This window comes from Podarcis pityusensis (assembly GCF_964106645.2).
Source record: "Podarcis pityusensis genome assembly, chromosome: 11".
Taxonomy (NCBI): domain Eukaryota; kingdom Metazoa; phylum Chordata; class Lepidosauria; order Squamata; family Lacertidae; genus Podarcis; species Podarcis pityusensis.
In genome coordinates, this window is record NC_138036.1 from 19,177,773 (window position 1) to 19,464,445 (window position 286,673).

General features: G+C 44.2%; 6 protein-coding genes and 2 long non-coding RNA genes across 30 annotated transcripts; 4 read left to right on the top strand and 4 right to left on the bottom strand.

Moving 5' to 3' along the window:
- Positions 1–36,923: 36,923 nt before the first annotated feature.
- On the bottom strand, positions 36,924–52,963 carry LOC308458555. The gene is made up of 3 exons (XR_013977552.1): positions 52,542–52,963; positions 37,909–37,985; positions 36,924–36,937 (listed from the first exon to the last, which is right to left on the bottom strand). It is a non-coding gene; the product is annotated as an uncharacterized lncRNA (long non-coding RNA).
- On the top strand, positions 50,274–162,979 carry GHR (growth hormone receptor). Of its 3 annotated transcripts, none has more exons than XM_080972583.1 (9): positions 50,274–50,595; positions 106,832–106,918; positions 147,226–147,367; positions 147,901–148,058; positions 149,800–149,978; positions 152,925–153,090; positions 153,768–153,858; positions 157,715–157,784; positions 158,624–162,979. In XM_080972583.1, exons 2-9 carry the CDS (start codon positions 106,849–106,851, stop codon positions 159,596–159,598), a joined length of 1,851 nt encoding a protein of 616 aa, XP_080828709.1. In that variant the 5' UTR covers positions 50,274–50,595; positions 106,832–106,848; the 3' UTR covers positions 159,599–162,979. The 3 variants fall into 3 exon arrangements, with proteins under 3 accessions (XP_080828709.1, XP_080828710.1, XP_080828711.1); XM_080972584.1 differs by having other exon boundaries at positions 50,459–50,599; XM_080972585.1 differs by lacking the exon at positions 50,274–50,595 and adding an exon at positions 99,181–99,412.
- Positions 162,980–165,976: 2,997 nt separating this feature from the next.
- CCDC152 (coiled-coil domain containing 152) lies at positions 165,977–195,268 on the top strand. Of its 10 annotated transcripts, XM_080973147.1 has the most exons (13): positions 166,499–166,638; positions 169,021–169,116; positions 169,821–169,926; positions 173,627–173,695; positions 174,509–174,573; positions 176,369–176,471; positions 176,863–176,990; positions 178,207–178,293; positions 179,040–179,127; positions 186,515–186,609; positions 187,610–187,741; positions 193,204–193,327; positions 195,172–195,268. In XM_080973147.1, exons 2-11 carry the CDS (start codon positions 169,054–169,056, stop codon positions 187,613–187,615), a joined length of 810 nt encoding a protein of 269 aa, XP_080829273.1. In that variant the 5' UTR covers positions 166,499–166,638; positions 169,021–169,053; the 3' UTR covers positions 187,616–187,741; positions 193,204–193,327; positions 195,172–195,268. The 10 variants fall into 10 exon arrangements, with proteins under 10 accessions (XP_080829271.1, XP_080829268.1, XP_080829266.1 ...); XM_080973145.1 differs by lacking the exons at positions 166,499–166,638; positions 187,610–187,741; positions 193,204–193,327; positions 195,172–195,268 and adding an exon at positions 165,977–166,066 and having other exon boundaries at positions 186,515–186,670; XM_080973142.1 differs by lacking the exons at positions 166,499–166,638; positions 187,610–187,741; positions 193,204–193,327; positions 195,172–195,268 and adding an exon at positions 166,317–166,450 and having other exon boundaries at positions 186,515–186,670.
- SELENOP (selenoprotein P) lies at positions 179,224–185,698 on the bottom strand. Its single transcript, XM_080973155.1, has 5 exons — positions 185,549–185,698; positions 184,402–184,611; positions 182,818–183,030; positions 181,951–182,068; positions 179,224–181,105 (listed from the first exon to the last, which is right to left on the bottom strand). Exons 2-5 carry the CDS (start codon positions 184,602–184,604, stop codon positions 180,842–180,844), a joined length of 798 nt encoding a protein of 265 aa, XP_080829281.1. The 5' UTR covers positions 184,605–184,611; positions 185,549–185,698; the 3' UTR covers positions 179,224–180,841.
- Positions 195,269–206,820: 11,552 nt separating the features above from the next.
- Positions 206,821–221,382, top strand: ZNF131 (zinc finger protein 131). Of its 3 annotated transcripts, none has more exons than XM_080972730.1 (7): positions 206,821–206,964; positions 209,355–209,493; positions 210,914–211,015; positions 211,518–211,662; positions 212,221–212,909; positions 216,913–217,043; positions 219,401–221,382. In XM_080972730.1, exons 2-7 carry the CDS (start codon positions 209,370–209,372, stop codon positions 220,058–220,060), a joined length of 1,851 nt encoding a protein of 616 aa, XP_080828856.1. In that variant the 5' UTR covers positions 206,821–206,964; positions 209,355–209,369; the 3' UTR covers positions 220,061–221,382. The 3 variants fall into 3 exon arrangements, with proteins under 3 accessions (XP_080828856.1, XP_080828854.1, XP_080828855.1); XM_080972728.1 differs by having other exon boundaries at positions 206,832–206,964; positions 209,246–209,493; XM_080972729.1 differs by lacking the exon at positions 206,821–206,964 and adding an exon at positions 207,592–207,845 and having other exon boundaries at positions 209,246–209,493.
- Positions 221,383–222,569: 1,187 nt separating this feature from the next.
- On the top strand, positions 222,570–252,459 carry NIM1K (NIM1 serine/threonine protein kinase). 7 transcript variants are annotated; one of them, XM_080972914.1, is made up of 4 exons: positions 222,570–222,594; positions 243,979–245,092; positions 250,550–250,818; positions 251,610–252,459. In XM_080972914.1, exons 2-4 carry the CDS (start codon positions 244,786–244,788, stop codon positions 252,357–252,359), a joined length of 1,326 nt encoding a protein of 441 aa, XP_080829040.1. In that variant the 5' UTR covers positions 222,570–222,594; positions 243,979–244,785; the 3' UTR covers positions 252,360–252,459. The 7 variants fall into 7 exon arrangements, with proteins under 7 accessions (XP_080829040.1, XP_080829039.1, XP_080829037.1 ...); XM_080972913.1 differs by lacking the exon at positions 222,570–222,594 and adding an exon at positions 224,259–224,363; XM_080972911.1 differs by lacking the exon at positions 222,570–222,594 and adding an exon at positions 224,382–224,513.
- A 903-nt stretch (positions 252,460–253,362) lies between these two features.
- Positions 253,363–280,415, bottom strand: HMGCS1 (3-hydroxy-3-methylglutaryl-CoA synthase 1). Of its 4 annotated transcripts, none has more exons than XM_080972767.1 (11): positions 280,265–280,388; positions 276,874–276,997; positions 265,460–265,917; positions 264,413–264,538; positions 263,574–263,738; positions 261,935–262,103; positions 259,827–259,997; positions 258,618–258,724; positions 258,088–258,213; positions 257,168–257,331; positions 253,363–255,343 (listed from the first exon to the last, which is right to left on the bottom strand). In XM_080972767.1, the coding sequence occupies exons 3-11, from the start codon at positions 265,905–265,907 to the stop codon at positions 255,251–255,253; spliced, it is 1,569 nt and encodes a 522-aa protein (XP_080828893.1). In that variant the 5' UTR covers positions 265,908–265,917; positions 276,874–276,997; positions 280,265–280,388; the 3' UTR covers positions 253,363–255,250. The 4 variants fall into 4 exon arrangements, with proteins under 4 accessions (XP_080828893.1, XP_080828891.1, XP_080828892.1 ...); XM_080972765.1 differs by lacking the exons at positions 276,874–276,997; positions 280,265–280,388 and adding exons at positions 256,424–256,463; positions 271,354–271,503; XM_080972766.1 differs by lacking the exon at positions 276,874–276,997 and having other exon boundaries at positions 280,265–280,415.
- Positions 255,406–256,417, bottom strand: LOC308458439. Its single transcript, XR_013977411.1, has 2 exons — positions 255,690–256,417; positions 255,406–255,656 (listed from the first exon to the last, which is right to left on the bottom strand). It is a non-coding gene; the product is annotated as an uncharacterized lncRNA (long non-coding RNA).
- Positions 280,416–286,673: the final 6,258 nt, after the last annotated feature.

The window sequence follows — 286,673 nt, forward strand, 5'->3', positions numbered from 1 at the left end:
TTCAGTGATTCTAAATGTAGGAAATTTAGTCTTTTTTAACAGCTTCCCGGCTTTAGCTTGCAAAATTTTTGCTTTAGTCTATATACAAAAAAGCGGAAGGCGGACTTCCTGTTTGCACCTTCCCGCTTCGATACCAAATTAAAACAATTTCTTGATCCAATTTTCCGTTTCTACTCACGGGTACTTGTTTTAAGTCCAATTGTCCACAGGAAAAAGTCAGCGCTCTCTGGCAATAGCTGTGCGGCTTCACTCCGTGAAAGTAGCAGTCAGTTCGTAGCACCGCGCTTCTCACCCCACTTCGCTCCGGAGCCCCTAGATGGGATTCCCCGTGAGTAGGGGGGCGCTTCTGGTGCCCTGCCGAACCCCACGTTCCCAGGCTTCCTCCGCCTGGGATTTCTAGCGGGTCCCCACCTTCGCCGCGGCGGGAAGACCCAGTTTCCACGGAGCCCGTTCCTCCGGTCGGAGGAACTCCGCCATTCACCAATGGCGCTGACCCGGAAGTCTCGGTATAGCGATTAGAATGTCAGGCTGCAGTCATCTGGTGGTTTTATTCAATTTCCCCAATTCCCCCCTAACTTTTAATTTCTGCATTATATTTCAGCTTTTGTGTGATTTAAGAGCCTCTTCTGGGAAATGAATGCAACATAGTGCATGTCTAGTGCTCAGTTCCATGTTATTTTATTGCAGAGTGGTTTAACAATCCATTTTTCTTCTTGGGAGCACTGTGAGGAGAATAGGGGTCTCCTAGCAACTCTTCACACCATTAACAAACCACAGTTCCCAGGATTCTCTGGTGGAAACCATGACTGTTTGAAGTGGTATGATACTGCTTTAAATGTTTAGTGCTGATGGATCCAAGGTTCGGACTTCAGTTTGTGTTGAAATTTACATTTAAGGCTACAATCCTTTGCACATTCACTCAAGGAATAATCTCTACTGAACACAGTGGGACTTATTTCAACATTTTTAGATGAATGGGCATCCCTTCATCTTCTCCAGCTTCTCAAATCTGCAGCTCAGGAAGAAGCAACCTCTGGCAAATTGTCCAGTGTTTAAAACGATCACCCCAGTATCTTCATGGGACGTGATAGCATTTGTATGTCTGCCAGTTCTCTAATTTTCTCCAAAAGTGTTTTAAGGTTATGGAAGCTTGTTTATGTTTTACACCTCGAGCTTGCAAGGTCTAAGATTTACTTGCCTGCTAACTGATAAAATGTTTTCAGTTCAGGGTGCTGGTCTGCGGAAGAAGAGATAAGAAAGAAAACCACATCAGCCTTCAGACTGTGACAATGGTTTGGGTGGAATTCTGTTGTCGCACTCCTGGCATAAACCAGTAGAATAACCAGTATTCACATAATACATAATCAAACAAGAGTTTCTAGCACTGGAGATAGCTGTGTCTGTTGCTACTGCAGTAAAGGTAAAGGGACCCCTGACCATTAGGTCCAGTCGTGACCGACTCTGGTGTTGCGGTGCTCATCTCACTTTATTGGCCGAGGGAGCCAGCGTACAGCTTCCAGGTCATGTGGCCAGCATGACTAAGCCGCTTCTGGCGAACCAGAGCAGCGCACAGATACACCATTTACCTTCCCACTGGAGCGGTACCTATTTATTTACTTGCACTTCGACGTGCTTTCGAACTGCTAGGTAGGCAGGAGCAGGGACCGAGAAACGGGAGCTCACCCTGTCACGGGGATTCGAACCGCCGACCTTCTGATCGGCAAGCCCTAGGCTCTGTAGTTTAGACCACAGCTCCACCCGCGTCCCTTTGCTGCTGCAATACTTGTTGCTAATAAGCCAAATGTGCCTTTGGGAGACGACAGTGTTGCTCTGCATTAAATGTGCTTTATGTATTTTTTAAAGGATCCAAACTGGCAGAGCAATCCAGAACCCCCTTTCTCTGGGCCCAAGGTAGATGGGGGATTTAGTGAAGGTATCCATCTGTCCAACTCTCCCTCCACCCAGCTTTGCTGGCTGTGCCAGCCTCCCACCAGCTGCTGGTCTCGAAGTGATGCTTCTCTGTCAGGGCAGTATTCAACCTTTCACCCATTGAACGGGTGGGTGGAATAGCAGCCAGGCTGCCTACGGACAGCAGCTAGCAGAAGGCTCCCAAATGCAGTGGCGTAGCATGTGTTGGCATCGCCCGGGGCAAGGCAAGGATTGCGCCCCCATACCTCCTTGCGGGCATCGTGCAGGAGATAACAGGTAGACTTTGCTGGGCCCTGCTGCTGGTCGCTACTCATGGAGGTCGCTTGCTGGTTGCTGCATTTGTCCTCTCAGCTCTACGAGCTCCCAGAGGAGAAACTGTGTAGTTATGGGAGATGCATTGGGCTGTCAGTGGGAAGAGGGCATAGGGACAGAGAAGCTAAGGCCCAGGCAAGGGTGGATTAAGGTGGTTGGGGGCCCTGGTGAAGTTTCCAAAACATGCCCCCTTCTCCTGGGAAGCAGGGCTTTTTTCCAGTCAGAACTCACCAGAACTCAGTTCCGGCACCTCTCAGGTGGGTGTAATTGCCATTTTAAGAGAACAAGGGACAAGTTTATGGTGAGTTCTGTCACCTCTTTTTCTAGAAAAATAGCACTGGGTAACCCAAAACAAGCCTTGTGATATCTTCAAGACTAACAAATTGATTATGGCATATGTTTTTGTGGGCTACAGAAAAAATATCAGCAGCATGTGTGCTTCAGAATAATTTCCTCAGAGAGGAATTCCTAAAGCCTGGTGCCCAAACAACCTGTACTCATCAATCACAGCTTTGACTTCACGTGCTAGCTTTTTGGCAGCCAAGCTGGCTCTTCTCACAATAATGACTTAAAATGATGGTTGCCAACTTTTTTGAGCCCAGGAGCACGTTCAGGTTTTTTGAAAGAGTGCCACAGACACCATTCACACAACTGCCGCCACAGGGTGTGGCCTAACACAAAATGGCTGCTGAAAGGTCTCTCTCTCTCTCTCTCTCTCTCTCTCTCTCTCTCTCTTTCTCTATTACACACACACACACACACACACACACCCTCTCCCACTTGACTGTCTAGAAATGATGTGGTTTTAGTAAAAACCAAACAGGATTCAGATGCAGCAGAGAGGATGCAAGAGGCAAAATCTGGCATGCTTAAATTTTACACATAGGACAACACTGCAAACCTTGTTGATGCAGAGATCTTAAAAGTCATCTGCTTACAGTGCAGTCCTAACCATGTCTACTCTGAAAATCTTTTTGCATGTGTGTGTTTTCCATTTCACTCTCATGGTGACTTGCTGCCTCTATTCTACGGGAAGACAAATCACTAAAACTTCCCCCAAACTACTTCCAAAAAAAGGATCAGTACTTGGCTTCCTTTAATTTCCATCCACCAAAAATGTGTGATCAATAAAAGAACTGTTGCAACAAATATGACTTGAAATAGTAAGCTGGTTAAAATGTACTATTTTTGTACCCTCAAAGAGCACACTTACCCAACACGCACATTAAAACCCAACGGGAAAAAGAATGCTAACTTTAAAAACTTTAAAATAATAAATTAAAATTCCTAACACTTGATGGATGTGAATCATATGCTTTTGTTCCAGGTGTCATACTTAAGAGAAATTAATTTCTGGAAATACTTCAGATTTAGTTATGAAGGCTAGATCCATCTACCCTCAAAGCTTGTGAGCTGTCTGGTCTGAATAGCTGTGATTATAATTAGGTAATTGCTACAGCAATGTTGTTCTCTTGTGCAAAATGAAGAGATGACCCTCTTGCTTGCTAGCTGGTTGCACAGCCTGGTGTTTGGTAGCGCTCTCGCAAAAGATGTCCATCAGTCCCCCCCCCCCCCCCGAAAGTTTTATTTCCCTAAGAACAAGGCTTCCATCAATCCCAGAGCGCTTTTGAACTGCTGAAGAATTTCAGCGGTCGCAGGGCTAAGCTTACTCTCGCAAGGCGGCTAGGAATGGACAAATCCGTCAATTTCATTTTCTCTCTGTGTCTCATTTTTCAAATCTCAAATGCAGTTCTCCACTTTTTGTAAGGAAAATAAAATATTCATGAAAATTCATCAGCATCTTGATGTGAATTTCTCCTAATGAAGACGCTTTATTGTAACACAGTTTTGATTCATATATATGTTTTTGCAGTAAGTTTTCCCAAATACAAGGCATTTTTGCACGTCCTTTTCTCGTGTAGCTAGGTGGACGAGGTGTCTCCATTGTGCAGGCCCTGAGGTCCTTAGACATAGTCCCCTCCCTGGACCTCCTCCTTCTCCTCCTCTTTGTCCCTTAAGCAGCGGGCAGAGAACTCCAGAGATGATGCATTCCACAAGCAAAGTCTTGTTTAATAAGAATAAAGTTCTCAACTACAATGACATTTAAAAGGTCAAGCAGGAGGAGCTTGAAGACAGATGACAGCCATCTGAAAATGGAGATGATGTATGTACTTTGGGAACCCAATAAAATCTTTAATAAAAGCATTAAAAAAGAAAAAAAAGATTATAGCCTAAATGCATGACTCACTATTTCCCCCGATACAATGCAAGCATCTTCATTGGGGTGGGAGGAGAGACACTGTTCCTTATGATATCAAATCCTTGCCAATAAATGCTCTGTTGAGGTGAAAGATAGATGATTTGTCTCATGCTAGTTTCCAGAACATGGAACTCCTGCACTCCCTTCCATTAACTCCGGATGCATTTTGAAGTGAACCGTATCATGTCTTCTGTATAGCTGTATAATTAATGGTAATAATAAACTGGTTGCCTTCAATCAAGTTTTGATGCCCCAATCTAACTGCACAGGGCCTCTCCAATGTGCTCACAGAGGGTTGCAGCCAGTTAAAGTCCAACTCAGAGTAGACCCATTTAAATTAATGAACCTAAGATAGCCATGTCCATTAACTTTAATGGGTCTCCTCTAAATACTCCCCAGAGCGTCTTTCACACCATAAGTTGAAAGAACTATGACACCACTTTAAACAGTCATGGCTTCCCCCAAAGAATTCTGGGAGCAGTAGTTTGTCAAGGATGCTGTGAGTTGTTAGTCCCATCACAAAGCTACAATTCCCAGAGTGGTTTAATCATCAATCCTTCATCCAAGGGAGCTCCAAGAATTGTAGCTTTGTGAGGGGGAACAGGCATCTTTTAACAACTCTCAGCAACCGTGACTACTGTAACTACTGTTCCCATAATTCATTGGGGAAAGCCATGACTCTTTAAGGTGCTCTCATGGTGCTTTAAATGCCTGATATGTGACTGTAATTTATTTCATAGTTGATGTTGAACCTTGATTAGTTACTCAGGTCCTAAATGCATGTTGGCAATGTAACAAGTTCATTTTGCTTGCTTAAAATATTATCGGGGGTGGGGGTGTGAGATTATCTTATTGTTGTAACTGAATCACCCATCCTCCTGTGAGCTTAGGCACACAAGAGAAATGAACCAAATATGTCACTGAATAAAACATAAAAACTAAAATATTTATAAAGTAATGATCATTAAGAACGCAAATCCTCAAGCTGCTTTTAGAGATAACATCACTAGATCAAACTAGAAAGACCTCAGAAGACAGAAAACATCTTCAATGGACATCTAGCAACAAAGCAATAGTTGTAACCCCAGTGGGAGGTCAAAGGTGAGGACTCGCAATGAAAAACACACTTTTACATGTCCCTTATACAAAACGATCCCCCAAAACTTATTGAGTGGACCACAAGCAGAGCACACACATTCACAAACATACTCACACTTGATCTTAGGGATTGAGTCAGGTGGTACTGCAGGAGGCAATGGAGTAATTTAGGGCTTTATAAAGCATCACCAACACTTTGAATCAGGCCCAGTAGTTCACGGGCCGAAAACACAGTTCTTTTGGGATTGATGTTATATTCTCCAATCTCTGCCTCTGCTAATAACCTGGCAGCCACATTCTTCACTAACTGCCACTTCTGGACCATTCTTCAAGGGAAGCCCCACATCATGGGCTTTGCAATAATCCAAACGTGAACTTGCCAGAGCAAGAATTACTGATGCCAGACCTTCTTGGTCCAGGAATGGTTGTAGCTGGTCAACCAGCCATAGCTGGAAATGGGCACTGAATTTTGCAGCAGCAACAAAAAAAACCTTTCCCAAGAAATTTTGACTCATAGTACTATTCCATGTCTCCTCAGAACCAAGTTCAGGGACACTTATTCCCAGGAAAGTGTGAATATAATCATAGCCAGTGCTGAGTGAAACTAGTAGTTGCAGGGAACAATGAACTAAGAGTGGGGGACACAAAGGATTGAGGGCCAAGCCCATTGCTTCCTTCGGCAGTGTTAAAATAATATTAAGCAACCTTCAAATTGGATCCAAAGTCGCACCCCAAATTAACAGAATATTTCTAGAACTTCCCAGAATGTTCTCCAGAGGGCAGAAATTCTCGATCAGTTCAGCAGGTGATTGAAAAAGTTTTTTTTAAAAAACAAACAAACTGGGGAATTATTTCTTGTAGAAATTTTGGCTCCACTCAATGTGCCTCCTCACACATCAGAATGCAGTGCGTTTCATAATCTGCCTCAAGTTGTTTTCTTCAAGTGATGCCTGGAATGCTGCTACTATTTCAAGAGCTGTGTCTGTTTTCATTTCTCCCAGAACCCTTTAATTGAGACAATCCTTCTGCTTGACGCTTTTAAGCCAGAACTCTAGTTGGGACGTTTGTTATGCGCTTGTCAGCTGCTCTTTTAAAGAGCTGCTACGGTCAGGGCTGGCTCCTGGTTTTGAGAGGCCCTGGGACAAGATGGCCTCAGAAGGCCCCCTCCCTGAGTGAGTCCATGTCCTTCTTCCCTGGGTTGCCACTGCCCATTCATAGTTTCCTCATTTGGGCCCAATCCATGCAGCCACCCAGAGGGGCCAGAGGAGACTGTTCCTCCTCCTCCTTCTTGCTCTCATTGCTGTTTGTTATGTATTCAGTGATCTGTGTTTGCCTGAGCTTGAGTCTGGACTAAGGATTATGAGCCCCTGTGTTCTGAATCAATACATAATATCCACTCACAGAACATATCAGGATATGGGCCTCTGCCATTGGCCCTTAAACTCTTGAGTCATGATTCGCAGCTTGGAAGTTTATACAGCCAATCATGTTGGGAGTGGGAGTGGCCCAGGCCTTCAGAAATGTATATAAGCAGTTGCTTTGCCCCTGTTGTCCAGTTCTCTTAGTTCAGGCATGTCCAAAGTCCGTTCCCTGTGGCAGTCTATCTCCTGGGGTAAAATCCTAAAACTTCAATCTTAAAAAGGTCAACAACTTTGGTCAGCCCTCACGCATGTTCACTTCATCAAATCTGGCCCTCTTTGAAAAAAGTTTGGGCGCCCCTGTTTCAATAAATGTTCTTGCTGTTATCACTGTGTCTTGCTTTGTGGGAACCCACCTACATTTCACTGCTCACTTGCTTAGAGCAAGTATGTGAACAGGCAAGGACAGCAAGGAGGAGGAGGAGCAGAATCACTGATTCCCCACTCCACCTTATAGATCTCCCCTCTTTTCTGGAGATGCCTGCTTCCAAAATAGATTGAGGGTGTGTTCAAGGAGTTGCCAGGTATTTGTGGAAGGGTTATAGCTCAGTGGTAGAACACTTACTTGTCCTGGAGAAATGAAATTGCAAACTGGCCTATCCCTCTTTCCCAATGGCTGCACTCAGATTATGAAACACTTTGTGGGTGCTCCCCTCACTCACTCCCCCCACCCTTAAAAAAAACTCAACAGGCTTCAATTTTAGAAGTCAGATGATGTTTGCATGGTTTTTGAAACTGCTGGCCCCATCAGTCTCTTTTTGCAATTGTTTTATATATTGTTTCATGGAATTGCAATGTTCTGCCTTCTAAGCTGCCCCAAGTGGTGATTTTGCACTACAGTGCTGGGATATAAATGTTTTAATAAAATAAAAGGTAAACAGCAACATTCAGCTCCTGAAAACAATGATAAATTGGACAGACTGTGTGTTCTTTCCCATAAAGCAATATTGTCCAACTGAACAAATTTCCAGCCTAACTGAATTATGTCAGGCAAGTTGCAACAAGGCTGATTTAATAGCTTCATTTTAATCTCAAGCACAAGCCTATTAAGTGCCGCCAAACCCCCTGGATAGCGTTTAGCATTTTCACCACACGGCATTATGGCATTCCAATTAGCAGCATGAGATTCAGATAGCCTTCTTAACTTGTTTTGCAAAAATTCTCAGAGGGGCATTTCAGCGAACCTGTTCTTTTGAAATGGGTTTGACAAAAAAATTAATGTCTCGTGTGGGATAGATGTGAAGAAAGCAAAGCAAGCAAGCAAGCAAACATGGAGACCAAATTGGATAGAAATGTTTCACATTTTTTCTGAGCTTCAGTGTGCGGGATACTCCTTACTCATCCAAAACTTAGCATTCTCGTACCTGGTGCTACTTGGGAATTTCAAGGAAATTCCAGAAATCCAATGCTGTTGTGAAAGGTTCAGTCCACCATCTTGCTGCAAGACTACATTCAGTTGTATCCAAATATAGATGAAAATCTGCAGCTTGATTTCAGGAACCACCATGTAAAATTTGGTTTTGCTATGGAGTGTGGGGTGGGAGACAGTCCCTACTTCTGCCACATGTGGTGAAACACCAGGACTCTGTGTTCGGCTGGTGCATTTGCTGCCCCCGCAAAATATGATAAGGCAAAGTTAAGTATCAGGAAAAGTTTGTCCTCCTTTATCTGTACCTTTGACTGTTAATTTAATTCACTGACATCTGGCTTTTGTTTCATTAGCCTTGCCTGCCCAATTTGCCTTATGGATATAGTTTATTGACTGTGGACCTAGAGCATTCTTCCATTCAGTTTTTTATGATGTCAGTTCTTGCTATTCTGCTTTGTGCTTTTATGATTTTTCTGAAATTTTGTCAAGCTTCCTTGAATGCCATTTACAGTCAGAGAAAGGTGGGGTGTGCTTTTTAAAATAAATAAACAAAGCAGGTTTGCTACACATCGGGAAGCGGGCACAGAGAAATACACCCACAGGTGTCATTTTTAGAAATATATTTTCAATATTTTTATTTCCCTTCGTATATATAAACATACAATCATAAAATGAAGTAATAGTAAACAATAGCAACATATAAAAAGGGGGTCACTTAGAATATGCAGTTGTGTCTCTGCACCATTAATTCTCAAACAACAGGTGTGCTTTCCCAAGCCCATATTCCCGGCTTGTTCACAATCCTGTCTCAGCGACGTCTACACTGGCTTAGTCATGTCCACAGAATGGAAGATGGCAGGATTCCCAAGGATGTGCTCTACGGGGAGCTGGCTTCAGGCATTCGACCCAATAGCAGACCAGCTCTGCATAACAAGGTAAAGGTAAAGGGACCCCTGACCATTAGGTCCAGTTGTGACTGACTCTGGGGTTGCAGCACTCACCTCGCTTTATTGGCTGAGGGAGCCGGCGTACAGCTTCCGGGTCATGTGGCCAGCAGGACTAAGCCACTTCTGGTGAACCAGAGCAGCGCACGGAAATGCCGTTTACCTTCCCGCCGGAGTAGTACCTATTTATCTACTTGCACTTTGACGTGCTTTCGAACTGCTAGGTGGGCAGGAGCTGGGACCGAGCAACGGGAGCTCACCCCATCGCGGGGATTCGAACCGTCAACCTTCTGATCGGCAAGTCCTAGGCACTGTGGTTTAGACCACAGCGCCACCCATGTCCCACCTGCATAACAAAGATGTCTGCAAACATGACATGAAGGCTGTCAGCATTAAACCCATCCTTGCAGACAACTACAGTGCCTGAAAACAGGCAGTCAGGTCATGCAGCCATAGCAGTGACCAGAGGAGGAAAGGCCATTGGGAGGAGCATAGTGAGAAGAAATGTCATGGTGCATCTGCAGCAGCACAACCGGGTGCCTTCATCTGCAACAAAACATGTCTCTCCCACAACAATCTCTACAGCCGCAACTGGCATGGTAACCTTCCAACCGTTTGACTTCACCTCCATTGTCTGCTGAAACAGACTGATGCCAACAAGAACTAATTTTGCCTTTAGTGGTTACTTACTGCTTGACGCGGGTGGCGCTGTGGGTTAAACCACAGAGGCTAGAACTTGCCAATCAGAAGGTCGGAGGTTCGAATTCCCGCGATGGAGTGAGCGCCCGTTCCTTGGTCCCTGCTCTTGCCAACCTAGCAGTTCGAAAGCACGTCAAAGTGCAAGTAGATAAATAGGTACTGCTCCGGCGGGAAGGAAAACGGCGTTTCCGTGCGCTGCTGTGGTTCACCAGAAGCAGCTTAGTCATGCTAGCCACATGCTAGCTGTATGCTGGCTCCCTCGGCCAATAAAGCGAGATGAGCGCCGCAACCCCAGAGTTGGCCACGACTGGACCTAATGGTCAGGGGTCCCTTTACCTTTACCTTACTGCTTGAACCAGCAACAAGTCTTCGGGTAACATAGCTTTCTTGGTAGAACACTAGCGACAATACAATTCCATTGTGATTCTTGCTGTATTTGATAAACATCTTATTTATTTCTGCCTACATCCCCAGGGATTTATTTTTAAAGGAAAAGTTCGCAATACTGTCAAAATACTCAAAATACCTAGAGTCAGAGCTCAATCATTTGTGTGCCAGCTTGACGGTATAAAAAGATTTTGGGGAAAATGTTTTAATCTGTTTTTCACACCACTGACAAGGAATGGCCAATGACATCTAGAAAACAAGCCAGAAGAAATGGAACATAAAGTCTGTATTTCACAAACCATCCTCCTTGGTAGTTTGACTGCCGTGCCACTAATGTCTGTGGGAGTACATTTGCTCTGCTTGAATTGAGAGCAGTTTGTAGTTTGAAGGCTACCAAGAGAACAAAATCCAATCAAGGAGGGCTGGAACAATTCTGAATTTCTGGTGGTAGTGGTGAACGCTGAAGAGTTCAGGGTCCATGCTTTAAAGCATGGTTGATGAGATCATTGCAAACATTAACACAAGCATATACATTTCAACAAGTTTTTGTTTAATGCATCTGGTCCAATGGTACCACTAAAGCAGGACTTAGTGGGCTAATGCCCAGGACCCCATTCAGCAGAATGAGCAGGAGATTCTTCCCTCCCACCCCCCACCAAATATGCAGCAGGATGCCTTACCACACTACGAAGTAAATAAAGTAATACAATTGCCATCTAAAGAGCAGGCTGCCCTAAATCATTTAGCCCAGAGACTAAAATTACCTACATCCACCATTACTGATCATAGCTGTCAACTTTTCCCTTTTCTTGTGAGGAATCCTATTCGGAATAAGGGAATTTCCCTTTATAAAGGGGAAAAGTTGACAGCTATGTTACTGATAGATCCATCTTGTCCAGAATTTTGTTTCATACAGCAGCCAATCTCCACCAAAGGCGTTTTCAGAAGCTCACCTGCAGGGTTTGAAGATGGGTTTTGAACCCCATCATTGAGTACCCAAGCTCTGAATACTGGGGTTCAATTTAACTATAAAAGCAAATAGCAAGGTCCATTTCTGCACATTGTGGCATTTCACCAGGTGCTAGAGCCTACAGACTGCCTTAGCTGATTTAACGAAAGAGAATGATAAAAAAAAAGGTCAGTGTAGAGGTTAATTTCATCCACAACGATGCAAAGATGAAGGTAGCACCAGCCTCCAATTACTTCACAGGTGCATTATGTAATATTTGCTAAAGAAATACAGATAAATGCTAGAAGCTTCCCTTTGCCCCTCAAAAACTCCCCCCTCCATTTATGTTCAAATATATCAACCAGATAACAGGAAAAAGGGAGAGAGAGAGGCCCTCCATATTATATATTGAAGTATAGATGAGGGTGTTGCTTGTGTTAGTTTTCCTGATTAGAATGCTAGCACTTCTGCCCGTTTTCTAATGTTCCTTTCACACCACAATACTTGTTGTGTTATGGAACTGTGGCTTTTTGACCGACGTACCGCCATGCTGTGCTAAATTTCATTCACACCAATTTCATTCACAACAGTGGGCATGGTAATCCACAACAACAAACAGTCTTGGACAGCTGTTCCCTGACTCTTTCCACACATGCGTGCTTCTGTTCCTCCAGGATTCGACACCGGAAGCTGCAGAAAAGAACCCCAAATTCCATAATTTTACTCCAATGATTTTCCAAGTTAAGGGAGCTTCAAGTGGATTTTTTTCTGGAACGAAATAACACGAAAATGAGCACTGAACGTGTGCTATGTTCCGTTAGTTTTCCAGGAACGGCTTTTACATAACATGAAAGCTCAAATATAATATGGAAATTAACAGCTAGACAAATGTTGGGGAAATGAAATGAACTGGTGCATGCATGCAGACTCGATAATTTACCATTCAAACCCTTCAGTGTTTCTTAACAAAATAAATTCAGCAAAACACTCACAATAGTCTTTATTTTCCTTCTTCCCCAGTCCCTGAGTGAAATATGCTGCTGGAGATCATTCACTTAGCAGAGTTCTTTGTGCTTGCCTTCTTGCTCAGATTAATCAGCCATATTCCCACGTGCTGCGTTGTAGCGGAGATTGCATTTTCCGAGGCATAAATACACAATAGATGATATGCACAAGATAAAATCTTCTATAATTTAATGATGACTCAGTGATGCCAAAAGATTGATTTTTCCAGTCTGAAAGAAATCCACGCTGAGAGTGAAGAGCTGCATGGCAGCAGCTGTATTTCTGTTGGATAAATAGTAATTTTGCTTGCTGCTTGATAGTGCAATAGGACCTAGGGTCAGCGGGTTTCTAGCTATCAGCTTTCTCATAAGAACATAAGATGAACCTGCTGGATCAGGCCCATGGCCCATCTTGTCCAGCACCCTGTGGCCTATGGGAAACCAGCAAGCAGGATTTGAGCATAAAAAGGCCAGCAAGTGTTGGACAGAAGGACCACCCAACACAATCCCTTCACACTTCTTTTTCAGGGCATGAGGAGGTTCAGGTGAAATCCCGTTTGATGTTGCTGTGATCATGAATGTAACAAAACCAGGGATGGAGAAACTGTGGCTCGGCAGATGCTATCAGACTACAATTCCCATCATGCCTGACCACCGATGAGGAGTTAGAATCCAACAACATCTGGCAGGTCTCATCCTTGTCTAAATGCTGGTTTTAGAATTTGCCCTTGTGGAAGGGGACAACAATTACTGACCTAGTCACCAGCTTTTCTGTGGTCTTTTTAAAGGCGACTTCCCAGCTATGTTCTGGGTAGAATCAGATACTTATTTATTATACTATATTATACTACATTTATTATACTATTTATTGTATTATATATATGAATTGATTCTAGAATGTATTTTAATTAATTGACTGTGCGATTTTATGTAAATGGTGCTATTTTTACCTGTTGTTAGCCACTCTGAGCCCGGCTTTGGCCGGGGAGAGCGGGATACAAATAAAAATTTGTTGTTGTTGTTGTTGTTGTTACACTTTATGCATCACTTTTTCACTCCACAGCTGCTTAACTTCAGCTACCATACATCATTGTGTGTTCCTGTGCCATTTGCTAGACTCCCATGAATAGCCTGCAACTGAGGTACACCTATCCATTTGAATTAGCAAATCATAGGTTACCTCTCTCCATTGCTTACAGGTATGAATGGAACGAGGTCTAAGGGCAGAGGGAGCCAAATGAGATCTGGAGACTCAGGGGGATCAGTAGCTGAGAGGTCTGCCCTGAGGATAAAAAGCAATAAAGACAAGCTGCATGGAAGTTAAAGAATGAATTTGCACCTGTAGGATGCTGAGAGACTCTGAGAGAATTCTTGCTGCAAAAACGGCTAACCAAATGTATGACGTAATTAAGGCTTTTTCTCATTTTCTTTCCAGAGTAACAGATTAATTCAGTGCTCATTTTCAGTGCTGACACCCACATGTAATAGGTTCCCGCTGAGCCATTTGAAAACCCATTAGCCAGCTTCGTATAAATGAACACCGCACGGGACCCACCAAAAATGATAAAACTGCATGGGAGCTTCCAAACAGACCAAGCAATTTTTGAATATTCTGTCATGTGGGCAGTAATGAAAGATTAACATGGCCAACATACATAGACTGAAAGGTGAGATTAATCCAGCCCATTATGCAATCTGTGTGTGGGTATGTGTTTGGAGAGAAGCCCCCAATTGCGCTGAAAGAATATGATTCAAAGGAACACAAACAGCCTAATTAATTAATTGAACAGCACTGTTGGAGACTTGCAAATGTATAGGAATTAAAGGCTTTACAGTAAAGTCTGGTTGGCTGCACATACCCTCTCAATCGTGCAGGATATTGTCCTTTTAAGTGAGATAGGGGGGAAAGTATCTAGCCCTTGGGGTATCATCAACAGCAATGTAAAATGTATCTCATCTTTGGAATAAAAACTATTTCTGGCTGGTGGTGAGGGGAGAAATTTGATTCATATCCTTTTGAAATTTGCACTTCTCCAGATTTTGCCGTGTACCTCTCCAGTCAAGTGATGAGCACAAAAAACGGTGTATATTTGTGAAAATAACATGAAATGCCTTGTATATGGGGAAATTGCTTTGCCTTAATGTGTAGAATTAGGCAAAACTGCATTCATAAATATGTGTATTGGAGCAAATTGGCAATCGAATGCTTGTGAATATTCATGAAGGCTTGAAAAAGAACAGCAACAACATCTGGAAACTGATGTGGAAATCAGAGAGCAGATCTTAAGGTTGGGAAAATGAGATACTAAAAGTAACTGTAAGTGACAGATTCATCCATTTCTAGTTCCATCATGGTCTTTATTGATGGCGCTGTTCTCCCCTCTAATCCTGGTACACAACTTCCACCCCATATGAATTCCAGTCACATTTAAACAGAAAAAATTATTCAAAGTTTTCGGGTGGAGAGAGAGAGAGACCATCTGACGCCTGTTTTAATGCTTGCCCCCTTTGCAGAGTCTCAATCATCAAGACTTTCATTGTGAACATGTATGGTTCAGCGTGGGCAAGTCAACAAGCCAGCATGCTGAAAAATCAGGCCTTGGACACATTGCCCCTCAAATCTTAGACTGTTGTGCGTAAGTCATTAGAGTTTCATTAGTTCAAGATGACCGAATCTAATTTCCGTCTGCGACCCATCTCTTCAAGTGACTCAGTATTATCTGTCAGGAGAACTGCTGAGATTGAAAAGCTTCAATATATATCTCCTCAGCCCACGGTTAATAGGAAAATGCCCTCATATGGCCTAACAATTTAGCCTGAGGCAAAAACTGATCAAGTTGGAGAATGCAAAGAAGAAGAAGAAGAAAGGCCCCTGAAAGCCAAGATGAAAAGGCCTTTCTATCCCTTGTAGGAAGGGAAAGAGGGTAGCTAGTTGCCTGTTTTGCTGTAGATTGGTTGCCATGCCAACCAGTGGCAAGGTACACGAACGGCTAACAAACATCCAGAAGCATATAGAAAGGTAGCATCCTTCCAACTCTACAATTCTATGATTCGATGATCCACTGGCTGTAGAACAGATGCTTGCAACTGGTCAGAGATCCTTGGGAAATTGGGGGGTGGACAACTTGGGGCCATTCCCAAAGTTCCCAAAGATCATACCTGCATATATAGCCATGGGGTAGAAGTTCAACTGTGTTTGCAGTTTAATGAGAAATGACCTAATTTGCACTTCTTGAACCAAAGCACAGCGAGAACCGAAATGCAGCTACCCATCATAATTGTGATATCATTCTCCAGTCAAAAAATATGTCCAAAAAAACCCACGTACCTATCAGGGGAAAGTGCATAAGATGCCTATATTAATGAAAATAGGTTACAAAACAGATAATATTGTGTGAGATTGCTTGCAAAATGTGTATGCTAGTCCAAACTACATACAAAACTGTGTGTATTAGATGAGATCCGCACTCAAGCACTGACAAATTTTAATAAGGATTTATTTTGTTTAAAAATTCACAGATTGTTGAGGAAATGTGGAGAACTGAATTTAAGATTGGGGGTGGGGAGAACGAGAGAAATGAAATTACATGAAAGTAGTTCTTCCAACTGACAGGTTTCAAATTATAGTCTTAAATTAGGAAGTAAAACAATAAATAAAAATAGATTTTCCATGGGAATGATGAAGAGATGACCTGCTTAGCCTAGAACTTTTACTGTTCCTGCTAAATTTCTCTAATAAAGCTTGCATTTAAAAACAAAACAATAGTTCTGGTATTTTTATCAGGACCTTAGGAAGTAACATTGTTTTCAGATCCAAAGTTTGGCCAAGCAAAGTTAATTTCAAGGTGTCCCACTCTGCTGTTTCTTTTCTAATAGATTTTACCAGGAGGACATAGCTTCTTCTCTGCAATGGACACAAGATATTAGTAATACCAACACCCAGGCAGCAAAAGCTACCAGATAGTAATGAAAGGTCCAACACAGATTATAACTGAGCTTGTTCAGGCAGTGGAATATTGAAGCAAGGAATCTCCAACTTCCAAGACAGGTATGTTTTTATGTGTGTTGCTGTGATAGACCACATTCAAGACACATCAAATTGCATCTGGAAGTTGCTGCTGTGGCAGTCTAATCATCCAATCTGATAGAATATCAGTTGTATTGCAGCAGATCAAATATGAGGAGGCAAGCCTGGAGAAGATGTTGCACAAATAATTTTTGCATAATTTCCAATGTCCACCATTATCTGGGTCAAGTTTGAGATGAACAGGAGAAGAGTATGGCATCATTGAAGCCTTCTGAGCTGGTGTTTGGGTAATATTCCAAACATTTGTTTCAAATTACCACATTCAGTACATTCCTTTAGTGCTGTAAGCCTATGAATTCTGCTGAACTATGGAAGCAATAAAGCAACAAAATTGATTGCAGCATGTCTCTCCATGTTTGGAGCACACCCCGTGAATATAATACAGATGTGCGCATAGTCTATTTTGCATTGTGAAAGTGAGGTCTGATTTAGAGATCAGTGTTGGGTAAACACTTAGGTAAGGCAGCAAGAAATCTGAAGAATATGAAGTGTCCACTCCAAGCACCGTGACTGATTGTTGCTTTGAGGGAGTGGAGAAGGTGGAAGAGAGACAGTATACAACCTCTAGCTGTGCTCAGGCTCAGTTCATTGCTGTAAAACCAAACCATGGTTTAGCATTAAGTCTGAACGCATCCAGCAAGTGTGGGACAAAATAATTCTGCGCAAGGTTCACATTCAGAATGATAGCGCCTGCAACAGCAGAAGTGGGGGAGGGGTGTTTACATGTACACACAGCTGCTCACACACCAATGTACTGGTTTGAAGTGAGGGGAAAGGCAAAAATCATCCTTTCCAAGAATACCATTAACTCAGGATATTTTGCTTTCTATCAACAGCACCCTGCTTTTCAAAGTGGCAGTAGGTTCCAAGATAGACTCCTTACAGGGCCTGTTTTCTTGCGATGAAGGAGCACCAAAGACTTACATTGTCTTTGTAACACCTGTTTACAGTGGTACCTTGGTTCTCAAACACCAGGTTTTTGAATGTTTTTCGGAAGCCGAATGTCCGATGCGGCTGTTGGCTATTGTTTCTGGGGCATCTGCACCAATCAAATAGCCTTATAGGTTTTTGAATAGCCTTGGTTTTCAAACATTTCGGAAGTCAAATGGACTTCTGGAACAGATTAAGTTTGGCGCTTTTGTTTTTGGTATTTATTTTGCGTTTTTCTTTTTGAGGATTTTTCGGTTAATTTGTTTTTGTGACTGTGTGAAATCCAGTTCAGCTATTGATTGATTGATTGATTGGTTGGTTGATTGATTGAGACTGCGGAAATGGATAAAAGCCCCCCACCCAAAAAATGACTATCATCAGTGAAGGTAAGGGGGGGGAAATAATTTTTATTTTTATCATCTACAATACTGTCTTATTTATTTTATAGTACAGTACAGTGGTACCTCGGTTACATACACTTCAGGTTACAGACACTTCAGGTTATAGACTCTGCTAACCCAGAAATAGTACCTTGGGTTAAGAACTTTGCTTCAGGATGAGAACAGAAATCGTGCTCCGGTGGCACAGCGGCAGCAGAAGGCTCCATTAGCTAAAGTGGTGCTTCAGGTTAAGGACAGTTTCAGGTTGAGAACACACCTCCGGAACGAATTAAGTACTTAACCCGAGGTACCACTGTACATTGATTATTGCTTTAATTTAATGAATCAATGGTCTCGTTAGATAGTAAAATTCATGTTAAATTGCTGTTTTAGGGGTTGTTTTTAAAAGTCTGGAACGGATTAATCCGTTTTGCATTACTTTCTATGGGAAAGCGCACCTTGGTTTTGGAACGCTTTGGTTTTGGAACAGACTTCCGGAACAGATTAAGTTTGAGAACCAAGGTACCACTGTATTTATAAATATTCAAGCAGAGCATATTGGAAGCAAAAAGTCTCCTGAACCAGGCAGCACAACTACTAAGCCTGTGTTAAATTCCCAGATCAAACTGAGTGCCCTTGAAGGTCCCAGATACTTCTTGCAAGCCAGCTGTAAATAAATAAATAGATAAAAATCACAGGAAGCTGCCAGATGTCAAGTCAGACCACTGACCTATCGAGCTCAGTATTGTCGAAACTTATCAACAGGAATCTTCCTACCCGTACCAGAGATGCCAGAGTTTGAACTTGGACCTTTTGCACACAACACATGTTCTTGCTACAAAGTTGGAGCCTGCTCCCAATCAAACCCAGCACTCCTACTGGCTCAATTCCACCTCTAGAAATCTTTTAGTGTCTCAAGAGGACCATAGTACACTGATAAGCAATCAAACTCCCAAGGTCCAAACGCTCAGCTAAAATCGAAGCAGGAGCGTAAGAGATGCCAAGACAAACAGGATGCCAAGACAAAATCAATCCTGGCCATGTTGGTTGATTGCTTTGCCAGCTGTGGGGTTTTGAAAAGAGGCATCATGTTTGAAACAGGCAGTATTCACACTCTCCTTCAGAAGTTCAAATGGCTGGGCTAATAGGCCGGGCTAATAGAACTCTTAAACCAATTACCCTGGGCTGCGACAACTGGAACTTGCCTGAATTGTGAATTTCTGCCTACTTTTATCCCAAGTGCTAAAAAAATATATATCTGTCTGTTGCCTTCAAATCAATAAAGAAAATGGTGAAATTCTGAAATGGTCCCTCCCGCAAAGACTTTTTGTACTACCTAAGCCCTTTTAGTAACTTGCACTTCGATTATATGCATTAAAGTTGTCGTGGTGATGCAGTGATAATGCCTAAACATTTCTTGGTATGGATCTACTCCTATTTTGAACTAAACGAGTTTTAATTTTGCACCTTTTGCTTATAAATATGCTCTCAAGTGAATGTTCCCAATGGAAGGTCCTGAAGGAATTAGAACCACAATAATTGAATGGATATGCATAAACAATAAACACAGAACAAGATGTGCTTTATGTTCACATTCTTCACATGATATGAATATGATAAATGCAAGAGCATGTCTGTGGAAAATGATTTTTTAAATCACCACTGAGCTAATATTATTATTTAAAATATATTAACATCAAGCATTCATAACTGAAAAACAAACTTGCAAATTTATTGGTCATGGCTCAGGACTGTAAAACCTCAAGGACTGCTTCCATATTAACCTACCTGGACCCTGTGATTATCCTCTGAGGCCCTTCTTCATTGTGCCTCCTCTATAAGTGGCAACATGAGAATGAGCTTTTCCTGCAGTAGCTCCCAATTTGTGGAATGTTCTCCCTGGGGAGACTCACCTGTTGCTTTCATTATACACCCTTAGGTGCCAGGTTCCTCTTCCTCTTCAACCAAGCCTTTAGCTGCTGGACATCTGATACACTTTTAAATGTGTTTGTGGGGGTGGGGGTTCCTGTTTTGTTAAATGAATTTGGATATGCAGAATATAAGAAAAAATAAATTTAAGGAACCGCAGAAAGAGGGGGATGGAAGTAAAATTTTGAAATTTTAAATGGATTGTAAAATTAATGAAATGTATAAATTTGAAAAGTATAAATAAAAAACTAAAAGATAGAGAGATTGATCTGGCCATGATCCTTTGCTGCCCACTTTGTGCTTCATCTGCATCTATAGAAATCTCCAAGCCAGTTTACATAAAATCAGCCCAATGGAAAATAAGATTCATTAAACAATGACTAAAGTCTGAACAAAAAAAGAAAACACAACCTGAAAACAAAGCTGTCCAAAGCTTTTTAAAATATTGTTTGTCACAATAGCTGCTGGCAGCTCTTAACTGAACAGCATTTCTTCCTCGATCTCTTCTTCCCACATACATACTTCACATATTCAAGAAGAACGGCACACTTTGAGATGTCTGTTGACTCATCTAATTGTACTGCAAAATGCGTGTTTTTGTTTTCTGTAGCAAACTACTGGTATTCTTAAATACCAGTATATTAAGATCCCTGTAAGCTGCCTTTCGTCAAAGCTATCAAGGTGACAAATGATAATTATAACCAAAGGAAGTCATACCACCTTAAAACATTAAAATGTAATCATAAAGTAGGACTGAAAGGCAGAATAAAAAGACAACAGGGCAAACTGAACAGCTTAAAAGACTCCGGCAACAGAAAAGCTTTAACCTGCTACTGAAAGCATTGCAGGGTCAGTGCTAATTAGGCCTCAAATGGGAGCATGTTCCAGAGCCAGCAACACAACCAGGAGTGACACCAGTTATTTCACTATGTCTGAATTCAGACATAAGGCTTGTTTACTGACAGGCATGCCAACTCTAGGGAGGCGAAAGCCCTTTGGCCCCCTCAATATTTGTTTTAAGGGAGGTAGGCCCCTCAGTCGTGTGGGGACCCTCATTCCTCAGCCCCTTGAGGTAAGCCCTTGTTTCCTTCTGTGCCATTTCCCCACCAGGTATGGGCATATTATTTATCTTCCATTGCTGCCCTATTTTAACATCAAAGCAAGAGTCTGCGCACACAGCTGCTGCCCTTACAGGAAAGAAACGAAGAGTGCAGATGGCCCTGCTATGCGATCTCCTTGCAGAGTTGCCGACCAGCCAGATTTTTACGGGCCAGAATTTTATCCTTTGGGATGATTGCCAAGATGAGAGCATGGAAAGCCAAAAATAAAGATCAAGAGAAGGGTTTCTTGATGCACAGTTCCTGAGCAACCAACATATGCCGACATAGTACGCATGGTGTGATGCTTCCTTTTGCAGCACACTTTGAACACTGTATATGCTATGCATACATTGCATGTTGCACGCTTTTCCCCCTAATGCCCGCTTCCAGAAGCAGTGCGCATGCCAGAACGCAGATCTGCATGGAATTTTCTCTGAATTTTGCGATGCAGTTCTCTAATGAGAAAACGTGTACCAGAAATGTGCATATTTTAAGGAAAAGTGAGCACAAAATGCATCCATTAGTGAAAATAGCATATGCTCTTCGTCTGTTTTTAGTCTCTGGTTATTTTAACTTTTCAAAAGATTTAAATTGTAGTTGGTAATTTTTCACAGTGATAATTTTATAATTTTATCTTTTTTGTAAACCACTCAGGGTTTGTTTTTTTGGGTTTTTTTACAACCAAGTGGTATATAAATTTTGTGAAATACACACACACACACACACACACACACACACACACACACACAGAGCTTGGGCAAAACTGCAAGCAAGCATATGTCCATTAGGAGAAATGGACACTAAAATGCTGGTGAATTTTCAAACTCACGTGACAAATTTCAGCTTCAGCCTGCAGGTTCCCTACCCTTGTCTAAGCTTGCAGTGCAATGGAGTAAAAGTTCAATAGGACTCTTTAAAAATTACCTCATTCCCAAGCATCTCTTTATCAGCTCATCTTATATTTCTTGAAAGAGGTTCTCTGATCAACCAACTACATATTCATGCAAGAAAACAGAAACATTGCATCCATGTGATTCCTTGCTGTGCTCCAAATATGAATAAAAGCGGAATATATTTGTTGCGCAACAGCCTGGAGCAATATCCAAACATTATTTTTATTATTCTGAATGTGAAAAAATGTAACCCAGCAATTACAACACCTCAGCTTACTAGGCAATGAATAATACATTCAGCTTACTAGCCAAACTGAATCCAATTGAGAAACGAAAGCAGAGAAATAAAGGGGGACCAGCCAACCCTCACCCTGCTAACCTGGGAGTAAGCCCCACTGAATACTTCAGGACTTACAACTGAGTAGACATGGTGTGCTGTAAATATAAAATCAGAACTTTACGGCCTGATCCTATGCGTGTTCGCTTAGAAGTCTCTCTGAATTAAATGGGACTTGTTGTTGTTGTTGTTTAGTCGTTTAGTCGTGTCCGACTCTTCGTGATCCCATGGACCAGAGCACGCCAAGCACTCCTGTCTTCCACTGCCTCCCGCAGTTTGGTCAAACTCATGCTGGTAGCTTCGAGAACACTATCCAACCATCTCGTCCTCTGTCGTCCCCTTCTCCTTGTGCCCTCCATCTTTCCCAACATCAGGGCTAGTTTCTACAGCCTCTTTGTTAAGTGCTACTAGAAGCAGTTAGCTTTTCCTTTTCCGATTTATAAGCATGTTTTCTGTGTGCGGAATTGTGCGCCAGCAATTACTGTCCTCGCCCTTGCATTGCAAGTTCTCAGACAAAATAATAATACTTGAGTCCATCAAGTTCCTTCTTATGCCCACCGAAGATTGCTTCTTGTAAGAGTTTTGTTTCTTCCATTTCCACTCGAGCTTCAAAAGCTTTCGTGAACACAAAACATGAACCTTCAAGCTTTCCCACAATTTATTCACATAATCATAGAACTGTGGAGTTGGAAGGGACCCGATGGTTACCTAGCCCAACCGCCTTGCAGTGTAGGAATCACGGCTGGGAATCTCTCCCGAGAAAAGCCGCTCTGCAGCCAGTTTCCTTATCCCTGAGCCTTAGCCATGTGTGTCTTAATTCACAAAGGCCTGATGGTACATCAAGGACATGCTCAACCTCATCAACTATCACTGTTGTAAATGGACACATCGCTTATCTTGAGCTTTACATAAAATTCTCACAGACTGTATTTTTTGCATATCATGGCTATATCAACCTCACAGTTTGCATTTCCCTCTCTACATCCATGCCCGAGGGCACGTGAAGCAGGGAAGAATTTGGCCTGTGCCTGGATGGGGTCGGGGGCACTTAGGAACCCCATTTGAGTTGTACAATGGAGGAAAGGAGGAGGGAACTTTATTTAACAAGCCAACAAACAAGCCTGCCAGCTGAAAAGAACACCATGCAAATCTAATGAAGTGGATTCCGGGTTACAATAGCATGTATGCCGTAATAAAACTGCTGGTCACAAGCCTCTTGTCTTGTTGTTGTTACATGCCACATCTCGGCAAACGTGGTGTCTGCCAGATGTTGTTGGACTCCACGCCAAAAGCCCCAGACAGCTTGGCTATTGGCCAGGGATGATGGGAGTTGTAGTTCCAACATCTGGGGGGGGCACCAAGTTGGGGGAAGCTGCTGCAGAGCAATGTTGAGCAGTCCTGCTTTTGCTTTAATTTTGATTTTTACATTAGGAAATTCCATTATTAATACAATGCTGTAGGCAAAGCACAAGCTGGGGAGCGCAGAGGTTATTTCCTTTTAAGAAAATAGTTAGATAATGAAAGCTAGAAAATAAAATCCAAAGCCGCTATTGGAAGCTCTTTGTGTGTCGGCGGGGTGGTTTGGAATGGCAGGAAAAGAAACTCTCAAGAAAGCAAGGCAGGCTGCGAAAGCCAAAGGGACAAGGCTTAATATTCAGTTTCCCAACAGCAGTGATTTGGCCTAGCTGTGTCTGTGTGGCTCTTCCAGAATGAGTATAAGCACAACAGCATGGGAAGTGTTTTTCTCTGTGATCTGATGCTGTTCCATAATTGCACATCAGTCTTACATTATCAGCATGACTTCATTCTCAGGCTCTATGGAAATTCTGAACTGCTGACAATTTTTGAAAGAAGATGCACTGCTGGTATTTATAACATGCAGTAGGGAGAGAGAGAGAGAGAGAGAGAGAGAGAGAGAGAGAGAGAGAGAGAGAGAGAGAGAACTGGAGGGTCTTTGTACCAGTTTATAAAACTGCAAAGTGTGAACAATTTGGACAGAGAGGAAGCTCGGATTCTCCAGCCTTCTAAACTGTGTGGGGATCCTCTGTAACTATAGGAAACTCCCCACTTCACAGTTGCTCAATGGAGGGCAACAGGAAAGTTGCAGAATCATAGAATCGTAGTAGAGCTAGAAGGGACCCGAGGGTCTTCTAGTCCAACCACCTGCAATGCAGAAAACTCAGCTAAAGCATCCCAAAAAAGTCAACAGGGAACAGCTTGCATACTCATCCTAATGTCTTCATATTTCTTTATTGGATAGTGGGTAGGAATGTCTCAAGATAGGTCATATAAATGCAGGAAGCTGGTAATACTATTTGTTCAGCATTTTATAGTCTACTCTGAGCCCCTCACTTCATGATGATTTGTGCTCATGATGGCACTGGGGCAGCTATGCATGAGTCCACTTTCAAAGGTTTTCGGGTAGACATCCCTCTTTGTATCCTGTTGGTGCATGCCCATTGTATCCTGCTGAAAAATATTCCGCAGCACATTGTCCCTTATTTCACTTGTTATAGTTGAATTTTTTAATGCCAGAGGAGAGGCGTGGAGTTTTCAGTCTCGTGTGCAAAAAAAAAAAAACCTTTGCTGGCCCTGGGTATGCTACATCTTGCCTTGGGAAGGGGTGGAGAGGGTGCTGTTTGCTGCCCTGACAACTGGGCCTTTGGGGTGAAATAAAGCCTAGTTTGGCCCTCTGGGCCATAGAAAGGATTGTGAGTGTGTAGCAGCAGCAGCAGCAGCAGGCAGTGGGTCTTCCCCAAACCGTTAATATTCAACTCAATTCCCAGCTAGAGTGCAAAAGAAGATCTTCTGTCTGATATATTCCCCATGTGTTCAAATGCACAAAAGAGAATTCAGGGTTATGAGGTTGGCAAAACACTAGAAGATCTGGATTGCTGTTTTCAAGTCTATTTATCCACTGCCTCCTAAATCTGTAAAGGCTTGAAAGGCCTTTCGACACAGTAGAGCAGTGTTCAGCATCTTGTTCAGCAGGGGGCCGGTCCACTGTCTCCCTCAGACCTTGTGGGCGGCCAGACTATTTTTTGGGGGGGAAATGAACGAATTCATATGCCCCACAAATAACCCAGAAATGCATTTTAAATAAAAGCACACATTCTACTCATGTTAAAACACCAGGCAGGCCCCACAAATAACCCAGAGATGCTTTTTAAATAAAAGGACACATTCCACTCATGTAAAAACACGCTGATACCTGGACCGTCCATGGGCCGGATTGAGAAGGTGATTGGGCCGGATCCAGCCTCCAGGCCTTAGTTTGCCTACCCATGCAGTAGAGGGACTCTCCAGCAGACTATTCTGCACAGTGCGCCACAAGCAGAGAACAGCGGCACTGCAAAGGCTGCCTCTACAGAGCAGTGGCTCAAAGCAACTCAGACACAAGGCTCAACAAATCAGGAAGAGCTTCTGTATATAAAAACAACTCCTAGTCCTTCTGGGACCAAAAGTCAGCAAAATTTAGGTGTCTGCTCAGTGCCATACAACCAGCAAGGAGACTACCCCCCCGCCCCGCCCCGCCCATAGAAGCTCCACAATCAACACCTTAACTTTTAAAATACATTTTTAAATGTATAATTTTAGGAGGTTTGCATGCCTGCAAGGGGAAATGTGTTTTCATCGCTGCAGCTATGGTGGGGAAAGGGGTCTGGATCCAAGCCAGCTAAGTGCACAAACTCTGTTGTTTGGATAAACGCTTCCTTTCCAAGCTGACTGGCTGGCTGACTTTTCCTGAATCTGCTCGCAGGGTCAGCCAGCTGCAACATCTGAGCTTAACTCAGTCAGTCCTGGGCTACACCATACATTTAAAGCACTATGACACCACTTTGAACAGTTAAGGCCCCCCCCCCCCCGCCCCACCAAAATAAAAATCCTAGGAGCTGTGGTGTTCAGAGTTCTTAGGAGACCCCATTCATTCCCCCCATGGTATGACTATTTTCCACCTTCCCATTTCGACTCTCTGGCACCCTATCTGCATAATCTAGCAATTCCAAAATATAGGGGCGCTTTTACTCTTGCAAGATTGAATGTATTGCCCTCGGCTGTACCTGAGGGACGATTCCAACAGATTTCACACGAAAAACGCTTATGCCCCTGTGGAGATGGCAGTACCGAATCGGTGGCACATGCCCTTCTGGCTTGCACTCTTTATAAAGACTTGAGGAAAGAAATTATCACCCCTCTTTTATTGTCCATTCCAGGTCACCCAGCCACTGCCACAGTGTCTTTTCTCTTGGCAGATCAAGATGAGCAGGTGACAGCAAAGGTTGCAAGCTTTTTAGCTGGGGCAATCAGAATAAGATCCACTATTTGACTATTGATTCAAAACCCTAAAATGTGTTTTATATAATTGACTTTTTATTTCTATTCTTTGTATACCATATTGTTGTTTTATTGCTATGGCCGATGGCTGAGGCAAATAAAAATTCACTCATTCGTTCATTCCCCTCACCGAGTTACGATTCCCAGAGTTCCCTGGGGCGAGGGATTGGTTGCCTCAGGGAACTCAGGGAATTGTAACGCTGCGAGGAAGGAATTGTAAGACCTCTCATCACCCTGAACAAACTATGCTTTCCTGAATTCTTTGAAGGAAGGCACGGCTGTTTAAAGTACTATGATATTGTTTCAAATGTAAGGTACAGAAAGGGCCCGAGTCTGGTCCAAAACTAAAGAGCCACAGGAAAACAAAGCAAGAGGGGTCATGCGATGCTATCAACTGCAGCTGGCAAGCAGGTTGCTGCCTTCCCCAATAAGGTGAGTTGTATTTTATTTCTATTTTACTAGCAGCAGTTGTTTCTAAATCTAAATTTATACATATAAATCAGCACATGCAAATTTTACACAAATATTTACCCTTGTCCCCCATTTTGTTGATACATTTCCTCTCTCTCTCTCTCTCTCTCTCTCTGGGTGGACTGCTATTGCTTTTTCCCCTTTTATTTATTTAGAATTTTTTTTATATTTCCCGTAACAAGAAGTTCTCAAAGCAGTTTACATAGGAAAAGGTAGATGAATAGTGAAGTTGCTCACAGTCTTGTAAGGGTGTGTGTGTGTGTGTGTGTGTGTGTGAGAGAGAGAGAGAGAGAGAGAGAGAGAGAGAGACTTTCCCTTCCTTCGCCCTCCCCATTTGATATTAAAAGTAGAACACCACCCACCCCATTCTACCGCCAAAGGTCCATTTAGAAGGCTTCTTTAGTTCGAAACCTTTCAGTGAAATGATTCTTAAGATGGCTTGCACAGGTTGCAATTGTTTAATACAACTTCCTAGATAAATTGTCACCCAGGGTGTGCTTGTTTAAACCCTCCAAGAGGCAAATGTAAAACAACTAACAATGTGTGGAAGGGTGAATCTGTCAATTTCAGCTTCTCTTTCATTCCAGTATTCAGTACTTGACATTTTGTGGATATTTTTTAAGTCCACATGAAAATTCACCAGCACCTCTGTGCAAATTTCTCCTGCTATGCAATTTTACCTCAGAGCACATTTTGACAAAGCACATTTCCCCTGATATTTACTTTCCCTAGCAGAATGCATTTTTCTATGTTATTTCACTTCTATGTGCATTTTTATGCCCACTTCAGCAGAGTAAATACATATTTATATAAATTACTTGCCTGGAGAACTGCATTTGCAAAAACTGAAGAAGTGCCAATTTTGAAGGATGGCTGTACTTCGGTTTATATATTGCTTCAGAAAGTGGAAATTAGGTCTGTTTGCTTTTCAGTGCAAACCAAATAAAACATATCTCCCATCCCTAGCAATAATATACAGATAAAACCGGCAAATTTTAAAAATATGTTATCTCGGCTCGTAAATAACTAAATTATGTATCTGGTCAGACCTGCTGAAATAAAATAGTATTTAGCAGGCAGGTAAAACATTATAGCATAGTGAGGGTCCCTTCCAAATGTTAGTTTCAACGCATACTGTAGTTTCTCCTGCACTAAAAGATCAGCTTCCAGTGCATTAAATCCACACACAACTCGGCAGGCCCTCCAGCTGATTTCAAGGCTAGTGTATGTTTCCCTTTGATTCTGTAGCCCTAGGGCTACTGGCAATTGGAGTCAAGTGTCCTTTCTGGCAAGACGAGCTGGGGAAAAAGCACCCTATAGCTGTTCCTTCTATATGGCTGATGGACAGAGTATTCCCCTTGCTATTACAATGTTCTTGAGACGCAAGGAAGGCAGACTTCCAGGGACCTTTGGGTCATCTGACTGATGGATGGGGCCGGAGTGTTCCCCCCGCTTCTGCTTTGCAGTCTCAGGGCAACTGGCAGATGGCTCCCAGTTCTGTACTTCATTCACTTGACTTAAACGAGGTTTTAAATCAATTAATGTAACCCACGGCAATCAAAACCTTTTGGGGGCAATGGCACATTTGGAATTTCGAAAAAGTTCTGTGGGCACTAGTCAGAAAATGGCTGCCACAGGTGTGTGGCATAACACAAAATGGCGGCCATATCTAAAAGAGCAAAAAAAAAAAAAAGGATACAGGATTTTGTGAAATGGGCATCCCCTGTATCGATGGGAAAAAGTGCTTGTATCAGCCATTGTCACACTCATTCACAGAGAGAAGCTCTTTGCACCTCTCCTCTCTTCAGAAATGAGGGCAGGTGTCCAGCGAAATATGGGCATATTTAAGGGGGTATTTTCAATGCAGAAGATTGCAATAAGTGCAAACACAAAGTGATCCGGAACAGCAAGTATTCTCTCATGCACTCTGTATTTTTGAGGGGGCATTTTTGAGGGGGGGCTTTCGTGGGCACCATAGGAGGTAGCGGGTATACTGGTGCCCAAAGGCACCACATTGCTAATAATAACAATAACAATAACAATAATAATAAAATAATTTTATTTGTACCCCGCCCTCCCCGGCCGGAGCCTGGCTCAGGGCGGCTAACATCATAAAACTAACACAGTATACAAAGAACATAAGAACATAAAAACAGGCCATCAGTTAATTAAAATACATCTTGAAATTAGTTCAGAGCAAATGAAAATCTGGACAGATGGCAGTCCATGGGTAAAATTGAGAGTGGTTAATATTCTCCAGGGCCAACTGTCACCACTGGTCTTATTAAGGACCTGTGAGCAGGCTAGGAGGCCTCTTTAATGCTTGTTCTTATACAGAAAGAAAAGAATCAGACTGAACCCTGACCAAAGGCCTGGTGGAACAGCTCCATCTTGCAGGCCCTGTGGAAAAATGTCAAATCCCACAGGGCCCTGGTCTTTCGTGAGAGAGCATTCCACCAGGCCGGGGGCCACGGCCAACACCTGATCTAACTGATAAATCCAACAAATATTGCAGATTTATCAATAACATATCCATAACCACATAGAAATAACCCCTGAAGAGCAGGTTTCACATTAAGCATTGTCACGATGTGACTTTAAGGCCAGGCTATACAGGTGGCATGGAGGAAGAATGGACATGTGCCACCAGCCTTTGATTTAATGATGGGTCATCTTGATTTGTATATTACAAATTTACTGCTGATCCCAGATTTCCCACCAAAAAAATGTCATTTTTGTTTGTATAACCTGGCCCCTAAATGAAGCAATATTTGACTTTTCTTGGAAAGGCCAGAGTCTAGCCTCACCATCCAACCCTTTTATTTACCATTATGACAATTCTTCAATTCTTTATATTTGCCAAGGTGTCAAATCAATGCTACACACCTTTGGCCCAAAAAACAAAGTGCACAAAGAACTGGATGTTCCTTAAGCAGCAGCATCACAGGCAACACAGGCCAGCTATTAATATCATGTCATAAAAGCAGCATGTGAGACTTGAACTCTACATCACAAAGTCCCTAGGGGACAATTCCTTACCCCATATCTTGTACACAGAATTGGAATATTTTTTTAACTGCTTTCCTGAGACGTTGAAGACTGCAAATATAAGATGAGGAGAAAGAATAGCTAGTCTGTAGCACTGCATCATAGCTAAGAGTATTCTTCTAAATTTGTAGGTGTCAGACTCCCCTAAATTCCTAGGTCCAGTAGTTTGTGTGCATTTAACCAAGTCTTTGAGAGTTAAACTGGATGCCAAACTCCTAATTCCTGGATCCAATTTCCTGTGTTCAGGAAATCGCCTGGGGTGATGGGCCATTAGGAGAACATAAGGAAGGCGATGAGCCATTAGGAAAGCCAAAGAGAGGGGGCTGTGCGCCAGATGGCAAACTCAGAGTTCGTTAGAAGAAAAAGGCAGAGTGTGAAGTAGTCTGAGAGGTGGCTGGGATGGGACCTAGAAGGATAAGGTTGCAGGCTGGTAAAGATGGCAAGCTGGAAAGAAGGTCAGGACATGATGGTTGATTTCTTGTGGGATCTAAGGCTGCAGCTGTGGGAGAAACAAAACCCCTCCACCGAAGACTCAGGTTGTATATATGTGTAAATAAACCATATATCACAAAGACACCACAGTCTCCGCTGTGGCTCATTTCCAAAAGGAAACATGGACCCTGGGCGAGTGCCTGGAACCCCTGGAATCTCGTACAGCTTTGAAATTGGAGTGGTGTGCGACGGTGAACAAATATACTCTAGTACTGAAGTATCTATGGAGTCTCTGTGAATACTGGACTCAAAGTTGTTCCAGACACTGTCCTATGTTTCAAGTTCAAAGCAGAAAGTGGAATGGAATGCTCGGTTCACTTCCAGTATATTTGGCCTACAGACCAACAAGTGATGATATGGAAGCCTCTTGAAAGGAGGGATTGCTGCCTGGCTGGAGCCCTGAACTGGAACATTCCATGCTGCAAGATTTGTTGCAAGTCTCTCTTGTCGTGGCTAATAGCTATTGATGGAAGTGACCTCCATGGATTTGCCTCATCCTTAATTTATTTATTTTTAAAAAAATAAAGCTCCAAATAAGGGGTTAGGCTTTTTTTGCAAGCGATAAATTGCTATGTTGTGGCTATGCAAAGTTATTCCAAAATACGCATTACACATCAGGACAAAACAAAACATTTGGTAAGAGAAAGGATTGCCCCTGTGATTCTGTATTCTGCTCGATAAAGGACCAAGGCCAGGCAAGGAGACTGGAAGATGCAGCCAATAAACACGTGATCTTCTGGATGAGTCTGTGGGGGGAAAAGAGGGAATGGACATCTTTAGCATCTTCCTGCTTCTGATGTTCCAGAGACCTGTTCGGACTTTGGAGTTAACAGTTTTACGGGGTATGGGGTGGGCTTTTCAGGTGGGAATGTGTATTAATTCACATATTTCAAAATGCGGTAACCAACCCTGGCTGTATTTGCTCCCCCTTACAGTGGTACCTCGGGTTAAGTACTTAATTCGTTCCGGAGGTCTGTTCTTAACCTGAAACTGTTCTTAACCTGAAGCACCACTTTAGCTAATGGGGCCTCCTGCTGCCGCCACGCCGCCGGAGCACAATTTCTGTTCTCATCCTGAAGCAAAGTTCTTAACCTGAAGCACTATTTCTGGGTTAGTAGAGTCTGTAACCTGAAGCGTATGTAACCCGAGGTACCACTGTATTCCTCCGAATGAGACTCTGGGCATCTTCCTTCCCTGACGGTACCACTGCCAGAGTTATCTTTTGTTTCAGGCAGAAGACATCCGCCTGCCTGCTGCTGGGTACAAAATCACGTGATTTGATAGGCCTTGGTCTGATTCAACAAGGCCATTCTTTTGTTACTATGTCATTTTTATACTTGGCCCTGGGAACGTGAAATTATTGCTTTTTTCGCTTCTGGAAGTGAATGCAGTCCTTCAGTAGCTTGGGCTGAATGGGGGCCGGGGGGGCGGGATTTGCACACAAAGATTGCACAGAATGGAGATGAAATAGCCCCCATTGATTGGTTCTCTCTGGGATCAAGATATTGAGAACAACTGGAATAAAGAGTGCTAGCTAGCATTAAACCTTTTGTGGAGTAATTGCTGTAATTTGAAACAAAATGGGAGATAGGAATGAAGGGCGGTGGTGGTGGGGAGCTGGCATAAATGCTGCTAATATAATTGGCCTGGTGGTATTAGTGCATCCTAGCAACTCCTGTCATTCTGGGGAGACAAAGGGGGCTGATGTTCTGTGTTGTCGTTCAATCGAGCATTTGCTTCTGCCTTGCAAATACTCTCAGATAATTGAAAAGGCTTTTTTAAAAACACACACAACCTAGCTAAAAGTTAACTGAAGAATTCAGAAGAGCGTTTGGTGATGGAAAATTCATCTACAGTCATACCTCATGTTACGTTTGCTTCATGTTACATTGTTTCAGGTTACGTCCCATGGCAACCCAGAAGTACCGGAAAGGGTTACTTCCGGGTTTCGCCGCTCGCGCATGCGCAGAAGCGCTAAATTGCGCTCTGTGCATGCGCAAAAGTGCCAAATTGCACTGCGCACCTGCGCAGATACGGCACTTCAGGTTGCGCTCTTTTCATGTTGCAAATGGGCCTCCAGAAGAGATCCCATTCGCAACCAGAGGTAGGTACCACTGTACTAGGGACCCACCATTTCAGCTTCAGGATTGTAGCTGTTCGGGACTGATGCCTTTGGGGTAACCAAGTTGTGTATTGGCAGAAGACCAAAGTGTTAGGTTGCTTCCATATAGCCTAATTTGTATGCATGTGTCCTGATTTGTATGTAAAAGGTAAAGGACCCCTTTTTACCTTACCTTTGATTTGTATGTATGACATGCGCAGGGATGTTAGAACACATTGGCTCTTTCCTGAGCATGCATTCTGATTTGTTTACTGGGAGACGAGTGGTACATTCAGACGTGGGGAATATTGCATTGGTTTTCTGGACTATAATGCTAGTGCTTCTGTTTTCCAATGTTCCTTTCACACCTGCTGTGTTATAGAACTGGGGCTTTCTAACTGATATACCAGCATGTCACACTAAATTTCATTCACTCCAGTGAGTGTTGCATGACACAACAAGGAACATCATCGGACAAATTCATTACTCTCCCATCCGCCGCCCTGAGCCCGGTCTTGGCTGGGGAGGGTGGGGTATAAATAAAATTATTATTATTATTATTATTATTATTATTATTATTATTATTATTATTATTATCCTTTCTGCACATGCATGGTTCTCTTCCTCCATGAATCATCCAGGACAACAGCAGGAAAGGACTGTATGCTGGTATACTGCACCAAATTTTGTCTTTTTCTGGGTTTCTGGGGGCTGCAAATGGAAATTTTTCTGGAATCAAATAACACAAAAGCAATCGCTAAATATGGACTATATGCCATTAGTTTTCGCAGAAGTGGCTTTTATGACATGGAAAAGCTAAAATATAATGTGGAATAGAATGCAGACAGTGTACTACACTTGTCGAGGAACAAGTATCACCGTACTTTTAAGATCCTGTTTGTTCCTTCGCTGCTGTGTCTTCACAGCTGGTGTCACAAGGTGTAGGGCAAGTAGGCATGGTTGCGGAAAATCAGAAGCACTGCCTGGCTAAAAAAGGGCCGTTTCCTCACCACTTCATTACACCATGACTGTTAAGGTGAGATGTCAGTTTGCAGAGGACCCTTGTGAACTGGCTATTGCAGGCTGGATCGTCCTGCTGCCACTGAATTGGCCAGTGGCGTCAGGAATTTAGGGGGTGTTCCCCTGGGTGCGGTGCCAACTGACCAGTAGTGGCGCTTGGCACTGCCCCCAGAGCAAGAATAAATGCCCAGCCTGCAGGGCCTTTTGGCCTCTCACCATGCTGGTTCTCCCACCTGCCCACCCTCAGATTAGGGTTTTTGTGGATGGTAGCCAGATTTAGGGGTCGGGCAGGAATTTCCCCCCATCTGGCAAATTGGCTCCGCCATGTGGGTTTTCGCCTACCTCATAGCAATTATCACAACTTTGTGAAGAGTATAGGCATTGGGTAAGCCTCGTTTTGGTTGGGGGGAAGGTTGTAGCCTCTGCCTGCCCCTCTACGGGTAAGGGTATCCTGTTAAAAGGATCTGGGAAGAGTGGCTCCTGTCCAATGTCCAGAAGGGGACTAGGGCCATACCACTCCTCCAACAGGGCCACTTAGGGGATGTCCTGATTTGACATAGGTCATAGAGAGTGTGCCCTGCCCCTTGCTGGCTTCATCCTTAGAAACACTCCCAGCAGACAGACAGAAGAGTGACATACACAGTTGCTTACCTCAGTGCCTATGGCCGAACCTCCACATCTGTAATCCATAAAGTTGTGTCCTTATTTGATCCCAAACCAATATCCTGTGTGTTGTCTAGTTATTTGCACCTTGGGGAACAGGGTGGTCACAGGGCCTCACCACGCAAGCAGATGATGTCAGAACAATATAACCAAGAGTGTGAATTCAGTTGATCTCAAAGTTGGCTGTCTGCAAGGCTATCCCTATGTTACTTTTCTTTTTGTCCAGGACATGGTCATCTCCTTTTTTTTTTTGCTGGGGAACTGAAAATCAGAAGAGCAACTCCTTTGCTGAAGGTTTTCTAATATATAGTAGGGATTTTGGTGTACATACTTTGTTTGCAGGTGCTGTGAGAGCCTGGCACTCAATAAAGCATAAACCTTACCCTTTATCATAAAACAAATATTGTCCTCCTACTTAGTTTTATTTCAGCAGCAGGCTTTTCTTCCACTGCTCAAACATATATCTGAGTTCATGCAACACTAGCTGTGTGATTCTTTTAGTTTCTTTAAAAAGCAAGGGAGCCATTTATTAATTTGCAGAAAAACTAGGATGCTTTGAAACAGCGAGATCCAGCAGGCGGTAATTTCTGCCCATTAGACACTGGTGTAGATGTGAGCTTTCTGCATCTATGTTAGTATGAGGACTATTCAGTTCCTAACTGCGAAGTGTAATGCTGCAGAGGAGAAATATTTTCAGAGCTGGGAGGAAAATGCTGGGCGTTCCATTGAAAAATACAAATATATTGGCATTTGGATCTTTAGCCACATGATCACTAAGGAACTCTAAAAGATGGTATATCCATAAGGATTGCAGTGACAGAAAAACAGATCTCTTCTGTCTTCCTCAACCTGGTGCCCTCCATATGTTTTGGACTTCAACCCTCAATATACCATTGGCCATGTTGTGTGGGGCTGATGGGAGTGGTAGTCCAAAATTTCAGGAAGGAACCAGGTTGGGGGAGGCTGCACAAGTAACAGAATAACATAAAAGAGATATGCTAGATCAAAGGGCTGTGTACACACTATAACTTTAGAACACATTCAAAGCACATTCCTTCCCTCAAAGAATTCTGAGCACTGGAGTTTACCCCTCACAGAGTTACAATTCCTTCCAGTAGCACCTTAGAGACCAACTCAGTTTGTTATTGGTATGAACTTTCGTGTGCATGCACACTTCTTCAGATACACTGAAACAGAAGTCACCAGACCCTTATATATATATATATGAAGGTAAAGGTAAAGGGACCCCTGACCATTAGGTCCAGTCATGGCCGACTCTGGGGTTGCGGCGCTCATCTCGCTTTATTGGCCGAGGGAGCCGGCGTACAGCTTTCGGGTCATGTGGCCAGCATGACTAAGCCGCTTCTGGCGAACCAGCACAGCACACGGAAACGCCGTTTACCTTCCCGCCGGAGTGGTACCTATTTATCTACTTGCACTTTGACGCGCTTTCAAACTGCTAGGTAGGCAGGAGCAGGGACTGAGCAATGGGAGCTCACCCTGTTGCGGGGATTCGAACCGCTGACCTTCTGATCGGCAAGTCCTAGGCTCTGTGGTTTAACCCACAGCGCCACCCGCATCTCTTTTAAATATATATATATAGTGTGAGGGTAACCAGTATTCCTAAAAATACTACAGTGCTCAGAATTCTTTGAGGGGGAAATTTGCCTCAAATGTGCTGTAAAGGTAACCATTGAGTCTAGCATCCTGCTTCCCACAGTGGTCGACCAGGAGCCCTTCGACAAGGATGACCCTCCAGATGTTCCAGTTACAGATAGGTAGCCGTGTTGGTCTGCCATAGTCAAAATAAAAAAAATCCTTCCAGTAGCACCTTTAAGACCAATCAGCCACAGCTAATCATCTGGGATGATGGGCATTGCAGCATACTGTCAGGAGCTGGAGCCAGACTTAGGTCGGCAATAAAAAAACCACAGTGACCGTGAAGTTTGCTCTTTATTAGAAGAAACCAAAACAGTGCAGGCCTAGTGATCTCAGCAACTCTCCCCAGCAGGTCTTGCTCCAACAAGGCAGTTGCAAGGACTGACTTAACTGGCTTGGTCTGATGGCAACTGAAATCCAAGAACAGCTGGAAGGTGAAAGATTCCCCGACCCTGTTGTATAGAAAACCAATGCTACAAATGTTGTGCTGAATGTGATTATGGCCATAAAGCTAACAGCCCAGTTATTTGGTATATTGGTTAGAGTGCTGAACCAAGGAGAGCATCAATTCAAATTCCCACTCAGCTCACTGGCGAGCTTGGGCAGGTCTCCATCTTTCAGCCTAACCATCTTGTTCTTTCCCTTCAGGTATCAAAATGTCTTCAGCCAGCCCTGAACCTATCTCGTCCACACCATACATTAAAAACACTATTATACCACTTTGCTAGTCATGGAGAATCCAGGAACTGCAGTTTTCTAAGGGCGCTGTTGGTCGCAGCTCTATGGGGCCAGTGCCCTTAACTACAGTTCCCTGGGTTCTCCATGACTGTTAAAGTGGCATCACAGTGCTTTAAATGTATCATGTGTTGTGACTTCACTTCTTTCCCTGGTGCAATGGGTGAAATTTGAAGCCCCACCCCTGTGTTGAGAAGTGAGGTGGCTTCACAGCCCGTGAATGAGGAGCTAAGGTTGGTGTTTTGATTAAGGCCACTTTAAAACCATACCTTTAAACCACTGTGATGCCACTTTAAACAGCCATGGCTTTCCCAAAAGAATTCTGGGAACGGAACTGCAGGAGTTGTTAGGAGGCTCTCTTCATAAGATACTCTGGCAAACTGTAGCTCTGTGAAAGGAACAGGACCCTCCTAACAACTGTCATTGCTTTAGATGTAGCCTTGATTATCCAATAAGTATCTCCTGCAATGTACCTTGTTACACTGCCAAATACATAGACTTCCCTCTTCCATCTCCACTGAATACTGAAATCTAAGATGGCACCCATATTCGTATGAGGACTATGGGTAAAAAGCAGGTGAGATAGGAAAGATATATTCAAGAGCACCCTCTGAACTGATCTCAAAGACTGCAGTAAACGTTTGCTGCTTGCTAAAGCCCAAACTTTGGAAGTAATTCATTGGCCAGCACCGGGGTGGGGTGATGACTTCCAATCTCGGGTTTTGCCCTAGCAGAACTTAAACCCTTGCCGAATGCTTTTGTTGAGTTAGCGCTTTCATTTGTCGTTGAAACAACTGGTTTTCTATGGTATCTCCAAGATAATAATTCACCCTCATGGTCACTTGGCACAACTATGGATGGTAAATAGTAGAGAATGGTCGAGGAGACCATGCTCAGGGTGACTCCTGATTAGAATTCGGTTCAAAGCCAAGAACGAATTGGGCTCACAGTAGAAATCTTAGATTACATTTTTACTAGAGAAGGCCATATTGTAGGCTGGGGGTGGGCATGGGGGTCACTTGATTTTCCACCAGGTAGCTCAAGTCCCTTAGGCCATCTGCCACTATGTGCAAGTCCTTAGCACAGTGCATTTCTCTCTGTTTGTTCTGGGCAGCGTTCCGGATTGTTAGGAACATCGTACCCCTAATCAGGCATTTACCGTGAAAGCACAAGGACACAGTAAGTTGCTACCAGACTACTATGTCATTAAGATATTCTCTTATTAAGAACTTCATAAAATCAGAAGAGCCAAAGGCCCATCCAGTGCAGCTTCCTGGTCTCATATTGGTCAACTTCCTATAGTAAACCTGCAAGCAGGACTTGAGCTGCCATATTGCAAAATATGAAAGTTGCTGATACCTTTTAGAGTTGCTACTGAATTTCCCCCAGTAAGAACTTTGGAGCAAAACTGCAGACTCCTCCTCTTGATGAAACACCTGTTAGGGATTTGGACAGAAGACAAAACAGTATGAGGATTTCTTCTTTAATTAGCTGTTTCAAGTGCAGAATAATCAGAAGCGGAATGTCAATCTGGGATAGCTGTTGGGTTGGAACAAAGTGCACTAACTTCTGTCTTCTGCATTTGAAACATACGTATGGAAAAGCAGTAGGTGCTGGCTCAGCCTAAGATAGTTATTCTTCCTGTTAGATTGTCACATTTGGTCCTTCTTTATATTTTTTTCCCTTGGTCGCTAACAGAAAAATACTAACAGAAATGTAGGAGGAGGTTTTGACTTTATGGGGTGTACCTAGATTTGGAATTAAAATCTTCTCCCCTAAAGCGATTGCAGTCTCATTCAGTTTTGTGTTGCCTTGCATTTGCACCATCCATTTTTAATGCTTTTCCTCATCCATCATAAAATGGCCTCTAGGCTCTGCTGTTCCAAGAGAACAGCAGTATAATGTCATCCTGGCAGTATATGTGGTCTGAGAATACAATCAATACTTTAGCTTGGAGGCAGGGGGTGGGGAAATAAAATAAACATATAAAAATCATTTCCAGAAACCTTCCTATGGGAAGACTTACAGCAAACAGAGACCTGAACTTCATTGACTCCAGGATAGCTGCATATAGATTAGAAATAGCTCCCTGAGTAACAACAAGAAAATCAGACTCTCCCCCAGCAACTATCTACCGTCTTAAGCATTGATTTTCCTGTTTTTGATGCTAGTACTTTTGCCCATTTTTGAACATTTATTTCACACTACAGTACCTGTTGCACCATGAAACTGTAGCTTTATGTCCAATTTACCAGCAGGTCATGCTTAATTTCATTCACACTAGTGACACAATGAACATCATTGGACACATCATTACCTCCCACTGTTTGCATGCATACATGTTTCTGTTCCCCCATGATTCATCCATGAAAACAACAGGAAAAAATGGTATGCTGCCCCAAAAATGGTATGCTGTCATTTTAAATGGGTGAAACTTAATTTTTGCAAATTTCTTCAGTGAGGGGTTTTAAAAATATGTTTTTGGGTGTGAGGAATTCAAATCTGTTATTATTTTTGTGGTTGTACAACATTCAGCTTGGAAGTTTATGGTTGATGAAGAAGCACATAAACTGCTTTCAGTAAATGAAAGAATTTTAATTTTACCCTCTCAAAATGTCAGGCAATGCTTAATAATAATAATAAAAAGTGCAAGTACTTGGCAATAATTTTTAATGATTTCTATTCAATTTTACACACATTTTACTTATCAAATTAATTTAACAAAAACATCTTTTGAATTCCCAAGTCATGTTACAACTTTGGAGCACCCCTCACTTTGGGAATTTGAAAGTTGAAAAACTCAACATGCCGTTGACACACACCAAATTTTGTCACTTTATTCCTGCAATTTTCTGGATTAATGGGGTTGCAAATGGATTATTCCTGGAAACAATTTCATGGAAATGAGTGCTAGATGCCCACTAGATTCTGCTATGTTTCCATGACTGGCTTTCACCTTATGTGAAAACTCAGATATAATACAGAAATTAACAGTTAGGGAAACAGAATAAACCGCTGTATGAATGCAGCATTTAGCTATGCTGTCTTCTATAACCAAGCACTCTAGCTCACCCATCTTGGCTCAGAGGCTTCTAGCCTAAACACTTATACATGCTTTCCTAGAGCACTGAAAACCTGTCAGATAGAAAACTCAGCTAAAGCTCTCACTGATGAATCAAAGCCCCTTTTTTGCCAACCATGGTATGCAGCCACCATGACAACAGATGCTACTCAATAATTGCTTGCAGTTTTTGTAGTTCATGGGCCAGGATCCAAAGAAACAGGAAACTAATTCCATGAATCTTAAGGGTCTACTTTTATGAAACAGCGGCTTCCCACAACATGGGGCAAATTGATTTTAAAACAAAAGGGGAAAACGTCGAACAAATTCCACACAGGCTAATTCAGGATCTTATACAAGCTCAAATTATGGCTGAAACATTTGCTCCTAAAATGTTTCCTAAGATCTCTCTTGCTGTTGTGTCTGGGTGGGAGAATATTCACCAAACTTTCTCTGAATATTTGTTGCCTATGTCTGAAACCCAATTACCGTCCCCTCCAGATGACCTGTCTGCTGCGCATTCATCCTGATATGTTTGCACATATTTGCAAGTGGGGCAGGGGGAGTTATGGCTTTGCCACTGCTTATTCACCATTCATTCTGGTGTTTGCTGGGCGGCTATATGACGTCACATCCAGCAACTGTTATCCTTTTCCTGTTCATTTCCCCAACACTTTCCTTGCTGCAAAAAGCACAGGGTTTTTAAAAAGTGTGCTTGATGTGCAGGAGCAATAAATCTACTTTAATTCCACACCCCAAATTTGCCGCATCTGCTTGAATCCCATCTGCAAAATAGCAGCAGTTTGTTTGATATCTATTTGTTGACTTCGCAAACTTTAAAATTGGTTTTGCAATCAGGTCATTCTGCTCCGAGGCAACCTCTCCATTTAAGGCTGCTTATTCGACACAAAGGCAAGTGTGGCAGGGTGGCACGATTTTGATCCAAAAGTCCTTTTTCAATATTTACTTGCGTTCTTTAACTTCTAAAGAATAACTAGTTGTATGTGACCTTGAAATGGATTAGCAATTTTGTCTCTGAAAGTCGGGCTTCAAGCAGCAACAATATGAAAAGAAGCAGACAGCAGTGTGGGTGGGTTACACAACACTGATTACAATGTCATGTCTGGGAGAAGAGTTTTAGCCCAGTCCTCTCTTTGACAGGTTCTCTATTCTCTTAGGAATGTATCTGTGTAGCATTTTGGGGTAAGGAGCAGCATCAAACCCTCTATAGCAGGCATCAGCAAACTTTTTCAGGCCGGTCCACTGTCCCTCAGACCTTGTGGGGGGCTGGACTATATTTTTTTGGGTGGGGGGGGGAAATGAACGAATTCCTATGCCCCACAAATAACCCAGAGATGCATTTTAAATAAAAGGACACATTCTACTCAAGTAAAAACATGCTGATTCCCGGACCGTACGCGGGCCAGATTGAGAAGGCAATTGGGCCGGATCCGGCCCCCGGGCCTTAGTTTGCCCATCCATGCTCTACAGTCTTAAGTGGTACAGTCTAGTCACAGGCAACCTCACCTACTGATACCACATTTGGGTATCATTTTGATTCCCCTAACTGAGGCTCTGAAAGTAGTACAGTATTGTCCTCACACTTACTCTGTTTTAGCTAAAGAATCCTTGTTTGTTTTTAATGCTCATTTTGTGCCCTGCTCCTCGATACAAATACATTATCAACTATCAATAAAGATAGAGTACAACACAGCAGCTACTAATCCAGATCTTTTAAAAATGCCGTTTAAAATTTGCAATGACAATTTATTTATTTCAGTGGATCCCAACCTTTTTTGGCCATGCCCCACCTAAGCATCTCTAAAATCCTGATGCCCCACCCCCGCGTGACATATACGGGTAATTCTTATTACAGTAGTACCTCTGGTGACGAATGGAATCCATTCTGGAGGTCCCTTCGTAACTGGAAACCGTTCGTAACCTGTGCCCCATGTTGGGAACCATGGATTTATTTGCTTAAGAATTTATAAACCACTTTGCAAAAATAAACACATCTATTTCCCCCTCATGTTGGAAAGGCTGTAGAGGGATGGACTCCTTTTTTCAAGCTTGGTAGGGCTGTAAGATAGTCTATTCAGTCTGGGATAAGATCTTTCATCTGATCATCAATATTATGGAATATTATGCCCAATTGAGCCCTGGCACTGTTATCACTAGACCTAAACTTAAATGTTAATCTTAAATCTAAGGACCTAGTTTGTTTTCTGCTAATAGTAACAAAACAAACCCTGGTGTTGCAAAGAGAATGTCAGCAATGTCTAGGCAACACGATGACTATGTACATATGCAATAAACAATCTTTATAGAATTCCTTCAAACCATAACAAGTACAAAATGAAATCTTTAGTTGAGATTGTTTATTGAGTATGTACATGGTCATCATGTTGCGTAGACATTGCTGATGTTTTCTGCTAATGGCGGCTTGCTCAGCAATTACCCAGCAATGGGGAAATACTACTGAAGTCCCAGTTGAAATCTGGATAAATAATATTTGAGAGATACAGCGCTTTCAGAACACCTCACCTGCCATAAGGAGGTAACCAAAGGTACCTCAGAGAAGGATAATTTTGGTGAAATGGATTCCCTTTCTTTCTCTTTGATAAATGAAAAGGAAAATACCCTTCGTCCACCCTCCACACAGGAAGGTGTATGCAGAAGATAGAATACTTTACAATGGAGTCTAACAATATTATCAGATAAGTATTGCCTGAATGCTTTACGAGATTATCCTACTGGAAATATTTTTTGCTACTAATACTTTTTTATTGCAACTGTTAAAATGACAATAAAATTTTATTTGGGAGGGAGGGAAATATCTCGCCTTGGATGTCTCCTGCTGGGTCCCTGACAAGGGGGGGGGGGAGACTCCTAGCAGCCATTGACTGTTGCTAGGGTATTAAATAGGGCCTTCCGGTAATAAATTAGAAAGATAAGACTTGCCCAGCAGGAAGAAAACCACCTTTATTGACTGAGAGCCACAGCACACAGGAGAGGAGATTGGTGAAGCCTGTGTAACAAAGAGCGATTCTTTTCACTCAGATAACAGCTTCCTACTTGGATGTTTTCATGGTGTTCCCTCCACAACCACCCAATTTGCTTGTGATTTCACCTGCCTCCGCTTATGTTTGTCAGGTACTGCTATGCCGCCTGGGAGGCTGGCATTTGCAGAAGGAGCGCTGAGAGCAGGGTGTGCAGTGAATTGTTGACATTCTGCTGCAAATGTCCCTTTGCCCACCCCCTCCCCAACACACGCATCCTGCACATAATCAAACTAGTCGCAGGCTGGGAGACAACTCATGCAGACTTTTTGAGCGCTCTTGCTACAGCTGCCACGTCCTCAGTGATCATGTGAGAAGACCTTCTATATTCATTTCGGTTCCACTGTCACTTGCTTTCACAGTCAGCATTTAAAATGGAAAGGCCACACTGCATATGTTCAGATACACTCTCCTCGGGCCACAACCCTCATTAGCCACACTCCCAGGGCACATCCCACACAAGCGCTCGTCTGGGTAGAACTCATTCTACTGGGTAGAACCCTGAACTCTCTTAATATTACAAAGACAATATTTACATTTCTTGATACGCCCACTTTTGTCTCTGGCCTCAACCACCACTGGCATTTGTCCCCCAAATGTTTCCCAGATGGAAACGGAACGGGTTCCCCATCTCTGCTGTAAGCCACTTCAGAACCTTTATAATTAAATTGACACTGACATGCAACAATACATTATTAGATTAAGCGTCCTGCCAGCTAGTTAGCTGGCTTTACATATTCTCGGTAGTATTGCCCGATTCCCAAGTGTGGCGATCACACAGGGTCCCCGGATGTTTGACGGTCTATTGACCCTGTGCCACCACTGTGATTGCTTTCTTCGCTGCCACCAACCCGTGTCTCACGGGTGCACACGGAGTCCAGACAGTTGTTAACATTAACAAATAATCAAGTTTATTTATAGGCATGAACAAGCTTATGGTTTCAGTTAACCTTTCTTGGCAATTTCTTAATCTTAGTTCCTTAACTGTCCTATGCATTCCTAACAACTTCAAACTGATTATTCCAACTATCTATCTGACTCCACCTAACAATTCCTCTCACTCTCTCACCACACAGCACAACCAACCCACAGACTTATATCCTCCCTCTTCCTTCACCAACTCTCAACTGACTTCCACACAGCTCCACTCTCACTCTAACTCCTCCTATCAGTTTCTCTCTGGCCAATCACATCACACTCATTAAACCCTTTCCTTATGACCCACCTAGGAGGCAAACACCAAACCAAGCTTGCAAGAAAGACAATATTGCATTGGGCCTGCTATGGGAATGTTGAGGGTGGCAGGAGAGGCTATATTGTTTATTAATATCCTTCCTAACTTGCGCTAGCAAGTTTCTTCACTTAGCAGAGTGCATTTCCCTTCTTACGCAGCAGAAAGCTGGTTGCAAACTCATGTGAGTTTCTTAAGACAATAAGCAATTCAATCTGGCTTGTCCAGATTGAGGTATGTTCTAATATTCCTGATAAGACCCCTTTGGAATCCCTCCTAAATGAATAAAGACACCACAGTCTTATTCATAAGTAACAAAAAGTAGTTTTACTTGTGATCAGGCAGAGCACAGTGTGATCCCTGAAGGCAGGCTTTAGGCTTAAAGTTACAAACATGTACAAACAGGTTTACCCCATATGGGAGATAACTTGGGGAACTGCTGTGGCAGCCAGCAGTACAGTCTAGGTGATGGAGGGAGCAGACAGGGCGAACAAGAAGGTTGAAAAGAGGAAGGTAGCAGCGTGACTTGGCCTTTTACCAGGTCTGGAAAGGTCACACCCACCTGCTAGTCACATGCAAGGAAGCATGCTCCAGGCCAGGAGGAACAGGAAGTTTCGACTGCCTGGACCAAACATTCCCTTGCATGTCCATTCTAGCTATACAAGGAATGTTGTACTTGACTGCTCCCAGTGGATTACAGCCCACAGCTGCTTTAGAACCTCAGACATGGTATGAAGTCGTAAATTGCTTCTCCAGAAACTAAAGTATAAGTTGTTAGAAACAGCAAGCTGAGAAACTTAATAAGCACTCAGCTGGAGAAGCAGAAACTTCTTCCTTCATTTACAAAAACATCACAGGGCTCTTTCAAGATTTACAGAGGAGGAACCCAGTTCTGAGCAATATTTTTAAGAACTGCATGTAGATTAAAAAGGTAAAGGTAAAGGTACCCCTGCCCGTACGGACCAGTCTTGCCAGACTCTAGGGTTGTGCGCTCATCTCACTCTATAGGCCGGGAGCCAGCGCTGTCCGCAGACACTTCCGGGTCACGTGGCCAGCGTGACAAGCTGCATCTGGCGAGCCAGCGCAGCACACGGAATGCCGTTTACCTTCCCGCTGGTAAGCGGTCCCTATTTATCTACTTGCACCCAGGGGTGCTTTCGAACGGCTAGGTTGGCAGGCGCTGGGACCGAACGACGGGAGTGCACCCCGCTGCGGGGATTCGAACCGCCGACCATGCGATCGGCAAGTCCTAGGCGCTGAGGTTTTACCCACAGCGCCACCCGCGTCCCACGCATGTAGATTACTCATGTGTAATAAAAACATACAACTGATTCCCTTTATGGGCATTGCCTCCCTCCCACAAAATATGCTTTTGCTAACATGGAAGTGTGATAATGGGAAAAAACTACATCTGCTGAGGTTCTTGTATAAGAAGAACAATGCTGTCTTTTAAAAGATGATGCATACCCTATGTATTGTAGGATCTGTTTTACCTAGATGGCAGGAAACAGTTTCTCCTTTAAGATGGCGCTTTCCATTGGCAGTTTTTCATACTTGCCTTAATATTTTTTTCTAACAGAAAACCACTGCTGCCTGATCAATCAGGTGCACATTCTTCATTGAATAAAAGTGTTTTAAACAGATTGACTTTAATCCAAGACATACTGACCACTCCTCTTCCCTCAAAGAAATTGGAATACAAATATTCTCATGAATTGGTTGTCTGAGCGCTCAGGATATTTGTATATTCCATGATGTCACAACAACTCAGCCAATCAGCGACAGAGGCTTTATACAACATAGATAAATGAGTAGGTGGAATGGCCACAGATGGACTCTCTTCTGGGAGGAACAACTAGTCCCAAGCCCACTTAGCCCAAAGTATCTATAAGTTTCCCAGAGCAATGGCCACTGGGATAAATTTGAACTTCGCAGACACAGAACTATGGCTGCTATCCTATGCAAAGTTATTTAGGAGTGAATCTCACTAAACTGAAGCCCTCTTTGTGTGTTCAGAAGAAAAGGCTTAAAGTGAAGCTCATCCCATTGCTCCTGTGCGCTCTGGCTACTTTCCTGACCTTTGCACACTGGGCAGTGCACTGAAGGGGATTTCAGTTGAGCAATGTTAGAATTTGGAACCCAGTGCAATAAGGTTTACTGACTGAAGGGGCAACATGGTTAGAATCTTCCTGGAGATGTCTGAATAAATGCCACAGGGCAGCACCCATAGAGACTATCAGGCGTACGGGGTGAGAATGTCACACTGCGTCCCCTACCTATATTCAGCCCTCATGCAATATTTTGAATGCTGGAAGAGAGCTTTAGTGGGACTTGCTGCTGAGTTAACCAGTGTAGGATTGGGTGGCTGGTCAATTTATTTTCTCTCTGTTTCACAGTAATGATTTTAAAAATGTATTATTTATACCCTGCCCATCTGGCTGGGTTTCCCCAGCTACTCTGGGTGGTTTCCAGCACATATAAAAGCATAATAAAACATCAAAAATTAAAAATTTCCCAATACTTCTCATTCTTCCAGTGTTAGATTCAGCTCTCCACATTTCTGCATCCATTTGCATTAAAAAAATCCTCATCAATATTCTTCAGCATTTTAGTGTGAATTTCTCCCGATAAACACATTTTCAGATGCAGTTTTGATTAATGTACACATTTTTGTAACCAATTTTTCTTATGATAACTCATTTTAGTATCCTACATTCATTTTAGGCACATTTTCTAGAATATATGCATTTTTGTAAACATTGTTGGTTGGAGAACGACACTGCAAGTGTGAATTTTGAAGGATGGGTTTGGTTTGGTTCTCATATTGTTTCAGAAAGTGCAAGTTTGACAGATTCAGTTTCAAATGCAAACTGAATTGGATCTCTTCCCCTACCCTTAGTGATTAATAAAGCATGGATGTTCCAATTCTTTCCAATTCTGTGCCTCTAGTAGGAGTACTAATGCTAAAAGGAAAGCAATTACTAAAATATAAAAGTTTAAAAAAAGGAAAAGGAAATACAGTGGTACCTCGGGTTAAGTACTTAATTCATTCCAGAGGTCTGTTCTTAACCTGAAGCTGTTCTTAACCTGAAGCACCACTTTAGCTAATAGGGCCTCCTGCTGCCGCTGCACGATTTCTGTTCTCATCCTGAAGCAAAGTTCTTAACCCGAGGTACTATTTCTGGGTTAGCAGAGTCTGTAACCTGAAGCGTATGGAACCTGAAGCGTATGGAACCCGAGGTACAACTGTACACTGGTGTATATCTCATCCGACATACAATGTATGGCCTATTATCAGAAAAATTAACAGAAAGATTACATGCATTGAATAAAAGAAATGATGTAGACGATTTTGTTGAAATTTGGCATCCTTTTATAAAATAGTTTACTGATAATCCTGAAGAATGGCAACTACTGAAATCACAGACTAGACTTTAGCAAACTTAACTAGATGGATCTGTCCTGGAGTGAAAAGTAGGGGGCGAATTGGGATTTCAGTTTTGTATCCTTTTCTCTCTTTTGTGAAGGAAAATCAATAAAACTATATATTAGAGAGAGAGAGAATATTCTAAAGCATGCCCCTCGAAATGATTATTTTAATCCATGCAGGATTGCAACAAGCAAAGCTGGGGCTGGTATACCTTCTGTATTAATGACACTGAAAGAAAATTATGTCCTTGTAGCATTGTTTTCGCTTCTCTGTCCCTGACCATTGCAAAATAATGTGGTGGCTCTCAGGAATACGCTTTTTTAAAGTACTTGCTTTGTCTGTGTCTTTTCTTTCTTTCTTTTTAATCTACAGTGTTCCAGTTTTGAAGGACACTTTTTTCAGACACCTCATACCTCTTAACAGTTTCTGTACATTCCCACAATAATCATGTTTTTCTTCCTTCCTTTAAAAACAAAACACCGTTTTACATGCGTAATGTACATCCTCCGGCACGTACTACTAGTCAAAATGTGGTCAGGATGTGCATCTTATACGTGAATCTAGAGAGTGCCAAAGCAAGATAATTCCAAGGGCATTTCGGTCCCTAATCAATGTGCGGCAGAACTGAGACGAAGGAATGTTTCTGTTTTTCTATCTTCACCTTGCAATGGATAAGAGAATTTTACTGCAAAGCTTTATTGGGTCAATTAACCCTTTGGAAACCACACAGCAGATTACTTTTTTGCCTAACACTGTTTTTAAAAGGGTTGCTCATTTGCAGTACAGTTACACAAGGGATGGAGAATTTGCGGCCCGGCAGATGTTGTTGGGACTACAGCTTCCATCATCCCTAACCATTGACTATGCTGGCTGAGGCTGCTAAGAGTCCCAACAACTTTTACAGGCCGCAGGTTGCTCGCTCTGGGATGCAACATATTTTATTTAGCTGCATTATTAAATGCATTGTGAGAGGAGTGGAAGAGCAAACATCTGGGTTTCCCCAAGCCAGCTGTTGTGCCTGGATGGTTGCATAAGGACCTGCTTTCAGAGAGCCAGTTTGCTATCTTGACTTAGTCCCAAAGCAGAATCTGAGTGCAAGAGCACTCTCCCTGGTACATAGCCCTATGTCCATTTGTATAATTTAATAACCTTGTTTACGGCTACTTGTGGTGGTGCCTTGTGTTCTTTGGGCTGGAAAGCAGGGAGGCCAACAGTAGGTGGAGCCAGAGCTAATGATAGACTGTGCCAGCTAACCCCACACTGCTTCTCTGTTTATTCCTGCCTCTCCTTCCTCTGTTATTTCCCCCTTGCCTCGGTCTAGATTGCAAGCCGCTCAATGGTGCAGAGATCTCCCCTCTTTTTGCTTCTGTTGGTGCAAAATGAATACAATGAAAGGACTGCATTTCTTACAACTCTTGGCACTGAGGATGTGGTAGCAGTGAAGCTGGCCACAGGTAAAGGTGCTTCTGAGGAATAACTGGTTCCAGCAATATTGAAATCAGACTAGACACCTGTGTTTTCCAAAATTAACAAAAGCCAAGAATGGCATAAGTACAAAAATGTCCTGGAGGGCCACAGGTTTCCCCCTCCCTGATCTTTATACCTAGCAATCAGAGCAATGGTGTAATGGTTATAGTGCAGGACCTGGGGGTAAAGGTAAAGGGACCCCTGACCATTAGGTCCAGTCGTGGCTGACTCTGGGGTTGTGGCGCTCATCTCGCTTTATTGGCCGAGCATGTGGCCAGCATGACTAAGCCGCTTCTGGCAAAGCAGAGCAGAGCACGGAAATGCCGTTTACCTTCCCGCTGGAGCGGTACCTATTTATCTACTTGCACTTTGACGTGCTTTCAAACTGCTAGGTTGGCAGGAGCAGGGACCGAGCAATGGGAGCTCACCCCGTCGCGGGGATTCGAACCGCCGACCTTCTGATTGGCAAGTCCTAGGCTCTGTGGTTTAACCCACAGTGCCACCTGCGTCCCATGACCTGGGGGACCCGGGTTCAAATCCTCACTTGGCCATGAAGCTCACTCGGTGACTCTGGGTGACTGGGCTGGTCGCTACCTCTTAGCCTAACCTGCACAGTTTCTGCATTGCAGTGGTTTCTCATGCTTGCTTCCCATGCAAAGGTCACTTGTTCATAAGTGGGGAGAAACATACGGAAAGGGACATAGCTCAGTGGCAGAGCATTTTCTGTGCATGCAGAAGGCATCAGGTTTGATGCCCAGAACCCTCAGGTAGGGCTGGGAGAGAGTCCCTGCCTGAAATCCTGGGCAGCCGCTGCCAGTCAGTGTGGACAAGTCTGTGCTAGATGGGCCAGCAGCCTGACTCTGGTCGAGGCAGCTTGTATGTATGTGCCTACGTCACAGGGTTGCTGTGGGGATTCAGTGCGGAGGGGGGAAACTATGTATACCACCTCGAGCTCCTTGCGGGATACAACGCAATAAATAAATAGTGCTATATCGGTGGCCCAAATGAAATGTAAAGAAACGGAGATGGGCAGGTCCTGCTTTCATTCTGCCCCACAAGGGGCCGAAGATTCCTGCATTGCAGGGGGTTGGACTAGTTGACTCTCGGCATCCCTTCCAACTCTGCAATTCTACGGCGTCGAGTATATATTCCTCCCTTTCCCACCCCTCTTCAAAAACAAAACTGTGAAACAAACTTGAATGTCCACCGTGGAGACCCTTCCTCGGTTCGGAATGGGAAAATACTAGCCCTGCAGTCGCGAAGTTCTCTCTCTAGGTGGAGCCCCGAAAAAAGAAAAGGGTGGGGAGGGCAGAGAAATTATTTTGGACGGGGGGGGGGGATCCAGGCAAAAAAGAGATGCACCTCCTCCCGGGCTGGGCAGCAACCCGAGCTTGCCAGAACGCAGCGCTCGCCTCCTCCCCGCCTCGCAGCCAGCCAGCCCGCCCCCCCCCCCTTCGCCCCTCCGCCCGGAGCATAAAGTGCCGAGCAGATCCGTTCTTAAAAGAAGCCGCTCCCCTCGGCGGACATAAAGCCCGCCTCTCCCTCCAGGCGCAACTCTCTCCAGGAGAGCGACGCTTTCCAACTCTCCAACAGCAGCGGCGGCTACGGCCATGGGAAGAAGGAGAGGCGGCGGCGGCGGCGGAAGAAGAGGAGGGTGCCTTGGGGGCGACAAGTGAGATCCCGGCAGCCTGGGTCGGGGTACGCGCAGCCAGGGGCGTAGCTGTTTGTCTGCCCTGGCGAGAGCGCAGCGTCCACGAAGACAAGAGAGCGCGCTGGACTTCTGCGCCTCGTTGGCAAGGCAGGTAAAGGAGGGCGCACGAGGGGCGCATTCTTATTCCAGGGTTTCCTTCGCGTCTTCACCCGTAGGAGGTCGACTTTCCCCGTCTTCCCTCAGCCCCCACGAGGGGCGAGTGGTAATCTGATCTCCGTCGTGGAAGCCTGGCCGAGGCTTGGAGGTTGGAGAGACTCTTTTCCTCTGCGCTCTCCGCCTCCGACGATCCCTGCGTTTCCAACCGCGCTCGCTCGCTGGAAGGCAAAGTTTCTTGAGTGCGCAGCGACTTCGCCTTGTCCCAGGTGAACGTGCAAACGAACGCCTGTTGATTGCAAACTTCGAGGAAGTTGGGGAGAGCGAAGGAACTGGCGGGCGGGATTCGCTTCCTCGGGCAATGGGAAGTTGGGAGTGTGTGTGCAAGTGCAAGGCCAGCTACTATAGGGAGAGGCACGGGTTGTTGTTTTTTGAGGGGGCGGTTGTTCTCAGTAGTTGAGAATTGTAGCAAGCGCCCCCTCCTTCTGAAAGAAAGAGGCGCCCTTTTCCTCCCAGCTTTGACAGCTTGAAGCGAGGTCGATGCCGATTGTTAGGTGGAAATAGAGGTTTCTTTCTGGTGGAACACCCCCCCCCCCGTCTGTTGCAACAGGAACAACAAAGGTCTCGTGGCACCTCTTAAGACGTAACATATTTCTGACGGCGGAATCTTTTGTAGACTACAGCTTGTCTCAGGACTCTTTGATTAGTCCACGGAAGTTTATACCGTCAAAAATGCGGTAGTAGTCCTTAAAGTGACACAAATCTCTTCGTGGTGGTTGTTTGTTTGTTTGGTTTTTCTCCTTGACTTCTACTTTTGTCTGCTTGCTTGTTTAGGGTTCGGGGTGTTGCTTGCTGTTGTAATCCAGAAGAGCTATTGCAACAAAGGTAGATTTCGATGGGGATGCTTAGTTGCATGGCTAACGAGGGCTTTTTCACTTTTAGACCAGTTTTTGACAAACTAGCTCACCTCACCTGTTGTTCTGGATGGGGTGGGATTTATTGCACCTGATATGAAACTGGCGTCCCTCCACCAACTTTATATGAATTCTTGTCCGCTCTCATCTCCCCCAAATTCAACACACTCTTGTCCCAGCTCTCCATAAGAACACAGAATGCCCAGCCTAGCAGAACAGCACCATTGCAGAATAGCACCCAAGGAGCAAATATCCTTGCAGCTCAACCCAATCCATGTTTCCTTGGATATCATAGAGTTGGGAGGAACACAGAAGGCCATCTAGTCTAAGCCCCTGCAATACAGGACTGTTTTGCGCAACATGGGACTCAAACCCACAACCTTGAGATGAAGAGTCTCATGCTCTAAGCGGCTGAGCTATCTGCTCCGTGTTCAGTGAGGCTAAGTAAAAGTGCATAGACTCACAGCTTTAATGTCGCCTGTCAGCACCAATAAAATGTTGAATACTGATGTTAGCTAGAATAGTATAGCTGCCTGCTTAATTACAGTCTTTCTATCCAGGCATTGTGTCGTTAAGGGTATTCATTTACTTGGCGCTATTAAAGATTCCCCAGGTAAACTCAAATTAAATTTCATTGACGGGCTTACAGATTGCATTGATAGGTAATTGATATGCAGTTGCACTTTACCCACAATTACAATAATTACTCTTGTCTGCTTTCGCACAAATAAAGCTGGGAGGTCACAATCCGGCTAAAGTTCAGCACCGCTGAGGCTGCAAGCCTGTTCACACTTACCTAGGAGTTAATGCCATTGAGCACAAGTGGGATTTGTTTCTGAAGAAATGGGAATGCGATTGTGCTGTTGTATAGTAGATTTCGATGGGATGGAGAGAAATAAGCATATAATTAAGGACACAATTATGCATATTGAACGCAGTTCGACTGAATGCGGTGGTAACTACTTCCACACAAATACAAATAGGTTTGTGGTCCATCAACAACAGTGGGGTTTTTGAAGTGCCTACCTTTGGTAGAATCGTGCCCATGAAGTCTTTTTAGATCACTGAGAAGGTGGATTTCCCCCCTCTACTCAAGATGGTTTATATAAAATGGAAGATCAAGCCTCTTAAGTCAGCCTTTTCAGCACCTGCCCTCTGCAGACATTCCGTCCCCAGCACAGGGGGCTGTGCGAATAACAAAAGGATGGGGGACGGGGGCAACAGGCTCTTCCCCTTGTGCAGTGTGTAATTGTGTAGTGAATAATCACGAAGGGAACCTTCGCGCAGAGCTATGGTGAGATAAGGAATGGAAGGTTAAGTTACACAGATTTCTGAACCTGGATTCGAAAAGATTTTCTGTGAGTGCACCAACACTCTGATCTGTGTACACACATTCCTGTTTACTCTGGCTCCAGTGCACTCCCACTGCTGGTGTTCAAAGCAGAGCACATGTTAGATTAGGGCGTGTTGAATTTTCCAGCTCTCAGCCTCCCAAAATGAGGGGGTGGGTGGGCTCAAAAGTTGTGACATTAGTTGGGAATTCAAAAGATGTTTTGGTTAAATTAAAAAAAAAAAGTTTTACTTGGTAGGTAAAATCTGTGTACAGTTTCATAGAAATCATTAAAAATGATTGTTGAAGTACTTGCAGTTCTGTATCTATATTATTTATTTATCTGCTTACTATTTAGCATTATAGTATTTAGCATTATGACATTTTCAGACGGTAAAATTAAAATGTGTTGGTTTTTCCGTAAGCATCTTCCGTGCTTCTTCATCAGGTGTAGACTTAGCAAGCTAAACGTTGTCCAGTCACAAAAATAGAAGCAGATTTGAATTCCTCACACCCAAAAACATTTTTAAGACCCCCTCACTGAAGAATTTTGCAAACATTAACTTTCACCCCCTAAAATGGAATGCCAATCCATATGTATCCTGTTGTTCCTTGAGAAATACTGCTGTTTGATGAGTTTTTCTGCAAACCAGCTTCTATCTGATTTGAAAATGTAAGCGGAGGTGTATACATTTGAGATACCTGTTGCACATGCACGTAGGACAGCACATTGGAGAAGCGCCTGTATTAATCTACCAAATGCCTTGCTTTGTTTACAATTATAAATATATTTCTAGACGGCTTCCCTCCCACCAGAAAGGACTTGCATGTTACAAACGTACCATAGAATATAAAAAAACCCAGTAGAAAAATATATGGATACAAGCAGTTACTGTATTTTTCGCTCTATAAGACACACTTTTTCCCTCCTAAAAAGTAAGGGGAAATGTGTGTGCGTCTTATGGAGCGAATGCAGGCTGCACAGCTATCCCAGAAGCCAGAACAGCGAGAGGGATCACTGCGCAGCACTCCTTCTCGCTGTTCTAGCTTCTGGGATAGCCACGCGAAGCCTCTTCAGGGCAGCAGGATGAAGGCTCCCCCTGCCCTGAAGAGGCTTCGCACGGCTATCCCAGAAGCCAGAACAGTGAGAGGGATCGCTGTGTAGCGATCCCTCTTCCTGTTCTGGCTTCTGGGATTCAGAATATTTTTTTTCTTGTTGTCCTCCTCAAGAAAACTAGGTGCATCTTATGGTCTGGTGCGTCTTATAGAGCGAAAAATACGGTAGATGTTACCTATTCATTAATCAATCAAGGAGGAAAGATGTACACTGTGTATAAAAAGTAAATGACCGAGCAGGAAAACAAAAGCAGAGCAAGAAAAAATTAACTGCACATCAGGGGTAACAGAACAGCACCCTGTGTGGCTGTGTAGACACTGCCTTTTAAGCACATTTGAAACACATTTCCCTCTCAAAGAATTCTGGGCACTGTAGTTTACTAAAGGTTGCTGGGAATTCTGACTCCGCGAGTGTTAAAATGCACTGCTCAGAATTCTTTGAGGGAAGTAATGTGCTTTGAATGCACTTTAAAATTATGGCGTGGGCACAGACTTTGGCCAAAGGCCCGCTGAAACAGGCTGGCTTTTAATAAGTGGTGAAGTGGAGGTTTCTTTGATATGCTCCTTTTAAAAAGCGAATATTTATTTATTTACTAAATTTATATCCCACAGGAGGCAAACAAGCACTGAAACAATAAAAATTTCTGTAAAACAATTCCGATGACTGGGGAAAATCTTGGGTTAAAAGGCTTGTTGACAGAAGGCCTTCTTTTTTTTCTTTTTTAAAAAATAATATTTATTAGTTTTCCAACAAATTGAACACAACACTACAAAAAACCAAAAAAGAAAAAGCATAAAATAATACAATACAATACAAAAAAAGAAAAAAAAAACACAACAAAAAAACCTGCAAAACACTGACATACAACTAACAAAACAAAACAAAAACAATTTAAAACACCGTCCAATTTCAATATCTTGTCTTTCTTTCACTTATTTCCACGACCTCCTCATGCCTCCCTTTTTGTATTCCACTTCTATTAATTGTTTCAGCAATTCCTTTCCATCTTCCTCTGTTTTCTATCCTATAATTGTCTTAACACATTCTAACCTTATTTTTCCCTTTAATGCTCTAATAATCTATTTATACTTAATTCCTTGTAACATTTCTACTAAAGCCATATAACTTCATTCCAACATCTTTCTAACATTCCTTAATTTTACAGTATTTCTGTAAATAGTCTTTAAACTTTCTCCAGTCTTCTTCCACTGACTCTTCTCCCTGGTCTCGGATTCTGCCAGTCATTTCCGCCAATTCCATGTAGTTCATCAACTTCATCTGCCATTCTTCCCTGGTGGGTAAATCTTGTGTCTTCCAATATTTCGTGATGAGTATTCTTGCTGCTGTTGTTGCATACATAAAAAAAGTTCTATCCTTCTTTAACACCAATTGGCCGACCATGCCCAGGAGAAAGGCCTCTGGTTTCTTAAGGAAGGTATATTTAAATACCTTTTTCATTTCATTATAAATCATCTCCCAGAATGCCTTAATCCTTGGGCACGTCCACCAAAGGTGAAAGAATGTACCTTCAGTTTCATTACATTTCCAACATTTATTATAGGGCAAATGGTAGATTTTTTGAAGCTTAACTGGTGTCATGTACCACCTATAAATCATTTTCATCAAATTTTCTCTTAAGGCATTACATGCCGTAAATTTCATGCCTGTGGTCCATAACCGTTCCCAGTCAGCCATCATTATGTTATGTCCAACATCTTGTGCCCATTTAATCATAGCTGATTTCACCGTTTCTTCCTGAGTGTTCCATTTCAACAGCAAGTTATACATTCTTGACAAATTCTTAGTTTTTGGATCTAACAATTCTGTTTCCAATTTTGATTTTTCCACCTGGAACCCAACTTTTTTGTCCAATTTGTATGCCTCCATTATTTGATAATAATGGAGCCAATCTCGCACTTTGTTTTTCAATTTTTCAAAACTCCATATTGAGTTTTTTCTGTGCCTTCGCTTCCATTGGTGACAACCATCTTGGGTTTTTCCCCCCTAACAAATAATAATAATAATAATAATAATAATAATAAATTTTATTTATATCCCGCCCTCCCCAGCCGAAGCCGGGCTCAGGGCGGCTAACAACAATAAAACAGTACAAAAGTACAGCATAAACAACAGTCTAAAATCATTCGTTATAAAATTAATTAATTCAAGCCACTGGCAACCATTGGGCCAGAGCTCCGCGAAGATTGCCGAGGGAGGGAGTCAGGCTGTGCCCTGGCCAAAGGCCTGGTGGAACAGCTCTGTCTTGCAGGCCCTGCGGAAAGATGTCAAGTCCCGCAGGGCCCTGGTCTCTTGTGACAGAGTGTTCCACCAGATCGGAGCCACAGCCGAAAAAGCCCTGGCTCTAGTTGAGGCCAGCCTAACTTCTCTGGGGCCTGGGACCTTCAAGATGTTTTTATTCGAAGACCGTAAGTTTCTCTGTGGGGCATACCAGGAGAGGCGGTCCCGTAGGTACGAGGGTCCTAGGCCGTATAGGGCTTTAAAGGTTAAAACCAGCACCTTAAACCTGATCCTGTACTCCACCGGGAGCCAGTGCAGCTGGTATAGCACCGGGTGAATGTGATCTCGCAGCGAAGACCTCGTAAGGAGTCTCGCTGCAGCATTCTGCACCCGCTGGAGTTTCTGGGTCAGTCTCAGGGGCAGCCCCACGTAGAGCGAGTTACAATAATCCAGTCTGGAGGTGACCGTCGCATGGATCACAGTGGCTAGGTCAGGGCGAGAGAGGTAAGGAGCCAACTGCTTAGCTTGGCGGAGATGGAAAAATGCCGCCTTTGTTATAGCTGCAATCTGCGCCTCCATGGAAAGGGAGGTGTCGAAGATTACACCCAAACTCTTAACGGACGGTGCTGGCACTAATTGCGCCCCCGCAAGAGATGGGAGTTGCCCCCCCAATCCCATATCGCCCCGTCCCAGCCACAGGACCTCTGTCTTCGAAGGATTTAGCTTCAACCGGCTCCCACGAAACCATCCAGCCACAGCTTCCAAACATCTAGTCAGTGTGTCTGGGGCCGAGTCAGGATGGCCATCCATCAACAGATAGAGTTGGGTGTCATCGGCATACTGATGGCAACCCAGCCCAAAACTCCGAACAAGCTGGGCGAGGGGGCGCATAAAGATGTTGAAAAGCATCGGGGAGAGTATCGCACCCTGAGGTACTCCACACACCAAGGAGTGGCGCGATGACAATTCCCCCCCAAGCGCCACCCTCTGTCCCCGACCAGAGAGAAACGAGCGCAGCCATTGAAGGACTGTGCCCTGGATCCCCACGTCGGCAAGGCGGTGGTCTAGAAGTTCGTGATCGACCATGTCGAAAGCTGCTGACAGATCTAGAAGAATCAGCAGCCCCGACCCGCCTCGATCCAGCTGTCTACGAAGATCATCTGTTAGGGCAACCAGAGCCGTCTCGGTCCCATGACCAGTGCGGAAGCCGGACTGGAATGGATCCAGAGCCGATGTTTCATCCAGAAAACCACCAAGCTGTTCAGCAACCGCTCTCTCAATCACCTTACCCAGGAATGGAAGATTCGAAACCGGGCGGTAATTGGATAGATCTAAAGGATCTAATGATGTTTTCTTTAAGAGCGGGCGCACCACTGCCTCCTTCAGTTCCCCTGGGAATGTCCCCGTGCCAAGGGACAAATTGATGATATCCCCCAGGAGGGCCCGCACCTCGTCTGGACACGCTCTAATCAGCCAAGACGGGCACGGGTCGAGAGGACAGGTGGTGGGCTTTCCAGCTCGGAGGAGTCTGTCCACATCGGCTGGGGATATCCGGTCGAAGTGGTCCAATACTGGACCCGAGGACAGTCGAGGGGCCTCCAGTTCCTTTATTGTATCCAAATTGGCCGGGAGGTCATGGCGGAGCAACAAGACCTTCTCCGCAAAAAAGCTCGCAAATGCCTCACAGCTGTGTGTCAAATTGTTATTTAAATTTGGCTGTCCCTCAAGGGACGTTAAAGACCTGATTATACTAAATAATTGCGCCGGGCGAGAGCTTGCGGATGCAATGGAGGCCGAGAAGTATGACTTCTTAGCAGCCTTCACTGCCATCTCGTAGGTTTTCATAAAAGCCCTATAAGATGTTCTTGAGGCTCTGTCACGGGCACCCCGCCATACTCGCTCTAGCCGTCTGAGGTCCCGCTTCATTTTCCGGAGCTCCTCGGTAAACCAGGGAGCCCGGTCCTTATATCTTATCCAAACATTAAACAATATGATTTTTAAATGCTTTATGTGCTTTTACCTTATCATACCACAAATATGCATGCCGTCCGAATACATTGTTAAAACCTTCTAAATCCAACACTTCAGTATTTTCAAGAAGCAGCCATTCTCTCAGCCAACAAAAGGCAGCTGATTCATAATAAAGTTTAAGGTCTGGCAGGGCAAATCCACCTCTTTCTTTAGCATCCGTTAGTATCTTAAATTTTATTCGAGGCTTCTTGGACAGAAGGCCTTCTTCAGTAGGTGCTGAAAAGATGGCGCCCGTCTAGTATTCAAGGGGAGGGAAATCTCAAGCATAGGTGCCACCACAGTAAAGGGGCAATTCCTACATTATGCACAAGAAACCTCCTGATAAGATGGTATCAGCAGGAGGTCCTCGCCTGCAGAGCACTGGCATAGATTGGGAACATAAGGCATGATGGAAATTGTAAACAACAACATCAAGATGGCCACAGGTTCCCTGTCACATGTAACAAGCATAGCTGTCAACTTTTCCCTTTTCTTGCGAGGAATCCTATTCGGAAAAAGGGAATTTCCCTTAAAAAGGGGGAAACGTTGACAGCTATGGTAACAAGCTCCCCGAAGATCTCAGTTTGTGTTCAGAACGCCAGGTTTCATAATCTTCTGTTTACAGAGGTTGGGTAAATTAGTACATGAAAGAAGAGCGAAGAAGGCATCTTCTGTTGAAACTTAAAATTTTAAAAGCTGCCCCACTGCCAAGATGTGTTGAAAATGTGATGTGTGCCAACTCTGGGCTCGCTTAGCTCTGAGCATCCTTGTCTCTTCTAAATGTGAGGCTCTCTGAAATGAGGAAAACAACATATCCCTTGTAGCTGCAACTAGGCTTTCAAAGCTTTGCTTTGCTCCAGAAGATCTACACAAAGCACATTTTCAACCTGGGAGGGAGTATGAAACACCCACAGTTGTGAGCGGCAATGTAGCCAGAGAGCTCCTGACCACCTGGTGCTCAATGTCATAAAGAAATGTGGAGAAAGGGGTTTCTTTAAACCTCATTATTAAAGAAACAAACTCCACCAAATCTATTCATTTATTCATTTTCTGCATTTATATCCCATGTGCAGAAACCACCTTCTTGACCGTTGGGCCCACTATTGGACCATTCACCTCTTTCTTTCTTTTTTAGATACAATTTATTAATTTTATAATAACAAAAAAAAACCCCATCACAATCAAGAATTTAAATCATACATCTTAATTGACTCCCCTCCACTCCCCCTCCTGGTTCCATTATTTTATACTTATTCATGCATGTCCATAAGGTCTTATATTCTTAGCAGTCCATTTTTAAAACCTTATTCATGTTGTTACAAGTGCCCTTTAAAAATTCAGGTAATGTAAAACCTATACACAAAGCTTGCAAGATGTGCATTAAACCAGGCTTCCTCAACCTCGGCCCTCCACATGTTTTCAGACTACAATTCCCATCATCTCTGACCACTGGTCCTGCTAGCTAGGGATCATGAGAGTTGTAGGCCAAAAACATCTGGAGGGCCATGGTTGAGGAAGCCTGCATTAAACATTTCCCCCTTTTTTAAAAGAAAAAACAAACAAAAAGGAGAGAGAAAAAAATCAATGTCCTTTCTTTCTTGGGTTTCAAATTATCCAGTATGTCCTGCATAGTTCATTAGTTTGTTTTGCCAATCTTCCTTATCTTCTTTGGCGGTGGCTTCTTCCTTCTATGGGGATGGGCTGGTCTTGGCTTGGCATCCACTCTCAGATACTGGAACAAAGTCCTTTGCACAGTAAATCCATTAAGTCCTTACCTTTCAGAACCATAGCTTCTAAGTCATTTTCAACATTCTCTTCAAATCTTTATATATCACTTCCCAGGCCTAGTTGCATCAGCTCAATCCACGGGGCCTATCTTCACATGCAGGGAAAGTCCCTGACTCACCGAGGGTTTGAGACCCATCGGCTACCCTTACCTGGTTTAGCCAGCCATTCCCAGAATGTGGAGTTACGCGGGTGGCGCTGTGGATTAAACCACAGAGCCTAGGGCTTGCCGATCAGAAGGTCAGCGGTTCGAATCTCCGCGACGGGGTGAGCTCCCATTGCTCAGTCCCTGCTCCTGCCCATCTAGCAGTTCGAAAGCACATCAAAGTGCAAGTAGATAAATAGGTACCGCTCCGGCGGGAAGGTAAACGCCGTTTCCGTGCGCTGCTCTGGTTCGCCAGAAGCGGCTTAGTTATGCTGGCCACATGACCCGGAAGCTGTCTGCAGACAAACGCCGGCTCCCTCAGCCAGTAAAGCGAGATGAGCGCCACAACCTCAGAGTCTTCCGTGACTGGACCTAATGGTCAGGGGTCCCTTTACCTTTACCCAGAATGTGGCCGCTATTGCATGCTGACTGCTTCTAGGAGCCACAGGTGAGAGCTGAGTGCAGGGTGTGGACCAAAGTTGGACAAACGACCCCAGAAGGAGCACGACATGCCCCCACCAAAGGTTTAATCTCCCCTAACTAGTGGCTAATAATGATAATAATAATAATAATAAGACACAACAGGTGTTGTTTTCTTTGTATGACTCGCTGCGCTGTTAGCTGCACCTTGCTACTGTCAGGAAGTGCCGGAAAATAATTACAATCCTGCCCCAAAGTACTGGCCGGCTGTTCAGGCATGCTACAAGGATATGTTATGTTTACTATACAATATAAACAAACTTGTGCCTGCCTGCCTTCTGCCTCCTCTTGTCATTCCTTCCTGTAAATATTTTGTGGACGAAAAACAATGCCTTCTGAAATGGCACATGTTAGGACCCCATCCGCACTATACATTTAAAACAGTATCATACCACTTTAAACAGCCATGGCTTCCCCCAAAGGATCCTGGGAACTGTAGTTTGCTAAGGGTGCTGAGAGTTGTTAGGAAGCCCCTATTCCCCATTGTTTTAGATCATTTTAGGGCGCTTTGTTGTTTTGCTGTGTTAATGCATTTTGTGTTGTTTTAAGTTGCCTTGAGGATAGGCTGCAATAACAGAAACTGTAAATGGCTGTTGTTGTTGGTTTTTAAATAGTAATTTGTGTTTGGGTGCTGGCTGGATTGCTTCATCGCAGCCACTTTTGATAAACAATCATCCTGCCTGAGTGGCAAGCCCCCAAAGGGGTAATTTAAACATGATCTTGTTTAGGCCTCAATTTTCTCATGCTTTCTGGCAAATAACTGTGTTTAGAATTGCAGGCTATGCCTGTTTACTGCTTTAAATGCAGCAAAATAAAAGATTTTTGTGGAATCTAGCACTGCTATTTTGTAGGAAACCTGCTGGGATAAATACATGGGTGAGCAGTTTATTCCAAAATTTAACTTTATTTTGATAATGGTGATTGAGAATTTTAAATTCCTTCTTAGGCTTCCCACCGCAACACTCAACATTGCAGAGGATGCAAGTCTCGCCCAGCCCACAGCTAAGTGATGGTGCTGAATTAACTGTTGTGCAGAGTGGAGGACAATGCACAATCCTACCAAACAGCCCCCGTGATTATCTAATTACCTGTGGGGGGTGGTTTATTTCTAGCAAAGAAACTCAGGTTGCAATACTGGAAGTGTTGTTGTTTAGTCGTTTAGTCGTGTCCGACTCTTCGTGACCCCATGGACCAGAGCACGCCAGGCACTCCTGTCTTCCACTGCCTCCCGCAGTTTGGTCAAACTCATGTCTGTAGCTTCGAGAACACTGTCCAACCATCTCGTCCTCTGTCGTCCCCTTCTCCTTGTGCCCTCCATCTTTCCCAACATCAGGGTCTTTTCCAGGGAGTCTTCTCTTCTCATGAGGTGGCCAAAGTATTGGAGCCTCAGCTTCACGATCTGTCCTTCCAGTGAGCACTCAGGGCTGATTTCCTTAAGAATGGATAGGTTTGATCTTCTTGCAGTCCATGGGACTCTCAAGAGTCTCCTATACTGGAAGTAAGCCCCATGAAACACAGTGGGACTTGGTTCTAAGTAAAACTTGCATCGGAATATTACTGGTACTCAACATTCCTTCTTTGGTCACTGTCATGGGCTCCTTTAAATTTAATTTTGTCATGGCTGGTAGATTTTAGATTGGTAGACTTACTAGATTTCTGCAGAAACGGTAAATCTGAGTTTGATGGGAAAATAATACATGACATTTTGACGAGTACAAAGTTTTGAGCAAACTACAGATGATGGATACACAAAAAGTTCAAATCAGTGTTTGAAATTCCCAAGGCACTAGGCACGTTCAGTTGTGACCACATGGAGATTTCTGGATGCCAGGTTGGTGCTTGACATCTCCATCCGGCTGGTCCCTTCAGCTTTCTTCAGCAGGCGAGCAGAAGAGCTTATTTATTGCATGTATATCCCACTTTTTCCTCCAAGGAATACATTGTTCACCCCTGTCCTCAATTAATCTCTCCAACAACCCTACGAGTCTGTGACTGGCCCAAGGTCACCTAGTGAGTGGGGATTTGAACCCATATCTCCCAGGTCCTAGTCCAATGCTCTAACCACTACACCACACTGGCTTCCTGGAGAACTTCTGCTATAGGACAGTTATATTAATTAAGTAGGTAAATAAATATGGGGAAAACAACATGTCAATAAGAGAAGGATCCGAACTACTTTCCTTGAAGCTTGAATGTGGGTTTTATTATGGATTGTATAGTTGATGTTTCAGTGTGTTGTAAACCACTTGGAGATTTTTTTCTTTAAAATATGAATAGTTAATAAATAGTAATAAATAATAACAATAGTAATAATAATAGTTTTTTAAAAATTGGAAAACGGTGCCTAGACATTCTGTTGTGGCAACTGTAACCTAGGTTTAAGGTGCCACTGGTCGATTAGCTTTATATATGAATTTCTAACACTGGTTCACATTCACGAAAAGAAAAGAACTGCTCCATTTATATATACAAAGTATTTATCAAGATAGAATCCATAATATGTAAAAATGCATCTGTGGTGGAAGAAAGAATAGGAGGAAGAAAAGGGTGGAAGAAAAAATAGTACTCTTATCAGCAGGGCTTTTTTTTTCCTTTAAAGAACTTATCCACATGATGCTGACCCAGAATTCCACATATATACTCTGCAAAAGAAGGAAAGAACGCTACCCCCTTCTCACCCCCCACCTCTCTCCCCCCAACTCGAAATGCCTACAATAGCAATATCTCACACCAAATGTAACTGACCTGTAGAAAAGACAATGTGAACTGAAAACAGAGGTGCCACATGTATCTTTGTTGTCCGTGAAAAGCTTTCAATACAAAACAATTTTTTTTAAAAAAAGAAGAAGTCCGAAATATGTCAGGAAAAAGCTTTCTGCTAATCAAGCAGAGTCCAAAGTATGCAGGCAAGATTAGCTTCCACCCAGTAATTGCATCATGCGGCTACCAGGCTCTCCTGCTTAGGAGATGGAAAGCTGCACAGTAAGAGGTTACTGGTACCAAACATCACGTAGGCTTCCCTCTGCCTTCCTCCCTCTGCCTAGTGTCAGCTGTTTCCACCCTCTTAAGCTTTGCACAGCACACTGTATATGTATCTCTGACCCAGTAATAAGCTTAAGCTTGGCGTTCTTTGCATGGAAGATAAAATAGCAAAGATTTAAAGCTGAACTGGGAATGTGATTGGTTTGATGATCTGGAGGGTGTGGAGAGAGAAGGAAGGGAGCCTCACCTTCTTTGCTGTATTCAACAGGAGTCTGAGCTCTAGGATTGGATTGGATTGGATTGATCTTTATTACGGCCATTGGCCCGTCACACGACAGTTTCCCATACCAACATAATGTACTTGAACCTCCAAATTTAAAACCGTCAAAACTTACAAAAAACAGACAAGAACCAAAGCAGAACAAAAACAAAAGACCAACATCATACGTTGCAATAAATTTGTAACATAACCATCACCATCTGCTCGCAAATCAATAAAAGACATCAATGGTGATTCACCTAGTTACATCCTAAAACATAGATCATGGTTTAAAGGGATTTTCCGAGCCACACAGGAGTCCGTTTCTCTTCTTTAGGGATAGGACACTGATCAAGAATCTGGCAACCGTGAGTGATCTTAGGGGGTCATCATCATTTAATAGATATCTCAGTTTGGCTTCATTCGTATCATCGGCAATTCCCTTTAGATATTGGGCAAGAAACTTGCTCCTGGCCGATGAGTGAAAAGCACAGTCAAAAATTATGTGATGCAACGATTCCGGTGCCCCACAATTACAATCACATAAGAGCGATATCTGTCCATTGGAGAATCTATTTCTCAGCACGTTCGATGGGAAGGTGTTGAATCTTGCCTTTACAAAGGCATATCTATGAGCCGAAGAAGTTAAGGAATTCAAATAGTTTGGGAGCCTTAAGAGGGGTGATAAACCAAGGTTTAGAGGTGAGCAGGTACCATTGCCCAAGACCATTTTCTGCTGCAAGTCCATCTCCTCTAGTTTACAGGTTACTGTTCTTTTAGCTGGAACTATGTCCTGCTCTAGTAATTTGAGCTCTAGGAGGTTTTAGTGCAGCTGACTTCCAACTAAGTTAGCTTACTTCAGGCTGCAGGACACTAGAGTCAGCTACGGATGCTCACTCCTTTGGGATTCATCGTGGAAATCATCAGAAAGAAGCTTCTTAGCATAGAATATGAAGCTTCCCCCAGGCAGTGGGATCTTGTTAGGGTGCCAGGGGTAAAGCATCTGAAGGTTCTGGGTTCAATCCCTAGCATGTCCAGGTCAGACCCTGGAGAGCCGCTGCCAGATAGTCTGCATAAAATCTGTAAAAAGGTAAAGGGACCCCTGACCATTAGGCCCAGTTGTGGCCAACTCTGGGGTTGCGGTGCTCATCTCGCTTTATTGGCCAAGGGAGCCGGCGTACAGCTTCCGGGTCATGTGGCCAGCATAACTAAGCCGCTTCTGGCAAACCAGAGCAGCACATGGAAACGCCGTTTACCTTCCCGCTGGAGTGGTACCTATTTATCTACTTGCATTTTGACATGCTTTCGAACTGCTAGGTTGGTAGGAGCAGGGACCGAGCAACGGGAGCTCACCCCATCGCGGGGATTCGAACCGCTGACCTTCTGATCGGCAAGTCCTAGGCTCTGTGGTCTAACCCACAGCGCCACCCGCATCCCATAGAATCTGTAGACAGAAGCTAATACTGAGCTAGACGTTCCGGGGTTTTTAATGAGTGGTTTGTAAGGAGTTATCCCATAAGGCAGCTTTAATAAAACAAACAAATGCTTTGATTCGGCATAGGATAGCTTCCTAACCCTGTGCCTGCCTCTGGCTGGCATGGATTGCAAAATCTGTATCCAAAAACTTGTGCAAGTGCGCCACGACCAAAACTGCAGGTAGCACTAGCTGCATGATTAGCAATCACATCGTATTCTTTTAACAGAATGAAATACCAGTTGCTTGGAGGAGGTAGTCGTCTGCACTGCAGTGCTCAGGAAGATGAAGTTTAACCTTTGTCTTGCCGACTCTGATTTCAGTAAGGATTATCCTCCCACCTGGTGTGACAGTTACCGTTTAGATAAGGGGGGGGGGGAGCACTCTCTTTCCCCAGTTGTGTGTAATTAGCAGAGGAGGTCTAAGGATGAGGAATGTTGCCTGCTTGGCCAGAACAGAAGCATCTCACTGCCCACTATGGCTACACCAGAGCCAGTGTTTATATCTGGTATGCAGGAATACCGCATTCAGCTTTTTAGCCTACGATGCAGGGACTGTAAGCAGGATGGACAGTGTGCATCTGCAGCATAGCAAAATGTAGTTGTGCCTGTCCTTCGAGAGATCTTTCATTTGTATGTATGTATGTTTTTTTTAATCATCCCAGAGCAAACACAGTGTTACAAAGTTTTTGTGTGTGTGGTGTGGGTAAGTAGGCTGTGTGCAGAGACCCTCCTAAGCTCTGGATCCATCAAGTCTTAAAAAAATAAGCCAGGCTGGCTTCCTGATGAGATGATTGCCTGGGTGATGGGCCATTAAGGGAAACAAAGGAAAGGTGCTTTGTGTGAGATGGCAAATGGGTGGGGTTTGGTAGAAGAAAAGGCCAGAGTTGAGCTTAGAAGCTGGATGCCAAAGCTGAAGGGTGGACTGGAAGAGAGGGCGAGCCATTCCTGATTTCTCCTGGAATACTAGGCTGTGGCTATGGGAGAAGCAGGACTTTATTGGGGTGTTGATGCTGTGAGTCCCCCCATCATAGGCTCAGACTGTATATATGTGTAAATAAACCATATATCATAAAAGCACCACAGTCACTGCTGTGCCTCATTCCTGAAAGGAAACATGAACCCTGGGCAAGCATCTGGAACCCCTGGAATCTCACACCGCTCAGAGATTGGGGTGGTGTGCAGCAATGTTTTAGGAAATGCACGAAAGCCAGAGAGACAGAAATCTGACTTTTATCTCCAGGCAAGTGACAAAACACTCAATATTTCAGAGGATTCCGGGCAGGTTCCAGCAGCGAGATTAGAATGGCACTGCAGAGTCGCCTGTGGCAATCCGTCTTGCTGATTCACATCAAGACTGCAAACTAAGGCTTTGCTTGGCTCTCAGTCAGTAAAGTATCCCCATGGTGCTTACCAGGGGATTAGGGTAATAACTGTGAGGTCTGGGCTAAGCCGTTCATTGCACCCCTACCTTCAGTCCTAACTGTTGTTTATAAGACTTAGCAAAGATAAATATGATCCGGTCCAGAGCTCTGATTGGGCAACTGTGGGGATGGTCCCTGCGGTCTGTTGCAAAACGAGAATGTTCTCTCCCCGTTCTCTGACATTGTCAAATTAGCAAACTCTGCCAATACGAGCAATAATGAATCCAGTTTCTGAAATACTTGGAAAAGGATATTGACATTTGGGTACATGGGGTCATTGTTCTCATTAAGTGCAATCATGTTGCAGAACTGCCCAGCTGCCTCTGTGCTTCACATTGGCCATTTGTTCTCTTTTCTGTCAGAGGGACGTTGTTGGGTTTTGCCTTGCTTCCCACCCCCCTGGAAAAGCGGTTCTAATCTAAACGGTGCAAAAGGGTGAGCAGCCTCTTTGGGTGGAAGGCAGTGAGGCATAAGGAAGGATGGGTGGCCTAGGACTTTTAAAAGGACTGGTTGGGAGCTGTGGCCAGATTCAGCCCTGGACATTGTGCTGTACAGTGGTACCTTGGGTTACATACGCTTTAGGTTACATACCCTTCAGGTTACAGACTCTGCTAACCCAGAAATAGTACCTCAGGTTAATAACTTTGCTTCAGGATGAGAACAGAAATCATGCTCCGGCGGCGCGGCAGCAGCAGGAGGCCCCATTAGCTAAAGTGGTGCTTCAGGTTAAGAACAGTTTCAGGTTAAGAACGGACCTCCGGAACGAATTAAGTTCTTAACCTGAGGTACCACTGTATTGTGCCAGGTTAGACCATGGGCCAGTATTGTCTGCTGTGAGGCCCACCTTCACCATACATTTAAAGCAGCATCACATCACTTCAAACAATCATGGCTTCCCCCAGAGAATCTTGGTTTGTTAAGAGTACTGAGAGCTGTTAGGAGACCCTTATTCCCCTTATAAAGTTACAGTTTTCAAGAGCTCCCCTGGCAAAGGGAACAATTGTTAATCCACTCTGTGAATTGTATCTCTGTGAGGGGAATAGGGGAGTGACACCATGACTGTTCATGGCGATTTTACAGTGTGGCCTGAATGACAGAGCTGCTTTCCAGAGTCTCAGACAGAGATACTGTATTTCCCATCACCTTGCATCTGGTCTTTCTGGATATGCCAGTGATTGAACCAAGGGCCTTCTGTTTCCAGGGCATGTACTATACCATTGGCCTATGGTCGTTCTCCAACCCCAGGTTTCTCCTATTAGATGCTAGAGCTGGAGGAGCTGAAACTGCTGCTAGAAAAGTTCTTCTCTGTTGATAAGACAGGGGCAGAAGTCCAGTCATAGATAGTGATGTGGATTTTCCAGGAAAATTTGGGATTGGCTTGATTTGCATAGGAAAAGGTCAAGTTTGTATCTGAAAATGTCTTGGTGCCCTAACTTAGCGTGTTTGCTTGACTTACAGTGGTGCCTCGCAAGACGAAATTAATTCGTTCCGCAAGTTTTTTCTTCTTGCGAGTTTTTCGTCTTGCGATGCACGGTTTCCCATAGGAATGCATTGAAAATCAATTAATGCGTTCCTAGGGAAACCGACTTCAGACCAGGTCCGGGGACAGTCTGTCCCCCGACCTCTTCTGAAGGCTGGGGGGGGGGACAAGGGCTTTTCTTCCCACCCACCCCAGCATTTTAAAAAACCCCGGGACAGCGGAGGGCTTCTCCGCTGTCCGGGGCGATCTTAAAATGCTGGCGGGCGGCATTTTAAAATCGCCCCGGGACAGCGGAGGACTTCTCCGCTGTCCGGGGCGATTTAAAAGCCCCTGGGAAGGCAGGCAGGGGGGACAAAGACTTTTGCCCCCCGCCAGCCTTCAGAAGAGGTCCTGGACCTCTTCTGAAGGCTGGCGGGGGGCGAAAGTCTTTGTCCCCCCCGCCTGCCTTCAAAAGCTGTCCGGCCAAGGCTTCGCGGACCTCTCCGCAAGCAGCGGCAGCACTGCCGCTGCTTGCGGAGAGTTGCCGGCATGCCGAAGCCTGCGCGCGCTGAGATCAGCGCGCCCAGGCTTCGCGGACCTCTCCGCGAGCAGCGGCAGCGCTGCAGCTGTTTGCGGAGAGTTGCCGGCATGCCGAAGCCTGCGCGCGCTGAGATCAGCGCGCCCAGGCTTCGCGGACCTCTCCGCGAGCAGCGGCAGCGCTGCCGCTGTTTGCGGAGAGTTGTCGGCATGCCGAAGCCTGCGCGCGCTGAGATCAGCGCGCCCAGGCTTCGCGGACCTCTCCGCGAGCAGCGGCAGCGCTGCCGCTGTTTGCGGAGAGTTGTCGGCATGCCGAAGCCTGCGCGCGCTGAGATCAGCGCGCCCAGGCTTCGCGGACCTCTCCTGCCTTCAAAAGCCGTCCGGGATAGCGGGAAGCGCTTCCCTGCTATCCCGGACTGCTTTTAAAATGCTGGCGGTGGGGAGCAAAGCCTTTCGGCCCCCGCCAGCCTTCCTGGACCTCTTCTGAAGGCCGGGGGGGGGGGAAGGCTTTGCTCCCCACCGCTAGCATTTAAAAGAGGTCCCCGGAGATTTCCCTATGGGCTTTCGTCTTGCGAAGCAAGCCCATAGGGAAATTCGTTTTGCGAAGCGCCTCCAAAACGGAAAACCCTTTCGTCTAGCGGGTTTTCCGTCTTGCGAGGCGTTCGTCTTGCGGGGTACCACTGTATTTTTGGTAAACAAAGCTAAAAGCTTTGGAGCTGTCAAGCTTAACTAATATGTTCAATTGGCATCCATTTATCGCTACTAATGAAGGTTGGTGACTGAATTTCCCCCCACAAAAAAACTCCCCAGTCCTGCAGCCATTTCCATCCCATATCACTTATTGTGATCAGAGTTGTGGTTAACCTGTTTACACACTGATGGCATTTTACACCAATACATTTGTGCTCAAAGTGGTGTGCAGAATATAGCCTAAAGAGAGTAATATCACAATGACCATAATATAACAATTGAAGTTGCAATATTGACTGCCAGACCCAACAATTAACATTCCATTTAACATTGGGTTTTGTTGCATTTTGATTTCCTTGACTGCTAGAATGGCAGCGTTGCATGGCCCCTGGAGAAACTAAGGGCCAAAATGGACATCTCTGGGTTTCCAAATGTGTAAGGCTGCAGCCTACTCATTATCACAGGTTGCTGTCAACTTTTAATAGCTATATACAGTTTGTAGTCACGTAGAGTCTGAAGATTATTTTCGTGAGTGCTGCTATTTCCCAGTGTGGAGGAGATGAAAAGAAGAAAACATTGCTGTTGCCTTCCCTTAGCAGGATTCTGTTTTCGATGATCAATCACCTCATCCAATGCCTGTGGTGGACATAAAGGTCATTTCTTAATGGAATTTTACCAGACAAACCTTACAGGAAGAGAGTGTGTGTGTGTGTGTGTGTGTGTGTGAGAGAGAGAGAGAGAGAGAGACTGACTGTTTATGAACCTATAAACAAATGGCCAAATTAAATATCAGGCCGAAGTGGTCAGAAAGCAAAACCAGCAAGTCTGATGAGAACAGAAAGGCAAAGAAGTGCTTGAGCAAGTTTCAAAAGCACCAAGAGGGTACCTGAAGGGCCTGAAGACGTACAGCTGGTACACCCGCTCGAAATGCACTTGCATGAAAAGCCACTCAGATCTGGCTGGAAGATGAAAGGTATACAAAATCATATCCCTCTAATAGCAAACTCAAGTAGTGAGCGGTGACAGTATTGGAGCCAAGATAGGGCTACTGAGGGTGGCATCAAGCATGTGAGCTGGCAGCATGTTCTGGATCAGGGCCCTACAGCTACTTTGTCTTCAAAGTAGAAGTGGCCATTTTTAAGCCCACTTAAAAACAAAAGTGTGTTTATTGTGAAATGTAATCCGGCCCTTTGTTGCAGGTACTACTTGTACCATGAATAAGAAATAAACAGTGCTATGGCATTGGGGGGGGGGGGCAATCGGCGGCAGCTCTACTTTATGTCCTAAAGCATCTTGGGTAAAATCCTAACCGGAGTCAACAAAGTCCTGACTTTTGACTTGAAGTGAGACATCGTTTCTCTCCTAATGCACCGGAAAAAGCCAAAAATCAATTGAGACAGATAATATTTGCCCAAATCTGCAGTCTAGCAACTATCGATTATTCATAGCAGGCAAATTTTTAAAAATGCTTTCCCATAAAGTAATTGGTATTGTTCCCACAAATATCCCACTCCTTAATACATGGGAATCTTCTTTACACTAAGTCAGACCATTCCTTTATCTAGCTCAGGATTGCCTACAGTGATTGACAGCTTTTGCCCAGGTTCTCAGCCTGGGGAAAGGTGGGGATTGAATCTGGGACCTTCTGCACTCACAGGGGCCAACCAGAAGCAGGACTTGAGTGGCCAGCACTCCTTGTGATTCCTGGCACCTGGAATTCAGAGGCATACTCCCTTCTATGGTGGAAGTAGAACATAGCCATTGTGCCCAGCAGCCGTGTCACTCTCTGCTCCCGAATGTCTTCAATGTTCTAAGGGATTTGCCAGGGATGTGATAAGCACACTTCTTAACAACACAGCTGTCTCTCTTGAGCATTTTTCAGCCTACAACATGGGTTCCAGTGAATGCTGCTTAATAATTTTTCCGATGGGTAACTATACTATACCTTCTGACGGTTCCCTCGCTGCGAGAAGCCAAGTTGAAGGGAACCAGGCAGAGGGCCTTCTCGGTAGTGGCACCCGCCCTGTGGAACGCCCTCCCACCAGATGTCAAAGAGAAAAGCAACTACCAGGCATTTAGAAGGTATCTGAAGGCAGCCCTGTTTAGGAAAGCTTTTAATGTTTGACGGACTATTGTATTTTAATATTTTGTTGGAAGCCGCCCAGAGTGGCTGGGGAAACCCAGCCAGATGGGCAGGTATAAATAATAATTATTTATTATTATTATTATTATTATTATTATTATTAGTCTCCTGCAGCAAAAAACAGGGTGGTTGGGTTACCTTAAAGACACATTTCCCGTGTTTTAAGCTTCCATTTCATTGCAATACATCAAAAAGGTTTGATGCTATCCCTTGCAGACAGAGCAGAAAGAACCTTTTTTTAGCGTATTATATATAGTGTTAACTGGCGTACCATTGCCTGAAGGTCTTGAGTTAACAACAACTGTTTTTGTGAATAACCATGGTCGTTGGCATAATTATCAAGGCATGTACTGCAGTGTTAGAAACACGTGTATATATAAGCTAGGCGCCAAATGGCTCCTTAAACAGTGCCAAAACAGAATCCTTGGTTGTCATTTTTGGGCCAGACAAGCTCGAAAGTCGTATTTTTCAATAGGACTTCTTGGTTCCTGAAATTCATTCTGATTTTGCAGATAAATTATAACAGATGGAATTCTACAAGATGTGTTGCTAGTGTGTGAAATCAGTCGAGAACCAAGAATCCCCAGGCATGTACATCCAGAAAAGAGCTGGGATCCAGAAAACAGGACACCGTGTAAGGTGAAGGCCAAGCTAATGTTTGTTTATGCTAAACTGACTGCGGCAATCAATAACCATGTTTCAAAGGAACTTTAAAAAGAGGTCTAGTCAATAGGCATTGTGTTAAGTTGGGATGTGGGTGGCGCTGTGGTCTAAACCACTGTGCCTAGGGCTTGCCAATCGGAAGGTCGGCGGTTTGAATCCCTGCTACGGGGTGAGCTCCCGTTGCTCAGTCCCAGCTCCTGCCCACCTGGCAGTTCAAAAGCACGTCAAGCGCAAGTAGATAAATAGGTACCGCTCTGGCGGGAAGGTAAACGGTGTTTTCGTGCGCTGCTCTGGTTCACCAGAAGCGGCTTAGTCATACTGGCCACATGACTCGGAAAATCTGTTTGCGGACAAACGTCGGCTCCCTCGGCCAGTAAAGTGAGATGAGCGCCACACCCCAGAGTTGTTCGCAACTGGACTTAATTGTCAGGGGTCCTTTATCTTTTATTAAGTGACCTTTATTTATCAGAAACAAGAAGGAACATAAGGATTTAAGAGGCCAGCGGCCCATCCAGCTCAGCATCCCAGTGGCCCTGTGGGAAATCCACGAGCAGGAGCCAAGCAGAGGAGCACGCTATCCTCCTACAGTTTCCAGTATTCAGAGCATCATCTCCATCATGGATGGCTATTAGCCATCAATAGACTTGTCTTCTGTGAATTTGTCTAATCCTCTTTTAAAGCCATCTAGGTTGGTGGACATCGCTGTCTCTCTCTCTCTGTCTCTCCACAGTTTTACTATGGGTTGCAGTTGAATCTTGGGTCACCTTAAAGCATGGGTAGGCAAACTAAGGCCCGGGGGCTGGATCTGGCCCAATCGCCTTCTAAATCCGGCCTGGGGATGGTCTGGGAATCAGTGTGTTTTTACATGAGTAGAATGTGTGCTTTTATTTAAAATGCATCTCTGGGTTATTTGTGGGGCATAGGAACTCGTTCACCCCCCCCCCCAATATAGTCTGGCCCCCCACAAGGTCTGAGGGTCAGCGGACCGGCCCTCTGCTGAAAACGTTTGCTGACCCCTGCCTTAAAGATTCATCATCAAATCTTCATTACGATCATAGACCAGCACAAGTAGGCTGCAATCATTTAGAATCTGTAAAACGTTTTGGAAAGCTAAAAAGTATTAAAACAGAAGGTATACCTAAAGGACTATAAGAATATGAAAGAATCTAAAGGGTTAGGAGCATTAAACGGATGTGGAAGAGCATAAAAGAGTATATTAAAGACTATAACTATCAATTTAGAGAGCACTGTGATGTGAGTGTTCATTAAATCTAGTTTGTGGCACAGGTCATCATCTGACGAATTTTGAACGCTGCTGTGCAGAATCTGGCAAGTGTGTGTGTGTGTGTGTGTGTGTGTGTGTGTTGTTTTCTGGTGTGGGGGCAGGAATTCTAAGCTGAGGTCAGGGGGAAATTAACAGCAAATAAAACAGAAATTCAGAGGAATAAAACAGGGTCCAATCCTACAGATCAGAGAAAGCCTGAAGGAAGCCATTGCCAAGCAGATGCCCTCAAGATGTTGTGTGGCAGCAGTTTCCATCGCCACCCACAACTCTTCTAGTTGGGGCTGGTGGGGGCTGTAGTCCAACAACATCTTGAGGGCACCTGTTTGGCAAAGGCTGCCTTAAAGGATCAGGTTTGCTCTTCAAGCCTGGCGTCCTGGCTCTGGCACAATTGATACGTGGTTGCTGAGGAGAAAAAGCATTTCCTAACCAGAATTGCAATGCTAAGCATTTTTATGTCTCCAGAGCCTTGTGCAAACATCAAATAATGAGTTGCTAGTGAATTCTTACCTAGTCACCTCCTCTGTTCTGGGAATGGGCTATGCGAATGCTATTCCCAACCCTCTTGTAGTCAATAAACTTTCAGAAGCTGGCATCTCTGTGAATTTATTCTGCTGTCAGCTTGCTTGATGGATGGAGCCTTGCTCGCCCTGGGTTCTTTCCCTTTTCAGACTCTTAATTGTAGTGATCTTGGAGCAGCAAAAGGTGTCAAGAAGAACGTTGGATCCATTACAGGAAAAGAGGGACACACGTCACTTTTCTATTCTAGTCTTCCTCCAAGGAACTCAGAGCAGCAAGGATGTATTTATTTAGAGTGATACCTTGGTTCTCAAACTTAATCCGTTCTGAAAGTCTGTTCCAAAACCAAAGCGTTCCAAAACTGAGGCACGCTTTCCCATAGAAAGTAATGCAAAATGGATTAATCTGTTCTAGACTTTTAAAAACAACCCCTAAAACAGAAATTTAACATGAATTTTAGTATCTAACGAGACCGTTGATCCATAAAATGAAAGCAATAAACAACGTACTACAGTCACACAGTCAATCAATTAGTAGCTGAACTGGGTTCCACACAGTCGCAAAAACAAAACAAAAAGAGCCGCAAAAACAAAAACGCAAAATAAATAGCAAAAACAGACAGACCTCAGCGTAACACTCAAAACGGAAGTGTGGCCCTCAAAACAGAAGCACATTTGGCTTCCAAATAAAGTTTGCAAACCAGAACACTTACTTCCGGGTTTGCTGGGTTTGGGTTCCAAGTTGTTTGAGTATCAAGGCATTTGAGAACCAAGGTACCACTGTATTGCCTATGTGGAAATATGACCCTTGGTCTACTCCTGAAATAAACCCAACAATAAATAGAGCCAGAACCAACGGCAGGCAGAGCCCATTATTACTCCCTTGGCTCACACCCACCTCCCTGCTATGTTCTGCAAGGGCAATGCTGAGCTTAAGGAGGAAGAAGCTTGACGGGCAGTGCCATCCTCTCGACTGGTTGTAAGTAAGAAGGCAGGCAGACTGAAGAAGGACTGAGGTTGGTGGGGCAATGCCCCATTTGCCCAAATGGGTCCGTCTCTGCTGAAATCCTCTTCTGTTTCCAAAATGCAAAAGAAAAAACAAGAACCACTTGGAAGAAGCATCTTCCAAGCCCCTGCATGTTCAAAATCCATTGGGAATTATTGCTGGGCAATAAAATATTAGGAAGGAACATAGGCTATACAAGGGGTCACCAATGTTGTGCCAGCCAGATGTTGGTAAGACAACACCTCCCATCATCTCTGACCTTTGGCACTGCTGGCTGGGGCTGATGGGAGTTGAAGTCTCCCAACTACTGTGTTTGCTACCCGTGGCAAGGCAGAGTACTCACATGATGCCCATGATGTGCTTAAACTGGCTTCTTTTCTATTTTGGAGAAAGGGTGGCTGCAGAATTCTAGCTGGGAATGTGCTCCAAGTCCAAATCATAGACACGTAGAGTGGGAAGAGGCCGTGGAGATTGTCTAGTCCAGCTCCCCCTGAAGTCTGAATTTTGACTTCCATACCTTCAGAGGGCACAGTGCCTGCAAGCACCTGGCCATGCTATTACAGGACCAGGAAGACTGGGACAGTGAAGCAGGAAGCAATTGCCCTGCCTTTATGAATCTGATAATGACATGTTAGCAACTCCTGGAGGGATAGATCATCCATTGAGAGAGGAAATCTCTACAACCCATTTGGACCATGCCTTTTCAAAGTCTGGAAAGAATCACTCCCAGTGGAAAGGATTTAAAAAATAATAATACTTTTAATGATCAGAGCCGTATAAGTGTGGGAGATTTTAGCACAACACCGTGGCAGGCAATGACATTCTGGCACGTTAATGGTTTTTCTCATTTTCCAGAGGTGTGGGCATGTGTGTGGTTTTTTTAAAAAAAATAAGTAAATGAAAAACTTGAGTATATTACATTTCTGCTGATGTCTTGTAGGTATTAAACCATTCTGAAATGCTTAAATGGAGCGTGTAATTAATCCCTCCTATTGAACTCAAGCATAGCCATGCATCTCCTCTGCCTTAACAGCACAGGATTTGGGGCCATGCGCAATACATGAATCCCCTCATGCTTTGGATTCCAAGGCATTTGCAGGCAGGAAAAGCTACCCCAAAGCACATCGCTGCTGTTATTATGGTTTTGGTGGCTGACGTGATTTGCACATGAACAAGGATATATATTCTTCCTAATCTCCTTATAAAATCAGCCTGCCTCATAAATAAGCCCATAACAGTTACTAGCCTACAATGTTGGAGCAGCATGCGAAGAAGTCTGGGCAGTGCTCAACAAACTCATTCCGTCAGCTCAAGCATTTCGGCTTGTGCAATGGAACTGTTTCTCACGACCCTCCTAAAGGACGCTAAAGACATCCTACGCTTGTGCTACCCTTCTGTTCTTCTGGAGAAAGTAATGCTTTCACAGAAGCTTTTGAGAAAAGATGGCGGTACCACAGGAAACAATGCGGAAGGGTAACGGTTGGAAGTCGAGTCACTTGCGGACTGAACTCGCACTGTGCCCACCCCCAGTGCCCAACCCAAACTGGGCAAGCCCCACGTCTGCATCACACATTTAACACACATGGCTTCCACTAAAGAATCCCGGAATCTGAAGCTCAAGCGTCCTGGGAATTGTACCTTACAGTCCCCAGGATTTGTTGGGGGCAGCTATGACCTTTAAATGTGTGTTGCTCGTCAAGGCCCCCCACTTGATGAATAAAAACACATAGACACCAGTATTTTAGGTTAATGGGCGAATAAAGGCCCATTTATTGGTTACAGAATGTGAGTGGTATTGGCTTTAGGCACTGAACCTGAACCGACGATATCTGACTCCTTCCCGCCATGCAGGAAGTCGCACAAGGGTTAACCACCAGTAGGGGGAGCCCTGTTGATGTACATCAACTCGGAGCTCCTCCCCAGGGTCACTGGAAGGTCGTGTCACAGCCCTAGACTCTACCAGGGCTTTGGACAGGAACCACGACCCCCAGATTCCTTTAATGGAATACAGTGGTACCTCTGGATGTGAACGGGATCCGTTCCGGAGCCCTGTTCGCATCATGAACAGAACGCAACCCGCGCCTGCGATTTGCTGCATTTGCACATGCGCGTGACGTCATTCTGAATGTCTGCTCAAGTGGCGAAACCCGGAAGTAACCCATTCTGTTACTTCCGCGGGACGCAACCTGAAAAGATTTAACCCGAAGCGACTTTAACCCGAGGTATGACTGTACCCTTAAAGTGGAGGGGTAGGTGATGGCCACACCCTCCCCTCCCATAAACCAAGCTTTTCCATTGCCTAACCGCCAAACCTTACAAAGTTGTGTTGATTTGCTACGAGCTAGGCGAAAACCAAGTGGCTGGTGCCAATCTCCCAAGTGGGAAAATTCCTACCAGGCCCCTTTAACAGGCTACCAACCAAGATCCATAGCAAGGTGTCGGACACAAGAAGAAAGGGCAGGAGGACGGGAGATCTGCAAAGCAGGAAGCAGAAAGGGAGAGTTCCCGGCCGCGCAGCCGCATAAATGCGGCAAACCACACCCGCCCACCCCAGCCAGCCGGATTGGCTGGCTGTGGTTGTGACGCGGGCCGGGACTCCCCAATGACACGGGGGTCTCGACACGCCCCAGCCGAGATCAGGAAAGTGTGAGGCCTGTCAGCAACCCCAATCTTCTGTGAAGAGGAGCAGTTTTGTGTATGCCCTGTAAAAAAGTAAGCATGGCAATTGCACACTAAATGCCTAGTCTAGAAGTACCCTTGAAGTGAATGTGAAAGAAAAAAAGAATATTGAAGAAGTGGGACCTGCAACAAAGTGTTGCAGTGGGGAGTGCTCTCTGGTAAGGATCCCGACTACTCCATTCCTTCCACCTTTCTCTCAGTTTTCCTCTTCCCCTTGCCTTCCAGCAAGCAGTTAGCATTCCGCAGATACTGAACATGCTCAGTCACCATTGGGCTATTTTTGGGTTCTCACCCACCCAGCCGTTTTAAGCTTCCTGCACCCCAGACTTGTTACACTTTAGTGAAAGCTCGAGGGTTCGTTGATGGGAAAGAAAGCAGTACTTTTTTGTGGGAGTGGTGTCATGCAGGCTAAATAAGCAATGGCGCTTGCAGCCCGAGCATCGCAAATAAAGGGAACGATAGCAGCAGAGAAGGACAGCATTGTTAGTCTTCCATCATCTTCTCCTGTTCCCTGTCAGATCATCGCACTGGTACACAGGATGCAGTTTCCAATTACGAAACATTGAGTGGCTAATAGGTGTCCCAAATTGTCCCGGGTGCCAGGATTGACAGGCTATTAGACAAGCTGGTGTTAGAGACAAGAGAGTGCATCAGGCTTCGACTAATGAACAGACTGCTGCAAATCAGTGTGACAGTGTTCTACTAAAAGACATTTCAGATGTTGTTTTTTGACCTCATGGGTTCTGAGATCTGTGTCAATGGCACTTTGGAGTTATTAGATGCCTGTCTCATGTGTCAGTCTCCACGATGGAGGCTCAGGTGGGCTGGCTTCCATGTGGTTTTGGTTTGGTTCCGGAGATTGAGCTGCAGAGTGAAACTGGACCTAAACATCTTTTCATGTCATTGTGGGTTTAAGGCCACATCTGTTTAAAGTACTATAAAGGCATTTTCAACAGTCATGTTTCTCCCCCCAAAAAGAATCTTGGGGAGTATATTTAAAGGTTCTGAGAGCTGCTAAGAGACCCCTGCTCCTCTCACAAAGTTATAGTTCCCAGTGTGGTTTCACAGCCAGATCTTTTCCCCAGAGATTTCGGGGAATTGTAGCTCTGTGAGGGAAATAAAGGTCTCTTGACAACTTTGCTGAGCAAGTGGAAGTCCTTGCACAGAACTTCCCACTAGTGGGACTCATTAGTTGAATGATCCTACCTTTTGTCTAGGGATTCAGGTGGTGCTGTGGTCTGGACCACTGAGCATCTTGGGCTTGCTGATCAGAAGGTTGGCGGTTCAAATCCGCACAGCGGGGTGAGCTCCCGTTGCTCTGTCCCAGCTCCTGCCTACCTAGCAGTTCGAAAGCTTGCCAGTGCAAGTAGATAAATAGGTATCACTGTGGTAGGAAGGTAAATGGCGTTTCTGTGCGCTCTGGTTTCCGTCATGGTGTTCCGTTGTGCCAGAAGCAGTTTAGTCCTGCTGGCCACATGACCTGGAAAGTTGTCTGTGGATAAATACCGGCTCCCTCAGCCTGGAAGCAAGATGAGGGCCGCAACCCCATAGTCGCCTTTGACTGGACTTAACTGTCCGGGGGTCCTTTACCTACCTTTTGTCTCTACCTCCCCTCCCCCAAAAATGTTTGCATCAGATTGTGTTGGTGCAAAAAGAAAGTGCTTGCTGTTGATGAATCCTGTGTCTTGCTTAATGTCTGGATCACCACTAAGATACATCCATTCATAAATATCCTGCCTTGTTGCTTCCACAGCAGCAAGCAAATCCAGCCTACCCAGGAAGCAGGATCCACAGGGGCAGTAGATCTGGCCTCTGAAGAATGCATTGCCTGCTGCTGCTGCTGCTGCTGCTGCTGCTGCTGCCACTAACACAGTGGCAGCTGCAGCTGCGGTGCACTCCTTGGAAGCTGGATCTTCTGCCTCCTTGGCAGCTGTGTCCTGCCCACATGCTGCCTCTACAATGTCCTCTTGGCAAGTCAAGGGAGCTACTTGTCTTCTCCCATCCTTGTTCCCAATGTAGATCTTTACTCCCCCCCGCTTGGAGAGACTGGAGATGCCATTTTGTGTTTGCCTCAGGTGTCAAAATGTCTGGGGCCGGCCCTGGCAGTAAACATGTCAATGTTTATATTGTGCTCTCATCAGCTTTCTGCCAGGCAGAACAGGTCCAGTGTCCTTTCCAGAAGGATGGCATTATTGCGTTAGCATGGTGGTTTGACGTCACCTTGTTCTTGTGCGTACACTGTTTTAAGGGAATTCTTAAGAGCTGGAGGTGGGGGCCCATTCGGAGGGGGGTGGGTTGTTGGTCTGTGTGGCAGAAGGGAACATACCATACAGAAATAGCAAGGTTGTTGATGCTCTGCAAGTAATGGCCTGTCCACACTATAAATACAAGGATACCAGAGAATCCAGTTACACGCTGTCGCCATAACTAGTCACAATATACTACTAAATGGTATGCAAGGAGGATGACATTCAGTAGCATAAATTGCCAAGTGCAATAGATAAGGTTTGCAATGAGCTGGGACTTGGGGAGTTATTTGTGTGAAACAGACCATGGCTCCGTGCAAATTCGCTTTTAAAAAAGGGTGGAATTGGAGCACAAGAAGAGGCCTGCTATGTTTCCCAAACTTGGGTCTTCAGCTGTTGTATGACTACAACTCCCATCATCCCTAGCTAGTTGGTCAAGGATGATGGGAGTTGTAGTCCAACAACACCTGGGGACCCAAGTTTGGGAAACCCCAATCTTGTTCTCTTGCCTCTGGGAAGCCCACTGGCAGGACCCAGTGTGAGAAACTGAGATATGGAAGCTAGGAGCTAAATGGCACCTTAAACTTAGATTATGAGTGCAACAATGGAATGTCTAGGCACACTTTTTATAACAAGAATACAAAGTTGAAAATGAGTGAACTGCAGCTAAAATCTTACATTCATTTTTCACATGGTCATCTGAAGACAACAAAAAACAAAACTACACTTCACCTGCCCACTCCCCCTAATATTCTTAAGTGGGTTTATTCTCCAGTCTTCAGAGGGTAACTGGAAGTCGAGAGGCAGAAAAAGGTCCTCCTTTCCTTCCACTCTGCAGTTTTAATCTGAAATCTTAGGTGCAGTACTGCGCTCAGAGCTCAGAAACTGCTTGCACTAATGAAATTTCTTGTTGCAAAATGTGCCTAGAACAATGGGAGTTTCAAACGCTGGCATGACCTGGGTGCAACAGCCCTTTCCTCACTCGTGATTCCAAGCAGCTGTTCTTCTGGAGATAGAGCAAAGCCATTGTAGCTAGAACATTTCTTAAAACACCGAATGCAAATAGCCCATAGCATAAACCTCACATCTAACCATGCCAGTGGTTTCTTCTCTGTATTTGGAACAGAAAGTGCCTTCAACTTTGCATCCCAACCTGATTTTCGTCTCTCTCTTTGCAATCTTTATTTACTCCTTATTTATGATCTTCCTTCCCTTCCCTCGCTTGCCACCCGTGGTGTTTCTCTGTACCTTCTGGTCTCCTCACTTTGTTTTCTCTCAAGTATTCCTTGTGCTTCTTCTAGGCTTCTGGGAAAGTTGTCAGTTCCTTCTCTCGCTCTTCGGCCTTTTAGTTGTACAAATAGCCTTGAAGCGTGTGTTAATTATTCCTCAAACAGTCTGACTATCGTGCGCTGTGCTGCAGCTGCTGCCCAGCTGGGGAAGTCGCTTGCTAAAGGCACAGCGGCGTGAGCCACTTAATAAGAAAATTATCTCAGTAAAAGGTAGTCATTCGTAGATAGGGGTGTATGTTGGGAGGTGGGGAAATGAGGAAAGGAGCTTTTATGTTCTGTTTGAACTTCCCTGCAAGAAATGTTCAGAGCCGAATTGCCCTGCGATTCAAAAGCTTCCCTTGTGCTTTGGTTGCCAGTTGACAAAGACTGGGCTGACCAGCTGTTATGCCTTTAAAAGCAACATGTTATATATTTCCCCCCTTACATCTATCTTTCTTCCATCATGGATCCCATAGGTGTTCACTCATCTAGGTACTGACCAGACATCCAGGCCAAACCGTCCAACATTTCTCCGATGAAAATAGGGGTGTCCTAAGGAAAAGTGGGGACGCGGGTGGCGCTGTGGGTTAAACCACAGAGCCTAGGACTTGCTGATCAAAAGGTCGGCAGTTTGAATCCCTGTGACGGGGTGAGCTCCCGTTGCTCGGTCCCTGCTCCTACCAACCTATCAGTTCGAAAGCACGTCAAAGTGCAAGTAGATAAATAGGTACCACTCTGGCGGGAAGGTAAACAGCGTTTCCGTGTACTGCTCTGGTTCGCCAGAAGCGGCTTAGTCATGCTGGCCACATGACCCGGAAGCGGTACGCCGGCTCCCTTGGCCAGTAAAGCGAGATGAGTGCCGCAACCCCAGAGTCGGTCACGACTGGACCTAATGGTCAGGGGTCCCTTTACCTTTACTTTAAGGAAAAGTGGGACTTTCTAGAATCAAATCAGACACTGGGACGGCTTCTGTAAATCTGAGACTGTCCCTGGAAAATAGGGACACTGGGAGGGTCTGCATGGCTTGCTTAGCTCCAACAAGGTGGTGATCTCCTGTATCTTTGCACCATGCCCTGGGACATGACTGGCACAGATTAGCAGGGTATGCTTTTCACGGCATTATTGCCTGCTAATATGGTGTACCATGCTGCTGTTAGAAATGTAGTCACAGGGGCAGGCTGAAATGCTGGCAGCTCTCAGCCCTTATTATTTACCCAAATTTACCATGCTTTCCCTCCTACTCTTTCTCCAAAGAGTTCAGAGCAGTTTAACATATAGTCATGGCTGTCAACCATCCCTTTTTTTGTGGGAAATTCCCTTATTTTAGCACCGTTTCCCGCTGCTTCCCACTGCTATCCTGGATTGTTAGATATCCCGTAGACTGTCCCCAGGACAGGTGAGGCTGCTGATCCCTTATTTTCTTTTTTCTTTTTTTGAAAATAATATTTATTACTTTTCCAACAATTTAAACATTACAAAAACAATACAATACAATACAAAAACACTGCATAACACTAACACATTAAACACATTAAACTAACAAAACAAAACAAAACAAAACAAAAACAATTTAAAACACATCAAACAATTTCAATATCTTATCTTTCATTCACTTATTTCAATGACCTCCTCACACCTCCCTTTTTGTATTCCACTTCTGTTAATTGTTTCAGCAATTCCTTTCCATCTTCCTCTGCTTTCTATCCTTTAATTATCTTAACAGATTCTAACCTTATTTTTCCCTTTAATACTCTATTAATCTATTTATACTTAATTCCTTGTAACATTTCTACTAAAGCCATATAACTTCATGCCAACATTTTTCTAACATTCATTAATTTTACAGTATTTCTGTAAATAGTCTTTAAACTTTTTCCAGTCTTCTTCCACTGACTCTTCTCCCTGGTCTCGGATTCTGCCAGTCATTTCCGCTAATTCCATATAGTCCATCAACCATCCCTTTTTTTGTGGGAAATTCCCTTATTTTAGCACCGTTTCCCGCTGCTTCCCACTGCTATCCTGGATTGTTAGATATCCCGTAGACTGTCCCCAGGACAGGTGAGGCTGCTGATCCCTTATTTTCAAGGCTGCTGATCCCTTATTTTCAAATTTGAAAGTTGACAGCTATGCATATAGTTCACAGGCAGTCTCTCATTGAGGTAACTCTCAGGGGCAGACCTGCTTAGCTTTGGAAGTAGATTTTGCACTGTTGACGTTATTCTTCTGGGCATATAGCAAAAGCAGGTACTCCGTGGGTACGTTGAGGCCCATTCAAAAATGGCTCTAACTCTGCCCCCCTGGTTGGCATTCTCAAGTAGCACAAGCCGCTCTTGTCACCTCATTTTCCTGCCTGGGTGAGCCAGGCCTGTGACCTTGATGGTGTTCCAGGGGAAGGTTATTGCACAACCCTATGTTGCGTATTGGATTACTGCAGTGCACTTTATGTGGGGCCTGCCCTTATAGCTGGTTCAAAAGCTGCCACTGGTACAGAATGCAACACCTCATTAATGGAGTAGAGTTTTATTTCTACCAGCATGCAACACCTCTGCTGCATTTATGAATTATCAAATGGTATCCAAATTTTCAAGATGATTAAAACAAAAAAGGGGGATTTTGAGGAGCTTGGAAAGGATCTTTGCAAACTAAGGGAATGGGCAGTAAAATGGCAAAGTAAGTTAGGATGCAGATATATCATGCACATTCCACCCCTCAAAAAAGAAAAAAAGGAATTGTAGTTTATACCTCCCAGAGCTGCAATTCCCAACACCCTTAAACTTCAGTTCCCATGATTCTTTGGGGAGGAGGGAATATGCTTTAAATGTATGGTGTGTGCACCATACATGTAAGCACATGTAAAGTGTTCCGAACACCCTCATCCCTTATTTTTACATATATGATCATAGGACCTGAACTGGCAGTATTGACCAGGAATGAGACCTTGGCATTGTAGCAGATTAATTCTATCATACGGATCATTAGGTGAGGGATTGAAAATGAAACTGCCAGTATCCTAATGCCCTTTTACGAATGCATGGTGCTACTGCACTTTGGGTTCTGTGCACAGTTCTGGTTTATTGTAGACCTGCAAATGCTTCTAAGAAAGATACAGTCAGAGCACCAAGCTCAGTCGATGCTAGGAGAGAGGAAGCGGGATGGAGGCAAGGAGAAGTGTTATGTACTGAGCTGAATAGGATCCAAAATGCAGCAGTCTGATTGGTCCTAGAACAATAGGATTCAAAATGCAGCAGTCTGATTGGTCCTAGAACAATAGGATCCAGAATGCAGCAGTCTGATTGGTCCACAGGAGCCACCCAATCCAGCTCCAGGTGGAAGTGAATGCACAACCTGATTGGCCTACAGGAGAATCCCGGAATTAGCCAATCACGTAGGGCCCATTGTGTAAATAATGCATATAAAGCAGACATTCTGGGGGGGGGGGGGACGGACTTCCATTCCTCCTCACCACTATGAGCTGAATAAAGAGCATGAAATCTACTCTCGACTCCGAGTACATTTCAAGAAGAAATATCTTTTGTGTTTTCAAGTGATCAATTGGCTTAATTGATCTTGGGAGGACAAGTACAGTACTGGCTTACACTAACCCTACGTGACAAATTGCAGCACAAAATCGCAGTAATGAGACTTCTGTTGGAAGAGGGGCTTAAACAGCCACAGAGCCTATTAATTACCAGGCATTATTGTTGTGTTTTTTGGTAGGCAAACCTTTTCCTGCCCCGTTTCCAGGATCAGATTAAGCACCTTCCTGGGCTATAATCAGTGAAACACCTCAACTTCCTATAATCCTGGGATCTGTTGAAAGAGGGCTAAGAGACTGAATTTGATGTCAGTCCCTGGGCTGTTAAGGAACCAGGGTGGACACTGAAGGCCAAAGTCTCCAGGGAGAGCCTCTATCTGTAGTCAGATACAGTACACTTAGTGGTGTACTAGTTGTTTGTGCAAGAGGAAGCGCAGGAAACCAGCATGGCTCTCATGGCTGGTTGTGCATCAGATTGCTGTAGCTCTGATACTTCCTGCTACACAACTGGCAGCGCTGGGTTTCATATTGCGCAACTATTATTTCCACCCGTACACTGGTGCAATAGCCCGTGCACTGGCAGTCAGAGAACGCTGGATCCGGGCCTGTGGTACGATCGACGGAATAAGCAGAATGCAGCAGTACTGGCTTATTCCATTTTGCACACATTGCCATCTAAGAGGGGGCTGCCAGCCTCTGCAACTGGTCAGGTGAGGTTGATAGTACCACAGTTCCACAGACATACAGGAGGTGTGATCCAGTACCTGTTGCGGAAACCGTGTCATCTTACGCAAGATGAATCAGTCACTGTGCTACGCTCTCTACCAGTGGCAATCCGATTATGTGTTTACTCACTTGAAGCATTCAAACCAGCTGTATCCCCAAAGGCTTGGGATGGTTCACAAGGCTCGAGGTCCTTCCAGTCAGCCTTCTTACATCACAACAGGTGCAGCGTGGGTGCTTGTGGGTTATGCCGAAGGCATTCAAGGAAAAGTTTCCTTATGGGGGATTTCAGATTTGCCCCCAGTTCAATGCCCTATATTGTTCATTGGGCAAATGCAAGTATTTCTATTTAAGGATAATTATGAAAAATGTTGGACAGAAATTAAGAGAGACTTAGATAGTTGGTCAAAATTGAAACTTTCTTTGTTAGGCCGAATTGCTGCTATCAAGATGAATGTATTGCCAAGGATGTTGTTCTTATTTCAAACACTTCAGGTTTTGGACAAAACGGAGTGCTTTCAGAAGTGGCAGAGAGATATTTCCAAATTTGTCTGGCAGGGCAAAAAGCCCAGAATTAAGTTTAAGATATTAACCGATGCAAAACAAAGAGGGGGCTTTGCCCTGCCAGACTTAAAGTTGTATTACGAAGCCGCAGCGTTTTGCTGGCTAAAAGACTGGCTACTTCTTGAAGACACTGATGTGTTGGATTTGGAAGGATTTAACAATACCTTTGGATGGCATGCATATTTATGGTATGACAAGGTTAAAGCAAACAAGGCCTTTAAGAACCATATTGTCAGAAAATCATTGTTTAATGTCTGGTCAAAATATAAAGACTTGCTGGAAAATAAAACACCAAGGTGGCTTTCACCTTTGGAAGCCAAGGCCCGAAAAAGACCCAATATGGAGGCTAAATGGCCAAAATATTGGGAAATACTAGAAAAGGATGGAGACAAATGGAAATTGCAGAGTCTAGAGAAAATGAAAGACAAAGTGCGAGATTGGTTACACTACGCTCAGATCAAAGAAGTTTTCAAAAATGATAAGAAATTAGGGTTCCAGGTGGAGAAATCGAAACTAGAAACAGAATTGTTAGAACCAAAGATTAAGGTACTTTCAAGGATGTATAACTTGCTGTTGAAATGGAATACACAAGACGAAACGGTTAAATCGGCTATGATAAGGTGGGCACAGGACATTGGGCATAATATCATGTTTGAGGACTGGGAGAGGTTGTGGATTAATGGATTGAAATTTACTGCATGTAACGCCCTGAAAGAAAATGTAATGAAAATGATTTATAGATGGTATATGACCCCAGTCAAACTTGCTAAAATTTACCACCTGTCTGATAATAAGTGTTGGAAATGTAAAGAGTGTGAGGGAACGTTCTTCCACCTCTGGTGGACTTGCCCTAAAGTGAAGGCGTTCTGGGAAATGATTTATAATGAACTGAAAAAGGTATTTAAATATACCTTCACTAAGAAACCAGAGGCTTTCCTTTTGGGTATTGTCGGCCAAGGGGTGGCAAAGAAGGACCAGACATTTTTTATGTATGCAACAACAGCAGCAAGGATACTTCTCGCAAAACACTGGAAAACTCAAGATCTACCCACACTGGAAGAATGGCAGATACAACTGATAGACTACATGGAACTGGCTGAAATGACCGGCAGAATACGTGACCTGGGAGAAGAGAGGATTGAGGAGGATTGGAAGAAATTTAAGAACTATTTACAAAAACATTGTAATTTGAGTGAATGCTAAATAAGATGCTAGACTAAAACAACTGAGCACCGCTAAATTTAGAAGTTTTTTAAGAAATTAAGTAAGACTGTGAAAATTTAGCTCCTTTCGAGAATTATATGAGTATGAAATATAGAAGGGATATAAGATTTTAAATAAGATGATAAATTGCTGACAAAATGTTTTAACGATGAAAATGGGAGCGGGAGATGCGAGGAAGTCCAAAGAAAATGTGAAAATATGTTAAGATCGATGTTACATTGTTTATTATGTCTATTTTTATTGTAAAATTTAATAAATTGCTTTAAAAAAAAAAAAAAAAAAAACAAATGCAAGTATTAGGCCAAGTAGTGGGGCCATTGGAGTCTGGAGTGCTATCTAGAATGCAGTTGCTTCAGTATCACTGATATCTATTGGTTAGCACCTGTGCTTTGTCACTGATGGAGTGCAATACAACTCCTATCCCATCCATTTTCCAGATTGTTGTGGTCCAAAGAGCAGATCTTAGTCTCCAGTTGCTTGAAATCAGGGGGGCATTTGCTCCCTGACTTGATTTTCAATTATCTCTGTTTATTTTACTTTAAATTTTTTGATGTACTGCTATTTCATAGAAAAATATCCGTGTGGCTTACAATAACACATAAAACCGTGCAGTAAAAGCCATTTTAAAAACTAAAATCAGACATTAGTTAACAATTAATTGCCTGCATAGACAGAATGGCAGAATAGAATAGTTTCCAACAGGCGTTTAGAAGCTAAAACAAAAGGTGCCTGCTGAATCTCTGTTGGCAGAGTATTCCACACTAAGGCTCAGTTTTGTCATGTTGTCAGGTGAGCCTTGCCAGGCCAGGGAACAACCCGTGGTGCTCCTGCAGATATTTATGTAAGAAGTGAAACTTCCAGCCCTATGGAACAATTTCTAGGTGTGTTAAAATAAGTTCCAGCGATTGGTTCATTGCATGTGTGTTCGTTGTTATGTTATTGTTAGTTGATTTCCTAATCCTGATGTGCAAAGCTTACCTGTCCTCCACCCACCCAAGAGGTGGGTTTTCCAGAAAGTGGTGAATTGGAAATTCCATTTTCCTATGCAAATTACACTATACAAACTAGCGTTGGGAAATCGACACTTTGCACTGGAAAACTGTTGCCCTAGAGAATTATCAAATTTAGCATGCATATTTTAGTTGATTTTGGGAGGTTCTAGATGATTTGCTTATTGAGATAGATTTGCTTGCACAAAGCTTATCCAAAGGCTAGATTTTATCAAGTCATTACTGAGCATACATTCTGATTTGTTTGTGGGAAGGTTATGTAATGACGAACATTCATCCGGATTCGCTTGTGGGTAGTTTGCACGTCTTTCTGTTAGTAATTGGTTCACCTCACACTTCTCGATGTGTTTCCCCATCACTGTCCTAACTGCAAAAAGTCCATTTCTTTCTTTAAAGTGGGTTTGGTGGTGTGCTAAGGTGTGCTTTAACCCACTTTAATTGTGCAAACCTAAATATCCCAGTACGGACATTTATCCCTTCTGCAAAATACAGAGAGTCTGGAGGTGACCTTTGGTAAACAAAGCTCAGAACCTCGAAACTGCCAGGGCTGCCTAATATTGTATCTGCAACTGGTATCTATCCATCGTCAACAATGCATTTATGAAATAGACAGAAAACAAAAGCATTGGAAAAGTTTAAAGCACTGGAGAAATCATCTTGGAAAGTTTTCCATAGCACAGCACAGCCTCCCACGCTGCTTTCTGCTGTTCCTGCGGATATGAAGTTATATATTGCAAATCCTTTGGCTGGGGGCTTTTATCAGTGGTGTCCAGTTCATTTTTTAAAATATTGGTTTCTTTCATATTGTTGCTTTCTTGTGGGAATGCTGTCTTTTAATTGTGGTGGCCTACTCTGAGTAGTGTTAAAGCACTTGTAGGGGATGGGGATAAATTTCTTCAATAAGTCCCTGGCTTTGCTACAAAAGCCCTTTAAGTGCAAAAAATCAAAATGAATAAATCTTGTGTGGGTAGACACTCAAGCTGCCTTTCTCATACTATGGTGCCAATCAGAAGACGCCAATCTCTAGGCTCATTCACCAGTCAGAACAATACATACCTGGCTTGCACATCTTCTTCCTTAAAGATGCACTTTAGTTGTTTGATCTTGAAGACGGTGATTGGGATTCTTAATGACGCTTTCCATTGACTCCTACACTTTCTCTTGAATCAATGGTGTTTTTGCTCCGTCTAACAGCTTTATAATGTGTTTCAAGCTATTGCCTGTGGGAGTTAATTGGATTTGTCAGCAATATAGTAGGGAAAGAAATGAGATGTTGCTGCAGCTTATTTTCTACAAGGGGGGAAAAAACACATGGCTTTCGGTCATTTATGATTGAGCTTTTAAAGGTCAGCTTTTAACTCTCTCCATAGGAGGCCAGCTCATCTCACTGCACCGTTTTTCGTTTGTTGTTGCCTTGGCTGTGTACCTTCAACCAGTTCTGTGTAAACGAAGAACGAATAACGACAACTGCTACTACAGTGGTACCTCGGTTTAAGAACAGCCCTGTTTATGAACGATTCGGTTTACGAACTCCGCAAAACCGGAAGTAGTGTCCCAGTTTGCGAACTTTACCTCAGACTAAGAACGGAATCTGAACAGTGGAAGGGCACTGGCAGCGGGAGGCCTCATTAGGGAAAGCGTGCCTGTTTAAGAACAGTTTTGGTTTAAGAACGGATTTCCAGAACGGATTAAGTTTGTAAACCGAGGTACCACTGTACTACTACAAATTTCATTGGGGGGAAATGGCAGCTAGACATTCTGTTGTGGCAACCGTAACCTAGGTTTAAGGGGCCCTGACTGGCTTATATGTCTGAGTTCCTAACACTGGTCTTCACTGGCTGCCAGTAGCTCTCTGGGTTTTCAGGCTGGGTTTTCTCCCAAGTATATGCACAGAGTATCAAATGTGGTGACAGTAATAATAATGCAACAAAACAACACCACCACCACAAACTGGCTTATAAGTATAAAACCAAATTTACTAGAATAATAACTAGAATAGAGATAGAGTTGTAACCATTCAAGCAACAAACATACTAAGGTGCCATGTGCAAAACAAAGCCTGGAGATACTGTAAACATGGAGTGGATAAATGTACAACCGTATCTTAACAAGTTACATGGCCATTGTGGCGGCACGGGGTTGCCGCTCTGTGATTGGACTTACGCTACTTGTTGAACGGTTCATTTATCCAGTCTGTATAACGTTTATTGCACATGTAACTTGTTAAGATCTCCAGGCTTTGTCTTGCACATGGCACCTTAGTATGTTTGTTGCTTGAATGGTTACAACTCTATCTCTATTCTAGTTATTATTCTAGTAAATTTGGTTTTATACTTATAAGCCAGTTTGTGGTGTTGTTTTGTTGGGTTTTCTCCCAAGCCTCCTTGGAGATGCTGAAGGTGGAACCTGAGACCTTCTGCACGCAAAGCTATGGCCCTTCCTCTAGAATGCAAACATAAATGCTAGGTATTATTTATGCATGGTCTTGTAAAACCCTTTACTGCATGGTTACCTATTACACAAGCTATTGCCATGCAGTCCTATACCTGCAGGAATTCTCTCCTCTGCACTATCAATGGTGAAGAAGCCCTGCCCTCTTTTTACACCTGTCCACTCTACTGTGTTGTCTGCTGAAACTTTGCTGCTGATTAACAATGCAGTCCGATGCCTGTCTGCTCAAAAGTAATCCTGGCTGAAGTCAGTGTGACTTACACCCAGGTAAATGTGCATAGGATTGCAGCTGTAATGGCTGCACATGTGTTAGTTAACAGTACAGATTTTCCTTTTTGGTGCTTGTTATAAATTCCCATTTTGTCTTGAGTATATCTTGATGTTTGTGCGTGAATAACAAGGAGAATTTGAAGTCATAAACAAAACATTATTTTTAGAAAAGAAAATTGTTAGCAATTATCTTATTTGGCATATTGTGTAATGGCTGTGATGGCAGATCTTGGAATTGTTAAATGCTAAATGCAAATACCAGTTGCTACTAGTTTGCAACCAAATAAAGAATTTATAACAATCTAGGGAAAATAACTCAAAACCTCTGGTCCTCCGACCTAAATGCAAGGATACTGAGCAATATCATATACTTGGCTTAGCGTCCAAACTTTTGCATAAACGAGGCTACTTTAAGTTTTAAATCTCTTTGGTATTACTTATTGAACATTTTGCATACGACTATAAATTAACTGCAGCACTGTAAAACTGTTATTACTATAAAAATGAAAAAAGGAATGAAGTGTGTATGTATAATGTTCTTTAAACATTCAAAATCTGTTGTAAAAAAGATATAGCAGATTAACTCACCCTGCCTGAGAAAGGTGCTTCCTTGAGTTCATTTAGAATGCTGTTACTTTAATTTCATAATTTAAAAAGATGAGGAGAGCAAATAAGTCTACATTGGCAGAGACCTAATGGGCTGTAGATGAGCATCGCTCAGACTTTAAATTAATGCTTCTTCTGTGTTTACCTTGTAAGATGCAGAAAAAAGTGTATGCTTAAGAAATACTGAGACCCAGTATTTAAAGTCGGCTCTAGGAGGGAGAGAAGCAGGGGGAGACTCGCTCAAAAGCACTGACTGTCTTGCATGCCAGCGTAATGAAAAGCTGCATTTTCCGTGGCCCAACCACGTTGCCCTGAAACAGATGGTGATGTTTATGGAGACTGAAGCAGGCTCTGGAAGAATTATTCAGAAAAAAATGCTTAGCGCTTCATCCTCAAACCGCTCTCTGAGGTTAATGAGACAACTCAGGTGGCCTCAGTGGCACAGAGTGAGTGCCTTCGGATGGTGCCCCAGCTGCGCCATTACCTGGACAGAGACAGCCTAACTACTGTTGTCTATGCTCTGGTAACCTCTAGGTTAGATTACTGCAACATGTTATATGTAGGGCTGCCTCTGAAGATGGTTTGGAAACCTCAGCTAGTGCACTGGGGCATGATGGTTTGAGCATATTATACCAATCCTAGGCTGGCTGTATTGGCTGCCAATTAGTTTCCAGGGCCAATTCAAAGTGCTGGTTTTGACCTATAAAGCCTTAAGCAGCTCAGGACCACAATACCTCAAGAACTACTTTTCCCCATATGAACCTACTCGGACCCTGGGATCATCTTCTGAGGCCTTTCTACGTGTGCCTCCTCCGTGTGAAGTCCACTGAAGAAGAAGAGAAGAAGAGTTTGGATTTGATATCCCGCTTTATCACGTCTCCTTCTTTGGAGGTCTTTAAGCAGAGGCTTGACAACCATATGTCAGGAGTGCTCTGATGGTGTTTCCTGCTTGGCAGGGGGTTGGACTCGATGGCCCTTGTGGTCTCTTCCAACTCTATGATTCTATGATTCTATGACCTGAAGGAGTCTCAAAGCGGCTAACATTCTCCTTTCCCTTCCTCCCCCACAACAAGCACTCTGTGAGTTGAGTGGAGAGAGTGGAGAGTGAGAGACTTCAAAGAAGTATGACTGGCCCAAGGTCACCCAGCAGCTGCACGTGGAGGAGCAGAGATGCAAACCCAGTTCCCCAGATTACGAGACTACCACTCTTAACCACTACACCACACTGGCTCTATTGTCGAGTCAAGAACATTTTACAGAATGCACCCACAATAAATACTGGTCTAGAGAGGCCCCTGATACACAAAAAATTAATCCAAATGCCTTACTCAAAGCCATGGGTTGTCCTAGTATGAAGCGATATTAGACATAGCAACTGTCTTGAGCATTGCACGACATTAAGCATACCAAAGTGATTATATAATCATCTGTGTGTATTTCATGCAGCAGGGAGTGGGGAGAAAAAGCAGAGCCAATTTAATAAAGTTTCTGCGACGGGAAGCAAATTGAATATTTGCCCTATCAACCCAATCAGCGATGATAACCTCTGCCAAGCACGACTGTCTTTTTCTGTAGTACAAATGAACCTTAAGCTCAGTGAGTGTAAACCATCTGTGACCATTCAAAGCCTTCTTTCTATAAATAAGATTTTCATGGGACAGCATGAAACCATAACCCTGCAGGCACAAAGCAGATTTGCCTGATTGGCAAGGAATCGACTGCATTTCCTTTTCCTGAAAGGGTAATTTGAGAAGCACAGTGATGGACTCTGGTTTCTTTGATGTGCCATTGGCCCCAAGCAGGAGTTCCTAGACTGGTGGTTTTGGTTTTTGGTTTTGTTTTGTTTTACCAGACATTCCTTTCTCTCCAATAAATGAAACCCAGCAAATCTGAATATTCTTCTAGAGATGTGAAGGCTTTTTTTTTGGAGGGGGGAACCAAAAACTAGGGGGCAAACAGATCCCCCCCCCCAGGCCTTCACATCTCCATTTTGAAAACCCAAATAGGCCTGTTTTGGACCAATTCATATGTTAGAGAAAGAGCCCAGTAGTAGACTATTCCAGGCTCAGTGTCCCTTGTTATAAATCCTTAGCATCTTCAGGCTGGACCAGGAATGATCCCTGCCTGAAACCTTTGAGAACCATTGATAGTCAATGGGGTTAGTACTGAGCTAGATGAGCCAAAGGAGAATAAGGCAGCAAGTTGAGGCTGATGGGAATTGTAGTCCAAAACCTCTGGAGGGCACCAGGTTGTGAAGACAAGTCTAGATGGGCCAATGGGCGAACTCAAGGAAGGCTCTTTCCTTTGGCCAGTGCAGCAGGGTGGCAGACCACTTGACTGTCCACCTGACATGCTTCAGATAACTTTATGACCACTACTCCATAGCAATTGTTGTTATACAATTCCATTCACCATATAGATGGGTTTATGAAGCATTCCTGTATCCTTCTGCTGTGCTGAAGAAGAATTCCATGAAACAGTGGGTATATCCAGAATCACTGTTCACTACCTCTGTTTGCGGACTACTTCAGCAGCGTTGGACGTCATAAAACAAAGCTTTACGGCTTGTTTTCACCAGATAAGAATCTGACCCATTGCTTCTTTCACAGACTTGCATAGTCTACAAAGACTTTCAGAGACTTATAAGACTTTCATTTGGTTCTATGTTTTCAAGAGAATCCATCAAGAGTGCATATTTTGTGACTTTCAGAGATTTATAAGATTTCTGTTTATTTGGTTTTGCAGAGAGTGCATATAATATATTTCATACTGTTCAATGTTCTGTATAGATCATATAAGATCATTTGTTGCTCCAGCACAACAAAAGCCAGACTTTTGCAGTGATGGGGAAATGCATCGAAAACTGTGAGATGAGCAAATGCTTAGAGGGAAGACCTGTAAAGAATTCCGGATGGATGGTTGTTGTGAACGAACCTTCCTCTAAGCAAATCAGGAGAATGCTCAGTAAAGACCATACATAATCTAACCTCTAAATGAGCTTTGTGCAAACAGATCAGAATAAATGCTGAATAAAAGTTTGCCTGTCAGCATTTAAGCTTACCATCCCGTCATTAAACCAAAGTAACAGGGTTTTAAGAGAAAGAGAGGGAGATATGTTTGTATTTTACTGGTTGGTTCCAAGGTTGACTCTCCAACCTGCTGTTGAATTTATTAAGAAAATCAATTGTGCCAAGACACCTCACCATCCCTAATCGGTTTATGGTTGTAGAAATTTACTCCTCAGGCAGTAAATGAGATCATCACACGCCTGCAAGATTCCTGGCTGTGAAACATTTATAAAAAATCAATTGACCACTGTAGAATGAAATGAACTCTTTTTGTTCTTGTTTTTTTAAAAAAGTATAAGATGCAAAGTAGTTTTATTATGTCACCTGCAGCCTTTCCTTTATTTGACTTAGTGTATCTTAATCACGTTTACTCCAAGGTACGATCCCCTGAGTTCATCGGGACTCAACCCCGCCCCCCAACCATCAGTCCATCTCACTCTGTATTGCCAGCAGTGATGGTCATTGACAGTCTGTGCTTTCAGACAACGGTTTCTCTAAGTCTATCTGGAGATGCAGGAGATGGAACATAGACCTTTTGAATGCAAAGCATATTCCTCAAAAATCGATCTGCACATCTGCCAAGTTTGTAACTGCCACTTCCCATCATTCAGCCCAGGAGCAGCCTTAAAGGGGGTACTCTCTACATGTTGTTGGACTCACATTGTCTCTGACAGTGTGGCAGATGGTCAGGAATGCTGGGAGTTGCAATCTAGCAGCAGCTAGAGAGAGCATCAAGTTGTCTACCCTGCTTCAGGCTCTACTGCTGCCCACTTTAGACGAGGGCAGAAGACACCAAGCACTGAGCTGTGACTCTTAATCAGATTCTGGCAGTAACCAGTCATGCCAGATCATTAGTCTGCCTTCTAGCTTAAGATACACATGGCTGGTTGTATGCTACAGAATCACAGAATTGTAGAGTTGGAAGGGACCACAAGGACCATCTAGTCCATGGGTAGGCAAACTAAGGCCCAGGGGCCAGATCTGGCCCAATCGCCTTCTAAATCCAGCCCACGGACAGTCCTGGAATCGGTGTGTTTTTACATGTGTAGAATGTGTCATTATACAGTGGTATCTCGGGTTACATACACTTCAGGTTACATGCGCTTCAGGTTACAGACTCCACTAACCCAGAAATAGTACCTCGGGTTAAGAACTTTGCTTCAGGATGAGAACAGAAATTGTGCTCCGGTGACGCAGCAGCAGCAGGAGGCCCCATTAGCTAAAGTGGTGCTTCAGGTTAAGAACAGTTTCAGGTTAAGAATGGACCTCCGGAACGAATTAAGTACGTAACCCGAGGTACCACTGTATTTAAAATGCATCTCTGGGTGATTTGTGGGGCCTGCCTGGTGTTTTTACATGAGTAGAATGTGTCCTTTTATTTAAAATGCATCTCTGGGTTATTTGTGGGGCATAGGAATTCGTTCATCCCTCCCCCCCAAAAAATATAGTCCGGCCCCCCACAAGGTCTGAGGGATAGTGGACCGGCCCCCTGCTGAAAAAGTTTGCTGATCCCTGATCTAGTCCAACCCCCTGCAATACAGGAATCTTTGTGCCCAACATGAGGCTCAAACCCACAACCCTGCGATTAAGCATCTCATGCTGGCTCACTATTTTGGCAGTGTTTCCCCCCTGCCTTTTGCACTGCCTTTTGACTGTTGCTGTTGCTGTTGCTGAATGTTTGAAGATTCTGGACAGATTAAAATAAAGTACTTCTTCACACAGCTCATAGTTAAACTATGGAACTCCGTCCTTCAGGACGCAGTGATGGGGCCACCAACTTGAATGACCTTAAAATAAAAAGGTAAAGGGACCCCTGACCATTAGGTCCAGTCGTGACCAACTCTGGGGTTGCGGTGCTCATCTCGCTTTATTGGCCGAGGGAGCCGGCGTACAGCTTCCAGGTCATGTGGCCAGCATGATTAAGCCGCTTCTGGCGAACCAGAGCAGAACACGGAAACGCCGTTTACCTTCCCACTGGAGTGGTACCTATTTATCTACTTGCACTTTGTGCTTTCGAACTGCTAGGTTGGCAGGAGCTGGGACCGAGCAACGGGAGCTCACCCCATCACGGGGATTCGAACCGCCGACCTTCTGATCGGCAAGTCCTAGTCTCTGTGGTTTAACTCACAGCGCCACCCGCGTCCCGGCATTAAAATAGGATTGGACAAATTCATGGAGGATAAAGCTACCAATGGCCACTAGCCGTGATAGTTATGCTCTGTCTTCATGATTGGAGGCAGTAAATGCTTCTGAATACCAGTTGCTCGGAAGCACAAGAGGTATTCTGGTTCAGTGTTTCCCATCTGAGTGGTCACTGTGAGAACAAGATGTTGGTCCAGCAGGCTCTGCTTACGTTTTTTATGACTGCAAGTGGCACGCAGGTTCCACAGAGTGCAAAACTGGTGGTGGCAAAACGAGTCAGAAATCCTCACCCCGCGATCTGATGCAGCGCGGTAGTTCTCATGCTCTTACGGCCTCCGTCTGCAGCCGAGCCAGGATTTGTTCGGCGCAATCTATTCACCAGACTCTGCTGGCTCGCTGGTTTGCAGACATCCAGGGGCCCGTTAATCAGTGCATTCATTAAGCTGCATTTAATTGCCCGGCAAAGATGCATCCTGTTCTACACAGAACATAGTAGCTCTTTCTGTTTACATGGAAATCGAAAGGATGCATTAATTTGGGGGTTATGAAATATTCAAAGACCATTCTTTAAAACAAAATAAGAAATGTCAGAGTATAAGAAGAGCCAGCTGGATCAGGCCAGCGGCCCATATACTGTGGCGGGGAGTTCCATAGTTTAATTACGTGCTGGGTACTTTTTTTAATTCATCCCGAATCTTCCAACATTCAGATTTCATTGGATGTACAGTACACAAGTTCTAGCATTATAAGTGAGGGAGAAGAAGTTTTCTCTGCCCATTTTCTTCATGCCATGCATGTTACTTTCCTTTTCTCTAAACTAAAAAGTCCCAAGTAGTGCAATCTTTCCTCAAAGGGGAGTTGCTTCTTCCTGTTGATCATTTTCACTGCTCTTTTCTGCAGCAATGTGTATTTATTTAGTAAAGCAAAACACAGGAACTGGGAAGCTCTTAAAACGGAATTGTTATAAATCTAGTGTCGGCAGTTATTCTGAAAAAGCTGCTCCGTTTTTTGGCAGAGTTTTTATTTATTTACTAACAGTATTTCTATGCCATTTCTATACGGCCTAGGACCCTCGTACCTATGGGACCGCCTCTCCTGGTATGTCCCACAGAGGAACTTACGGTCTTCAAACAAAAACATGCTGAAGGTCCCAGGTCACAGAGAGGTTAGGCTGGCCTCAACCAGAGCCAGGGCTTTCTCAGCCGCAGCTCCAATCTGGTGGAACGCTCTGTCACAAGAGACTAGGGCCCTGAGGGACTTGACATCTTTCCGCAGGGCCTGCAAGACAGAGCTGTTCCACCAGGCCTTTGGTCAGGGCACAGCCTGACTCCCTTTGGCAATCTTCACAGAACTTTAGCCTAATGGTTGCCATCAATTTGATTTGAATTAATTTTATAATGAAATGATTTTAGAATGTTGTACTATTTTATTGTTGTTAGCCGCCCTGAGCCTGGCTTCAGCTGGGGAGGGCGGGATATAAATAAAATTTATTATTGTTATTGTTATTATTATTATTATTATCCTCATAGTTTTCCCAGACCCCCGTAAGCAAGCCCTCCACCTCACAGGAAGGCAATTTGGGGGCTCCTGACTTTGCACAATTTCCACCTTTGTGCGTGGACCCCCGGAACCGAACCCTCGCAAAAGTGGTGGGTCTACTGTACACCTTTAATTGTTCAGTGCGTGCAAAGCCTGGCTTGGCTCTTCGACGGCTTGTAAGGCATTCCAGCTAAACGGGTCTGGGCGCCCTTAGCACTTTCGGCTACTTCAGATCATGCTCTGCACCTCTTCTTCACCCACTCAAATTGTGATTCCCTAGAGTGGTTGCTGACAACACACACCTAATATGTAAAGCAGGAGGTCCCTATGAGTCTGAGGAAGAGGCCACTGAGGAGTCTAATAGTATATAATTGGGGGGACGGAATGGATGTCGAAAAGGCAACTTGTACACGAAGAAATACGGCTTTTCATTTGAGGCCTTTGTGTGTGTGGCTCAGCTGAAAGGAGAAATGGTCTCCTTGTTGCCCGTATCATCTCATCCTCCGAAGAAGTATTTGATAGCTCCTCTGTGGTGTATTTCCTTATCAGGTTTCGCAAAAGCTACCTAGCTCCATCGCAGCAGCTTCTGGTAGTGACAGAATGTTATCAGATCATGTGAGGTTCAGCTGGGGCTGTTATTGAAGCTGACATCTGCAGTGCCTGGTTCTTCCTGGAAAGCGAGGCTCTGATTGCAGGCTGTGTTCAATAAACTACGTACTTGAAAGGTCATTCAAGTAGCAGGGTGAGAATTTCTTGCTTCACAGAAACTGTCGCTGTTGCGTGCGCCCATTTCAGTGGCCCTCCCGTAGGTGGCAAGGATTCCTTATGGTCTTTATTTGTATTGGAGGCGGCTACCCGTCCCTCTTGAGACTCGCTGGAGAACAACAGAGAGTGCAAAAGAAAACAAGAATTCCCTTGCTGGCTTGGAGCAAAGTTCCGTCACATCCAGAATTCCAGGCTTGGGTTTTGTTTTGGTTTTTTGAAGCAGCCAAGCTGATGCTTCTGGGCACGTTTGCAAGCTGGACATTAAGGTGAGAGCTGCCTGGTGTTTGTCTCCAGTATCTAGTACTCAAGAGATAAACTGCTTCTGACTATGGAGGTTCATTTATCTATCATACCAAATAGCCTCTAAGAGATCTATCCCCCCTTTGAATTCGTTGAATCCTTTTTTTTAAGCCATCATAGAATAAGTAAAGGGTAAAGGGACCCCTGACCATTAGGTCCAATCATGACCGACTCTGGGGTTGTGGCGCTCATCTCTCTTTATTGGCCAAGGGAACCGGCGTACAGCTTCCGGGTCATGTGGGCAGCATGACTAAGCCGCTTCTGGCGAACCAGAGCAGCGCACGGAAACGCCGTTTACCTTCCCGCCGGAGCGGTACCTATTTATCTACTTGCACTTTGATGTGCTTTCGAACTGCTATGTTGGCAGGAGCAGGGACCGAGCAAGGGGAGCTCACCCCGTCACAGGGATTCTGATCGGCATGTCCCAGGCTCTGTGGTTTAACCCACAGCACCACCCGTGTCCCTGATCATCATAGAATAGAAACATTGTAGAATTGTAGAATTAGAAGGGACCCCGTAGGGTTGTTTAGTGCCGCTTCGAAAATGGGGCCCGAACCCACAGCCCTGAGATTAAGAGTCTCATGCTCTACTGTCTGAGCTATTCCAACAACCCATCAAAGGGCTTTAAAAGGCTCTTTGGGGATTCCTTAAGATACTTGTGTGCAGAAATAAGACATAGACGTGTCATAGAGTTGGAAGGGATCCCAAGGGTCATCTAGTCCAACCCCCTGCAATGCAGGAATCGTCTGCCCAATGTGGGCAAATGCTTCTGGATTGGTTAAACACCACCTGACTTGCTTGGTCATCAGCTGTAGTGCACAAGATCACTCGTGTAAAAAAAGAGAGAGAGAGAGAAATGGGACTGCAGTTGACTATCAAGGGTAATTAGTAAGTAATCCAGTGATTAAGAGTGATATAGATGGGGGCAGAGTTGTCATATATCTCAGTATCAACATTAGGCGCATGGGGTTTGGCCAGCTCCCAAAATCTATGAATAGAATCTATAAATAGAAGGATAAAGCAACAGAACACTTAGCTCTCATCCAGAACTAATGAAAGTCTTCTCTTTCTCCATGCCCAGTCTTTCATCTGAAATTGCATTGTGTGAACGACTGAATGCTTTGTCAGGGGGGGGGTGGAATCGATGTGAACCACTTACTAGTAGGAGCAGTTCTGGCTTGTGGAATAGAAGTGTCACTGGGCATGAGAAGACCCTGTTCACACCTAAACTGGTGTTTGGGCAAACCTCGAGCCTGATGATGCCCCCTTTTTGTATCCTGTTTTGTTTTCAGTCCTGTCAGCACTCACCAATGGAGTTTGCTGTTGTAGAGTTTAAAATACCCTATGAGGTATGAGCAACCCTATGTAGAAGACACGTGCAATGTCCACTACATACAGAAGCAAGAAATCAATTTAGAAAACCTTTGTTCATGAAGGAAATAAATTTAACCAAAGCTGGGAGAGGTTGAAATGGCTGCTGAGCGATGCCGATGACTTTGTAACTTAGAAAATAGCTCTCCATGCCTTGGCAGCTAGGAAAATAGGGCAAAAGAACTGGCGGTAAATTGCAAAGGGGATTTGTGGATTTAATTTGTACATTTTATATGAGATCTGCCTTTTATTCTATGCAACGAAGAATATTAGTAGATCTGGATGTGGTTTTACAGTATATTTAGTGCCTGTTGAATGTATTAGATGTTTTAGGCTACTGCAGTAAAAGTTTATGATGATGTAGAGTTATTTAATTGTAAGGGACCAAAGGCGTGCCTCATCCTTATCTCTGCCTGAAGACAGAACTACTCACTCATCAGTCTTCACTAGGGATGGGCAATTGGTCGCCATAGCATCTGATGTGAAGGACCCATGCGCTCCCACAAGAGACAAAGAGGTTCTTTAGAAATGCCCCAGTAGGAACAGCCATTGATGTTCCCTGCCAGAGAACATTCTCCCCTCCTCCTGCAGCTCTGCTGCTCCTCCTGTGTGAGAGCCAAGAGACAACCAAAAGGCAGGCAAGGAAGAAATTCTGGTGGACCTCTAGTTATGGTTCATATTGCGGGAGGAAAGGTCTTGAAGAGAGCTAACCCTGGGCTTTAACTAGTGCAGGAGTGAGTCACTGTGCAAAACCAAGGTTGCTGAGCCTTCAGCCTTTGCTCAAGACCAAACAGGACCCTTTCAAAAGAGGGGTGGGTGAGTACTGGCTGGTTGATTGGCAAGCGATGGCAGCAGCTAGGAGGAGCCTGGCAGGATCATTCTTGGGTGGGCAGCTCTCTCTCCCAAGATGGTCCTAGCGCTGTTTTGGGTGAGAAGGAAAAGAGGGCCTGCAGCAAAGAGGAACCAGGAGCCAAACCTATTAGCTGGCTTTGGTCAGCTGTGGCACTAACTCTGTACCATAGCTGTCAACGTTTCCCTTTTTTTAAAGGGAAATTCCCTTATTGCGAATAGGATTCCTCGCAAGAAAAGGGAAAAGTTGACAGCTATGCTCTGTACCATCATGGGGGGCTTTTGCCTGGCTAGAATGTGTCACTGAAGATACAAGTCTCATCCATTGCTCCACCCACTTTCGTCTCTGGTCCTGCCCACCACTAACAAATGGCCCCTGGAAGCCTTCTCCATAAAGGAAGGTGGATCTCTGGGATGATGATGATGATGATGATGATCCTCATTCTTGCCTCATATGGACAAAGCATTTCCAGTAGGCTCCACTCCAGCTTTTGCCTGGGCACTGGCATTTTCATTTCTTTATTTCGTGGGTTGGCAGCCCTGCACCGAGATTGTGCGTCTTAAGTGAGACTTCAAGCTTTGCTTCTTTGGGTTTTAGCTGTGCCCCTGGCTGGAGTCCAGCCCAGGCCCGGCGCCAGTCCCAGGCACAGCTGAGCTGCTTTGGCCCAGCCAGTACTCAGACGCGCCTAGGGTGTAAATAAACCCTTTCCCTGACAGGCCCAAGGATCTCTGCAGCCTCTCCCGGAGAAAAATAATAATATTCTGGAGCCCATTCCTTGTTTTATTATGTAGATCCTTTTAACACACAAGCCAATTTTCCCCTTTAGGGGAACGAGCCTTTCCTAAAAGGGAGGTAGCATAAAATATGGTGCGCTGACCAAAAGAGGGCCAGGGTTCCTACACCTTTAAACAGAATTGCAAACCAGAAAAAGTACGAGATGGGTAAGGCAAAGGAAAGAAGATGGGGTGTTGTTTTAAAATCAAAACAATGACTTGTGTGGCTTATTCCAAGGATTCTACCAATTCCCTAGTAAGGTACAAGGAACTATTAAGCTTTCAAGAAGTGTAGCACAGTGCCTCAAGTTGCTTCCAGACAACCTGTTTATTGAGCATTTATCCTGATTTGTTTGCAGAGAGGTCAATCAATTTATCACATGCCTTGAGACACACATGTCTCAAGGCGATGTACGTAATGCAACAAAAACAGCACAGAAAATAGCAACAGATACATTTTAAAACAGTACAAAGTAGACACCCCTGGCAGAGACCCCTGCATCCAGCTGGGAAGTCCGGTCAAGAAAAATGTCCTCAATTGTTTGTTTGAGAGCCTGTCGTATCTCGACAGGAATGCTGTTCCGCAGTACAGGGAAAGCCACACTTTAAAAGCCCAGCTCCAAGTTACTGTGGTTAGACAGTGTTGTACCAAGCAAATGTTAATCAACACTTTCCAGTGCATTTCTTCCTCACTTTTCTTAGTGCAGAAAGTCCAGTTTTGGTGGGGAGAGAGAGTGGGTTTGTTGCACAAGAACACTAATCAGCTGTAATTGCACCACTCGAACTTGCTGGTAGGCGATCGGGTCCCGTTCAAAAATGACAACGGTCTAGAAGCACCCTAGAATGGAACTTCATGTTGTCTTGGCAGACCCAGGTCTGCTGAGATCACGAATGTGCGGCTGTCGGTAGGGGGCCATTGTAGAAGAAAGTCCGTGAGCAGGATGGAATGAGTGCTTAATGCCTGCTGATTCTAAAAAATTCCTCCAAAGGCTGTTCATCGCCCTGGCCAGGCTTACCTCTGGAATTAGAGTCCAGCTTGGTAGTGCTGTGCTGTGAGCTTTCTGCAGATTGGGGGGGGGGGGGGGGAGGAATCATGATGTTAGGTGACCTAAGCATCTGGCTGGCCGTCTTTCAGTCTGCTCAAAAAAGGGGTCATCCTATTTATAATGCAGCGAGGTTGGTGCCACTGTTCTTTGAAACGGTATCATGAGAGGCATCCCATAGATTCTCTAAAAATAACAGTGTGATTGGCTTGCTAATGCACTGATCTTTGCCACTCGAGTAATCTTGAATTTGCCCCCTTTCTTCGTCTGCACTGGGTTCACAGAATAAAAAGAGCACCTTGGCTGCAATCGCAGCCGCTGAAACTCAGGAGATATCTTGCACTACATTCCGGAGCATGTGGACTGACTCAGAAGTAAGTTCTACTGAGTTCTGTTGGGATTGCTCCCAATAGAATTGCAGCCTTAACGTATTTTTATTTTTCCTAAAGTTATGCTCAGCAGAACCCATTTGATAATTCAGAAGCTGTTATGGATAGTTTCTAGGGAACACCATAAAAGTCACCCATTGCATTAAGACTCGCATCTCCTCCAGACAACCTGCTTATTGCACATTCCTCTGCTTGCACAGAACTTATGCAGAGGTTGGATTATATTTGGTCTTTGCTGATTATTTGTTCCAATTTGTTTGCAGGGAGGTCATACCACAATGAGCATTCCTCCTGATTTGCTTGTGGAGTGTTCATCGGCTCATCCTGCACTTTCAGTACATTTCCCCATTGCTTTCCTAACTGGAAAAAGTCAATTTCTTTTCTTTTCAAGTGGATTTGTTGCATTAGGGCAACAGAGCCCTTTAATCTGCTTCAACTGTGCAAACTTAACTTTCCTGGCATGTGCTTAAATCTCTCCCACTAAATATTGACGATCTGGAAGCACCCTTAAAGTACAGTGTTCCAGCACTGCAAACTATACCTGTTAAAATTGCCTTTTTTTACATAGCTTTTAAAGATGCATGAGCCTTGACCTCTTTTTCACATGATCAACCTAGGGAGAGCCTGGATCAGAATTGGGGGGGGGTGAGGTTTTATTTAATCATTATTTAACATCTTGCAGAACATACCACAAACCCCGACTGCCACTGGTTTGGAGGGGTCCATTTATCATCCATTTGTTCTGTTTTAATGCACCATGAAGCAGATTCCTTAATCCATCGGTAACTATAAACCTCCCTTCGTGTTCCTTTGTCTCATCCTTGCTTTGCTCTCAAAACATATGCGTGTATAAAGGCTATGTAGAAATGTGTCCCTATGATGAGATGCTTGACAAACTGCATTTGCTTTTTAAAAAGGAATCTTTGTATGTTTGAGAAGGAAAGAGAGATGACTTGCAGCACATTCCTAATGGCCAAGCTATGCTTTGGCTATGCTGTTGAAATGGACCAGCTTTTCCTAACCTGGTGCCCTCCAGATATTACGGACTACAACTTCCCATCAGCTGCAGCCAGCATAGTCAGTGCTCAAGGGATGATGGGACTTGTAGTTCAGCCACATCTGGAAGCCACCAGGGTAGGGAAGGCTAAATTGGGTCAGTATGTACTCCTCATTTTAGAAGTTATCCATTATGTGACCATAATCGCCGTCTAAACGCTAGCCAGGAATTCAGTATATGCAGCGAGGTCCAGAACACTTTGATTTTGAATGCAAAAAAAGAATAGGAAAAAAGTTTTGTGCATCTGTTTTAAGCATAGCTGAGCTTGATCTAATGAGGAGAATTCTGACATTGCTGGCATTTAGCCACTTACCATTGGCCTCTGCTGTCAGCTGTGGGAGAGGAATAGCTGTGAGGCCTGAGGGCTTTTGCAACTGTGGAAGTTTGTGGAGGGATTTAATTCCTTCCAGCTGGCGAAGAGTTCTGTCTCGTTTCCATTGGGCAAGGGAAAGCCTTCAAGATCAGTCCCATTATGTGGAAATCTGTGTGCATTTCATTTTTCAAGGGCAAGAACTGAGACACGCTTTCTTCTGTTTTCTTTTTTGCTGTTGCAAGTCTTGCCTTGAGTTGTTTGGGGAGAATGCATAAATATATTTGCAAAGGACAGCACAAAAGTCTTTTCCCTCGGGAAAAAAGTGCAAAATAGAATAAGTTCTTAGCCCTTCTTTTACACTATATAATAGTGAATACCCAAAAACATTATTCATGACTTTATTTGGACTAGCTTATGACTTTACGCTCACTCTCGTACAAATTGTCAATTTCACTGTACCTACAGTTGTACACTCTGGAAATTTTCTGGATCGACGGTTGCCATGCATTGTCCATGTGACTGCCCTTGAAGGCAATTTGGAAGCTTCAGCTAATGCAGACCATAGTTGCTAGAACAGTAAAGCCAGATGGGATCACATAATACTGATTCTGAAAGATGTAGCTTGACTGCCCATTCAGCTCCCAATCCCAATTCAAGGTGGTGGAACTTAAATGGGTTGGGACCAAAATACCTGAAGGACTGCCTCTCCCTATCCTAATCTGCCTGTGTCTTAAGAGCTTCAGGGAAGGTTTTTCTCCAAGTCTCATTGCCATGAGGAGTTTTTTTCCATGGCAAAGAGGGACAGAGCCTTCTCTGCAGTGTCACCCCATCTGTGGAATGCTCTACAAAGGGACTGTAACGGTTGCATTCACCTTGTTTTTATATGGTTCTTTGCTGACCTTTTTTCACGGGCATTATATTCCATTTTAATGTTGTTGTTTATTATTACTATGTTGTACACTAAGTGATTTTTAAAAAATAAAGTGTTACGTGGTTTATAAATGCTTATAAATAAATAAATTGTAAGAAGAATTAAAACGTTGCTAAAGTCTATTGATTTCACCAGGAAAGATTTAGGCACATGTTGGGTATTCTCTCTGATATCAGCGGGACATAAAAATGCTTAATTTTTGCTGGATCATATCCACTCTATTCTTATTCTCTGAAATCGGCTAGACTGACGCCGTATATCTGTACTGGTTTAATACTCCCCTTCCACCCCTTGCCAGGAAACAATAGTTATATGGGTAGGGCAGGTGGATCGCTAATGGAATCAGGTCCATCTTCACCCAGCTACAATCCCTGGACTTCTTTGTTGATGGTTATACCATTATTAAACAGATATAGCTCATGGAAATTGTTCATTGCCTGCAGTAATTCCTGGCCCAGTAGTCTCCCTCCAAGAGTGGGATTTACTGTCTTGTACAGTGTATAATAGGCAGTAATATTTTACAAGGCAATAACGTTTATTATAGTCTCCTCCTCAACTCCATCCAGCCACCCAGTAAACTAGGAGACGGGTGAAACAGAATTTTACATCTTACAAGTGGTTAATGTAATGAGCTTGACATTATTGTCTCTTTTCACAGTTGTGGAATCCAGAGGCATGGATCTTCGTCTCTTGCTGTTTATTCTGGCACTGGTGTCTGCGAGCGATTCCTCCTCCTCGGACGAGGGTGAGTGTTGGTGAAGAAAAGCTTTTGATGCACTGTTGCTGAGCTCTGTGTGATGTACTTGACACTAGATACTTGCTCACCATAGTTTTCATGCTAGGGCTACTGTTTTTACCTTGCTTGGTTCAATGATTTTACACTGAACCGTACTTCAGAGAGCACTTCTCCTCATATGAACCTGAACTTATTGGTTGAGGTCATCATCAAGGGACACGCCCAGTGTCCCCTAGAGGACAGGAATTGGAAACCATCTGCAGCTGAGGATTAGGCCTTTTCAGTTGTGACTCCAGGGTTACGGACTGACCTTAAAGATTGTGTACTTCCCTGCCTGTCTTTTAAGTGATTTTGTAAAGCTCACTTATCGGTAAAGCCTGGTGGCATTAAGACCTACTAGTTGTTTTGTTTTCATTTTTGTGCTTTTCATTTTGAGAGCTAAGGTGATGTTTCTGGTAATGATAGCATTGTTGCTTGTATATATCAAGTTCTGATATATTGTGAGGGGACTGCCTTATCCTCTAATCCAACTTTTCCCTAACCAAAAGCTTCTTTTCAGCACAGGAATTCTTTCTTCTTTTAATGGGTAGCCAGACTGCAAAAGGGGGAGTTAAGGGAGGAAATGGGCAGTTCAAAAATTCAAGTCATGGTGATGTAATAAGTGATAACATTGTGAAAAGTGCTTCCCTGCAGACTCCATTGCTACCCTCCACAGAGTGGTACAATTTGAGTATACGTTTTACAAACAGTAGCTGTGGAGATGCGTTAAATACATGTATCTGTGTGTGACATTTAGTTGGGACTTTGGTTGACTAAAATGGAATATATTTGTGGAATAGGTAACTTTCTTCCTTACAGTTCCTAGATTCAGGGTTTTTGGGCAAAATTGGGGCCATGATCTCCTGGGGACTATTTCCAGAGGAGTAGCCATATTGTAGTGCTATCATAAGTAAGTTCCACTGTTTCGAGCAGAACTTACTTTTGAGTAAACACGTTGAGGATTACCTGAGAGTGAGTGGGACATACTTTTGATCAAGATTTCTACTCTTAGTGCTTCAAAGCACGTTGCTCCTCCCAAATAATCCTGGGAAACGTATTTTACCCGTTCTAGAGCTACAATTCCCAGCACCCTTAACAAACTGTAGCGCCCAGAAATTCATTGGGAGTGGTAGGGGTGAACAAAGTGGGGGGCAGAGGGGGTGGCTCTCCCTGGGTGCCACTCTGGGGTGGTGGTGTGTGTGACAAGATGGCCCCTGCCTCTCCCCAGCTGTAGAGCGGCCGAGGGCACGCACAGTCCGTTCAAGATCCTCGAGAGCCTAAGAGGTTTGGGGAATTAGGAAAAACAGATAAATAATTTCTCTCCAAGGGAGGTACAATCCTGAAAGTGCTCGATGCTGAGAGGTCTGGAGAGGGGAGTATTAGGTGGAGTTTATTTGCGTACAACTAACTAGAATGGGTTTCCGCATATCGAGTTGCCCGAAAGAGTACTTGTGTCTTGTCTGATTTATAAAGCTGCATGCTAATTTTTGTTTTTTAACGTGGGGGCTGTGTTTGCCAGGCAGCTGGAATGCCTCTCGAGTGCCAAAACTGTGGAGAGGCCTCTTAGATGTGGAACCAAGCAAAGGAGCACAGTCTATTTGTTCCAGTATGCTTCACTGAAAGGAAGATATTTTCCGGCCTGTCTTGCGTGGGACGTTTTTTAAACTATTCTTAACATTGTTCACATGTGTTTTAAGAATGGATGAACAGTACTTTTCAGATCGCTTAATGCTCTTTAGGGGCTAAAAAGGCTGGGGGGGGGGGAAACCCCTTTTATCAACCTTCGCAGGAATTTGCCCAAACCAAGGAGCTGTAGGGAATCTTTTGCTACTGTTGTTAGCATAGCTGCGGTTTTTAATGGGCACTAAAAAGAAATAGGCATTGCACCTTTTTGTTTCCCTCCTTCTGTTGCAAATAGTAAAATTCGAGTTGTTCGCAAGGAAAGAAAGGGCGGGAATGCTCCACACGTTTGCTCCAGATTCAGAGCCATATTCTGTGGCCTCGGGGCATTGGGGGTGGGGGTGGGGACAAACCTGAATTCTACTAAGATATTTATCTGAACCGCTCTCAACTCTGTGTCACATTTATGCAATAGATAAGAGGCCAGCCTGAAGCCAAAGTGCTACAAGAAGCACAGGCAGTGGGGCGCTTAGACAAAAGCAAAACCTGAAATACTTTGTCCAGTTCTGGGTGCCACAATTTAAGAAGGATATTGACAAGCTGGAGGGCAAAGGAGGGCAACCAAGATGATCAAGTGACTGGAAACTAAACCCTATGAGGAACAATTGAAGGAGCTGGGTTATGTGTAGCCTGGAAATAGGAGACTTGAGAAGAGATATGATAGCCATCTTCGAAACTTAAGGGCTGTCACGTGGAGGATGGAATAAGGTTGTTTTCTTCTGCTTTGGAGGGTAGGACTCGAGCCAATGGCTTCAAGTCACAAGAAAGGAGATTCTGACTAAACGTCAGGAGGAACTTTCTGACAATAAGAGCTGATCAACAGTGGAACGGACTCCCTTGGGAGGTTGTGGTCTCCTTCATGGGAGGTTTCTAAGCAGAGATTGGATGGCCATCTATGATGGATGCTTTAGCTGAGATTCCTGCAGTGCAGGACAGTTGAATCAGATGGCCCTTGGGGTCTCTTCCAACTTAGCAATTCTGTTATTCTAAGAGAGCCAATGGGAAAGCCCATAGTACAGAGGTAGAGGGGCCACTTTACACACCGGATGTCTCAAGTTCATTCCCCACCATCTTCCCATTTTGCCACTTGAGGTGAAATGGGATGTGCCACCGTGCCCTCCTTCCCTGCTGAAGCATCATGTACCTAGGTTGCGTGGTGGCGACTTCTGGCAAGATCTTGCTGAAATCTCATGAGCCCTGTTTTCCTCCTTCACATGATGGTAAGACTCGGAACATCTGAAAAGGGATTTTGCCTGAACTTAATCAGTTTATCCGGTTTGTATAAGAAACCAGTATGGTATCAGCTCAGGGACGCGGGTGGCGCTGTGGGTAAATCCTCAGTGCCTAGGACTTGCCGATCGCATGGTCGGCGGTTCGAATCCCTGCGACAGGGTGAGCTCCCGTCGTTCGGTCCCAGCTCCTGCCCACCTAGCAGTTCGAAAGCACTCTTAAGTGCAAGTAGATAAATAGGTACCGCTTTATAGCGGGAAGGTAAACGGCGTTTCTGTGTGCTGCGCTGGTGCTGGCTCGCCAGAGCAGCTTCGTCACGCTGGCCACGTGACCCGGAAGTGTCTGCAGACAGCGCTGGCCCCCGGCATCTTAAGTGAGATGGGCGCACAACCCTAGAGTTGGACACGACTGGCCCGTATGGGCAGGGGTACCTTTACCTTTTATGGTATCAGCTCAGAGTTAGAAACCTACAGGGTAATTTCGTGTAGGTTTCAGAGGGGGAATCCCAGAGGGAAAGTGGGGGGGGGGGGGGGAGAGAGAGAACCAAAACTGAAAGAGTCAGAGGTAGGCTTCCATAAGGGAGCAGGTCAAACATCTATCAAGAGTGAACTGTCAAGGTGGCCAGTTGGGCAGAGGCGAAGAGATAGATTGAAAGAAAAAGGAGTGACAAAATGGAGAGAAAAATGAGAGGCAGTAACCCTGCTCTCGACAAAATAATGTTTTCTGTCCCTGCATTTAAGGCAGGGGAAATAAGAGCTTGGGAATGAGTTGCAGCTCATGGAACTATATGCAAGCAAGGATAGGCCCTTTTGAAACATGATCTCTTGCCAGGGGAAGAAGCTGGACACATCCTCTTTTGTTTTGCTTCTGTAATAAACTTTGGTCCATTTAAAACCTCTGTTGCGCTGCCCTTGGGAGAGTAATAATTCATCACTCTGGAGGAGAAATGTTTTGCAAGAGCGCATGATAAAGGGAAGAGCACATGATAAAGGAAAACAAAGCAGCATTTGGACAAGATGATCCGTGCAAAAAAAATAGCTTTTGGTGTGCTACATCTCCACAAATCATTATCTGCTATAGGTTTCCTCCCCTCCTACTGCAAACCTGACTTTGCTGCCATAACAATCTATCTCTTAGATTTGTGATGAAACTATGCAGCTGCCTTAAAGGCTCAGTGGTAGAGCACGTGATTTGCAGGCTATAGACTCCACAAGTTCAATCATTGGCGTCTCCAGGTAGCACTGGGCAAAAGGCCTTGTCTGAAAGCCTGGAGAGCTGCTGTCTAGTCAGTGGAAACAATACTGAGCTTGGTAGGCCAGTATTCTGACTTGGTGCAAGACAGCTTCTCTTTGCTGTTGTGTTTCTCAGCACTAGCTGTTTGAAGACAAGTCAGGACTTGACAACTAGCCATGCTGTGCCTCCACAATTGGAGGCAGTAATGTTTCTGAACACCAGTTGTTGGGAACCACAGGAGGGGATAAGTGTTCTTCTGATTGAGTCCTGCTTGCAGGCTTGCCACAGGTTTCTGGTTGGGCACAGTGAGCACAGAATGCTGGCCTAGAGGGGCCACTGTCTTGATCCATCAGGCTCTTAGGTTCTAGTGGCTTCCTTCTTCTCCTCCTAGTGCTCCTCTATGACTGTTTCTTCAAGGTCTAATAGAGATTACTTGCTTAGAATTCCATCCATGACACTGGGCTGCCAAGGGCTCACATTAGGACCTTCCTTGCTGTAGCCCAAACCCCCTAGAACTGCTTATCCATCAGCATCTATCTTATCTTGTTTCTTCGGGAGAGAAGCCAGTGGAATGTTCGGCATTCGATAGCATCTCTTCTGTTTTCTGTTCCGTTTAGTTTTGTTAGCCTTATTGGCTGACATCTTCTAAGTTTTATGTGGAACTTATTGGAAGGCGGCTAGGATTCTTGTAATTTATGTTGGGTAGATGTTACTGGTGTCGGTTGAAGAAAAAGGCAAGAGAAATAATTTTCCTCCACAAAGTTGGTTGCTGCCATTCCTTCCCCTGCAAGATGGAAGATATTCTGAGGGTCACTCAAAATTTCTCATTAGAACTTGTTAACAAAAACTTTTCCCTGAGACTTTGTCTCCTCTTTCCTCCCAATCCATTTTTTTTTCGTATGATGTCTTTCTTTCTTTTTTAAGCCTTTTAAATTATCCGTAAGCTTCTCTAGGAGGAGTTTTTGACCGTATATTAGGATTAAAAAGTATATTTAGATAAATAAGAAAATAAAATGTAACAGTACTTACACTTTGATCCTGGTCCTTGACTTATTCCTTGATTTGTCGTGCTGGTTAGCTCTTCAATCCTGACTTATCCTTTTGTTCTGAGTTCTGCCTTTCTCCTCTGTCCTATGTCCTGGTTGCTTTCCAGTCCTGGCTACTGCATTCATCCAATGCATACCGATTCCCAGCTCAGCTCAGACCACTGCCTATAGCCCACACTCATCAGCAACCACTTCTTGTGAGTTCTCTGAGGGAATGTCCCAGTGGCTCTTTTGGCAAATAACCACTGGCTTGTTTGTTGGAAGAGTACTGGTTTCCACATGGGCTCCTCACTGAGGCAGTTTGTCCTCTCTCCCCTGTGTATGTTGTTGTTGTTTATTCGTTTATCATGTCCGACTCTTCGTGACCCCATGGACCAGAGCACGCCAGGCACTCCTGTCTTCCATTGCCTCCCACAGTTTGGTCAAACTCATGCTGGTAGCTTCGAGAACACTGTCCAACCATCTCGTCCTCTGTCGTCTCCTTTTCCTTGTGCCCTCAATCTTTCCCAACATCAGGGTCTTTTCCAGGGAGTCTTCTCTTCTCATGAGGTGGCCAAAGTATTGGAGTCATCTTCAGGATCTGTCCTTCCAGTGAGCACTCAGGGCTGATTTCCTTAAGAATGGAGAGGTTTGATCTTCTTGCAGTCCATGGGACTCTCAAGAGTCTCCTCCAGCACCATAATTCAAAAGCATCAATTCTTCGGCGATCAGCCTTCTTTATGGTCCAGCTCTCACTTCCATACATCACTACTGGGAAAATAGTCCTTTTAAAAAAAGTCATCTGCATTCCTTTTCCACACCTTCGCTGAATCACCAAGGGTTAGAGCAGGATCACACCCGTTGGTCTCATGCCACACTTCTGTGCACTCAGTGAAAGATGTGAAGAGGCTTTTATGAATGCACAGTTTGACACCCAGGCTTTTCACACAGTGGTTTCCTCTATCACTTGGAAGGACCCAGCAGCTCTATGCACATAGAAGCCCCATTAACACCTTCTGCAGAGGTTGAGAGTAGAGCGAGTGGATGTGATCCTGCAGGATTACAAGTGTGAAAATCTCTTTTGCTCAGGGTTAATCACAACATCCTGGGCACCATGGAAGGGTTGACTCTGACCTCATGGCTTTTTATGCTGCTGAATTAATTTCTATTCAGTGTGAATTCATGGGTCTGTTTCTCAGATTATGAGCCAATTATGAGTCTCTTTCATACAATATTACGATGTTGTCTTTAACTCTTCTTCAGAGTAAGGTAAAAATAAAGTTGCCCTGCAAAACAACAATCCTTTAGACTGCAAACTTTCCCATCAATTTCTGACACTATTGCTGGCAGAATAACTCCCTCTCTCTCTTTAACTAGATGGCAATGATTCATTGCTTCTTCTTCTACGTTTGTTTTCTGTTCATATTTGATTGCGCTTGATTTTCAGAGGTTCTCCTGCAAGCCATTATAATCCCCCCCTTGATTCATTACGAAGGTGGAAAGGATTTAATTGCACCTTGGTCAATTTTGTTGCACCTCTTAGATCAGAAGGCAGGTTAGCATTATTAAACCCCCATTGCTGATTCATTTTAGCAGACTTTAGCAAAGTTAAGAAGGGCTTTCAGATTCTTACTGCAGGTGTCTTTTCAATAAAGCATGGAATGGCTTTCGATCTGTGACTCCTATTCTGCAGTTGGGAAACTAAGGTTGCAAGCATTCAGTAGTGGGCTGCTAGGGCTTGGAAGTGAGGGGTTAGTTAGACCTGTTGGAGTCAATCCAGGGCCATTGATCCACGCCTAAGTGCACAGCTGTTGCGTGTTCCCTGATCTCAGTTGCAGGGGTCTGGGCCGCAGTAGTAAGAAGGTCTTCTTCTTTGGTGATCACCCATAGCCAAGTAAGATTGTCTTCCATAAACACGGTTTTAACAGTGAGCCCATAAGTGACTGTGGAGGCCAGTTCTGGATCCACACGTCCTTCCACAGTGGGGACATTGGTTTCTGGGTGGGAGTTGATCATGGTGTGGATTTGCCAAGCGTGCCTTCCTGTTAGCACATTTCTCCCTTGTGTCCTGAGTTTGAGTGTCTTCAAAGCCCATGACACCTTTGGTAAAGGCTGTTTTCCAATTGGAGCGCTCACAGGCAAGTGTTTCCCAATTGTTGGTATTTATACTACAATTTTTAAGATTTGCCTTGAGACGGTTTTTAAATCTCTTTTGTTGATCACTTTCAACCACTTACTACTCTTTCGACAAGTAAGGGTAGAAATCTTGGTCAGTTGAGAAGGTTCACACTTGGATGAGATGATGGGAAGGAACAGGAGCTTGTGAAAAGGGTTCCAAGCCAATGCTCACCCCCAGTACCTCAGTAGACTGGGTAGAGAGATCATAGTCCCTGATGAGATGGCTGAAGACAATAAGAAATTCTTGTGTACAGTGGTGCCCCGCAAGACGAATGCCTCGCAAGACGGAAAACCCGCTAGACGAAAGGGTTTTCCGTTTTGGAGGTGCTTCGCAAAACGAATTTCCTATGTGCTTGCTTCGCAAGACGAAAATGTCTTGCGAGTTCCTGCGGGTTTTTTTTCCTCCCCCCCCCCTTTTTCCCAAGCTGCTAAACCGCTTATCAGCTGATGGCTAAGCCGCTTAACAGCTGATGCTAAGCCGCTTATCAGCTGATCGTTAAGCCGCTTATCAGCTTATCGTTAAGCCGCTTATCAGCTGATCGTTAAGCCGCTTATCAGCTTATTGTTAAGCCGCTTATCAGCTGATCCACTAAGCCCGCTAAGCCGCTAATACTGTAGCACTAATCCGCTAATAGGCTTGCTTCGCAAGACGAAAAAACCCGCAAGACGAAGAGACTCGCGGAACGGATTCTTTTCGTCTTGCGAGGCACCACTGTATGATGTGCATACACTGTTTATTACACAGGGTGCCCTTGGAGTCTTACATTTGAAGAGTGGCGTATATACTTACTAGGTGGATAATTAGTAGATAAACAGTCTTGTCCAGGTTTTTTCCTCCAGTATTTTAAAAATAATAATCCTGCAAGACTTTGTTGATCGTAGACAATAGCTGGAGAAAAGAACTGACCATGCTCTCCTTGGAAAAGATGCCACTGTTATGTCAACCTTCTGATTGCTTCTGCTGTGGTCAGCACCCTAAACTGTTACATGTCACTGACGCTGCCAACCACTCCACAGAATAGTACTCAAGACCTGAAGTCTGTCAGATTTGACCAACAAACTTCCTCTACTCAGGTTAGCCTTGGGCTCTCGTGGTGTGACAGGTCTTCATAGAGGTCAGCTTTCCAGCTAACTACGCCATGGCCATTTCCCCCATGTCATATTTTAAATAGCAGTCAGATTTTTATGTTTCTCTCTCTTTTTTTTAGCAAAATTCGCTAGCAATTGCCAGGCATTTAATACATATGGCTGTGGTGATGTAGTAAGAAAGGCAGCTGAAGAGCATTTTTGAAAGCATCTAATCTCTTCTGCAGAGATGGATCCATTATATGCAAATGTACCCTGTAAATGTGCTCCCACTGCGGTCAGCACTCCTGCTATTTACAAGGTTATGCTTGCTCGGAGCCAGCTGCTGTACCACCCATGGCAACCAATGACGTTTGACTTTACTCCCCATGCTAGAGCTGCAGAATAGTTTGTGGCACATAAATTATTATACAACTCTCTGATAGGGAGATGGACTGTTGCCAGGGCTCGTCCCTAGGTCTCAATCCTAGCAGACTTTGCAATAGCTGTGTTTTGAAATGCTTGTGAGCTGATTGAGCCTGCGGCTTGACCTTATGTAGACATAACGGCTTACGTCCAAGCTATCTGAAAGGCTGTATTTCCTCATACAATCCTGCCTGGGTTTTGATATCTTTGGAGACACCCTTCTCTCAGTCCCACCACCCTCAAAGGAACGCTTGGCTGGGACACAGGAGAAGGCCTCTCGGTGGCTTCTCCCAGACTTTGGAACTCCCTCTGTAGAGAATTTAGACTGGCTCCGTCCTTGCTGTCCTTCCACTGGCAGGTGAAGACTTTTTTGTTGCAACAGGCTTTTTAGGAACCGAGTGCTTTTAATGAGAGGGATGGTGCTGTGCTGTTTTTATTGTAATTCATAGAATTGTAGAGTTGTAAGGGACCCTGAGGATGATCTAAGTCCAACCCCCAGCAACGCACAAGTATGCAGCTGTCCCATATGGAGATTGAATCTGCAACCTTGGCATTATCAGCACCATGCTCTAACCATATTGTTTTAATAGATTTATATAGGTGTATGGTTTTACCTCTAGCAATCTTTAATAGTTTTTAATGATTGGGGTTTTTTGCGGAACCCATTTTCAACTGTAAACTGCCTTGAGTTCCATCAGGGTAAAAGTGGGGGATGAATGAATGAATGAATACATCATCATCATGTATTAGATTACTTACCCATTAATCATGATAGAGTCCAGGGCAAGTTACAACAATATTAAAAAAAATGCAACATTAAAATCAGTTAAAACAATTTGCAATCAGAAGAGTAGGGTGGGTCCTATATTTGTGTCTGTGTGTATATACAGGTGTCACAAGCTAAGGTAAACAGTAATAGTAGTAGTAGTAGTAATAATAATGTATTTATACCCCGCCCATCTGCTGGGTTTCCCCAGCCACTCTGGGCGGCTCCCAACAGTTACATGAATGAGTATATGATGCTTTTCCCAGAGAGATGTGCCTGGCATAACCTTTTAGTTTTTAATTGCCAGGCCATGGCTTTTATATTTAACCAGGCCTTTGTTTAATTCACATTGTCTCCTGGTGGTGCTCTGCTTTTAGTGGGGGTAGGTAGGACTTGTGCAACACAGTGAAAGCCATGCAGCACATTGTGAAACTTTGTGGCAGAAGCTGGGTATTATTTATTGAGCTTCACAAACAAAATGCTGGAACAAACATTGCAACAGTGATTTCTATAATATTTTATAGTGGGGGTCTCTTGTGTGTGTTTTTAAAGGTCAAGTTAGCTATCACGATTTAAAGTAACATGAAATCTTTTTTAAAAGCCTTTATTTGTTGTTCGTTTTCATTCTTAAAGAAAACAATAATAGTTGGAGAAAATATTGTTTGGAATTTTGCTACCATGGCATGACCACTGGTTACGATGGCTTTAAAACAGGCATAGGCAAACTCAGCCCTCCAGATGTTTTGGGACTACAACTCCCATCATCCCTAGCTAACAGGACCAGTGGTCAGGGATAGCATGATAACATTTGGAGTGAGTTTATACAGAATGTAGTAGGCAATTGACATTAGGATTATTAGGATAATAATACAACAGTGGTACCTCGGGTTGTGGTGGCAGTAGGAGGCCCCATTAGCTAAAGTGGTGCTTCAGGTTAAGAACAGTTTCAGGTTAAGAACGGACCTCCAGAACGAATTAAGTACTTAACCCGAGGTACCACTGTATATCAGTTTATATAAGAATGTATGGGAGTATCCTCCAACATTCAGTTTCAACGAAGGTCCACAAATTCTAGCACTATGTCCACTTTCTCCATGCAACGAACGATTTTATAAACTTCTGTCACCTCTCACTCGCCTAAACTAAAAAGTCTTTTGCTCTTCTGTATTTTGTTGCTTGTGTTTTTGATATTGTTTCAAAATTCCATGATAGAAAGAGGCTGCGCAATGAATCAGGAAACTCCTCTTGAATCCTACTTCTTCCATCATCTAACTTTGAGCATGCAAAATCACTTGGCAAAAGGCTGCTATGATGACCTCCTGGATTTTCCACTTAGTGGCTTACAGGGGTAGAGTGTTGGATATTTTCAACCGATCTTTTTATGTTGTGCATAGAAGGTGTTTTAAGCATAGATTTTTAAGAAATACCTGTTGGTTGCTCTAAAGTTCATTTACTTTATTTACCAAAGACAAGCTAAGACAGCAATCCCCCTTGCTGAATTTTCACTTACGCTGAATATAAGGAGGCTAATTTGTTCCCCAACCTGCTGCCTGTATTAATTCATTCACTGGCTCAGATGCCTTCCATTCATAATTAAAGATGAGGCAAGGGCTTTTGATTCACCTCCCCTGCTGTACATGTACATCCTTAATATTACTATTTTTGTCTAATGCAGAAAAATAAAACTGCCAGGCAAAAAGAAACATGTCTAGACATTCTAAATTTTTTTTTGAAATATAATGGGTGGTTTCAAATTGGTCCAGTCAGTATGCATGTTAGTATTATTCCTTTGTAGCTAGTGCACAAATAATGGCAGTGTTTGAGCACATAGAATATATGGTCAGAATGCAGAATGAAACAACTTGCTAGAGAGATGCATAGCACTTAGTCATTAGGAAGAGGCTTGTTGTTTCAAGGAAAAAGCTTCCCAATTAGTTGCTGGGGATGGAGAGAGAAAATGTGAAGCCTTTCTGCTACCAGGAGCTGGTGAAATCCAATGCTACCAGATTTGTTGGCAGCAGCAGCTGAGGCTACTGGTGGGGATTTTACCAATATCACTTTGCATCAGTGGTAATTTGGGATCTGGGTACAAAATGAAGTATTTACATAAGAAGCTCTTTGTACGTGGTGCTTTGTGTTTTACAAGAGGACATGGGGTGGCTCCAGGAGATATTTGATTTGGCTCTCATTCAAAGATGAGCTTACATAATTTGCAGTTTCCCAAACAATATGCAAACCGAAACACGGCTATCCTTGCAAATTCTCACTTCGGTGAATTTTTCAATGCAGTTGTCTAGCCATGTAATGTGTGTGTGTTTAGATAGATAGATGAGTAATGTGCATGTAAATTAACAGTAAAAATGCATTACATTGGGGAAATTGCCTTGCAGAGATGTGTATCGTGGGATAAATTTGCGCAAATATGCTTATGAATTTTCATGAGAACTTCCTGAATAAATCACAAACCAATGGAGAGAACTAAACTTAATTGTAGGAAAAACGAGAAACTGAAGTTGACGTGTTTTTCCATCCTTAAAGAGGACTGATTCCCTGCCCCAAAGAGCTTACAGTGTGCTACTGGGGGGCATGGCAACAGAGGAAGGAGAAGGGAGACAGGAAAGTATATGTATTTGTTTCAGATACTTATAGACAATGGGGTGTGGGAAGTAAGAGATTGTGCCTCAATTTTCACAGTGAAAAGGAGGGTTATGAGAATGGTTTCAAATGAAGAGAGCAAGAGGGGGGAATGGCATACTACAGGTATTAAAGGAAGTACTCCAGGGTATAAGAACAGCTAACATGGTGGAGCTTGAGGAGTGAAGAAACTCTGCAAATCCCTGGCCTGCAAATCCACTGAAAAATCCTATGCAGTTGGGGTTTTGTACAATTAACTGGAGGGTCTGGAATAGCATTCAGTAGCCTAGAGTTGGGCAATGCCTTTCAGCCCAAGCAGGGGCGGACCTTGGTGGTGTGGTAACTTGTGTGAAGCCATAATTTGACACCACTTCCCCAAAGCCCTGGTAAGCACTTGGCTGGCTTTGAGGAGGTGGAAGGAGGACTCTAGGACCCTGTCAGAGCCCTCACGCCTCCATCCTGATGATGGAATAACTGTGCTTGTGTCCACCCTATGTTTCTGCATTATTTCTTGCATGGTGCATACCTCCAGACAGATTTGTCTCTTCGTACAAATTTAACCATTATTTGCCCTTTCCTGTGTATGAATGTTTCGTTATTAACTTGTGTTTGAGTTGAACTGTTCTCCATTCCAACACACACACACTTTAGGGGGGCGGTATGAGGCTGTGCAAGGGAAGAAAGTTCTAGAAGGGATGCCGGTAAAAACAGTGGGAAATCGTAGCTCTGTTTGATGCTTGGAAGCTTCAAGAAAACCTCTTTAATTTGATACAAGACATCAGGCCATATGTGATGTTGCTATGGCTATGGAGAACATCGTGACATTTATCTTGAAGTCAGAATAGTATAACCCCAGATTTCAAGAGTGCCACAAGCAGCGTCTGGTTAGAGTGCTCATCTTAGACCAGATAAATAGATGCCTTTGAAAATCATAATGACAGAGTTCTCGGGGGGGGGGGCATTAGACTTCTCAGGTGGGTCAACGGATTGGAATGCACTCTTCCATTCTGTCCGTGAGACTTTTTAGCTTAGTCTCAAAACTTTATTTAAGATGTCTGGTTGGAGGAGACGTTTGCAACTGCTGTTGCTGCATGAGTATGGATTAAAACATTTGCAAATGAGGCTATGTGTGCCTGAGATTGTCCGGGGAGGCTCTCTTGAATGTTCTTTCAGTGGGGACAATCTTGTTTAGTGGGGACATGTAGTCAGCCCTTTTCTGTGCCCCTGCCCCCAAGCTGTATAAATCCCTGCTCTCTGAAATTCACCTGGCTACAGTGCTAACTTTCAATGGCCAGATGATTCTTTCTAAAATTGCATCTATACATATAAATTGCTGTATGCACATAGTATGAAAATTGGTGTCCTCTCTTGTTCTCCCTTTTTGATTATGTATTTCTTCTTTTTCATGGGGGGAATCACTTATGTGTGAGTGGCCACCCAGCAGTCAGACAGGCATTGATTGAAATGACTGCAGTTTCTCAATGGCTACACCTCCTCTCCAAGCCAGAACCTTCACTGGCCTTGCTCTATGCCTTCCTTGCAAGCTTTGGCTTGACTAGAATGTTTTCCTGAACTTTGATAACCCACTGTTTGACTTTTGCGTAACCTACCATATCAAAAGAGACGTGGGTGGCGCTGTGGGTTAAACCACAGAGCCTAGGACTTGCCGATCAGAAGGTTGGCGGTTTGAATCCCCGCGACGGGGTGAGCTCCCGTTGCTCGGTCCCTGCTCCTGCCAACCTAGCAGTTCGAAAGCACATCAAAAGTGCAAGTAGATAAAGAGGTACCTCTCCGGTGGGAAGGTAAACGGCGTTTCCGTGGGCTGCTCTGGTTCTCCAGAAGCGGTTTAGTCATGCTGGCCACATGACCCGGAAGCTGTACACCGGCTCCCTTGGCCAATAAAGCGAGATGAGCGCCCCAACCCCAGAGTCGGCCACGACTGGACCTACTGGTCAGGGGTCCCTTTACCTTTACTTTTACCATACCAAAGCTAAGAATGACACACAGTTGTACTTTGGAACTTGAATGGAATCCATTCTGGAAGTCCATTAGACTTCCAAAACGTTCAGAAAACAAAGCGTGGGTTCTGATTGGCTGCAGGAAGCTCCTGTAGCCAATCGAAAGTTGCGCCGGACTTTTGGCTTTTGGAAATCATTCCGAAACTGGAACTCTCACTTCTGGGTTTCGATTGTTCGGGAGCCAATTTGTTCGGGAGCCAAGGTGTTTGAGATCCAAGGTATGGCTATATTTTGCTCTTTTACCATAACTTCGCAGCACCCAAAATTGAATGCTCAGTTATCTGTAATTTGTATCTATTTGTATCTGTTAGGGGCCTCTGGCACCACCTGCCCCTAGCACGTGGCCCCCAGACAGTTGCCCACTCGATAATGCTCTGTGGGCAGCGATCCTCCTTGAAGACTCATAAATCCTGCTGAAGCAAACAGAGCTCATCAATTCATCATTCATCAATCCTGAAGCTGTTTTGGGATTAATGCTGCAGTTTTAATGGTTAGATTATTTGGGAAAGAGAAGTTAGCTGGTTGGCATTTTGGATAAAGTGTGGAAGTAAGGGGATTGGCAGTCACCTGGCCATTACAGAGATCCTTTAACCAAAGGAGGAAAACATTGGCCCCTTTACTAAGCTGCCCAAACATGTTCCTGGCAGAAAAAGTCGTACACCTATGTTCTTTCAAAAATCTGCCTTTTGCCAGAGAAAGCAAAGCCAGTGGCCTAAGTGAAGAAATGGTCTCTTGATGCCCAACATAGGCAAAGATTATAACTTGCCCCCATACAAAAAAAAAAAAAAAAAAAGCACTTATCAAATTGTCAACAAACATGTGCAGAAGATGTGTGGCAGCCGCTTCAGAAAGGAGATTAATTTTAAAAGGCTCTGCAATCTTGTCAACACATTAGGATGACAGGCTGAGGAAACTGTTCAGGACCCAGTTCCACAGTACAGTGGTGCCCCGCAAGACGAATGCCTCGCAAGACGAAAAACCCGCTAGACGAAAGGGTTTTCCGTTTTTCAATGCGCTTCGCAGGATGAATTTCCCTATGGGCTTGCTTCGCAAGACGAAAATGTCTTGCGAGTCTTGAGATTTTTTTCGCTTTCCTCCCCCTTTTTCTAAGCCGCTAATAGCCTTTTAGCCGCTAAGCCACTAAGCCGCTAAACCTTTAATAGCCGCTAAACCGCTAATAGCGCTAATCCGCTAAGCCGCTAATAGGGTTGCTTCGCAAGACGAAAAAACTCATGGAACGGATTAATTTCGTCTTGCGAGGCACCACTGTAGTTAAAGAATATTCTGCTGTGCCTTATGTAGTGGCTGTAAAAATATTAAGTTCTGCCCTTGCTCTGAAGCCCTGTTCATTCCACTTGAAAGATTTGAAGTGGTTGTTACAGTCCTCCTTTCAAAGTGCTTGTTTTCCAAGAAGAAGAAGAAGAAGAAGAAGAAGAAGAAGAAGAAGAAGAAGAAGAAGAAGAAGAAGAATTTGAGTTAGTTGTATGCAGTGTTGCACAAGCAAAGGGTGGGATACAGGATGATAATTTCACAAACCCTCCCAGAGCCTTGTTGCTTTGCCTCACTGTGTCCAACTTTATCAGGATAGAAGGGGACTTGGGAAATTTCACAAAGGCTTTCAGCGTTTTATTTTTGCTTGCCACCATTACTACCTCTGTTTTTTTAAAAAAATATTTTTATTGATTTTTCCATGTATACTTCTTCTAACAATATATCTTTAACAATTTTTCATATTTTGACCCTCCTCCCCTGGATTTTCCCCATACTCCCGTTTTGTTTTATTTCCATATAGTTCACTCTGTGTATCGTTTCCCCAAAATTTTCTCAATACATATAGTCTTATTTTTTGTTGTATACAGTTGTGATTGTTTACTCAAACCCTGCTAATGAGTCAATTTCTTTATGTTGCCTCTTCATATATGTTGTAAATGGTTCCCATTCTCATTTAAAGTCTTTGTTGTCCTTTTCATGTAGTTTTTCTGTTAGTTTTGCCAGTTCTGCATATTCCATAAGTTTCCCTTGCCATTGTTCTTTCATTGGTATTTCTTCGCCGTTACTACCTCTTTTATTATTGTGGCAGCAGTAGAAATAATTGCACTCCTGGGACTGCAATGAGTACCATTTTGTCCTCCATGTCATGACTCCCATCTCTTCCATTGATCTGGACATGGAGCTGGAGGCTGCAGAGGTACCCAGTGGGGAGCCAAGTCCGGTTCAGTGGTCAGAGCTGACTGCTGGACATAGGGAGACCATTGTGCCTGAGGTTGTTGGACAGGAGCTCCCAAAGGAAACTCCCAGACCACCAGGGCTTATAGGGCCAGAGTCTGGACCCTCCATTTCCCCTGGCTCTGAAGAACCAAATGTCTCCCACCACACAGCACCAGTCTGGTGGCACAGGGAGCACACCGGCATGGAAGCTATGAGATGCAGGAGGATGCCTTTGGCTCAGAAGGTTGGTCCTTGAAGGCTCTGCAGTTCTCTACAGAGCATTGGAGTCTGGAGGAGGTAGTTCTTAAGATGGAGGCTTCAGATGCCCCCAGCCTTTGTTGGAGCAAGGTGCTCATTTCATCGCATGGTGCCATCATGAAGAAGCAAGGGTCCCTAGGAGTGTGGGTGCCCATCGGCAGGAAGTTTACACCACACTTCTGCCCTGTTCTTTCTTCATTCTCTTTTGAGCATTTTAGCCTACCAACTTTACCACTTGCAAACATTGTGACAAAATTGTAGGTGGGTTTTTTTTTGGGGGGGGGGGGATTCAACTGAGCACTATCCTAAATGAAGGATGTTTATTTTCTGGTGCTTAACCAAGCTCTACTCCTTATGAACATTCATTTCCCTCCCCCCCCCCCATAAATATTTCTGATGGCTGAACAAATATTTTGAAATGTGCAGCTACTCTTTTCTTATAAGCTCGATGTCATGTGGTCTTTTGTTTGCTTCTCTGTTTTCTTTTGCTGGTGTTTCTTTTCAGGATAACACCTACTCTTTACTTGACCGTTCTTTTATTTATGCATTTTAATTTAGTTCAATTTATTTGTCTAAGCACAAAGGTCAGTTTCACCAAGGGACCTTGAGCATAAATCGTAGCGTCATAAACTAAGTGGTGTGCCAAGTCCTCATGCACACTCCTATGCTTCATCTTTTGGTGTTGCAGCAGCAGATAAAAAAGATTTGACAGATCAATGAATGCTGCAGATAGAAAAAAAGACCGGCCTTGGTCCAGTATACCTGAAGGAGCGTCTTCACCCCCATCATTCTGTCCGGACACTGAGGTCCAGCGCTGAGGGCCTTCTGGCGGTTCCCTCACTGCGAGAAGACAAGTTACAGGGAACCAGGCAGAGGGCCTTCTCGGTAGTGGCACCCGCCCGGTGGAATGCCCTCCCACCAGATGTCAACGAGAAGAACAACTACCAGACTTTTAGAAGACATATGAAGGCAGCCCTGTTTAGGAAAGCTTTTAATGTTTAACAGACCACTGTATTTTAATACTTTGTTGGAAGCCACCCAGATAGGCAGGGTATAAACAAATTGTTGTTGTTGTTGTTGTTGTTGTTGTTGTTGTTGTTAAAAGCTGGGCAGGTGCACAAATCTAAGCAAAATAAACAAAAGGGCCTTTTCTTGGCTAAGCCTCAGCTCCAAGAACACAGACTGAATGTGCTTTTGTTCTTCTGGCAAGGGAAATGGACGAGTTGCACAGATGTGTGCTGGTTTCCTGGCCAGAAATTACATGCTTCCCATCTGCTTGCCTCTTGTTCATGAACACATAAAAGAAAGGAAGGAAGGACTTCAAATGCCCCTTCAGTTTTATTAGCTGAAGCCCAGAATTTGGAAAAAGCAAGAGACAGTAGCTGCCATTAATTGGTAACACGATGCCCTCTACATGCCGCAGGATGTGTCAAAGCATTTAAGAGAACATACCAGAAAGATCCGGGCCAGACTGGAGGGGGAGCACATGATGCCAGGCAGGCAGAGGGGAGAGAGCGAAGAGGAGACATTTTAAAGAGGAGTGGTTAAGTAGCCCTGCAGACCAGACTTTTCCATGTGAGGGAGTGACTCTGATGGTTTTCGCTTCACGGTGTTTCTTTTTAAACCATGGGGCTCTCCAAACTGGTTTTTATTTCTTCTCCACCGCCTCCACAGAGGTGAGGGACCATTCAACATTCCCCAATATGAGCCTCTCTATATTTTTTGGACTGCAGTTCCCAGCAGCCTCAGCCAGCACAGCTGTTCCAAGCTGGGGCTGATGGGAATTGTAGTCCAAAATGTCTGAACATTCAGCATGCGTTATTTGCAAGTGGGAAATTAGTATCAACTGTACTAGAGTGATCTTCAATGCCTTTTTTTTTTTTTTTTTTTTAGACCCAGAATTCAGAATCTGGGCACAACCTGCATTTTGTTTGTTTGTTTTTAAACAACTTCTCTTTTTTTTCTTTTCCATCTCTGCATACAGGCAACCCCTTATTTGCACGTGGGTTGAGCGCTTGTGCAAAATTGCATGGAATTGAAACATCCCTGCCCTGCCCACCCTGTTCCACCATTTTAGTGACGCCTTTTTTTATGCTTCCAGATTACTTCTGGGTCCAGCGTTATGCGCAGGTGCGCAATTGCGCACATATTGGTCGCCCCTAAAACGGGGATGTGGCGTTTGCCCTCCTAGGTGTGTGACATCATACTGGGTCATAAGGAAAGGGTTAACTAAGTGTAAAATGATTAACCAATAGGAACCCAAGGGGGAGGAGCTAGAGTTAGAGTTAGAGTGGTTAAGAAGTCAGTATGGAGTTAGAGAAGGGAGAGGGAGGATAAGTCTGGGGGTTGGGCTAATTTGATGTGAGAGAGTGAGAGAATCTGTTAAGAGGAGTCAGTTAAACAGTTGGGATAATCAGTTAGAAGGTATTAGGAAGGTATAGGCCGGTAAAGAAACTAAGGATAAGAAACTGACAAGAAAAATTATCTGAAACCATCAACTTGTTAATGCTTATAAAATAAACTTGTTTATTTGATTTAATTTTAACAACTGTCTGGACTCAGTGTGTACCCGAGAGTAACGGGTTGGTGGCAGCGGGGAAGCGATCACAGTGGTGGCGCAGGGATCAATAGACCGTCAAACGTCCGGGGACCCTGTGTGATCGCGTGTATCTTTCTCCCTCTTATTCTTTTTCCTTCATTAGAAAAAGCCCTAAAAAATAACAAAAGGAAGAAGTGGTGATACCACAGTCCTTTAACTGAGGTGTGCATAGGAAACTACCTAAACTGCCCAAACCTGAGGCAGACATGTTACCTTTTGCATCCAAAGCACATGCTCCACCTCTGAGCTACAGCCCTTCTCTAATCAAATGTCAAGCCACCAGCTGAAGAGCAATGCCCTAAAGCAGCCTTCTCCAACCTGGTGCTCTCCAGATGTTTTGGACTACAACTCCCATCAGCCCCTGTCACAATATCCAATTATCTCTCCTTCAAAATTCTATTCTTCAGCGCTTCATAGTTATATTCAGGTAGCGTCTTCATAGTGTCTTCACAGCCAGGATTTCAAGTTCATTCATAAATAGCATACTCTTGAGCGGGAAAGAAACTCGTTGCTCTGGAAACCGCATAATAATCCATGGTTTTTCATGGACCTTGCCCACCTGCTTCATTTATGTTTAGTTTAATTACAAGCTGTTCAGTTGCCTGTTTTGTATAGATCCTGAAGAGTGGAACATGTGGTCAGTTATTCAGGTGCTGTTACAGAGATGTTTATAAAGGGGATAAATGACAAAGATTTTCCGAGCCTGAAAAATAATCAATTTTGTATATTGATAGTGTGTTCCCCCTGCCCCAGTCCTAAGGAAGATATTCATTTAAAAAGTGAAACAAAATAATGCTAGCATTGAGGAATTTCTCTCCTGATGACAAATTGCTTCTTTGCAAAATGGCCCCAGGTGGCATGTAACACTTATCTGAACCGATTTCAGTCGCTGGATATCGATAGCATATTAAACTACATAACCATGCGCTGACCAGTGTAAACGAATGGTTGAACTGAAACAAATCTGATCCCAAAAAAACATTTCCATTCTTCTTTTCTGCCTGAGGAAAATCTTACATTTTGCTAGGGATAAAATCGCTGGGGAGCTTAAATTAACCATTTAAATTGTCTCTACAGGATGGAAGGGAAATCAGATTCTGACTATATTCTCCAGTGTTGTATGAGAGGCTTTGTGTGAGCAACTGAATTGGACTGGGCAGTATGTTTCGCCAGCTGCCTCATCAAAGGAAAAGTCTTCTAGTAGCACTGAATATGTGTGTGATCTACATAACAAATGGCTTTAAAGAACTTTTTTGCTTTGCATTCTACAAGTTGTTTAAAGCAAAGATGAAATCCTTACTTCTCAGGATTTTGTAGCCTTGGAGCAGTGTGGTACATTTCTTTGGTGATATTTAAGCAGCAGTATATAAGCAATATTGTTGTTGCAGCATTAAAAACTAGCACGCTTCCCTGTGTGTTAGTTGGATACTAACACATACATATCAGTGGTCCTTAAGATGTCATTTAGGGCTTTTGCAAGAGGGCTGTTTTCCAGGGAGATACAACTTTGTTCCTCATCACTCCTATGCATCTGGGCTATTCACATTTTCTCATTCAGCGTAATTTTATACAAGTACAATGCCATGTTATGTTAGGACTGGAGTAGCCAATGTTCTGTCCTCTAGAAACTGCTGTTCAACCCCAAAAAAACTACCCCCTGTGCTAATGCACCCCTGTATGATGGCTTTATTTTGGGCCCAACCTAGCTATCACTTAGTGAGATATGTATAATAATAATAATAATAATAATAATAATAATAAAATTTATTTATATCCCGCCCTCCCCAGCCAAAGCCGGGCTCAGGGCGGCTAACAACAATCAAATAATCAAACAATCAAATAATCCAACATTCTAAAACATTTCATTATAAAAATTAATTAAAATCAAATTAATGGCAACCGTTAAGCAAAGTTCTGTGCAGGTTGCCAGAGGAGGGAGTCAGGCTGGGCCCTGACCAAAGGCCTGGTGGAACAACTCTGTCTTGCAGGCCTTGCGGAAAGATGTCAGGTCCCGCAGGGCCCTAGTCTCTTGTGACAGAGCGTTCCACCAGATTGGAGCCGCAGCCGAGAAAGCCCTGGCTCTAGTTGAGGCCAGCCTAACCTCTCTGAGGCCTGGGACCTTCAGGATGTTTTTATTTGCAGACCGTAGGTTCCTCTGTGGGGCATACCAGGAGAGGCAGTCCCGTAGGTATGAGGGTCCTAGGCCGTATAGGGCTTTAAAGGTTAAAACCAGCACCTTAAACCTGATCCTGTACCCCACCGGGAGCCAGTGCAGCTGGTATAGTACCGGATGAATGTGATCTCGCAGCGAAGACTCCATAAGGAGTCTCGCCGCGGCATTCTGCACCCGCTGGAGTTTCTGGGTCAGTCTCAAGGGCAGCCCCACGTAGAGCGAGTTACAATAATCCAGTCTGGAGGTGACCGTCGCGTGGATCACAGTGACTAGGTCAGGGCGAGAGAGGTAAGGAGCCAACTGCTTAGCTTGGCGGAGATGAAAAAATGCCGCCTTTGTTATAGCTGTAATCTGCGCCTCCATAGAGAGGGAGGTATCGAAGATTACACCCAAACTTTTAACGGACGGTGCTGGCACTAATTGCACCCCCGCAAGAGATGGGAGTTGCCCCCCCAATCCCATATCGTCCCGTCCCAGCCCACCTTTGTCTTTGAAGGATTTAACTTCAACCAGCTTCCACGTAACCATCCAGCCACAGCTTCCAAACATCTGGTCAGTGTGTCTGGGGCCGAGTCAGGATGGCCATCCATCAACAGATAGAGTTGGGTGTCATCGGCATACTGATGGCAACCCAGCCCAAAACTCCGGACAAGCTGGGCGAGGGGGCGCATAAAGATGTTAAAAAGCATCGGGGAGAGTATCGCACCCTGAGGCACTCCACACACCAAGGAGTGGCGCGATGACAGTTTCCCCCCAAGCGCCACCCTCTGTCCCCGACCAGAGAGAAACGAGCGCAGCCATTGAAGGACTGTGCCCTGGATCCCCACGTCGGCAAGGCGGTGGTCCAGGAGTTCGTGATCGACCATGCCGAAGGCTGCTGACAAGTCTAGAAGAATCAGCAGCCCCAACCCGCCTCGATCCAGCTGCCTGCGGAGATCATCTGTTAGGGTGACCAGAGCCGTCTCGGTCCCATGACCAGCGCGGAAGCCGGACTGGAATGGATCCAGAGCCGATGTTTCATCCAGAAACCTACCAAGCTATTCAGCAACCGCTCACTCAATCACCTTACCCAGGAATGGAAGATTCGAAACCGGGCGGTAATTGGATAGATCTAAGGGATCTAATGATGTTTTCTTTAAGAGCGGGCGCACCACTGCCTCCTTCAATTCTCCTGGAAATATCCCGGTGCCAAGGGACAAATTGATGATATCCCCCAGGGGGGCCCGCACCTCATCTGGACACGCTCTAATCAGCCAAGACAGGCACGGGTCAAGAGGACAGGTGGTGGGCTTTCCAGCTCGGAGGAGTCTGTCCACATCGGCTGGGGATATCCGATCAAAGTGGTCCAATACTGGACCCGAGGACAGTCGAGGGGCCTCCAGTTCCTTTATTGTATCCAAATTGGCAGGGAGGTCATGGCGGAGCAACAGGACCTTCTCCGCAAAAAAGCTCGCAAATGCCTCACAGCTGTGTGTCAGATTGTTATTTAAATTTGGCTGTCCTTCAAGGGACGTTAAAGACCTAATTATAGGTCTTTCCTTCAAGGGACGTTAAAGACCTAATCACAACTATCATTATACATATCTTAGCAACTTCCAGTCTGGACTACTGCAACATATTCTACATGGGACTTCCTTTGAAGATTGAAAAATTCTGTTCCATCAAACTCCCAAAAGCTCTGACCATTTGCTGTGCAGGCTATAGCTAATGGGAATTGTAGTCCAGAAGTTTCTGCAGGATGGTATATTGATTAGGGTGTTGGAGCAGGACTGGGGAGACCTGGACCCAACTCCCTGCTCACACTTGTCACTTTGGAACAGTCACCACGACTCAGCCTAGCTCACCTCACAGGGTTGTTGTGAGAATAAGAGGAAGGATGAACCTTCTTATCTGTCCTGAGCTCCCTGGAGGAAGTAGGAAATGGAAATGTTCAGAAGCAGCCACGTTTCTTTAAAAGGCTTTGCTTCCCCAGGACAACATAAAGCTTACTGTGAAGCAATGAGGCTCTAGTTTTGAACACTTTCTTAAAGGGTGCCTCAAGTAACACCTTTTCAGGCTCGTTTTAATCCATTAAGCTGCCTGGCTGTTCTTCTGCTGAAGAAACAGGTTCTGTTGTGATCTATGAAAGCTTATACAGTACAGTGATACCTTGATTTTTGAACGGCTTGGCTCCTGAACAAATCAGCTCCCGAATGCCGCAAACCCAGAAGTAAGTGTTCCGGTTTGCGAACGTTTTTTGGAAGCCAAACATCCAACGGGGCTTCCACGGCTTCCGATTGAGTGCAAGGTACCACTGAGAACAAGGTACCACTGTATTGGGAACAGGAAAGAGCTGGTCTGAAAAGGTGCTGTTGGGCTCATACTTCAAATAGGTGTTATGTACTGAAGTTCTCACCCTGGGCCAGCAGGGGCATACTGTAGATAGTTCAGGTCCACATATGCAAATAAGGGATCGAAAGTGACATTCAGTGATTGGATAGTTACAGAAAATGGTTACTGTTGTGTTCTAGTGGAGCTCTATATAAGCAGGCTGGCTGAACCCTTCAGTTCAGTTCTGTTCTGTTCTGTGAATAAACAAGAGCTGTTTGAAGAATCACTGTGATATGTTCACCCACAACTTAACAATAACTATAATGTAAGACTTGCCTGGCTTTCCAAAGAGTTTTGAACTGGGACCATATATTGCATTGAGCAAGGACAGAAAGTCCAGCAAAACTGGCTGCAGCCACTATTTCACTTCTACACTGGAGCAAAAGAGACAACTTGGTGGGGGAAATAGCAATCATTAATGAAATAGTAAATTACCCAACCCATTTTGGTGGGAACCTCGTTTAGGGGCACAGTGATTTGGTTTCTATGTGCCCCAGGAAAGGTTTCTACTAAAACAGACTGAGCAATTTACTAGTTCATTAAAGCTCTTTAATAGTTTTCGGCACCATTTGCCACTTCTTTTGCTCTTTTGTATTTGGTGTTGCCCACTTCCCCATCGCCTCAAACACACTTAGTGTACGAGCCAAGCAAAGGCTGACCGAACCTCAGGAGTGTGAGGAGAAACCACCAGAAATGCCCCATCAGAAGATCCCAGTGACTGAGGTGGAGCATAAGAAACCAGGCAATCCTTAAGGGCTCAAGTTGTTTAGGGCTTTATGAATTCCCTGCGGTTGTGGCCTGATTATGGATCTCTCGTCCTAAGAATGTCTGCTCATCAGGCACCATCTCTTTTTGCGTTTTTCTCACAGGCTTTGAAGGGTTAGCAGCAGTGATGATCACTTCTTGTTGTGTTTTGTTGATTGACTATTGTACACCTGGGCCATAATTTTTCTTATCTGACTGCTCTGTATAATTAAAATTGGTGGTTCTAATGGCTTTTATCTCCTGATTAAGTTACTGGCAGAGTTTCTACTGTTGGTTTTATTACTCTGTTTTTATGAGTCTTGTAATCCACCCTGAATAATATTTGGTGGAAGGGCAGGGTTAAATATTTTTATTTTTTTAAATGCATACTGTTCAAGAATAGCATTTCACAGTCCATACCATCTTCTGTTCTGATGTTTTTTTACACAGGTTATATTGCAAGGTTTTGAGACCACCCAGCTGTTTAAACTACAATAAGTTGATTCTCTTCCTCCAAGTATGGGTCCAGTGACTTTGTTGGCTGTTTTCCAGACTAAAACACAATTTAATGAACCCTTTTGCAACAGTCAACATGCCATGGGTAACTCTGAGGAATGTTCGGTACCTGAAAATTGGCCACTGAAGCATCAGTAATACCTTGAAAAAACAGACAATGCATTTAGCCACTGTGATCATGAACAGCTTGCAAAATATAATTCTTAAAATGGATCTCTAGGGATGTTTTCTGTCACTGTTTTCTTGCATCATCTTCTTTTTGATAGCTTTGATAAATGACTGTTGATTTGTCATTTAATTATATTGTTATCAATATTGTTGCCTGTTCCAGTAAAATGAATAGGTAGAAACTGGCTATTACCTTTTTTTATTATTATTACTGAAATTGGCTAGTTTGTGGTTTTTTGCTACCTTTGATTAGTTATTAGTAGGGCTGGCCAATGTCTGGTTTTCAACATCGCAATATATCACCAGCTAAATATCACAATAAATTGATATATCACAGTATCTGAAATAAGAATGGAGCTATGTTGACCCATTGGCTTCATGGTTTTCCCCGCACCGTGATTTCTGCCTGCACCTGCTCTTGTGAGCCACTGCCCCCCTGCGAGAGGCAGCGGAGAAAGCTGTGCAGGCAGAGTTAACAGGGGCTGCAGGAACCGAGAGAAGCATTGGCTGGTTTCACGGTTTTCCCCACATGGTTATTCTTGCTTAGCACGCGCACACACACACATACACACACACATCATGATTCGCAATATATTTCCAGGTCAGGTCTTCAACCCAGTTTTGGACAATATATCGATCTATCACCCAGCCTGAATTATTAGTATGTTGCAGTTGACTTGATTGGTGTTGAGTGTTGATAGTAGTGATGTCGTCACTACCATATTTGCAAATCGCTTTGAGTGCGGTATGTGCAAAAAAAAGGGGGGTAGACAAATAACCCTAACAACTTCGCTTCTTTTTCTGACTTCTTTTTCAAGGAGGCAAAAGTATAAGCTTCAGTGTGTTGTGAAGGCTGTTCAAAATACTTTCTGGCTGTATTCCCCTGGACTGCATTCACGTAGACTTGGCAGAAAGCCTTCCTCATGTTTAGGATGGCTTTTTCCAGAAGTCACATAAGACTTCTTTTCCTTTTAAGCGAGCTTTCAGCGAGAAAAGCTGAGCAACAGAGCATCTGCTTTGTATGCAGAAGGTTCCGGGTTCAAGCCTTGTCATCTCCATCCTAAGGGCTAGGCATGTGCATAGTCTGAAACCCTGGAGAGCTGCTGCCAGTCCGTGTAGACAGCACTGAGTTGACTTGGTAGACGGCAACTTCCTGTGTTCCTATGACTGAGGAAACAGACTGGTAATACTTTGGCCGTGTTTCCATTTTACAGGGGCGCCGTGTTATGAAGGGGCTGTTAACTACTTCTGGCCTCTCTGAGCTTAATTTATAAGGTGCAGGGAAATGTTAATAAGTAAACGCATTTCCCGGGTTTGGGGAATCAACTTCTGCGGCATCCTAACAACCTCATTCGGAGACGGACCTCGCAGAAAGCGAATGTGAGGCGCTGTTTGTTCCTTTCCTTCCCTCAAGTGGGATTTTGCCAATTACGGTTTTATGAGCTGAAAGCTAGATGCTTGGAAACTGGCAAGGGAAAGGAAGAGGAAACAGGCCAGCTGGAGCGAATTTCTTTCATAAATCCTCACAGTTTCGCTTCCAACATGCATATCTCGTTATTTATGAAGTATAAGCATAACACAGGATTCTGGTGCCTTTACGTTGTGTGACTAAGCAGTACTGTTTGGAGGCAGCCTTGTGAAAACAGCCTGGGAATCAGCTGAAAATCATTTGCATGGTAACTGGTGTTTTCTATAAACTCATTTTTAAAAAAAATAGAATTAGAATTAGAACTAAAAATAGAACGTCCAGTTCAGCATATCCATCTTCAAATATCTATAGGGCTGTCAAATATCTATAGGGCTGTCACATGGAAGATGCAGCAAGCTTTTTTTCCTCCCCTGCTCTGGAGGGTAGGACCTGAAGCAACACAAGAAAGGAGATTCTGACTAAACATCAGGAAGAACTTACTGACAGTAAGAGCTGTTTGACAGTGGACAAACTCCTCTTTCCTTGGTGGTTTTTAAGGTAGAAGTTGGATGGCCATCTGCCATGGATGTTTTAGCTGAGATTCCTGCATTGCAGGGGGTTGAACTAACTTATCCTCAGGGTCCCTTCCAACTCTACAATTCTATGATTCTGTTTTGTTTTTTAAATTGTATATATAATAAAATCCCCACAAGCTACAGGCCAAAAGGAGGTGGTTGTAAAAAAATTTCAAAATGGTATAACTGAGATTCCTGACATTAAGATCATCCCTGTTTTGTTTTTATACTAGTTCCCTTTGCACATTGTAAGGAGAGTGTCAAGTGCTTTGGAGGTAGTTTACAGGACGAGTGACTAGACCACGGTTGGACAACCTGTGACCCTCCAGATGTTGTTGAACCACGGCTCCCATCACCCCCGATTATTGATCCCAATGTCTGGGACTGATGGGAGTTGTTTGCCATACCTGGACTATAAGTATAGGTATCCAGATGGTGGCTAAGAGCATATTTACTCTCCAGATTTTATTTACTTTCACCAGGAACCCCTGGGAACTATAGTTCACTGATCTCTCTCTCTCTCTCTCTCTCTCTCTCTCTCTCTGTGTGTGTGTGTGTCTGGCAGAGAATTCCCAACACCATCACCAAACCACAATTCCATAAATTATTTGAGGGAAACCATGACATATGTCCCAAGCCAATCGCTGATTTAAGTTGAGGAGATCAAATCTGTTGCTCCACCTGCTTTTCACCTCTTGCCACACCGGCCATTGGCATGTGGCCCCCAGAAAATGCCCCACAAAGAAATGCGGCCCTTAGGTTGGCAGACATTCTCCTCTCCCGCTGTCCATGATTTGGGCAGCTCCGTGTTTAAACATGGTGGAACTGGCGCCATTTGCATCTTGCTGCAGCCTCAGCATGGAAGATACATCTGACATCTCTTCTATTCCGGTCATAGTGCTAGAGAGTTTTGCAGAGCTTTGTCGGGGAGGGAGGGAGATGCTTTGCATACGGACAGTGCTTGGAAATTGCTTGCTCAGCAATATCTAAAAGAAGACGGGGCACTGGGAGCGGGCGCACACCTTGTGGCTGCTTTCCGCAGCCAGGTGAAGATCAATCTGTCAGCATTTCCCTGCTGTTCTAAGAATGTTACATCGTGTGCCCTTCGGCCTGTGCTGCTGGGACTTCATCCAGGTTTACCCCCCGGTTCGGTTTCCTAGCTCATATAACAAAGTGTGGGCCTTGCCAATATCCTAGGACCTACAGTAACCTAGAGCATCATTATATAAGCTGTTGTAATAATAGAAATAATGTCACAAGGGTGATTCCACACCCCGGCCCCTCTGTGTAAACGCTAGGAATAAAAACTGTACGGTGACAAAAATTTTGGAAGTGATTTATTTATTTTTTGCATCTGGGGAAAATCTCTTTCCAGCCTTAATAGTTCAAACTCCGAGAAAGAAAGATGCAGACTGCAGCACATGTGACAATTATACCATAAAGGTGGAAAGATGTTGAACCATACATAGGGAATGTAAAAAAGCACCAATTTTGATTCCGACCTGTGTTTGACGCAATCAGCGCCGTTTCTCTTCCGCTGCAATTCGGTTTCTGCAAAATACTATGTTATTCATATCTCTCTGCCCACCATGTCTTTGTCCCTGTGTGTTCCACTCATGCCTGCCAGCCTTCACACATTCATAGAATTCATAGAATCGTAGAGTTGGAAAAGGCTTCTTGATCCCAGAACGTGTGGAAATAAATGGCAGAGCAAAATAAATGCTGAACATCTTTGCAATCTAAAATAACTCAAAAGCAATTTGTAATATCTGGAAGCGAAGTTTCACAGAAAAACACAATTGCAGTAAGTGCTGGAAAATTGTTTAGATGATTTCTAAACCATTTTCAGCCATTTTTGTAGTGCCATTGTTCCCTGTTAAGCACTGATAATGTTCACTCCTTTGACAGATTGCTTAGAATTGTGGCCTAATGTTCCTGAGCTGATTCAGAGCTATGCGAGATATGGTAATTTCAGGTTGGGTTTAGATACTGCCTCATGCTGGCATCTGGCTTACTGCCATAGAAGTGGCAAGTGCCAAGTGCCAGGCCCTGAGGAAAGCGAAAGAGAAATAATTGGCTTCCGCTGTCAGTGACAGGGGAGGATATTGAAGGCTCATGGGTAGGAGGGAAGGGGTTTAGTGCAGAATTGTGTGCCAGCTGAGATTAGAAGGCCCATAGCTCAGTGGTAGAACATCTGCTTTGAATGCTGAAGGTCCTAGGTTCAATCCTCAGCATCTCTAGGTAAAACTTGGGAGTCCTCAGTCTGGAATCTTGGAGAGCGGCTGCCTGTCAGAGTAGACAATACTGAGACAGATGGACCCAATGGTCTGAATCAGTACGGCAGCTTCCCAGGTTCCTAAAATCCAAGCCGCAGAAGAATACATGTGCCGCCTTATATTTGAGGTGAGCATCATATGTGTGGCAGTAAACAGTTTTGAACTGTCCCCATTTGAATGGTATTACAGTGGTACCTCGGGTTACATACGCTTCAGGTTACATACGCTTCAGGTTACAGACTCCACTAACCCAGAAATAGTACCTCGGGTTAAGAACTTTGCTTCAGGATGAGAACAGAAATTGTGCAGCAGCGGCGCAGCAGCAGCAGGAGGCCCTATTAGCTAAAGTGGTGCTTCAGGTTAAGAACAGTTTCAGGTTAAGAACAGACCTCCAGAACGAATTAAGTACTTAACCTGAAGTAGCACTGTATAGCCATTCATCAATCCTCCAACCATTCATGCAACTGATCAGTAGCATCATAAAATGCATTTTTGAGAAACTGAATATGTCCAACCCCCTCACGCACTTTGTGACAAAGCAGGGCAGAGGTTGCACATGTAAACTCTGCACTGCAACATAAAAAAGCCTGTGAGAGCTTCAGATGTTGAAGAAATGTGTGCATCTCACCTCCACAAGTGCCTTTTCCTTTCTTAATTGTAGAAGAGCAGTAAGTGGAAGTGCAAATGAGTATGGGTGGTGGTCGTATATGCAAAGACTATCCCGTATTACTGATGGGCTGGTATGTCTTAAACCAGGGTTTCCTTAGCATTGTATAGATCAGGGTTTCCCAAACTAGGGTCTCCAGCTATTTGTTGGACTACAATTCCCATCACCCCAGGTAGCAGGACCAGTGGTCGGGGATGATTGGAACTGTAGTCCCAAAAAAGCTGGAGACTCAAGTTTGGGAATAGATCATAGGAGACAGGTGAAAGCAGCAGTAAGATCATAGGAAGCTGCCTTATCCTGACTCAGACCATTGGTCTACAGTATGTAGCTCAGTATGGTCTACACTGACTGGCAGAGGTTCTCCAGGGTTTCAGAAAAGGGGACTCTCCCAACTCTAGCTGGAGGTGCCATGGGTTTAACCTGGGACATGCAAAGCCATATCTCTACTGCTAAACTGCATATGGACCTTTCCCACCAATAAATCACTTGTTTACTCCTTGGTTTACAAATCAGGATGAAGGCTTAAGCTCACAGCATTCATTATCCCACATTGTACGTGCTGTTCCTTCCGGTTAATTAAATCACTGGCTAATGTGATGCTCTGTTTAATCTGAAAACTTCATAGTCTTTTGTGCTAATAAGACCATCGCTTCTCTGTTGATGCCGCCTGCAACATCGGGCGGATGCCATACATGAGGGCAGCCTTGACCAGCCTTGCATTCTCTGGGTGTTTTGGACCACAGCTGGGGCTGAAGGGAGTTGTGCTCCAAAGCAACAGGTTTGCCGCTCTATCATATGTTTTCTTCTCAAGGCTGTCTTTCAAGGCCAAAAAGCGATAGAATGAATCCAAGCCAAAAAAAGAAGCAGCAAGAAAAGGTCCTTAAAACTAAAACGCAAAGAGAAAGCAGGGAAGTGTGTGTCAGGGGAGAGAACAACATAGTTAGAAAGATCAATATAGGATAGGCTACAATTGCAACTCATTTCTGCTCCCACAAATTGTTTCTGGCTACAAAACGGTGCAAAGTGGATTGCATCTGGCACCTTGTTTGAAAAAGCCCAAACCTTAACACAAAATAACCTCTTGAAGGTGCTTACCAAAGGAAGGTTAACAAAGTGAATGTAGCTCATTATGCCATGGACATTTTTTGTTTCCTGGGAATTGTTGGGCATGAAGTTGCCCTTTTGGCAGTATGTGTTAAGAACACACACACACATCCCGACAAAGACCCGGTACAGACAGCCATTCATAAAAAATTGGAAGCCAACAGACTGGAACTGAAGTTCGCAAACTCTAAAGTGCTTGTTTTCTCAAGATCTTGGAATCCTCATAGGTGGGAGATCAGTGGAAACCCGTTGAAACAGGTTAAAAACTTCAAATACCTAGGCATCCACTTCCAATATAACACTTCTTGAAAATATCATTGTAAGCTCGCACTTAACGGAGAGGATCCTCTTACTCTGGCTATCACCCATTTCTTCTTTAACAGAGGGAATCCGTTCATCCCAGCTGCGCTAAAGGTCTTTAACGCCAAAGTAGCCCCAAAACTCCTATATCGCATCCCATTATGGATTGGTGCAGTTAACCAATCGTCAGAATGCATCCAATCCAAATTTCTGCACAAAATCCTGAGGCTGCCAAATTGTGTGCCATATGCAGCCATGTGTCTGGAAACTGGTCAAGGGCTGCTGGAAACCAAAGCATGGCTCACCACTGTAAAATTCTGGCTCCGCCTACATTTAATGTCCTATCAGTCTTCTTTAACTTTCCACATGCTGGCAGAACCCCACCACTCCAAATGGCTAGCTTGCATTGAGAGCAAAATCAGAACCTGTGGCCTATCACTCGAGTCGCTGCTTATGTTCCCACAGTTGGAAGCATTCCGGACAATCAAGTGCAGAATCCTTGGGATTGAATTCCAAGCCCTTTGCAGTGCAGCCAATAAAACCTGTTCCCCATTGGGATTGGGAATTCCACCCTTGTTTGGCCAGGACACTCCATATTTACACCAGCTTTATGATCGCCACCTACGCAGAGCTCTTTCCCTCACAAGCTTTAACGTCTTACCGTCTGCAGTTTTGCAAGAGTTTTTGATTCTTGGAAATCCCATACTCTGAAAGATACTGCCCTTGTGGCACAAAACAGGTCAAATCCATCACACACATTTTAATTTATTGCCCATATTATGCAAAAATATATGATAAGTATTTGGCCCCCTTTTTGAAGGAGAGGATTTATTGCACTGAATATTCCAGGGTGTCTTACCTGCTGAACAATTGTAGTAATGACGTTGTGGAAAATGTGGCAAGATTTTTGAGTGATGCTATGAAATTACATCCCCATGGTCCTAAGAGCCATTTTCGTACAGTACCTCACGATTTCTGGACAGTTTTATCCTAAAGTATCTCCTACTATGTTTTGTTAACCGTGTCGTGTTCTGATCCACGTATACGATGGACTTTTTCTGTGCCAATGAAGGAGATTGATTGATTGAAGCTGATTGAATTGGAAGCAATTTCCCCCTTTGAAGCTCCATCCATGCCACTAAAATCTCATCTAGCAATGGTAGATTGATAGCTGTGCAAATAATCGGAGGTGGCTGCAGGGAGAGATTTGTTGAATGAGATCAAACCTTTTCAAACTGCAGCCCTAGGCCTGCACAGGTTCTGTGAGACATCGAGACAAACAAAGCCCGTCAGCCATGCAAGGTGACATTTTGAGCCAAAAATAAGCCTCCTAATTTTATTCCCTGTATGAGGCAATCATTTGGTGCGCCACAATGCATGGCTGGTGGACGGCATTCAGCTTGGGGAGTCACAAATCGTGCATATCTGCCATCACCGTACACCAGTTAACAGAGCATTGATACTGACAAGAAAGGATCATAAGCAGCTCCTGGTCTGGTCAATACACTCCTGGTGTGCGGTTGTGAGGGGTGCTCAAGTACGCTCTGTGTGTGTGATGGAGAGAGATGCACTTGGACAGAAAGAAGGGGAGAGATGTATGTGTGATCTGTGTGAGAGAGGGGGAGATGCGTTTGGGCAAAGGACAGTGGTACATGTGAGAAAGATAAAGGAGAAGGAAGTATATTTGTGGGTGGGTGGTCTCTGCGAGTGGACTGTGAGAAAGAGGGAGCAATGCAAATGTTCAGAGAGAGAGGGGACAGATGTGTGGCTGGGTGTAAGTGCAGTGTATGAGCATGTATGAGAGAGAGATGCATGTCTCGTATATGCGCAGGGCATACATGAGCATGCTGTGTGTGCAAGGGAAAATAAGTATGGTGTGGCCACCTTGTGCCTTTTTTTCCAGTGTCAATACTAGACAGTAACTGCATTGTTGTGTGTGAGAGAGAGAAACAAGAGACAGAGAGGAATCAATATTGGGTGATCTTCATAATCAGGACCAGCATAGTCCTGAATAATCACTGTAAGCATCAGGTTGTCCGTTGAGAGGTGGGGAGAGGCAGCAATGACTCTCTCTCTTTCTCTCTAATTCTGGGTTATGGCATGCCCCCCCCCAGCAGTTATGTCATGTGATGCCACACCACCATGGCAGCCATTTTGCGACTGGTCCCTGCAGCACTTCCTTACCATTCGAAATGTGCTTGCTGCTCCAAAAAGGTTGCTAACCCCTGAGTCTGAAACCAAACAAGGAAATTCTGCCAGCTGTGTGGCTTCAGCAGTCATTGCAATACTGTGACCCTCAAGGGGAGCAACAAAGCTCAAGAAAAACAGCTGGAATTGAGGCTGACCTGAATTTTGCATACTCGTTTGAATTAGCCAGCCTGTTCTTTGGCTGTTGGCTCTTGCCTCTGACATTGTTGTCCAAAGGTCCCATTATCTGAGAACGTTGATCATCCTTCTGATTGTTCTAAACAAAATCATGCTAGGAGAGGTCAGCATGACCCAGTTAATTACATATATGGATTTTCCCCCCTTAAATGACTGTGATAACAGATTCCAATCCCAGCTTTTTCCTGTGTATAAAACTTATCTTCGGTTTTCAGTCTTCCCTTTCACATAACTAGTTCGTGCCAGGGACAAAGAAACAAGGGGATCCATGCCAAAGAAATAATATATTTATGTGCTCATAATAACTGGAAATATCATGAGAAGGCTTGGTTCAGAGAAATCTTGAAGTTAAGTGGTTTGTGTCCAGAGTTTCCCCCTTACCCTGGTTACACCATATACAGCACGGAACAGAGAAAGCTGCCTTAATCGAAGTCAGGTCATCGATTTATCCATCCCTATACCAACTTCTCAGACTGCTAACAACTTTCCAAGGTCCTTCCCAATCCAGCTACCTAATTTTTTAAAAAAACTGGAGATTCAAGCTGTCTTCTGCACCGAGGTTTCATTTCCCCATGATGTAAAAGTTGGGGTTTCCAAACCCTTCGAGCCTTGTGCTATTTAGACATCAACAAATGAACCACAGCCTCAGTCTCTTGTCTAGGGTCAATATCTTATAAGAAATCCTGACAACAGCAACTCTGGTATCATGTGGTACCTGCTTATCTGGCTTATCAGCTCAATCCTGCCTAGGTTCTGGCTCGAGAATTCTTGAACTTACATCAGATCTGGTTTACCGTAACCACAGCCATCATTGGGAATAAGGCAGAGGGTTTTCTGTAGCCTCCATAGCTGCTTGTATTTTTAACGGCCGGGTTTCTTGTGCCTTTTTCTCACCAGCTCAAACGTTCATTTTGCTCACTGTTTCGGATTGCTTGCAGTTCAGGGTTCCCTTCTCTTTGTAAAGCGCTTTTAAAGTTTTATCTTTTTGCAAATCACTTTGTGATTTTATTACAACCAAATAAACCAATTCACAATGTTACTTTGGACTGTTTGCTTGGCTTTCATTTGATATGTCTATATAATCACAGTAAGAAAGGCAGTTGCATTAACAAATATTTAGCTTAGATTAAATCTTTTTGGGGCTGGGAGGGAGACTTAAATTTTCTCTTTCATGTGTGCACTTGTGAGATCTGTTGTCATCTGGGTCCCCAAAACATGAGGCATGAGTTTTGTTGGTAGTTGCTGCGCTAGTTTTGTTGATACGCTGAAATCTTCCAAGGCAAAATAGAACAAATTGGAACTACAGTGGTACCTCTGGTTACGTGCTTAATTCGTTCCGGAGGTCTGTTCTTAACCTGAAACTGTTCTTAACCTGAAGCACCACTTTAGCTAATGGGGCCTCCTGCTGCTGCCGCGCCGCCGGAGCACGATTTCTGTTCTCATCCTGAAGCAAAGTTCTTAACCTGAGGTACTATTTCTGGGTTAGCGGAGTCTGTAACCTGAAGTGTATGTAGCCCGAGGTACCACTGTAAGTAACTACCGGCCAGTTGCCAATCTATCCTTCTTGGGCAAGGTTCTTGAATGGGCAGTCACGCGCCAGATCTAGTCACTCTTGGAGGAAACTTATTTTCTAGATCCATTTCAGTTGGGGTTGAGGCCCAGTTTTGGCACAGAAACTGCTTTGGTGATGACCTTGGAAATTAGTGAGCCTAAATATTTAGCTTCATGAGCTCTGGAGAAAACAGAATAAATTCGGAACTGCTTTGTTGGGAAAAGTTGTGCCATCAGTCCAAGATCTGGAGAGGAACTCTAAGCAGATTTGGTATCATCATATTACCATTGAAGCATTTTCCAAGTCTCTAAATGTGTGTGTGTGTGTGTGTGTGTGTGAGAGAGAGAGAGAGAGAGAGAGAGAGAGAGAGAGAGAGAGATAGATTGTGTTAAAAATTCCAGGTGTTTGCCAAAGCTCAAAACCGTGGGGTTTGGCCCGTGACTTCCTGATCCGCCTTGACAAAATGAGGACAAAATATATTAGCCGCCCTTGGGCGAATGGCCCAGCTAACATACCACAGCAAGTGATTTAATCTACACAAGGCTGCCCTTGTGGCAGGAAGGCCACAGACACCGATTGGCTGGCTGGCCTAGAATGTTCAGTTGCCTGGTTTGAAGTTATGAAAGACTGTGATGAAAACCAGTTACATCACGAAAGAGCCACTTGGTTTGGTGAACATACCATACCTGTGCTAAACCATTATTAATCCCCTGATGCATGCCTCTGCTTCTGCTTATCATCTCCCTCTCCACAAGGTATATTTGTGTCCCCTGCCCCATGTTATGGCAACCGTTGCAAATATTTGCTGCCACCTAGTGTAGCTGGGTATAATACCGTAGCATCGATTAACATGCATAGGGACATAAGAAGCTGCCTGATACCAAAAAATCAGGGCATTTCTCCATCTAGTTCACAGTGGCTCTGTGAGAGCAGTGGCTCTCCTTCAGGCAGAATTCTCTCCCAGCCTTACCTGCAGGTTGTTGTTTAGTCGTTTAGTCGTGTCCGACTCTTTCTGACCCCATGGACCAGAGCACGCCAGGCACTCCTGTCTTCCACTGCTTCCTGCAGTTTGGTCAAACTCATGCTGGTAGCTTCGAGAACACTGTCCAACCATCTCGTCCTCTGTCGTCCCCTTCTCCTTGGGCCCTCAATCTTTCCCAACATTAGAGTCTTTTCCAGGGAGTCTTCTCTTCTCATGAGGTGGCCAAAGTATTGGAGCCTCAGCTTCATGATCTGTCCTTCCAGTGAGCACTCAGGCCTTAAGAATGGATACGTTTGATCTTCTTGCAGTCCATGGGACTCTCAAGAGTCTCCTCCAGCACCATAATTCAAAAGCATCAATTCTTTGGTGATCAGCCTTCTTTATGGTCCAGCTCTCACTTCCATACATCACTACTGGGAAAACTATATGGACTAAACCTGGGGACCTTTGGCATGCATTGCAAATACTCTACCACTGAGCAGTGGCCCCTCAGTTTCAAACCTGCCTGCTACCGCTCCAAGGTTAGTTATTTGGTTGGTATTTTTACTACCCTCAGTGAATTAAAATTTCCTTGATAAATTCACACACACACATCTTAGTGCATGCTAAACTCAAGTAGAATAACAATAGAATATCAAAAGTACAGGAGACTCCCCATTTACGCAGGGTTGTGTGGAGCCCTGCATACAGAAGTGAAATGTGCTTAAATGAGGAGGCTCCCTCTGCACCTCCAGCTTGTGGGGCCTTCCCCAGAGCCCAGAGAGGACAATCTCTTTCGGCTCCAGAGAGTCTCCTCATGAGCAGGAGGCTGAACGCTCGTATTAAGAGTTGACCAGGGTAGTATGCAGACCAATTCTCTACCCCTCTTTGGGTCAAATTACACCATTAATACTATTCACAATACTATTAATACACAATTAGCAACTACATCTGGGGTTTTTTAACTGAGGTCCATGATTCACAGTTGCATAAACTGATGCAGAAAGAAAGGCTATGGAAAACAGAGCTACAGGAAACGGCTGTGTTTTTCTATCCATATTCTTTTCTTTTTACCATTTTCCTGCCATTTCTCTTCTGTGTATCACAAAATGGCGGAGGACTATTTTCCCTCCAGATGTAATTGGTTTACAGCTCCCTGCAACCAACAAGAGCAATGGTCAGGGATGGCAGAAGTTGTGTTCCAGCAAATATTCTGGCCGTCCGCAGATTAACTGCCAATGGCCTAGACTACTGGTCTTCAACTGGTGGATCCTCTTGAACCAAGGAAGGTTGCAACAGGAGTACTTCCACGAGGCAAATGTACAGGAAAGAGTTAAGAAATACATCACCAAATGCATGTTTGGGTCTGAGAAGGTTGACGATACCTGCTCTAGAGGTAACAGGAGGGTTAATTGATTGACTGAACTATGTGAAGACTTAAGAGGCAACCTGCATTGGCGTGTGGGAATCAAAAGTGAAATGAGGCTTTACAGTGGTACCTCTGGTTACGAACTTAATTTGTTCCAGAGGTCCGTTCTTAAGCTGAAACCGTTATTATCCTGAGGCGCGCTTTCGCTAATGGGGCCTCCCGCTGTGCGTGCACCTCCGGCATGCGATTTCCACTCGCATCCTGGGGCTAAGTTCACAACCGGGAGCAGCTACTTCCGGGTTAGTGGAGCTCGTAACCTGAGGTGTGCGTAACCAGAAACGTTCGTAACCAGGGGTACCACTGTATTTACAAAGTGCCATCTAATGGCACCACCATATCATAGGACATACAGAATGCAACAGCATTCCAGTTGGGAAGGGTTAAAAAGATGTAAATGAATAAATAAAAATAGTCTGGGAAAAGCAAAGCAAAAGGACAGCTTTTTCCAGGACCTCTCTGGTGTGCTGCCACTTACAAATTAAGGCTGCTCAGAATGTCCCCGGGGGATTAGCGGTTTATGTAGCCATTGTAATCCCAAGGACAGAATCCCAGCAAAAACCATCAGAGCCTGCTTCTTTGTTGTTGTTCTTGTTTTATTATGGCCATGGGTTTTAGCTGCGGCCTGCACTCTGGACAAGCTGCAAAGCAGCTGGTGCCAGTTCAGTAGCACCGAATAATTGTGTATTTAGCCAACATAATTCAGAAAGCAAGTGTGTCACCTTTTCTCTGAAGGTTATCTTGGGATCATCGCTGTGTTCTTTTCCATTCCTTGGCAATTATGGCATAGCCAACCCTAATATAACAATATAAAACCGTGACACTGCAGCTCTGTGAAACCAGGCCAGCACAGCATGAAACTTGGGAAGCCAAACGCAACTCTACTGTACAGAAATTGACAGCAGGAGTCCTAAACTTCCTCTATAGTAGAGGCAGACTGAATATTACTTCAGAGGGAGCTTCATAGGTGAGGTGACACCAGTGAGGATGCCCTGTCTCATGTCACCACCCAGGACCCCTCCAGATGTCCTTTCCTTGGCCATTTGCAATGATTTGTGCTCATGCTGCTACTGGAGTAGGCATACATGATCCTGCTTTCAATACTGTTTTGTGCCTGCAGAAGCTTCCAGGGGGACATGTTGTTGCATGTTCTGTAACTTTTCATGCCACAAATATTTTGGGGGTAGGAGGTTGCCCCACTTTTGTTGTGCTGTAGCCCCTTCAGACTGTAATAAGGTGGTGGCATTTGTGGAAGCATCACAGAATGAATCTATCACTAATGTACTATTGTTGTGGTTAAGTACAGAATAAGCCTAAAATAAAAAATAAGTCTGGAGGGTGGGTCTGACAAGAAAGCCCTGAATGGGGAAAGGCAATAAAAGGTTGAGAAACTCTTCACTGCAAATACTAGGCTGTGAATTTTTTTAGGGTGCTGGTTTATTTAAATATAGCATTGTATGTTGCAGTTCTTCCCACGTGAGCTGTCTGGTGAGGGCTTTGTCCTGAAAGCCAGCCTAGAAATATTTAAACTCAGGAACACGGGGTGGCGTTGTATAGAACATCATCCCACAACCTGGTTACCTCCAGATATTGCTGGACTGCATCTCCCAACAGCCTCAGCCAATATGGCCGACGGTCAGGCATGATGAGAACTGCAGTCAAAGCATATGGAGGAAACCTCGTGGGGGCAACTGGTATGAGAGGTGGGATGTTTTGAGCAAGGGTCAGCAATGTTTTTTGAGGCCGAGCCGGTCCACTCCCTGGCAGACCTCTCGGTGGGCTGGAGCATGCACACCCGTGTGTGTGCTCAAGCTATTTCCAGCGCTCTTCCGGGCCGGAAGAGCACCGGAAATAACGTATGCGCACGGGCACTCCTCCATCCCGGAAGTGCGCCGGAAATAGGGTGAGGAGCACCCGTGTGCATGCACACATGCTATTTCCAGCGCTCTTCTGACCCAGGAGTCGGTCCCCACGGCGAGAATAAAAATGACGCCGCAGGGGAAAAAGCACAGAATCCCCACACTGATCCACGGAAAGGCCATGGGCTGGTTCCAGGAAGCTCATGGGCTGGAACCAGCTCATGGGCCTTAGGTTGCTGACCTCTGGTTTTGAGCATCTGCAAATGTCACAGTCGATATGCTACAAAGCAGGCATATTCGTGGCTATGCCTGTTTGTGGTGCCATTATGTGAGGGGAATGACATGGCACGGGGACATACATTTTAGTTTGGAGTCTGTGTTGCTATTTTAATCCCTTGATTGCTGTATTTGATCTCTTTGAAAACATATTCACTCTTTCCTTTTCTTTCTCCCTTTCCACTTTTTACATACAGATTTGTCAGGAAAACCACAGTTCATTAAGTGCCGGTCACCTGAACTGGAAACCTTTTCATGTTACTGGAAGAATGGCAACTTTTCCCATTTAACAGCTGCCGGAGCCGTGAAATTGGTGTATGCAAAAAGGAACCTAGAAAAGTACGGAGGAATTGCTGTCTAAAATGTGTGTTCCGTGTTATAGCACCAGAAATGAGTATCTGGATGAAGGTTATGAAACGGGGGGGGGGGGGGCAGTTCCTCACACCATAACCTATGCCATTCATGGATCTCCAAGACCCTGAATCTCATGAGGTCAGTATGGAAAAGTACAGATGACAATAATTACAGTATTAACAGTGACCATTCACAAAAAAACAGGCACATTGATAACAGGGACCATGTCATCAGTAAGCAAATTAATACACATAGCTGTAATGTGAAAACACTGAATTATCAATACATCCACTACATGTGTTAATAAGGTTTCAAGGGCTTGGGATTGTTGCTGGGTTTTTTGTGGTTGCTTTTTTGCAAAAGTCACATACAGGTGGTCTTCTGCTTTATAACCTTTTATCAATCAATCAGTCTGCTCCAAACCCTACGTAGCCACTCTTTTCCCTAAAAGGGGTGGGGAGGAGAGGATGCTCATAATATCCTAATTTTTTCACAGTTCTTTCTTCCTATCCTTCTAGGCTGGGCGAATGGAAAGAATGTCCTGATTATGTAACCGCCGGTGAAAACAGCTGTTACTTCAACAAAACCTACACCTCCATTTGGGTTCCTTATTGTGTCAGGCTGGTTAATGGAAGCAAGATGTATGACGAATTATGTTTCCGCGTGGAGGACCTAGGTATGTTTCCGCTACGTGCTTCCATTGCAGCCTTGTAACCAAAGGTTAATTTGCATATTAGTTTGAAACAGCTCCTGGCCCTACCATTAGGCAGAAGTAGGCATGTTGCTTCAGGAAGCTGATTTTGAGCATTGCGTAAGGGCAGCTTTTTTATTGAATTTCTTGTTATTTTAGTTATTAGAACTTTGGGATCTGGGGATGGGAGTCATACTCCAAAACATCTAGAAGGCACCAGCTTGTCACAGTACTCCAGATGAGATACAACTGCAGCATACATCACCATGGCCAGATCCAGCATGGTTTGCCACAGTGGCCTTAGTTAAGCAAAAGTACACCTGGGAATCCAGATCTAGGCATTCTCTCAAATCCTAAACCTGACTCTTTCAGGGGTGTACAGTCCAGTTCAAGACTAGTCGAACTCTTATTCACTGATACGTCTTTCTACTGACCAGGAGCTCCTCTGGCTTGTCCGGGATGTTCAGATGATCCCTTCGCACATTCACTGAACACCTGTAAACAGGGGTTAGGGTTTAGTTCATGGGTCAGCAAACCTTTTCAGCAGGGGGCCGGTCCACTGTCCCTCAGACCTTGTGGGGGGATGGATTACCGGTATATATATTTGGGGGGGGGGGGAATGAATGAATTCCTATGCCCCACAAATAACCCAGAGATGCATTTTAAATAAAAGCACACATTCTACTCATGTAAAAACATGCTGATTCCTGGACCGGCCGTGGGCCAGATTTAGAAGGTGATTGGGCCAGATGTGGCCCCCGGGCCTTAGTTTACCTACCCATGGTTTAGTCCATTGGCCACATCCATAAATATGTACCTGCGTAGGCAGTCTCTTTTGAAGATCCCACTTGCAAGAAGAAGATCCTGTGTACAGGCATCTGTACTTACATAGGGGCCAGTGTTTGAAATTAGCCAGATCCCAGGTGCATTATGCACCTGGCTATTGACCACTTGTGACCAAGTGAAGATGCCTGAGCACCAGGAGGTGCATGCCTGGGGATCATTGGATCTTGACTGTTTTCACACCCTGATACCACATCCTGTAGAATTCTATCAGTTATCTGCAAACAAAATGCTTCTTTAGTGCAGAAACAGTGAACGACGTTATAGTTAATTGTTGTAGCTTGTCTTCACTTGCCCCACCCCACTGCCCCTCTCACAGTTGTGAAAAATATTCCTACGTTATTGAATGGTCCGTTTGACCATTAAGAAAAAGAGGTAGGAATAGGCCAATATATACGTGGACTGTCCCTGAATAAAGTAGCTTTTCTTCTTTAGGTTCTCAAATTTCTTATCTTTGGTTGTCATCTGAACTAGCCAGATTTTTAATGTGAGAATCGATCACTGTCAGTCCATCATTTGAAAAATAAAACTTTAGCGCCATCTTTCCCCCAAATGGCAACTAGACATTCTGTTTTGGCAACTGCAACCTTGGTTTAAGGAGCCATTTGGTGCCTAGTTTAAATATCTTAAGTTTCTAACACTGCGTAGGGCCCTTTGACGCTTACACTGAACAAGTGTCCATTGGGGGGATAGGGCCAGCAGCCACCTCAGCATTGGGCTAGCAGTCAGAGGAATGGTCCTACTCACTAATACATGCATTCTGTGGACCTACTGGGAATGCTTTGTTTTTTTAAAAAAAGGCACTCCTTTCTGTCATTGGATATTGGGAAATTTCAAAAAATGATCTTTACTCGTTGGGGTAAAAATGTGTTTTAATTCACAGTCATACCAGACCCTCCCATCGAACTCAACTGGACTGTTCTGAACACCAGCCCAATAGGCATCTATACCGATATCCAGGTCACCTGGAAGCCTCCACCTTCCGCAGACGTTCAGAATGGATGGATCACCCTCCACTACCAGCTGCAGTACAAAGAAGTCAATGAGACAGAGTGGAAGAAGGTATGTGTACTAGGAGCAAGCCCCAGAGAATGTCAAGTTTTGGGGGTGGCTAACCCCTGATCCAAGGGACACGGGTGGCGCTGTGGGTTAAACCACAGAGCCTAGGACTTGACGATTAGAAGGTCGGCAGTTCGAATCCCCGCAACGGGGTGAGCTCTCGTTGCTCGGTCCCTGCTCCTGCCAAACTAGCAGTTCAAAGTGCAAGTAGATAAATAGGTACCACTCCGGCGGGAAGGTAAACGGCGTTTCCGTGCGCTGCTCTGGTTCGCCAGAAGCGGCTTAGTCATGCTGGCCACATGACCCGGAAGCTGTACGCCGGCTCCCTCGGCCAATAAAGCGAGATGAGCGCCGCAACCCCAGAGTTGGTCACAACTGGACCTAATGGTCAGGGGTCCCTTTACCTTTACCTTTCAACCCCTGATCCAGCCCCTGAAGTGTAACCCCTGAAGACCGCTTGAGAATTGGGTGGAAGCAGGGGTACAAAAAAAAAGGAACGGAAACCCTCTGACTAAATTGGGGCTCTGCACAGTGGAGTAGATGATGTATGTTTCTGCTGTGCTGAGATTGGCTCTGGAGCTGCAAGTTCAGATCCTACCAGAATTCCACATGTGTGCCCTCGGCTGGGTGGGTGCGCGCACATGTGTGCAAAAGTGTGGCCTGGCCATTTCTTTTGCCACACACACACTTCTTTGGCCACCAGCATGTGGCCCTTGGAGTACAGTGTGGCCCCTGGACCGAAAAAGGTTAACCACCGTAGCCAGCTGTGGATCAGTGTCACCCCTTGATCCAAGGACAACACATCACTAACTGGAGTTTTCAACAGCGTCTAGTTTCTGCAGATTTGACATCGTTCATTTACTCGGTTATGGCAAAGGATGCAGACAATGGTGCTGCCTAACAGAGCAGGATGAAAACACACACATAAAGAATAAATAAAGCCAACACTTGTTCCACTAGGGGCGCATCGGAAGATGGCTGACAATAACATCTCCCCGACCCACACGAGGTAATTGGGAGGCTGTGATGGGAGTAAATAGCCTCCCTACCCCCCCAAGGTTGTGGGGGGGCTGCCCTTGCCTGCTGTGCCCTACACCATCCCCGAATTTGTGGGGATGGGGGCACTAGGCAGAAGACCCTCCTGTGGATCTCGGCGCTCCTGGACGCTGTCTCTGATCCGCGCCTCTAGCTGCAATAACTTCAAAAGAAACAATTAGGAGGAAGCGAATGCACATATTTCAAGGAAGGAGGGGGAGTAAAGACTGCTAACTGAAGAGATCTCTGATAAACAAGACGGGTCAGAGGAACAAGAATAAATCATGAGAAGATCATCAAGGCTCGGTATGGCAAAGGGACTGGATGGGGGAGGGGGAAAAACTTTCCTTTCTTTCCTCTGTGATTAAACAAGAATCCCCCCCCCCCACAAGTCAGAAATGCCGTTTTAATGACTTAAGCTGTGGATTTATGTCTGTGTGGAGATAATTTTCTAACCAAAGCATGTTTCAAGAAGATCGTGGAAAGTATAAGAGCTTTGGAATGACGGAGTTAAAAATACCGTCGCCATGTTGGCAAGTTCTGTCAGAGGACTTAAGTCTGGGAGGAGGAACAGAGCTGTTTTTATATTATGGGTGAGACTCCTCAGAGGGACTTAAGAGTGACAGATCTGCGAGATTAATGATGGAAAGAGTGATGTTATTTATGAAAGCGATGATATATGGAAACCGTCTTGATATGAGGATTGGACGAACGGAAAAATTCGCACAGGATTATAATTGGTGTTTATCTGCTTAAGGAGATTATCAGAAGAGATCATAAAGAAAAAAAGAAGAAAAATATACGAACAAGATGAGATGTGGAAACAGCAAGATAAGACTGGATAGAATTATGAACGTTATTTGGACTGATTTGGATATTAACGCAGTAGCAAGAAGATGATCGGAATCCCCCTTCGGAACTTGAAATATGGGTCCCCTCAACAAAAATTTAAAATTCGGCTTTGTAATTCGGAATTTATGTGATGTGATTTGATTTGATTTGATTTGATTTGATTGGTCGGCTAATAAAAATTATTTTTTTAATGAAAAAAAACCCAACACTTGTTAAGGAAAGCTTATTTAAACCCTAAGACTGCAATCCAGGCCTAACACATCTTGGAATAAGCCTCATTGAGTTCAGTAGGGCTTACTTCTGAGTAGATGTGATTCAGATTGCACTGCAAATGTTGGCACGTCTTATCTACATTGAACTTTCAGTGAAATAGGTAAGTTTCCCTTAATTGTTTTGTCCCAACAGCTTTCCCATATTATTGATTCTCCGTGTTGTTGTTAATATTTTCTCCTTTGTGTTGCAATAATTGCTCATCTACTCCCTGCATTGCCTCTTATTTTAAACCGTCGTGGGTGGTTTTAATTGCAGCCTCTTCAATCTCAGTTGGGCTTTAATGCGTTTCTAATGCATTATTCAAGAAAACATTTGACTTTAAAATTATTAACGATTTGTTTTGAGATGTAAATTTATTTCAGTCCATTGTCTCCTTTTTTAATTGCAGCATATTAACTGAAGATTATGGCCCTTATTAATTCTTTAAATCAGATTCAAGTTGTGTACCATTCAATGCCTTTTCAAACCCAGTCCATAATAATAATAATAGCCATTACTGGAATGAACTTCCCTGAATTCAGTGCTGCTTACACCTGACTGCCGAACTCCCTCAGGAGGTTGTGGACTCTGCTTCAAGCAGAGGTTGGATAGCCATCTGTCATGGATGCTTTACCTGAGATTCCTGCATTGCAGGGGGTTGAACTAGATGACCCTAGGGGTCCCTTCCAACTCTACAGTTCTGTGAATCTGTAATTCTAAGACCCCCTCCCCCATAAGTGTTTTGCTTATGAGCAAAGAGCAGCCTTTCTTGTAAGACTGCTCAGAAAACCACTCCGTTTATTTTTCCAGCTGGAGCCAAAGGCCGCCACGATGTTTCCTGTATATTCTTTGAAGACGTGCCGCGATTACGAGATACGAGTCAGGGCGCAAGGGGTTTCTGAAATGTATGGGGACTTCAGTGACACCCTCTACATATCTTTTGACTCCGCAGGCCAGGTGCCATGCAATGACGAAGGTAAGTGGGGTGGAAAAGAGATCTTATTTGAAATATCTCCACTTCATGCCCAACTTCTATGCCCTGGCCTCACTGCAGACATGATATGCGCGCCAGGGTGGGCTTCTGCAGCACCCCTCAGGCTCCAAAGTCTGCCACACACCCCAAAACAAATACCGTACATTTCTGTGTATAAGACTGGGGTTTTTTCTTTAAAAACTACGCTAAAAAGTGGGGGTCGTGTTATACATGGATAGTGCATAGGGTGGACGTTTGATTGGCTGCTGCCACTGCTGTCAGCAGCTATTGGGCGTGTTATTGGTTGCTGCGTCAATGGCTGGTGTTGATTGGCTGGTGTTGATTGTTGTGGCAATTGGCAGCTTCTGCCGGAGAGAGAACAGAGGCACATTTAGTGACGCATGCGGGTGACTGATTTTTGGCAATCCCTCTTTAAAAAAGCTCAACAACTCTGTGCCACCCCCCCCCCATTTTCTTAAATTTGAGTCCCCAAAAATAGGGGGCATCTTATACATGGAAAATACAGTATATGTGGGTTTCTCTCTCTCCTTCTCTCTCTCTCTCTTTCTCTCTCTCTCTCTCTCTCTCTGTGTGTGTATCAGCATGAGATCATCAAAGAATACTAAAGAGTACCCAAATAACTGAAGCAACTCACAGTTCTTACTTCTTTCTTGTTTCAGAATTCTCATTTCCTTGGCCTATGGTGTTTGCCTTTGGTACGCTTGGCGTAATGGTGATGTTAACTGTGCTGATCTTTTCTAAACAGAAGAAGTAAGTTATTTGCTAGATTGCACGTGACAATGTGTCACGCTTTGAACAACCAGTTGTTCTAAACCTTCTCCCATGCTTCAGTAAAAATGGATCCAATGTTGGTCCTCTTCAACGTAACATAGGTCCATTCATTCCAGTGAACCTACTCTGGACCACATTCAGCCCCTCAGGCCTAAGTATCCCTGCCGCTGGATTCGACTGCTAGTTGTCTGTTTTGCACTGACAGAAAGCTCATGTGAACATTCTGTTCATGTTACATCCTATAACGTTGGAGCCACAACCTCATGTCAGTCATAGCTCGTGCATCTCATGTGAATTCATGACTGATGTCACGCAAACTGCCTGCTCACATCAGCTTTGGCCAATGGCTCACTGTTGTATTAAACTGTTAATACAGACAGACCAGTGAGAAAATCCATTCCCAGTTTCCATAACGTTCCGTGACACGGGTACACAAAACTCCTCAAGGCAACAGTTTTAAAAGCAGTGGTTCCAGAAAAAGCAAGAGGAAGCATGGCTCAAGCCATACTGAAGGAGAGAACCTTTTCATGTTAGTATGTGTTTTTTTTTAAAAAAGGGAGCAGTTACTTCCAGATTTGGCTTTACTCCAAAGCGACCTCAGCAATGAAATCAGCATTAGTGGGGATAAAAAGGCTTGCAGTCTAATTCTCTGGATGCAGCGATCCCAGTACAGAGCATAGCCCAAACTACACATGATGTTAAAGACATCTTTGAATTTCATATGTAGGGTGTGGGGCTTTTAAACTGCATATATCATCAGCTGGGAGGCTGATAGTTATTCGGATTGCAGCAGGCATGGAAGTGTGATATGGCACTATGAGGGGATACCCTTCCAATGCAGATATTAACTTCCATGGAGGGATTTTCCCCAGGATCACTGCAGGGGAGAAAGAGTTAAATTCCTTCTTCTTCCTTCCTCCTCCCCCATTTATTTATTTCAGGTAATAACCAGTTGAGATGGAGGGGGTGGGGAAAACCAAAATCATAAGACACAGTATGGTACATTAAGCTCTGATCTGCATGATTATCACACACACACACGACACTAGATGGTATTTGCAATTTCTAAAAGCTGCATGCTAAATGCATTTAACATTGACATGTGCTTTGGGCTTTCACTGCAGAGGCATTATATGAAAAAGTGAATGTGACCATTGCACAGGTCTCCTTTTTTTACAAGGCCAGTCAACTGATTTTGGAATTGTAATTGAATAATTAAATGTCTTTCCTCCGATTATTTTATTGATTTGCATTCACATCCATTTGCATGCATCCATATCTAAATATCAGTGCCTCTGTGAAATACTGAAGGAAGATAACCTCTTTCACACTTGTCCATGATCAAAAGATACCACTGAGGTGTCAGAAAGAAGGCCATCTCTCTGATGCTTTCTTTCTTTCTTATTCCTTGTTACAATAACACACCAGTACCAAAACAGCCTTAAATTATAAATGTGAGCCTTTGACAATCCTACCACCTCACTGATCACCTTCACCACTCAGCCCATGAGCTGTCCAAATTTAGATTTGATCCCATCACTTAAAAGAGTTGGGAAAGAATTATCAGTTAAGGCTTTGGTCCACTCATCTAATTGATCAGTTCTTGCAGTGTTCTGTCTGCACTGTTAATACAGGCTTCCTAAAAAGCAGAATATGAGGCTGTTTGCAGGATCTGCTAGCACGTAGAGCTAACTCTGGGGGAGGAAATTGAACAGCTCATGGGTTGAGTGGCAAAGATGACGTGCAATTACTTCACCCTACAGTTTGTAACTCAACACACATTTCCCATGCTACTGGAAAGCTGCCAAAAGCTGAAGGACCAGAAGTATTTGTAAGGTGGATTGCACTCAGGGCTAGTAGTGTGTAGAGGCAATTGCCTTGTAGCTTCTGCCTATGCTTAATGCAACCCACATTCTCCACCCAACCTGCCTACTTACTGTGCCTAGTTGATAGTGTGAATTAGTCTTTAGTCAAGTTTATTGCAGGGTTGGGAGCCCAACTATTGCCATGGTTCTTTCCCTAGAGCAGAGGCAACCAACATGGCGCCCTCCAGATCTTGCTGGACTACAACTCCCATAATCCCTGACCATTGGCCATGCCAGCTAGGATCTATGGGAATTGGGATACAACAACATCTGGAAGGGACTACATTGGCCAGACTTTAAATCCCTGCTTAGCCATGAACTTAGTGTGTCATCCTAGCAACTCATCCTCAGTTTCTCATCTGTACAAAGGAACTGTTACTCAATGACAGAGTATTTATATCTGAGGGTTATCGGGCAATAAATCTGTCTGTGGTGTTACATCTGTGATAGCTGTGTTACCCATACATGTTGCCAGGTGACTGAGTGGATGAATCATAGAAATAACAGGAACTTCCAAGGGCCTCCATATTTAACCTCCCAGTGAGGATTTTATCCCCATTGGTTATATATAGTAAACAGATGTTCAAAACAGAACAAAAACAAGAGAAGGAAATTTACCCATCCTTGTATTTGACATCAGTTACTTGATTCAGAAAGTACTAAAGATGGCTTTTGAAATTCTCATATGCTGCAAATCACCCTTTGCTAAAGACCAGAATCCATGCTGACTTAATTCCCAATGATTTGTGCATGCCCCTTTTTTGCTGGCTTTCACTGAAGGCCAATGTCACTAGTGAGAAGAATTATATCCTCAACAGCAACCAACCCTTTATTTATAGAACTGGATGACCTCCCTTCCATTTCTCTCCAACATGTCTTTCGACTTTCGTAAGAAAGGCACTCTGCACAATATTGAGTAATCCCATCCTGGCCACATACCCAAATGCACATTGTTTTCCTAAAATGTTGCTAGATATGACATTTATTATTTCAGTCTCCCAGTTTCAAGACAAGAATCTTGCAACCATTCATTCTCAAGTTATGCAAAATGAAAGGGCTGTATCGTTTCAAACTGGGAGTGGGGGGTTCCATAATAATTTTGAATGCTTTCCCACTGAAGGCTCCTTGCCTTTAGTAAACAGTATATCACTGAGAGGACTACACTGAGCCTTTCTCTTTGCTATTTTAGTTTTACACATGAAGGGTGCTTTATTTTGAAATACAGTTTAGAATGCAAACAACAAAACATGTGCATGCACACACATACAAAAATGCAACAAGATCACTAAAGGAATAAATAAATGAATTTATTACAATTCTTAGCATACCATGCTTATGGGACGACTTGCTCACTAGATACACAGACAGATGTGCACACACATCTGTACTTGATTGGAATTTGATCAGAAATTTAAGGGGCTTCCACACAGGAAACCATAGTACCATTTTGTTTGCTTGCTTATTTAGTAAAATGTATACACTCCTTGGTTGTTGGTTTTGGTTTTTCTCAAGGCAGAGGAAAAGTGGAATATAAATGTAAGAAATAAATAAAGAAGCATGGTTCTGGGGACTTAATTCTGGTCTAATGTGGAAAAATTCCTGGCAGTAATCAGCAACCGTATTCCAAAATCCTTCCCTATTAGACGCTCCCACCAAATGCAGGGATCTTTTTACTCAAGGGAAAGGCCAAAAATATAGCCCCCTATCGACAGACTGAAGTGGCACAGTCCAGAATTCTGCAACTTCAGAATTCTGTATAACTTGCAGAAAAGCTCCTACAGAAGAAGTAAAAATGTACTTCAAACCCCAGTTTGGAAAATTGTCAGGTTGATTCAAATGCTACCCAAGTATTCAACAACATGTTACCAAAACACACATATTTGTTTTTATTATTCATGATATGCTTTTTTGTGTTTCTTCTGTAGCCACAAAAGGTTTCTTTGTATTAAAAGTTGCTATTTCTTTTCAAGGTTAAAGATACTGATTCTTCCTCCTGTTCCAGTTCCCAAAATTAAAGGAATCGATCCAGACCTCTTTAAGGTAATTTGTTGTGGGGACGCTATGGAAGAGTGTTCAGAATGATCAGAGTAACTGACTATAGTGACACTAAACAGTCTAAAATGGTGTACTACCTAAGAAATTTGGCTGTGTGACGGCTTTCTTGAGGATTGTGAGATCATGTCTTCCACTCTTGGCACAAGCACCAGTGCTGTGGGGAGAATACTATGAATACCATGGAAGTCAAATAGCAATACAATAAAATTTAGCATATAAGATTTAAAAGAAGAAATGAAGTCATAATTACAAGTCATACAGCATATGGCACAGCACATTACAGTTGCTACAACAGGCAGAACAATGGTCCACCAAGACCCTAAGCAATTTGATGTGAGGAAAAGTTTGGGAATCAGTTGTCTAGACCAGTGATGGCCAAACTTGGCCCTCTAGCTTTTTTGGGACTACAATTCCCATCATCCCTGACCACTGGTCCTGTTAGCTAGAGATGATGGGAGTTGTAGTCTCAAAACAGCTGTAGGGCCAAGTTTAGCCATCCCTGGTCTAGGGCAATGGCACACAGGAGCCTTCAATTATGAACCTGATCTCTTTTTCACGGCACACTAGCAGCTCTCTCCCAGCCATCTAGTGTGCTCTAACACACAGTTCGGACATAGCTGTCAACATTTCCCCTTTTTAAAGGGAAATTCCCTTATTCCGAATAGGATTCCTCGCAAGAAAAGGGAAAAGTTGACAGCTATGAGTTCGGGACTTCAGCTGGCCTTTCTATTGAACACATATAATACTGGCATATTTAATCATTCAGATAACTGTTGCTCCTCTCTTGCAATTTGTCATTTTATTTTTTTTAATTGGCTCTATAGAAAGGAAAACTTGATGAAGTCAACTCCATCTTAGCCAGTCATGGTAGCTGCATGCCACCACTGTACGGAGACGACTCTTGGGTGGAATTCATTGAGCTGGATATAGACGAGGCAGAAGAGAGGGACGAAGGATTGGATACCGACAGGCTCCTCAGCGACGACCGCTTGAAGTCTCAAGGCTGCCTGGGCGTAAGGGATGACGATTCTGGGAGAGCCAGCTGCTGTGAGCCGGATACCCCAGAGACCGACTTCAGCGCTAGCGACACCTGCGATGGAACCTCAGACATCGACCAGTCCAAGAAGGCAAACCACAAAGAGGAGGATCTCTTGGGCCTTGACCAGAAAGACAACGAGAAGCCAGCGTCAGGTCTTGAGGGGGTGCCTGATCGCCCGGGCGAAGACGAGCAGCCCAAAGCCCATGTTTCTGTCGCTGACACTATCAAGACGACCAGCCCGCCTGTCAAGACCCAGCTGAGCAACCAGAATTCAATGGCCAACATTGACTTTTACACGCTGGTCAGCGACATTACTCCGGGAGGGAGGGTTGTGCTTTCCCCGGGGCAAAAGGTTAAGATGGGGAGAGATCCGAGCGAGACTCCGAAAGAACCAGTTGCCCAGTGTCAACCCAGCTTCGACATGGACAGTGCCTATTTCTGTGAGCTGGATGTGAAAAAATGTGTCCCCGCCACACTTCACAAAGAAGCCGAGCCAGAAGTTCAAGACCAGAGCTTTCCTGAAAACGCTTACTTCACCGCCGAGAGCCTTACCCCTACAGCTGTGAATCCTGCGAGGGCAGCAATTCAGGAAGAGCCAGGAAGTGCTGAGGTGCTTGTGGCAGACTATACCTCCATCCATGTAGTGCAATCTCCGCAAGGCCTTGTGCTCAACGCCACCGCTCTCCCAGTGCCAGACAAGGAATTCATTGCGTCCTGTGGTTACGTGAGCACAGACCAACTAAACAAAATGCTGCCCTAGTTTTCCTTGGATTGAATAGGAAGTGGCGCCATCCCCCCCCCCTTCCCCACTCCTCAGTCCATGCCTCTGTGAGGCTCTGAAACACATGCAGAGCTCCCTGTGAGCAGGGGTTTCAATGCCCACTTTGGTGTGGAGCTACGTGTTCACATTGGAGGCCTAGAGCCTTTGAATTGGGGAGTGTATATATTTCAATGGCATGGAGTTGGCTTGGGGAGTGTGTATGCTTCAACCAAAACAAACGCGTTCAGTATTTTCAGAGGGGTGCCGGCTAATGCAGTCCCTTCTCCGTTTACCTGAGATGTTGAATCAATCACAGTATTGCTGTCGTGTCTTGTACATATTGTCTTATGAAACGTCGGTGGGGTTGGTTCAGTAGCAGTGAGTGTCTTTTGTTATTTGTAGGTGTTGATTTGGGGTCATTCTTAATGCATTGGACGGCATTGTAACGTTACGTAAATCATCTTTATTCGAAAAGCTAATGTCAGGTGTTTTCTGCAGTTTGAGTAAGTTCATGTTAAAATTCTACCATATGCAGAGATGTTGATTCTGGGAACTGAAGAATGAAATACTGGGAAGGACAGGGGGGGAATTGTTGGGCTAAATAATACATTTATTTTGATTTATATAAATATACATATTTTCATACTTTAGACAAGCAGGCATGGATATTTTATATTTACACTGCACACTGTAGTTTAATTATAATGATCCGTCTATGGAATGTATCTGCTGCAATCATTGTAGCAACTTTAAAAGAAGAAAAGAATATAAGGAGAATATTATTTTTTACAGAACGTTTTTATACCTCCACAAAAGCTATAGAGAACTAGTTGCTACACTAGTTTGTTGAGGCCTATTCGTTTCTTAAAAGTGCTATTCATGCTTCTGTATTTTACATGTAGCAAATCAGAACATGTACAAACCATACAAGATCTGTCACAAGAGTCTGTTGTTGTAACAAGACATAACACAGTTTGTATAGCAGTAAAAACTACAATGGGTTTGGATTTTTCAGGGCCTTTCAAGAACACTATCCACTTTTATGGGACGTTTAGAAAAACACACTGGCGAATAAGTGCCAGTGACTTGACAACACTATGCTTCACAACATATCCTGAAGTCCTTTCCTCAAAAAACTGTTGAGGACCTCTCAGCGCTAATATTCTCAGTGGAAGCTGAGCAGGGGGCTCCAGGCTGTTTGTAAAGCTCAGACTCCAAATCAAATGAAGCTACAGAACTCAGTACAGTATTGTTAACAGTGTAGTTTGTTTGTGTTTGGCATATTCTGCACGTCAGTTGTTCAGAGGCTTTAAAGAAGTCGCGTTGCTTACGCCTCATTTACAATTTACCTGTGTTTTTTCTCTCAAGGTACGCCTTAACATACTTCAATCTCAAATTTTGTTTACATAATTGGGGGCTAAATTCAAAGACCCTGCAATCACGCCCCCCACCCCCCGCTTACTTTCTCCATGCTGCCCTTATATGCAGCTGTTTTTAGACCCAAAGCGTCTCCAACTCAGAATTTCTGGAGTCCAGCTGTGGGGCGCAGGCCGCAGGGCCCACTTCAAGCGGGGGAATCATACAAATCTGCCTTAACTGAGCCCACATCCTGGATGCATCTAGTTCAATATTGCCTACTCTTGAGTAGCAGCAGCTCTCCGGGAGTTTAGGCAAAGAACTTTTGCATAACCTACTACCTAATCGTTTCTTTTAAAAAGTGGAGATGAGAGAGATCAAACCTGGAGCCTTCTGCCACTGAGCTGTGGGTACAAATCTGTACCATACCGAACCATTGCTGTGAACTAGGCAGAACTCAAGAGCCTGCTACTGCTGTTCCTTGATCACAGGTCACACATTCAACCAATAAAACGGTTGCTGGCTGTTGTATTGCCATCTCCACACTAATGCGCAGCCGAATGGAGGAAATTAAGCAGGACTCTCATTGGTGAATCATGCCCCACTGTGTTTGATGTGTTAAAATGTATTTCATGATTGCAGCACTGGCCCTACAGAACTCCGTGGGACTTGCTTCTGAATAAACTTGCTTAGGATCACACTGAAGCACTAGCAGCGTGGTTACGTGTGGCTCCTTGTTGATTTAGGGTTTCTAAAGCTCTGTCCCAAGTTGTCAAGTAAAGCCATGAAATCATCCTGAGCAGGAAAGAGGAGATGCTGCTGGATCTTATGTTATTAGTAGCTTTCTTAAAGGTAAAGGTAAAGGGACCCCTGACCATTAGGTCCAGTCGCAGACGACTCTGGGGTTGCGGCGCTCATCTCACTTTATTGGCCGAGGGAGTCAGCGTTTGTCCACAGACAGCTTCTGGATCATGTGGCCAGCATGACTAAGCCGCTTCTGGCAATCCAGAGCAGCGCACGGAAACACCATTTACCTTCCCGCCGGAGTGGTACCCATTTATCTACTTGCACTTTGACGTGCTTTCGAACTGCTAGGTTGGCAGGAGCAGGGACCGAGCAACAGGAGCTCACCCCGTCGCGGGGATTTGAACCGCCAACCTTCTGATCGGCAAGCCCTAGACTCTGTGGTTTAACCCACAGTGCCACCCGCATCCCTGGTAGCTTTCTTACATCTACAACTTTAGCAGTTGAGATGGGGAAGAGGAGGGGAGATTAGCTGGAGGTAGCAGATGGGGTATACCAGAAGTATCCCTTTCTCATATCATCTGGTTGCCTTCCAGGCTGTGATTATACATTATATTATCCAAAGGACCGTGTCACCAGCCTTTGTCTCAGGTGAGTAGAGCTCTGTGAAAGCTGATCACAGCAAGCTGCAGTACGTGGCCTGAAACCACGTGTAAATGAAAACAAAATACTGAGTTTTATTATAGACCACAGTTGTGAATTTTAAAATCCAAGCATCTTGTATCATGTAAGCAAGCTCTGAGAAGCAAAGCAAATTCGAGGGGGAGGCTCTGCAGGAACAAATCATAATTTGCTTCAGAAGTCAACATTGTTTTTTATGTACTTGCTATTTTAACAAATATAAATATTTTAAGCCACAAATAAGAGCAAGGGTGTGTTGCCTTCCAAATGTTTGAAACTGGGAAATTCTGCATTTGGCTTGTACTTTTAAGCTGATGTTTATTAGATACTCTGCTAATTTGCTGCCTTCTTTAGTTCTAGGCCCTAATGCCATTGAAGCTATGTGAGTCTCTCTTGGGGGCAAGCAAGTCTTATTGACAAGAGTGTTTCTATCACCAAAAACTAGTTAAATACCTCAATCAATCTCAGAATGTCATTTTGGTACTCTGCTGGTTACACAAGCCATTATACCCCAGTATAAAGATTTGTGTCCTTCTGTTTATATTTAACTTGCCTTCTGTCAGTGTTCCTTATTTCAATAAATTTATTTTCTTCAATCCATTATGACATCATTGCATATTTTATTGCACAAACTTTACAGAGGGTGAAAACACATTTAATATTTTATTCTTTGACCATCACAATGGCCACAGGTGTCATTCCTGTCCTGTAATCCTCAAGTATGTAAGTGGGGCTTAGAGAGGGCATGACTGACAGCCAAGATCTGAGAAAATTCAAGCGGCACAAGCTCTTCCGCCTACTTTGAAAAGTTGTGGAGAAGAGACGCACCCTGTCCCACTCCAGCCCTCCACTCTCATCCCCGGGGAAACTGCAGCCTCAGCCAGTGAAACTTCATTGGAGACATTTCAGGGCCAAACTAGTTGCAAGCCAATTGTGTTGATACAATGAGTATGCACTTTTAAAACAATTTAAATAGTCTTGGGGAAACCTAAGCAAGGATTTTACTCTGCCACCTTCTGCCACCATCCCAAGAAAAATTGCCGCTCCTAAACTGCTACTTGTATTTAATGAGAAGCCTCCACTGGTGCCTATGAGAGCTGCCCTTGATATGCAAATAGCAGCTTTGGGGAGAATTTTTGTTTTTGTTGGGACTCTGGCAGGGAGAGAAAGAGTTAAGCTTCCTTTTACCACTGCGATCCCAAGGCAGCTGAAGCTTTCAATACACTCTTACTGTGTTGGGTGCTCCTTTGCCTACACATCTACAAGTAACTTAAGGATTTTGCTTTAAAAACAAAGTAGAGTTCAGGAGGACACAGCCTACGCAATGCCAACATTTCCTAATGTTGCATAGAAGGACGAGGGTTGACACTGAAAGCACGCTTTGTTCTTGCATTTCTCAAAGCTTCATTTTTACTGCTACAGTGTACTTACTGGCTACCCTCTGAGGAGCACATCATCTCCCTTGTGTCCATGTGTGAGTCACAGTGGTGAAGCACACACGCTAGTGCACACAGTGAGAAACGTGAGGGGTTCACGGGACTCTGCAGACTCTTCCTGCCTCTCCTGCCAACATGCACAACAGCCATGCACCACCACCATCATAATCCATACATTTGGCCAATGTGTGTGAAGACAGAGGTGTTGATGTAAGGGTATAGAGCTACTACATGCAAGGAGGTGGGGGGGGGAATCCTGCCACTATCAGCTCCCCCTCTTGCATGGAACAGGTCAACATGCATGCACCAGCATATATTTAAACCTTCATATACTGGCCACTGCAGTGCACAGGGCTCACAACCCTCCTGGCACATTATTTCAACCTGTGGGGAGGGGTCACCTGAAAAAAAAACCCCTCAGGTACTCCTGGGTAACACATTGCTGTAGGCTCTATCCTTTCTGCTGTACATGGTGTTCATTGACTCTTACTGTTCTAAAAGTCAAGAGAACCCTCCTTCAAGCATCCCCGATAAATGATTGTATGGAGATAAACAATCATGGGCGGGGGGAGACGGGGACATAGAGCAGGGTCATGTCACATCTGCAGTGTCTCTGCCCCATAGCTGCCCACATGCTGGAGCAATGTTTGCAAACAGGGAAGCCTGCCCGAAGCATATGGGTGCTTTCTGTCATCTGAATAGGTTGTCTTGGGTCTCAGGCTGTGTACAGACTAATGTAGTACACAACTGTAGTTTTTCTCAATCCATGACAATTCGTCCTCAACATGCGGCTTTTGATCTAGATTTGTTCTAGATCCTGCCGTCCACAAGAGTGGATGTGGTTACTTGATACCATTTGAAACTCCCCGCCTTGATTAGATTATCAACCACGTCTGTTCCTGCACACGCCCCAGCTGAGTGAAGGAGGAAGTATATGCCCAGTCACAACATCATTGGACAGGCCTGCATCTGTCTTCAGATGGACACATTGCAAGTAATGCAGAATCAATCTGCAACGAACTGTTGTTTTTTGGAATGAAACCAATTTCTCCAGAAGGAGTGAAAAATATGCAATAGAATTAGACTACAGGGCAGGGGGACAATCAGGCTACATTGATTCTAGAATAAAATTTGTATTATACAGCCTTGCTTTACAGAGAACAGTATTCCATACTGAAGGGCTGTCAGTGAAGGGGTCCTGGGTTTAAAGATAAGGAACCGTAAAAGGAACGAGCAGGAGGGGTCTTCAAGGTTTTCCCCTCAACACTGAGTGGCACCTGGCTAGCAGACTGAGCTAAGACACAAGTTGTGAGATGTGTTGAATTTCTATTTAAATTAATTATTTACAGATTTGTGTCTTTGCATGTAAATCACCATATAAAAATTGGATGGCATTTCGGGGGGAGATGCAAAGTTTCTTTGGGGACAATGTCTAACTGGCCACCCTAAATCTAGAAGACTTATCACACAGGCTTCCCCATCTATGAGGGTCATCTGAGCCTCCCTATGGTCAGTGATCTTTTGTACGAGAAGAGGGTAGTTAAACGTTCCTTTAATTTTATATGTGATATACTAGTTTGATGGTGTGCTTTAAACAGCATCCTGGAAGCCTTCCCACTGCTGGAGTTAACTCCCAATAACTTGGCCTGCCATTTTACACGGTCATTGGCTGACAGTTTCTGACAACAAAGGCCAAAATAAAGTTATGTCCACAACACAAGCAGAATAACAAATGTGTTTGCTTTTTTTTTTTTTTTTGGTCACTAGAATCTCTGGCTAGCAACAATTAAGCTGGTTCCCTGCAATTTGTTCAATTAAGCAACCTTGAAAGGTGCCATTTAGCATTTGCAAACATTAAAATATGCAGTCACTTGCTTAAGCTTGCAAGCAGGTGCTCTAATGAGCATAATTAGTGTTCCCTCAGCTTAGAAAACAAACTGTTGGGGTTGTGGAGTTTGCCGCTTGTGAACATGCATATACAGACTCAATTATAAAATGACATTATTGACCGTTTTAGAAAACAAGGCTTCCATTGCCAGTAAGGCAGCCACTTGCAAAGGAACAGCAAGTGGTGCCACACAAGATTAGTTTCTTTTGCTTAACAGCTGTTCAGAGGGAGGATCCAATCTTTTGCAGTGCCAGTGCACCCCTCGACCTTTTCAAAACCTTACTTTAAGGGTTTCCTTTCAAATGCAGCTTTGATAAATGCTTTCTCCAAGGAGAAGTGCTAGCTTCCAAACACGTGCGCAAGGTACTGCTTTCCGTTCTAGAAATATGTGTGAAAATTAACAACGTTATTAATTTTATCCAAACCAGTACTGTCTTAAAAACAAGATCTATGCAAAGAAATGGGTTCTGAACAACAACAACAAAAATCTATCATGGGAACTGGGTGCTGGGAACTATAGCTCTATGAGGGACAAACTACAGTTCCCAGAATTCTTAGGAACAGCATGTGCTTTAAATGTATGGTGTGTAGGCAGCTCTCTTCTAGAAAAGTTTCTTTCGGGCGCAGCTCAAAACCCGGGCGGGGGGTGTCCATATTCCTTTCCCAACCACTTGGAATGTGTGGATGAACCTAATATCAGGCTAGCACAGGGGAAACGCCCCTCTCGTTCTATTTAAGCCATGAGTGGTATGCTCCATCCGTTGGTTCCTGAGGCAGAGATTTTTCCCGCCTTTTCTGGGCAGCAAGCTATGTGGGTTTTCTGTTGAGAGGGAAGCAACTGTCACTCTGAGGGAAACGTTCTCAGAAGCAGTTTTGTGGGAATTCTCTTTGTAAAGGGGAACCTGTCTCAGAAAAAATAATAATGAAAAATATAGGTAGCGGCTTAGTTTTGCCCTAGTTTTCGAGCCAACTCTGCTTCCTATTTCCGACAAGTCACTTCAGGATGCCGAAGTTCCTCATGGCCCAAACACCAACCTCCCCTCAAACTTGTGTCTCTGAGTCCTCAGTCAATGCATTTCCTCCCTGTTCCCTATACAATTTGTCACTCAATACTAACACATTCACTGACTCCGAAATGTATTCTGAATGAGTGTAGCCTTTTGAATATTGCCAGCTGAGCAGGAAAACACCTGGCCAGCATGCTCTTCTTCCTTTTAAGATACTTTTGATATATAGAAATAAGGTGGTGGTAAAGCATCCATTTCTTCCTTTCTTTTTTATGTAGCTACTACCTTTCCTCAAAAAAACCCAACAACTCAAGTTCTTACATGGTTCTTACCTCACAATTTTGTGAGGTAGGTTAAGAAAATAGGGATTAGGCTAAGGTCACCCAGTGAACTTTCTGGCTGCCTATGGGTAAACATGATCACCAGCTCATTGCCACAAGCAAGTCCAAACAACCTGCTTCTAAAAGAACCAGTTCAAAATTTGTCAGTGGGAGGATGAACAGGCATTCCTAGTGATTGACCAGTGAGGAATGTTTTGCTTATTTGGTTTAGGATTTTGAGTAACCTTGCTGTTGCTCTGGAGGGATAGTTCATTCCAGAAAGAAATGCCTTACGCATCTAGACAAAAATTTCAAGAAGAAAATCTACAAATGCCAGTGATCAGCCTGGCAGGGAATATCTTTGGCTTCCCTTGGGGCAGCTTTGGCTGGTGTTGAAGTGTTTGCTGCCGCCATGAAGATAACAAGGCATTTAAGTGAGACGAGAATTACAGGGTGTTTTGTAAACTGCAATGCCATGTAGAAAAATATAATAGTGAATAACAAGATTCTGCAAAAGAAACACAGTTCTCTGGTTCCCGTAAAAACTAATACACTTGTTGCGGTGTATAAAGCTTATTTGTGGCCATGAAAGCTGGATGCTACTGTAGATTATAGCACTTCATACTTTTCATACTCCAGAAAACCCTGCTGTCATGACTGGCCCAAGGCCTTTTTATTACCTGAGGTGAACTACAAAATGGCACACACAAACCCCGCCAGGCAAGAAGCAGGGAGTGGAGATCTGCATCCAGAAAAGGGGCAGGGAATCAAATCAACCTTACCCTGTGGTTGAACTGGGAATCAATGGTCATTGTGGGGGGGGGGGGGGGCGCTCTGAATCACACTGGGCTTAGCAGAGTTAGGGACCCCAGAAGGCAGCCCCCACCATTTTACAGGGTCACCATGTTATAAAGGGGCTGTTAAGTACTTCTGGCCTCTCTGAGCATAATTTATAAGGTGCAGGAAAATGTTAATAAGTAAACACATTTCCTGGAGTTGGGGAATCAACTTCTGCGGCATCCTAACAACCTCACTCAGAGATAGACTTGAGGAGCTGTTTGTTCCCTTCCCTCCGTTCTTATCGTCAGATAGTTCTTCCTGATGTTTGGTTGGAATCTCCTTTCTTGTAACCCGAAGCCAGTGGTTTGAGTCCTACCCTCCAGAGTAGGAGAAAACAAGCTTGCTCTATCTTCCATGTGACAGCTCTTTAGATATTGGAAGAGGACTATCATATCTTCTCTCAAATCATCATGAAGCAATCACTTATTTTTTAACTAGGGCACATCGTTATTTTTGTATTAATGGAGTGGAGAATCTTCTTCATTGTGGAGGCTGAACTCACATCTAAGCAACCTTCAGAGGGCCACATGTCAGTCATGAGCTGGTTAAGAGGGCAGAACATTTAATATAAATTTTCCCTTTGTACAGGCTAGTTTCCGTGCACTCAAACACCCCTCTCTAGCCTCTAGCCAGGCAAGCAAGAAGCATTATCAGAGTTCAAGGACACTCAAGCAAAAGCACTTAAGGAGCTTGTAAAGAAGGGCTAGTGAATAGTTGGGCTAGGGAGAGTTCCAAGGGCCAAACAGAGAAGCCTGAATAGCCCCATTTGCCCCCCGAACCTGAGATTCCCCATCTCTGTTGTATGATACGGTTGATATAAAATAGTGTGATTTGTCAAGGGAGGGAACGTAACTCAGTAGTACATCTGCTTTGCATGCAGAAAGCCCCGGGTTCAATTTCCCAGGCCTCTCCAGGCAGAGCTGTCAGTGTCCCTCCCTAGTCAGTAAACTAGTCAGTAAACATTACTGAGATAGGTGGACCAATGGTCTGACTTGATCTAAGATAGCTTCCTATGTTCCTGTGCCATCCATTGAGTTCATAGCTGAGAAGGCCTTACAATGCAGCAAATGCAATCCTGTAAATGTTTGCTCAGACGTTTTTGCTATCCGTTGTTGTTTTCTTCTCTTTAAATACACTGTATATTACACAGGAGACAGCTGGGCAATTGTGCAGCTAAGCAGTCATGAAGAAAATCAGTGTGGTGAATCTTGATGCACTTTTAGAGGGCTTTTTAAATATAGAAAAGGTAAGAAGAGTATAGATCCTTTAATTGTTATGCCAATGTGTACACACACACACACACACGGTGCTTTTTTCTGGGGGTACGCAGGGGTACGCATACCCCTAAACATTTTGTGAATCTTTGTACTTTTGTCCATTTACTATATTTATTTTTCCTGATTTGAACTATAAAATGGTGATTTTCTGAGTCAAAATGAGAGTACCCCTAAACATTTTTTTAGAAAAAAGCACTGTATATATGTGTGTGTGTTTAATTGTTTTATATATGCAGTTGTTATACACACACACCACACCACACCACACCACACCACACCACACCACACCACACCACACATATACATATACATATATGTATATGTTTTGTGAATCGCTTTAGGGTGCCTCATGGGAAGTGATTTATAAATGAAATAAATAAATAAAACAATAAATAATTGCAAAATGAAAAACAGCTTAAAAAAAAGAGTAAAGTACAAAAGTCAGCAGATGAATTCAGACATCACCCAAAACACAGCTGTATGTCCTCTATGAAACCTTTCCATAATTGCTCTGTGGTTAACTTTTTGTGGTTAATGCTCTCAGGTCTCTAATTAATTGTTGCCTAAACAGCACATGGCTAGATTTTATTGCCCAGGCCTTAGAGCGACTGTGAAGATGGGAAGGTAATGTTAAACAATTTGTTAAATTTTGAATTCTCAACTTTTCTTACAGAAAATATCAGGGCTTCATGGAAAAAATAATATTCTTAGTCTTCAGTTAGATGAAACAAACAAGTTACTGACAGCAAGCCAAATGAAGGAAGAATCAGCTAAAGAAGGTAAGCATTCCTTGGCACTGTTTTTATAACCACAGATTTGATGAGGTGGACTTGTGCCCATTAAAGTTTATTGCATAATAAATTTGTTAGCCTCCACATTGCTGTATTAAGCTGTATTAACTGTATTAAGATAACCAAGCTCTCCAGAACACATCATCGGGTTAGACAGTAAAGAAAGGGGGTAGGCAGAAGATGTGGCTGATGATAATGCCGTGAGTCTGCATCTGGAGAACACAGCATAACCTCCAACATTTCTCCAATGAAAATAGGGACGTCCCATTCCATAATGCTCATTTTACTATTTAGACCCCACACATCTTACTTGATTGCCCCAGGCACTCTGGGAGCTTCCAACATATATAAAAACATAATAAAACATTAAACATTAAAAAAAAAACCTTCCCTATACAAGATTGCCTTCAGATGGCTCAGGTGTTGGATAATTCTATACCCTCCAATATTTCTCCAATGAAAACAGGGACATCCTAAGGAAAAGTGGGACATTCCGGGATCAAATCAGAAACCGGGACGGCTTATCTAAATCAGGGAGGTCCCTGGAAAATGCGGACACCTGGAGGGTGTGAGGCAGCTGGCACTCAAATGAGACTCTTTAAAGTGCTGTGCAGGTATCATGTTGGTACCTGCAACAGGTTGTGTGCTAGGAAGAAAAATGATTCCACATATCTGGATATATGAAAACTGAGTGCTGTCCAGGTCTATTAGCATACTTAGGTGAAACACTAGGAAGTTTTAATATTAACAAAGGTGAAAATTAATTTATATACTATGGTAGGTAAAAAAAAAGTCTATAGAAGTAAAACTGTAACTTAGCAGTTGTGGAGATGTTTCTTCTAAGAATAAAGCCCCTTTTCTATTGAAAGCAGTTTGTGTAATATATCACAGGAATAATAGGTTGCCTGTCTTTACTGCAAGAATTCATTTCACAAAACAAAACGTACTAAAAGTGTGAAGCATTTTAGGATGAATGCTTAAAATCGGTTATATTTTTCTGTGAAGGGCTATGTCTGGATTATAGCTTTTGTAAAATAAATGTTCTTTCAATGTGTCTGATCTTAGTGATCTGCAAATCTGCATATGAGCTGAGAAGGACTGTCACATGGGGGGGGGGCATGGAACAATTTATAGCCTATGAAGCATGCTTCAAATGCTAGAGCAGACTGGGGGGAAAGTGCCTTTAATCATAGATATTTTGACTTGGCAAATGATATATTTGACCAACCATTCCAACTTCTGCTAATACAAAGGCTTTTCTTGAGAAGAAAGGGAATGATATAAAACACAATGACAGCTTTTGACTTATTAAGCATTGGCCTGGTTTTTTACATTCCTGGTTTAGACAAAGGCTAGCAAGTAACTGGAGTCCTCCATTAAATAATGTAATGGAAGCAACCAATGCAGATATTAGTTCTATCTTCTCCATAAATTAGTGCTGCTGTAGGTCTGAGGGGTCACTAGGTAATAAGCTCCATATTTCAAAAAGCTCTGCCCATTATACATTTGATCCTCCAGCTTTGCCCATGAGCCTCCAAATTCTGCCTTGGCTTTGCCTGCCCTTGTTCCAGGGCTAGCTAGCATTTTAAAAAATAGTAAAATTTTGCAATAGGATATTAACATAAGACAAGTATCTGATTATGGAACAGTGCTTCCTGACTTGGTTGCACTACATTTGATGCATTCCAGATTTAAGACCAAAATATGTGCCTTATTTTGCAAAATTGTATTGTGAATTGGCATTCTATGCTGACATGTTTTCCTTTGACTTTATTGTTTTTGCTACTTGTATTGTTATGACAAAAAAAAACCCAGTAAAGGTAAAGGACCCCTGCCCATTAAGTCCAGTTGCGAACAACTCTGGGTTTGCGGCGCTCATCTCACTTTACTGGCCGAGGGAGCCAACGTTTTTCCGGGTCATGTGGCCAGCATGACTAAACCGCTTCTGGCGAAACCAGAGCAGCACACGGAAACGCCGTTTACCTTCCCGACGGAGCGGTACCTATTTATCTACTTGCACTTTGACGTGTTTTCAAACTGCTAGGTTGGCAGGAGCTGGGACCGAGCAGACATTAACAAGATGACTTTGATGGTGAAAAGTGCTGGATAGTCTTCCTAACGTAATGCTATCACATGATTAATTGATTTTTTAAAAATCATCTAAAATTTCTTATCCATTAAGTTTCTGTGTTAATAAAACAATAGCAATGAAGGTAGAATGTTTTTAATGTAATGCATATATGCACTACACCAGCCACCATATAAAAATAGTTTCTGCTACCTGCATTTTTTTGTAAGTGTATGCATTAAAAATGCCTAAAAGCCCATACACTGCTGTCTTTTATCTGCTAAGTTTATTTGTTTGAATGTTAGGATTCTATTTCCTTTGGGCATATTTTAAACAATGGGGCATAGGAGGAGCCAACTCCAGGGGGCCATGGGTGCTTGGGCACCCACAATAATATAATTGTGGGGGCTGGGCACCCACAAAGTCAATGAGAAAAGCCTTCAGGTGGAGGGGTTCTGGGATGCTGAGGCAGGATCTCTCTGTCTCTGTCTCTGTGTCTGAGTCCCTCCTCCTGGAAAAGGGTGGCTCACTGGCTGCAGAGAGGAGGAAGAGGAGCCGCTGCCACCAGCCACTGCAATGCGGACATGTTAATGTCACAAGCACATGTCTGCACATAGTGCGTGTGACATCACACGTACTACGCTCAGGCATGTGCATGGGATGTCACACATCTGCATTGCGGAGGCAAGCACCCACAATCCTGAGGGCAAGTTGGCACCCCTGCAATGGGGTGCTCTATTTTAAAATAAAAAAAGTCAAAACAAGGAATCAAAATCAGTTAATAATCTCCAAGGTGTGTTTTTTCCAATATGCTCCATCTGGGAGATGGTTTGGAAATTAGAACAGGTGCAAAGCCAATGCTTTGCCTATGAGGTACAGAAAAGATATCACTTTAATATGAGTTGTCGCATACATTGTTATGTGGCAAGTAAGGGAAAAGGAAAGAGAATGAATCTATAATGCTGTGTGGAGATGTTCCTCTGGTCATGCATCTCAATATAAAGCAGCGCTTTGTATTTTTATAAGTAGATTATAGAAGGCATGAACGATATGGGGATGCCAGAGGTCCATCTTGTGTTCACTTCTTGAAACTGCAAGAAGCCCTATGAAGCTTGAGAACACCTCTTTAAATGCAATTATTTTGCTGATTCTTAAATAGCGGGCAAACTTGTAAAATTTCAATGACGTCTACAAAGAAGATGCATAATTTAGAAAGATAGCATCCTGTATAATACTTCTTTATTACACCAGAACAAGGAAGTATTTATTGCTGATGACTAAGATAACTTTGTGGGACGCGGGTGGTGCTGTGGTCTAAACCACTGAGCCTAGAGCTTGCCGATAGGAAGGTCGGCGGTTTGAATCCCCATGACTGGGTGAGCTCCTGTTGTTCGGTCCCAGCTCCTGCCCACCTAGCAGTTCAAAAGTACACCAGTACAAGTAGATAAATAGGTACCGAGATGAGCACTGCAACCCCAGAGTCGTCCGCGACTGGACCTAATGGTCAGGAGTACCTTTACCTTTACCTTAAGATAACTTGGAATGTTATGATTAATTAATAATTATTAAATTATTGCAGTAATTCAAGTGTACCAATTTCTCTTTTTTTCTTTTTAAAAGAATGTGCTACACTCCAAAATGTGATTAAAGGTCTCCAACAAACTATAGAAAACCAGTATAATTTGAGAGGTAAAAAAAAAACTAGCTGCAGTGTTGATGTTGTTCTTAATGTGTTTAGAGACTGCTCTTGTGTGGACTAGAACACAGTATTTGGAATAGAGCTTCCAACAAGGGTTGACTACAGTATGCATATAGATATGCATCAGCAAAAGTAGTTATATTTAGGCATCTCTATTAAACTTCTTCAATACAAGTTGCATACAGCTCAGTCTTGTGTGTCTGGCATAGGATGCTGCTTTGGTTGAAAACCTCTGCTTGTGCGTCATTGGCAGATGTTGCACAAGGTTATTTCCATGTCTTATCCCTTTTTTTTTTTTTGCTGGCATAGTCACCTGGGTGGTTGGGGAGATAATCCAGCACAATGCTGGTGAGTGCATAGGTCTGGAAAATGACAAGGAGTTTATAAAGTTCCTGACTCTTCCACTTCTTACCTCTTTTGCTTACTTGCATAGACATATATTTAGTTATTCAGACTGTTAGTTGCTTTATATCAAAGAAAGTTTCAAAGCAACTTAACAAGATAAAATGCAAACTGGTAAAATCAATAAAAAGCCAAAGAAAAAAGAAAATATATATACCATACAAAATTCCTAAAATGATCATCCAACAATAGAATAAGAAGGGGAAGTTATCTTAACTTTTTTAAAGCCCCATGCATATACGCTCTAGCGAGCATTCAAGATGTCAAGGGCTGTTATTCAGTCCATATACACCTCCCTCTTTCTTTCTTTCTTTCTTTCTTTCTTTCTTTCTTTCTTTCTGCGTACAGAACATGTACAAAATTTCTCTTGCAGTCTGACTGTCAACAATTCCCTTACACAGATGAAAGTGAGAGACTGAAGAACACAGCTCATAATTTAGAAGAGAAACTAAAATCCCATGAACAGGTGAGAGCATCCATCTTCAAAACCTTAGGTTTCTTTCTATGGAAGACTATATGGAGAATCAACCTACTTTCTAGAGAGAGGAGCTGTCTTTTGACAATTTCTCATTTTGATTTTTCCCCCTTATATCGGCATTGTCATCTTCATTGTTATGAGCTACTTGACAATAATCAGATTAGAGTGTTGGTTTCAAATACTTGGTCTTAATTTGTTTCTGGCTCATCTTCTGACATCACAAACACTTGTTCCCATGTATCTATCCAAAAGAGCAGGGTAATATATTAACTGATTCATTCCGTGTGGCATTATATAATCATGGTAGAAGTCACAACCGTTTCAATACGATTAATCCTGCATAGCAACAATAAATTGCAAGTGTGTAATCTCCTTCGTTTTGGAAAGGAAGGACCACAGTCACACGGTATGCTTTGAATGCAAACCCAGGTTCATCCCCATTAAAAGGGCTTGAAAAGACACCTGGTCAAGAAGTTCGTCTAGTAGTCTGATGCGGCATATAGCATTTTTACATTTTCTAAGTCTTTTTTCAAGTTTCATTTAAAGTTGTAAGTTGCAAACAAGTTCAGCCAAAGTAATTTTGTTCCACTGACAACTGGAGTAAGGCTGCAATCAGTCAGAAAAGTTGCACAGGCAGTAAAACATGGCTTAGTTAAAACATGGTAGAAGTTCCCAAACGGTTGGTAAAGGAACACAAGAGAGGCTTGTGAAAGCCATGCAGCTGAATTGGAGCAACCACCTCAGACTTCCTCACACATCAAGTTCACAGGTAGACTGGGTGGTAACAAAGGCTTGGTTACCTATATTCTCCCAAGGTAAGGGGAAGTGACATAGCTAAGCCTGGTGGGACAACTTACTCTATGGTATTAACACCTTCGTGCATTAATTCTACTTAAGAACGCTGGTTATATGAGGCTCGTTATCCCACAGATCTTCCCTTGCTGGTGATCTTGCTTGGATAGAGGTGCTGCAACTGATCCAGCAGCCTCATTTCCTCAGGCTGCTATGATTCCTTCACTTCTGCAATCTGAAGGCAACTGGTAGTTGGAATCAAGTGTTTTTCCAGCTGAGAGCGCAGAGTAAACTCCTGTTTGGCTACTCCTCTCTGACCAGTGGATAGGTCCTTGGCATGATGTTCCTGGGAGGTACAAATGCAACCAACAATCTCCCAGCAGCCCTCTAGCCAATGGATGGATTAGCCATAGTGAATGAGACCATAGTGTGCCTTCCTCCTGTTCTGCAATCCCACAGATAGTTGGGCAAGTATAGTTATTTTTACAGAAGGAGTGGGAAAGCAAACAAGCTTTGTGGTGTGTGAATTGGGCCCATACTCTGGGGGTTAAATTAACTTAAATCCAGTTGTTGCAGCTAAAGTTGTGATCTTATGTGCTCTTAAAGTAAGACCTATTGAGCTAAAAAGGACTGGTTTCTTTAAAGGATTGTCACTGTAAACTAGGTGATGGGAGAGGCTGCATTATTCCTGTTCTATAAATTGAAACCTTGGGTTCTTTGGCCTCTGAATGAATTCATTACTTCCAAAGTTAATTCTGAAAGGAGTGTTGGTAGTTCAAATACATGTCAAAAAGAGGATTCAGGGAATTTTGTGGCAACTGAAATCTGTTTAGACAGATCAGTTGCTTATTGTTTTATCATCTCTGCTGCTGGAAAGCTTTATGCTACATTATATAGTCTCATGATTTTAATTGTATTGTCATTTTAAACTACCTAGAGAATTTGGCTATTGGGTGTTTTGTTTCAAAAGATTGCTTAAATCAATTTATAGGAACATAAAAATATGGTTGATAGACTCATGAGAGAAATTGAAAAGAAGGAGGAGGAACACAAGCTTGAACAATGGAAGCTGCACTATGACATGAATGAAAAATGTAAGCATAAATTGTGTACACTATATGTGAGTGATGCTGAGATTTCTCATACTTTAAAGCAAAATTTTTGGTACTACATACGGTAGTTCTTTTTCACTAATGAACAGTAGTCTCGGAATTAACTATGGTGGATAAATTCGAGCTTATCTGGATCCCCTAAAACTGTTGTGCATTAACCGGCATCATCTTCGATGAATCTGCTCCTCCAAGGGTTTTTTTAATGTTTACATGTTGATTTTTTTTGTATCTAAAATTAAAAAGTTTCTTATTTATTATCCCAGCTTTTCTTGCAAATGTTTTGAGTAACATTTTCAAACGTACAGCTTATCATCACCTTAAAGCCATTTGATTAAATGTAATGAATTTTTACATTATTTAAATTTTGTTCAAGTTGAAGCCATGGAGAAAGAGCACAAACTACTAATAGAGAAAAAAGATATGGAGATTTCAGAATTAACTAAACAACTCAGAGCACAAGAAAAAGAAAAACAGGATGAGATAATCAAATTGCAAATAGAGGTACAGTATGCACTAGAAACTCAAGATAGAAGCCAGAAGATAAAAGATTGGGTCTGTTTTATAAAGAAGTATATGCAAATACAAGTCGTAACTTGTGAATAGGAAGTATAACTTTTTAGGAAGAGCCTAGCTTGTTGTTTTACTGGATAAATTATAAGAGCCTTATAGCAGGCTGTTATTCTGCCATAACTCAGCATAATTTCCACTGAAATTAATTAGATGTAATCTAAATAAATGAGTTTCAGATTGAGTTATTAGAATTATGTTGCTTATAATTTTTTTTTCCTTGTTATACTTCTGAAAAAGCAGTGGGAGTGAGAAAAATATTTTGAGGTGGTTTTTTTGTTTTTGTTTTGCTCCTAGCAGCACTGAAAATGTACTCATACTTTGAATGTTTTAATATCTACCTTACCCTCTTTTGTCACATGGTTGCAAATTTCCCTACTGCTGCCTATGAATTTAATTATAAACTTCAAAACACGCATGACCCAGCCAATAAATTTATATTACATTTAACAACATAAGAAGTACCCGGCTGGATTAGACCAAAAGTCTATCTAGTCCAGCATTCTGATCCTACAGGGGCCAACCACATGCCTATGGGATGTCCACAAGCGGGATTGGAGTATAGCAATGCTCTCCCACTCCTGTCCCCTAGCAACTGGGGTGCTGAGATGCACCATCTCTGATACGTAGGTAGTACAGCCATCTTGGTTAGTATCCATTACTGGCTTTATCCTCCATGAGTTTAATTCCCTTTAAAGCCATCCAAGTTGGTAGCCTTTACTATCTTTCATGGTAACAACGTCCAGAATTTAACTATGCACTGTGTAATAATCTTCTCAACACCATGCATAATTTTTGCACCTCTCTCTTATCCCTTTGGAAGCCCCCCCCCCCCCAGTCCAATAGCTCCAAGTAGCCTTTTCTCATGCAAGTTTCTCCATTTTGGTCACCCTTTTGTAGCTGCAGTATCCTCCTTGCATTATGGTGAACAAAACTGTAGAGTTTTCCAAACAACCCTCTTAGGTAGATTAGGCCCAAGGGGGTGCTTGGCCCAAGGTAACCCACTGAGCTTCATGGCTAAGTGGGGATTAAACCTGGAGTTCATCCATCCTAGTCCAGTACACCACACTGGCTCAAGAATAGTTAAAGTAGAAATATTTGTATAGGTTTTTCCCCAATATCAACATACTAACATGTGTTTTTGTTTCAGTTCAATGCTGAATTGGTAAAGCTTCAGACCAAAATGCCCAAGTCCTATCCAAATCCCACTTCACTGCCTCAAAACATTTACAGAAGGGTATGTTTTCCAGCACTTTCTAATATCTTAAATGTCTGGGTTTCATTAAATACTTGGATGGCGCACAGTATTTCTGACAATGAGATTTGACTTTAAATGTTGTGTCTTGCCCTCATCCCTATATATTAATATCTCTGAAAGTGTAACTCATTGGGCCCAGTTCTCCTATTCCTCTGAGGAGTGCCAACCATTGGGAAAATCCCCTATCTAAAATGGCTTCTCTGTTCATTTTTAAGACTGACCTGATCTATATGCACTCCCCCATTTTTAATGACATGTAAGCACTGTGTACACATGCATCAGGGTGACATTGTCTGCAACTCCCATCCATTTCTGTAACACTGAAAAATATGCAATAATTAATGTACCCTGGTTGTAGTATTTTTAATTTCAGGCTTTGCAGAATTATTAAATGAACCTTTTAAAATTCCTTTGGCTGTAGAATAGAAGTGGCAAGATGGGTACAGAAAGAAATGTAGCAACTTTTGAGCATCAGGAGGTGCTTATCATAGGTCTCTTCTTCATTGTTTGTGCTATGTTTTAGGCCAAAACTATGGAGTTAATTAAGTGCTCTAACTTCCAGTGGGACCACCAAGCTGACTCAGTGCCTGGATGTCATATAATACATACAAACTTTTGAAAAGTATTTGTAGATTTTTTTCAAAAGCAATGACACCTTTGTTTATATACACTATCTTGGAACCAAGTTCTAATGGGAAATAAAGCATTTGCTTTAATCTTTGCAGAAGCTTCAGCATCTTCAAGAAGAGAAGAATAAAGAAATTGAAGTTCTCCGTAATACCATCAGAAACTTGGAACAGAGGCTTGGCAAAGGTGAAGGTGTCCATTTCAAATGTTGACAGTTTTGAGAATTACATGAAAACACAAGTTGTCTGTTTAGGAAGTGTAACTGACAAGTATCACAAGAGGTTAATTGCTTGTTTTGGTTTATTAAAAGTTCTCTTATCCATCATCAACAAAACATGCTTTCCAGTTATATTCCTAACTTCTTTCATGCTTAACAAGTGTTCACCATAAACTAATTCAAGTTTGTAGGGCAGTGACTTTCCCGATGAAACCATCATGAACTATAGCAAGCACCATCTAAGCAGTTTCTGTGTTGAACATTTTCTTTCATGCCTAAATCCTCCACACAAACATTCAAAAATTCATTTCAGAAAGACAAGGTGTTAACAATGAGACATACTATTTAGCTAAAGAGAAACATACAAGCTTCATTAATCTGTTATAAAAGTAACCAAAACCAGTACAAGAATGACAAACCAACAGGAACTATGAGATAGATTGTTCAAGACTTAAATCTGATCAACAGATGTTTTTGACCCTGTTCCATGTTTCATTCTATCACAGCTTCACCTTGCACCCCAAACAGCTGTGATACTTAGCTTTGGTGAGATTTTCACAAAAACACAAAAAGATTCATGGTCTATTCTAATCTTCTTGCCACAGGATCTTAAATGTGCCTGTCCAAAATCTATTACTTAGGTGTTAGAAATTCTGGCAAATCCCTTTGTTTGGAATATCAGCCATCACACACAAACTTTAAAATTACATCAACTTCTACAATACAGTTTGATCATTAAGTGGCTCTAAAGTTTTAGTGGGGGGAAATTCACATTTTTATATATTTACTTGGTTTTTAAAAAAAAACCCAGAGTTGTTTTTAAGTAGTTAACACATCTTTATTCTCCTCCCCTGTTCTTGGTTGCTATACATCAAACAGAAGCCCCTAGGTTATAGTTTATGCTTCTGTCGTCACAAATGCAAACAGAATGGTAGAAGAGGAAACCAGAAAGATGAGGTAACTAAATGTAGCAAACACTTTAAATGAGCACCGTAAAACAAAAATCTGTACCATTACGAGAATTTCCTTGTTTTTTTAAAGGCAAATCAGCTTACCCAAACAACTCAGTACAAAGCCAATTAAGCAATAGCACTCAACTACAGTTGCAAAACATGAAACTCAAGTACTCCAGCTTAATTGGTTCGTGGACTGAGCTGCGTAAGTTGCTTTCTTTCAGACATTCACATAACGGTACCCGATGGGAAGCTCACTGATGTAATAGTCACTCAATGTATTTTAACTCTCTTTGGCTCTTGCCAATAAGTGCTTCCAATCAACTTGGAAAAATCTGATGATACCAATGCCTACATTATCAATGAATGCATTCTACATTGAGGACTCTTCCCTAGTGTCTTAAGATGCTTAGTTTGTTTTTCAGGCTCAGATTTCTGCCCTTTCTACTCACTGTCAGGCATCTGAAGCTGCAAGCTCACCTGCTGCTGCTGGCTGTCAAGCAGCCGTTGGCAGTCGTCACTGGCAAGACTCAGTGACATTCTCTGCCAACAGCTGCCCACGTCACCTGCAGGAAGATGGGAGCTCACCACGACAGTGTCAGGAGGCTATGCTATTTAGATCTTCAAACAGCAAGTGCCGACAATGTCAACATCAGTTACCTGTAGTGGGCCTTGTCAGCTCCTGCCACTTTCAGCTCAACTGCCTCTGGCAAATAGCATTCCCCTTTCGTCAAAGCCTCTTTCTCTGGGGGGAATCCTCCACAGCTGGTTGCTGTGAGGCAGCTTCCACAACATCCTCACTACCTGCCTGACCGCCTCTATTTTGATGGCGCCGGTTGTTCTGCCGATGTCCATGTCTACGGTGATGGGGTTTCTGGCCTTGATGGCCAAGGGGAGGTGACTGGTTGTGCTGAGAGGGAGGTGGTTCTGCCTCTTCTGGCTTTTCATCTGGCTTTTTTGAAATGTTCCTGCATATTTCTTCAATCTCTGGTGTCTGGAAGGAAAAAGTGCAGACAACATAAATGCACCCTGTTTCAGTAGACAGGTATGTCTACTGAAATGTCTACTCTTTAAATACATATGCAAAATATTAGCCGATTCTTATATACCTGCTGTGTAAAATTACAACCCTCAAATTAATGCACTTATATTGAATGGTGGTAAAGCATTTAACAATTTTCTCTCTCCATAGCAACTTGTAAAATTTCACGATACTACGATCTACATGAAACTCGTTAAGAAAATGCAGGTTTCAGCTCTTTGGTATCATGCGGGAGGCATTAAGAAGATGAGACTTTGCATGATGGTTGTAGAGCCAAAAGTTTGTACCCCATGCTAGCCCTAGTATGAGTAGAAAAACTGAAGTCAATGGACAGGACTAACTTAGGTTCATTAATTTAAGTGAGACTACTGTAAGTAGGATTTCATTGGCTACAACCCACTCATTTTATTTATTTATTCAGTTATCCTGGCTTTCCAATGAGCTTCCAAATGGGTTTCAGGAGGGCTCCCATACTTAGCTCCAGAGATGGAGCCACAAAGTGCTTTCCGGTACAAAGTTTGTCAAGACGTGCCTGCACAATAGTTCAGCAGTAGGTTATATGCAAGTTAGAATCCAATGGTGTGGGAGTACATCGGATGTATGCATTACAGCAGGTTTCCACCACAAATTAAGCCCATAGCAGCCAAGACCTTTCAAAATTTTCAAAAATCACGTTCAGAATATAAGCTAAAACTGCTCTGGTAAAACATGCTTGATTAGGTTTCTGTTTATTCAATTAAATGCACATACACACACAATGGGAAAAGAATATTGTTTTAAAAAAACCCCAAAAGTACCAGATAAGAGCAGTTTCCACACTTGGATTCACAGTATGTGATCTGAATGGCTTCTTCCACATAGGGAAAACTCAGAAAAGAGTAAGGCAAACCAAGATGATACACTAGACGGCCACACCTAGAAAGAAAGTTACCCAGGTTTTAATATCAATGTGAAATACATTCATGGTACTGTATTCAACTATTAGTCACATTCATTAATTTCAATGCATCTACTTGGAATAAAACTTAAGTTTATTATCACCCATAACGTGGAGCTTTTTGGAAATGAGAAATGAATTTCTGTTGTGCTAGATGTCCTGTGTTCTGTTATAATCCATAAAAAATCTACTGCAAGCATTTCACAGGTGCCTCAATCCTATATAGCTAGGTTGCAGGGGGTGGAAATGCCATTTGCACGGGCTCTTACAACAGCAAATCATGACACTTTTTCTCCCTGTGAGCATGTTTCTGTGGAAATCCAGGCACCCTCTCACTTCTCAAGCCTCTTTTAAGAGTACAGGGAGCTCTCTGCCAAGAAAAACCTTCAAGAGCAGCAAAGTTTGTCCCGAGGCAATAAACCCATGTCTGGGTTGCAGATGGGGACTCACATAAATGAATGTGCTTCCTTATTTTCAAAATCAATACACATACCTATATATTAAAATGTAGCATGTGCAAGAGGCAGCTAAGCTGCTAGAACTCTTCTCCCTAACATACAGCTATCTATGTCCCTGTTGGTTACAACCTAGTATCCCATTTATGGTGGAAATAAGGTTGATATGGATGGGAAGCAGGGCATTCTCAGCCCTATTCTCCTCAGTGCTATGGAAAACCTTGCCCCATGAGGTTCATTTAGATCTCCTAGCTTTTCTTTTATATACAGACCTGTCATAGATGAGGAAGTCATCCTTCTTTCCACTTAGTGTGGTCCAGACATCAGGTTGTTTTGCATCCTGCTGGTATACAGGAATGTGCTCCGAAACCTTCTCTCTTAGCTGGTTATACTTCAGTTGGGAATGGTGTCCCTGGTGATTGATCACCATAAATGAAACATTTACCAAGCCATCACTTTCAAGCTTCAGTTGCAGATCTTCCAATCTAATAGGAGACACACAGAGAGAAAAATGAATATTTTAAGTGCACTATCCTCCTTCAGGACAGTTTATATTGTTTGTTAAGATGAAATGTGGCTTCTCAGAATCTATAAACTCCCACTGTTATTACTGGATTTATTTGTCTCTGGACAACTTATAATTTAAAACAAGTGATCAGCATAAAACAACATAACTGTAAAATATTAGTTGTGTATGCTATCTTCTAGGGTGTACTGACCTTTTATGGATACTTCAAATTACCACATACCGTATGTGGCTCTGGAGGTATTTGCAATGGAGTTTGCTTGCGTGTTGTGATTAGAAAACAGAACATTTGGCCAAGTGCTATTAATATTATTGCACGTGAAGATTTTAATGCCATATGGGACAAACGTGGTTCTTGCCTACTCAAATAATTTAAGATTTTAAAATATGTCCTTGGCAAATCACTTTACTGTTTAATTGGTTGTGTTTAAAGTAAAAACAAAAGCAATTGCCATTCTAAAAGCTTTTTCATGTGTCTGCCAAAAAAGCCTTTGATCCATCCCCTACTCGAAAAGCACTGTACTAATGCTTGAAAATTAGTAGCAATATGCTGCTTTTTTAAAAGTGGAGATAATGTGCAAATGGATCGGTCATTTTCCTCCTCTTTTCTGTAACTGTCACAGAAGCTGCAAATTGTCCTTGGAGGACAATAAACTGGAAAAGCAGAAGTTAATTTGGCAACTCAGGTTTTCCTTGCTCACTGCAGCCTGAACAATCTGGGTCTCTTTTGCAAGACATCAGCAGTTCTGTCTCCCACCGCCCCCTCATACAGTATAAGGCTTTGGAGGTCATTCACCCCAATCTGAAGAATGCAGGGCACTGTGGACTTTCACACTCCTAATATCTGAACTGTATTTTATTTACTAAAGAAACAATACATATGAGAAGTGGAATGGATCGATGTCCCCCTGAAGCTAGCCAAGGAAGTTTATAATGGGACAGTGTGCAAGAGAACTATGAAGTCATGAAAGCACTAATGACCTCTGCTATATAATCCCTATGAAACATGTGGTGCTCTGTTGCTTGGGCACTTTCTGGTTTGCTTTTGTTTCATCCAAGCTCTGGATGAAATCCAAAAACGAAGAATGAAGTTTATAGGAGGAGTTTTGTTATTACAAACAGCAGTACAGAATCCAAGCAGTGAAGCCAGAAGTTTCAGTTTGCGAGCCAAAAATAACATTTATAACAGAAACATTTTTGGGAGTCATGGAAAAGTAGAGACACCATAAATCTGAATGAAAATAAGGAGAAAATCCCGCCTCTGTCCTGTATAAACGTGCCTCTTATTTTTGACAACAAAAATCCAGATGCAAACACAGGCTGTCCTTACCTAGAAGCCTGCAACAGGCACAAGAATCAGCTGGCTTGAAGAAGGGCTACCACGGTGACGGTACCCCTGGAATCCAGCATAGGATCTTCTTCCCCGATTCGCCATTCTGGAGCCTCTCTGCAACGGCTGCTGGTACCCTGGCTCTCCGTCCCTCCTCCTGGGAGGAGACAGAGAGCCAGGGCAAGTCCCAGGCCAACCCACATGGCGGGGCTTTGGCAGAAAAGAAAAGAAAACAAGTTGAATGCTCCACCCACAACCCCACCGATCACAGAACATGCCTCCTGCCCCTGGCTCCTCCAGAGCAGCAGAATAAACAGACTCCCAATAAATCTGTCCCACTTCTTGTTTTTAAGGATTCCAACCCCACCCCACCCCTCGCCTTTCCCTTTCTTTGGGAACCACTGCAGTTATAGCACACAGCTGTTTAAGTTTACTATATTCAATTTAATTAAGACAAATGTCAAAATTCAAAGTGTGCAATCATTCCCCGTTTGTATTTATTTCAAATGTACAAGGTTGTGTTCAACTAACTTTTACTCTGGTCTATTAAATCCAGTGGGTTTGGTCTAAGTTAGCTGCCACCATTAGTTTTAATGGGTCTACTCTGAGTAAAAGCCAGTTGATGTCAATCCCCACTAAAACTACAGTGCGTTTGGAAACCACGGGACTCGCACAACAGCCTGATCCTATGCATATTTACTTGTGAGTAAGGCTGCACGAGAGGGGATGCCCATTGCATAGACTTCTTAAACTGCAATCATGTAAACACTTTCATGGGAGCAAAGTGGACTCGACTGTGATTACTTCTGAATAACCATGCGTAGGATTGCACTGTTAATGTCAAGCTTTAACTGATTTCCCCCCCTTTTCCCCTCTGTTCCGGCAGCTCTGAACCCGATACATTCTGGAAGAATATATACATACTGTATTCTTTTCCAGAAACCCCTTTATGGAAACAAATAACCAAAGCCTGACAACTCAGCCTCTGAGGAGGCAGACTTGAGGAATCACACTTTGTAGACTAAAGTATCGCTTTGCGCGCGCACAATATATATAAAACCGATTCCCGATTCAACACACAAAAAGACAAAAAATGACTTCTGCAGAAATCGGAAAAGTGAATTTGACAAGGAAACAACAGACTTACCCGGGCCCCACCCTTCGCTTGGCTGCTCCTCGACTTCGCTTCTGTTCTCTCCAGCTACACCATGCAAGGAAAACAAATCTAGCTATCTAGTTAGCAGCTGCAGTTCTCTGATATTTATACTCCGCCTGTTTATCACTTGCAGGCGTGGTTCAAAGTTCAGGGGACTCTTTTGCAATGTCCTTGCAAGCTCCCTGGAGCGAAACCTAGCCAAACGTTTGTTTTCGTTAACTAACTGGAAGTAACAAGAGCTTTTCCTGCCGTCCTGGGAAAAAGAAATGTGCAGGAAAAGTGGCTTTTTTGGGTGGTGCAGTGTCCAATCTCCCCCCAGTAACTCCGAGCTGGTGGTAGAGTCATAACGTGTGTGGGAAGGACATTAATTCCAAAAAACTTATTGCTTGTTTTTAAGGAAAGGAGTATCTGCTGAGCCGGCAAATTTCGTTGTGTTCTTGCCTTGGCCCCATGCACACCCTTTCCTGACATGGGAGCCTGAGCAAATTTCCCTGCCCAACAGCTGGTTTTTGTTTGTATCAGCCTACTTTGAAACCTATTGGCAATACTGATCCAAAGGTTCAAAGCCTTGGGTGCAGGCGAGGGAGACCCAAATGCTCCCTAGGGAGGTCTCCACTGGCTGCCTTGTTGTTGTTAAAGTGTGATCTGCAACAAAATATTGCAGTATGAAATTGCCATCCCTTCTCCAGAATACACCTTTCTGTTCTCCTAACCCAGAGACTGTTTCATGTGCACTGAGTATCTTCAGTCCTAAGAATAGGCACTCACAGAATGAGTTAGCTGGGTTTTTATTATTGATTTTTATGTTGCTTTTCACAACCAAGGAAACTCACTGCAAAGAAATTGAAACGCAAAAAAGAAAGAAAAATTCATAGCAAGCATATCCATGGTGACAAAATGTATTGAGCCAGCCCTAATACTCATAATAATAACATTGGAATATATTTTTTTCATCAGGAACAAGGGCGGGCAACAACAAAGCACCACCACTTATTTCACAGAAAGTGATGATGTCATCTCCTGGGCACAATTTGCCATCCCCTGCATTCCAGGTAGCTAACATTTTTCTCAGATAAACCCATCAAATAAAGTAAGTTGAGGAAGAGGTAGGTACATTAGCACACCTGGCTAACAGTCCAAATGGCCAGTTTTTGAAGCCTCTTTTTTCATGACCAAAAAAAATGTCCCAAAATAGTGAGCAAGCTTTTGAGTCCACCAGAACATTGCTTCAGGCTGGATGTTAAATGAAATAGGAGGGGTGGCAAGGAAAAAAGGCCATCTTGATACTGATGACATAATGTCTGCATTGATCAGAGGTGCATTTTTGTATTGGAAGGGGCATAGTTCTGGCGATTGCCATGATGAGTGCCTACCCTTCGGAATGTACACCACTGTTTTTCATACCTCACAATCAGGCTCTCTGGGCCTCTATTGTACTATTTGTGTGCATGTGGGGCAGAAAGTGGGGCACGCGGGGGGTGCTGTGGGTTAAACCACAGAGCTTAGGACTAGAAGGTCGATGGTTTGAATCCCCACGACGGGGTGAGCTCCCGTTGCTCAGTCCCAGCTCCTGCCCACCTAGCAGTTCAAAAGTACAAAGTGCAAGTCGATAAATAGGTACCGCTTCAGCAGGAAGGTAAATGGCACAGCTTAGTCATGCTGGCCACATGACACAGAAGCTGTACACCAGCTCCCTCAGCCAATAAAGCGAGATGAGTGCTGCAACCCCAGAGTTGGCCACGACTGGACCTAATGGTCAGGGGTCCCTTTACCTTAAGTAGAAAGTAGCAGAAAGTAAAAGCAAATGCACATTTAGCCACTATAGATAAAATAGACAGGCAGACAGAAAAAATTAAATGCCAAACTATTGTTATAATTAGGGGAGAGAGAGAGAAAATGATTCTTAAATGAGCAATGTTTACTCTGAAGGCAAAGCGCCCACAGGCCCTGATCTGGAATGTGCCTCTGATCTGTACTGGGAGCACTGAAATGGCTGGTTTAAACATGCTTTTTTTAAAAAAAAATCTTTTTATCCTCGTGTGTTTGTGTCAGGTGTGAACTGAAAGCATCCTCTTCCTTCCATGATTTGCGTTCAGAGACAATCATCAAATGAAAGCAAATGAAATCTCAGAGAGAGACAACTAATGCCACTGATGTTCGATATTCACAGCCATTTCTCATTATGTAAGTTTTCCATTGGTTGTCTATCATCTGGAAGTGACCCTCTTTCTGAGTGCTCCAACACACTGTGAGGTCACACAGTTGGGAGCACCATGTCCTGTTGTAACTTGACTCTTTAAAGGGATTCTAGGAACGTCACATCCTTGTGCCAAAATTAAGAGGAAAGTAAACTCACAGTGAATTTGCCTGGACAAAAATGTGCATTTTTGTTTCGAAGTCTATAAGCCATTGCTTTTCTCCAAGGGCACGTCCAGACATCCTGTTTATTGTGCATTCATCCTGATTTTGTCTGCAGGGATATTAGATGCTGGCTGTTTAATGAGCATTGCAGGTCAGTCAAAGTGAGTGTTATCCTGCACTTCCCACTGCATTTTCCCATCAATTTTCTTACCACAAAGTCTGATATTTGGGGGCAAAGCAGGTTTGTTGCACAAGACCTCCCAATTGCACAGCCTGGATTTGCCAGTAAGTGATTTAATACCACACAAACATAGGCTGGAAATGCCTCCAATCTTAAACCCTAACTCCTTTTTCTGTTCTAAGGCAATGTACACACTAGCAGCTTAAAATGCAGCAAGGCTGTGTTTCAAGTCACATTCTTACATTGCTGTGCACACCAGAGTAGAGGTGGGGATGTCTTCACCCAATGCACATTGCCTGTTTGGTTTCCCCATGCATACACTCCTGCAACTGCTATTCATGAAACTGCATTCACAGAGGTGATCTCAAATATACACACCTCAGCTTAACTGCGAAATGAATGTGGCTTATGTTTGCAAAGCTGATTTGAGGGGGAACACACCAAACAACAGTATTTCTCAGGAAACTACAGCGCATATATGGCTTGTGGCAAACACCACATGTACACAGCTTCAAACACCAGCAGTGGGAGCGCAATGGAGCCTGAGTAAACAGCAATGTGTACACAGCCTATGACCACCAGCTCATCCTAGAGGGTCAAGGGTGAGCTCAATATTTCCCATCCTCCCCTCTCCCTCTTGCACAGGTGATTTGCTGGGAGGAATAAAACCCAAAGGTCACATTGTAGAATCAGGCACTGCTTGCGTCCTGGTAAATGAACAAAAAGCGAGCAAACAGCCTCCAACCTGTATCGTTTATTTCTCTTTTCCTCCCTGAATGTAAACAATGTAGGCTGTGATTTGGCTCAGGGCTGCTCGGCTTAGCTGTGCTTAGCATAATGGCTTGACAGCCTTGAGAAAATTAAAAGCTGGAACTCAGATTAAATTGGCAACAATTGCTCCTTTACATCTCTCTGTTTATGGGACAAAAGCTTAACTGAATCAGTAGACTGTTAAATTGCAGGAACCTATTCCAGCTGTTTCGTGCTTCTCTGCCTGTGATCCCTACGCTGCCTTGAGAGTATGGCTGGGACCCAAAGAGCAAGTTCAAGTATGCTGCAAGTCCTTGTGTGCCCAGTTGTGTTGCAATGGGGCAGTTAGGAAGCTGTGGCACTTACAGAGCAGATTCCCAGGGTATCCCAGCAGTTTGCCATGTAGCTGTGGGGTGGGTAAAAGGCATTGAGGCAGAATGAACCATCTTTCCTTGGGGGCAAAACCATAGAATCATAGAATTGTAGAGTTGGAAGGGACCCTGATTGTCTTCTAGTTCAACCCCCTGCAATGCAGGAATCTCAACTAGCGCATCCATGACAGCTGGCCATTCAACCTCTGCCTAAAAACCTCCAATGAAAGAGAGTCCACCACCTTCCGAAGGAGACTGTTCCACTGTCAAATAGCTCTTACTGTCAGAAAATTATTCATGATGTTTAGTCAAAATCTCCTTTCTTGTAACTTGATTTGGGTCCTACATTCTGGAGCAAGAGAAAACGAGCTTGCTCCATGTGACAGCCCTTAAGATATTTGAAGATGGCTATCATATCTCCTCTCAGTCTTCTTTTACCCAGGCTAAACATACCCAATTCCCTCAACTGTCCCTCCTAAGGCTTGGTTTCCCTCCTCTGCACATGTTCCAGATTGTTAATATCCTTCTTAAACTGTGGCATCCAGAAGAGAACATAGTACTCCAGGTGTGGACCCTTGATCATCTTGGTTTCCCTCCTCTGCACAGATTCCAGCTTGTCAATATCCTTCTTAAATTATGTTTTATAGGCGACTGTATGACATGCTGCTGAAATCGCAAGTGCTTCCCTCCTCCCTGCTACGCCGTGGTTTGGAATAGTGTTGTTTCTGAATGTAGCCTTGTGGTTTGTTTCCTTCCAAATGAACTATGAGCTGTGTCCACGGCTTGTTCTTGGCTTACTGCTTGAGATTTCTTTGGGGAAGACAAACCACGAACCCAGGATCAGACATAACGAGACCATGACCTAGATCCTGGCAGCACTGCCAGCACCCAGAGTCGTGGGGGAGCAAAGTGCATGTGCCTTCATTTCTCAACCATAGTTTAGTTTAAGTGGTTTAAAGTGGCCTGTGAGTGTGGAATTTTGGAATAATTTTCAAATGTGCCTTATTTTCAAACCCAGCAGAATTCAGAGTATGGTACAACCACTTCCACATTCTGTCCCAACAAAAAGCACAAAGGTGCTTTTTAAAATAGAGTCTCAAAATAGAAGATTGGAAGAAAGATGGCATTTCTTAACGTTGCAAAGGTTTCCCCAGATAAGCCCTTGAGCCAATGAAGATTTATGCCAGTGTGATATAGATAAGATGGATAATGCCCGATCGTCCTCTTTGATAGCTGCATTCGCTAGACATAAAATAGGACAATGTTCAGACAATTCATCAGGGCAAGTATTAATCTTAATTTCTTATCATTCTGGAGGACGTGCAATGAGTAACTCTTCATGAAATACAGAGGTTAAAACTGGCTAGTTAACTGCTGACTCACCAAGATGAGTTTGGCCTATCAATCATGTACAGCAGCCCAATAAACCTGTCCCCTCCCCACCTCTTGAGGGGGAAAACCACTGATTGTCAAGCACCTCCTAGAATGGTTGAAAGGTTACGGTTGGTTTGGTGGGCCACAAGCTGTTTGCAGGAACAGTTCCAAGTCCCTATCTGAATGTACTAGCTTCCTTTGCTGACTTGAGATTCTGAGAAGTCTGGCTCTGAGGAATATCACATGATATTCTGGATCTGACAGACTTTGCCCCAAGCAAAGTTCTGTCTTATGCTTTCAGTGTCTGAAACTATCTTACCCACTCTCTTCTCCTTTTGTGGGTACTTCCAAACAAGGCCTTAATTTGGAATGTGGCAACAGAGGTTTACTTGTTGTTGTTATTGTTGTTGTTGGTACCCCACCCATCTGACAGGGTTGCCCTAGCTACTCTGGGTAGCTTCCAGCATATACAAAAGCATGAAACATAAAAAAACTTCCCTATAGAGGGCTGCTTTCAGATGTCTTCCAAAGGTTGTATAGTTACTTATTTCCTTAACAGCTGATGGGAGGGCATTCCACTTCCCTTAACACAAAAAACCTGTTTTGGCGTAGGGGATGGATAGGAATAGGTTTGACACACAACAGCTCCAAATTGACTTGAATTACACAACCTGAATTTGCCAGGATGTGACTGAAAATAGTCACCTGAAAATAGTGACCAGCATCATTGTCTTCTAGATGGTAAGCCTGAGGGCAGGGTCAGTCTTCTTGATGGTTCTAAGCCAACTCAAGTGTGTGTATGTAAAAATGCTTCAAATAAACAAATGAATCGGGCAGTAAAGGCTGCAATCCTTTGCACACATTTGAAAACAAGTCCTACTGAAGAAAGCAACATACAACAGGAAAGGTAATAAAGGAAAATACGTAGCCTCCAATATCACCTGCCAGAGCGAGTCTGATCTAGTAGAAGACTGATTCCTTTACAGATCACTGAGCATGGGAAAAATATAACAGGTCATTTTTTTCCTCTGAGAGGTAAAGGAGCAGGTGACCTAAAATGGCATTTGCCAGACCAAGACCTTGTTAATCATTTATTTCTAAGGGATAGCGTGCCTGGATCCACAACCAAAGAATGTGAAAAAGAAGCACAGAGAGAAATGGTGCAGGTATGCATTTTCCCTCTTTCCCCATCCTCACCATTACAGATAAGCTAGCAAAACACCTGAGCAAAGTGCAGGTGGACGCTCACATTTATAAGTCACAGAGCACAAGTTTTGCATGTGGAAGATCTGAGGTTCAGTCCCTGGCATCTGCAGATAAGGCTTGGAAAAACCGGAGAGCTACAGCTCGTAAGTGTAGGCCAGTGATGGGGAACCTGTGTTGAGATTTCCATTCCACCTTAAGGAGCAGATGTGTGGAACTGTTGCGTGTCACACGTCTGTTTACATTCCAGCACATCTTGCTGGGTACTTCCGTTGTGTATAGCTTTTGCTTTTCCTATTCTCTCTGAGAAGACGAGAGAGAGAGAGACAACATGTTTCTTTGCCCTGATTTATGATTAATAAATCTGTAGTTGTAGTATGCTTCCACAAGCCTCACGCCTATTCTGTGTGCGCAGTTCAATCTGCTGATAGTGTGCCCTGGCTTTGAAGCCTGGGTCGCTGATTTACGTCAGGGCAGAGGCCGATGGTCTACAGAGTGGGACTGCTGGAAGGGGACGGCCCGGCTGGGGCTACCCAGCTGGCCTCCCGGCCCTCTGCATGTCAACAACCTGTGGCCCTCCAGATATGTTGGGCTACAGCTTCCATCATCCCTCACCACTAGCTGGGGCTGATGGATAATGAAGTCCAGCATTATCTGGAGGTCCACAACTTCATGGAGGATAAGGCTGTCAGTGGTTATTAACCACAATGGCTATTTTCCATCATCACTGTTGGATGCAGTGTAAGTCTGCTTTCAGGCTTCCCACAGGTATCAGGTTGGCCACCGTGATAAAGACAGTACTGAGTACATTTTATTGCCTCCCTCAATATTTGTTAATTTGATGGACATGAAGTATCTTACCTGTGAGACACATTACAACATGTTTGCACAATTAATATTCATAGTATGAGCAATTGCCTACTAATACCCAACGAAAGGAGGCAGGTGTATATTAAATGTTAGGAAGGATAACTGCTTAACTGATTGGACACCCACACATCATCCCTCAGGAGTATACAACTGCATTTCATTGAGACTTTTAAAACGTTACAATTTAGATATTATATTTTCAGATCAGCCACAAGGACAGAAAGGACAAAATATATATTAAAGATGGTGAGTGATGAAGCTGATTTCTTTGCCTCCAAAGGCATTTGCAGAGGAGAATTGGCTGTAAAAAGCACACACACACCCCACACACTGCACTTCCCACAACAACAACAAAAGCATGATTAAGGGCCTTGTATTTCCAGTATTGCAACCAGGTGATTTTATGTTATTTCTGAATTATTTTTTATTGGTTTTCATAACTATAAAATGCAATAAATGTTACAAATCTAATACATCATTAGTTAAAAGTTCTGTCCATTGCAAATTCACATGTTTATCTTTTTAATCCTTTTCAGGCTTTTCTAGATTGACCAAATATATTGGTCCTGTTTCAACACAAACAAGCAGTAAAAGTACCAGATCAGGTGGCACTCCATCATTGTCCTTTTTTTAAGCTACATAATAAAATCAAACAGCCAGGTAATTTTAGTTGGTGGATCTTGGGGCGGGGGCAGGGCAGGAGGGTGGAGAGCTTTAGATAGCTATGTACTTTAGTTAAGAAGCACACAATTAACATTCCTTCACATGCCTTCACTGTGTTAGAGAAAATTACCAAATAATAATAATAATAATAATAAATAATTATTATTAATTGGGCAGTCCTGATTTTAAAAAGAAACGAAATACTTTCAGACAGAGCTGCAGCTTGGACCCAACATTGGGGGATCTCAGCATCTGTGATGTCACACAAACACACAACACCGGGAGGAGACCAAGCACATAGCCCAGCACACCAAACCTGGTGGTGGGCTGGGCAAGAATAGACAAACGTGAGAAGGACCCTGCTGGTTCAAGTCAAAGGCCCATCTAGTCAAGCACTGCGTTGACCAGATGCCTATGGGAAGTCCACAAACAGGACCTGACCTACTTGCGACTCCCAGAAACTAGCATTCCTTAAGAAGCATATCGCCTCCAACATTGTAAGGAGAACATCCCCATCATGGCTAGATACAATAGATGGACTTATCCCCCATAAATGTGTCTAATCCTCTTCTAAAGCCATCCAACCTGATGGCCATCGCTGCATCTTGTAGGGGGGGGGATTCCACATGCTATGTACTTGGAGTACTTTTGCCTGTACTGAATCTTCTAACCTGCCCTTTCATTGGAAGCAGTGGAGGCTGCTCTGCTTGGGCAAATGGGGCAGTGCCCCACCAACTTCAGTCTTCTCACCTGCCTGTCTTCTTAATTACAACCAGTCGTGGAGGGGTCAGCTTCCTCCTCCTTAATAAGGTTGCCCTTATTGAACTCAACAGGGAAAAGGAAGAGGAAGTGAAAGCTAGAATTGGTTAGGTGTGCCTGTGATTGGCTCTGACTCTTGTTGGTCTCCCTACCTTCTGCCCTACCAGTCTCAATGGTCCCCAGCCACCATGGGTTGGATGGTCCCAACCAAGTTCTCATACACTCCAAACATTCTGCCGATAAAAATCAGGACAGGGGCCTCGTGCCTCTTTCCCAAAGCCCTGTAAACTTCTGCCTGATGTTGGGAAGAAGGCAGGAGAGCTCCAGGATCCTACCAGAGGTCTTGATGCCTCCTTCCCAAAGTCTAGGAAGCTTCTGTCCAGCATAGGAAAAGAGGCAGGTGCTCTGATAGGGCGCAAGAGACCCCCAACTCCTTCCCCAAGCCCTGTAAGTGCTTGCTGGCTTTGGGAAGGGAGGCAGGAGGGCTCTAGGAGCCCATCACAGTCTTGTGCCTCCTTCATAAAGGCCGGCAACTGCTCCTTCACAATGCTGCCACTGCTACAAGAGCTGTTTCTGTGAGCCTCGTCCGCACCTGGTGTGAAATTGGGGCACCTTGGAACGAAGGCAGAGCCCAGGGTGCCTTCAAGGAAAGTGTGGCTGTCCTGGTTAAATCAGGGCACTTGGGAGGTATGAGTTCTAGGGACGGGAATGCATGTGCAGAAGGCAACCCTTTGGATTGGGCCCATTTTTTTAATTCCATCCAGTGTTCCTCACCCTATGTGATCAAAACAATGCAACCTCCCAGCATGTCACAAAGCAAAACAGCTGTCTTTAATTAATGCTAATTGCATGGTTGCTAAAGGTTTTGACAAGAAATGCCCGAAGAACATAACTGTGTGCTTTCTGAGCTAGTTTAAAGTTGCACTTCTCTGAACTTTTGCCAGTTGGAAGCAGAAAAACAGGATAAGGTTTCTGCTGACACTGCAGCCCAGAACCACTGCCAAACTTCCTCTGAGCACATAGAAGAATGAAGCAAAATGTATCTGAGATTTTATTTCATTATTTCACTTTGTTTTCTTGAGAAGCAAGGATGGTCGGGGCAGAAGGGTCATCAGCTGTGTATCCAAGGCAGCTAACATTTAAACATGACACCAAAAGGAAAGGAAGCTCTCTTGTTCGGTAAGAAAAGTTCAGAAATCCCCAGTCACATGATACATTTATTGGGACCAAACTTTCACAGAGCAGCAAGCCAGCTTTATAATATGATCACAATATGACTGTAAGGATACTGAGTTGATTGGGTGGGGGAAAGGAAACTCCATAGGTGAAAAACAGCTCCTATTTGCTTGGTCTATTTTTACTTCTATTAAGTGGACTCCTCTACGGGTGTCCAAAAATTTGCTTTAGGTTTCTGGAACTTGGTAGGTAGGAAATAAAGCTGTGTTTGTGGAGCAAGTCCAGAGATCAAGTCCTCCATCACAGTGAGTTGCTTTTCAGTTCAAAGAGCCCTTGTGGTGCAGCCATTATGTGGAGCACATATTGACTTGAACCAGGGTCACAATGGAGAACAATACGCCTCTGCTTTAAATGATAATATTAGTGAACAAGTATAAACTGGCACAAACTTTCAGGAAATCTTACTCTCCCTGTATTAGACTGCAACCTCTACACATTTATTGAGGGATTTCCCCCCTGAGCAGGCATGCAGGGGGTTGTGCTGTTAGTCTTTGAAGCACTACAAGGCACTCTGTCCTTTCCTTTAATAAATCTGACATAAAAAGACACTCTGTTATTTTGATAGCTCCTTAGATAAGTCGCTGTCCTATCAAGCCAGACTATTAGTTAGCTAGCTCAGTGTTGTTGGCACTGGCTGGCAACAGCTCTCCTGGATTTCAGATTAGAATAATGACAGGGGAGTGGTGGGAGGCACCAGCTGGGGAACCCCCAAGGGAAGAAGACTCTGAGCCAGGGGATTGGTGGTGGGTTGAAAATGAGTGCTCAGAAGGAAAAGAGGGAGCAGGGTGGGAAGAGGTGGTGTTGGAAGCTGAAGAGGCAACAAGGTTTAGGGAGCAGGAAGAGGCTGGGGCAGAGCGCAGTGCAGACTTAGAGGCAGGAGAGGAGGAGGGCCAGGAGACAGAGATGAGGGAGGTTGCTGAAGAATCCAAGGAGTCTCCCCCTCCTGCTGTGACCTGCTCACTCCCCCTGGTCTCCCAGAACATGCAGAGAAATGAAGGAGGAGCAAAGAGAGGCAAGACAATAGAGCCTTAGGCTGCTGGGGAAGAAACCGGGGAAAGCGCCTTAGAGAGTGGTAGGAAGGCAGGGACCTTCAGTCCTTGCAACTGCCTCATTCGGGCAAGACCTACTGGGAAGGGTTGCTGCAACCAGCTAGGACTGAGCTGTTTTGTTTCTTTGATAAAGAGTTCACTGACATCGGGTGCTTTATTATTTTATTGCTGACCTGCGCCTGACACCAGCTCCTGACAAACCATTCCTAGCCCTAGGTGGAGATAGAGCATGAGACTTTCTGCAAGGAAAGCACACGCTCCATCACCGAGCTACATACACCCCTTTCAATTGCAGTGCATTATCGGAGCATATCTACACTAATAATTTATAACGTTAAAAATGCATTATTAAAATGTGACTCCAGGGGGTGCTGCAGAGCAGCGAGCCACTGGCAATGGAAAAACTGCCATTAAGTGTTCCAAACGCTATTAAATACAACGTTCTATAAGATCAATGTAGATCCAGCCTTGCTCTTCTCTGCTTTGTGCAGAATCATGTGACGCAAGATCACCTCCAGACTGTCACTGTTTTGTGGGATGGATTCAATCACATACAGGCAATCGTAAATTTGTGCAAGTATAGAAATTTCGTAAAATCATTAAAATAAACCTTAGTACTGTGAGAAACTAGTCTACCAACAATTTGTGGGTTCCAAGACCAGAGCGGGGATTGGCATGTTTCTTCAAGCAGGCTGTGGCATGCTGATGAAGCACCTATATTTAGAGTACAATGAGTGTTTCAAACCAGTAGTGGCTATTGAGCCCAGTTTGCCTGTGTTTTCCAAAAGGCTTTGGTTTCAGGTCAGTGGGGGTCAGGATGGTCTGAAAACAACCTTGGCTGCCCATGGGAGATCAACATAATGATACAACCATCAGAATGTATTAAGAAGATCTGTATGCTTCTGGACAGTTCTTTGCCTGGACAGAGAGTGGAATGCCTCCACTCTCATTAAAATAATTAGACTCTTCAGTAGTGGAATTAATCCGTCATATGCTTCCTAGGATAAAAGGAAGTTGAGTAAATTAGAAGAAGTAAAAAACACTTTTTTGCTGTGCTAGGAAATCCACTGTGGTAAAAGAGTAAACAAGGACTTTCAGATCACTGTGGGCAGTTAGGCTATTTCTGGATCGGGGCTTCATAAACAAGGCTGGAATCAGTTCTTGCTAACCGTTGAACCTTGTAAACCAGGTTTTTCCAGACTTCATTGGCCCCTTGATGAGCTTTTAAAATTGTCATGGAGCCCAACCCCAATTCTTAGAAATGCAAATGAAATAAAGTCAAGCGATATCAATACATAAACAACATTTATTAATCATCCATCACCATTACTTGGTTGGCATCTGTCTGTCTCGGGAGACAATGGAAGAGTACACTTACGGGAGTGAAGTCAAACCACTGGAAGGTTACAGTGCCTGCTGTGGCTGAATACGAGAGAGACATGTTTTGTTGCAGCGGAGCAGATAAAGGCATCCTAGGAATCATAAAATGTAAAAAAATAAGGAATACTATTATTGTATTATGGAATCTTCTTATACAGAGGTTCCCCACTGACAAGGGAGGTGCACTCTGTATATGCCTATGCTATTTATTTATGAGACTTACAGTTCCTAATTAAATGTTTTGCACTATATCCTCTATATACAAACTTCTTTTCTGCCCCTAGGCTCATTTAAACCTTGTTTCAACTCCTAGGTCTTTATTCACCCCTTGCAGTCTTATTGACCCGAAGGGGTCAGTATCGATCACTATGGGAAAACCTGCTCTAAAGAAATGTGCTCTTCTTCCTTAAGTATACAGAGTAAATCAGGAGTGAGGAACCTTTCCAAATGCTGCTGTATTAAAACTCCCATCACCCACAGCCAACGTTCCAGGCAACCCCATTTACCTGTTTTATGTTTAAAATGGCAAAAAGGGGCTATCAAAATATATTGGGATGAATGAAATCAAGTTGTACGCACTTGAGAGGTAGTTCAAAAGGAAATGCATACCAAAGCACTTTCTAAGAGCAGAGCTTGAGCCACAGAAAAATATTCCAGGCACTCATTTTGCTGAAGTACACATTTCATCAAAACTACAAAACCAAGTTAAAGAGTGTTCCTGTTTCGCATAAGTTGTTCGGTGCCAAAGGACCTTGACCTAGAACAGGGAGGCTCACCCCGTGGTTGGAAAAGAAGATGTAAGTGAGTACATCAATCCAAGCACACTGAAAAGACAAACTGTTTTAGCCAAGGAGATACAAATTATTTCCTAGCCCGGAGATATGTTTGCTCCTGTAAACAGTTTTGCAATCATTTGGCATCCTTCCTAGGTTGAAAAGCTGATAGAAAAAAACAACTTTTGAATATACTTAGATTGAATATATTCAGAGGAACCCTATTTTCCAGACTATCTGCTGCATAATGAATATTTGGTGGGTGTGGGGGATATATGTTAATAAATAGTAATGAAGGAGATTTCCCATCCCGCAGTTTGGTAACTGAAAGACTTACATCTTAGGGATCCTTTTCACAGTATGGGAGAAACGTAAGAGTAGATCTGCTGGATCAGATAAAGGCCTGTCTAGCTCAGCATTCTGTTTCCCAAAGCAGCCAAACACAAAATGCCTTTGGGAACCCTATGAACAAGACATGAGCACAATAGTCCTCTATGGTTATTGTTCTCAAGAAATTGGTTCGAAAGCACGCCAGTGCAAGTAGATAAATAGGTACCGCTCCGGCGGAAAGGTAAACGGCGCTTCCGTGCACTGCTCTGGTGTCGGTGTTCCGTTGCGCCAGAAACGGCTTAGTCATGCTGGCCACATGACCCGGAAAAACTGTCTGCAAACAAACGCCAACTCCCTCGGCCTGTAAAGCGAGATGAGCGCTGCAACCCCAGAGTCATCTGCGACTGGACTTAAATTGTCAGGGGTCCTTTACCTTTTTTAAATACCCATTGTTTACTCTTATCCCTTATGAATTTATCTAACAATCCCCTTTCAAAGCTTTCTAACTTTGTTGTTGTTGTTGTTTAGTCATTTAGTCGTGTCCGACTCTTCGTGACCCCATGGACCAGAGCACGCCAGGCACTCCTGTCTTCCACTGCCTCCCACAGTTTGGTCTGACATGTTTGTAGCTTCGAGAACACTGTCCAACCATCTCGTCCTCTGTCGTCCCCTTCTCCTTGTGCCCTTCATCTTTCCCAACATCAGGGTCTTTTCCAGGGAGTCTTCTCTTCTCATGAGGTGGCCAAAGTATTGGAGCCTCAGCTTCACGATCTGTCCTTCCAGTGAACACTCAGGGCTGATTTCCTTAAGAATGGATAGGTTTGATCTTCTTGCAGTCCATGGGACTCTCAAGAGTCTCCTCCAGCACCATAATTCAAAAGCATCAATTCTTCGGCGATCAGCCTTCTTTATGGTCCAGCTCTCACTTCCATACATCACTACTGGGAAAACCATATGAAATATACTCAGAGTCGCAAAGTGATTTCATGCTCTTTATTCAGCTCATAGTGGTGAGGAGGAATGAATAAATGTCCCCTCACAGTATCTGCTTTATATACATTATTTACACAATGGGCTGCACATGATTGGCTAATTCTGGAATTCTACTGTAAGCCAATCAGGTTGTGGATTCACTTCAATCTGGAGCAGGATTGGGTGGTTCCTGCCAACCAATCATACTGCTGCATTGTTCTAGGACCAATCAGACTGCTGCATTCTGAATCCTATTGTTCTAGGACCAATCAGACTGCTGCCTTTTGGATCCTATTGTTCTAGGACCAATCAGACTGCTACAGTTTGGATCCTATTCAACTCAGTACATAACACCCCTCCCCTCTAAGTTCCAGTCCTGCCCGGGAGGTCGCATTCATAGTCCTCAAGGTATGCCGGCGGCCTACGTGTGCGTTGTGGCCTGGGGTGTTCCCTGGTCCGGGCTCCGGGTTCTGGCTCGTGTTCCAAGGATGCTGGCTGTGATGCGGCTGTTTGGTCTGGTGCAACCGGCTCGCTCAGTCGTGGTTCTGGTTCCGGTGTCCTTTCGGCCTCACGGGTCCTCTCTGTATTTACTGATTCTGCCTCTCCTGCTGGCCCCTCCTGCTCTATGGGCCTCACTGCCCCGCTGTTCCCTTGGGACTCCTCTGACCTGTCCTCCTCCTGGTTTTCTCCCGGGAATCGTCGCCGTATCTGGTCGCAGTGGCGGCGCCAGCATTGCCCCCCATCCGTTAGCACCTCGTACGACACGGGGCCAGTGACCCTGGTGATTGTGGCGGGTACCCATGCTGGGCCTGCCCCAAAATTCTTTGCGTACACTGGGTCCTGGGCCTCGAAGGTCCGGGGGTTCCTGCCTTCCCCCACCACTACCTCATCCTGAGCTCTATCGGGGTGAAGGCGGTCCAATCTGATTGCAAGGCGCCGACCCATTAGTAGTTCAGCGGGGCTCCGGCCAGTCGTTGAGCTGGGGGTGCTGTGCTGTGCTAGAAGGAATGTGGCAAGGCGGTACTCCCAGTCCCCTTGCGTCATGCGGCGAAGGGTGTCCTTGGTGGTCCGCACCATGCGTTCTGCTTGGCCATTGGTGGCAGGGTGGAACGGCGCCGAACGGATGTGGCGGATGGCGTTCTGCGCTGTGAAGGTTTGGAATTCTCCTGACGTAAATGCAGTCCCGTTGTCTGAGACGAGAGTGTCAGGGAGCCCGTGGGTTGCAAACAGCCTGCGTAGTACCCGGATGGCTGCGGACGTGGAAGTGGACGGTACCAGTGCGACTTCCAGCCATTTGGTGTAGGAGTCCACCACTATGAAGAATGTTTTCCCCTGAAAGGGGCCAGCGAAATCCACATGCAGGCGTGACCATGGTGCTCGGGCGGACTCCCAGGACTGGACTGGGGCCCTTGGGGGATCTGGGCGGGATTCTTGGCAGGCCTGGCAGTGTTTGACCCAGGCCTCTATCTCTCCATCGATCCCCGGCCACCACACATAACTCCTGGCAAGGGCCTTCATTCTTACTACCCCTGGATGTGTCTCGTGTAGGGCTGTGAGGACCCTTTTGCGGAGGGGCTGGGGAACAACGACTCTGCTTCCCCATAACAGGCACCCCTTGTGGGCCGACAGTTCATGTTTGCGGGTTGTGTAGCCGGCGAATTCTGGCCCGGGGCTGCTGCTGGGCCATCCCCTCCACACCCAGTCCAGGACCCGGGAGATGACCCTATCTTTCTTGGAATGGTGTGCAACTTCTTGTGCCTGAATGGGGCGGTCGGGAAGCAGCTCCAGGCTCATAACCTCTTGTGCAGGTGCTGGGTCAGGGCCTGTTTCCGGTAGTGGTAGCCTGCTGAGGGCGTCCGCATGGCCCATCGCCTTCCCAGGTCGGTGAATCAGTGCATACTGGTAGCTGGCAAGGAAAATTGACCACCTGAGGACGCGAGGAGACAGCACTTGGGGGGTCTGCTTTTCGGGGGCAAACAAGCCAAGCAACGGCTTGTGGTCAGTCACCACGGTGAAGGGCCGCCCGTACAAGAAATCATGGAATTTTTTTACTCCCTTTACGATTGCCAGACCCTCCTTGTCGATTTGCGAGTAGTTCCGCTCGGTTGTGTTGAGTGTCTGGGAAAAGTACGCCACCGGTACCTCTCTTCCATCCGGGAGTTGGTGCCCCAGGACAGCTCCAATGCCATAGGGTGAGGCGTCGCATGCTAGCACCACCGGCAGCCTCTCGTCGAAGTGTGCCAAGACCGAGTTTGAGACAAGCAAGTCCTTGACTGCCTGGAATGCGGCCTCCTGGCGCTGGCCCCACACCCAAGGGGCCCGCTTGTCCAGGAGTCTGTGTAGGGGCTCCGCTACCGCCGCCTTGTGGGGAAGGAAGGAATGGTAAAAGTTCAATAGCCCCAAGAAGGCCTGAAGTTCAGTCTTGCTCTTGGGCGCTGGGGCATCACAAATGGCCCGTACCTTGTCCCCAGTCGGGTGGACCCCTTCTGCGTCCACCATAAATCCCAGAAAGTCCACCTGAGGCACTCCTAGTAGACATTTTTCCCGCTTCACCTTGAGACCCGCCGTCTGGAAACGGTGCAGAACGGTGCGGAGGCGGTCCTCAAACTCCTCTGGTGTGGGGCCGGCAATCAACACATCATCGAAGAAGGGGGTGACGCCAGGAATCCCTTTAAGGAGAGAGTCCATTATATTCTGGAATATGCCTGGTGCCACGCTGACACCGAATTGCAGCCGCTTTACCCTGAACGCTCCTCTGTGCGTCACAATCGTCTGTGCCTCTGCTGTGGCCTCATCTACTGGCAGCTGTTGATATGCTTGGGCCAAGTCCAGCTTGCCAAAAATTTTCGACCCAGCCAGGGTGGCAAGGACATGGCTGACCACTGGCACTGGGTATGCGTGGGCCGTGAGGGCCTTGTTTATGGTACATTTGTAGTCTGCGCAGATGCGGACCGAACCATTAGGCTTGACGGGTGTGACGATTGGGGTTTCCCAGGGAGCATTAGGCACCGGCTCCAGCACTCCTTGCTCTACGAGTCGGTCCAATTCCTCGTCTATACGGGGTTTCAAGGCGAACGGGACCCGGCGGGCCTTGAGCCTGACCGGTCGTACTGCGGGGTCAAGCTGTAGCGCAATGGGGGGGCCCGTATACTGTCCCAATTTCCCATCGAAAACCCCTGGAAATTCCTTGCATATGGCGTCCACGTCCACTTGTAAGCTAGTGTGGTTCACCCCGGTGACAGCTAGCCCCAGTGGTCCAAACCATGACAATCCCAGTAAGCTAATGTAGGGGCCCTTGACCACAAGCAAGTCCAGTTGCCGCGTCCGCCCTCGGTATTGCACCCTGAAGGTCCCCACCCCCATTGTGGGGACCTTACGTTTCTGGAAGTCCCGGAGGGTGAATGGGGCCGGCCTGAGTTTGGGACCCCCAGTGGGACACAGTTTCCTTAAGGTCCTTGCCGAGATTATGGATAGAGTTGAACCCGTGTCAAGCTCCATGCGGCATGGGGCCCCCTCTATCTGTACCTCTACATAAATTTTCTCTACGTTGGGGTGGGGCAACTGGTATACCTGGAAGTCCGTGAGCTCCGTCGAGTTGCCTTGGTGCGTTGGGCCCCGGGACCTGGGGCTCTTGGATTGGTCATCTGATGCCTGGTGTCGGGTGGGCCGAGCCCGACACACCCGGGCGATGTGTCCCGATTTTCTGCACTGCCTGCACTCTGCGTTGCGGAAACGGCAGGTCCTCCTCTCGTGACTCTCCCCGCAGCTTGCGCAGTTCCCTCCTTCTCGTCGAGGCAGCTGTGGTCTGTGCGCTGCTTGAGTGCGCTGCTGTACTCGGTGCACCTCCTCCCTGTCGGATCCTGAGTCGTCGGTGAGGTCTTCATGGTGGACCCTCGGTTGGGATGGCAGGCTCGGCCGTGCCTCTTGGGTCGACCTCTCGGCAGCTTCTGTTGCCAGGGCCTCCTCCAGAGCGACCTGGAACGTTAGGTCCTTCTTAGCGTAGAGGCGTCGTTGCAGCTTCTCATCCTTCAGGCCACCGACGAGGCGGTCACGAAGCATGTTCTCCAGCTCTGAGAAGTTGCAGAACCGGGCGGCTTGGCGGAGAGAGGTCACAAACCCAGTTATGGTTTCCCCAGGGGCTTGCCGCTTTGCGTAGAAGGCATTTCGACGAGCCACCACTGAGGGCTGCGGCGAAAAGTGCCCCTTCAGCTGTTCCATTATTGTTTTGTATGGAACAGTAGCGACGTCTTCAGGCGCAAGGAGAGCCCGGGCGATTTCAAACGTCTCCTCTCCGCAGACGCTGAAGAATATCGCCCTCTTCTTGGCGTCTTCTTCGTCGGTGACCCCTTTGGCTTCTAGGAGGAAGGTGAAACGGGAGGCGTACGCTTCCCAGTCTCCAGATGCTGGGTTGAATGGCGAGAAGCTGCTGTTGGCTGCCATTCTGAGTTCCTTGTGCCCCGGAGCTGAAGCCTGGATACACGGTGCGAGGCAGCGGTGCGGCAGTTGGCGGTGCTGCGGTGCTGTGTGTGGCAGTCAGCTCAGCGGGATCCCATCCTCGTCGCCAGTGAAATATACTCAGAGTCGCAAAGTGATTTCATGCTCTTTATTCAGCTCATAGTGGTGAGGAGGAATGAATAAATGTCCCCTCACAGTATCTGCTTTATATACATTATTTACACAATGGGCTGCACATGATTGGCTAATTCTGGAATTCTACTGTAAGCCAATCAGGTTGTGGATTCACTTCAATCTGGAGCAGGATTGGGTGGTTCCTGCCAACCAATCATACTGCTGCATTGTTCTAGGACCAATCAGACTGCTGCATTCTGAATCCTATTGTTCTAGGACCAATCAGACTGCTGCCTTTTGGATCCTATTGTTCTAGGACCAATCAGACTGCTACAGTTTGGATCCTATTCAACTCAGTACATAACACCATAGCTTTAACTATGGTATATGGACCTTTGTTGGCAAGGTGATGTCTCTGCTTTTTAAGATGCTGTCTAGATTTGTCATTGCTTTTCTCCCAAGAAGAAGGCGTCTTTTAATTTCGTGGCTGCTGTCACCATCTGCAGTGATCATGGAGCCCAAGAAAGTAAAATCTCTCACTGCCTCCATTTCTTCCCCTTCTATTTGCCAGGAGGTGATGGGCCCAGTGGCCATGATCTTCGTTTTTTTGATGTTGAGCTTCAGACCACATTTTGCGCTCTCCTCTTTCACTCTTTAATTCCTCCTCACTTTCTGCCATGAAGGTTGTGTCATCAACTGTCCACAATATACACCAGTAATGTGGAAACATCTAACTCTGTGCTTCCTTCATAAGGCACAGGAACAGAGGAAGCTGTGTTATATATAAGTTAAATCATTGGTTCACCTAGCTCAGTACTGTCCACACTTAACTCACAGCGTCTCTACCAGGTTCAGTAAGGTTTCACTCCTTGCTCTACCTGGAGATGCCAGGGATTGAAAAGCAGGTGTTCTGCCACTAAGCTGTAGCTTGTTCCCAAAATATGACAGTAAGGATGGTTGGCACATGCAGGAAGGTGCATAAGGATTAATCTCCCTCCCCACAAACCCCAACTTTCATTACTAGCCAGGTGAGGGAGGGTCACAGAGCAACTTCCTTTCTGATACTAATTGACCCATACTTAGGGGCCATTATGGCCCTTAACTGGCTAATTCAACAATGGGCTCCCCCATTAGATTTTAACTCTTGCCGGATCCAGGAATTAGAAGGGACTCACACATCATACAGTGTATCCCACCCCCCTCAAAAAACTATGCTTGGAACAGGTTACTTAGAACATGGTTATATATCCAATACTTTCTGAGGATTGCACTATCAGAGCTAAAGTAAAACATGAAGAAGTAATCTTCAGACATGTTGAGAGGTTATTGACATTTTAAGAAAAGCGAAAAGTTACAAAGACATTGAACATGCTTATAAATACGTTCTGTGACTTTATTATGTAACACTTTGCATAAAATAGCCCTAAACGGCCTCAGCCCAGTATACCTGAAGGAGTGTCTCCACCCCCATCGTTCAGCCTGGACACTGAGGTCCAGCACCGAGGGCCTTCTTGCGGTTCCCTCGCTGCGAGAAGTGAGGTTACAGGGAACCAGGCAGAGGGCCTTCTTAGTGGTGGCACCCGCCCTGTGGAACACCCATCAGATGTCAAGGAAATAAGCAACTATCTGACTTTTAGAAGACATCTGAAAGCAGCCTTGTTTAGGGGAGTTTTTAATGTTTGATGTTTTATTCTGTTTAATATTCTGTTGGGAGCCGCCCAGAGTGGTTGGGAAACCCAGTCAGATGGGCGGGGTATAAATTATTATTATTATTATTATTATTATTATTATTATTACTGGAAAGAAAACCTTTTGAGATTAGGAACTAGCAATATTCACCATAAAAACATTGGAGCTTGATTAGAAGGAGATATTGAGCACATGCTTGGTTGTGTACTTTTTGAAGTGTTTTGTTTATTGTTTTATGGCTTTTGTCGTTTGTGATTATGTAAATCTTTTCATACTGCAAGCCATCTTGAGCATGGTTTTAACTACGGAAAGGCAGCACACCAAATAAAATTGTGGTAAAGACATGTTTGGCAAACAGGACATGTCTCTTTGTCGAATTTTCTGTTGAAGAGAGAACGTTTTATAATAAATGTGATTTCTTCTTCCAATAACTCTCCCAGTATGTCCAGGTGTTGTTTTGCATCCATTAGAATTAGATAATACGTATTCATAAATAGCAAAATGATGCCAAATATTAAGCAGAGTGCTTTTACTAACAGAAAGCAAGCAAGCAAGTTGCCACCTGCAACAGAGGCAGCAGCAGAAACAGGAGCCCGGCGCCTACTACGACTACCGGCATGCATCTCGCGGCACAGCGAATGGGACTCGGGCAGCCGCTCAAAGCGGGCACCTCAAAACTCCCATCATGCACTTGGGCCCGCCAATTTCCCTAGAGCGCCCCGGCAGGTAAAGGAGGTCAACGAGCTCGCCATTTCCGGCGCGCGGTGCAGGACGGGAATGCGAGTAGCGCTATTGGCCGGCGCTTGCCCCGCTTTTCGGCAAGCAGGAAGCGATAGCGGCGGCTGAGGAGGCTCGGCGGGGCGGGAGGCTCCTCCGGGTGAGTGTTTCTCGGACCCTTCCGATTTTCTCGAGGTCGGCGCTCGCCTCTGGCCGAGGCTGGCGTCGAGAAGGGATCGATTTAATGCGCGATTTGATGACGTAATAACGGCTCTGGAGACAGGGCCGCCGCCGGGGTTGCGCCGGTCTGTGCGCCGGCTGCCTTATGGCGTCTTTCCGCCCGCGCCGGCCAGTGCGGGGACCTCCCGCTCCGTTCTCTTTTTTTCCCTTCAGGGAGGCCCTTTCGCTTCTCGTCGCCCCTCGACGGTTAGGCCTTCCGCTTAGCCCGCTTTAGCAGCTCATTGGCCCGCTTCTCTACCTTCCAGTGCTACGATTGGCTGGCCAGCCGATGATTGACGTGCGTGCCCCCAGTGGACTCCAGTGCCGTGTGGCTCTCCTAAGGAGAGATGCTTCTGAGCCTATTTGAGGGGCACGTTCTGCTCCTGGGGTCTCCTGGCTTCTGAGCTAGGAAAGCAGCAGGGCTCTCATTGCAGCTAAGAGGTGTTATGGTTTCTTGCCGGAAATAAGTGCTGCCTTTTCATTTAAGAAACTCAAGGTAGCTGACAGCAGCATCAAACCATAATTTAGTAGTGGTTAAGATTCAAAAGAAGCTTTTTTTAAAAAAAAAAAAAATTGAACCTGGCCCTTGTCAAAAAGCAGTTTTGTCTTCAAGACAGGACTGAGAGCAGAGAATAGAAGCTCTTCCAAAGCCTTCCCATCGACCCCCTGAATGGAGCTTGCAGAGTACCGTTTGAGAAACTTTGCATTAGAGTCCAGTGGATGTAGCATGTGATACTTATTTGACAGAGAGAGAGAGAAAAATAAGCCTGTTGCACGTGGTTGCAAACCTCAGCACACACATGACTACAGAGAGAATCCATGGTAAACAGCTGTGAAGTGCAGCACAGCAGTGACATTTCGATGCAAAATCAAATATAGGCAATGATGCCTGAGACAGTTGGGTGCCTTGGGTGATGAAATACAGGGAATCTGTATTCTGATTTTTTTTTAACACAGCAATCCTAATGGGGCAGAAGACTGACACATCCAAAGTCCTGCCCTGTACTGTGGCCCCTTCTCCCTGCTCTTATTTTTCATTTTCTGTTTCATTAGTTCCTGGAGTTGGTGTACTTCTGTTTCCCCCGTTTGCTAGCAGGGGGCAGGGGGTGGCCAATGAAGGAGACTGTATCAAATTCCCCCAACATGCCCTGATATGCCCCATACCCCCTTTGAGCTCAACATCTCGAGCACCAACAGCACTGGAATACTATTTTTACCTCAGGATCTTCAAATTGGTGTTTGTTATCCTGGCTATTACAAATCTGAAATAATTATTCTCTCATTTGGATGATCCCAGGCCCTAGTCTGAAGGAATGTAATACAGCAACCTTGCTGAAGCAAGAGACCTGGGTTGAGTCCGTGCCTGGATGGCACTGAGAACCTAGTATACATACGGCACCTTGAATTCCATGATGGAGGAACGGGGGGATATAAACATAATGAACAGTCCTAAATACTTCCTAGCTGTATGGAATTGAGCCATAGAAAAGTAGCAATTGTACCACCCTGTATGTGGGTGTATAGTTTATCTATATGTATGTACATACTGTGTATGTACTGTGTGCTTGCAGAAAATCTAATCCCATTTTAGTTTTAACTTCCAGCAATCCATCGTTTTAGTGGATTACATACAGCTTGCAATCCCAAAACCTGTTGCACTACTCTCTGGGCTCCTGTGGCCACACAGGCCCCAAATGCATAATTTCTTTTCTTTCTATGCCTCTGCTCTCTTGTCTGTAGCATTGGCAATATAAATGCATGTTGCCCATGATTCTGATGAATGAAACACTTAGTTATAGGAGGTAATGAAAACCTAGCCTGTTCAGGTTTTTTAAAAGAAAACATTAAAAGTTAAGAAATGCATGTGCTTCAGGTTCCTATGGCTGGATACCAAAATCTCCCTCCATACAACAGTGTTTTTCTATCCAATAATCCACAGCTTTTCTTACTGCCATCACTTCCTTTCCCCTTAACTGCCAGTGTTTCTCTCGATTATTCCATATCTAGATTGCTGCCCTTGGCTTTCCTGGCCATGCTGCTGTTGGCTTCCTTGGTTCTATTGTGACTGGGGTTCTTCATCTCCCCTTGTACCATGGGCTTCATATTGTCTTCAGCTATCTATGCACTGTGTTTTTATATAACGAGTCTTGTATTTGCTATAGCTTCTCCAGATGTGGTAGGTGTAATACTGTGTGCTTCTAACTTTACTCATCGTTTTATAGGACCTGCTTCTGAGTCTGGATACCTATTGCTGATGAATATCCTTGCTTACTGTAACCATTTATGGCTATGGACTGTGGAGTTCTCATTACGACTGATGATCTTTCCTAGACAAATCTATTAGCCATGGAAGCTGAAGAGACGATGGAATGCATTCAGGAATTTCCAGAACATTACAAAGTAATGTTGGACAGACTGAATGAACAGCGGGAGCAGGATCAATTCACAGACATCACTTTGATTGTGGATGGTATGTCATGATGCAAACTGGGTCTCTCACAAACATAGCGTCCATAATTTGAATTAAGGCAAGGCATCTGGACTTAAGCCAGTTCAGTTTCATTGAAGCTGAGTGACGGTCAACTGAAATTCGGATACCATGGCTTGTTTAGTTTACAGCTTTAGCCACTTACATATACACCTGCCTAGGTTGCAGTCCCATTCAACTCGGGACTTAAAATTCCCAATTGACTGGCATAAGATCAGGCTGCACAAAAATTGTAGAAGGCAAAACATTTTTCTGCTTGTTTTATTATATGTATTACCACCACCTTTCACAATTTAAAATGATTTTTCTGATAATTGAATCTCTTTTGCAGCAAACTGAAATGCTGAAGTCTTCCCTAAATCATTTGATAAAATAGATTTGTGCACTGTATTAGTTTGTGAAGAAACCTGATACTGCATTCTCTTCCCTCCCACCCATCCAAAGTCCACATCCAGTGGCGTAGCTAGCTGCTCGGGCACCCGGGGCGGCACAAATGCCCTGCACACAGGGGTGGGGCAGAGCATGCTGCGCAGAACCTCCATGGAGTCTGCAAGCCCCACATTGCTGTTTCGGGCAGCACGGAACCTGCAGCTGCCTGAGCCACCACGTCACTCCCCAAGAGAGACATGTGGCTCGGGCTCACGGCAGGCCAGGCTCCACAGTCACCCCCCTCAGTGATAACACCCAGAGCAGCCTGCACCCAGTGCACCCCCCTTCCTAAGCCACCGTCCACATCCCATCCTGATGTGCGTTTTCATAACATTCACTACAGTCATACCTCGGATTGAAGTAGCTTCGGGTTGAGCATTTTCGGGTTGCGCTCCGCGGTGACCCGGAAGTAACGGGGTGCGTTACTTCCAGGTTTCGCCGCTTGCGCATGTGCAGACACTCAAAATGACGTCACGTACGTGTGGAAGCAGCGACACGCAGATGCGGGTTGCATTTGCTTCAGGATGCAAACGGGGCTCCGGAACGGATACCGTTCGCATCCAGAGGTACTACTATACGTGCAATCATCATTTTGCACGGGAGTTATGTTCTGGGGCCCCACGCATTTCAGTGGGCCCACGTAAAGTGTTGCACCCTGCCCCCATTCCAAACTTTTAGGGTCACTTCTAGGTTCAGCACTGTGCGCGCCTGCACGATCGCACGTCAGTCAGACGTGCAAAAAACAGTTGTTGCCTGTATTGTTAAATCACCATGTCCACTAAAGAGGTCTAAATACCTAGTGTGTTTAGATCTACTGTTTGACGTGAAATTTGGAGACACATACTCTGTGGGAAGACTTGGCACTGCAGTGTTCTTGGTCGTGTTAATATAGAAGGCTGTATATTAAAATGTTTTTCCTCTCCACTATGACCATCTAACATATATTTATATCCAGTTCTTTCTCTCCTTCTAGGTCACCATTTTAAAGCCCATAAAGCTGTTCTTGCTGCCTGTAGCCAGTTTTTCTACAAATTCTTTCAAGACTTCACTCAGGAACCTCTAGTAGAGATAGAAGGTAACTTGCTGATTCTGTTAGATCCAGAACTCTTGCGTGAAAAGAACTAGCAAAACAAAAACCCTGCTATGTCTCTTTCACTTGTCTTCCCATTCTCATAGGCATACTTTCAGCTTAGGACTAAGAGATATTTTCCTGGGAAGTGTTTCATTCTAGTCATATCCCACCAGTTCTTAGGTCTAGAACATATAACAAAGTGGAATGGGGTTAATACATGTACACATTACATCCAATTATTAAATGCTGAGAGCAGACAGCAGGAAGTGGCTATAAAACATAGCCCGGCTAGTTATTGATGTAGGCAGAATGAATTGAACGGAGTTGAAAATGATCCTTCAATGCTTTTAATGCTGTGAACCACCCTGAGATCTTTGGATGAAGGGCAGTAAACAAATATAATAATAATAATAATAATAATTAATAATGAGGCAGTTGTTTAGGTATTTACTAGCAAAGCCTCTGTGCAAACTTTTTGTTTCATTTTGTTCTTTGCTATCATTAGGTGTAAGTAACATGGCATTTCGTCACTTAATTGAGTTCACGTACACCGCCAAGCTGATGGTCCAAGGGGAAGAGGAAGCAAGTGATGTCTGGAAAGCAGCGGAGTATCTTCAGATGCTGGAAGCCATTAAAGCACTCGAAATCAGGTGAGTGTGGTTTCTCAGAGGACTGTGCCTTGGGAAGGCATGTTAGAACTATCTTCACCCATCTTCAATGCACTGGCCAGGTTCTCTTCTTGTTGGCTTTCCATGATCATGACTACTGCATCATCCTGTGGTCTTCATGATAAATAACGGGCCGCCCTTGGGTCTGTTCTGGAAGCTTCAGCCACTACAGAATGCTACAGCCAGACTCATGATAGAAACTGCTGCAAACAAATGACGCTGCTGTTAAAAGACCTGGTTCAAGATTCTTTTATTAGTGTACAAAATGCTGAACAACTTAGGCCCAGGATGATTTAAGTACCACTTTACCCCCTATGTCCTAGGGCACAGAATCATGCTCTCCTTCCCTTTAGGAGCATAAATGCCTGCCACTAGGTCTAACTTACATCTTCAGCAACAGTGAACTGTACTTGGAATAGCCAGTTTTCTCATTTAAAGCTGGCTACGGATTCTGAGTTAAAATGAGAAGCCTGGTTAGCCTTAAGTGCAACAGAACTGCCCTTTTGATGTTATGCACTGTGTTGTGTATAATTTTTCTAGGAACAAAGAAAATTCATTGCCGCCCGAATCGGATCAGGCAGAAGATAAGAGTATAGCCAAAAAGAGGAAGATAGCAGAGACCTCCAATGTTATTACTGAAACACTGCCCTGCGCAGAATCTGAGCCTGTTGAAATTGAGGTGGAGATTACAGAAGGGGCTATCGACGTGGAAGAAAATAACGTTGAAGCACTTGAGGAGGTCGCTTCTGCTGAACAGTCGATAAAGTACATACAAACCACGGGTACATCAGATGAGTCTGCTTTGGCTCTCCTGGCAGATATTACCAGCAAGTTCCGCCATGGGGAGAGGAAAAGTGAAATTCAGGAAGAGTGTGACGATGGATCTGATCCAACGGGCAAGCAGGTGGAAGGCATTGAGATAATGGAACTTCAGTTGTCGCACGTCAACAACCTTTTCCACTGTGAAAAGTGCAACCGTACATTTAAGTTGTTTTACCACTTTAAGGAGCACATGAAAACGCACTCCACAGAAACTTACAAGTGTGACCTATGCAACAAAAGGTACCTGCGTGAGAGTGCATTGAAGCAGCACCTTACCTGTTACCACCTTGATGAAGGTGGTGCTAACAAGAAGCAGAGACCTGGCAAAAAAATACACGTCTGTCAGTACTGCGATAAGCAATTTGACCACTTTGGACATTTCAAAGAGCACCTTCGGAAGCACACAGGTAACTGCGGTTCCCTTCCCCTTCCAGTTGCAGACAATTCACACCACTTCCTGTGGTTCTTGCCTCCCCACAATGATTCTCACTGTAACATTTTGTACAGCCTTCATTGGTAGTGGAATAAGAATGGTGTAAATGTTGATTAAAGCCTTTATAAATGGAAGGTACTCTAGGAACCATTTAAGGCTGGCTTGCATAACTTGCCACCCACCCAAATGCCAGTTGATTCTATTATTATTATTATTATTATTTAAAGCTCTTTGTAGAGGAAACCCCGTCTCTGTTCCAAGACCTCTGGCAAGCACAGAGAACTTTTCAAGATAGGCTGGATAAGGATAAAAATAGCCTAGCTTCTTTTTTTACTCAAACTGCTGGATGTATCAGGGACTGCTCCGAAGCCTTAGAGGACACTATTAGTTGCTTAGGTGTGCTTTTTGATCCTGGGATTTTAGAATGTTTCTCCCAATTAAAAAGCAGCAAGATAGCATCCTAAGTTTTGTTGTGTGCCTGTGGTTGTTAGAGGATGGGAATCAATCATCTCTTGCATATTGCTCCTTCATCAAACTGACACTGTCTCTTGGAAAGGCCTCCCTGTCCCACAACCAATTTCAATAGGTACAGTACACATTGGCAAATACAAAGTGAAAATGGTGGAAGAGAAATGTGCTTTTTTGTGTCTTCAGTGTTGGATCAGAAGTACTGGGGATGTGGCTTTTTCAACCCATTGTCAAATTTATTTGTTTATTGGTCAGTCGTACAGTTTTGCAGAATAATGTTCTACTTTGATAGAAAATATACTGCATGATGACACCAGACTTGGTCTCTATGGATTTGAGAACACATAATGGACATTGATCTGGAAAAACTCTGGCCCTGTCAAGTTTGAGCCGCCTCCCCCAGGCCTATATCTGGCTTAGTTACTAGTTTGTGTTTAGCCATCCTCAACTTGGTGCCCCCTCCAGAGAGCAAACAGCTTCCATTATCCTTGACTAATAGACATGTTGGTTGAGGCTGATGGGAGTTTATAATCCAAAGCCTCTGGAGGGCTCTAGGTTGGAGAAGGCTGACTCTGTTCTAATTTTTCATTGAAATGCCCCCTTTATAGGACTGTGTGTGTCCACAAATTCATCACACAAGCATAGTAAAGGTAAAGGGACCCCTGACCATTAGGTCCAGTCGTGACCGACTCTGGGGTTGCGGCGCTCATCTCACTTTATTGGCTGAGGGAGCCGGCGTACAGCTTCCGGGTCATGTGGCCAGCATGACTAAGCCGCTTCTGGCGAACCAGAGCAGCGCACGGAAACACCGTTTACCTTCCCGCCGGAGCGGTACCTATTTATCTACTTGCACTTTGACGTGCTTTCAAACAGCTAGGTTGGCAGGAGTCACACAAGCATAGCATTTGTTAAAGAAGGGGAAACTAGTTGGATAGCCTTGGATTGTGCGGAGAAGGGAGAATTTGTTGTGACAGAAGAGATGGAGAAGGATGAACGGGTGGATATTTTGAGTGTACTGAATTGGGAAGAAGAGTTAGGAGGATAATGTGGGTTTTCCTTTGGCTTTAATGCTAGTTAGTGAGTTAGAAGTGCTTTGTGAAGTGCTTCTTAAATGCATTTTACAGATGGAGAATCTCAGGCTGCACTTGAAAAGATTACCTATACAGTGGTGCCCCGCAAGACGAATGCCTCGCAAGACGGAAAACCCGCTAGACGAAAGGGTTTTCCGTTTTTGAGTTGCTTCGCAGGACGAATTTCCCTATGGGCTTGCTTCGCAAAATGAAAATGTCTTGCGAGTCTTGAGATTTTTTTTTCGCTCCCCCCCCCCCTTTATCTAAGCCGCTAAGCCTTTAATAGCCTTTTAGCAGCTAATCCGCTAAGCCGATAAGCCTTTAATAGCCGCTAAACCGCTAATAGCGCTAATCCGTTAAGCCGCTAATAGGGTTGCTTCGCAAGACGAAAAAACCGCTAGACGAAGTCACTCGCGGAACGGATTAATTTCGTCTTGCGAGGCACCACTGTATAGTGTTAAAGTTGCATGAGCAACCGATCGGAGAGGAACAGGAGTGCAATAAAACCAATTGCCCAGGCCTTGCCAATGCTCCTAGCCCTAGATGTATCGCCACCCAGTTATGCTTTATAACGTGAGCAGAGCTTGCTGACATAAATGAATGTGGTTGTGCCTGCAGAACTCAACCCCCCACCTTTGACAGCAATGCTCTGCACAGCAGGGCTTTCACTGGCATACGAAACACCACCTGTGTTTGTAAAACAGCTCCATCCGTGTTGCGTGTTGCTCTTGCATCCAAGTGCGCAGTGCCACAATTGGGAAAAATACGGAAGCTTAGGTGGTAGGCTGTTCAAAACAGTACAGGCAGCCCCCATTTACGTGAGAGTTACATTCCAAGGCACTGTGCACATCAGTGAAATTGTGTGCATTTGGAAAAGCCTGCAAACAGCCCGTCCTGTTCCGCCCCTTTTTGTGACGCTTTTGGGTCACTTCCGGGTTCGGTGTGATATGCAGGCCTGTGGTCACAAACATATTGAATGCGTGTAAATGGGGGGGGGGTGCCTGTAATTCAATTAGCAGTGCCCTTATTGCCGGGAATGGCTGGATTATGTATTCAAGAAACCTTTTGATTTACAGATCTTCAGTGCCTGCATAGGTTTCTCTCTATACCACGAAAACATAAACTTTGCTTCCTCCATAAAAATGATAGCTGAGATCAATCTGAAGTTAACAATCTTCTTTACCAGCAGTCAGACGTTGTGCAATGCTCTGCTTACTGCGTTAAGGAAAGTATGCTTTGCCCCTAAGAAAGTTACATAAATAGCTTTAACCTATCTGTTATTTTTGTGTATCAAGGTCTACAATGTGCATTGACTGCACTGTGCATTATATTTCATTTGGTGTCTAACCTTAGACTAGGTACTAGTGTGAGTTGTTTCTCCACAGCATTGCTGAATGGTTTAGGAGATAATGCAATAGATGAATGGGAAACCCTTCACAATTTGCAAGATGTAAGTTATAAATCCTTCTCAGTGTCACTTAGAAAGGGAAAGCTTCTATATCCAGGAATGTTGAGCCCTCCAATGGCTCCAGTGGGAGACAAGCATGCTGCGCACACAATAAAAAATTTAAATGATGCATAACTAATCCATGACTATCAGGGCAGAATTGCATGTCATGAAGCAGCACACAGTTATCAAATAGTGATTTCCCTATAAGGTGAATAGTGTGAATGGGAAAATTATGCAGGAGAGAATTGCCAAATGCAGATGTGCACTGAATGAGCCTATTCCTCATGTGTGCCAGTTCTCTGCTGCAGATGCCTCTCTGGTGGGCTCTGAAGCTTGACATAAACCTGACTGTGGGGGGAATGGCCTGGGGTGTGTGTCTGTGTCAGCATTTGCAAGGGAGGATTAGAGACATTCAACACCCCTCTCCCAAACGCCACACTTGTATTACTTTCACAAACAGTATTTGGGGGAAACCGCTTATCAAGGTAGCATCTAGTTCCACCCTCAGGTTATAACCTTACCTGCTTTCACCTGTGAATGAGCCACATTTGGCACGGCGGTGCTTGTTTCCTGTGCCATCTTATTTGCTGTGCTCTTAAGGGTGGGCTATAAAAGGGAATAGATGAATCTATGAGGGGGTAGGTATGTTCTTGGCTAATAGCCGTAGCAGATCTTCCATTTTCAGAGATGGACGGATAATCGGGGATGTTGCTCCATTTATGAACACAGCAACCTAGATGGCTAATATCACAAGATAGAAAGATGACCCTGCTTAATAATCTAGTATCACTAATCTAACCCTATTTAGTAGTCCCTAAACTATTTTTGTACTTCTACACCTCTTGGGTAGCTGACGTTCGGGAATGGGAAACTGGCAAAATCCCACCAAATTACGGGGTTGGGGAGGTGAGTTTGTAACAGTGAAAAAGCTGAACCTGAGGCAACCTGATTTTCATTTTTTGGTCATGCCTTGATATTTGCCTTGATAGGTGAAAAACCATTTGAGTGTCCAAACTGCCGCGAACGTTTTGCTCGAAACAGCACACTCAAATGCCACCTGACAGCATGCCAGTCCAGCGCTGGTGCTAAAAAGGGACGGAAGAAACTTTATGAATGTCAGGTATGTAATTTTGCCCATCGTGATTCTGGTCTAGCGAATTTGACCACGTAGACAGCCTCTGTTGTTGACAAGGTGGCCAGGGCGGGGTTGTGGGAGCTGATCTCTAGTTTGGCTTTGCTGCAGAACACTTAGGACTGGGTTGTTGCAGCAACATGTGGTGCTAAGCTACACAGGACCCTGTAGTAATAGTTAGAAGCCTGGAGCCCTTAAAGTGTCAGAAGAGAAGAGAGATGTGTCAAAGCCATTCTCCCTGTTTTCAGAGTTTATCTTAAAGTTGTTTGTGTAAAGTCCGTACTGATAGCTGAATTGGTTTTAACTGAAATAGTATTGTTTCTTCTCAGTGCTTTAATATGATAGTTTGTTGTTTCTCCAAAATTTAATGCTGGGGTGTGAGTGAAGATCCACTTGGACTAATTGCAATGGGGATGTTTTTGGACCTAGTATCTGCTTGTTTTTATACCATATCTAGAATTTGGTAGATAGTAAGAAATTATTCTTAGCTGCTGTAGCTTTATTAAGTTCTATCTCCCCACAGTATTTTAGGCAATGATGATTTATGGAGTGATGACGTTAGTAACGTCTCTTCAAATCGTGAGATTAAAGTTGGATTCTAATATACAGTCCACCAGAGAATCTTTACAGCTTATTGTATAGTATACTTTCAAATTTGGTATGAAAAATCCCTCTTGTTTTCTCATTGTAGAATTGTATATTTGCTTTAATTCTTGGAGGTTTTTTTTATTACAACAAATAAATTTCAGTAGAATATCTTGTGATTTTGCTGATTTAGCTGGACGAGTTTGAAATGGGAAATAGATTTTTGGTAACACTGCTATTTTCAAAGTGGAGATTGTTCCAGAAAAGACTAAGTTTAATTTTCCCCACTGATACTTTGTCTTTAGCACTATGTTCATTTTTGTTGTTGTTGTTAAAGATGGGCACAGAAGCAGTCCCCCCCCTTTATTTTATTGCTATTGCAGAAGACTAATCAACGTTATTCTTCTGGCTTTCCCTCACTTGCTTTGCAAGAAATCCTCCTTCCTCTCCTTCTGGCATGTGCTCCAGTGACAGCACCCTTAGGGGATGGCTGTTAGGTTAGGATGTAAGACTTTTGTGTAGCACACCTGCAAGATTCTTGCATAAAGCTTGTCTGGTCATGATTAAAAATATGTTGTTACTCTGCAGTTCACCACTTTACTACTCACTGAGCATGGGGAGCACCCACCATCCTCCCTGGGTGGGCTCAGACCACAGGCAGATTGCACCACAGAGATGTAATGTTTTTAAGCATTGATCTCTATAGTAAACTCTATATAAACAATTTTCCAAGTTGAGTTTATATTTATTTTCCTTAAAATATTTATATACTAGGTTTTGTTTCAGAGTGATTTGCAACTTTAAAAAGCAAATATTAAAGATACAAGCACAGGGAGCTGGCAATGTATTAAATGCCTTGAATACTGGGAGAAAGGGCTTTGTCTGGTACAGCACCTGAAAGAAACAGTTGGAACCAGGCAAAACCTTCTTGGGGAGGGAATGCCACGGAGGAAGGCCAAAAAACAAACCTTTGAGTGAATGGCTGTCAGACTAAAAGAAGCTGAGTTGCTTAGTGATAGCGCATTTGAAGATGGACAGAAGAACCTATTAAACAGCCTTGCAAAAAGCCCACAAAAGTCACAAGCGTGCAATATTTTTGCTAGCCTGCTGGGAACTATCCCAGAAGGGTTGAGAGTCCCATCCCTCCTGCAGTAACTTGCTGCATTTCTGTGATGGGCGTGGAAAAGAAGGCTTCCCTTCTAGGACAGCCCACTTGGATTCTATGCTGGCTATAGAGGAGGGATTCAGTTTTTCTCTCCTCTGCTTGTCCATCCAGTCGCCTGCTTCCAGTTCCTTGTTACCTATAGCTGCCAGGCAAGTGCTTCAGTGCAAGGTGCATCACTATAACATTTTTTAGAAGAGAGAAGTATAATGATTTTACTAATGATAAAAATGTTTAAGATGCTAAATAAGTCTTATTGCAATAGCTTTCCAAAAGACTAGATGCACATGCATGCAGTCATTGGTTGTGTCATTCTATGGAGGTAATCCTGTGTAAAGATCCGCTGTGCAGTTCCGCATAATGCCTTTGGAGGTTCCCTTAACTATTATTTAGTTAGTTAGCAGGTTGCTTGTAACTGTGAACTGATTTATAGTTAGCCCAATTGGCTGATGCAGGGAAACGTTAGGTCCTAAGCAGTGGAATTGTTTTGTTGCCACCCGGGGTTTTAAAGAAATAAACTGAATTGAATAGAATGGTCCGAAAACATACAATGAATTTTGGTTAGCATTCCTACAGCTGTTGTGTTTTGTTCTTTCAGGTCTGCAACAGTATATTTAACAGCTGGGATCAATTCAAGGATCACTTGGTAATACACACAGGTGACAAGCCCAACCACTGTACCTTATGTGACGTGTGGTTTATGCAAGGCAGTGAACTGCGGAGGCACCTGCAAGAAATGCATAACATCACAGAACGGCTTGTGACCGAGGACATTCTTCCAGTGGACAGCGACCCAGTGGCTTCCATGACTATCATAGAGCAAGTGGAACAAGTCCATGTCCTTCCCGTAATCCAGGTCCAGGTGGATCCAGCACAAGTGACTGTAGAGCAGGTGCATCCGGATTTGATACAGAATAATCAAGTGAAAGGTGAACAAATAGCGGAGCTACAAGAGCAGGTGGAGATAAGCTACTTGGAAGTGGAGCACATTCAGACTGAGCAAAGTGCTGAAGTGCACATGGAGGAGCTAGACGTGGAGCATGTGAACCAGTTACAAATGGAAGAGGTTCAGGCGCAGCTTATAGAGGAAACTGATATAGAGCAAGTAGAATCGGGACATGTGGATCAAGGAGAGCTGGAAGCAAACCCGCCTGTTCAGGCAGAGGAGGTGGAAGCACACACAGCAGATCATGAAGAATCTGATGATTTAAAAACTCAGCCAATAGTGGATATGCAAGAGGAAAAGGTGGAGACCTAGGAAATGTTGACTGCAGTACCTGTGATTTGGGGGGTGGGGGGTGGGAAATGTAATACCAAACTATTTTTGTTAATTTACTTGTATGACTTTTGCACCACCAATGGATGGCTCTCTTGTATCGATGCTGTTGGGGAAGTGGACAGGTGGACCAAAGTTAGGATATTTGATTAAACTGCCCTTCTTGAGGTTTTTTTTGGGGGGGGGGATGGGGGATAATCCCCCTTTCCTAACAAACAAAAAACAAAAAAAAACCACGGAACAAAGCCTATTCTAGAGATGAACAAGCTTTGTGTGAAGTTTAATAGTAGAGTTTTGCTAGATTGTACCATTTAGGTCATACTGTTGTCATTGGGAGAGACTTCTGGAGCAAGTTCTGTTTTCTTTTCCGAGTATGATATTAGTGTTAAAACAGCAAGGTTCCAACATTCAGATGGATTATATAAGGACTGCAGACAATTTATCCCCTTTCCTCCTCTAATATTAATTTTTGCAGTAGCTGCAGTCTTTGCTTTATTTATTTTCTTCAGGTTAGCCACAGATCCAATTCACGCATCACAGCAAATGCAGCAGTCTCTCCTGATTCACGTTTTCAGCGGGAGCAAAACACCACAATCCCTGGTTAAGTGCTATGTCTGAACTGGTTAACTACGGTTTACTGTGACATGTGAACACACTCCTTGTCTTTAAGCCTGGAAGTGGATTGGTATGGAGGTAGAGTGTGTTACAGGTTTTCTTTTTGTTAAAAAAAAAAAAGAACCCTTGTGCCTTCTCACAACTAAGGAATTAAACTTCCACAAAGCTTTTAGGACATTTACAAAGCTAATGCAGAAGAGACAGTGTAGATATTGCTGTACAGTGCTTTGTAATTTTGTTTACAATTGTCAGCTACCAGGGTTTTTTGCATTACAATAAACTTAAGATGGGGGGGGGATTAGTTCAACACGGGCAGTTTTGTTTTGATTTAAAGGGCCAATTATAATAGGAAAATTTTGGCTGCATCTGTAGCAAGGAATGAGTTGGCTGAAAGGTTGCACTGGCATCTTATCACCAGATTTTTATTTTTTAGAAAAAAAGGTACATTTTATATTTAAAGAAAATGCGTTTAAAAAAAATACAAAGTAAATGTGTCTGCTCAATGCATCAGGCTACTGTTTTATTATTTAAACTTTTTTGAACCTTTACAGAAAGATCTTGTGCTTAAAAGATTGGGGGGGGGGAATCAAAAGCCATAGGTATGAGTGTTTTAACTGTGGATTTATAAGAGTAGGAGTGTAAATATTTAATCAGTATTATTGGACAATAAAACAGTACCAACCACAAAATTCTCAGTTAATGTAGTATTTGTTCCTTCTTAGGGCTGTTTTGGATGTTATACAAAAAAGTTGGGCTGGTCCAGGAGTGTAAGCTTCCCAGGGAGCTATGGCCAATCCTGTCCTTACAATATGTGCATTCAGCTTGTTGCCAGTGCCATCACTAGACACTTTGCTGCCTGAAATGCCACCCTCCCCTCCCTCATTGGGCCAACACTTTAAAGTCTTGCTGCACCATTGAGACATCAATGCCTGCCTTCATCAGATGGGTCCCTCCTGATGCTGTTGAACTGCAGCTCCCATCAGTCCCAGCCAGCATACGCAGTAGTTGGGTGTAATGGGATTCTGTGGTCCAACAGCATCTAGAGGACCACAGATGGATTGGGCTTCCTTAAGTGAGGGTTTTGACCTCCTTGGAGGTGTTTTACTGCACTTTTATCCTGTTTTCCCTCTAAGCAGCTCAAGCAAGCATCCATGTTTTTGCCCTCGCAGGCAAGTTAAGGTGACAGATGTTAATTGGTATAAGGTTACACAATGGGTCTCCTGACCTGAGTGGGGAATTGAACCCGGATCTCCTAATTCCTAGTCATGACACACTAACCACTACACTACAATACACTACACCCATGTCTCTTGGGAAGCCTAGGCCTGTGGATCACCTTTACCAGGAGAGGCTCAAACAGGGATTGTGTTGAAAATGTGAGCCATTGCCTAGCGAGCAGAATGCTCAGGAAAAGCAATGCAAATAAATTAAGGGCATCATAGAGATTGCGGGTTAGAGTGGCTGCATTCAAATGGAAAGGGGAAAAGAAGACTCCAATTCTTGACTTGGCCACAGAAGAAAGGGGAAATTATTTATACCCTGCCCTCCCCTGCCAGAGCCAGGCTCAGGGTGGCTAACACCAGTAAAATTACAGTAAAAACATAATGGGGGGGGGGGGGCAATTTAAAATACAGGTTAAAATGCAATTTAAAATGCAGCCTCATTTTAAAAGTAGCCCATAGATCAAAACCCTAAGGGAAGGGAAACATAAGGGTCAGACTGAGTCCAAACCAAAGGCCAGGCGGAACAGCTCTGTCTTGCAGGCCCTGTGGAAGGATATCAAGTCCCGCAGGATCCTAGTCTCTTGTGACAGAGCGTTCCACCATGTAAGGCTTCTGTTCTAAGTATTCCTGGTTGGAACTTAACTCTTCTCACACTCCATAGGACTGACTTCAGAGAAGGTAAGTTAAGGATGGGGCTGTTACTGCGAAATACATTTTAACAAGTCTTAAAAATGGTCTTAATGGTCTTCCCAATACCGTTTTTCCACTGATGTCATCACTGCAGTGATGGCTGTATGTCTAGAACCAAATACTCAAAGCTGGAGGTAGGTAACTGGAAATCTGCTCTGGAAAAAGATGGGAGGATAACGCAGAAGAATGGAGCAGGGAGGCAATGATATCTGAATTCTCTATTTTTAAAGTATGTGAACTTGGGGGAGTTCCAATGACTTGGTAGCATTGCAAACTGTATAACGAAGTGTACAAAATTAATGACAGGCTGTATCAAGCGCTGGATCTACAGTATAAGGAAAGGTGGTGTTTACGCTTAAGTAGGCTAGAGGGCAGTACTGCGTGTTTTCAAGGAGGATCAGGAGCGACCTGTAAGCAAAGAAGTAGCTGCCTGTTGTACAAATCCAACATACTACCATTTTGGCTAGCTTTTTTTGTGGGGGGGAGGGGTTGCTTTGCAGTACATCTTGGCGGCTGATTCCTTCCTGTTTACACATATTGGTTCATGGACAACAGTTTTCTTCCACAGCTGGGAAGAAATGATATGCCATTGTGTGTGATAATGTACTGGCAGCCACTGCTCAGTGCTCTCATTGGGAAGAAGAGTACAAGGTAGAAGCACAAGGAAACGATGTACAAAATGTTATTGGCGTTTTTCTTTCAGTGACTGGGTTTACTTGCCATGATGTGAATTGCATTCTTTTGCCCCCTGCTGTTTCCTGCATTCAAATATGTTTAGAAACAATGTGTGCTTAGCAAGGGGTAGAAGCCGGAATGACAACAAATATCATGAGTGGTGATCCCTCTTTCAAGCCACCCTCAGTTTTTAAAACTTCGTCTCCATCCGATTTGTGCAAGGAACTTTGTACTACCTGGTAGCTTAGTATCGCATCTGTACAGCAATTCTTTCTTAGGAAAGAATATCGTGTGTGGAGCTGTCCACGGTTTCTAGGAACAGTGATTCCTTGAATAGTAAGCAGAGTAGACACTTCAGCATCCACAGTGGGCTTGAACCTACCCAGGGACTGTATATTTTAAGGCAGTGACATCTCTGCCTAAATATATATATATTGTATTGCCCCACCTTGAGCGGGGGTGGGGGGTGGGGCGGTGAGGGCATTGCTGCTCCCAGTTTTCCAGCTTGCCTCTTCTCTCCCTTCACCCAGCTTAACAATACTAGTTGTTTGTTGTTGTTAATAGATTTCGTGTACTTCTAATTGCTTTTTTAAATGAATGGTTCCCCCCACCCCCAATGTGGCATTTCTTGTTTTTATATGTGAGCTGCCTCCAGCCCCTTCAGAGGTGAACAGGCGTGGTAATTAAACCAAAGTATTATTATTAATAGCAATAATATCAATAACGAGGCAGGCAGAAACCCAACAGGTGAATCCTTTTCGCAGCCACGCCATTGCGCACGCGCTGCTATAGAAACCAGCCCAAGGCGCGCGGCCGGCCACGCCCTCCCTGCGAGCCGATTGGTTCTCCCGTCGGCTCTCCCTCCCCCTTCCTGGGGCTCCCTCCCTTCTGCACGCTCCCCCACGCCGCCGCGCCGCCTTTCCCCTCGTGCCTGCGCTTCCCGGCCATTCGCGCACGCGCCTTCTTTGGCTTTCCTGGCGGCGGAGCAAGAGCCTTTCATTGGCTCCCGAGTGGCGGCTGCAATGAACGCCCTGGGGCGCGCGGCTGCCCGCCTGCTCCTCCTGGCTCCACCTGCCCGGCAGGTAAGAGGCGGGAAGGGCGCTGCGCGAAACCTCCAGAGCTCAGCAGGGCTTACCTGCAAGGAAGGGGACGCCGGCGGCATGCTGAGGGATGGAATGGAGCGGGAAGGACCGTGGGTGGAAGGTCCCGGGTTCAACCCCCGGCGTCTCCAGGTAGGATTTGGGGGCGGAGGGTGTCCCCTGCCTGCAACTGTGGATGGAGAGCAGCTGCACTGAGTCCTGGGAGTCCTGGGTTCAAATCCCCACTCAGCCACCATGAAGCCCGTGGGTGACCTCAGTCCCGCCTACCTCACAGGGCTGTTGGGAGGAGAGCAAGGGGAGGAGGGGGAGACCATAAACGCCACCTTGAGCTCCTTGGAGGGGACGTAAAAGGCAGGATATAACACTGTGATGCAATACTGAATGGGTACATAAGGCAGCTTCCTCTCTCTGTCCTACACACCTGCAAATATTTGGGACGAAGGGCTCCAAAATTAGGAACCCCGAGGTACTGTATGCACACTTGAAATAATGGACTTTGTGGTCCGCCTACAATGCGTTCTATTTAAGTTGCTTTGGGCAGCTGTGGTGCATCTTGCAAATTAACTGTGGAAGCAATCATTGGGATCAAGAACAGGTGGTGAACTGGGTGTTTGTGTGTACATAGCTATACTTGCTGACTGAAGTGGATTCTAGTCTACAAAAGCTTTGCCGTAATCCACTCCTTGCTGTTCTTTCTCTCTCCTGGTGGTTACGGCACATAGTTTTATTATGCGGTGGATATGCAGTGTGTTCCCGGGACCATGTCACCCAGACAGAAACTCAGTTTTGCCTTGGTGCATATGTCATCTCTTTTGTTAGTTCTGCATCTTAATGTGGCAAATGTGATCTGCTCCGGGTAGTAGTTGTTACGAACCAGCTAAGGGTTGGCTATGGACATGCATCCTGCGACCCTGGCTCAATCAGGTTAGCTCACTATCACTACTTATACATGAGTGGGTATCTATGCCATCCCTTCAGCACAAGATTGTTTTGGACAATACTGTTGTGCATTCAGGAAACCTGTTGTGCATAGAATTGAGGACTGTATCTGTGTGGTGTATTTGTTTAACTTTCAAACACCTCAAAGTAAACACATCAACACATTATATTTTTAGGGCTATGTTGTTGTTGTTTTAAAAAACACATTAGAACCTGTTGGATGAAGAGGAGGATGCCCTTTATGGAGGATGCACCTATGGTATTATTTTTTTGTACTGCCTCTATTATGATTCCACTGGCAGACCTGCTCCTTTAGGACTTCAGTAGTCATCCATTTGGCCTCTGTGAGAATAGAGTTCACACTAGAGGGGCCACTGGACTGACCCTGTAGGTTCTTCTTAAGTTCTTATTCAAACCTGTCTCTCCCTTCTAGAGTTTACCATTGTGGGGAAAACTTCTCGTTATTATTTTTAATGGCTACAATTTTACAGCATGTGCTTTTACAGCTTAATGAACCTGGGCTCCCTTTGTTACACATGTACCCAATGAAAGCAACAAACGCACAATAATAAATTTCATTGGATTGACTTTGCTGGAAACATGTCCTGGGTGTTGTTGCTGTGCTGGAAGCAGATTTCTTCTGAGAGGATTAATAGGATGCAATTTCTATTTGTTGTCCTGACAACCATGACTCCACATACCCGTTTGTTCATCCACGCAGGTTAATCTAATTTCAGGATTAGCTCATCAGTATCAAGCCGCAGCGGGGGAAACATCTGGGATCGATGCCATGGGATTAATTAAAAGGAGTAACACACTCATATAGGGCTATTATACTCTGTAATCCAGGGAAGTATTAACAATGGACTTTCAGTGTCCTCAAACTGTGTTTTGGGTATTAATAGGATTCCTTTGAAGCTTATCGGGGGGCGGGGGGGCAGTATTTGTGTACTTTCTTTGTTTGATACACCACTCTTTTTTAAATCATCATAATCGCAGAGCAGCCTACGCAATGAAACATTAAAATAGGATAAAAAACCATAATGTTATAAAAGTTGGGTGTCACCCCCACTCTCTGCCGAGAATTGGAGAATTGAAGGCAAGTTGGCAAAGCTTACAGAGAAGCTCAGAGACAATGGCAGTGAGAAATTTAAAAAAGGTTAGGAAACATTTATTGTATATGTACAAAAATATGGTATACAAATAGAAACATTTGCAAGTGTTAAATAATGAGTCTAACATAGGCAATTTGAAATATTAATGTATGATGGTAGTTTGTTAAATATTGATAATTAATATAAGAAAAAGAGGTTTTATATAAGAAACCATACTTATTGAGAAAAATAAGAAAACATACTTATTTAATGAAACAGAAAAGGAGAAGGAGGGAAGTCAGCAAGTTAAAGAGAACCTCCAAAACATGTTTATATATACTGAAAATGTGTCATGATTAAGGTTTATTTATATACTCTCTTTTATTTTTTGCTTTATTTTCCTTTTATTCACCCTCTCCCCCGAATTGTATTATCTCTATGGAGAATACTTGGTGAAGTTAAAATTGTAAAATCAATAAAAATTATTTAATAATAATAAAAGATTGAAGATGTGGCAGAGACCATCATAGCTTTAAGAAATACGATTTATTCACATATTTGCACCTTCAGTCTGCCTTCCCTGTGTGTGTGTGTGTGTGTGTGTGTGTGTGTGTGTGTGTACACGCACATGCACACACACACCAAACACAAGGAATCTCATTCTGTAACTACCTAAAATTTCTCAGTTTGTGGGAACAGCAGCAGAAACCAGAGGTTTCTTTGCCTGTCAAGCACAGCAGAGTTGGGTAGCTTTGGTCAGTCGGCTTCTCCTGTCAGAGGCAATGTGCCTCTGGGTACTGCTTGCTGGGAATCACAACTATGTGTATATGTTGTAGGGGGCACTGTTGTGCTCATGTTTTGCTTGCAAGCTTCCCATGAGAATTTGGTTGACCACTGTGAGAACAGAATGCCAGGCTAGATGGGCCTTCAGCCTGATTCAGTAGAATATTCTTATGTTCTTAGCTTTGTCCCTTTTGCTGAGTGCAGGATGCAGATCTTACCCGCAGTTGCACGTGAAGACCCTGCTTGTAACTTTGCTGTACCTGAAGCAGCCTCCCAGTTTGGGGCAGCGAGGCAACTTCTTTCATTGCATAATCTTTACTTCAGCAGACTACGAATAAACTCCTCCCTGCCCCTAGGAGGAACATGGAGTTGTATAGGCTCATAAATGCCTATGATGGGAAAGTTAGTGCTATAGGGCTGATGGATTAATGTGTCTCGTTCCCCTTTGTTCTCTCTTGAATAATATGGACTCAGGATGAGGCAGACAGCTAATCTCTGGAGCATTAAGTAATTGCTCTCAGAACTGCGCCTTCGAGCTTGCCTTTTGCTGCTGTGCGCACATGTGAAAAAACAGCGCCGGGTTGTGGGAATTCTCTAAGGGTTATGGGAACTTTTTAAAGCAGCTCTTTCAAACCGAGGACCCTTTGCTTGTGATCTCACGGAGGAGCCCAAACCTCGTAACTGAGGGGTAGGCAATTTGCATCTTAATGGGCTCGGTGCATGCCTGTAGTATTATACTTGAAGTTGTTGCCTCCTTCTCCTTCACGGCCACCCCGCAACGCACTCCAGATCAATGGGGCAGAATCTAATAAGGGGCTATAAGGCCAGTGAGAGCCCAAGCCTCTTTTCTCTCTCACACACAGTGTGGATTCAGAAGCTGCTTACAAACAACTGCTCCTCCTCCTCTTCTCTGTTTCTTGCTCCTCTTTTCTCTGGAACTCAGGACACCCTACTGGAGGTTTCCAAGCACCCTTTCATTTCGGGAACTGGTGCTGCTGCACCCAATCCTGCTTAGCTTCAGAAATGTCACAAAGCAACGTGCGATTCCAAGGGGGTAGTACGTTCAAACATGTTTGAACATACGCAGCTGGCGTGCTTTGTTTTGCGGCAGTGCCACAAGGCAACTGGCGCGGTTTGATGAAATGTGCCCTATTTTAGGCCACCCCTGCTTCCCATCACTCCCTCCGCTGCACCTGATGGTGCAGCTGCTGCCAAGTGGGATGTTAAACATGTCCTGTGGGAGCGCCTGGGGTTCTCTTATTCAGTTCCCTCCTCTGTATCTAGCCTCAGTTCTGGAGCCATATTCAAGGGTTATAGAAACGGGGAAATTCCATTCACAAGGAGGCAGGGGAAGAATAGTTTATGGGGAAAGTGTGCTAGCCTTGGGTTGAAGAATAGTGAGCATGTGAACTGGGCAGCCAACTTCTTCTTGCTTGGGCTTCTTTCATGATGTAGGGACCCTAATTTTCCGCAGCTTCTAGTTTGCATCTGCAACCACCATGAGTTCAGGAGGGTCTCTGCTTCAGACAGTGGCCCTCCAACTTGAGGAGGAGGGTGTGGAGGAGGAAGGGGGCTGGATTTAGCACACTCAGCCCCACAACAACCCCTCCTTTTCTGCGTGTAGCCCCCCGAATTTCTACCATGCCCAAATATGGCTTGATTGATCATGTCATCTGTAAGCTTTATTCAGGTTCCTGAGACTTTTTGAAATATTGGGTGATGAAAGAATTCTCCTGGTCTTCAGGTAAGACTGGTGTGTGGCACAATGGGCCTAGCAGTCCCCATTTGCCACTTTTCAAATTTCCCCTCTGCTATGTTTTAGATCAGGGGTTAGCAGTGTGCGGCCCATGGGCTGGATGCAGCCCACGAAGACAGTTTTACCAGCCCACGAGCCGCCCCCCCAAACCGAGCTGCCAGCTCAGTGAGTTCCCCGTACGCTGTGCTATACCGGCTATGGGGTTGTGGCGCTCATCTCGCTTTCAGGCCAAGAGAGCTGGTGTTTGTCCACAGACAGCTTTCCGGGTCATGTGGCCACCATGACTAAACTGCTTCTGGTGCAACAGAATACCATGACGGAAGCCAGAGTGCATGAAAATGCCATTTACCTACCTGCCACTATTTATCTACTAGCATTGGTGTGCTTTCGAACTGGTAGGTTTGCAGGAGCTGGGACAAAGCAATGGGGAGCTCACCCCATCATGCTATTTCGAACTGCCAACCTTTCGATCGGCAAGCCTAAGAGGCTCAGTGGTTTAGACCGCAGCGCCACCCGCATCCCTCTAATTAATGAATGCCCTTTGTAAGAGTAATTAATACCCTTTGAAATATGGCTTGCCTGATATTGAAAGTGCATGGATTTAAAATCCAAGCCAGTGGAGGATGGAGCGACATGCAGAACTGTCAGCTTCTCAAATACAGTGCAATATCACTAAGAAGAAGTTAAGATGGTTTTATAAAAAACATAAATATCCTCAAGGGTTGCGTCTTTGTAGTAATAGTTCTGCACAGCAGCCTTCTCCAGCGGTTTTTGTGCTCCAGGTGTTTTGGACTATAACTCCCAAAAAGTTGCTATCAGCACCAGCTCACTGCAACAACTCTTAACTTTAAAACTTTTTGTTTGGGTTTCTCGTCTTGTAGAACATTGTGGGACAAAAGACATCATGGCTTTGACAGCAGAGGTAACCAGCAAGGATAGATGTTCTGGCATACTGCCCAAGTGGGAAAATATTGGTTCTCTAAATGTTCCTGTGGATTGATGATAAGCCATGTGCTTTAAAGGCTGTGCCAGAAGTAAGAGTCTTGATTATGTCTGCAGGCAGGTGAAGAAGAAGAAAATGGCCCCGATTCTGAATCTCGCGGTTACGAATCTTAACAAACGTTGAACTTTGGAGTATGAATACTACGTGATGATTTTAAAAATGGGTAAGGTAGAGTAGCAATACATCTTGACTCTAAAGACAGGATTTAAAAATAACAAGAGCCAGAACAAAGTAACTTGAACAGCAGTAAGATCTCAAAGGGTTTAATGAGAAAGCATGGTTTTTCAATGCTGCCAGAACACAAGCAAAGAGAGGGAGATAATCTAATCTGTCGGGGGCAAATAAGTTCCATGAATGTAATAGGAAGCTTAGTTCAATAAAGGCACTCTTTGCATGTTGCTGCCAAACACACCACAAAAAGCTGATATTGAAAGATAGGCGGGTTCACATGGGGGAAGATGGTTGTTCAGTATCTTGGCCCCAAGCTGTTTAGGGCTTTAAAGGTAATTAACAGCACTATGTGTATAAACTTTATTTTATTTTATTTTAAAAGTATTGCAGCGAGGATCCCGGAAAACACAAGCCAGTTTGTTAAACATCTGTTCTGGGTGAATTGGTGGGATCATTTATTAAAAGCAACACCAAATGCAGCGCACCGAAGAACAAGCCTTGCTGCAGAGGAATCAGCGTGCCTTTTGCAAAAGAAAGTCCTGCCTCCTCAGCCTTAACTGTTCTTGGGGTGTGTTGACAAGCACATGGGTAGGAATGGTCCAGTCAGTGCTGGATTTACATATGGGCTGAGTGGGCTGCAGCCCATGGCCTCCTAGTCTAGGGAGGCCGTGGCCTCCTGCCAATATAAAAATACAAGTAGATTTTACTATCTGGGCCTAGTTGCTTAGTAACGGTAAAGAAGAACGAGGCTTTGTTTTCATGATCAAATGCTATTAAATTTGGACCTCCCTAGGTCTCCTAGTCGAGGGCCTTCCATTGTTTTAATCCAGGCCTGAGTAAATTTAGCAGTCAAGGAGTAGGCAGATTAGTAACTGGTTAAAGAAGAGGAAGCAGAGAGCTAGTAGCAGAAAGCCAGGATTTTGATTTTGTTTGGAGCTCCTTTCCAACTTGTATATTTTTCTTCATCCTTCCTACTGATTCCCATTCTGTCTCACACTCAGTTTTCCTTCCCCTTCCTTAAAGAAGTACGTACAAAGTACCTTCCAGGGTAGTATAAGGTTGTCTTTATTAAAAGCAATGAAATGTATCTGTCGGCAAGGGCTCTCTTGTACTGTATGATAAATATAAGCTACATTTTTTTTTTTTGTCGGCTTGTTATTCGAGATGTTCTGCTGAGTTTTTAAAAAGCTATATAAACAAATTGTAAGGACGTGGTCACGCTGCAATTTGTCTTGCTGCTGATAGGCAGCCTGGGCAGGCAAGCAGGCAGAGCAAATGACACAGCGTGGACCAGGTGAGCTGCAGAGGAATAGGCAGGGCAGGCTGGGGCAGCTCCCCAGCAATGGTCCTATTCTACTGCCACTCCTGCCTCACAACCACGCTGCTGTTTTGGCCTCAGCAGTGTCGGAGGCTGGGGAGCTGTCCTACTCTGTTCTTCATGTTCCTCTGCAGCTCACCTATGCCATGGTTTGGGATATCTGTAAGGGGAGGCGGGTGCAGTTTGGGCATTCTGTAAGGGAAGGAAGGGGTGGTACCCGCTGCTCAACTTATATTTAAAGTGTGCTGCAATGTTTTTAATGTTTTCCCACAAAATCACGGACACAGAATTGTGGAGATGGAAGAAAACCTAAGGTTCTTCAAACTCCTGTAATGCAGCAATCAGCTAGGGGTGGTTCGTGTCGATGTTTTAGGAGGCACTGAGTGGGGAAGCAGTTTATTATTAGAACTGAATAAATGCGTTTACTAAATGGGATTGTCTTCACTGAGTTTTCGCACAAGGTTTTCCCCTTTGAGGTTTTGAGGTCCCTAAATATCAGAGGCCACTAGACAGCTGCTTAGCCTGCCTCCTGGTATATCCAGCCCTCCTGCTGCTTCCCTATAATATTTGGAGGCTACCAAACAGGTGTCATTACTTGTGGCAAGCTGATATGGGAACAGCATTAAGCAAATCCAGGGTGGATTAGTCAGTGAATGAAATGCCAGAAGTACTGTATTAACATGGATGTAAAAATAGCTTTGGCTATTTCAGAGCTTTGGTTGCTCTGTATTAGCTTGCAGGCTCCGTTCCACGTTAGAGGCTGCCTGTCACTCTGATAATTTGGAACTCGGGGGGGGGGGGGGCAAAGGATTCTGACTTGCTTTTTACAGAGGCTCCTGTTTCTGCGTACAGAGAAATACAGTGAGTGCTTCACTCAGGATGCAGATTGGCTGACATTGACAGGTAAACGGAATGGGAATTGTGAGCTGTAGCCGGTATGGATTAGGGCAGAGTTTGGGTATGTTCCTGTGTGTTCAGTGGATTCGATGAACATAGAAGCTATTAATTTCTCATACCTTAATAATGAATGTTTTAGTGCCATTAACAAGTACGTTTAATTACTTTATATCAAAAGCTTGTTTAATTTCACAGATGCAGTTAACTTCAGAGGTTTTTACCTCTTTAATTTCTGTGTGTGCAGTGGATGTGATGGAACGGAAGCAGAAAGAAAAGTGGTGCATTTCTCAGACGCTAAATAATGAACGTTGACATTTTTTAATGCTGTTATTAAATCATTATAGGATAATCTGTTTCTTGAGCACTCATCCTGGTTTGCTTTCGCAAAGCTCACATGGAGGTTAAATTATATCTGGTTTTTAGTGAGCATGCATTCAGATTTGTTTTCAGAGTGGTTATGCAACAATGAGCATTCATCCCAATTTGTCTGCTTCCCATTAATCATTCATCCATCCCACAGTTTTTGGTACATTTTATCACCACATTCCAAACCACAAAAGCTCTGTTTTTTAATAAGTGGCTTTGTTGCATTAGGATGTACAAACCTAAAGTTCTGGTTTGCACTTTAATGTCTCCAGCAAAATAGTGACAATCTGGAAGCACTGTGTGCATTGGATTAAAAACCTGCTTAATTTCACAGGAGAAATTTACATCAGTGGCTTTTATCTCTTCATTGCATTTGATAGCACCCAGAAAGAGATCCAACCTGCCCTTTTTTAAGGCTTGGAGGTCCAAATTAGCCTACGTAGTGCATTCTTGGCTTTCGTAATAGTAGCTTATTTTAGGCTATGTTTCAAATGCCCATGTGCTGCATTTTGGGGGAACAGTGTGGGACTGGGATCTTTTCACCTTTGTTCATTATCCCATTGAGCGTATTTAGGCACCAGGTTCAGAAGATCATGGTTCACCAGTCTTTTTATGGGAGGCTTGTGGATCTGCTTGTTCCTGGATTTTGTCTCTTGATTGCTCTTCATTTTTGTTGCTGCTGCTGGCTATTTTCTCAGGTTTTTCTTTGGATAATAATAATAATAATAATAATAATAATAATTAATAATAATAATAAACCTTTATTGTCACTACACCACCTTTGTGCACCCCCACATACACTTGCTCTAGTGCTGGGTTGGTTTTATTTTGATTTGTTAGCCACCCAGATGATCCCATTTGAGATGGAAGACTATAGAATACTAAACAAATAAATGCTATGGTTGACAGCTCACTCCCATATAAGGACCAAGTGGTGGTGCTGGGGAGCCTTCTGACCTTGGGTAAGATCAACATAATGCCATGCATTAGCTCAGTCAGCTATTCTTTCCCCTCTTTCCCATCCCCCTTTTGGCGTGAACACCCAACTGTATGAAAAGTTCTGTGCAATTTGTAAGCTTTCATATTTTTACTTGGCTCATAGAAAAGGTATTGTCTTGCCCGTTCTACTTTTGCATTAAATCACCTGGGGTATATTTTTTATATTATGGTAAGTGGAGAAGAACGATGCCCCTCTACATATGGCAAATAACCCAGCACATTGTAAGGGGAGGAGGTCATATTTGTCTCATCCCTGGCCATGGAGGGAATTGCTGATCAAAAAAGGCTGCTGGTTTGTTTTTTTATTTCTTCCACTAGTAAGCAGCCAGGAAAGTTTCTTCTGACCTGTTGGAAGCTTCTTAGTATTGCCCAGCTGCTTTCTCCCATGATCTTTGGCTGAACTAAACATCTCATAGACTTTGAAGTGCTGAGGTTTCCCAGTGCCCTGCCTCCAGGTATCTCCAGCCACCCAGAATGGCTGGGGCAACCCAGTCAGATGGGTGGGGTGTAAATAAAATCATCATCATCATCTGGGCTGTCCAGGGCTTATTAGGCTCCCTATTATGACATTGGCGTGACATCAGAGCAGATGAGTAGATGGGAGCCACATAGAAGGACAGTGACACATCAACAGACCGTAGGCCCCAGCAGAGCTGAAATCTCTGAAAAAGCATTTTGACAGGTTTAATGGTTGCATTTGCAAGAGTACGAGCAAAGAAGGAAGGTAGCAAACTACTTTAGAGAACGTTATTGTTGAAGAACTAGCTCAGTCGGTAGAGCATGAGACTCTTAATCTCAGGGTTGTGGGTTTGAGTCCCATGTTGGGCACAAGACTCCTACATTGCAGGGGGTTGGACTAGATCACCCTCGTGGTCCCTTCCAACTCTAGGTAAAGGGGTAAAGGGGACCCCTGTCCATTAGGTCCAGTCGTGACCGACTCTGGGGTTGCGGCGCTCATCTCACTTTATTGGCTGAGAGAGCCAGCAGACAGCTTCTGGGTCATGTGGCCAGCATGACTAAGCAGCTTCTGGTGAACCAGAGCAGCGCACGGAAACACTGTTTACCTTCCCGCAGGAGTGGTACCTATTAATCTACTTGCACTTTGACGTGCTTTTGAACTGCTAGGTTGGCAGGAGCAGGGACTGAGCAACGGGAGCTCACCCCGTCATGGGGATTCGAACCTCCGACCTTCTGATCGGCAAGTCCTAGGCTCTGTTGTTTAACCCACAGCGCCACCCGTGTCCCAACTCTACAGCTCAATTATTCATGCAATGTGGTAAGCCCAAACTATGGCTTACCGAGATGGCACAAACACACAGGCTGTTGGCTGCATCTTGTGGTTAGCACAGCAAGAGCTTAACTGTGAGACCCAGTTCAGATAACATGCTAAGCCAAGGCTTGGCTTAGCTTAGCTCAGCAGAGCACTGCAAGGAGAAGGACCAGGGAGGAACAAAGCAGCTATGGAGAGCTTCTGTCCTGCACATTAGCTCAGTCTCATGCAACCTATGTCTCAACTAGGTTTCAAACCTAAGTCTGCAGAAGAGGGACCTGTTTTTATTCGTTTCAGTCATAGTTTATAAGAAGACATAACCATGGAAATGCAAGTGAAAATAATAGAAATATATTAATGGTTCATCATACTCCTTGCTTGGCAGAGAAGTCTACGTATCACTTTGAGAGCTTTTGCATGGTAGCTCTCCAAAGAGGGGTAGGGGACTGTTCTAACAACTCTCAGCATTCTTAACAAGCTACAGTTCCCAGGATAATTTAGGGGAAGCCATGACTGTCTAAAGTGGCGCAATACTGCTTTAAATGCATAGTGCAGATGGGGCCAAACCCTCCAGTACTCCCTCTGCTAAATGAACCTTGTAAATACAGTGGACCCTCGAGTTACATACCGCTCTGGATACGTACCTTTTGGGTTGCAAACGTGGCAATCCCGGAAGTGTATACGTTCGGGTTTTGCCATGCGCAGAAGCGCTCTGCCCTCCGCACACATGCACAGAAGCACTCTATCGTGCCACATGTGTGCGCAGAAGCAACGCTTCCAGTTACGGACTTTTCAGGTTAAGTACAGACCCCCGGAACGAATTTAATTCATATCCGGAGGTCCACTGTCCAGAGCTGGGCTTTCTCACTACTGAGGAAGGCTGGCAAGCAGAGGAAGCGAAAAATTACATTTGCAATATTTCATGAGGTTGATTAGCAAAAGTAATTTCAAAAGACGAAAGGCGATCTGAAGGGGAGGCAATTTTAAGATGTATTCTGTTTTATTAGAACCCACATTGATGTGGGCGTGAACTCTGCATTTCAAAGGAATCGAATAAATCTCATCAAAGGCTTTGATAAACCCAAAATCTGGAAAAGTAATGAGCTGCAGTCATGAGAGGCTCAAATGCTAGGTAGGTCTCACCTGGTTGTTTTTTATCATGTAGAGTAGCTAAAATATTTAGACGAAAGGAGGTCATAATTTTGCAGACTTTCTGGGTTGTAGGCTTTAAAAATTAAATAAAATTCTCCCCTTTTTTTAAAGCTAGTTTAGGATTTAACCTTTTTTAAAAAACAAAAAAACCCTATATTCTTTGTGGACTTTGTATGAATGGAAATTTTGCTTGGATCAGTGATTTAGTACCACACTGCCAGTTAGGGTAAAGTTAGCCTAGGGTAGGTTAGAGCTGGTATGGTTAGAGCAAGGATAGCCAATGGAGTGACCTCCCAATGCTCTTGGAACATCTCCCATCATCCCTGACCTCAAAAAGCTGGGGAAGCAGGGTTGCTTCGGGGATCCAACTTGGCTGAGTTCTCTTCCAAACAGAGCTACTGGTCCTCCAAACCTGTCTCCCCAAACCTGGCGCCCCACTCTCCCCCACATTTTGGACTGCAACCATCGCTGACTGCATGGAATGCTACTTCAAAGGCTGCTCTGAACTTTATACCTCTTCAGCAGAGGAAGAAAAACACTCCTAGTAATTACAGTTTCACTTTGCATTAAAACACACACAGTTGTATCTTCTTGAGTTGAAAGCAGTGAAAGCTGGGATTACTGTAGCAGGCTGTTTAAAAGCCAGACTTGCCAACTGCATTCAGAGATTTAAGAGCCTGTCAAAGGGATGTCTGTGGCGCTTCGGTAATTGGTGTGCGGATTGCCCCACTGCTGGCTATTTTTCTTTGGCGGTGTTTTCATTGTTGGGTGAGTTAAAAAATGCATGAGAGGCAAGCTCAGTTTTCTTAAGGTTGTCTGCATTAGCTGTATGCAGTGATGGACCAATTCTGGGCTCGGAATAATTTTCCGTGTATATTTATTCATTTAGAAAACTAGCTCAATTTAAGCTGTTTTCTAAATATGGAAATAAATGGGGGGAATTACTGTGAGCCCAATTCGAACCTCATTGGGATCCCAATGTTTCCAGAAGTGTGATGGGTTCTGAAAACTTCCCTAGTCTGCACCCATGAGACCCTCTGGCCTGTTGACATCTTTCCCCTATCTGGTCTGGAAGCAGTGGCAGAGAAGTTGTTGGAAGCCTGCCTGCTAACTGCTGGAATATTGCTACAACCACTTCCTCAGTGTGCCAGGGAGCCTGGGAAATGTGATTTCCATGATGCCCAATGCCCCTATTGGGGACTTGGGCACCCTAAGAAAATCACATACCCAGGCTCCCTGGCACACTAAATTGCAGCAGTCACCAGGAAGGAGAGATGCTTCTAGTGAGAATGGTTAGACCAGGGGTCAGCAAACTTTTTCAGCAGGGGGCCGGTCCACTGTCCCTCAGACCTTGTGGGAGGCCAGACTATATTTTTGGGGAAAAATATGAACGAATTCCTATGCCCCACAAATAACCGAGAGAGATGCATTTTAAATAAAAGGACACATTCTACTCATGTAAAAACATGCTGATTCCCAGACCATCCGCAGGCTGGATTTAGAAGGTGATTGGGCTGGATTCGGCCCCCGGCTTTAGTTTGCCTAGCCATGGGTTAGAAGCTGGGAAGGAAGAGGGAACAGGAAAGAGTTTTGCTCATGGCGTGAAGAGAAGGGTGTTTTTTCTCATGATGGTGGAACTTCTGAGTTATCCGGAGAAATTGGCTTAAATGAAACAAGTTTTGTTGTAGCACATTTAGGGATGTAAAAAGAACGCTAAGACAAGCCTGCTGGATCAGGCCAAAGGCCCATCTTGTCGAGCATCCTGTTCTCACAGTGGTCAACCAGACGCCTGTGAGGAACCTGAACTCAAGTGCGTTCCCCTCTCCTGTGGTTTCCAGCAACGGGCATTTAGAAGCACTATTGCCTTTGACAGAGCCAGAGCATAACCATTCTGTCTAGCATGCAGCCATTGATGGGAGGCCCATGCAGAGGTAGGGGCAGCTGGGTAAACTTGCCCCAGGCCTCAGAGGGCTAAACAGGCTGGGGGAGCTGGCAGGGGCTTGCTGGACATACTACCATGTCAAGAATACCCTGCACCTCTCAGTTGACTGGGTACGTAATGGGCAAAACCGCCATGCTTGTCCATATGCACTGCAAGGCTGCGATAGTAAAATGTGAACCTGCGTTACTGCTTACTAGTGTGTCGCGTCAGGTCAGATTAGGTCATGGGTAGGCAAACTAAGGCCCAGATCCGGTCCAGTCGCCTTCTAAATCCAGCCCGCGGATTGTCCAGGAATCAGCATGTTTTTACATGAGTAGAATGTGCCCTTTTATGTAAAATGCACCTCTGGGTTATTTGTGGAGCATAGGAATTCGTTCAATTTTTTCCCCAAAAATATAGTCCGGCTGCCCACAAGGTCTGAGTGACGGTGGGCTGGCCCCCTGCTGAAAAAGTTTGCTGACCCCTGGATTAGGTGGTGCATCTCATGGACAAGACTCCCACCCCATTCATCAGACAAGGCCTGCACAGGCCTGATTGATGCCCTTATCCTCTGTGAAATTCTCTAATCTGTTTCAGAATCATCCAAGTTAGTAGCCATCACTGCCTCCTGCGGAGAGTGACTTCTATAGTTTAGCTTTGTGCTGCATGAAGAAGGGACGCGGGTGGCGCTGTGGTCTAAACCACTGGACCTCTTGGGCTTGCCGATCGGTGGTTTGAATCCCCACGATGGGGTGAGCTCCCGTTGCTCTGTCCCAGCTCCTGCGAACCTGGCAGTTCGAAAGCACACCAGTGCAAGTAGATAAATAGGTACCGCTGCTGCAGGAAGGTAAACAGCATTTCCGTGCGCTCTGCTTTCCGTCACGGTGTTCCGTTGCGCCAGAAGCCGTTTAGTCATGCTGGCCACATGACCCGGAAAGCTGCCTGTGGACAAACACCGGCTCCCTCAGCCTGAAAGTGAGATGAGCATCGCAAACCCACAGTCGCCTTTGACTGGACTTAACCATCCAGGGTTCCTTTACCTTTTTTTACCCCACAACTTCAGTGCCTATGAGCTTGGCAGCACAGTAGCAGCAACCTACAACAGGAGTCCTACAAGTCAAAGGGCATGAATAATGTGCCAAGCTTGTGGTGCTGTCAGCTAAGGGATTTACTTGTAGCTCAGTGGCAGAGCTTTTGCAAAACATCTTGGGCTCAATCCCTTCCAGGCACAGCTGGGCAAAACCCTCATCCTGAGCTGTATATGAGGCTGCTTCCCATGTCTCCCTGCTTCAGATCTTAAACCAATGCAGCAGACAAAAGCCCTAGGAGGCGAGCTGTGTCTGAAATCTCAGTCGCACAGCACGGCCTGCAGTTTTAGAAGTTGCCATTGTCAAATAAACTGCTGCACCATCTTTTGTTAGGAGCTCAGGCGTGTGTTTGGGTTACGTAACGGTGAGAACGAATGCTGCCCTGCCCATGATGCGCCCTTTTCACAATTGTACATGGCGTGTGCAGCGGGATTAACATCAGTGGTGAAGCAGAAACACAAAAATAGAATCTGAATAATGAATGTGCCGGAGGGCAGAACCGTCTCCTCCTCTGCTATATCCATCTGCCACTGTTGTCCTAAGCTGCACTGCCTTTAAGCTGGTTCTGCTATTTCTGTCCCCTTCGCCACATATATAGAAAAGCCAGCGCTGAGTGTCTGGTTTTGCTTTGTCAGAAACCTTAGAGTCCCGAGCGTTTCAGAGTCTTAACAGTGATGTGGCAAATTTCATAAATAAAAGGCAGCAATAGTGGGATTGGCAGGACACATGATGCTGTCATAGCAGGCCTTACATAGCCTGGGGGTGGAGCAGGGATGGAGGGGAGAAGCAGATCTCCGATAAAGCCCTTACTTAGGCTGATTGTATTTGTCCGCATGCAGTGACTATTCTGTTGAGATTGAGTCAGGGGATTTTCTGGATGCTGCTGTTCTGAAAATGGTACCCAATTTGAAGAGAGAGAGAGAGAATGTGTCTCTGTGCAAAACTCCACAAGGGTAAATCTGCTAGTGTTTCCAGATCTGCTTGTGCATCCGTACCAGGGGTGCAAACCTGAATAAAATATTGGGGCGGACAGGTAAGCCCTGTCCCACATAATCGATCACATGATGGGGCTCACCCCATACCATTTGAATGGCAGTGCCCAAATATTTTATGGGAGGGCCTCGGCCCCTAGGAATTGGCTCCTATGATCTGTACACAGCTATATACATGAACCTTCCATGTGTGTTCACAGAAGAAGTATTGCTTCCTCTGCAGGAGACGAGCCTTCCAGACTCGCCATTATTTTTGCGGGAGAGATCTATGCACGATGAAAGTGGATTAAAGCGCTCTGTTGCCCTAGTGCAACAAATCCTCTTTAAAAAAACCCCGGACCTTTTGTGGTTAGGAAAGTGACAAGGAGATGCACTGAAAAGTGTGGGTAGATAAAAATATTAACCAGAAGGCATGCAAGCACCCGAAAGCAAATGAGGACGTCTGCTCATTTGTCATATGACTGCCCTGTACACAATTAAGAACGAATGCTCAGCGAAGACCGGATCTATTCGAACCACTGTGTAAGCTTTGTGTGAACAATTCAGGATGAATGGTGAATAAACAGGTTGTCTGGAGAACCATGTCACAGTACAAGTGTTGGACACACCAAAGAGTAACAGGGGGGTTGGGAGGGGTCTTCCAATCCAAACTCTCAGGCTGGTGGCTGAGGTGTCTTGTGAAGCAAGGTGGATGTGGCGATCACACAGGGCCCCTGGACGTTTCACGGTCTATTGACCCTGTGCCACCACTGCGGTTGCTTTCTTCGCTGCCACCACCACACGGAGTCCAGACAGTTGTTAACATAAACAAATATCAAGTTTATTTTTAAATGCAGGAATAAGCGTATGGTTTCGGTTTATTTTTCTCTTGTCCGTTTCTTAAATCTTAGTTCCTACAACTTCAAACTGAATTATTCCCAACTATCTAACTCCCTAACAATTCCTCTCACTCTTTCACAATACAACTCAACCAACCCATTGCCTATTCCACCCTCTTCCTTCTCCAACACCCAAGCCTCAACTCCCAACTGACAAACCTCAAACTCCCAACTCCCAAACCTCAACTGACTTTTCAAAACCTCCCACTCAATCTTTTACTCCCCCCTCGCATTCTCACTGGCCAATCACTTCACACCCATTTTAACCCTTTCCTTGACACATCCTAGGGCAACCACCACAGTGGAGGTATTCCAGTTATCAGTGGGAGAAACTTTCTAGAAAATGCCTCATTTGTTACTCTCCCAGATTTAACTAAGGACCTCTGCTTGCATTTGGTAGGGTAAGGGTTCTGTGGAGTTAATTTAGCTCTTTGCACTTAGGGTAATCCAAAGGTTTATTCTGTAAATCGGTTCTTGAGCAGCAGGACGATTCCCAGTAAAACAGCTACTGTAGAGAGGATATTTAACAAGAATCAGAGGAGCTTCCACTGTTGGAGAGATGCTTCGTTTGACCCACTGTGGCTTTCTCCCAATTACTTGCAGTGGAACCACTCTCATTGCTCAGAACAAAGCCAACATAAATACTTCATTCACCTTGGGAAATGTGGAAGCTGCCTTATATGAAGTCAGCGCTGTCTAGCTCAGCATTATCCACACTGGCTGGCAGCGGCTCTCCAGGGTTTCAGGCAGGGGAGCTGCCCAGATTTGCCTGGAGATGCCAGGGATTGATCCTGGGGGCTTGTGCATGCGAAAGCAAGATGCTCTGCCCCTGAGCTACGGCCCTTTCCCCATGCAGAATTGCAGTTCATCTGAGCTTCTTAGTAACATTAGATGAGCTGCTTGGTCTTTGCAGTGGAATCTTTATAATATAATAATAAACAGAACAGCATTAAATATTAAAAACTTCCCTGAACAGGGCTGCCTTCAGATGTCTTTTAAAAATAGGATAGCTGCTTATTTCTTTCACATCTGAAGGGAGGGTGTTCCACACGGTGGGCACCACTACCGAGAAGGCCCTCTGTCTGGTTCCCTGTAACCTCACTTCTCACAATGAGGGAACCGCCAGAAGGCCCTCGGCGCTGGATCTCTGTGTCCGGGCTGAACGATGGGGGTGGAGACGCTCCTTCAGGTATACTGGGCCGAGGCCGTTTAGGGCTTTCAAGGTCAGCACCAACACTTTGAATTGTGCTCGGAAACGTACTGGGAGCCAATGCAGATCTCAGGACCGGTGTTATGTGGTCCCGGCGGCCACACCCAGATGCTTTGTTTAGATATTTTTGCTGTTACCTTTGCTAACTGTATGTGTAGGATTGATCTGGGCTCATAACATTGTCTCCTGGTGTGCTATTTACTATAGCCAAATATATATATTAGCTTTACTCAGAGAAACCCACCAAATGAGCTAAGTAGGCTACATTAGCATACATGGCTAAGGGTTAAACTGACAAGGGCTGCCCATGCCTAAGGGTGACACACTTTTACAAATAAACCCCAAACTAAAGCCCCAATAAAAAGGGAGAGGCTGGAAAGAAGAGAGGGAGGGAAAGAAAGAGATGGGTGGCACCCCATAACTGTTTGGGGAACACATTCTAGACCTGAGAGTTGGCAGGGGAGAGTGGTTGAAGTTCTTCAAGTAAGCAGAAGGTTTGGTGCTCATTTACAGACAAACAAACAAGTAAAAATGAGCAGTTGGTCTGGAGGAGTGAAGGTCATGCTCAAAAGTGGGGGGACGGGACCTGTGGCCATCCAGATGTTGCTGAACTCCCAACTCCCATCCCCCTTAGCCATTGGCCATTACTTCCTGGGGTTGCTGGGAGTTGATGTTCAGGAACATCTGGCAGGCCAAAGATTCCTCACCCTGGGTCTAGTGCAGGAACTGGTTATGATCTGTGGTCCTCCAGATGTTGCTGGTAAAGGTAAAGGGACCCCTGACCATTAGGCCCAGTCATGACCGACTCTGGGGTTGCGGCGCTCATCTCACTTTATTGGCTGAGGGAGCCGGCGTACAGCTTCTGGGTCATGTGGCCAGCATGATTAAGCCGCTTCTGGTGAACCAGAGCAGTGCACGGAAATGTCGTTTACCTTCCCGCTGGAGCGGTACCTATTTATCTACTTGCACTTTGATGTGCTTTCGAACTGCTAGGTTGGCAGGAGCAGGGACTGAGCAACGGGAGCTCACCCCGTCGCGGGGATTCGAACCGCTGACCTTCTGATTGGCAAGTCCTAGGCTCTGTGGTTTAACCCACAGCGCCACCCGTGCCCCTAGATGTTGCTGGACTACAACTCTAATCATCCATGGCCATGCTACCTGTGGCTGGTGGGTGTTGTGGTCAACAACAACTGGAGGGACACAAATTATAGCCACCCCTGGAATGGGAACCTATTTTGGAAATGAGGCTTGAAAGATGCCTTGGCACAAGGCCACAGAGATTGTAACTCGGTAGGTAAGTGTCAGGGAAAATAGGAATACTAAGATAGTTAAGAAGTTAAGCAAGCACAGCTGAAAGATTTCTAGAGCCAGGCTCTGTACACCTCTGGTTCTCACGAAGAAGCGACTGAGCTGCTGAAAGGATTATTTAATGGGTTATGTAAAGCTATCTCCCTGCCCTTGTGAAAGGGAAGAGAGCACAGCAGCTCTGTTCCTCCAGCAGACGCTTGCTGATATGGGCTGAGGGATGCTGGTGATCCACAGATAGCCTTGCAACCTCTTGATGCCTGGTTAAGAGGAGGAAACAGGAGAGAGTGAGCAAGTTCCCTGATTACTTGGAGTAGTGCTAAAGTGCAGAATGCAACTGGTGGTGATTTCTAAAACAGCAGAGGGAGAAAAAGCGACTGCTCAGTGGGAACGCTTGGAACCATTAAGCAAAGGCTTTAACTGATTTTTATTCTTTTGCACCTCCCTCCTCTTAGGAGCACATTACGTCTATGAGAAGGCTCAAGCCTTCAAAGAAGGAGGGGTGAAGTAACTGCAGTTCGTTAATCCTTTGCTGTGACTTCCGCGCTACTTAAGAAAGGGTGGTGTTTTCATCGCTCATCTTCCTCTTCTGTCAGCATCCAGCCTTTGCCTTCACCCTCCAGTGCCAGCCTTCTACCAACAATGGCAGCGCCAAAGAGCACAGGTGTGTTATTTGCAGCAGGGATCCGAGGAAGCACCCCGACACTTCAAAGCCGCAGCAGAAGTGTTGCCGGCTAAAGAACATAGCGATGAAAGAATCGCAGCTTTCGGCTCTTGAACTGGGACCTGAATCAAGGAGGGAGGATCTGATCATCTCCTGCCTGATGAGGTCAGCTGTTCAAAGGGACCTGGACATATTCAAAGCAGCAGCAGCAGACGCTGAGTCAAGCACTTTGTTTGTATGCCTGGAGAGAGAGAGTGAGAAAAGGATGCCCTTGTATTTTGCACAGCCCTCCTTGCTTTTGTGATGTAGAGTTTGCACCTTTAATTGCAAATCTTCCATTAAGCCTGCAGATTGTGACCCTTGTTGAAGTGGCTGCTTAAATATGGATACAAGTTGGGTCTTCGCTTCCAAGTTTTATTTGGAGGAAACGGAGTGATGCATTTGCTGGAAGATAACGCCGCGAATAAAACTTAGTGCCGAGCCCCATGTCTTAGAGCTCTCTCTAGCTTTCTGTTTTAAATGGTCATAGGCTTTGTCATGTCCACATCCGTGTCGCCGAGGTCTTCCCACAGAACATCTTGCTAAAGCCGATGGATACATGATCGCCCCCTGGACTATGACCACAGGATATGCGAATGGCGGTCTAGGGAGCCACCGGTATGTTAGATGGAATCGGGAAGACAGTGCAGAGGACTATACAAAGAGCGAGGTCTACGCAGAGGATGAGCAGGGCAGGCAGCGCCGGTTGACGCCTTTGGAGAAACTGACTCTGGATATGTCCCAGGATGAAAAGGTGGTTAAAGAGTTAACTCTGGGGAAGAGGATTGGGTTTTACCGCATCAGAGGGGAAATAGGGAGTGGGAACTTCTCCCAAGTGAAGCTTGGAATCCATGCTCTGACCAAAGGTAGGCTCTGCGGTGTGTGGAACAAGCGGTTGTGTGGGGTTGTGTAGAGATATATACAAGGTGTTTCCAGATGGGTGTTTGTGGGATTGGTGCATCAGACGCATGTAAGGTTTTTTGTTCCTACAGCATCCATGTGTCATTGGCATCCAAATGCCAGGCTATAGATCTCCCCCTCCCTTCCAATTTAATCCAGATTTATCCTTTCCCAAGGAAAATCCAGTAATTTTTTTTTATTAAAAAAAAATTAACCTGTTTGCAACATCTCATTGAACGGTTTGCAAATTCAGCTCCTGTCTGGAAGCATCCACAGAACAGATACTAAGTGGGGCAGTGGGTGGATGCACAATGTAATATGCCATCCCTTGCGTAAGCATTGAAGGCAATATCCTGAGCTGGTCTCTCCTTGTTCAGGCTCATGTACCATCTGCCTCGCATGCCAAGACCAGAGAGTTAAAGTGAGTTCGCTGCGCTTTTGAGCGCGCTTCTCAACACCCTCTTGGGACAGAGAACATCCAAATGGGAGACTTCCCCTCCTCCTCCCCTACCTGTTTTCCAGGACATGTCGTTTTTGTCAGGAATGACTATTCCATTCAGTATTCATGATGATACCAAGGAGAGTTGGTTATTTTAGAACAGGACTGGGCAGCCCCTTCAGAAGTTTATGCCAATTTTCCCTAGGTGGGTGGGAGAAATTAGGAGCTTTAAGGTGGTGGTGGACAAGGGCAGAGCCCAAAGTGGGCAGGGGTGAAGCCAGAAGTGGGTCAGAACAGCCCTCCTGTCCCCCTCTCCTTCCCCTTCATCATGCATTCATTCTCTCCTGCATACACAAATCCCATCCTCGCTGCTCCCACTAACCACCTTTCTTTCCATTTCTAGATCACAGGCCAAGCATTATAGAAATGAGTACCATCTGCTGATGGTACTATAAATCTGGGTGGGAAACCTGTGGCCTTTCTGATGCTGTTGTTGGACTACAACTCCCATCATTCCCTGACCAGCGGCCATGGTGACTGGGGATGGTGGAAGCCAGAGTCCAACAACAACATCTGGAAGGCCACATGTCCCTTCCACCTCTATGATTTATATGGTTTTTATCTGCATAAGTGCCTTCCTCCTCCCAGAATTTGGATGTGCCTCAAATGTGCCTCAGGGGTCTTCTGACTCTGCTGTATGTGTTATCTCCCGTGCTGAGTTTGTCACACTGAAGCTCTTTCGCGTTTATATTTTTGCCCGTATGTGTGTGTCACTTTCTCTGTATTTGCAATTCCTGCTGATACCATGTTTGTGTGTCTGTAGGCGTTAGAAAGCCTCTCCTTGCTCACATCAGATTAATTGAACCCCCCCTCCCCCATCCCATCTGAACCCAGACCTTCACCTCCTGGGGACTGGATTCATGGGGCAAGGGCAACAAAAGGAAGAGTGCGGATGTGCTTTATACAGCAAGGATTAAAGAGAGCACTTGAACATTTCAAAATGGGAACCGAGGTGTTGCCAGCAGAAGAATTTAGTGATGGCAATTCCAGCTCAATTGCTGAATTATAATGAAATGAACTTGTAATTATTGCAGTGTTATTTCTTGGGAGCAGAGCGGGGTTTGTGTGTGTGTGTGTGTGTGTGTGTGTGTGTGTGTGCTAACTTTGCAGTGTTAGCAGTTACAACAGTAGGATATACAGGGGAAATTTACCTGGTGAAAGGAACGCTGAGGTTTGCAGCCTGTTGTCCTGTTGGAAATATGATAAATTATATGCTGGTACAGCCGTACTTTGGAAGTCGAATGGAATCCGTTCCAGAAGTCTGTTTGAATTCCAAAATGTTCGAAAACCAAATCACGGCTTCTGATTGGCTGCAGGAAGCTCCTGCAGCCATTCAGAAGCTACGGAAGCCCTGTTGGACGCTCTGGATCCAAAAGAACGTTTGCAAACCGGAACAATCACTTCTGGGTTTGTGGAGTTTGGGAGCCAAAACGTCCAAGTTCCAGGGCATTCAAGATCCAAGGTACGACAGTATACACTTCTGTCCTGTAAGTCATGCAGTTAATGACTTCCAACGGGCTACTCCAGATACTTTCAGATCTGGTTTCTTGGGGTTTCAGGTGACTCGTTATCCTTCCAAGATAATTATGGTGCATGAAACCACCAAGTGGGGTCATCCGGAGCTTTGGAGTATGTTGTCAGTAATATGCTGATGACACACAGCTCTGCTTCTTCTTTACATCTGAAGGTGTAGCAGTGGATGTGCTGGACCGTTGTCTTGCCTTGGTAATGGACTGAGAGCCAACAAACTGAAGCTCAATCCAGATTAGACTGAGACACTGTTAGTGAATGGTTCCCTAGACCCATATGGATGGGAGGTTGCCTGATCTGGATGGGGTTACACTCTTTCTGAAGGAGCAGGTATGCAGCTTGGGGGTACTTCTGAATCTTTTGCTGTTGCTTGAGGGATAGGTGGCCTCAGTGGCAAGGAGTACCTTCCATTGGTTTTGGCTGGTGGCCCAGCTGTGCCCCTATCTGGACAGGGATAGACAAACTTACGTGCTCTAGTAACCACTGTGTTAGATTACTGCAATGTGTTACATGGAGGGCTGCTTCTGAAGATAGTTCGGAAACTTCAGCTGGTGTGGTTGGTTTGAGGGTATTACACTGGCTGCCAGTAAGTTTCTGGGCCCAGTTCAAAGTGCTGGTTTTGATCTATAAATCTTGGGACTGCAACACAATGGTACCTCGGGTTACATACGGTTCAGGTTACATACGCTTCAGATTACACACTCCGCTAACCCAGAAATAGTGTTTCAGGTTAAGAACTTTGCTTCAGGATAAGAACAGAAATTGGGCTCCGGCGGCACGGCGGCAGCGGGAGGCCCCATTAGCTAAAGTGGTGCTTCAGGTTAAGAACAGACCTCCGGAACGAATTAAGTACTTAATCCGAGGTACCACTGTACCTCAAAGACCACCTCTCCCCATATGAACTGACCCAGAACCTGCAATGATCACCTGAGGCCCTTCTTTGTGTGCCTCCTCCATGAGTGTTTTGGAGGGTGGCAACATGAGAACGGGCCTTTTCTGCAGTGGCTCCCCATCTATGGAATGCTCTCCCCGGGGAGACGCTTGCCTGACGCTTTTTGTTACATATCTTTAGGCGCCAGGCAAAAACGTTTCTCTGTAACTAAGGCTTTGGCTGATTAACATTCTATGGCTTTTTAAATGTTTGTGGAAGGGAAGGGGTTATTGGTTTGCTTTTGTTCTTGTTTGTATTTTTATGTAGTAAACTGCCCTGTGATCTTTGGATGAAAAGTGGCATGCTAATTTAACAAATAATAGTAATAAGAGGGAATCCTGTATCTCTCTGCTAAAAAACTGTATCAATAACTGAAGCTCCACCCATGTGCGTGCCTGAATTCTGTGTTCCTGCATGTGCAACAAAAGAACATCCTAGTATTTGGCTCCTTTTCCAGATGATACCTGGCGTGCCAATTGCAAGCTGTGTTTCAAACGGTTGCATCAGCAGCTAGGATTAGAGAGACTCTTGTCACTGATGGCACAGACAAGGTTATAGCAACCTTTTCTTCTAAAAGTGTCTGGCTAGCTGGATTCTCAGGATGACCTGATCTCTCCTCCCTAAACTTCTTAAAACAAAGTGCAGAACCAAGGCTGCAGAAGCAAAATGCGGTGAGGGGAAATTGGGCCATGGATGAAGTGCAAAATCTGATTTGTTACTTCTTTTGTTCTTGCCTAGCCTTGGAACATTTTTTTCTTCTACCCTCTTTTTTTTGTAAATATTGTGCTTGAAAAGAACCCTGAATGAGAAAAAGTCTTTTGTTTCCCACTGTGTTGCTTGGCCTTTGCTTTTTCTCTTCTGTAGTTTGTGGTGAGAAGTGTTTTAAATTTACAAAACACAAGAAATGTCTTGCAGTGCCTTTGAAGCTTTCTTAACAGCAATTGCACTTTTGGGATATTTAATAATTGTGTGTTGCTGTTTTATTGTTTATTGGAGGGGAATAACCTCCATATGTGCTACCTTGAGCTTCTTGGGAAAGGTAGGAGTGTGGCTCAGTCTCTCTTGTGGGGTGAAGATATTCACGGTCTCTCGGAAACGGGCTGTAGTCTGTTTCATTTGCAACAGTGATCATGTTTGCTGCAGTGGAAACCTGGTTTGCAATGCAATCCTATACATATTTACTTAAAAGTGAGCCCTACTGTGCTCAGTGGGTTTTGCTCGCCAGTAAGTGTGTGTTGGGTTGCAGCATAAGTAGAGTTGAATACAGCCTTCGCCAACCTAGTGCCCTCCAGATATTTGGAGCTGTAACACCCTTCATCTGCAGCCAGCATAATTGCACAGATAGGAATGGTAGTCTGCTGTGTATCGGGAAAACAACACAACACAACACAGCTTAGTTCTGCTACAAACAATGTGGATTCTACATTCCGTTCAAGTTCTTTTATTATTGTATTAAGTCATGTTTAAATGCAGCTGCCTCATCACAGCAAAAAATAAAACAAATAGTGGAATGCAGATCCCTTTTGGCCTGTGACGCAGAGAGGCTGCTTAGGGTCGCTTACAGTTGTGCATATGTGGAGGCCAAGGCCTGCTAGAGGATTTGATGGCTGCTCTGCATGGTCCTTGCCATACTGAGCAAAGTTTCAGTTTCAGTTTCAGAGCCTGGTTAGTATGCGTAAATTTCTCACAGGAGTCCTCACAACCCCTGGGGGGAACTGCTCTTTAGCGCTCAATCGTAGCAAATGGCAATTCAGGTTTTCTCCAGATTAACATTTGCTCAGATTTAGAGTTCAAGAGTGGGTTTTCTTGGGGGACAAGGAGTGGGGCAAGGGGAAAAGGGCAAGTGGAAGTGGGGACAAGCCCCTGAACTGAGCATGGAAGAAACCTAATTATCTGCCAGCAGAAACCACTTCACTTCACTGCATTGTAATGTGGTGTAATGTGAACATCCCCTTGGGCACTGAAGATGTGCTGCCAGTTAATTTACGGGGCTAGATGGACAACTGTGCTGACCCGGTATACTTCTATTTATTATCAACATTTCTAAAGCACCCTTCATCCAAACAGAACCCAGGGTGCTGTGCAATAACAAAACACCTATGTTCCCCCTCTTTTAATAGGTGAGTGCATTACATCCATGCCAACTGTTATGGGAATTTTGTTTTAAGATGTAATTATACAAGATGTAGCAGAGGAAAGCAGAGGGAGGGGACATAGCTCAGTGGCAGAGCAGAACCTTCCACCTCAAGTCCCAGATTCAGCTTGTGCTATTTCCAGTTAAAAGGATCTTAGGTAGCTTGATGGGAAGGCCATTTGCCTGAGGCTCCAACGATCTCCTGCAAGTTGCAACAGATAGTCTTGAGCTTGCTGGATCAAGGCTGTTCATATGACTTTTCTTCCTTTCTTAAGCATGGTATCAGCTGTCCTTACTAACCCTATGAAATCAAACCACTGTCATTCCAGAAAAGGTAGCCATTAAGATTTTGGACAAGACGAAATTAGACCAGAAGACGCAGAGATTACTCTCCCGCGAGATTTCCAGCATGGAGAAGCTGCACCACCCAAACATCATCAGGCTTTATGAGGTCATGGAGACCCTCTCCAAGCTGCACCTGGTGATGGAATATGCCAGTGGAGGGGAGCTATTTGCGAAAATCACGACAGAGGGGAAATTATTGGAAGTGGAGAGTAAGCACATCTTCTCCCAGATTGTGTCTGCTCTTAAGCACATGGTAAGTTCATTATTTTGGTCCCTTCAGCAGCTCTGCATTTCCCTGTGTGTGTCCCGCTTTAAAGAGAAGCAGGATTAGTTTGAGATATCCACCAGTCTGTTAGGAGCAATAAAAGAATATTATGTCAACATGGCAAGTGGCTCCAGCTTAGTGAGCCTGCGTATGAACAAACATTTGCTTTGGGTGCTTTTCTGCAGCTTGAGGTACGTTTTGCGTGGAATATCTTTTGTTGGAAACACGTGGCCACCATGGGAGTGCAAGCAGTTTGTGTTTCTGTGCAAGTTCTGCTGTAATGTGTTCAAGGGCTATTTAACAGCTCTGCTTTTTCAGGCCTTTGGCCAGAAATGTTGTGATGAGGATCCTATGTGGGTGGGGATTCATTACAGAATAGGAAGAACATACAGGTAGCTTGATAAAGAGCTCTTAACTGCTTAATTGTATTAACATTTAGAGGGCAACTGGGCAGAATGCTGCCTTTGTCCTTTTCTGCATGTCTCCACAAACAAAATGGCTATAAAATTATTGGGATGTGGGAGGCAGGGGAAGAAGGGTTAAATGAAAACTAAACATTCAGGTAGAGGCTTGGAATAGCTTTCAGTGGTCCATACCTTCCTTCTCCTCTTCTGCGGCTACAGCCCTGCTGGTGGTTTTGTACAATAGGCTAGCTAAAATATACTTTCCTTTTAAAAGACTAACCGTTCTTATTTTAAAAGACTTCCACGTTTGCATTTGCAGCACAGTGGAAAACATTTATGAAAGCTAAACATTATTTTTTATTCTTTGTTCTGCAGCATGAGAGCAACATAATTCACCGGGACCTGAAAGCTGAAAACGTATTTTACACCAGTAACACCTGTGTGAAAGTGGGGGATTTTGGATTCAGCACGATAAGTAAAAAAGAGGAAACACTGAACACTTTTTGCGGCTCCCCTCCTTACGCTGCCCCAGAGCTCTTCAGGGACGAAAGCTACGTTGGGGCATATGTGGATATCTGGGCACTCGGAATTCTTCTGTATTTTATGACGACTGGGATGATGCCCTTTCGAGCAGACACAGTGGGCAAACTGAAGAAGACTATTCTCGAGGGCATGTATGTCCTGCCGCCGTTCCTCTCGGAACCTTGCCAGAAGCTGATTCGGGGAATCCTGCAGCCAGTACCGTCGGAACGCTATTCCATTGAGTACATTATGAACAGCGAATGGATGAAAGGAGTGGAGTATCCAAAGCCCCTGGAACCTTTCAAACTGGATCCAAAGTACTTGTCGGGGAGTGGAACACTCGGAGAGGAAGACGCCGAAGTGAAAAAAATATTGAACAATTTGGGGATCACGGAGGAGCACATTCAGAATAACCGCGGGAGAGCTTCCCACAGCTCAGTAACTGGGATCTACCGAATTATTTTGCACAGGGTGCAAAAGAAAAGGGCCGTGGAAACGGTTCATATAATCAGCCAACCAGAATTCAGGGAGCAAGAGTCAAAGAAAGAGCAGTCTACCTATCGCGGCCTCAAACACTCATCTAAGCTCTGTTTGATTTTATAAAAAATGCAGCTGTCTTGGTGTTTGGCAAACTTTGCCGAGACCTCTTTGTCTGTTCTTAGCATTTTTGTAATTTTGAATTAATAAAAAAGATGCCTTAAAATTCCTCATCTAAGATGCACATTCAAGAGTAGACTAGTAAAATGTATTATTTGAGGGCTGTTGAGTTTTTAAGTTCTGCTGCAAGGAATTGGCCTGTAAAATCAGGATAAATGATAAATGTGCAGTGCAATTCCATTAAAGTCACACTGTGTTTAGTGGGGGTTTATTCCCACTCCCAAGTAGATGAACAATTTTAAGTATAGTTATCATGCAGCAAGTCCCAGTAGGACTTCAGAGTAAACATGCTTAGAATTTTGGCTCAGGCTGCTGTCTGGAACTAACACGGTGCATTTCACTTGGGTGAGTTTAGACAGCATGTTAAGGTCTGTTAATATAGGTGAAATCTTGCCTCACATGCATTGAGTAGTGTGGGAATCCTTTAGAAGGTCTTCCTGGTTATGTTTGCATTATAAGTAATAATAGTTAACACTATTATTAAATTTATTACCCTGCCCTTCACTAGTAGGTCCCAGGATAAGTTACAACTATTTAAATTTCAGCATTAAAAACAGTTAAAGGAATTTTCTGTCACAGGAAGAGGGCAAGTCCTGAAAATACACATCTGCAGGCACCTACTGAATAGGACCCATAAATAATATTTTACCCACTGTTTTTCTCCTCCTCCCATGTCTGTAACATTGTGGTCTGTGATTTTGCTTTTTTAAGGTTCAACGATGAGTCCTAAAGAGAAATCGTACAATTAGAGTTGGGCGGGACTGCAAGGGTAATTAAGTCCAACCCCCCTGCAGTGCAGGAAATATTCACCCTGTCCCTTCTAATTCCAGCAGGGTAAGTCTTGGATGTGGAGGCCACTGACAACGCATCTGCTTAATCAGATCTGCCCTCTGGACAGCCACAGTTCATCCTCCTTGGTTTGGATACAAAGCATAACTACACCAACATGGGCAGTTCAGATAGCTCAGTGTTTATTTTGCAAGGCATCTGCTTCATTACTTTTGAGGTTTATAAACGTTAGATTTGGTGCTGCTGTTTTAAGCCTGTCCATTGCCTGCAATGGACTTGATACATCACCAGCCTGTGAACAAAACCAAGCTTGGGATCCTCTCCTTTGTTTTATATAGCCACAGCACTTGGCACAAATGGACAAAAAAGTGGTGTAAATCAAACCGTTTTCCCCCAACAAGCTGTATCAAACCTAAGTAATTTGCTTCAAAAAACAAACAAACTACAGAGCCCCCAAACACCGCATCTTGTAACTTAGCACAGTATGCATTAGTTAAGAAGTATTTCACAGCAAAATAAAAACAGGACAAATTGTGTAAGTTTAGTGTAAACACAATGTATTTTACAAGCCAGGAGCTGTCTTTCCCTTTGCTTCCAGTTCATCCAGGCCCACCCAATATACTTGCAATGGCCAAAGCACTTACACTTCAGCAAGTGTGTGATAATAAACAGGACTGTTGTAGAGCAGAACAACTTGCAGGCCAAAGGCACCCCTCACAAGCCCTGAATATGCCCAGCCAGGTTCTCAACACATACCATTTTTTTCCAAGTCTCTGGCAGGTAGCCAACACAGGTCAATTTTAGCAAGCACCCGGCAAGCCATCACACATAGCTGGGGAGCAGTGTTCAACTCAATGGGTCACAAGTTGTTCATGCCTACTCTAAGGTAAGTGCTTTGAGGATTGCAGCCTTTTGAGTACTCCTTGCAGAAGTGAAGTGGAGTTTTAAATATGTTTGAGATATGAAGCTATTTATACACGACCTCAGAGCTACAGCTTGCAGAACCCCACACCACACAGCTAAAACAATCGTGAGGAGCAAAAAGTTCAGGATCAAATCCTGGCTCTTGGGCTGAGCTTTTGCATTTTTGTAGAAGCAGAGTATGGCAAAGCCTGCTCTTAAGCAACCTTTATAAAAGATTACATACAAGAGGTTCAAAAAGAATTAACTTTCCAACTATTTCTAAGTAGCCACCAATAGCACTTTGGGGCAAGAGAGTGTTCTCTCCCCAAATGCATGCACTTCTTAGCTTTGCAAAATGATTTCTGGGAAGTGAGAGGAGCTTTTAATATTATAAGCATACAACTGGAAACCATGTCACAGACCTCCAACTTTCAAGATGGGTTTGAACCAATTAATAGCACCTTGAAAAACAAGCCAATTATCCCCTTTCAAATGCATAGCATGTTTTGAGGGGATGGAACAAGGCTTGTATTTAAAAGACCGGGTGCTTATACTGTTAAGGCACATAGGACCCTAACATTTAAGATAAAATGACTCACAAATAGCTTTAGGTCACATTAATTTTTCTCCATAATGGCTTTAAAAAGTCTCACCTCCACTCTGGATATTAATTCATTAAAATAGAGTAGGGCAAGCACAACTGAAGTCTTCCCAAGCTTAAACTAAACACAAAGATTCTTGTGGTACCTTAAAGATCAAGTGATATATTTTTACAGCATAAGCAACTGTAGACCTAAACTTAAGATGCCAAAAGGCTCTGCTGTCTTTTTTGCTGCAACGAACTAACATGGCTACCCCTCTGTAAATTTAAGTACCTATTCTTGAACCATTTGCTGTTGTTTTAAAACAGTTGTTTGTTAGAAAGAGCCCTTGGTCATTTCTGTTCCAAGAAGCTGGCAAACTTTTTTTAGTGTTATTTAACTACGTATCAACAAACTGCATCAAAAGACAGAGCCTCAAGATTAACAGTTTTTCATGCTCCCAACTAAGCAGTACTGTACAGCAAAACATGGGTATTAACAGTTACTCCCGTGTACATCCCCAGCCCTCCCCAACTTTTCCAACTCCCACCTCACAGAGGTCTCTTAATGCTCCCCATTGGAAAGGGAAACAGCAACGGCTTCTGAGTCTGTTTTTGCAGGAATTCTTGGTACTTTCTTGGCAGGGCTCGGGATATGCTGGAAGGGGTGGAGAGGGGGGGGAAAGCCACAGATTAGAACACATTATTAAAAAGCACAGCTGCCAATTATCTTACTTTAATTTTGTTTCAAGACTCATTGAGAAAGCCCCAGTATTAGGCAACAGTAACTTAGTTCCAAATACTTTGTCCAGACAAATCTCCATTGGAATCTATCCTGCACAATAAGAAGTTTTCAGAGTTGGACACAACATAGGTTATATTTAGATTTCTAGATCCAATTTGAGAACAGCAGCGTTCCCGTCTTAGAAGTTGTTCAAAGAATGTCAGGTTACACAGCAGCCTTCTCCAACCTGCCGGGGCTGTTGGAAATTGTAGTTCCATACACCTGGAAGGCATGAGTTGGAGAACACTGGGTTGAAGATTTGCGTCAATATTATGGAATTTGGTATTCTGTAATGGGGTTGATTACAACAAAATGGACAAGTATCTGAAATGGAGGAATCACTGACAGAAGAAAATCCAAAGAATATCATATCCCAGATTTATAGCGTATCAATCAATTGCAATGATTTTGGTAACTTTCAACAGCAGTATCATGAAACAGTTGGGCGTGTTTTAGAACAGGGAAAAATTCTGCCATTATCCATGTCTAAATGTAATGAAAACCCAATCTACGAAGAGAGATGGGATATGAGGCCACAAAAACTAAGACAGAATTCACAAGGTAAATACTAGTGTCTTGCTTAGTGCCAAGTATTTTTCTTTTTGCATTTTTGGTGTGGTTTCCCTAAAGTTTCTAGATATTGGGACAAGACTGCTGAGGTTACTTGTGAAATTTCATATTACAGGCTTAAAGGATTTAAAAAATATCTTGCTGGAGCTGATAAAATATGTTAGTGTAAGGGAAATACCTGTTATTTTATCAATGACAGCAAAATATTTTGTATGCCTGACAATGGAAGTTGGGCAGAGTGCACAAGGGGTGGGGGGAAGAGAGAGAAAGAGATTGACAAACTGCGGAGGTAAGTGGGAGAAGAACCATATAACGTAAGAGCAGGGAAAGAGAGGGGATGTGTGATCTGACAGGGTTTATAGATTACTGAAGATTGTAACTTACTGGAAGAGCAGTTACACATCCGCTACATGTGCTTAATTGTCTGTAATTTAGTTTTGGTAACAAAGAGAAATAAAAAAAGGAAAGGTTAGCAAAGAGCCACCCTTTGCTGTGGCTGTTCCACCCATAATGGAGCAGGGAATCATTTTTAAAGAGATTGGAAGCAGACCACATCTCTGAACATTCCCTCCTGGAAGGCATGTTCCCCTCCTTCCCAGGCCCATGTGCACCTTAGCTTCAGTCCATAGGTATGCCAGCACCAACTTTAAACAATAGTTAAGGGTTACTGGTTTCCCTGCTTAACCAGAAACTGAAGAGGGCAGGCAGGGAAACAGGCAGAGGGCCTTCCAGGTAGTGGCGTCCGCCCTGTGGAACGCCTTCCCATCAGATGTCAATGTGATCTATAACTATACAACTTTTAGAAGACATCTGAAGGCAGCCCTGCATGGGCAAGTTTTTAATGCTTGATGTTTTATTATACTTTTATATCTGTTGGAAGCTGCCCACAGTGGCTGGGGTACTATTATCATTCCACTCAAGCAAGGAAACTGGTAAGCCTAAACAACTGTTCATATCAGTGCCAAGATATCTATGAATCACATTAAAGGTAGATTGGGGTGGGGGTAGTGTTCAATTCTGCGGCCTGCTCCTGATGTCTTTAACCCACAAATAAGGGATCAACGCCATTAGGAGTGCACTAGCCCCTGGATGTTAAAAGGATTAATTAAAGCGACTCTTTACACTTACCTCATGAGCAAGGCCCATATGAACAACTTCCACTCCTGCTTCCAAGGGCCCATCACCCAGCACGGGGCGACGAGCATAGGTTCTTCTGTGTTTTTCATCCACTCGCACCAAGTACCATGTTCCCTCATACAGATCATCCACTGAACATTGTGGAATATAGTTGGCTATAAAAAGACAGAACGCAGAAGCTCTAAATAGACACTTTACTCCTGGTGTTAGCTTAATCTTTGACCTCACTACATACAGAGTCATGCTGGAAAAGTTTTGGTTTCTTTTATCTTGTGCGAGAGACACACACCATGAAGGGATTAGTGCTACGTCACATGGAAATGCAGAGAACTGAAGCAAGTTGTGCTTCATCTTCAGATGCTTCAAGGGTATTGGGAAGGCAAGCGCCTTCACTGTCTTCTCTATAAGAAGATGCACAGGAGGCTTGCAACGCTCCCAAAGAAGAATATGAAATGCCTCCACCCCTCCATTATCACAATCTGGTGGAGCTGTGGAAATGGGGCACGCAAGACACTTTTGTCAACCACTTCAGTGCTTACAGCACAATTAGATTTTCAGATCCACCATGAAGTTGTTAATCTGAAGACCTGAGAAGTTGAGAACCAGGTCCTGCTGTCCTCTTGATTGCGGTTTTAATTCATGGTTAATTTATAAGCCCATGTTTGGCATGAAAATAAAAGCCTTTTGCCAGTTCAATATGGACAGAGTTACCCAAATATTTCAAGTCAAAGCTGTAACCATCAAGTTGGTTAACATCTCTTACAACAACCAGAAGGCTTGGAAGCCAACTTCATTATTTTAAAAAGGGAAATAAGCTTTCAGGGTCTGCTTTATCATCAACGGTTGCCTAATAGAGGCTATCACTGAATTTATGGCAGACATTTGCCGAACTTAATCCCACCATCGCTTACCTAAGTGATGAGTATCTTGTCTAAGCATCATGTTTTCTGCAAACACCTCTGGCGAGATGCATTTCCTTGAATCGAGCCTTGCCTTCAGATCAGAGAGGCTTGCTGTTATTTTATCCAGAGAAGAGCCTGCAGTAGAAAGCAGTAACTTACATTTTCTAAAAAGAATTATTAGTCCCTTCCAACTCGACAATTCCCTTCCAATTCTATGATTTGACAATGAAGAATACAAGTTAGAAACAGCAGCATCTTGATTTCTTCTTATACTATGAAAGAGTGGGGGCTATTTTTCCAACATAACCCTCCTGTAATATAGCTAGCTGTAGTAAAAGTTCATTAATTGTTATATCAAGACACAGCACACCCTTTCCTAAGTTCTCAAAACCTCATAAGAGGCCAGAGATGAGGCCAGATCTGTTGTAGCCCAGGAACACCTGGGCAGCAAATCCCTAACCACTGGCACCCAATAACTGTCAGTGACACACTAACTTTAGAAGTGGTTGTGTATAGGAAACCTTGGTGATTTTACTCACCAGGGGTTGCATCTTGGCTAACTTTGATGGAGTAGAGGGTAGCAGCAAACCCAGAGCCGTAAGAGAAGACTCCAATCCTCTGTCCTGCCAGTTGCTGAGGAGAATACCTGCACACCAGAGAACAAGGTGTTAGTGAAAAGCACATTAGAGAAGATTAATACACAAATATTTTGTGATTATTTGTCTAAAAAGATTTAGTTGGCTTGTTCCTAGATTAATGAAACCTGGGGCACATAGAACGCTTTCTTCCGCCTTCATCCCCAATCTCAGTGCCAGCAGCTCTAGGTAATAAGCTGTCTCCATCCTGTACTGCCTTCAATCATTTCCTCTCTTTCTGCTAAAGCGAAACCACTGGCCATGTAATTATCTTCAAACATGTAGGAGTTTAGCTGAAGGCTATTGGTTCTGCCTCAAGTCAAAGATTACCAGTGTTCAGACTCTTCCCTCTTTCTTCAGCTGCAAAGCCTGGACTTGCACAAGTGAGTTATGCCAAGTAACTTCTGGTACATGTGAATACTAAGGAAATGCAGAATCTGGCTACAAAGATACACAGATGTTGATAAAACAGGTGTGCTAGTCTTGGTTTGTTTGAAGCAGCAACAGCAGCGTGGAGTGTGTCTTATCAAAAGCACACAGATATTCTGCGAACTTAAGATTGTTCATGAAGCGTGGAGTGTGTCCTATCAAAAGCACACAGATATTCTGCGAACTTAAGATTGTTCATGAAGCAGCTTAGTAGCCACAGTTCCTACTGCTGTCTGCCCAATATAGGTAGTTGCCACCTATATTGTTGGAGAAGTTTTAATCTACAATTAAGTCACCTTCGTGCTTTAAATTTTGTCATTCAGCTCAAATATACGGTTACAATTGTCACAGACTTTTCAACAACTTTGTACATCACCTTTAGATAGTGTTTAATTAGTTTTAAAAGACAAGAAGCAGCAAGGTTCAGCACTGCTTGGTAGTTGCACTCATATCTGGGAATAATTTCCTTCTGAAGTGTGGTGTTAAAGTTGGTCGCTCAGTGAAGAAGGGAAGGCACCCTGTGCATGCTCAAAGGCACTCTGCTTTTTACTAATTCACAGGAAGAATGTGGGGCTGAGCCATTGCCTAAAGCAAGCCAGTCCTTTAGGAATCTGATACCCAACGTCAGTCAGATAATTATACAAACACCTCAAACCCAGCTTCAGATCCTTTCTTCATACTTACTGTGCTAGGATAGAAGCAAGGCAGCCATAGACAGAAGGCGTGTACATATTTCCATTCTGATTGGATACAAGCAAGGAAGCTTTGGTTTTCTGATTGAAAATCTCAGCACTGGCCTTCATAAAAGCTTTTTCCACATCACGGTCAAAGTAGGTGTCTTCTAGTTTTACATCTCTGAAGATAGCAAGGGGAGCATTTAGAAGAAAAACTAGTAACTTGAAAGACTACTAGAGCAGAAGGCTATGAAACCTATAAACATGCCACATCTGCTCTATTTAATTTCTAAAGTTATCCCAGGTTGTTGTTGTTTTTTTAAGGCACCCAGATTGTGCTACACAAGACATCACTTTTCCTTCAGTCATGCCTATTTCAATTTGATATAGCCAATTTATTATACTGAAGAACATGCACAATTTTAACTTGATGTCACACACTGCAATATTTAGTTCCAATACTAACTTTCACATTGGCCGTGTTCAGGCAATAGTGAAGGAGCTGCTCCTCTCCTTCTGTTCTCAATGTGCCTTAGTGCAATGTAAAAGTCTATAAAACCATTGTTTCCATTTTTTTTCTAAACCAGAAACTTTGGTTACAACCTTTGAACATTAAGAGACACCTACTGGATCAGGCTGATGGCCCATCTGATCCCGTACAGTGGTGCCCCGCAAGACGAATGCCTCGCAAGACGAAAAACTCGCTAGACGAAAGGGTTTTGCGTTTTTTGAGTCGTTCCGCAAGACGACTTTCCCTATGGGCTTGCTTCGCAAGACGAAACGTCTTGTGAGTTCTTGCGAGTTTGTTTCCTTTTTCTTAAAGCCGCTAAGCCGTTAATAGCCGCTAAGCCGCTAATAGCCGTGCTTCGCAAGACGAAAAAAACGCAAGACGAAGAGACTCGCGGAACGGATTAATTTCGTCTTGCGAGGCACCACTGTATTCTGTTCTCAAATGGCCCGCCAGATGCCTGTGGGAAGCCTACAAAACAGGGCATGAGTGCAATAGCCCTCTTCTGTTCACAATCCCCAGCAACTGGTGTTCAGAGGCATATTGCTTCAGATCCTGAAGGTAACATAGCCGCTGACAGCCTTGTCCTATCATCAGTTTGTCTAATCCCCTTTAAAGACTTCCAAGTTGGGAGCCATCACTATGTGCTATGTGAAGAGTTCTTCCTTCTGCTTGCCTTGTATCTTACAAACTTCAGGATCATTGTGTGTTATGAAAGCAGTATTTGCTTTCTCCATACCATACATCACTCTACACACCTCTTTCATGTTTGCCCCACCCTTACTGACCTTTTCCCTAAACTAAGAAGCTTCAAAGGTTGCAACTTTTCTTCACAGAAGAGATGTTTCAGTCCCTTGTTCAGTTTGGTTGACCCTTTCTAACACCTTTTCTAGCTCTTCAATATCCTTTGAGAAGAAGCTGGGATCTTAAACTTTAAACCATGTTTTTAAAATGCTAGCTTGTCTTGCAGCCAGTATCCAGGGATTCCCCATGTTTGGTCCAAAATGGAAACACTGGTTTTGCAGACTTTCCACAATGCATTCAGTCATATGGAGAAGGGGGGAGAGAAATAGTTGTGTGTGTAAATGAAAGCCCCATTCGCCTATCAGCTTATTATACAATCATCCAAACAAGGCCAAGAAATGTGTTAGCCTTGATTGTGCACTTGCTGCAACAGAATAAGATAGCAAAAGAGAGTCACTTACTAAGAAGTAAATTCCACACATGGACTTACTTCCAAGTAATGGTGATTAGGATTAAGCTACACCGTAGAATAACCTTATCCTCTTTGGGTTCCCCAGGCTATCTTCACATATTAAAATCAAGCTAATTGCTCTCAGTTTGTTGACTATTGTTAAAAAATCAACCTAGTGATATGTTCTTTTCCACCTAATTTTTTCCAAGAAATCTTTGCATAGGATGAACCTTATCAAGACAAAGTTTCAGGCAGTTATGAAAGGGCATTCCAGATCCACTCCCTTAAATTTTAAGAGCTGTATAAAAAATATCATACATAAAATAGATCAATGTCAGCTATAGAACTACTTCCAGATACAAGTTTATGGATGCTTCGTAATGTCTCTCTTGTACTGAAGAATTTTTTTATTTACCTAAAAGCTTCCAGGCCACTATAGATGCCATTTTCTTTTGTGGGTGTCTGATCATTCAGAAAGTCATTCAGCAACAGACGAGCTACAGATTTCTGTACAAGTTTGCAGTATGGAGAGTGAAAGATCATGAAACCGAAGTCATTCAGGGTGAAGTCTTTGTCAACTCCCTCTGAAATAAAAAAAGAAACAGGACATGGATGCTATTCTGCCTAAGTCCTATGTACACTTACTTGGGAGAAAGAACTACTGAACACAGTAAAGCTTATTTCCAAGTAAACAAGCAAAAGATCAGGCGACAAGTTTTAACATTTGTGTATTCTTATTTCTGCAATATGAAATTCGTTTTATACTACCTTTTATTTAAAATCCCAACTAAATTTGGGATCGGCTCAGATCTTTGCTTAGAACAGGGAGGGGGAATTTATGGCTCTCCAAAACTTGGACTACATGTTCCATCATTCCTGACCAGTGGCTATGCTGGGTGGGGCTGATGTGAGTTGCAGTTGAACAACTTCTGGAAGGTCACAGGTTCCCCATTCTGGTACTGGAGATTAAGTACATTTTAATCCTCTGCTCCAACAACTTCTCACCCTTCTCACATCTTACCTTCACATTTCTACTGTGTGACACAACTCATTTGCTTATGGCATACTTGTCTACCTCCTACTTCCATGCTGTTGGATATGCTTGGAACCAACTCTTGTGTCCGTCAATCTGGTCTCAGAAGAGCCCTGGTGTATCAGACTACAACCCCCCAAGCCTAGCATCCTGTGCTCTCACAGAGGCCCACTAGATGCCCATGGGAAGCCTGCAAGCACAACCCAAGTACTGTTCCATTTGTGAGTCCCAGCAACTACCACTCAGTAGCATGCTGCCTCCAACAGTGAAGGTAGAATTGCAGTCAGTGTGGCTAGTAACCATGGATAGCCCGAGCCTAGATCTTCCTGCCCACACCCCACTCTTGAAACAAAACGATTTCCTCCTAATCAACCTATCTGTTTCTTATCTATTGCTCCACTACTGCACTACTCATTTACCCCATTCTCACCACTCATTGTCAATTCCTTTAAAAATCCACCCCAGCCAGAAAAGGCTGCTTCCCTGCCTTAAGAATATCATGACAAAGGGGAAGAGACCACTGTGGCTCAACCAAACAAGGAGCTTCCCTGCTAGAAATATTATAGCAATGAATGCCTGCCTAGGTTTATTTTTCTCCTCCTCCTTGAAGCCAATCTCTTTTCTTTTTGTCTTCTCTATTTTAGATTGTAAGCCTAGAGCAGGGACCCTCTTATTACTGATCACCACAGGCCACCCCGGAAGCCTTTTGCAGCTGAAGAACAGGGTAAAAATACTTCTCAAAATGAAATCTAATATAGGGCATGTTCAGCAGTAACCCCACGCTGCAGGGGCAGCTGTGTGAACAACGGGCTATAGTGTGCTTGTGATAGGCATTCAAACACAAGATACACTGCTCTCCTGAACCAGCAGCAGAATTCTGTGCAGTCGTTTGCCATAACTGGCAGAATGGTTTTTAAGTCTGTGACAGTTTTCCAAATTCTGTGGAAGAGGACAGGATCCAAGAAGATAGGGGGGAAAGAAACACCTTGATTCTGCAATGGTACTTTCTAGCAAGACATACCTTTCTGCCACTGAGCATGGATTTTTTTGCGATAGACAGTGTAGCAGCGATCTAATGCACTGAGGTAGCATTGTATGGACAGTTTCCCATCAACCACAGGATACTCAGATACCATATCAGGCTTATAGAAATCATAGGCATGCTGCATGTGGGTCCCTCGCAATCCTAGGGAAAAGAAGCCAGATTTGAAAGAGATGCTGCAGTGAAGTCCACTAATAAGGTACTCTTACCACCTCAAAACATGACTGACATCCCTTTTAAAATGTGGGGGTTTTTTTGGGGGGGGTATACTGTGTTATTGTTTTTATTTTGATTAGGTTGTGGTTTTATATTTTGATTTTATTCTGTGAACCACCCTGATACCTCTGGGCATAGGGCAGTATATAAATTCAATAAATCATAATAAAAAATAAGATGCACTTTGTACAACCAAAGATTAATCTGGTGGATGTGAGAGGTGGTGGTGAACAGAAAAGTTATTCCACTTCCCAATGTGATCAGGAAAAAGAATACTAGAATACTAAATGCCGAGCAGTACAGATAGCTATTTGTTAATATTTTAACAGGCTGATGTTCCAGGCAGCTCACTTGCAGAGATTACTGCTCACATAAGCAGTCTATTCATGTGAGCTGCAGAGGAGTGAACACATGCAGGTTGCTTAATTTTCCCCATAAGGGCAAACCAACATAGTTCGCAATCTAGGAAAAGGCGATCTAGCACTAGCTTGCTCTTGTGGCATTTCACAAGTGAAGAATGCTTGTATAAGCTGTTCATTTGAACTAAAATACTGCTGGAATCTGCTCTAACAATAATATTTAGTCTGCAAGAGAAAACTAACCTCTCTCAAAAATAAGAGGTGCATTTGGTCCCACAAGCATAGCAACAGCACCGGCTCCTCCAGTTGGCCTAGCATTTCCAGTGGCATACACTGCTATGTCTCCAGCAACAACAAGTGCATAACGCCCTGAAAAACACAAACAAATGCTGTAAAAAGGCTACATAAAAGTCATTTTTAGCTGAGGCAACTGCTGACTACATTGACTGCAATGCTATATATACATGCACTTGGAAGCAAATCCCTTAACAGTAAGCCCTACAGAATTCAAAGTAAATATGCAGAGAATTGGGCTGCGTGGTCACTGGGGAAAAGATTACAAGAAGTCAATCTTAAACTCCCACAGCCACCAATTAACATGTACAATACTTAATGCATACAAAGTTCTTCTCACACAATTCTATTTGTCATACAAACATCCTGTTAAGCAGATCATTTCTGAGCAAGGAACAAAATTGAGGGCAATTGCAGATGGGCAGCTTAGGAGTCACCAGAAAGTTTGGAAAGAGGAGGGGAAAGGTTCCAATTAGCATAAGCATTGAATGCTACAGTCACTGATTCAAAGTATGTTATCCAACCTGATTCCACCAGCTAGTTTGCATTGCAACCAATAGTATGATCAGTACAGATGAGTGAAGTGCTGGCTCAGTACAAGAAACTATTAACAGGTTTAGTGGGATATGGGCTCATTTTCACAGGCCAATTGTGTTCCTGCTAAATCTTACTCCCCTGCTTGGTATTTGCAAAGGATCACTGCCCTCTGCCTTTTTTTTACTTCTGAACACTAATATGGTTTCCTCTTGTAATATTCACTAAGCATGAATGAGCATAATGGACTAGGAATTAGCTTTTATCAAGCCCTCCTGAAATCACAAGAACATGACAGCCAGGACTTCATAGTCCTGAAGTGACTATTATTTACAGGATTACATTTAATAACATTTAAATTCCATATCTCTGCATGCCTTGTCTTTCTTTCTTTCCTTTCCTTTCCTTTCCTTTTTTTGTCAAATTCTAAGAAATACTGCTTGCTTGAGATGTCAAACTTACCATCCCAGGAACTGGATTCAACCCAGTTGATAGCATTGAAGAGTGCAGCAGTGCCGCCATAGCATGCATTGGTTGTGTCAATGCCTTCCACGTCTGTGTTGCCAGATTCTTCAAAAAGCTGCATCAGGACAGTCTTTACCGATTTGGACTTGTCGATGATCGTCTCCGTTCCAACTTCAAGTCTCCCAATGCAGTTGTAGGAGAGACTGTTCCTTTCCATAAGCTTCTGGACTGCAGTGAGGCAAAGTGAATTGATATCCTCCCTATCCGAGCAGAAGCCCATCTTGGACTGACCCAAGCCAATGGTGTATTTCCCTGCATCCACGCCATCAAACTTCTCTAACTCTGCCTGGTCAACATATTGGGAAGGGAAGTAGATCTCCAAAGCAACTATTCCCACATCTTTTGGCCAGCAGGCTTCAGCATTCACAGGAAGAGATCCAGGCATGGTGGTACAGCTGAAAGAAAAGAAGTTAATAGTGCTTATTTGAATAGAGTGAGCAAAGCTTGATCCTGTGCATGCTTACTTAGATTCAAGTACCAATGCATTCATTGAGGCTTACTGAAAGCACAAGGGCTGGAGATTAAATGTTTTGATAAAATATTTTGACTCACAAGCAGTCCAACAACTAATAGGGCAATGGTCATAAAAGCAGGTACACAGAATAACAGAATTAGAAGTGAATCCAAAGGTCATCTAGTCCAACCCCTCAAAGCAGGAAAGACACCTGGCAGAGTGTTCAAAGTAGGAAAAGCTACTTGGGAGCAGGAGAGGAATCTGACAGTTACACTATAGTCTGCACAGCTGCAATTCTGCCCACACCAATCACTGATTTTAAAGAGACCAGGGCTACAGCTGCTATCCCAAGCACATTTTAACAAATTGCCATGTATGTAAAACTGGAGCAGAGCTATTTTATCCCAACCTCTGCTGTCCAGCTGATATATAGGGCATTATTAGCTCACACTACAAGTCTGTATTTGCAACTGTACTATTCAGATTGAGAAGATATCTTACGTCAGACACTCCCAAACCAATTTAGACAGGTAAGTAGTCTTCTAGTGGGGAACAACACTGTGTACAGCCCCATAACCACAGACATTCCAACCGCAGCAATGAGGCCATGCCTTTCTAGTCAGTGTTTTAAAAAACACTGCACCACCAGGGTCCTCTTGTCTCTGTGTTACATAGAATACAATCTTGGTTAACCTCATTATACCATCTACTGGCAGTTAACCCCCCAAATGAAGAAAAAACAACAATCTGACTGTTGCAGAAAGGGGAGGGGAATAAAGGCTTGCAGCTGCTCCCTAAAAGTAATATAAACCCATCCCTTTGTAATGAACTGTGGAGCAGCCTTTCAGATTTGAACAGCAACTGAAAATCATATGTGTCAGAGCTGGCTCCAGGTCCCAGCTCACAGAGGACCAACGCTAGCCGGCAGTAATGTACAAAAGTCTTTATTGAAGTACAGTTTCCATTTTCAAGCCGCAGCGCCCCAGCTCTACGTCTAGGGGTTAGATCGGCGAAGCTCCATCTGAGTCTCCGCCCCCTGTACACCAGTTTAAGATTCTAGCCTTACTCCACCTCTTCCGTCTCTCCTTTCTCCTCTGGGTCCTGCTACCCCCCGGGGTCCCTTCCTTCCTGGATTCTTCTGACGCTGACGTTGACCCCCCTGACTCCTCCCCCTCTTTTCGGCGGGCTTTGGGACCTGGCTCCCTATCCGGGCTGCCAACTGCGCCGCCCTCCTGTACATTTGAACTTGGCGCGCGCGCCCAGCCTTCAACCTTCCTCTCGACCGTTTCCTCGCTCCCCGATGGAGGCGTGGCCAATCCTGACTCATGTCCTCCCACTGGCAGTGCGCCGCCTGATCCCGATGCCTGGGACTCCTCCCCCCTACTGCACTCTGGTGTGGACGCTGGTCCTGATTTCCAACTGCTGCTCTCTGAGTCCCCTCTGGCCCCTTCTTCCTGGGGTGTCCCCCTAGGCACCCCCCTTGCTCTGACCATGGGAGCCCCTTTCTGTGAATCTTCCGATTCGCTGGAAAGACTCAGAGACCTCGGACCGCTGTCATCGCTAACATTTCCTTCGGACTCCTCCCCCTCGCTCTCTATTTCCTCCCTTTCCTGTGCCTCTGCTCCTGAACCCCTGACAATATGGTATCTGCATGAGCATGTATTTTGTTCTTTCCCAACTGCGAAGCTTGGAGGCAGAGGAAAAATGCCAAGAATATTCCATATGAAGTTGACCTAAACTGAGTGAGACCACTGTTCCATTTACCTAGGAAAGTATACTCCAGGGATAGGGAACCCATGACCATCCATGGGAGTTGTAATCCAACTTCAGTTAGTGAACCAGAGCTTCCCTATCCCTGGACCACTCCAACTGACAGAGGCTTTCCAAGGTCTCAAACAGGGTTTCCCTACCCCCACCCCCAGTCCAACCACTGAAGAAAGTCATTCATTCACAGACTGGGGGTGAATTGGGGACATTCAGCATGTACAGATCTTTTTACTGGACACCAAAGAGATTCTGAAGGAGTAAAGCAACATGTACCAGTAGTCTTGCGTAATTATTTTGAATGGCAAATCCAGACATGATCTTTATCTACAAACATGGAACATCCTGTATGAAATGCAAACTTCAAAGAACTGCCAAATGGATAGGAGACAAAAGGCGTATCATCCAATGCGGTATTGGAATGAAGAGAACTTTATTTCAAGTGGGTAGATCATGTAAATTCCTTAGGGCAATAGAAATCCTAACAAAGATAAAGCGAAGAGGCAGGTAGGCAGCTGAAAGTGATGGGTAGAACTCTTTACCCTGCATGACTTCTGGGGCTCCCCTTCTGTGGACATTGATTGTTCTGCAGACTGGAACCCACAAGAGGAACACCAACTCTGTCCCAGTGCCCATCTGCCTCATCCAACATGCATACAATGGTGCAGAAATTTGTAGCGCGTGCTTGGAACATTCAAATGCACTCCCTAGTTGTATGGGACACCACACACACCACTTTGCAAATGAAGTATGGAGACTTGGGAATAGGAACGCCAGAAGGAAAAATCTGTGTTATTGAATTAATTCTTGCAGATTTAATAGTCTTATATTATTGTTTTGACTAGTTTTCAGATTTTTAAGTATGTCTTTTAAAATATTGAATATTAGGGTAATAACTTCTTTGTCATAATAACTTTTTAATACTATTTGGAAACTAATAACTGTTAATTCCTACTGTTAATTCAAGACTGGTAGAAGGAAGAACTGATCCACGCAGTACATAACTTACAGAATTTGCTGCAACAAGATGTGGCCATGAGTTTTCTAAAAAAGAATCATGGTTGTGGGTTCGATCCCCATACAGGCCACCTGCATATTCCTGCATTGCAAGGGGCTGGACTAGATGATTCCCAGGATCCCTTCCAACTCTACAATCCTATGGTTTTGATTTTAAATTCAGAGATTAGACAAATTTTATAGAGGTCAGTCTAATCATTGATTATTGGCCCAAACAGCTTGTTACTTGCTGATGGATCATGGGGATAAACATACCACATACAAGGTTTCTATGTTTGCTTTCACAGCCCAATAGTTTATACAAAATTTCACTGCACTGGGTCCAGTGTGCTGGGGACCACTTATGCTACAATGAAGCTCAGCCTAACTGTTTGAATTTTTGTGTTCAATGGTTTTTAGAAAATGAGTTTAACAGATCAACTGACAAAGCTAAGTGGAACCTCCAGATTCAAAGGCAGTATCTCTCTGAAAATTAATTGCTGGGAAACAAGAGCAGGGCAGGGCCTGCTACCTACACGTCAGCACCACACTCTAACCAGCTGAGTTAAGTCAAGCCCCAGTTGTGGAAAACGGAGTTGTTGAAAAAACAACCTTCATAATCAATGACAACTTAAGAAGAAAACAAAGTAATATGGAGTCATGACTCTGAACTTCCATAAAGACAGCAGTCATTTGCCTGCAGTATCAGCTGCTTCTTGGCCAGTAGTTTGCCAAACCATTCCTCATATCCATTATGAAAATGTACCATTGTAGAATGGTTGAAATTAATGTCATCAAATCACCCCACCAGTAATAAAAATGCCCAATAATGCAGCAACCTGGTTTCTTTCTCCATCTGAAAAGAAGATTGAAACTCTTCCTGACTCATGCATTCTTTAACTAAAAACTAGTAATTTGAGAATGCCCAACATCCTGCAGAACAAAAACACAACGCAGAAACCATCTCAGCCATCCAATCAGTTGCTCACCTACAACCAGCAGTACTCCAAGACAGCCCTTTGCTACAGCCCTCCATTGGCACCAATCTCTGAGAAGACTGGTGATGGCTTTTAAACACAGCCCTTGCTAGGGAGGTGTATGCTCCTCCCAAGCGAGTCTCCATTGGGCAAAAGGCAGAATGATGCCTACTTAAATTTACCTGATTTGTGCTTGTCTTGGTTTGACATGGTCTTAATCTTACCAGCTCTCCATTCTTTTTGTGCTGCTTACCTCCAACCCACAGAAAATAGCAACTATCAGACAAAACATTCTACTCACTCTTAGAAAGTTTATACAATGCTTTGCTGACTAAGGACCCAAAACAACAGTTTGACAGCCTCTCCAGGAACGAGGATTGACAATGGGCAACTGCCAAATATCACACTGCCAAAGTTAACACTACATGTTCCTCAGTGCCATATGACCACTGAAAAAGTGTGTCTGAATTTCAGCCTGGTAGTATCACAGCAAATCTGCTTCACTGGTGTGTCCTGCAGGAAAAAACAGTGAGTCGCACTCACTGCCTGCTTCAATATGTATACACAAGATTCCCTTTATCAGTGGTTTGGGTCTCTTAGGGGGCAAACGACTGCATTGGAGCTATGTTGCAAAAGACGAAACAAATCCCTTCACAAACCGAAAATCTAATTGGAAAACAACTGTTTATATCAATTATCTCTACTATCCTGAGTCACTTCAGATAATATTTTGTTACGAAACAAACAAATATAAAAATAAAATCTGAAGCCCACACAAGCAGCAGATCATTCAACTATCCACATCATAGCCCTAAATACCAGAAGCCTGCCTGGATCATCAAGTTTCATATCCAGATATAACAAGCCCTGGCAATGCCACAATTATGGCAGAAAGCACAGATGTGTGGCAGTCATTTGCCACGTATGTTATGTTTAAAAAAGAAAAATGTGGCTATCTATGTTACTGGAAGGATACCTGTGCATACATGACAGAAATACAACTGGTGAACCCTTCTTCCACTGCGAAGGAAATCTCCTCCAATCAAATGTCAGTTGGCTGCTAAAACCAGAGAAGGGCAGGGGGCAGGTAACAGGCACAATGAAAACACGAACACAGTGGGGATTGCTTCCAAGTAAACACACACACACACAAGCACACCGTGAGGCTTTTTTTTGTGGGGAGGGGGAGCAAAAAGCTTGGCAGCATGTCACATGCTTAAGGTCTCCAGTGCAGAGTTGGAAGGGACCGCAAGGATCATCTAGTCCAACCCGCTGCACCCAGCTGAACCCCAAGAGCGCTGTTGCCAGTCAGTGCAGGAAAACACTGAGCTGGGCGGATCAATGGCCCAACTAGACAAGGCCGAAAGGGGAATCGGGAAGGAAAGAAGCCTCTCCCCACCCACACCCACCCTGAATTATCCCAGAGAGCTCTGTAACTCCACTTCCGTGGTAAGGGACCCTTTGCCTCAGTTTCCCTGTCAGGCAGAGCAGCCGCACTTCCCTCATAGATAAGCCACCCAGATGAAAGTCCCCACCACCACATCTCTCAGGAAACACCGGGGCAGAAGCTTCCGCGTCCTCACCGAGGTCAAGGCCGGCGCGGTTCGCCCCTCCCCCCCCCCCAGCCGCGCTTCACTCACACGCAGTGAAACCCCATCACCGGCTCCGGACGGCACCGGGTCGGCCCAGCGCGCATGCGCTCCTCGTGGCGGGCCCTCTGGCTCCAACCCGCCGCTGTCACCTTGAAAACGCGGCGCGCGGCCGCCCGCTCGCTGCCTCCCTCGGCCGCGCCCACTTCCCCCTTCATTCTGACGCGGCTGAGCAAGCCACGCCCCTGCCTGGCTCGAGGGCGTTCTGCGCTCGCGCGCCCCCTCACTCGGCCGAGCGAAGGCAACGGAGGAGCCCGAGTCGCCGCCGCCTTTTCCTGGGGCTACTACTAGGCGTTCGCTTCTGAGAAGCGGCGCACGGGTGTGTAGGCGGGCGGCGACGGCTGCCGAGGACGATACGAAACCAGCACACAGGGAATACGTGGGAAGGAGGGAGGGGAAGTCCCTGCCTCCGAGGTCGCGCACGGGGACCTTGCACACGTGACGCAGGGCAAACCCGGATCGGCACCTCAAAATGTAGGCAACGCCTCCTCTGCGTGTACTGGAACATAAAAAATGGTGTCTTGTGAAGGACAGCCGCCTTTAGTTACTTTGCCATGAGCTGAGTTAGAACTCCTACTGTGTATTCAAAGAAACAAGCACGCACACAACCCCCTGCCACTATGTGCCATATTCAGACGTATCACAAACACACCCCTGCCGCTGAAGTTTCTTGACCTCAGTATTAAGCAGGAGCATGGCAGCAGAGCAGGGATGGGGAACCCGCGACTCCAGTTATTTATCTAGAATATGTCTTACTGGCCTTTCATCAAAAGGCCCTAGGGAGGGTTGCAACAGGACTATTGCCGCTTCCATCATCCATGAGCCATGGATGTTGGGAGTTGGAAGTCCCACTTCAGGCGGGCACAGATTTCTCCCTGTAAAATTACATGAAAAATATTAAAATATTTTTAAAAATCTGATTTCCGTTTGGCAGACCTACAGATTTATAGAAGGGGCATATTACAATATAATTGTTCTATTATTATCCCAAAAGGGGAGGTTTCTACACCAACCAGAAGGACATGCTTAAATGTTACAGTGCAAATGGGCCTCTCGTTGGAATGTCTAGGCCTAGGCGGTGAGAAAGAGAAGAGCAAGGTTGAATGTGTGTTATTCTGGCCCCAGACTGAAGACAAGGAGGCGAGTTGAAAGGGAGGAGGGTAATGCAGGAGACAAAGCCCCATTTTATTGCTACTAGTATAAATCACATGTTTTACATTTGAACACGTGTCGAGGTTCATGGCGTGGAAAGGCTGGTGCAGGAAGGAAAGGGGGGCAAGCCCATGTAAGGACATAGGAAGTTGCCATAACTTTCGGTTTACAAGAAATCAGGTGGCTTACAAGAGATCAGGTGGTATTCTATTCTGCAAATCTGTATAAAGGGGGCGCACCCTGACTGGGTGTGCAGGTTGCATACTTATCGCCCTGTACCTTTGTTCTGCATATGCACTTAAAATAAAATCCTGTTAATAACCTGCAAGGACGTTTTGCCGCTTTGTGTGAATCTGTGCTTCAGGGACCCAATAGCAGATGCGGTTGGTCCTTCATTATTACTTGAGCTGTGGCTGAAATTATAATTCCTGAGAGGTCACTTTATGAAATAAATGGGGATTCTTTCAAGCTACATAGCTGGCTAAAGAGGGATGAATTTCAATAGAGGTGACCGATGTGTAGAGCTTTGTTTTGTAAGCTTGCTGCTTTGCAGTAATAAGGCGAGATGACTGTGAAATATCCTACTTGTAGAAGGGTCACTTTAGAACACCTTTAAAAAAATGTATTACCATGAGCAATTAGAAGATTGAAACTGATATATGAGCAACAGCCTGAATTCTGCAAATTTCCTTTCCAGGAAATCATTAAGCAATTGACTTAATCTACTTATACTATGCCAATCAGAACATCTAGTACATATTCTGTGGTTGGGGTTTTAAGGAAAGGAATATGTATGTGTAAAAGAATTATGCAATTTTCCCATCCCATCTTTGGCAAGAACCAAACATCGTTGTAGAAGCTTAATACACTGTTTCATGTAAATAGCCTAGAGGTTGTTGATGACTCTGTAAGCATAGTAATCCTGTTAATAATTTAATTGATAAATTTTATTATTGCCTTTAATCATATGGTCTCAGGGCATGTTACAGCAATTTTAAAACACCATGTTCAGGCATGCATCTTTTCCACAAAAAGGTTTGGGGCTATGGGCCACCACCCTTGTATTCACTTTGTCTTCCAATCACAGCAACTTGTAATAAAAAGGTTGAGTGTGGCTCAGGCAGTGAATCCACTGCGATAGGAAGCAGTGCCCTAGCGACATCCTCACCAAGATACTATGGAAGAACTTTTAGCGAGTGGCTAAGGTTTATCCTTGCCCAGCCTGGTGTGTTCCATATATGCTTTGGACTACAACCCATCAATTCCAGCCAACACTACAGGGGTAGGTTGAGCTTTGGGCTGTGAATATTTCTTTTGTCTCCTACTCCCAGCTTGCATCTCTCCCCCCGCCCCTCATCCGCCAGGAATTTCTTCTACAGGCTTGTTCTAATGATACCCAATTCATATGCCCATCAGACACATGGGAAAGCCTAAAGAAGTTTGTTCCCAAGCTATAGTGTCCTGCCCCGTCCCTCCACCGTCGAATGCAGCATTTTGCTTTTCTCCTTATCCAATAAATGCTTAGAATGCATTGTAGAGCCACTTCAAGCATCAGTTACACCAGGGAACATAGTTAAGAAAGGAAATGTTTAAAATAAATAAAAGGAATGGAAATAGAATAATCGGGCCAAAGCAAAACTAGCACATGACTTGAGATTGCCACAAGTTGGTAAACAGTATGCACAAGCTGTTGACATAGCTACCAAGTGCCCAGAAAATGCTCACATGGATCTTTCAAGTATGCTAAAGGCCTGGACAAGAGAGAGCAGACAAGTCATAGAATCATAGAATCATAGAGTTGGAAGAGACCACAAGGGCCATCGAGTCCAACCCCCTGCCAAGCAGGAAACACCATCAGAGCACTCCTGACATATGGTTGTCAAGCCTCTGCTTAAAGACCTCCAAAGAAGGAGACTCCACCACACTCCTTGGCAGCAAATTCCACTGTCGAACAGCTCTTACTGTCAGGAAGTTCTTCCTAATGTCCACTTCTGTTCACATAACCATAAAAATCATTAACAACTGTGAAGGGCCATTAGTCATCATTTGCTAACTTACTGTAAGCTCTGCTGCTCCAGAAGTACTTGGTGTTCAAAGATTTTGTACATCTCAAAATCTAGCACTAAAAACAGCCACAAGGCGTCACTGTCTCACAACCACAAGGGTCACTATATATCTACGAGCAAACTTGGCAAGACCTTCTCTCCCCCAGATGTAGAATCTGAAAGCCTAAGCAGCCATCGTTTCCTTTTCTTCATGAGAGTCAGGAAAGCTCCACCCCAGCCTGGGGTAGTCACTGTCCACAACCTGCATTGCTATGTTGTCAGACTACATTGCTCATAGTTTGAGCCTGGCTTACAGCAGCAATGGCAGCCTCAGGCGAGTGGACATGTCCTGCAGCTTATTTTTTACTGGTTTCCCCCACTTCTTCACCCAGAGGCGTCAGGAGCCCACACGGGGAAATCCAACCCTATGAAAGTGAGGCTCTTACAAAACCTCCCTGCTGCCAGACCTGAAAGAATTCAGAGAGGCATTTTCATCTACTTGCAGCTCACGTTTTTAGGCAGCAGCAGAATACTTCTGAGCCAAACAAGGAAGAACTGTATGCAGTCCAATTTCTCTAGTCATCTCAGGGAAAGGGGGGGGGGGGAGAGAAGAGAATGAGGACACATTAAGATAAGCATTTTCAGAAGAGAAACTTTCAATTTCTGAGCTGCCAGCTGCAGCAAAACACAAATTTTAGCAAGAAAAAAATTACATGGAAAGACAAAAAAAAAAAATCATCCTCAAAGCTAGAAAGCCTCTTGAAGTTTCAGGTTTATGCCAGAATAAATCTACTAGGCACAACACAGCATCCATTTTCCTTCTTGTCCTACAGGCAGGCTACCCTCAGGGGGGAAATCTCAAGAGGCACTTGCTGTCCCAATGTACTTCAGAGGCTGATACAAGAATGCCTCGGGCTTTCAAAACCAAACAATACAATGAAATCATGATGAAATACTAAGGCATGCTAGATGATCAGTCGAAAAACAGACTACATGGTACAGAAAGATTAAATGGGGTTGGAAATGTAAAGAAACTGAAGGTACATTTTTTCACCTTTGGTGGATGTGCCCAAAGATTAAGGCTTTCTGGGAGATGATATATAATGAACTAAAAAAGGTACTTAAATATACCTTCTTGAAGAAACCAGAGGCCTTTCTCCTGGGCATAGTCGGCCAATCGGTGTTAAAAAAGGACAGAACTTTCTTTATGTATGCTACAACAGCAGCAAGAATACGCATTGCAAAGTATTGGAAGACACAAGATCTACCCACACTGGAGGAATGGCAGATGAAAATGATGGACTACATGGAATTGGCGGAAATGACTGGCAGAATCCGTGACCAGGGAGAAGAGTCGGTGGAAGAAGATTGGAAGAAATTCAAAGACTATTTACAGAAATATTGCAAAATTAATGAATGTTAGAATGATGTTGGATTGAAGTTAAGTGGTTTCTAGCTGTACAGGCACAAAAGAATATGGAAAAATTGGTTTTTAATACGTAAAATGTAAAATTTAAAGTTATATTATATCAAGATTAAAGACTAGGATTAAAAAGGAGGGAAAGGAATTGTTGGATTAACATATTTAATTAGAATACAGAAGAGGGAGGTAAGAGGAGGTCAGGGAAACAAGTAAACGTAAAAGAAGTGAGGAAAAGATGAAATTGTTTTAAATTGTTTTTTCCTTTTACTTTGTATTTTTTCTTTTTATTGTTAACTTTTTCTTTACTAATGTGGTTTTTTTAATTTGTTTTTCCTGTGAAACTTTAATATTATTTAAAAAAAAAAAACAGAAAGATTAAATGGGCAGGTACCTCCTGAAAACTGGAGGTACACTGAGCACAAAATCCATTAAAAAAATGACAATGACATCACCTACTCTGTCTAGTAAAGATCAGTGTCCAAAGAAGAAGAGCAACAGGGTGCATGACGCAACCACAACTATGCAGACCCACGGATTTAATTGGTAGCGATAGAACTCTTTCCACTGTGATCAGAGACTTTGCTGTAACTAGATGAAGCCAATCAATTTTTTGAAAAAAACAAACAAGCCACACCTGATAAATGCTTTGCCCTTACTTTAAAACTCAGCATAGCAGTGATCCTAGGAATTTAACAACATATTGGCCTCCCTATGGCATTCTGTGGAAACAGGAGGTCACAATCCAACACAAAAGTGGAACACTTCACAAATTTGCATATCCTTGCGCACCAGTCTCCATGGACATCCCTCGGAAAAATCTGTTAAGATGGACCGTGGAATCATTAAGCAAGCTCTTTTAGTTTAAAGCCCAGCAAGTTCAATGGGACTTACTTTTTGTGTTGTGTGTAGAGGATTTTATCCTTATACTTAGTCCTTACAAACAGCAGAGGTGGTATTCTGTGTCTGACTATACCACTTTAGACTTGCAGGCAGCGACTTGTGAGATGGAACATGCCTAGAAGCAAAAAAACCCTGACATATCTGAAAGAGGACTCTCTACTAGAAGTATTTTCCCCAAGATCAATTCCTCCCCTTTTTAATGCAGGGATTTTTTTTAAAAAAAAAATCCTAGGGAAGATAACTGCAGACAGAAGTGGGCAATTTAACACCAGCAGGCATACCTGCCAACTCCTAATCCAGTTCTGGTCCTTGGTCAATATGCACACTGAAGAAAGCACACGTGGCCATTTTTAATGCTCTAGAAGAGAGGCATTCAGTGTGGCACCTGCCAGATCCTATGAACTACAATTCCCATCATCCCTGATGATGATGTCATGATGACTCAGCTGGAGCTGGAGTCCAAAACTTGTGGAAAGTACACTGTTTATGACCAGTACTGTAGAAGGACCTGATCCAGCCAATAAAGCTGCACTTCTCTCTCTGCTAGAGTTCAGGGACTTCCCTATGGAATTGCTAGTCCCGAGGCTACACCCCCAGAGTAGGGTTGCCAAGGTAGATTTCAATGTCACCACAAAGCTCTAGCAACAGAGAGCTCATCCACCTTTGCTCTACATTTATATGCAAAGGTCTGGGCTTTCCAGGTCTGTTTCAAGTGGGTTGGTGTTTTTTTTCCCCCTCCCCCTTTCCCCACAGAAACCTGCGCTTTACTGCTGAATCAGAGCAAATAGGAATCTTGCTCCAAGTCAGCGGTAAAGATTGGGTTTTCTTGAAGAAATCTTCGGGCAAAAAAGAAAACGATTTAGCACAAACCAGGGAACCAGAAACCTGTGCCCAGAAAGTGTGAGTCAAAAATTAAGTGTGGATGAGCCCTTAATTGCTCTAGGGTTATATGTCTGACCAGACACAAGAAATGCCCACTAGGTTCATAGAAACCATTTACTTCTTAAGACAGCAAGATCTATCAGCTTTAGAGTTCTTCTGTCTATCCTAGAATGAAAGCCGATCACTAAATCTCACTTGGTAGATGTACTCTACAGTAATTAACAAGTCAGCTGGGCAGATTTCTATTTTACAATTAAAATTACTCTGGTTTTAAATGTCTGGCTGATCAGAAGCTGCAGCTGGCTTGTAATGAAAGAAAGCAGGGTTCCTAAAGTAGAAATAATTCTGGTTGGGTGGGACATTATAAGCTTCCAAACACAGATTTTAAAAAGCTGAGAGGTTCTGGTTTTTATTCCAGAGCTCACAAACTCTAGTGAGACACAAGTTCCCCACCACCCAACAAAGACAGCAACTGGAGGTGGCTGGAGGGCTGGGAGATGAACTGGTGCTCAGTTTTTAGCAAAACGAAAAACAAAACAAAAATACTTCTCAGAAGATCTCCAGATCTAACAAGGCAGCCTATCTGGATCATCAGGAAAAGGATTTCCTCGCAATTTTTTGGGTTTCCCGTGGCTTCCTTGCAGAAGTCAACTGCAGCTGCCATTCCCAGATACCCACTTTTGGGGAGGCAAACCCCACTGAACTTAGTGGAAATAAAAATAATAACTGAGGGCTGCACTGTTCAACAGCAAGCAATTCTTTGACTTGCCATGTCTTACTGACTTCTGTACTTTGGGGTTGTGCTGTCGTACGGGATGACTTTGGGCTAGTATAGGGGGGGGGGGAACTGGCCCAAGCCTCGCTCTCACATTAGTACAGACCCCCACCTCCCAAAGCTGTTGAAGTGCAACAGCCACCATTTTCAGTAGAGAGCCCCCTGAGAGACTTGCTTCCTTGCTCTGTGCCACATGAAACACCAATGCCCAATCTTCCCGCCCAGAGAACAGCTGCCACTGGTTTGTCTGCAAAAATGGGCAAACTGAAGAACAGGTTTTGAGGGGTACCTGCCTGCCCCCTCACTTTAGATCAGGGCTTGGATTTGTCATAGCATCCAGACGAAGAGCAGAGAGTGGCTTCTTCTGCCTCTGCCACCTTACCTCCCTCTCTCTGGGCAACACAATAGGGGAGAGGGAGAGTTAAGGGCAATAAATACATTCAATCAGTTTTTTCCGCTAGTTCAGCCTCCCTGTCTAGGTGCCATAAGGTGCCATATCTGCACTGCTTCAGAGGAAGGATGCAAGTGAGGGAGTGAGAGACTCATGTTCCCTTTTGCTCACCCCCTTTCTCTCTGGGTGGAGCAGTGGAAAAAATTTGGCTCAGCCCCACCCCATAAACAGAGAGAGAGAGAGATCTGAGAGACAGCCCCAAAGAGCCCTAGCAAGAGGCCTTCCACACCTATGCTTTCCCATTAGGTAGGGTGGACAGGGTTCAGTAGGGCCACCCAGAGAGAGTGGGTGAGCAAGCCAGAAGCAGCTGCTCCCAGCAGGGCAGCCACTGCCCCACCTAAAGTGACGATAAGGCGTTCAAACTGGCAGAGCTGCTCTCTCTTGCTTACTGCCTCTCTCTGGGCAACCTTACTGGGTTAAATCCATGTAAGTAGACTCTTACCTGGTAGAAGAGCCTCCTTAAGGGAATGGGCAGGTGAGGAATCAGAGGTAGCTGCTCCTTGCAATCACCACTTGCTCAATTCTACCACCACCGCCACCCCTGGCAACTTAACTGCTCTTTCTCTTGAGGAACAGTGGCATGATAAGGAGGTCAGAGACATGTTCCCAAGCCTCCCTGCCCAAACAAGCCTGCTGAGTAGAAAATTATTCTCTTTAGCAGAAGCACTGGGCATGATGACATCCTGGGTCTTATTTAGTACTGGAGAACAGGTGTGGGGGACCTTTGGCCCACCAGGTGTTGCTGATCTGCAACTCCCATCATCCCTGCCCAGCTGCCACAGCTGCTGGGGCTGTTCACCAATATCTGGAAAGCTAAACGTTCCCCACCCTTGCCCAAGAACAATTATATTCCTTTTAAATGTAACCAGGGGGCCACATATTACTACCACCACCATCCCAGAAAACAGCCAGCTCTAGAATTGCAAGTACCCCCTAAACTTTGATCTGACCACCTTAAAAAACCCTAATGGTCTTTGGAAAAATCAAGCACCTAGTTTAGGTGGCAAGCCTATTCAGGTCTACTCAGAAGTAAGATCCGTTGAACGCAATGGGGCTTACACCCAGCTAAGCTCGCGCAGGGTTCCAGCCTTCGCCTGAACCCTAAGCACAATTTACCTGGTGACTTCTGCGGGGCTTACTTCTGAGTAGACACAGGTGCGATTTCTGGGTTGGCACACCTGGTCCTGGAGGAGGCGGGGCGGGAGAGCTTCAATTTAACACCAAAACCAGGCAGGTGCTCCCTATGCACCGGACGGAAATAAGATCCCACCCACCTGTGTGCGGCGATGGCTCGTTCTCTGCAGGGTCCGCGCGCTGTCTCTCAGCTCCTCGTCCTGAATGGGACGCAGCCGCGGCTGGAGATGCGCCTTTAAACCAGCCCCGCCGCCCAAGCTACCGCTTGAAACCGGTGAGCGGCAGCTCTCCCTGCCCAATCGGAGGCCGGCGCGCTGGAGCCTGCCCCTCTTTCCGTTCCTGGCCAATGAGCGAGGCAAGGCGGGGAAAGGAGGTGAGGGGAGGGCGAGAGGAGTGGTGTGAGAAAATGACGCCGCGTGGCCAGAGGGAGGGCACCCAATGGGCGCGCCGCTGAGGCCCGGACCGGCGAATGAAGTGCGTGACGCGGGTGCCCGGCGGCCAATGGGAGGCCCGCTGCCGACTGCGAGGTGAGGGCAGTCGCTGCTGCAGGTCCTCTGGTGAGAAAGAGGAGACGGTCGCTTAGCAACGGGAGGAAGGCGCGCATCTCAGCGAGGCAGCATCGTGTTACCCGAAGAAGGGAGCGAAGGAGAGCCCTGGTGTCTGCGCTGGCTGCAAACTATATACGAACTTCATATAGGCTGGAAGGAGGCTCTTGCATATTATATTATGAACTGTTTGGGGTTTTTTTAAGCCTTATTGATAGCCACATCAAGGGAAATGGCCCACCAGCTCCAGGTTCTCAGGGAAAGAGTCTGGTGGTTTTTCATACTTTATTTAACAACACACACGGATTACAAATGCTATCCAAATACAATGTTGTATGGTGCTGTCATTGGTTAAATGAGGCTTCTGATATGCCTTTATGGCTTGTAATGCTGCTAATATTGCCTGTTTTGTACAAGTTTCTTTTAACGTTTTTCTTTATGTCTTTCTTTTTCTTTATAAACCTGTGATCATCATCTGAGGCCTTTCTTCTTGGGGCCCCTTCCGTGAGAGGTCTGGAGGGCGGTAACATGAGAAAAGACTTTTTCTGCAGTGGCTTTCTGCTTGTGGAATGCTCTTCCCCATCTGCCCTACTGCTTTCCCCTGGAAAAGCTGCTCTTTAGGGCTGATATAAAATATTATAAAATATTAGGCTACACACACATAGCAGACACACACTCCACAGAAAACCAATCCTCCACCCTACAAAATATATGAACTATTCCCTGAGAAAATTACACATTATTTTAGCACACAGAACAATCCCCCCAAAAGCCATCTTGGCTCTCCTAATTACTCAAAATATTTCCTCTACGGAAGGAGATATCTTGGAGAAACCTTTCCCAGTACCGTAGTTCTTTTCACTTACAAATCCTTGCTTAAGGTCATATTTTGTGTATGAATAGGGTGGGCCTGTGACCTGGATTCAAGAACTAAAGTATTTACCATCTCAAAAGAATGACTACACTGCCCAGGTAATGCAACCAGTAAAACATCAGATATCCTGGCAGACAGGAGAGAAGCCACACACTCAAATTTATTTGGGAGACAACCTCTGTGATGTATGTATGATGATTTTAGGGTGGTCTTTGGCTAAGGGGTTGGGCAATGTCTAAAGTCTTTAAAGGTTCCTGCACACTTTGTGCTTTTGGTCTCTCTCACTTCCTTGTGGTGGGGGCGGGGCTCTGTTGCAACAGAAAAATAAAAATCAGCCTAGCTTTCACTGGATCCTGCCTCCATCCATTCTTCTTTGACCAGTCATGGACTTAGGGGATTCAGAGTCCCTTGGGGAGTTGGGCAGCAAAAGCCAACCCCCAATTTTTCTACAACAGCGCTAATTAGAGCAGTTGGCAGAAAATCCACTTGACAATTTGCTCCGATTCAACAGTAAAGAGCAGGTTTTCCATTGGGGAAAGCAACAGTACAAACGGAAGTCTGGATGAGCCATCAATGCCAGCAGCAACAACAACAAAAATGCCCTCCACTCACCTAGACTAGATGATCCTTGATTAGATAAAGTGGGTCTCCTATATATTTTTAACCTAAGTTTCCAACTAGGAAGTAACAATAATTAGCATGTACATAGTGAGGTTTAGAGTGATCAAAATCCTTTGCATACCTGTTCTCAGTAATAGCCCTGTAAAGTAGATCAGTGTTACTATCCCCTTATTTAATAGTATTTGCTTGTGTGTCCACCAGAGATGAGTAATAATAAGTGCTTTTTCCCTAGATAAATAGGTGGGTGCCAGTACTCACCATGAAGTTGTTACAGTAAATGCCACACTTTTTAATGTCAAAAAAGAGGTGCCAGTACTTTGTACTATTGAGAACTCCTGAAAAAAAGCACTGGTAAGGAGACCGGGCAAAGAAGTGTTTTTAACTGGAAGAAAATTGTTTCAATTTGGATTCATCTACACTTCCTTTTGTGTTGCGTTTCTTGGCACAGGTTAAGGCTTCCCAGGTCCACGTCCAAGTGGGGTCCCCCCCTCCAGCACTTTCCCTGAAAAGCTGTATTAATACTGAATCAGAGCAAATGGCAATTGGGTTTTCTGTGGATCGCTGTTTGCTCCAATTCAGCAGAAAAACATGAGTTTTCCCAAGGAAAGCTCCAGGACAAAACCCCCTACAAAACCACTCAGATAAAGACCTGGAAAGCTCAGACCTGTGCCTAGAAAGTGTGGATGAGTGTATAAGTCTATGAGTGGATAAGTGTAGATGAGCCCTTTGTGCGCCAGGCGATTTATGTGCTACAGAGCCAGACATTTGCTAGTTCCTTTTATGAACTTATTTGCAAAGCTGCATTTGTCTTTAAGTGTACGTTTTCTTGTATATTATTCTGCAAACTGCCCTGAAATCTTTTGATGAAGGGTGGTATATAAATTTAATAAATAAAATAAATAAATACCATATTTTTCCATCTATAGGACTAGATTTTTTCCCTAAAAAATAATGTCCAAAATTTGGGGGTGTCTTATACATGGATAGATCTCCCCCCTATTTTCTTAAATCAGAGTCCCCCAAAATAGGGGGCATCTTATACATGGCGGCGTCTTATAGATGGAAAAATACAGTAAATAAGTTTTAAGAGTCTTTTGTTGCTGCTGCTGTTTTTCTTAATTCTCTTCTGCTTTTTAAATTCAAACCTCAACTTACTGGAGGCTTTGCGTTATCTGAAAGCAAAAGACCCAACTTCCTAAAGGGGATCTGCAATTTGACCTGGCAGTTCAGCCTTGGCAAACATTCTCTCACTTACCTTAGCCTATAGAGAAGGTGAAAGTTCCACTTTTATTTAGCAGCTCAGTGCTTGCAAAGTTTGTATGTTGTCATTTGAAAATGTTGTGTTTCTTAATCAATATTCAGTCACACCAATGATGAAAACTGACACTCCAGAACAAGAACAGCAGGATGCAGGTGGTATTTAAATCTGGTTCCTCATACATGACTTAAACTCGCCTTTCAGTAATCAATCTTGTCAACAAGTAATGTCACATTTTCCTTGACATTGTGAAAATGTGTCCTTTTCTTTCCGCCTCGGTAATGAACATGTTAGTTCATTTTATAGTCTAGTCTACAGATAGCCAACATGGTGCCCTTCAGACATTGCTAGACTTTGATTCCCCCCCCCCCCGCCCTTATATTGGCCATGGCTTCTGGGTCTGACAAGATTTGGAATCCAACAACATCTAGCTTAGTCAGTAGAGCATGAGACTCTTAATTAATTAAGTCGTCAATTGAAGTTGTCGACACAGAATGACATAGGCACAGCTTTGTCAATGCCATACATATAAAGAAGGTGTTGTGCCTGCATGACATCAAAAAAGCACCAGGAAGCACATTGCAGACACATGTGAACATGAGACCCCAATATCTGGTAGACAGTGTGTGTGACTGGTTAGGAAAGTAGTCATAACTGCCCCAAACTATGGTGCTCATTCTGGCCCCTGGAATATGTGGCATGAGTGCTGTAGCTTTCAGCCAGAGACTTTTGTTGAGTTCCACAACAAGGCCTATTGGGTTCAAGAGGCTGCCTGCCACCAGATTATCCAATAGTTCTTGGAACAAACAACTCTGACCTGTTTCTGTTACTAGTAGGTAGTTATGCAGGACATTGCAAGAGTGGGTACCCATATTCATGCTCATTCCTGCCTTCTCAGTAGTGGTGCCTGCCCTGTGGAACCTCCTCCCATCAGATGTCAAAGAGATAAACAACTCCCTGACCTTTAGAAGACATCTGAAGGCAGCCCTGTTCAGGGAAGTTTTTAATGTGTGACATTTTAATGTATTTTTAATCTTTGTTGGAGGCCGCCCAGGGTGGCTGGGAGACCCAGCCAGATGGGCAGGGTACAAATAAATTATTATTATTATTGTTGTTGTTGTTGTTGTTGTTGTTGTTGTTGTTGTTTTTCCAAGATGATAAATGAGCAGTGTCCAGTCAGTGTAGAGGATGACAGTGCTACCATCCATCTACCAATAAATTGGAGATTTAACTGTTCATGTAGGAGAAGAAAACAGCCTTGTGGCACCATAAAGACTAAACCTACTTTAGCGGTCAAGAGATGGGATAGAAGTAGACAAAAGAACTTTCAGACTGGTCCATACAAGAATCCATAACATATGTAAGACAAAGTCAAGTGAATACATATATTGAGACCTTTGCTTACCTCTGTTTTTTCTCAGTTAGTGCCTTTTTATGGAAGGCACCTTACCAACAAAGGTCCGTATAGTTAAAGCCATGGTTTTCCCAGTAGTGATGTATGGAAGTGAGAGCTGGACCATAAAGAAGGCTGATCGCTGAAGAATTGATGCTTTTGAATTATGGTGCTGGAGGAGACTCTTGAGAGTCCCATGGACTGCAAGAAGATCAAACGTATCCATTCTTAAGGAAATCAGCCCTGAGTGCTCACTGGAAGGACAGATCGTGACGCTGAGGCTCCAGTACTTTGGCCACCTCATGAGAAGAGAAGACTCCCTGGAAAAGACCCTGATGCTGGGAAAGATGGAGGGCACAAGGAGAAGGGGACGACAGAGGACGAGATGGTTGGACAGTGTTCTCGAAGCTACAAACATGAGTCTGACCAAACTGTGGGAGGCAGTGGAAGACAGGAGTGCCTGGCGTGCTCTGGTCCATGGGGTCACGAAGAGTCGGACACGACTAAACGACTAAACAACAACAAGATATTTTAGAAATGGTGGATTTTTTGCCATACACTAATTATTTACCTCTGTCCTCCTCTGTTTGTTTCCTTTCTCTTTTTATGTTGTAGCATGCTGTATTAATTAACTTCTTTATTGTATGGCGTTCATACCTTGCCTTTCTATGAGTTATATCACTGGAAGTGTGCTTGCACACGAAAGCTCATACCAAGAACTAACTTAGTTGGTCTTAAAGGTGCTACTGGAAGGATTTTTTTTTATTTTGACTATGGCAGACCAACACGGCTACCTATCTGTAATTAAAAAACCAGTCATCAATACCTTCCCTGTCGCGTTTGGTGCAGGGTTGAGATGGCAGTGGTCTAGCGCCAAGTCCAATAAAGTTCCAGCCTGTCCCGAATCTGGCTGCTCTTAGCGGTACTTTCTTCCTCTTTGCCGTTGCTCCCTCTCAGTGTGCGATGGTCCCTCAGCACACCTTGCTCCTGCTGTCTCTGCTGTACCTTTGCCCAGAAAATATCATTCTACCGTCTGCGCTCCAACATCACCCTCTTGGTCTTCACAATACTCCTCCTCCTCCTCCTCCTCCTCCTCCTCCTCCTCCTCCTCCTCACCCCTGCCTTGGGTAGTTGTGCCAACGCTTGCAGCTTGACTCTTCTCTCCTTAATTAGGACTGGTTCCAATCTGAGTCAGCTACAGGTGCAGGGATCATATGCTCTGTGCTCCCAGCCCCATCTTAGCCTGGTGAGGCACAGCTGTGAGCATAGCTGTCATTCCCTCCAGGTCCATGACAATGTGCACTCCTGGGCAAACAATGTTGTTCTTCTCTCCTTGCGCGCCTACGGGCTTCAAGGTGACAGTGGCAGTGGGAAGCGGGGTGCTTGGGCTCCCTTCTTGCTTTGATCAGGCCCCACTGGCAATTCTTCCACTTATTCCATGCTCACTCCCCTGAGAGCCAGCATGGTGTAGTGGTTAAGAGCAGTGGACTCGTAATCTGGTGGACCGGGTTTGATTCCCTGCTCCTCCACATGCAGCTGCTGGGTGACCTTGGGCTAGTCACACTTCTCTGAAGTCTCTCAGCCTCACAGAGTGTTTGTTGTGGGGGAGGAAGGGAAAAGGAGATTGTTAGCCGCTTTGAGACTCCTTCGGGTAGTGATAAAGCGGGATATCAAATCCAAACTCTTCTTCTTCTTCTCTTCCGGGTCATCCTGACAACTCAGCATAGGACGCTCTTCACCCTCGCTGTCACGTTCCCCTGAGTGAGCCACTTCTGGGGGATCCTTGCCCTCACTGCCAACGTCCTCCATCTCCCCTGCCTTTGCTGTCATCCTCCCTCTTCTGTGCCCTCTGTGTGTG

Coding starts and splice junctions, on each gene's coding strand:
- GHR (XM_080972583.1), top strand. CDS start 106,849: ATGGATCTTCGTCTCTTGCTGTTTATTCTGGCACTGGTGTCTGCGAGC. Junction 147,368..147,900: donor GCAAAAAGGAACCTAGAAAA/GTACGGAGGAAT, acceptor CTATCCTTCTAG/GCTGGGCGAATGGAAAGAAT. Junction 153,091..153,767: donor GGTGCCATGCAATGACGAAG/GTAAGTGGGGTG, acceptor TTCTTGTTTCAG/AATTCTCATTTCCTTGGCCT.
- CCDC152 (XM_080973145.1), top strand. CDS start 169,054: ATGAAGAAAATCAGTGTGGTGAATCTTGATGCACTTTTAGAGGGCTTT. Junction 169,927..173,626: donor GGAAGAATCAGCTAAAGAAG/GTAAGCATTCCT, acceptor TCTTTTTAAAAG/AATGTGCTACACTCCAAAAT. Junction 179,128..186,514: donor GGAACAGAGGCTTGGCAAAG/GTGAAGGTGTCC, acceptor TTTTTTCATCAG/GAACAAGGGCGGGCAACAAC.
- ZNF131 (XM_080972730.1), top strand. CDS start 209,370: ATGGAAGCTGAAGAGACGATGGAATGCATTCAGGAATTTCCAGAACAT. Junction 211,663..212,220: donor ATTAAAGCACTCGAAATCAG/GTGAGTGTGGTT, acceptor TAATTTTTCTAG/GAACAAAGAAAATTCATTGC. Junction 212,910..216,912: donor GCACCTTCGGAAGCACACAG/GTAACTGCGGTT, acceptor TTGCCTTGATAG/GTGAAAAACCATTTGAGTGT.
- NIM1K (XM_080972914.1), top strand. CDS start 244,786: ATGATCGCCCCCTGGACTATGACCACAGGATATGCGAATGGCGGTCTA. Junction 245,093..250,549: donor AATCCATGCTCTGACCAAAG/GTAGGCTCTGCG, acceptor CTGTCATTCCAG/AAAAGGTAGCCATTAAGATT. Junction 250,819..251,609: donor TGTCTGCTCTTAAGCACATG/GTAAGTTCATTA, acceptor TTTGTTCTGCAG/CATGAGAGCAACATAATTCA.
- HMGCS1 (XM_080972764.1), bottom strand. CDS start 271,409: ATGCGCGCTGGGCCGACCCGGTGCCGTCCGGAGCCGGTGATGGGGTTT. Junction 265,918..271,353: donor GTGATGGGGTTTCACTGCGT/GTGAGTGAAGCG, acceptor CTTTTCTTTCAG/CTGTACCACCATGCCTGGAT. Junction 264,539..265,459: donor TGAATCCAGTTCCTGGGATG/GTAAGTTTGACA, acceptor TGTGTTTTTCAG/GGCGTTATGCACTTGTTGTT.